The 261,794-nt window shown below is 44.1% G+C and overlaps 8 protein-coding genes and 1 non-coding gene across 25 annotated transcripts; 3 read left to right on the top strand and 6 right to left on the bottom strand.

The window, feature by feature from the left end:
* Positions 1-11,955: 11,955 nt before the first annotated feature.
* Positions 11,956-31,579, bottom strand: DERL1 (derlin 1). The gene is made up of 8 exons (XM_076329162.1): positions 31,260-31,579; positions 29,421-29,532; positions 26,295-26,359; positions 24,584-24,610; positions 22,494-22,589; positions 21,750-21,802; positions 17,629-17,739; positions 11,956-15,888 (listed from the first exon to the last, which is right to left on the bottom strand). The coding sequence occupies exons 1-8, from the start codon at positions 31,410-31,412 to the stop codon at positions 15,750-15,752; spliced, it is 756 nt and encodes a 251-aa protein (XP_076185277.1). The 5' UTR covers positions 31,413-31,579; the 3' UTR covers positions 11,956-15,749.
* Positions 31,580-32,190: 611 nt separating this feature from the next.
* On the top strand, positions 32,191-56,894 carry TBC1D31 (TBC1 domain family member 31). Of its 4 annotated transcripts, none has more exons than XM_076329160.1 (22): positions 32,191-32,282; positions 34,136-34,282; positions 34,844-34,959; positions 36,827-37,005; positions 40,703-40,854; positions 41,282-41,441; positions 41,678-41,878; positions 43,080-43,256; positions 44,091-44,170; positions 44,273-44,419; positions 44,690-44,823; positions 45,833-45,966; positions 46,562-46,741; positions 47,755-47,987; positions 48,606-48,758; positions 49,922-50,057; positions 50,997-51,089; positions 52,838-52,978; positions 54,010-54,204; positions 54,627-54,777; positions 55,678-55,794; positions 56,523-56,894. In XM_076329160.1, exons 1-22 carry the CDS (start codon positions 32,206-32,208, stop codon positions 56,663-56,665), a joined length of 3,246 nt encoding a protein of 1,081 aa, XP_076185275.1. In that variant the 5' UTR covers positions 32,191-32,205; the 3' UTR covers positions 56,666-56,894. The 4 variants fall into 4 exon arrangements, with proteins under 4 accessions (XP_076185275.1, XP_076185273.1, XP_076185274.1 ...); XM_076329158.1 differs by having other exon boundaries at positions 32,206-32,282; positions 54,627-54,789; XM_076329159.1 differs by lacking the exons at positions 55,678-55,794; positions 56,523-56,894 and having other exon boundaries at positions 32,206-32,282; positions 54,010-54,206; positions 54,627-54,771.
* A 1,121-nt stretch (positions 56,895-58,015) lies between these two features.
* Positions 58,016-58,088, bottom strand: TRNAM-CAU (transfer RNA methionine (anticodon CAU)). The gene has a single exon. It is a non-coding gene; the product is annotated as a tRNA-Met (tRNA).
* Positions 58,089-59,828: 1,740 nt separating this feature from the next.
* Positions 59,829-71,351, top strand: FAM83A (family with sequence similarity 83 member A). Of its 2 annotated transcripts, none has more exons than XM_076332149.1 (5): positions 59,829-60,068; positions 60,296-60,905; positions 63,815-63,982; positions 65,503-65,627; positions 70,700-71,351. In XM_076332149.1, the coding sequence occupies exons 2-5, from the start codon at positions 60,330-60,332 to the stop codon at positions 71,244-71,246; spliced, it is 1,416 nt and encodes a 471-aa protein (XP_076188264.1). In that variant the 5' UTR covers positions 59,829-60,068; positions 60,296-60,329; the 3' UTR covers positions 71,247-71,351. The 2 variants fall into 2 exon arrangements, with proteins under 2 accessions (XP_076188264.1, XP_076188263.1); XM_076332148.1 differs by having other exon boundaries at positions 59,829-60,107.
* Positions 71,352-82,321: 10,970 nt separating this feature from the next.
* C2H8orf76 (chromosome 2 C8orf76 homolog) lies at positions 82,322-90,362 on the bottom strand. The gene is made up of 6 exons (XM_076329157.1): positions 90,249-90,362; positions 90,044-90,139; positions 87,539-87,682; positions 86,246-86,763; positions 83,819-83,951; positions 82,322-82,666 (listed from the first exon to the last, which is right to left on the bottom strand). Exons 1-6 carry the CDS (start codon positions 90,360-90,362, stop codon positions 82,460-82,462), a joined length of 1,212 nt encoding a protein of 403 aa, XP_076185272.1. The 3' UTR covers positions 82,322-82,459.
* A 6,286-nt stretch (positions 90,363-96,648) lies between these two features.
* On the bottom strand, positions 96,649-127,661 carry ZHX1 (zinc fingers and homeoboxes 1). 6 transcript variants are annotated; one of them, XM_076329155.1, is made up of 4 exons: positions 126,802-127,188; positions 126,598-126,708; positions 105,528-108,898; positions 96,649-96,782 (listed from the first exon to the last, which is right to left on the bottom strand). In XM_076329155.1, the coding sequence occupies exon 3, from the start codon at positions 108,681-108,683 to the stop codon at positions 106,059-106,061; it is 2,625 nt and encodes an 874-aa protein (XP_076185270.1). In that variant the 5' UTR covers positions 108,684-108,898; positions 126,598-126,708; positions 126,802-127,188; the 3' UTR covers positions 96,649-96,782; positions 105,528-106,058. The 6 variants fall into 6 exon arrangements, with proteins under 6 accessions (XP_076185270.1, XP_076185267.1, XP_076185266.1 ...); XM_076329152.1 differs by lacking the exons at positions 96,649-96,782; positions 126,802-127,188 and adding exons at positions 98,784-98,999; positions 127,616-127,661; XM_076329151.1 differs by lacking the exon at positions 96,649-96,782 and adding an exon at positions 98,784-98,999.
* A 1,505-nt stretch (positions 127,662-129,166) lies between these two features.
* On the bottom strand, positions 129,167-176,603 carry ATAD2 (ATPase family AAA domain containing 2). Of its 3 annotated transcripts, none has more exons than XM_076329148.1 (28): positions 176,382-176,603; positions 170,700-170,842; positions 170,128-170,177; positions 168,690-168,843; positions 167,173-167,269; positions 166,107-166,191; positions 161,607-161,720; positions 161,030-161,138; positions 159,936-160,058; positions 158,925-159,033; positions 158,586-158,701; positions 157,117-157,291; positions 156,357-156,445; positions 155,853-156,012; positions 154,151-154,241; positions 153,438-153,752; positions 151,464-151,590; positions 149,910-150,093; positions 148,166-148,351; positions 146,772-146,907; positions 146,429-146,625; positions 145,005-145,164; positions 144,526-144,648; positions 144,280-144,429; positions 135,242-135,646; positions 134,418-134,542; positions 131,929-132,057; positions 129,167-130,426 (listed from the first exon to the last, which is right to left on the bottom strand). In XM_076329148.1, the coding sequence occupies exons 1-28, from the start codon at positions 176,601-176,603 to the stop codon at positions 130,385-130,387; spliced, it is 4,116 nt and encodes a 1,371-aa protein (XP_076185263.1). In that variant the 3' UTR covers positions 129,167-130,384. The 3 variants fall into 3 exon arrangements, with proteins under 3 accessions (XP_076185263.1, XP_076185264.1, XP_076185265.1); XM_076329149.1 differs by having other exon boundaries at positions 159,942-160,058; XM_076329150.1 differs by lacking the exon at positions 144,280-144,429.
* Positions 176,604-177,260: 657 nt separating this feature from the next.
* On the top strand, positions 177,261-218,757 carry NTAQ1 (N-terminal glutamine amidase 1). 6 transcript variants are annotated; one of them, XM_076329143.1, is made up of 6 exons: positions 177,261-177,334; positions 177,633-177,732; positions 178,297-178,347; positions 180,461-180,609; positions 180,944-181,068; positions 218,599-218,757. In XM_076329143.1, exons 1-6 carry the CDS (start codon positions 177,261-177,263, stop codon positions 218,679-218,681), a joined length of 582 nt encoding a protein of 193 aa, XP_076185258.1. In that variant the 3' UTR covers positions 218,682-218,757. The 6 variants fall into 6 exon arrangements, with proteins under 6 accessions (XP_076185258.1, XP_076185257.1, XP_076185256.1 ...); XM_076329142.1 differs by lacking the exon at positions 218,599-218,757 and adding an exon at positions 190,860-191,161; XM_076329141.1 differs by lacking the exon at positions 218,599-218,757 and adding an exon at positions 185,220-187,235.
* Positions 207,817-233,363, bottom strand: FBXO32 (F-box protein 32). The gene is made up of 9 exons (XM_076329147.1): positions 233,134-233,363; positions 229,703-229,815; positions 227,926-227,975; positions 227,165-227,257; positions 220,231-220,324; positions 219,161-219,345; positions 215,062-215,244; positions 213,744-213,887; positions 207,817-213,042 (listed from the first exon to the last, which is right to left on the bottom strand). Exons 1-9 carry the CDS (start codon positions 233,247-233,249, stop codon positions 212,953-212,955), a joined length of 1,068 nt encoding a protein of 355 aa, XP_076185262.1. The 5' UTR covers positions 233,250-233,363; the 3' UTR covers positions 207,817-212,952.
* Between the last annotated feature and the right edge of the window lie 28,431 nt (positions 233,364-261,794).

Here is a 261,794-nt window from a genome sequence, read left to right as displayed (position 1 = left end):
GAAAAAGCAGCATAAAAACCAAGGCAGGACTTCTTGGGTGTTACACAGTTGAACCATATCCCAATCAGATTATTGCAAGCTCTAGCGAGGATGGAGGTAAGAGCTGAGTGACCGGGTAATTGTCAGATCTAATCACACAGCACACATCTTGAGCGCAGTAAGCAAAAGCAGGGTTTTTTCCATTGTTTTGTTATTTCCATCAGACCTGATGCTCCAAAATGAGAATTGTAATATAATTAGAACTACCATAATTTAAGTGTACTGCGAAAACCACACAGCCAGCAAATTGGCTTGGGCACAGTAAAAGTGGGACATCTATGAAGCTTCTTCAATACACAAACTCATCCTCTCCTTGCTCTTTTTTTTCTTTCTGAAAAGTCTGTATCATCCCAGTGCAATATACCATGTAAAATTTAGAATGCAGCAATCTAAAAAATCATTGGTTTTGCAACACATCTGTGAGATAGTTAAAGGAATAATACCATTAACCCAAGTTTATGGACAGAGAAACTGAGACACCTATCTAGTTATTCACAAGACTGCAGAATAGATGTGCTAAAGGCAAGAGCTGGAGTTCAGCTTGGCCTTGTCTTGCAGCAAGGAAGCTTCATTCTATATTTGTATCAAATCATTGCCGTTTTGTTGGCATTTCTTATTCTTTCACCCAAAGCCTTTCCCTTTCCAAGAGGCAAAGACACAAGGGCAGAAATGAGTCAGCCAGGACTGGGTGTTCCTCAGGGACCCACGTCCTGCACGATCCTGCCAGGACATCCCTCTTCCCTGGTGCAGCTCTCCGGCGAAGCTTTCACCTTCCTCCCTTAATTCCCTCCACCTTTAAGTCTCTCCCTAAACATCTTCCCTCTGTCTCCTATTTCCAGCAACCCTTGTCATTTTGGGGCCCCCCACGGGAGGTGCCAGGTGCTCCCCCCAGCATGGCTGGCATTTCTGGCCCCCACTGCAGCTGCTCTTTTATTCCCACGGAGGGGGAATTTCTCCTCCCTTTAAAGCAGGAGCTCACAGCGTGCCCCGGGGTGCTTTATAACACATTAGCATACATGTGATTAAATCCGCCTTGGTATTAAGCGCATCACTCTCTTCTCAGCTTGAGAGCAATGGAGCCGTTCAGCCTCTTTGGCCTCTCCAAACTGCTCACGCGAAATCACTAATACCAAAAGAGATTTTGCCACACAGTGGTATTTAACATATATCTGTACCTAAATGTTCAAATCTGACATATTTTGCTTTTTTGTCATCCCATAACCCCGGCAGTCCCTCTCGTCTCAGCGCTGGGGCCGTCAGCTAATGCTGATGAACAATGATGCAGTTCCCTGGTGAGGTGGAATTACTTGACTTTGCCTCCTGCCTCGATACGCTCCCAAGACACTCATTAAACAGCAGCATCATGTCTTATCACCCAACTGTTAAACCTCTTCATAAAGGGATCTTTCCCAGTGCCTACTCATTGTAGCCGGAGTTTCACATAAATTCAGGCTTATTTGGCTGCTCTCTGATGGTCTGTTGCCTACAGCTCTGCTCCAGGTTCTCCCAAGGGACTTTTGAACATTTACCTTCACTTGGGTTGGCCATAGCTTCAATCATTAAGCCCCATCAGCTGCTGCCTCACCTGAAGGACCATGTTCCCCCCATGCTCTCCCCCAAAACTGCCTCCGGGTGAGGGGACGATGCTGAGCAGGGAAGCTGGCCCTGAAAAGCCAGGGAGGCTCCCTGCAACCAGGAATTTAAATCAGCACTAAATTTGATCGACTGATGTTGTTATTACTTGTGACACATTTGGAGACAAAGAGGTAGGGACTGCCCACGCTGAGAGCGAGGGACACACCTGGAGCAGCTGCGACAGAAAGAGGATGCCAGTGGGTTTGGCACCGTTAGCCCCATTATTCAGAGGGAAAGCAGAAGTACGCCAGACTGGGAAGCACAGCTCCAAACCTGTTCTCCAGCCATCACCAGGCTTCAACCACAGCTGGGCAAACAGCAGGCAGAGAGCACCCAGGTCAGGGTGGGGGTCCGTGGGTTTGACCCGCTCTCCATGATGCCGACAGAGCCCAGGTGAAGAGCCCAGAGCCAGGAGCACAAGCCAAGCCCTATCCCCGCGTCTGAAGGGCAGCATGCTCTAAGGCTCCCTATTAGGGATTTAAACAAAAGGAATTATAATCTTTTTTTTTTTCTTTTTAATGCCAGCATTTGAATGTGGGGGGATGGAAATTTTAACACGAAGCCACACGCTGAAGGTCATGGAAAGGCAAGGCAGACATTGTCTTCAGTAATATTAAAAGGAAGACCAACCCTGCTGTGTCAGAGCAAAAAAATGAATACTTCTTTTGATTGGAAAGAAAGTTTCTCCATGCCCGGTTGCAGTGCAGCATTGCACAACAGAGGCTGCTGCGGCTGGGAGCAAGGAGAATTAATTACTTTGCTTTTTGAAGCATGGGCTGCTCTGCTCTGCTGTGCCAGCTTCAAGAACGATAAGCGCTCACCCAAAGAGCACGGTTTTGTCCTCCAGCACAGGAGTTTTGCTCGTCTAAATCACAGGAGGCCGCTGAGTTTTTGTTTTGTTTTCTTCATACTTGGCCTACGCTTGAACCTGGGCAGAACCACTCTCTTCTCGGACTCACAGACACCAATTTTATGCCATCTGAGGGAAGGACACTGGACCGAGCACCAGTGCTGGCCACAAAGCACCACGGTGTAATTGGGTTAAGCACCGTCCCAGAGTGCAGGCTACCGTCACCGCAGCACATTACAGCCCCGCGGCACAGACAGGGGTTTGCCAAACACAAGTTTATCTCCAAACCACCTCCTTGCTGGGGATTTTGCTTTCAAGGGCATTTCAGCATCTAAACAAAGATGAAGTACGCCTCTCCCCGAGCGAGCAGGCAGTGGGGTGGTGGCACTGAAGGATGTTTTCAGCGCTTTGTCCTCAGCTGGGCAGCAGCAAGTCATGCCACAGAACGGGCTTATTGATGATGTGTTTGGCTTTTCAGGGGGTTGAATTGTTTTCTTGAGTCTCTTACCCTCCCCCCCCTTATTCATTTAGAAGGAGATTTATTTTTTTATATATATATACAAGTGACTTGGGAACTGAAGTCATACAGGTTGCTGAAGCTTTCCTCCTCTGCTCACAGATAACTTCCAGGTGGCCCTTGGCAGGAGAGAAATGGTTTCACTCAGTAAAAGCACCACCCACCAATTCAGGATAGCTGCAGATGCTGCTGCACTGACCTTCAACAAGCAAAATCACATGGCATTTAAATTTTCACCATAGTATTGACACCCCTTCTGACAAAGAGCAATTCCCACCTCTCCCAGAGCCACTGTTTGTGGCCATCTGCAGCCTCAGCCTGCCAGAGTCATAACTCCTAACTCTCCTCCTAATCCTGACTTTTTGGCAAAAGCTTCTGATTTACCTAAACAATTGCAAAAGAACTGAAGGACACAGGCATGGGACAGTTCTTATGTGAGCAGCTCCTGCCGGCCTGCTGTTAACAGGCTCTTTCAGCAATACTTAGCGAGCTTCATCCCAGTTCTCTGATGGTAGAGCCAAAAATCAATGTCTCCTCAGCATCCTGCACACTGAAGTTCTTAATTCATCGTCACAGCAACAATTTTTTTTAAATGTAACAAGCATAAGATTAAATATAAGAGCTACTCGGAGCTTATCAGGCTTTTACCCTCCATTTCTTGATGTGAGCTAGAACTGCCCTACTTCCCATGCCTTGCATAACTGATTTTAACTTGCTACTCCTGAACCACAGCCACCAGTACCTAAGCAAGCCAAGGAACAAACTCACAGACAAGAAAGATCAGCACTTCTTTGGAATTATGTTCTTCCTGAATTATCATGTGCAGATAGCAATTTCTTAATTGACACTTATGCTTGTTCAACACTAGATCAATGCTTCAAACATGACGCAGACTACCAGCTTCTTAAAACCATCACCATTCAGGTTGCAAGACAGATGTACAGAGGTGGGGGAAAAAAAATTATGCCCACGTCCTATCTGTTGCTGCTGTTATTCAGAAAGAGGGCTTGCAGATCCAGGGCACCAATATACTTCTTTCTTCCAACCTTCTCCCCTCCTGTCCTTGTGTTCCCCGGTTCTTCAGTGGGGTTGCAGTACCAGTCAGTAGCTGTTTTCTGGCAAACACGTAGCAAAGCTGAAGCCTGACACATAGTGGCATAGTCAGAAATAAATGCAAGTCCACAGAATTGCCCTCATTTGGGCAACATACAGTCTACCATTGCCCCATGCCCAGCAGGGAACATCTAAGCGTAAGTAAGCTTACCTTTTAGCATCTACTTTAGCATAGCTTGCTATTTTATGATACTCCTCTGAAAGGGAAAAGATTAAAGCTTTATAGACCAGACAGCAAGTGAATTGGGAATGCTGGCCCTACTGATTTGGCCCACAGATGAATTCAGCTTGGGTCAAAAAAATAGCAGCGATACAGCAAGGTACATATCCAGCGTGAGTGATCTTGGCGGTGGCAGTAGTGCCAAGTTAAGATCACCAAGTATAAAGGAGATGCCATGTGCTGTCCTGCCCCTCGCTCTGGCTGGAGGGAGACGCGCAGCCCTGCCCCGCTGCTCCAGCCCCTGCTGACAGGCTCTTCCAGGGCAGGGTGCTCCTCCCGAGCTCCTCTGCTGCCTGGCCCCTCGCGTTCCACCCAAGCCCCCACAGAGAGTGGGCAGGAACAAGCCCATCTCCACACATTAGAAACAAAGCAACCCACATGAGTGGGATTTAATTCCCTCTGGCCTTTCAGCTGCGGAGGCATCAAGGCTAAACTATTCTTAGATAGCCTTCCCCAGGGTCAGGGTGCTGCCTTCATGGTCACAGAGGTACAACCGCTTTCCTGCTATTCTTTTCCCTAGATTCCGCCTGTTCTCCCTCCCCTCCAGTAACATGCCCACGCATCCTATTGAGGTGGGTTTTTCTTTGAACAGTGCAGCCGGGGGTCATGATTAATCAGAGTTTTCCGTACTCCATTTCCCTGCTCATTGTCCCGTGCCACTTGTTGAGAACCTTATCTTTATTAGCTGGTCTTATCACGACTCTATTACACATTAACAGAAACTCTCCTTACTCAGCAGGATTTCCTCAGGATTGCATTGCTTTCGGCTTCAGAGAGCAGCTCTGTGGAGCGAGCCACTCCACTAGAGCCAGCCTAGGAAGTTACTGATCTCATTTAAGATGCACGAGGGGACACAGAAAGCCGTAGGATGACTTTGAGGAACTGGCAGGAGCAGATTTAGAGGACAAAGCATTTCTATAGGGGAGCAAACGCATTATCTTATGTTGTTTGTATTGGCATTAAATTATACAGTAATTATTTGGTGCCGGTGAGCTGTGCTCTAATAGCAGCTACAGAGCTATCTGAGATCCTTCAGCACAGGGATTGCATCCAGCTAAAATGTCCCCCTATCCACTTAGCTACTCAACCAAATAATACAGCTGTAGGGCCTATTGTTATCTGTCTGCTTTCAAGAAATTACACTGATACACTTCTTAGAGATTTACTAGACCTTCAAGTGCAATATCACCACACCATGTACACCTCTGATAGAGGACTTTTCTCCTTCAATGCTACCATCACCTTGCCCAGGAAGGTTAAATGGCATCAATTTGTATCAATTGCTTTTGCTTTTTCTTCTTTTCTTAAAAAATACGTTACACAGAAGAATTAATTATTTGAAAAGGACAGTGATGGGTGCAAGAGAGGGGAAAACACATTGTTAGAGAGGAGAAAAGCTGTTTCTTAACAGGTGGCTCTGTGAACCCCAAAAATCCATCTCTTGCGAAGGCAACTGACCACCCAAGGACTCCTCAGCCTGGTGAGACCTCCCAGTGCCAGACAGTCCAGGTGAGAAGCAGAGCTCACCAGTTGGTTAATGATAGCTTCCCCTCCGCTTGGGAAGAGTGGTATGTCTGCAATGACATGCCATTGCCATGGCCCTTCACACTCCTCTCTGCTCCCAAAACAGCCTACGCACGTCTTCATGGGGTGGCTCTGAGGAACGGAAACAAGAAGAAGGTTTGGAGAATTCATTACACACTCGGTTAACACAGCTAGAAAAAAAAATGGGTAAGACTGAAAGCACAAAAGCTCTTCTGAAATAGCAGCAGCAGGCTCCAAAAGCACGTATGGCATTTGAGGACAATTACTCTGAGTTTAACTAGTTACATTCATCAGACCATCTGAGAGAACAAGTAGCTGATATCTGGAAAACAGAGATGGATGTAAGCAAGGGAAGAGGTATTAAACTGGTTATCACCTATGGGGGAGGGGGAGGGAAAAAAAAAAAAAAAGAGATTGGTAATTTACTGCCTGCATGACAGCCAACAGAAAAGGAAAGAAAAGATTATAAATTGCTATAAAACCAATATTGCTACTGGGCACATGATTTTAAGTATCAAGACTCAACTTCTGAAAATGGTTTGAAGCTCTTCTTTATATACGATGGCTGTCACGGCAGGCAATGGATGAAGAGTCCCTGTTACAGCCTGCTCAGGCTTTCTAAAGTGATGAGGATTTACATTTTGCAGGTGCATCTGATGAGTCCTTTAAGTCTTCCCTGCCTCTCCAGAACACAGGCAGCAGGTGCAGGTACGATGCAGTAGAGCTGAGAATATCCCTCTTCTTCCTCCTGTGCTATTGTGAAACAGTAAATTATGACCTAATTCTTTGAGTGCAGTTTCAGATCAAAAAGAGGGAAGGGAGATTTAAATGAAACAACACTGGTCTAACTAAAATATACAGGAAAACTAAAAATTGAATTGTACCTACCCCAATGAAGGCAACAGACATGCTAGGAAGCTTTCACCAGGAATGCAGAAACTCTCCGCCCAGAAGCTATAGGTTCTTAAACCTCCCCAGGTATTCCCTGCTCACAGAGCAAAGGAGACAGAAACCTGTTGACAATGATCCAAGTTAGGCCTTTTTCCAACATGCAAGTCCTGTCTCAGGCAAGAATCACAAATACCAGGTTTTTTACTTATTGCAGTGAAAAGCCACCACCACAACACTTCTGGAAACGAAGGCTGCAGAAGCGTTTTGCCCCAATCAAAAGAGTAGGTTCTGATTTCAGCTTTTAAGGGTTGATTTGAGCTCTAAAAGCAAACAGAAAACCCATCATATCTTCTAACCTAACTGAAAAGTCATTTTAGAAATAAAAACCTGAAGCATTTCATCCTCATCAGAATCATCAAAATGAAATATTCTCACATTGCAAAAACAGCCCCCACCACACACAGAATTTCTTTCCGATACTATTCCCGTGAAACCAGCACATGCAAGCCTGCTCTCCAGCCAGGAACCTTCCCTCTGCACACACCGAGGTTTTGCCCCTTTATTTTCAGATTAGGAGCTACCTTCATCTCTACAGCCTTCAGGAACAGCAGTTTACATCCCAAGAGACTTCCCTGAAACTCCCTGGGAAAGGCTGTACCCAAGAGGTGCCAAACCAGGGCCTCCTCAAAACGATTCGGCCGCATCTTCATCCTTGTCTGTCCTACTCCCTTCTGGGTTGTGCAACCCCCCCAGCTCAACGCAGCCAACTAAGGAAAGTCAAATAGAGAAAGTTGACTGTCAGGTCATGCCTTCCTCTTAACTCAGTTCTCACAGATTTTTTTTCTTTTTATTTAGGTGTGCTGGTCTCCTTGGGGAGCCCCTGCCCCTGGCTACATGCACCTTGGACTACTAAAGCCAAACCAGATGTTGATACAGCTAGAGGAGTACATCCATCCCTGTGAACAAGTGCAGACTGCGCTTAGGTTTGAATATTTCTAAGACAGAGCTGTAGAATAGAAAAAATGTAAATATTGCTGTACTGCATGATCCGGAGCCCTTCTAATTTCAGCAAAAAGTTTGAACTCTTGCAAAATTCTTGCTCTCCTGCTCACAGATCCTGTCCAGGATCTTCTAAGAATATCAATTCCTGCAAGACTTAATCTGTTTTCTGAATTGATACAACACAAGGGCTGAAAGAACAATAAAAGCCCTTTATGCCATCAGTTGCATAACACTTTGGGATGTTTGAGCTTCTTGATGCTGCCCCAGAATCTTCGCTGTACTTTTCAACATTAATTGGATTTTTATCTGAAATTACATACCTTGGGGAAGAAGGGCGAGACAGAACAGAGAACAGGACAAGACTAACTTTCCTACTCTATTATACATTAAAAAACTCAAACCCTCTAGCATCTGGGCTTTGAATCAGCTTTTAAGAAAACTAATCTGTACATAAAAGCTCCTAAGTGAAAATACTGAAACATTAACATCAGTTACAGTTAACTCCCTAGCCTGAGCCCCTAAAACAAACAAGGCCAATGCCCACGGCACACACATTGCCATTTTCTTTTTGCAATTGCTTAAATTCGTAACAGCAATAAGCACAGGCAGTTCAGAGTGAACAAACAACTGCTTAAAAAGACAGGTAAAGCAGTGTTACAGGCACGTGCGCAAGGCTTCCTTCTAGCGAAAGGCTTATTCCGCTGAGTCCAGTTGTGGGTACAAACACTAAACAGTGTCTCATCTTGCCCCTCCACCCGCTGTGGGGTTAAGGATTCAGTAGACGAGGACAGAGACAGGCGTCGCTTTTCTTTGCAGCCTGAGCGCCACTTCTGAGCCCATGTTGGGGAAAAAGCACTTTGAAAAACATTCTTTCATCAGGTGAATACAATCCTTCTTCCCATTCTCAAGTCCAGTTAAAAACCAATTTCTCAGCATCTTTAGATCCTTTCCTGACTGATGCAAAATATTTTTTATACCAAAAATCGGTACCTTAGGCTTCTCTACCTCATACATCCACCAACACCATACACATATTGTATTTTCATTTTAAAAAAAAAAAAAAGCAATGACATAACCTGAGTTAGAACATAGAATATCTCAAGTTGGAAGGGACCCATAAGGATCATTGAGTCCAACTCCCTGCTCCTTGCAGGACTACCTAAAACTAAACCATATGACTAAGAGTGTCATAGTAGAGCATGTGAGGGTGTTTTGATTTTAAAACAGGCTGAGGGGTCTGTTAGGGTTAACTACGGCTGACCAATACTCTAACTTGAAAGCAAAGGGAAACATTACTGCAAAGAAACTTTCTACATTTAACTAGCTATTGCAAGGTGACCTAAACTCTGTGGTGTGAAGAGACTTACCAGGCAGCTTGGCAAGCCCAAGGGTTGGTGCAGGCAAGAGTCCTCATACCTCCAGTTACAATGACAAGTCAATGAAGCCATTAATACAGGGATCTACCTGCTGTCCTTTAATCCATGGCCAGTCCAGGGACTAAATACACACATTTCTTTTAAGAAATAAATGTAAACATTCAGATGCAAGAAGAATGCTTGTGGCGGTTTTGTTTTTAAACACTGCCTCCAGTTGCCATGACCTTCATTATGGGAGACCTATGGCTGATGGTTAGCAGTCCAGAGACACTTGGCCTTAAGAGCCGATTTGAGCTCTAACAGCATTTTACAAAGGCTTTGTCCTCTGGAGGGAAAAACCAAAACAAAAAACCAAACCACCTCCAAGCACCAGAATTAAGGTTTCATCATCACTTTTTCCCCCCAACATCAACAAGATTCTGCAGAGGCCTTGCCAACATCCCACAGTTACAGCTCCTTTTAAGCAACTTTTGCTCACAAGAGTCGTAATCACTCCCAGATCATGTTCCAGATGATAAAAGGGTGAGCCACTGCTGCGAACAGAACTCCTTTAATCACCAAAAAAGTGTGCTTGAAAATATATAAGCAGCTGATGTCTTTTCATCTTTGCAATCCTAGAAAACAGCACATCATCACCTTTTTGATGCAAGTACTTCGGCTTAATATGCACATATTACATATTTAACTTCATTAAGTTAAACCAAACACATTAAGTTAAACAAACTCAAAGACAAAAAGGAAGCCTACAGAGGGTGGAAGCAAGGACAGGTAGCCTGGGAGGAATACAGAGAAATTGTCCAAGCAGCCAGGGATCAGGTTGGGAAAGCTAAAGCCCTGAGAGAATGAAATCTGGCCAGGGACATCAAGGGCAGCAAGAAAAGATTCTATAGGTATGTTGGGGATAAGAGGAAGATGAGGGAAAACGTAGGCCCTCTCCGGAACGAAACGGGAGACCAGGTTACCCAGGACACGAAGAAGGCGGAGGTACTCAATGACTTTTTTGCCTCGGTCTTCACCAGCAAGTCCTCGAGCCTCACCGCCCAAGCAGCAGAAGGCAAAGGTGGGGACTGGGAGAGTGAAGAGCTGCCCACTGTGGGAGAACATCAGGTTTGATCTAAGGCACCTGAAGGTGCACAAGTCCATGGGACCCGATGAGATCCATCCGCGGGTCCTGAAGGAACTGGCGGATGAAGTTGCTAAGCCACTATCCATCGTATTTGAGAAGTCGTGGCAGTCCGGAGAAGTTCCCACTGACTGGAAAAGGGGAAACATAACCCCCATTTTCAAAAAGAGAAAAAAGGAAGACTCGGGGAACTACAGGCCAGTCAGTCTCACCTCTGTGCCTGGGAAGATCATGGAACAGATCCTCCTGGAAGCTATGCTAAGGCCCATGGAGGACAGGGAGGTGATTCGACACAGCCAGCATGGCTTCACCAAGGGCAAGTCCTGCCTGACTAACCTAGTGGCCTTCTATGATGGAGTGACTACATCAGTGGACACGGGAAGGGCTACAGATGTCATCTGTCTGGACCTCTGTAAGGCCTTTGACACAGTTCCCCACAACCTCCTTCTCTCTAAACTGCAGAGGTAGGGATTTGATGGGTGGACTGTCCAGTGGGTGAGGAATTGGTTAGATGGTCGCATCCAGAGGGTACTGGTCAACGGCTCAATGTCCAGATGGAGATCGGTGACGAGTGGCATCCCGCAGGGGTCCGCATTGGGACCGGTACTGTTTAATATCTTCATCAATGACATAGACAGTGGGATCGAGTGCACCCTCAGCAAGTTTGCAGATGACACCAAGCTGAGTGGTGCGGTTGACACGCCAGAGGGATGGGATGCCATCCAGAGGGACCTGGACAAGCTTGAGAAGTGGGCCCATGGGAACCTCATGAGGTTTAACAAGGCCAAGTGCAAGGTCCTGCACCTAGGTTGGGGCAACCCCCAGTATCACTACAGGCTGGGGGATGAAGGGCTTGAGAGCAGCCCTGCCGAGAAGGACTTGGGGGTACTGGTGGATGAAAAGCTGGACATGAGCCAGCAATGTGTGCTCGCAGCCCAGAAGGCCAAGCGTATCCTGGGCTGCATCCAAAGAAGCATGGCCAGCAGGTCGAGGGAGGGCATTCTGCCCCTCTACTCTGCTCTGGGGAGACCCCACCTGGAGTACTGCATCTACCTCTGGATCCCTCAGCATAAGACACGGACCTGTTGGAGCGGGTCCAGAAGAGGGCCACGAGAATGATCAAAGGGGATGGAACACCTCTCCTATGAAGAAAGGCTGAGAGAGTTGGGGTGGTTCAGCCTGGAGAAGAGAAGGCTTTGGGGAGACCTTATTGCAGCCTATCAGTACTTCAAGGGGGCTTCTAAAAAAGATGGCGGCAGACTTTTTAGTGGGGCCTGTTGCGACAGGACAAGGGGGAATGGCTTTAAACTAAAGGGGGGTAGATTTAGACTAGATATAAGGAAGACATATTTTACGCTGAGGGTGGTGAAACACTGGCACAGGTTGCCCAGGGAGGTGGTGGATGCCCCGTCCCTGGAAGCATTCAAGGTCAGGTTGGAGGGGGCTCTGAGCAACCTGATCTAGTTGAAGAAGTCCCTGCCCACGGCAGGGGGGTTGGACTAGATGCCCTTTAGAGGTCCCTTCCAACCCAAACTATTCTATGATTCTATGATTAATAAAACCATGACAATAGACTCAATTCTGAGTTTCAAGTCACATTGTTACTATCACTCATGGCAAAATAAGAATCTAGCGACACACAAAACAAGAAAAGCCATTTACTACTGCAGGCGATGGCAATATTAAGAACATCTTCATCAAAATTAGTGCTCCACCATACTATGGCAAGTACAAATTGATCCATCATCCTAAGCCTAGCACAGAACAAGGGAGAATACAAATCATCTTCATTTTACGGATGCAGAACAGGATTACAAAGCCATTAGTTGATTTGAAGCATCAGAAGCTTCAGACTGTAAATTAGTATGTATCTCTCCAGTTCACTACCTTAACCATCAAGGCAAAGCAGTCTTCCCCCCGATAAGGTACACAGTGATATATAAATACAATATTGTTGTATTGCAAACAATATGCTATTCTGAAAATTAAAGCCTCTCATTTTTCCTAATGCGACAATTAGATGACAGAATGAAGCAACAGGTCCAGTTTCTCATTAAGTCACTAGCAACACCACATTACCAAGTTGTGTTGAGAGAGAAGCTGTGGCCAAGACAAAGTGATAGGAATGAAAGATGAAGCATTTTAGAAGCATTTGATTTCATATTCCTGGCTCTTCCGCTGACTTTTTACACAACTGGAGCAAAACTGAAAGGCACACACTTGCCATGCTGTTCTATCTGGTGCATTCAGTATGGACCAAGACTTTCCAGTGCAAGAAGCACAACAAATTCACACAGTGCCTTATGTACCAAGTCCATGATCTTCTTTGGTGCCTCTATGGTAACAAACAGGAAAAGTGCAGCTAGATGAACCATGAGGACCAGAAGAGTCATTCACAGGATGCCCAATGTGTCTCCAAATCAGTTGAGATAAGAGCCTCAAAAGGAATTCTGGCAGCTGTGCACATCTGGCTGGACAGAGAGACGGTATTGCAGCATACCAAGCTTACCCCTGGAAAAGTAAGTGATCTCTATCAATCCCACAAAGTTTGAGGGTGAGTAGAAGGATACTTCCTCCCAGAGGACAATAAAGAATGAATCATCAAGTATACAAAAAAAAAAGCTGTAAAATGATAATAGCCCAGGAAGGACACAGACTGTCAAAACTCACGGTAATAAACTGAGACAAAGAAAATGCCTTTACGATTTTGCAACCGATCAGAGAAGACGAGACTCCCACCCAAAAGCAGGTCATTTTCTTGAGTACTTTTATCAAAAGCAGGAGGTGGTGTCACAGTGCAGCTGTCAGACATTCCCCAGAGATGTGCAGATCACAAGGCTTGTCTTAAGCTGAAATATGATTTAGCAAAACAGAGACAGTAACAGAGATTAAAACTTTAATTTAAAACTTTGCCAACAAAAATTGGTTACAAAAAGGGAAGTTACCTGTACAAAATAAGAAAGGAGGTACTCATTTAACAAGAAACTGCCATTTTCAGTGTACGCTGGAGGACAGTGCTTCAGGTCAAGTGACAAGTGAGAGAAAAAACAGACTACGCTCGTAATACGAAGTTCTGAAGTGAATCTTCTGTAAGCCAAAGTAAATTGACCTGAAGCAGCTCAAAAGCTAATCAAGATTTATCAGAAGTCTATTTGCCTCGCAAACCTTTTCCTCTTCATTTATAGAAGGAGGATGCACTAGAAAGCAAGACCCAACACAGTGCACTGGGCCAGGACAATGACTTTTGCCATCCCTCCTCCCACCCAAGCCTTCCTTCTGGCCTTCTGTACAAAGATGTTCTGCAATTTGAGTGTGCCAGGGTTTTAGCTGAGTCACAAACTCTTGCATCTTTACTTAACAGTTAGGTCCTGACTCAAAATGAAGACAAATGCTTTGGAGACAGTGATATGACTAAAAAGACCAGCTGCATCGTGACTCCTATAAAAATGGTGGTGCTCAGTCTTTTCAAGGTAGCATCAAATAACAGCTGTCAGTCAATGATAGATTAGTATTTACAACATTGCAGTCCTCTTTTCTACCTACCATTTTATACAAAGAAAGACAAAAGAGCATCTTTAAAACTTATCACTGAATAGACAAAAATGGCAGGTGATTTCTGAACTCCAAGTTCCTGTAAAATCTAAGCCCACAATAAGATCATTACCAGTTTTCTACATTTTTCAACAAGCCAGATCAACAAAATTGAGTTGCAGTGAAGAAATGAGCATGCTTTTTTTTCAAGCAAGCCAGCTGAAAACTTCCAGTCCGACTGCTTATTTTCCACTCAGTTTCACATCACGCAGTATTTACAAGTTTTTAAAACTTCAGAACCCAGGTTTAGTGAAGAAACAAAGTAGTAATAAAAATGTTTTGGCCCAGATTCACTTCACCTACTTATAGATACCTGAGATACCTAAGTTGGGGCACAACAGCCTTCTGTACCCTACCTACCCAGTAAAAAGACAGACAAATGCTAAAGGGAAATTCAGTCTTGAATCTCATCCTAGTGACAGTGCTGCTCTTCCTCCAACTATAAAACGAAAAGGGAGCAACTATATTCCAATTTAGAAGTCTCGATTAAGCTTAGAGTAATCGCGTTCCTAGCTTAAGTGTTGTCATTTATGTGAACCTAAGCCTTACCTTGCTCACTAGCAGCTCCCACCTAGGGGAGCGGGGGACAGCTACCTTTTAAGAATGCTACGAAACATGCATGAGTCCTCCTTACACCTGGGAAAACTGAGATAAGTAAGTTCGCTCAAGTCCATGTGGTGAGTCAGTAACAAGCTGGCATTACATCTTCCTGGATCTTAGCCCTGTGCTCTGCCTACAGGAACCCAGTACAAGGAAAACTACTGTACAGAATCATTCCCTTCTCCATGTCAAAAAGTTTTACCAAAAAAGTACAGATACTAATAAACAGTGTACATAATTTCTTATTTGACAATGAAAGAGTCCTATAGTAAAGCAATCTGTTCTATTGTATCTTGACCCTGGAAAAGTTTATTTCCAGCTTTGATTCTTTGATGTCTTAAAGCTTTTAATAGAAAGCTGAAGATTCAGTTAACAAACATAATGTTGCAGTCAGTACCCTTTACATGAACTAGAAAATGTAACACATCGTTGTGGTTAAAGTAGTATTTGTGCTACCCAATTTTGCAATCAAAATAGGAACCTTGAAGTCAAGAATTCACAGATCTCGGGGGGGGGGGGGGGGGGAAGCCAGACAACTTCAGTTTCAACAGCACAAGCCTTGTAACATGCCATGAAGAGTTCAGAGATTTCAATTCTGTGAATATCTGTTATTGCCATTTCAAATGAAAGCGCTCTTATCTTTAGTCTTGCCCATCCCATGCTGTAGCAGGTAGGACAAATGCTGCACAGCAAGAACCCCCCCACCTTAAAATACAGCTTAATAATAGAAATGAAACATTTGCACTTTGCTTTATGAATGCAGTAGAGATCACTTAAATAATGTTTCCAAAGACCCTGGGACTTAAGCACAGCTATGGAAAAAGTCAGCCTCCTAAACTTTGGGGTTAGTTTGACCCATCTGCCTCACACTGGATTCTTACCTTACCACGGTCAACAAAGCTTTTAACATACCAGGCGAGACAGAACACCATTAGCTTGTTCCATCACATCGTGGAACAAGACAGCACAATGGATGTCTGTTGTGACAGGCAGACAATACTGTATAAAGAAGGCTTTTTTTAATGGCAGAATCAAATTGGACACTACTGGCTAACCTGGAGCAAGATCTACATTTTTCCCTTCTGGAGTTTTTAAATTTCCTCTTGAACCAGAAACATTCTTTCTAATCAGTTAAATCCAACAGTACTACAGAGAGCTCAGTTCTTAAGCATGCTCTGCACCAGGAAGGGTCGGTCCTACGTCCAATTAAAACCAAAGAGTTGCTGTTTTCCAAGGGCAGGAGTTCTTCACTGGTCACCTAGCCGGAAACCTTGGCCCCAGTTGTGTCTTCCACCACCCTGCTGATCTTCTGCAGCTCTTCTCATGCTAGCAGGTGGGACACCAAACCCCGACACTCCTCCTCTCCTATTTGGCAGCCAGCGGTACCTAGGACAAGCCAGGAGAGAAGGAGAGAGTTTGAGAAACAGCTGTACCTTGGGGGTAAATGCCAGACTACTTTGCACTTCCTTTTAGCTGCTAGACTTTGCAATAAAGCTGGCTTTTCACAGTACTTCACAGAATTCTTTCCAAATCTAAGCCCTCAGCACACAGAAATGGGAATTCTGGGGAACTTCCATCTCTGGGATATGATTAGATACAATAATCCAAACAGAGGGAAAAAACCCACATGATAAGGGAGTCTCATTGTTGAGAATAAATGCTGTGATACAAACTTAATTCCCATAACTTCTCTTCCTTTTTTTAGGGGAAATAATAAAAAACTCCAAATCACTTCTGAGCATCTCTCTTTAGCTTACAAAGCTCCTGTTATCACAGCATCCAACCATCTCACTGCTCCCTAAGTAAACATTCCTGAGGAACTGAGGACCAAAGAGACTAAGGGAAACAGGCTCAAGCAACTAGCTTGTCTGAAATCAAAGCTCAAGCAAATCAGAGCTATAAGACCTTATCATCCAACTTAGGCTACCATCTAAATAGACAGTGTGATCTAAAATACAGCTTCTGCATTTTGCAAGGGATGCCATCAATGCAGAGTCATTTCAGCTCTACAGTAGTTACACCGAGCTCCTGCAAATCCCTTGCTGAATTTGACCATGAAAATCTGAGGCCCAGACATAAAACCCAGATTCCTTTCTACAAGAAAAATGATCCTGTATAGAAAAAGTTCTTCATTATTATATTAAAGATATCTGTAATTCATCACAGCACCTTTTTTTAAAAACACATTACGGTGCAAAGGCAGAATTTATTCCTCTTTAGAGATGTTTGCAGTACTTCTGTTCCTGCTTCTCGAATATAGAGAAAAATTGAATACTCATATGAAGAATCAAGAGAATTACACATAACCAACAAGACTGATGGCAACTTCAGAGCTGTTTTTACCTTGAAAGACATTTTAAAACAACGTTTTGTCTTCTAATCTTTATGGAAAATTAGGTTTACCAGAAAGGCTTGCAAACACAAAAGTAGAATATAAAGCTTCCCTGCTCGTAATTCAACTTGTATCTTATAATTAACAGTTTATGCTATAAGAAGGGTTAACTGAGTTGCTAACTAAAGTTTGGTAGAGAAAGAATATTTACAACCCAAAAGGATGAGGACAAGGGTAACTGAAGCTACAAACTTTGGCTTCTGATCATAGTATTTGAATGGCAAAACAATGAACAGATCGCAAGAAAAATCACTTTAGAAACCAAGTCTCAGTCAAGGTGACTGGTACCAACTGCAAAGCAGAGTACATATTATAGTCCTGAACAAGTCTGCAACTGACTCCTATTATTGTTACAGGTTGCTGAACTGGTAGCTACTGTAACGATACATGGAAATGCAGATAAAAAGTCATTTACAGGAGAAAATTTTGATACCATCTTATAATTGTTAGGTAGTTTTCTTTACTACAGCTCAATTCACTAGCAGAACTATGACTTTTACTCTCATTCTTTAGAGTGGGTAAAGGACACAAGCCATCCATAGGGGTAACAAAGAACTCTCACATTTACAAGAAACAATGTTTTTGATGACTCAGCAGCACAGTCAATATGATAGTCTGAAGCAGGTTGATTTAGCAAAGTATTTTACACTTTACAATCCCAGCAAATATGTCTGATGAACAATACAGAAAATTGGACCAAACAAACAGTGAGATAAAGAATAAAGCCAGCTTACAGGAACTGAGGTGTGGACAGAAAATTCCTTCCTCCCAAATCCACTGGATATTTAAACATTAAGAAGAAATACAGGTGTCCAACCAGATTCCCTATCAGCTCATTGATGACTCTGCAAGGCAAAAGAAAAAGAATTGTTTCACATGCTGTCTTCACTGAAAATAAACAAGTGACCATCTTCTGCCAGTTACTACTGTTCACCTGCCATGGGCATTGCCGGGGCCATGAGCCACAGAAAATTTCCCTTCCCTCAGTATTTTGCAGCCACTTTAGAAGGGCCAACCTTCAGTGCCAACACATCAAGAGGCTGTTCCACCCTCCCTTCCAAGACTTCTCTACAGTCTGTACTGAAAACGCAATTAAATACGTGTTTACATCAAGGAATTAGACCGTACAGCTATTAGTGTCTAAAATAATAGTCTGCGGAGCTTGAGAAGTTACCACTGTTTTCACTGAACAACCTGTCTCCTGCTGTACTGAACTGTTTTGTTCCCAATTTTGCAAAAACACTGCTGAATGGAGGCCCTTGAGTATCTTCTGTCATGCATAGAAACAGCAGGTATCTAACAGCAAGCAGTTTTCTCAAGTGACAGATGAGTCAGTAGGAGGCACAGCCAAAAAAGGGAATTTGGTTTTGCTGTACTATCTCCTCCTTTTATAAATCAACCACATAATTTGTTATTGTCACCAATTGTGTTACAGCGGCACCAAGAGGCCCCAACCAATGCAGGGCACCAATGGGAAAGATCGTGCACAGAGGGGATTTCGGCATCATGGAATTTAGTCAAAGAAACCCAAGACAGACCAACATATTCAGCAGGTGCTAATATGGCACTCTGTGGGCTTGTTATTGCCATTTACCCATGTCTCACAAGCTGAAAAAACCATCACGCTGGGTAAGACTGTGAGGGAAAGAAGTAACAGCACTATCAGAGCCAAGCTAAATTTGTTTCTAAAACCAGTAACGATGGTTTGTCATATGGGATGACATATCATATGGGATGCAAACGCACGTAGCATGGGGAATAAACAAGAGGAGTTAAGAGACGTGCACACGCCTGCAGGGCTACGACCTTATTGGCATCACGGAGACGTGGTGGGATGGCTCCTATGATTGGAGTGCTGGGATGGAGGGATACAGGCTCTTTAGGAAGGACAGGCAGGGGAGACGAGGAGGAGGTGTCGCCCTCTATGCCAATGGCCACCTGGAGTGCATGGAGCTCTGCCTGGGGAATGGGTGAGGAGCCGACCGAGAGTTTATGGGTCAGGATTAAAGGGAAGGCAGGGACAGGTGACATTACAGTGGGGGTCTGCTACAGGCCACCTGACCAGGAAGACCGAGTGGATGAGGCCCTCTATAGACAGATAGGAGCAGCCTCACGCTCACAAGCCCTGGTCCTCATGGGGGACTTCAACCACCCCGACATCTGTTGGAGGGACAGCATAGCAGGGCATAAGCAATCCGGGAGGTTCCTGGAATGCGTCAATGATAACTTCCTTCTCCAAGTGGTAGAGGAGCCAACGAGGAGAGGTGCTATGCTGGACCTTGTTCTCACCAACACGGAAGGGCTGGTGGGGAACGTGAAGCTCAAGGGCAGCCTGGGCTGCCGTGACCACAAAATGGTGGAGTTCAAGATCCTTAGGGCACCGAGGAGGGCGCACAGCAAGCTCACTACCCTGGGCTTCAGGAGAGCAGACTTTGGCCTCTTCAGGGATCTGCTTGGTAGAGTGCCATGGGCCAAAGCCCTGGAGGGAAGAGTGGCCCAAGAAAGCTGGGTGATATTCAAGGATCACCTCCTTCAAGCTCAGGAGCGATGCATCCCAACAAAGAGGAAGTCGGGCAAAAACGCCAGGAGGCCTGCATGGATGAACAAGGAGCTCCTGGACAAACTCAAAGACAAAAAGGAAGCCTACAGAGGGTGGAAGGAAGGACAGGTAGCCTGGGAGGAATACAGAGAAATTGTCCAAGCAGCCAGGGATCAGGTTGGGAAAGCTAAAGCCCTGAGAGAATGAAATCTGGCCAGGGACATCAGGCAGCAAGAAAAGATTCTATAGGTACGTCGGGGATAAAAGGAAGATGAGGGAAAATGTGGGCCCTCTCCGGAACGAAACGGGAGACCTGGTTACCCAGGACACGGAGAAGGCGGAGGTACTCAATGACTTTTTTGCCTCGGTCTTCACCGCCCAAGCAGCAGAAGGCAAAGGCAGGGACTGGGAGAATGAAGAGCCACCCACTGTGGGAAAACATCAGGTTCAAGACCACCTAAGGCACCTGAAGGTGCACAAGTCCATGGGACCCGATGAGATCCATTTGCAGGTCCTGAAGGAACTGGCGGATGAAGTTGCTAAGCCACTCTCCATCGTATTTGAGAAGTCATGGAAGCCCGGAGAAGTTCCCACTGACTGGAAAAGGGGAAACATAACCCCCATTTTCAAAAAGGGAAAAAAGGAAGACCCGGGGAACTACAGGCCAGTCAGTCTCACCTCTGTGCCTGGGAAGATCATGGAGCAGATCCTTCTGGAAGCTATGCTAAGGCCCATGGAGGACAGGGAGGTGATTCGACACAGCCAGCATGGCTTCACCAAGGGCAAGTCCTGCCTGACTAACCTAGTGGCCTTCTATGATGGAGTGACTACATCAGTGGACACGGGAAGGGCTACAGATGTCGTCTGTCTGGACCTCTGTAAGGCCTTTGACACAGTTCCCCACAACCTCCTTCTCTCTAAACTGCAGAGGTAGGGATTTGATGGGTGGACTGTCCGGTGGGTGAGGAACTGGTTAGATGGTCGCATCCAGAGGGTACTGGTCAACGGCTCAATGTCCAGATGGAGATTGGTGACGAGTGGCATCCCGCAGGGGTCCGCATTGGGACCGGTACTGTTTAATGTCTTCATCAATGACATAGACAGTGGGATCGAGTGCACCCTCAGCAAGTTTGCAGATGACACCAAGCTGAGTGGTGCGGTCGACACGCCAGAGGGATGGGATGCCATCCAGAGGGACCTGGACAAGCTTGAGAAGTGGGCCCGTGGGAACCTCATGAGGTTTAACAAGGCCAAGTGCAAGGTCCTGCACATGGGTTGGGGCAACCCCCGGTATCACTACAGGCTGGGGGATGAAGGGCTTGAGAGCAGCCCTGCCGAGAAGGACTTGGGGGTACTGGTGGATGAAAAGCTGGACATGAGCCAGCAATGTGCGCTCGCAGCCCAGAAGGCCAAGCGTATCCTGGGCTGCATCAAAAGAAGCGTGGCCAGCAGGTCGAGGGAGGGCATTCTGCCCCTCTACTCTGCTCTGCTCTGCTCTGGTGAGACCCCACCTGGAGTACTGTGTCCAGCTCTGGAGCCCTCAGCATAAGAAAGACACAGACCTGTTGGAGCAGGTCCAGAAGAGGGCCACAAAAATGATCAGGGGGATGGAACACCTCTCCTATGAAGAAAGGCTGAGAGAGTTGGAGTTGTTCAGCCTGGAGAAGAGAAGGCTTTGGGGAGACCTTATTGCAGCCTATCAGTACTTCAAGGGGGCTTCTAAAAAAGATGGCAGCAAACCTTTTAGCAGGGCCTGTTGCGACAGGACAAAGGGGAATGGCTTTAACTTAAAGGGGGGTAGATTTAGACTAGATATAAGGAAGACATATTTTACGCTGGGGGTGGTGAAACACTGGCACAGGTTGCCCAGAGAGGTGGCGGATGCCCCATCCCTGGAAACATTCAAGGTCAGGTTGGAGGGGGCTCTGAGCAACCTGATCTAGTTGAAGATGTCCCTGCCCACAGCAGGGGGGTTGGACTAGATGCCCTTTAGAGGTCCCTTCCAGCCCAAACTATTCTATGATCTTTCTTTACTGTGCATTACTCTTTTAGTAAGGAAAAGGCCTAATGCATAGATTTACTAGAAAATAAACCAAATTCTTATTACTTTCCCCCCTCACCTACATTCTCTAGTTCTCACATGCACATCGCCTCTTTGCTTTTATCTTAAATGACCACCATGTGACACTGAGCATTATCAGTCACATTATACAGGTTTAAGCCTCTTATTTTAATATTGCTTCTAAATTCAGCAATAAGTTCAATAGCTCTAAAAGCTTTTATAACTTCAAATTAGCCATATACATAAATACGTACGATCCACCAATGATGTAGTTGAATCCCAGAATAACCCATGGAAGGTAACAGGCCTGAAAAAGAACGCAATGGAGAGAGAAGTAAGTACAAGTTAAGGACATTAACCTGCTCAACTTCCCACTGCACTAATAAGCATGATTATAATCTCAATATTTTAGGCATTACACAAATCCTGATATATTAACTTAAGCAGATTCTACCTAACAAGGTAGGATACTTCAAACTGAGCGACCACTAACATTTTTAGACAAATCATACTCATTTAGACATTATAAGTAGATGCATCTTTCACACTCTATGTTCCACAGCAAGCTTACATCTGAAACAAAGTCCTAATATTTCCGATTTTGAAAAGGTCTGGAAACAATGATCAAAAGAGTTTTCACTGCAAGACCTGGCAGAAACAGACAAGATTGCACAGGAAAGGACAACTTAAAATACCAACATTTTGTCACTACAGTGTCGCTACATTCAGCTTTTATCCAGGTTAATATCTATCAGGAATTTTTTCCTCTTTTCAGACCGATGAATTTCAGTTATCGGGACATCTTTTCAGTAAAGCCACACTGAGTGACACCGTATGGAAGACCATGAAGAAATCTGTCTTTGCTGCATCTCAAGGAGTATATAGCTATGTGAAAGCATGGGACGCCTTTAATAAGAGAAAATATTTACATTTTGCCCCTCACCACCTTCATGTGCGTCTTCGGGGCAGAAACCTTTCCAATATTCTGTCTGACATACCTTAAATCTTGTTCCAAACCAAAATGATACAATCATGTCTCTGTTCAGCTGGGCCCACACATAAAGTACTGACATGATGAGTGGAATCATCAGCAACTGCAATGTTTTAAAAAAAAAAGTTACCAACACATTCACAGAAGCCCGAGAAACTTAAACAGGCAGCAGGAGCTTTAAAGATTGCCCCAGAATCTTTGCCATCATGTGTCATGGATCTGTTCAAAAGCTATTGAGAAAGCTAAGCAGAACCTACTTGGTCATTCTCTTTTGCAAGACCATGCCAAAGCAAAGGGCTCCAACTTGCACCAAGTGAAAGAGCAGCTGTGGTGAACTCCTCTGCTCTCAGCTGCTTGGCAGCACACCTACAGCAGAGTCAGCGACATACTTGTGCCACAATCATTTCCATTCACAACCCAGGGCACTAACCCAAACACACTCATCTGAGGCTAAGCTAATACGCCGGATGAAGTGTTACTCCATGAATTGCCAGCTACGCCCCCCTCAGAGCCCCACAGAGGGAAGGTGCACCAGTAAATCACCGTTTCAGAGTACCGCAGCCTGCCTTGGCAAAGCCACCTTGGTAGAGCTCGGAGTTAACCTGTGCTCCATGCCAGAGATGAGACTGTTTCAAATACCTCCTTACTGTGCCTGTATATTAGCCGATTGGACTATTTGTAGTGAAACAAATATAAAGCACTGTTTTAGCTATCTGCTGATTTCTAAATTGAAGACAGATTGTGTCAGCAACATTTCCACGAACTGGTTTAATGCTACAAACCAGCTCTTGTGTTTGGAAGAGAGGTTAAAACTCATCCCTTCAGGGGTGCTGCTATTTAACAGGTTCCACGTTAAAGCTGGCACACCGGCATCAGTCCAGCCTTCCCCCAGCCCTACGGTGCACCAGCAGTCTGACTTGTCACACAAGAACCTTAGGATCTTTATTAAAACCATTTCTATTTTACTAGAAAAACAAAGTAATATTCCCATGTCAAATACTTTCAGAAATTAGATAGAGGCCCAGCTATCCTACTCTATCTTCTCACTTTCAAGCAAGTCACTCAACACAAGCAAAAAAAACCTTATTTCTAAGAAAAACACATTTGTACATCAAACAACTGATTCTCTTTTAAACAGTACTTTGTATGCAGATATAAACCCATTTTAAGTACCTTTTTAAAAAGACACAAATCAACACAATCAGTCTGAAATTCATAAAACGGATGGGTGACTTCAGCACGCTTTTGAAAAGAGTTTTGTGGTGTCTTCCCCACAGCAAAAAAAAGTTTAAGCGCAAAGTTATGGACAGACCTTAACAGAACTCAGTCTTGACTGCAGATGCATGATGGCTATTTTTGTCTACCGGGTGAGACTGATAAGTGATCTAATAAATGCTAAGATAATACTGTACAGAATATTAGAGATATTGGTGCAGGCTTTGGGTGACGGGGACAGAACAAGATGAGGAGAGAACAGCAGAGGCAGGCTGAAGACATGCAGTTATCTGATACTCTGTTGTGTCCAAGAAACACTCCCTCATTTCCCCTCTTAATATGTGGTGGGATAAGAACTACCTCATTGAAACCGGTTCTTTAGACCACTATTTTAAATCATTCTTGTGAGGATTTTGAACTTCATAGTTCTGATCTAAAGCTGCATTTTCCACAAAAAGATCTTCTGTGGGCAAGTAAAAGGCACACTGAATTTGAGAAGACTAACAAACCCAAGAACCATTTTTAGGTAAAAAAGTAAGAATGCAGAGCTCCATTCATTAGAGGAAACAGTGCATAGGTGACATCTTGTGTCCATTTTAGTAAAAGGCTGAACAATTCCTGACTGCACAAAGAGCCAATTCTCACTCCTTGACTCCTTAACTAGGTTGGGAGTGGCAGAGTCAGATACAGGCTTGTGACGTTAGCTGAGGCTAACCCAAACTAAAAAACTAACAATACACACACAGCAGTCCATTTTGATATAAACTAAACCAGCCTAGCTTAACTACATTCTGCAGTTATGCCGATAATGCTCTCTATAAAGTCATTAAGTAGTCAGAAAGTTCCATAAGTTTATTATTTAAGAAACTGCACTACACTTACCTGCATGTCCATTGCCAAGCCAGTTATCTGTCATCACACCATTAAGGAAAACGCAGCAAAACCTGATAGACTAGAACAACAAAAAGAAGCTGCACCCACACACTGAACACACATGCAAAGGCCTTTAATGTTTAAAATTAATATTACACAGGAACACTGTTTTAAGTTAACCACTGGAAAAAAATGAAAAACCTCCAATGATCTAGAGACTTACACACTTAGTTTCAATAACTGCTTTTCAGTAGCCTTCCAAGCTACCACCTCAAGTCATTACCCTGAGGGCTGACGGATGCACTGGCCTTCCCTCCATGATGAAACTTGCTAACTACAAACACAATCAGTCCTTACATAAAAGCATGTTACAGGTTTAACAGCTGGATTCTTTCATTAGTTTTTTAAAGACTAAAATGTTGGGTTTCTAACTAAAGAAATACCAGATCATAAAAAAAAAATCAATATATTGCCACCGAGACATAGAAAATAAATAATTTCTTGAAAGTGCATCAATGCAGGCTTTTAATACTACTCTCCTACCTTGGAAGCCAAACGATCTACTTGCGGTAGTAACTGCTGAGTGGACACAATTGCTGAAGAATTTTGCTGTGATCAGAATGCTTTTAACAGTTCATGAATGTGTATAAAATGGCACCAAGCATCTTCCCAGATCATGCATCCAGGTTGCTTCTTACATCATATAGGGAACAAGCAACTGGAAGCTTTTGAATGACCAGTTTGAAAGTCAAGCCACAATCAGATTCATCAAATAGCTTACAGCCAACAACCTGCAACCACAATGAGGCTGATGGTTTTCTTAACAACATAACTAAACCCTCGTTGTTCTCCTAGTTACTGCTGTGGCTCAACAGGACTAGCAGGACATAGCAAATCCCTCCATACAGTGGAATGTGACTAGAGATAGTTAATCTATTGATAAAGGCGACAGCATTTCTACATACTAGCTTTCCTGCCTGTATGTGGTTCACACTGATGTCACCACTCCCTTTTTTCCACATGCTGTGCCACTGCAAATTGCTACAAGGAGGTAGCAACAGTACAGACAGAATGGGAGCATCTCCAAGGATGGAGGTTCCACAACCTCTCTTGGCAACCCGTGCCAGTGTTTGTCCTTAGAATAAAAAGGGTCTTTCTTACATTTAAATGGAATTTTCTGTGGTTCATTTTGTGCCTGTTCTCTCTCGTCCCATTTCCAGCTCTCAGCCTCTCCTCATGTGACAGATGCTCCAACCCTTTAATCATCGCCATGACCCTTCACTGGACTAACTCCAGTATGTCCGTGTCCCTCTCGTACTTGGGAACCTGGAGCTGGATGCAGCCCCCCGTATGTCTCACATGGGCGGAGCAGAAAGGAGTAATCACCTCCTTCAACCTGCTGGCAGTGCTCTGCCTAATGCAGCCCAGGCGGCTGGTGGCCACCTTTGCCACAAAGGCACACTGCTGGATCATGGTCAACTTGGTGTTGACCAAGGCAGGGGGTCATCTTTTCTGCCAAGATGCTTTGCAGACTGTCAGCCCCAGCCTGTGCTGGTGCCTGAGGCTGTTCCTCCCCAGGGGCAGGACTCTGCACTTGCCTTTGCTGAGCTTCATGAGATTCCTGACCAGTTCATTGCTAAAACTTAGTCTTTGAACATATTTTAGGCAGAAATAGAAGAACCAAAATATTCTAAAAGTTTGATGATGAGCAGAAGGATACAACAATGCAGATCCAATTAAACAGAAGCATGAACATGTAATCTGCTGGCCTTCCATCAAAAGCTCCTGTAAATAAAAAGAATTGTTAGGAAAGGTACTGAAATCTTGATAAGAAATTAGGACTTTTTTTTACTTTTAGGAGTCTAAGAAAAGCTCACTTAATAACAGTTGCCCTACATGCAGTCTGTGGTTTATGATTTTTTTTTTTTTTTTAATTTTAAAAGGCCTTATAAAAGAACAACCTACAGGACCAAAAAAGAAGACATTCAGCCTATTGCATTAAGGGCACACACAGCAGTCCTACTCAAAGAACACACTTAAACTCTGGAGATAAATGATTTTTAACTTCACAAGACTTCAAAATGGAGTTGGACCCCATCCTTCACAAGAAGCTGCCAGTCAGAAGCACACAATAAGGAAATACACTTGCACAGCAAAAGCAGAGACACCAAGTTTAATGATCGAGTCATGTGAAAACCAGTCCTTACATAGGCAAATTGCATCCTCTTTGCATCACCTAGTCAGACTCAAGAGATACGATAGTTTTTACACTCCAGAAAAAACAACATATGTGACAAGGAGGGTACACAGTTTGCAAACTGTGGTAAAAGGCTGGCGCGGACCTCGGCATTTGAGCAAGACTCCTATCAACTTTCATATAGCTCCATGCAGGCAAGGAAAGCCGAGAATACTGCTGAAACAGACCCAAACCACACAGTGACAAACACAGCACACCACAAACAGGCTGAATTACATGCTAATAATTAAACAACAAAATGCCTAGAAAGGAGGCCACTGCTTAATTTTAGCACTATTTGGCTTCCTACAACTATTTTACATGTCCCCAAAAATTTAAAGAAAGAAAACCTATTTTTAGAATAACTACAGAAACTCAAGCCTATGTAAAACAAAATTGATATTTTAGTCATTTTAAGTTTAAGTTCAGCCATGCAAGTTACATGACAGGAAAAAATAAACAAAAAAAAAGCCTTTGAAAAAATCTTTTGGAAAGTTTTAAAGTTGGAGAACTACATAAACTGGAGTTTTCTCCTTACTGTTGCCATACAACAAATAGAAACAAATAAAGAGAGGAAGCTGACTAACCCTGTAGAAACTCCAGCACAGGAATTCCTCCAGAATAGGAAGAAATCAAAGCAAATATTATTCCCTTAAAGTTTTTTACTTCTCGTTATCTAGGAGATTACTAACAAGAATATTAGACAAACTATTTAAGTTGGCTTTCCAATGAATATCTAAGAAAACTGAGCTACAGGCTGCCAAAAAGCTCAGCACAGGGGCAAGGTGAGCTCTAGCCCACTGGGTCCTTCAGTAGGGCCCCAGGTATAATCCAGTCATTGGGGAAGAGCTGCAGACTCATAATCTCATCATTCGTACTGCTGGGGAGTGAACTCTGCATATTCTGCTTTCTCTGTTGATATTTGTTATGTTCTTCTCCAACAGAAACAAAACAAAAACACATCAATCTCCTTTTCCTCAGGAAGCTAGAGGTCAGCTTGTTAGGAAAGCACAAGCACAGTACAAAACCATATGGATATTTTTGACAGCTAAATTTGAAGCTAGCATGCAACACCAGCGTATGCTCAAAAACCGTGTACAACCCTGAAAATAGACGTTTCACTTCCTCAGTTTCACAGACAAAAGGAGGCATAGACCTACACTGATTTCCACCTGTAAACATATTATCAGCAACTTATACACACCTCCCACTTTCAGAAGGATTCAAGCCTTTTTCCATAGAGAGGAAGGACTGACCTAACCAAGAACTTAATTTATATCCAGAAAAATGACTGTAATATAAAATGCATTGATTCAAACAACACCACAGCTGACTTCCCAGTTTCAAAATCCAGATGTGTTGTACAGCAGGAATGTAAATTTACTGCTGAAAGAATCGACTTCCTTCCATGAGACTTCTGCCACAGCATAGACAACTAGAGCATCTTGTAAGTATATGTACAAGCAGTGATGTCTTATAATTTGTATATATTAATCAGGAACTCTTACTACACATAGCTTTGCACAGCAGAATGTTGTAACTGCCAGTACTCGAGTTCATAATCTACTGCAGGAAGGCCCAAAGAGAAGGCGGAACCGTTTCTAGCTATTAAACTGCTACTTACTTTCACTAAGAAGACAACCAAATACTATCTGGCACAAATCCTCCCTTTCCCTGCTACTCTTCTTATGACTTAAATGGGATTCCACAATACCCTCTGGATGACAGGTTTACCAGGGATCTCTATCACGGGACTTCCCAAACATCTCCTTGCAATGCATTTCCACTTACACCATCAGTTCTAAGACTCCATTAGAACTACACAGAAATTCTTGTTCATTAAGGCTTTCAGGAGGAGCTCAGCTTTGCAAATAGTTTAATTATTTACTTCAACTGAAACAATTTTTGTTTAGTTTTAATGAACTGTGCAATGCAAAATGAAACCAGTTTTGAAGATACCTAACAACAATCTCTGAGAGAAGTGATCCATTATTTGATCTCCTTTCTTCCACTCTTAATTTTTCCCCCAACTGAAAATCCAACTAGTTCCTTAACTTTTTCACATTTCTATTTGACAGAGGGGTACACTTCATTTGTCCAAGGTATCTCTCAATTCAACATAACCAATAGAATAACACAGATAAGCATCATTGCCTTTTAAAAAAAGGAAAAACTGACGTTGTTATTTTCTCAACATGGATATACACATTATTACACATGTTCTATCATCCTTCCATGTAAAAGGACATCAGACACAAGAAAACAGAGGTAACATCATCTTTTAGCCTCTCTCCCTCACTTCCTGAAATCCAACAACTAAAAGCACCAGGCCTTCCTACTGAAAGAAGTATCAAGTTCAGATCCTAAAGGAACAGGCTCCCTGCCGAAGGGAAGGAGCCAGTCACAGAAAATCAGTTTTCAGAGCAGTTTCCCATTGACCAACATAAGTGGGCACAGAGATGAGCCATCTTTCTCACAATTCTGTCTGAATCAGTCACAACCCCATCGCCACAACCACTCCCAAAAGAAGCTCTATCTGACAATGCTTAGTCTCTATCATAAACTCCGGGCAGAGTTCACCATGTGCATACACTTTACTGGATAACATACCTGTTTCTAATCGTGATGAATATTGATACAAGAAATACAAATTCACCAAGTAGAGAAATCCTGTTCCAGGTCCCACTGGGAAGAAGAAAGTCGCAGTTATTGGCCGCCAGATCTGTCCAGATCAAAAGATAAAGATGTATTTATATACTGTAGAATGAACTCATATGCATTGGTTTTTTGTTTTTATTTGTTACCAATTACTTGGAAGATCAAGGAGGAGATTAAAAATAGCCCAAGTATCAATTACTGCTGCTTCAGCAGCTTTTCCAGTTGTTTGTTGTTTGGTTTTTTTTTAAATGATAAGCAAAGCTACAAAGATTGCAACAGAAATCACACAAACAACTTCCCAGATCACTTTCATCACATCTTGGCAGTACTGAGTCTTTATTGCAGTGCAGAAGGGATATGCTTGCAAGGATGCCGCCCTGTTTTAAAAGCGCCTATACAGGATCCATTCTTACCTGTTGAACAGAGGCCAAGGAATTCAGACAATGGCCTTTAGCGTACTGCTCCAGACAGCACGCGCTGCTCTGGGCATTTTGCGCCTGCTTCAGAGAGTCTCCCAGCTATCAATATCGGGCACAGCCAACTGCATGGCAGCATGTAGCAAGGACAGAAAATGTCTGGCCATTTATGAATGAGCTCTTTAACTGGCAACACTTCCGCACAGAGTATTGGGATCCTGAACATCACAGTGCCAGAAGGAATAACAGAACCCGAGGAAAAAACAGTCATTTAAGCTACTAAATTTTGGGGACAATACATGAAACAGACTACAGATAGAGCTATCTTTTTGTCATTTTTTGCACTCAGTCTTTTTCACTGAAGATATAATGAGCACATATAATAGAAATTTAAAGGCTGGGATCTTCCCTCTTCCTTCACTTTCATCTTCAGTTCATCCAATGGGTGCTCTCCCCCTACACACCTGCAACCGTGTTTGGTTCAGTGTTTCCTTGCATTGGTTTCCTCCCAATGCAAGGAAAAAGACTATGTCCAGTTTGTGACCACTTTTGATATTGCTAACGCATCCAGAAACACTGTATATCTGAAACCTCAAGACTTCAGTTGTTAGTTTATGTCAACCATACCTAGGCACAGAAGTTGACAATCCCAAACACAAGCTTTTTCAAATTCCAAGCAAGAAACGTTAAGAAGGTGCAAAGGACGCACTTCTCTTTCTCTGCCTTACTATCTCCAGAGCCACCTGCGGTTTAGGACAGTTGTGCACCTGCCTATAACTCCTGTTCCCAAGGTCACACCCACACAATCGCACAACAGAGGCTGGGCAAGTCACCTGAAGTCACAGCCACCGTTTTTTTGAGTATAGAGTGCCTTGGCACAACAACCGGTGCCAGCCAGAACAACCCCCCTTGGGAAAAAAAGGCACCAGAATGAGATGCAAGACGAACTACAGGGCCTGTCAAGGGCCACAGCCCTTCCCGGCTCACCCAGGGGCCCTGGCAGGGCCAGGCACCGCAGCCTGTGTCACCTTGGTGGGGAGCCCGGGGCCTGCGGGGGCAGAGCACTAGCTAAACCCGGGGCCCAGCTCGCAGGCCTTACATAGGACGGCAGGCCCGGCTTCCCGCTAGAGGTGATCTGGGCCGCTCCTAAGGGCTGCCTCGCTGCGCGATTTCCTCCCAGCGCGGCCGCGGAGGCCGGGGGAGGGGCCCAGCCCCCGCCCGCAGCCCCCAGCCCCCAGCCCCCGCCCGCAGCCCCCAGTCCGGAGCCCGGCCAGCCGCTCACTACAACTCCCAGAATGCCCAGCGCGCCCCGGACTGGGCTCTCTCATGGCGCGGGCGCCGCACGGCACGCCGGGACCGGTAGTGCGGCCGGTACCTGGAAGCGGTTGATGAAGGCGTCGGGCCAGAGGAAGAGGTAGACGGGGCTGACGAGGCCCAGCTTGCCGATGAGCGGCACCGCGATGGAGCCGGCGAACCAGTAGCGGGTGATCAGCGGGATGCTCCGGAACCAGTCCCCCAGGTCCGACATGTCGCCGCCGCCGCGCCCGGCCACCGCCGAGGCCTCGCTACGAACCGGCTGCTGAGGGAGAGGAGAGGCGAGGGTCCGGCCGCGCTCCGCCCGCTGCTCCCGCCGCCGCCGTCGCCGCCTCAGGCAGGGAGGGGAGCCCCGAGCCAGACGTGGCGCCGCCGAATTCGGCCGAGCCGCCGCGACTTCCGGCCACGCCCCTTTGGCTGCCGGGGCAACGGCAGTGCCGGAAGTCCCGCCTCGGGGGGAGGGGGGGAGCGACCCGCCGTTGCCGGGTGACGGTGCCGCCGTCCCCGCGGGCTGGGCCCGCAGTCGGCCCCTTTCCCCGAAGCTGTATTTAGTAGCGCGAGGGCGCCTGTAACAAGAGTGAACGGGCAGTAAGCCTGAAAAAACGTATTAAATGACCCATTGCCTTATGTTGTAAAGATATTTGCCTGATAGGACGCGACATGATATTATAAACATATATTCTTTTATCAGACGTGGCTCCACTTTAGGTATTATCCGGCGCTGGCCGCGCTCCGCTCCCCTGTTCTCGCCCTGCCCCCCGCGTGGCGCCCGCCAGGGAAACTACAACTCCCGGCAGGCCCCGGGGCCGCCGGGCGGAGCCGTCCCATTCCCCAGCAGGCCGACATCGGGGGGGGGGGGGGGCGAGCGCCCGCCTCCTTCCTACTGCCCGCCGTTGGTGAAGCGGGAGCGGGCCGTACCATGCGTGCGGCGTCCCCCCGCCGCGGCGGCCGTTGGAGGAGCCCTGAGGGGAGGCGGCGAGCGCGGGAGCGGCGGCGCCGGGCCGAGGATGGAGACCTGCGACCTGGGCGGCCGCCAGCAGGGCCCCATCTGGCACCGCAAGCCCGTCCCGGCGGCGCGGCGCGGGTAACGGCCGCCGCGGGGCGGGGGGCGGCGGCGGGGCAGGGTCGGCCCCGCGCAGCGCTGCCGCCTCAGCTCGCAGCCGGGGCTCGGTGCCGGGCCGGCGGCAGCCGTGGCCGCCCCCAGCGCTGCGCCGCGGGGGAGAGGCCGAGAGAGTGGGCGGGCCGAGGGGAGGGGGCGGAGGAGGCAGGCCAGCCGGAGCCCACCTGAGCTTCTGCAGGCTGGAGGGCCAGCCCGCGGATGCCCGGTTAGATAACGGAGAAAAACGTTCCCGCTGAAGGTGGAGCAGGTCCCCAAGGGGTCTGTGAAACCTCCGTGCTCAGAGATGCTCACAATTTGGCTGGGCAAGGGCCTGGACAGCTCTCCCAATTTAGCTTTTTTGTCTTAATTGTATATTGAACAAAATACCATAAGCGAATTTGCACGAGAGTTTAATTAAAGTGTGAAATACTAGGAAAATACTGTCTGGCCCAAGCTGAAGAGCAGCAGTATGAATGCTGCTTTGGAGTACTTGTATACTCTTTGACACGGGGAACCTGGATGCAGCTCTGTGAACTCCTAACTTTATTCTCCTGGGTTAGTTTAGTGGCAAAGGAACTTTTGAAAGGCAGAGAGTGGTGTTGGGGAAGTCCTGGGAGATGCTGTAACTACACTGATAAGTACTCGCATTTCAGGGTGTTTTTAGAATCAAAAGTCATACTTTGCTTGTGGGGTTTTTTATGACACTAAAGGCCCTAACATCACTACATTTTAATTATAATTTAAATTAGCTTAACATCTTTCTAATTTCATTTTTATGGCCCTTCCCTTTTATCACAGAAAAGAATGGGCTTAACAGAATGAGGTACAATTAGTTTTGTCTCTAGTCTGTACCATGGCTGCATGGCCCTTCTTCTTCTGATATTCACTCACACTTTATCACATACGCCAACAGTTGCATGCAGGTGCTGGATTGGCATATTATGCTCTCAGAAATTGGTGTCTCAGATAGCTATCAGCATCTTACATAGCCATGGTCACAGTCTTCTGCAAGTGCCCTGCAGTCTTTAAGCAGCCTCCCAATATCCTGTACAGTTTTAGATATTTAGTTTGACTCTGAGTTTACATCCAAGTGATGATAGAAAATAATTGGTTTGCCCAGTGTTAGCCAAAAAAATCCAGGAGTAGCAGATCTCCCAAATCTTAATGTCCTACTTCCTGGAAAAACCTTCCTCTTACGGCTTCTTCTGCACATGGGCTTTGGTTCTGCATCATTTTATGCCAACAGCATGGTACAAGGGTAGAATGTGAAAAAACAGCAAATTTTGTTCCACAATATCTCAGATGAATAATGATAAAAATGGCTTGCTTCATGCTTTTGAAGACTCTGGAAAGAAGTGGTATTAAAATTTCCCCCCACCCCAATCTAATCCAAGTGGTTTCTTACAGTAATTCATAGCTTCTCAGTTTTCTACCATGTTTCTTTACAGTGATAATGAAAAGCCAGGTTCCTTGCTGAGTGCTGAACTGGGCTTTCAGATGCATTGGTAGATGATACATCAGCATATATGTTAGTCATTAATAATATAACTGAAAATCAGGTAACTAGGAGCCACATAAAAGGATCAGAATGGTAGATTTCCCCCATCTGCTTTACTTGTCTCCTAACTACCTTCCAACATAGTGAATGACTTCCTTTGTTTAGTGTATTTTTCATATTAGAAATACATATTTTTCATGGAAGAAGATTTTTCATAGAACACTATGAATGATTAGAATTGTAAAACCGTAAGCTAGGAACATTTTAATCCTAGGTCTTGGAGAAATATATGATAATAAAACAGTTCTAAGCATGGTTGTTTTGCTTGCTTTCTTCACAGAGTTATAGTAAACATAATTCATAGTGTCAAAGGATGCCATTCAAAGACAATACGTTTTCTGAATGTGGCTTTTGACAGTTCCGGAGATTCTCTACTTGCTGGAGACCACCAAGGGAATATATATGTTTTTGACTTGAATGGAAACAGGTAAGAGTATTTCTATCGAGACATTTTAATTGTCTTCACATCTGTAACATTCAGAGGTATGGAACTTGCCTGGACAGCATGCCACAGGTCTGGTTTTAACCCTCAGTTTTCCACAAATGTGGAAACAGACAGTGGTTTTCTCGGAGCTGAAACTGCAAGCCCCTGTAGGCTCCCTAAATATTATTTTATTAGTTTAGCTGCTCCAAAAGATCAGTAGTTTGTAACTCTAAACTGAGCAAACAGCAATTTCATAGAACTTAAGCGATTAAATACTACCACAAGAAGTTATGCTTTGAACGATACCAATCAATTAATAATATGAGCCATGAATTACAATAAATTAGACCTAGTATTGTCATTTGCAGAAATAGATTAATCAGTCTTTTCAATTTTACACTACTGAGTTTTAATATTTTTATATTTATCATAATTAGATATTTCTTTGCTCTCTTTTGAGTTATGTTTTTCAGTGAAATATATTGAAACTGATTAAGTTATTACTTCAGTTGACATTATGAACCCAAGTTTGCTAACACAATGAGAACATATATTTTTAAATAGGTTCAACCTTGTTCAGCGGACAATGCAGGCTTGCACTGCTTTGGCCTTTAATCTTCGCAGAAAGACAGAATTCCTGGTGGCTTTGGCAGATTATTCCGTTAAGTGCTTTGATACAGGTAAGGAGAAATTTAAAGGCTTACTATCTGGATTGTTCTAAAAAACTACATCATTTTAGTTTCAATCTCAATTTTTTTTAAGTTTTTTTGATGGAAATCTTATTATGTGTTTTATGCCATCTGTTCTTCCAAGAAAAACCCCCACAGTTTGGGCCCGTGGGGGTTATAGTCCTGTGGATAAACGAACCCTTTGCTTTGTCAAAGTTTCTTGTTCCCATTGAGTCACGCAGGCGTCTGTTTAACTGAAGTCTAGCACAGGATCCCAGTTATATTTTTAAAGCAATTCTGTATGTTTGCTTAGAATGAGGTGCTGTATGTAAAATCAAACTAAAATCAGTCGGCAGTATGTTAGTTTGCAACTGAACCAGTTGTTAACTATATTTACAGTAAAATATTTTAACAAAGTGACAATATACACTAAAAGAACTGTCAGTACTTTTGAGTATGCAAGTAGATCTGTATCCTTATTCAAAAGCGATATCTAAAATTAACTTCACGGGCCAGCTGTGTCTTTCTCTTGATTAGAAGTTAAACGGTGAAAGTCACTGACAATTCATTCTTCATCAGTTAATCTTAACCTGTCAAAAAGTGCAGTTGTCGTGTCTCTCACCATCTGGATTTAAATCTTTTTCAAAAGCCGTAGGAATCACTCATCTGCAATTTGAGGGTCTGATATTATTAGTGAAGATTTTAATGTAACACACTGTTTCCCAAAATAGAGGAAGAGTCATAGTTAAGGTCTGAAATCCTCTGCTTTTTCTCCTCCTTTCAACCATAGTAAGACCAAACTTAGATTTTGGATGCACTTAGAGAAATCTTCTTAATTATTCCACAGAGTCCTGCATGTTTATATGGTGCTGTTTCCAGATACCAAGTCATACTAAAGAATGTTTTAAAATACAAATGTTATTCACTTAAGTCAGTATTGGGTAAACTATCCTTAGAGGTGTATTAGATAATACTTACTTGGTGGGTTCCACCCCCTGCTTTAGAAGCCGTACTCTGTAATCCCATGTCATCTTCCCATGTGACAATAGCTTTAAGCACTCAATTGTCCATAAGCAGAGCAGAAAGTTTGACTGTTAGGCTTCATGAGCTGCTTTATAGCCATTTCCCATCTTTGATGCCACAGCATTAGGTCAGCTGGAACCACCCCATGGACTGTCAAGCAAACTACCCAACGTAAATAGTGTGATTGCCACAAATACAGTTTGGTTGCTGAGGGAAGATTAGTGGTCATGCAGTCACAAGTGGGAGACAATGTATTCAGAGGAACCATTTCCTTAGTATGCAATACACAGCATAAAAGTGTTTTGGACTCTAAAAGAATTAATGAGGTGTTGCTTTCTGACTGTGCCTTTCTATAGTCATAGCCTGTTGTCATTAAACCTTTCTTCCTTGCACCTGTAAATAGCTGCGTAATCATCCATGCATATTGTCCACAAGTAAAAACAAGTGGAGAATTCTAACTAGAACATTCAGTCTCAACTTCTAGAGATTACTGTGGGTGTTCACATCGGATAATCTGCCTATGAGGCAGATCTCAGTGTTCATGACTTTTTAAGATTGATTCTTAGGCTAAATTAAACAAGTCTCTGCAATTTGGCTTTCTGTGTAGAACTGAGAATAACATGAAATCTGTTACTTGGAGATGAAGAGATGGTTATGTTTCTCTAAGGTATAATAACTATATGAAGACTGATACCTTTGTTTCTTGTTTGTTGGGCTGTGATGGTAAATGGTCATATACTAGGTATGCTTAAAAGTCTCTTTCACAGCATAGTGCTGGCAATAAAGGCTAAAGTAGTAGTTGTTTCACTTTGAATGACTTTCATATTCTTTTCATCTTTTTCATCAACTCCTGCAGAAACCAAGGAGCTAGTTAGTTGGATGAGGGGACATGATTCTTCGGTGTCTTCCATCTCTGTCCATGGCTCGGGCAGGTATGCCATCACTACATCCACTGATACAGCACAACTGTGGGACTTGGACACCTTTCAAAGAAGAAGAAAGCTGAATGTTCGTCAGTCTGTGGGCATACAAAAGGTGAGTAAGGAGCAACTGCTAAAGGATGAACAAGCATACCTCAGTAGGAGTAACACCACATGTTAAAATCACAGTACTTGAAACTATTTTTTAAAATACAGCTCAATCTTTTCTATATTTTTGGGCACATCTCCTTAACTGTTATCCTATCATGTCACCCAGACCACTGGAATCATGACTCAATAGTTGCAGAGATCTGCTGGGAACTTTTAAGGACCCTCCATCTTTAGAGATACTCAAAACTTGGTTGGATATGACCTTGACTAACCCAATTTAACCTGGAAGTTGGAGCCATCTTCTAGATGGATCCTGCTTTGACCTGGGGGTGGCTCAGAGGACCTCCAGAGATTGACTCCAACCTGAATGATACTGGGATTTAAGGGTGTTGTTAAAAAAACAGTTTTGGTGTCATAATGGTAACTTCAAACAGTCACCACCGCCTACCCCATTCAGCTGCTTATTCCAAAGCTGCTCTTCTTTCTATGCACACTAAGCACTGAATGTGGGAACAAACAAAGCTGAAAAGTAACTCAGCAAAAAGAAATTGCTGCCTTTCAGTCTAGTGGTTTCTTTGGTTCGGTTTGCTGCATAGACACTTATACTGGAACAACAGGGGATGAGAAGGATGATGTGTTTGTGTCAGGGAGTCGTTTAAATGGGTCTTCCTTAGCATTAAGCTGCTTTAAACAGGTCTGCCTGCACCACCAAATGTCAAATTTTGGCATAAGTACTACAGAAAGTACTGACGCAGTGCCCGAGCATTGCTTACACACGTGCTGCCCTGCAGTGAACAGTCTTACAAACACCACTTCAAACCAAAGTTCTCATCAGGCTGGTCACTAAAAAGCCATGCTGATTTTGCAGAGAACAAGGCTATTCATTTGAATGTCTCCACCGAGTTCTAGGTCAGGCAGAAATTTTGTCAGCCTGAAATAGTCACCTAGCAATTACTGTGGAAGATCATGCACAAATTTTTGTTTGTTTGTTTGTTTTATTAAAACTGTTGCGTAGTGAACATTGCTCAAATAATTATCATGTCTTCCCTCCAGGGATGGCTGCATTTCTTTAGTGGACAAGATTTTTCTACTGCTGAGTATCTTTCTTTGTGTAGGCTATGGGTAGGGGCTTCTTATTGATAAACAGCTCTTGGAATTTGGTAGGATCAGGATGTTACAGTATGAAAACAACCTTTAAATCCAAACAATAGTGACTATGGTTGAATGAATAAATACTGTTTGGGAATCAAGAACCTGCACTTTTGGTTTGGCTCTACCATTTCTGATAGGACATTATGCAAATAACCCAATTTATCTGGATTTCATTTTCCTGTCTTTAGAATAGAGATAATGATACTTACTCCCATGCCACTATTTAAGACATATAGATAAGTGCTTTATTAAAGATCAGATTTATTATTAGACTGCAGCCCTGACACTCATTGTCCAAAGTTGGATTCTTGCTTGCTGTCTGAGCCATCATAGTAGTGTCACACAAATCTCTGTGGTGTACTTTTTGGTGCCTCTTTACTTAAGCCCAGTTGCACTCCAACATACACCTTCTGTTAAGTTGGTATGGGGCAAAGCTAATTTGAAAAGAGAGACTGAGCTGCACACTGTAAGAATAGTGGGTGAAAAAAAAAAAGAAAGAAGAGCTAAGACATCACATCTATAACGACCATTTTCAAAGCATCACTGCTTATTCAAAAGCTGCTTGTGACCATCTTGTGGTATTTTTCTAGGGCAAAGCAGAAAATGAGGAACTGTTCAGTACTCCAGTTTACCAAAATGTAAACTTCATCCATCTGCATGATAGGCATCTGCTCTCAATTCATTGTCTAGACTTCCACAGGGTCCCTGAAGGAGGACAGGCAGCTCAATCTGTCTGAAGATGAATGACTGTCGTGGTTTAACCCCGGCTGGCAACTAAGCCCCACACAGCCGCTCGCTCACTCCCCCACAGTGGGATGGGGGAGAGAATCAGAAGAGTAAAAGTGAGAAAACTCGTGGGTTGACATAAAGACAGTTTAATAAGTAAAGCAAAAGTCGTGCGCGCAAGCAAAGCAAAACAAGGAATTCATTCACTCCTTCCCATCAACAGGCAGGTGTTCAGCCATCTCCAGGAAAGCAGGGCTCCATCATGCTTAACGGTTACTTGGGAAGACAAACGCCATCACTCCAAACGTCCCCCCCTTCCTTCTTCTTCCCCAGCTTTATATGCTGAGCATGACGTCATATGGTATGGAATATCCCTTTGGTCAGTTGGGGTCAGGTGTCCCGGCTGTGCCCCCTCCCAGCTTCTTGTGCACCCCCAGCCTGCTCGCTGGTGGGGTGGTGTGAGAAGCAGAAAAGGCCTTGACTCTGTGTGAGCACTGCTCAGCAGTAACAAAAACATCCCTGCATTATCAATGCTGTTTTCAGCACAAATCCAAAACATAGCCCCATACTAGCTACTATAAAGAAAATTAACTCTATCCCAGCCCAAACCAGCACAATGACTCTGGTAGGTGAGGTGACTCTTTCCCCACAGGTAACTTTTACTCACTGTCAAGTGATTAATTTGGCCTGAACATCCAGCTTTCAGTCACTAACATTCAGCAAGATGAATCCCATCCCAGGTATCCAGATTTACAGATTTTCAAGGCCCCAAGAGACCATTCAGACCAAAACTCTGAACTTCGTAGCACTGACTGTAAATCTCAGCCTGTAAATCTCAGTGAGTCCTTCAGGTAGTCCCTCAATGTTCAGATACCAGAAGACATTTTCAATTTAACCTTCAAAATTATAGGTACAGGGAATTTGCTGAAGCTGCATGTGCTGCTGCCAAAATAGAACCTCTGATCTGTAAATTTGTCATTAATTTACATCATCACAAATGATGTAAATTTCATTTACATCATGAAATATGTATATGATCACAAATAAACCAGTAATTTGCCATTAAGCAGGAATGTATCTGATGACATCCAAAAATGTAAATAATGCAATTTTTTTCTTCTCAAAAGAGATTACATATAAACAATAAACATGTTCAGAATAACTGAAAAAATATATTTACAAGCTTTTTGGTTTTATCTTCATTCATCCTCACAGTAAAATCTGCATTTCATAGTTGGAGAATACACTGCTAAACTTTCTACACTATTTTTTACTTTTAATAGTTGTACGCAAAACTAAGGAGTTTAAGTCTAAAGGTGAATGCTTCACAGAGTGCATTTGCCAGGCTCTTGGTACTATTGGAATGCTGAAGCCAGTTTGTACAAGATGCAGCAAGCAGTTGCTGAATGAGCAGTTCTGGCTCATGTCTTCCATCCCCTCCTGCTCCTGGGTTCATGTTCCCACCGTTTGTATTACATCCTCTCTGGCACTCATCAGAAACCTCCACAAGACAGTTTAACAGTCATAAAAATAACACAGATAAAGATTTGTGTCATTTCACTGAGATAAACTGGCTTAGCAAAGGGTACAACAAGTTCTGAACCAGTGCAAGGGAGAGCAGGCCTGCCTAGGCTGTAACAGGGGAAGGGGACCCGCTGCCTGTGGGATCTAAGCCTTGCACTGCAGCTGCATTACGCAGTTACAGTAATAGCCATACTGTCATGGCTTCTTGCTGTGTTTTATTCTGCCATGCACTTTGGTCCAATTTAAAGGGTACTTCCTTGACAACATATTCCATTTTTTTCTTTTCCAAATTCTTCCAGGTTTTTTTTCTTCCACTGAGTAACACCATCCTCAGCTGTTTCAAAGATAATTCTGTTTTTGCATGGGAATTTGATACTCTTCACTGTAAATACCAGTTGCCAACTCCTGTAGAAGGTTCTGTATTACTTTATAAGGTCTTTGCAGTTACCAGGTAAATTGCTATTTTAAACATTCTAAAGGTGGACTACAAAAATTGTAGTTTTAAAACAGGTTTTCTTTCCTTACTTGTAATGCTTTATGGAAGTGTTGAGCTGTATACTATGATAAGTTTTTGAACTCTGCTGTGACTGATACTTTCAGCAAGGATCGATAGCAGGTTTTATTACAGTCCCATAGCAGTTGAAATAAAGTAAGTTTATTTTTAATGACCAGTAAAATAAGGTTTAAACTGTCCTTTACAAAAGCAAATTTTATTATTTAGGAGCTATTTTGCTCTTTCAGGAGAGTATGACAGGAATAATGACAGATTCAAAAGTGATTTGAGGGCATAGAAGGAAATGTATGATCTCTCTCTTTTTAGCTAACGCTTACTTAAATTATAGTATTCTGATGGAAACTTTGCCTCATCTGTGATCCAGAGATGGCCGGATTTTTGTAGCTGGTGGAAAATCAAATCATCTTCACTTATGGTGTTTAGAATCAAAGCAGTTGATACGAATAATCCAGATGCCTGCAAAAGTACGAGCTGTCCGTCACCTGGAATTCCTCCCTGACAGTTTTGATGGGGGCTCCAATCAGGTCAGTTTTTTTACAAAGCTTAAGACTGGAGTATTGGGTTAGTTGATTCAACACATATACTTTGAGGGCTTTGGGGGGACACAGGGGATATGGGCCCATACCATACAAAAGGAAAGTTATTGTGCTAAATGTTTGCTCAATTGCTCTTTTAGCTTAATGGAATGTCATTGCTGAATTGGCTATTCCTCTTTGTTTTACATTGACAATATTAATTGATGAATCCTTTTAACTTATAGGTCCTTGGAGTGTTAAGTCAAGATAATATTATGAGATTTATCCATATAGAAACATACAAACTTCTTTTTGACATTGGGAGTCATGAAGAGGGAATTAGTACAGCAGCAACTAGCCCCAATGGACGGTATATTGCATCAGTAATGGAAAATGGTAGCCTTAATTTATACAGTATCCAAGCTTTGACTCAAGAAGGAAATAAGGTAGAGTGTTTTACATTTCTTAAAACAGCAGTAAATCCCATTCAAGTTGATATTGTCTACAAAACTTTTGTATCAGCAGTAGTTTGCAGACATGTGTTGGAGTGCCATATTTAACACTACAAATAAAGAAAAAGTGGTTTGTAGAGTTCCCTTCATAGTTACTCCAGCCTGTCAGGTAATATGATGTTTTTAAAGCATATGTGTCACTGTGTTTCTGGTGGTGGGGGGAGGGAAAGACGGTATTTCTTTCTACAGCAATTTGTATGGACCAATTTCTCTTTGTAATGATGTGTTGGGGAGATGGAACCAGCATAATTGTGCTGCTTCTATTCCGTTTCCTATAGGAAATGTTTTGCAACTGATGCTGTCTTAAACTGCGGGCATGAATGGTGTTTTTGTTACTGTGATTTTGTTCTTCTTACTGTGTTATTGGATACCAGCATCCATCATTATGGCACAATCATACTCCTAATCCTTCCTAAATAACAAACATTCTAAATACCAGTTCTTATTTTATTAAAGTAATTTATTAATGAGAGTCAGGTTTCTAAATCCAGAGTTCCATGTATCTTTAATCACCATGTCTTTGAAGTAAACAGTAACCAGCTTCGGATAATGACGGAGTTGGAGCTGAGGAAGGATGTGTAAAGATGTCACACATGCATTCCATTTGCACTTTTGCCGCCGGCTTGACGTGAACTGGGATATCCACTTTGTTACTTGCTTTCCCAATCTCCAACATTGAATTAATACCTCCCTGACACTGAAGACTAATTAAAGTTTGTAAAGGTCTTTTGTATTCTTTTTAACTGGTGCTATAGAAATGCAAAATGTTTTAGAGACATTGAGAAACACACTAAAATAAATAACCTGAACAGTACATGACACACATTTATACTATCCCAATTATATTTTAGTGTTTGCTAAACAAGGAAATATCATGATGTTTGGGTTGGTTTGGAAGCTACATAAACCTTCTCACAGTCTTTCTAGTTTATTACAGCAGTTTTATTCACTGGCATACTTATTCAGGAGTATACAGTCCATATATATTTATTTATGGTATAAATGTGTCTCTATTCTTCTTGTTATGGCCATCAAGCTCAAAAATATGGCATATAAAATAGAGTAAACATCAAATTATAGTGTTATTTAATCTGTCTTACAAGATGTTAACTGAGGTATTTTCACTTAATATTAGCCTCCACCACCCATGTTCAAAGTAGTAGAAGATTGGTCCAAGTGCACGTCAGAGGCAAATAAACTGACAATGAGAGTGACTTCAGAAAAGTCAGAGTGGCCTAGGAAATCTAAAGGAAGCAAAATTCAAAACAAATTGCTAAAACTGCAAGTGAACACATCACTTGAAAATAAAGAGGTAGGAAGAAGTTGCAAATATTTTCTTCTCCAGTCTGCAGCATTTAGATTTCATTGCAAAAAAATATTTAGCCACTTACTTTAAAGAATAAGTTCAGGCACTGATTCACTTGGACGTTTGAGCAGAGAGGGGATTGAGGGAGTTTTAGTACCATTTACTCTCTCTGTTTAGCCCATACTCCAGTATTATGTGACACAGCCACAGCTGCCTCAAGTCAGCTTGGTGTACCTCTGAGGTTGTTCAAGCAACTTGTGACACATTTGGATATTTGCTACATCTGATCTGCTTCCCTACTGGCCCCTCTAAAATGTCTGCCTAGAAGCCATGTCATTTTTTATTAGTTATTTAGAAGATGCATTACTGTTACATTTATTTCCCTTCTGTCATCACTGTGCCATCTTCTCTCTCTGTCTTCATCTTGCATGTCATATGTATATATACTCTCATATACACACACACACATATATACACACATATCTATATCTATATCCTCCTGTAACATTCATCACAATATGATCTGTTCCTTATGTCAATATTGTTTATGGTTTGGCTATATCCATCATTTAATTATATATAGTTTAGTCAGTGTCTGATTTGCTTCTGACTGAAATCAATGGCAGCTGTTCTTTGAGTTCAGTAGATGAATGATCTTTTGCATTATCTTTTTTGTTGTTGAAATGCCTGGGATTATGTAACAGGTAGCAGTACACGTTATTTTTTTTTTAATATTATGTTAGGAACTTCCGTATTTAGCCACTATCATCAATTAGAGTGCAAGGAAAGAGATTATGAAGGAGAAATCCTTACATTTATTGTTGATCCCCTATTTTGTAGAACAAATTGCCAGGTGGATTAAACAAGAAACGTCTGCGGGTCTTACTGAAAGGATTTGGAGAATATCCAGCAAAGTACAGGTATGTTTGTGTGCATGTTCATGCTTGCACAAAATAAAATTGCTTGTGTTTACTGGCCTACGAAAGAGAAGTTGCTTGACTAAGTCTGCTTTTTAATTGCAGGATGTTTGTTTGGCGTTCCTTATTACAACTTCCTGAAAACCACTTAGCATTCAGTAGCCTAATAGATAAGGGTACACACAGTGCATTTGTGAATATTCAAAATGAGTACCCCATCAAAAGCAGGAAATTGCTGAGAGTTTTACAGAGGTAAAATATATATTTATATTTATTTAAATAATATAGATTTTTATTTTCATACAGCGATCTGAAATGTATCCAATAGCTGGAATCAGCTGTAAGGAAAACTCTAAAATGAAATAGTAGTGCCCTCATGCGATTTTGTTTTTATAACTCTCATAATCTTGCATGTGTCTTGACGTTTACAATCTTTCTATGTTGTGGTTCTGAAATGCATATTATATTCTTGTTTGGTTTTGGATCGATGTTTTCTACACCTTTGTTTGCCTTTGCATATAGGACCTTATCAGCTCTAGCTCACTGGTCTGCTATCTTTGCTGAGACGCCTTATATTCCTTTGCTAGCATTCCCATTTGTAAAATTATTCCAGAACAACCAGCTGATCTGCTTCGAAGTTGTTGCTACAGTAGTAGGTAAGCAGTGATTTTAAAAACTCAAATACGCTGCAACATGTTTAAGCTTTCCCATGCAAAAGAGCTTTTCCTGATGAAATGAATGAGGTATTTCCTAAGAGGTCACCAGGCTCTCTTCTAAAGGTGTTGCCAGGAATTAATATGTAGCAACTGAATGCTTAAAACAAAAACCTGCTTCTACATAAAAACAAGACATGAGACTTCCTTTTGGAGTCTTTCTAGCAAAAAGTTAGCAGTTTAACAGTATTTGTAAAGTCTTATCAGTAAAACCAAATGTATCTAGCATAATTATATCATCATAACTAAAATATCTGAGACATGGGAAAAGTAGTCACACACACACACCCCACCCCTGCACCCACTCCCGGTCAAAAGGGAACTATCTCTTTGAAAGTTTTACTGTTTTCAGTTGTCCTAAGCGTGTGGTAACTCAAAATGAGACATTTGGCTGAAAGCTGGCTATGGCTGTCTTCTGAAGAAACATTCTAAATTAAAATGCTTTACACTTAAATTAGTTGTTGCAGCTGCTGCTAAGTCTACAGAAGATATGTGCTGCCAAGCATAGATACCCACTTTGCAAACACATGCTGTTAGTGAATAAGCATCCAAGTTTACGGAAATTATTCTTAGTATGTTAAAAATTACTTTATCCAGGCTGTGGTTTCATGAGACAGAAATACCAGTTTAAGCATTCCCATCTGCCTCCAACCACTTAGTCCCACAGCACATAGACTTTTTTTCACTTTATTTTTGAGCCAGATTAGTTCCCCAGTCTGGTTCACAGTGTACTGACACAAACACTCATGCCAGTGCAGCTGGAGGAGCAGCATACTGTGGGAATGGTTTAGGAATAAAAGCTAGGAAAGAGGAGAGATGAGAATGTCTTGAATAGGTTTCGCTGCCTAAAACTACCTCATAAATTCAAAGCCTTTATAACCAAACCTTAAGGTTGTCAGGAGTCTATCACTGGATTACAGTGGATTGTGTTGGGCTTTTTTTTCTCTTTCAGTTAATTTTTGTCAGCACTGGTTTGAGTATTTTCCCAATCCTCCAGTTAATGTCCTCAGTATGATGGAAAATGTTTTGGCACATCATGACAAAGAACTACTTCAGCATTTAATAAAATACAATGTGACTTCACAGGTAATATTCTAGCCAGCTTTTGTATATGAAATGTCACTGCATTGAATGATAGTGCAGTAGTCTTTTATTTTGAAATAATTCTTTTTTGAGGGAGCTTTCATTAAATAACCGTGAATGATATGGGAGTGTAAAGAATATATCATTGCTTTCCTGCAGCTTGTCCTTTTCCATGATCATAAATCTCACATACATGGTACTGTAGTTCTTAGAAGTCCTTTGCTTTCAAGTCCACATTGATTGAAAATCTACTTATGAAAACATAAATGTACTTTTTTTTTTTTTTAAGTGGACATAGGTGTGATGAATTCATCTTGTAATCCCTATTTATCATTACGGATGAGTTTAGCTTCACAAATCTAAACAGAAGATTTAGACATCAGGTGAAATAAGAAATTTATTTATAATTACCCCATATTAATGTTGAATGTTTATAGTAGGTGATAAAACTTATCTTCAAATATTCTGGTTTAGTTCCCATTTCTTTCATAAATCAATAAATTCTTGGTATAAGGCAAGAAAAATTCATATTATTTCTTTAAAAGGAATGGTAAAATTGTACTAACGGATTATTTTGTCAATTTTCCCAAATAATTAGGTTTATGCTTGGCCTCTTCTAGAAACACTGTTATCTGAGGTTCTAACAAGAGAAGAATGGCTGAAAGTCTTTGACAATATCTTCTCCAACCATCCTTCGTACTTTCTAATGATTGTTGTAGCCTATATTATATGTTCCAGAGCTCCCTTGCTTCACTGTCATCAAACAGGGGATTTTGAGGTAAACATCTTCATATTTAAGTCAGTCATATGAAAGTGTACCTACAGAGACATATAAAACATTGTTTCTGTTGTTACGGAGGTTAGAAGGAGATGTTTCATTTCTACATTAATATATTATTACATGTTTCTGAACAGCATCGTCTAGTACCTGACAAATATACAATAAATGAGTAAAATATTGAGCAATTTCCTGCAGTTTAATGCACGAGATCTTTAAAGGCTTTCATAAGCTTTCTAATGCCGCTAAAAGCCATTTTGTAAATGTCAATAGTTCATCAACTACAAAATAACTCTGCCTCTTTTTTGGGGATCTAATATGGACTTGTGCTTGTGGAGATAAGACACAGTCATTCTGTCATGTTGTTTCATTATTTTGCTTTCAGATTTGCAAAATTAGGCAGTATTATTTGACGTTCTCTGAAGCTAAATGAAAACATTTCCTTATGTTTATCCTTACATGGGAGGAGGAGGTTTTTTCATATGAAAACATCTCAGTAGGCAAACAAAGGGTTCCACCTTGAAAATGTGCTTGTGAGCAGACAGTTTGACAGACATCAAACAGACAACATTATTGCTACGTTTAATAATAACCAATTTAAAGATTTTCTTGGTGAATAAGATCTTTGACAGGAAGAATAGTCCTTCAAGAAGAGGAACTTCCAAGCTTCATGTTTGAACACCAGAAGTCGAGGGAGGTTTATCCAGTGGTAGGAGTGTCTATGCAGGCAGTTGGACACTCTAAATTCACACCTAGCTTTCCAGATCCCTTACACAACTGTCATCTGAAGAGAAGGAAAAGAACCAGAGCATACTTTTACAACTTGAAGAGGTTTGGGTCAAGTCATTTTAGCCGGTGATATTTTACTAATTGGTAGGGCTAACTTAATAATCCCTTTTTAAATCAACTTTTGGAATATAGGTCTTGCTAATTTACCTAATTATTCCCAAATAAGTATATTAAAAACTTGCTTAATCTTTTGTAGAATGTAAATGGAAGCATGTCTCTTACAGTATTTCTTTCATCATCGTAACAACCTGGACATTAATGCTGTGATTAAGGAAGCTTATCGTCTTATGGAGGCTACACCACTAGATATCCATCCACAGCGTACGCTTGATGACTTCATACCACTTACAAAAGGACAGTACCCTGTATTTAATAAATATCCCAATTTCATTGTGGATTATCAAACTCGGGAATGGGAGAGGATCAGACAGGATGAAATTGAATACTTACGAGAGAGGTATTAATGGGAAAGTTGAAGACAGTATCAGAGTGGGAGGGAGAGGTGAACACAGTTGCTTTTTTCTGTTGTAATCTGTATGCTTGAGAAGAGAGACGATTAAGAAAATTCAAGAAGATGACTTTAAATAGCTGCTAAAGGTTAAGAGTTATTTGGTTTGACAGATTTTTAAGTTAAATTGGTAGTCTTATCTTAAAAAAAAAAAGTTTGATAATTCGCAGAAAATACTGGGCCGCAAGTCTTCAAACTTGAAAGCTTGTAAGTCAGAGCCTAAACCTCCATTGACTTTGTAGTGTCCAACTTTGTGAAGGGCCAGGAGTTCTTAGCTTGCTATTGAAATCAATGGGTACCATGATGCCATGGCACCTTTAGAAACTATTATTTTTTGTTAAGAATGTGAGGAAGACAATATCTGCAGTCATCTGAAATGCCCTGTTGTCTGTAACAGTATTGTAACTCTTCCTCATGTACTTTATCAGTACATAAAGGGGATGCCATACTCTTTCATGACATCTCATTTCAGCAGTTCTTTGCTAGTACAGTCATCAATTTCTAAATAATCAAGTAATTTCTTGATACTTGGCTTGAATTATTAACATGTGATCTCCTTCCATTTAGACAATTAGCACATGAATTAGAAGCTAAAGCACAGGAACGGAAAGCAGAAGATGAAGCCTGGTATCGAAAGCAGGAATTACTTCGAGAAGCTGAAGAACAGAGGCGAAAAATGCTACTGGAAGAAGAAGAGAAGCTGGCAGAACAGAGGCAGAGGTATTACAGTATAAGAAGCATTAGGGGCCTGGCTACAGAATCCTGCTATTACATTTTTAACCATGAGTAAAGGAGAAATAACCACTAATTTGTATAAATTGTAATGTGGGAAAACAGTGTGGTCTGGTGGGTCAGATTTTGGTGTGGGAATGAAGTGATCTGGGTTGTATTACTGCCTTGCCTGAGGGAATACAGCAGATTAGAGGCCAAGTCACTTCGTATTTTTGTCTCAGCTCCCAGCCTTTTGTCTGATCTCTTCGGATTGGGAATGCTCTTAAGCAGTCAATTGCTGTGTGTTTGCACACTGAGACTTCAGACTTGCACTGTGGGCAGACTCACGCTGCAAATATAAAAGTCACTTATAGTATCAGTGACTGTACACATTCTTGTATTTCTAGTGGATTTAGAAAAAAGACTGCTTTATGTATCAGTTGCTGAGCAAAGAGTTGTGATAGTACTGAAGCTGAACTGTTAGTTTGTACATTTTGCAGTTGTGAAGGTTTAAGAGAATTTCAACATCTCCATAGTTCTTTAGATCAGCTACAAGTAATCATAGAATCATTTAGGTTGGAAAAGACCCTTAAGATCATCAAGTCCAACCACTAACCTAACACTACCAAGTCCACCACTAAAGCATGTGCCTAATCGCCATGTCTGCAGGCGCTCCGTTTAAACCTCTGTAACCTAGAGTAAGCTCACTTTTTTTTTAAAAGAGGGCAGTAAGCCTTTCTTTGCAAACTAATTCTTGAGTTTGTGGTTTTATTCCTTGAAAAAGTTTTATATTTTCCAAATAAAATTAGGACTAATTTTGTGCAGAAGGAGGTACCAGGACACTGGCAATTATTCTAAGGAATAGTTTCCAGTTCTGGATCATTGTAATAGTAAACTAGTGCTTATTAAAGTAGGACAGAAACAGGGCACAGGACTTAAAAGCTTAATTGGCGACGTTGCCATTAGAGGATGTCTATGTGTCTGTGAATTTCATTTTGTCTTGTAAATGAAAACTGGACAATTTAAAAGAATGAAAGCAACTGTCCTAAGCTTTGTAAGTTAGAGATTAGCTCATAGTAACTAATGGATAACTGCAGTGCAAGTTTCTGCTCTTTGGTACTGACCTTTCACATATACAAGTTCCCGTGTTTCTGTTTGTTTTGGCTTTGAAGAGTAGCTGCTGTGAAAAGAGAACTGAAAGTAAAGGAACTACAATTTCTAGATGCTTCAAGAAGGCGTTTTCTGAAATACCAGCAAGATCAGCGTCAAATGGAACTGAAACATCTCGATGACGAAATTGCGAGAAAGGCTGAGTATTGCTCAAGCAATTCTTTTGTTGAAGGTTTATTAGTGAAAAAAAACAAGGAAAAAATGCATAACTAAAATTTCAGTTCATATACTGTGATTTGTGAGCCCAGAGGTGTATTTAGCATGAGATGGACTGCTTTAAGTGGTAAATGCATAATTTAACAGTTTTATTTGGCACTTACTATGTTCCACTGCCTTGCTTTAACTGGCAAAATTCCTGAGAAAAGCCATATTCATCTGTATATTGGCAGTGTTGAAAAATGTAATGAGCTCCTTAAAGGACTAGTGAATTCTCAGCTGTCTGTGGGCTGTATGTCCAGATTGCAAATAAACTCTGCCATTGATGGAGAGGCTCTGAGTGGCCTCTGGCGAGGCCTGGCTCTGCTCCCGTGTTACTAGCTCAAGCACCGTGGCATGCAGATGCTGAGAATGGAAGCTTTTGAACCTCGTGGGCACGAATTGAGTCTTTGCAGGGCCATTCCTTGTGTCTCAGCACCACACTTTGCAGAGTGTAGTGCAGTTGTGTGTTTGTTTCCGCAGTCAGGGCACTGTAAAATTTGTTAGCTCCAGCTCAGCACAGGTTCTGCCAGGTGCAAAGTGGCCACTTCCCTATCTGTGTACTGTTCTCCGCAGCATCCTGGGTTCAGAGACTCCTTATTTGATTCGGAGCTGCATCTGGCAGATTATTAGCGCTAGATCAAGCATGACATTTCCCTAATATGCTTGGCTAGATGCAAAACTATTCCTGTGCCTCTTTTCCACCTTGCCCTGTACTTTTGATATGCAATATTTTCCATTATTCATGGTATGACAGAAAGTTAACTAGAATTTAGAAGTAGGGTGTGGCTTGGAGTTTTGGACATTCTTCTTGATACTGGTTTTTTAAGGGAGAAGAATTTCTCCTTTACTGTATCTTAATGTGTTTCTCTTCTCCTCAAGGCATCCATGAGAGAGCAGGAAACAGCTGCTACTGTTCAAGATGTAGAAGTACAACGGATGGAACTTGAATCACAAAGACAGCTTTTTGAGCAGGTAGTTATTAGGGAACTATGCAGACGTTTATATTTAATGGTTCTTCCTTTGCAGTTCTCAGATTCGGTTGTATTCATTCAACCAGACTTTGTGAGGAAAAAGGGGGGCGCTTTTTTTTTTCCCCCTCTCTGATACCTTTTTTAGAATAAACCCTCTGTTGATAAGACCATTAGTAGAACTCACTGTTATCTGTTTTTCTGGGAGAAAATACCCATGTCCTCCCCATTTTATTCTTCTCCTGTGCAGAGGTATCATTAGGTTGCTGCAGGGTTTAGCTGTGTGCTCAGCTGGTTGAGAGAAGTGAGGAACGTGTAAATAAGAAATAAGTCTATAACAATATGTTCCTCATCCCAGAAACTCCCACCTTTTCATCTGTGGTATCCAGATATATCTACATTTTCTGGAGAGAACAGTATAGCAGATTGATGTAGTTGATGAAAAAATGTCGAACTGCAAACATCATTAAGCAAAGAGGAGTGGATGGTTTGTGGGGAATGTGCAGTTCCTTTCTCTGACTTATAATTCAGAAAGATCACTATTCAGTAATAAAGGGTTTTAATCAATAATACTGTTTAAAGTTAAATATGAGTTAATTCTTATAAATAATTAATGACTGAAAAGCAAGGCTGCCGATGGAAGGCTTTAGCAATGTCCATTTTGGTTAGAAATAGTAAGTTAAGTGTTTAGAAATCACAGCTACATGTGCCCATCTTGCATACCTGCAGATCCAATGGAATGCAAGCAGAAGTGAACATCCAGATAGCTAACCCTTATTTTGAAGCATGTGTCTGCTTATATTTGGCTTTTTAAAGCTTTTGGCCATGGGCTTTTTATGCTGAGCATAACTGGGCTAAATTTCTTTTAGCATTTATTTATTGAATACACAGCCAGCTGTATTGTGGCTACATAACGCAAACCAGGCTAAGCTCATTTGTGTTCCAGTACATGTAAAGTCAGCTGTTTAAGGGAACTAATTCTACAGTGATCATCCTCTTTGGGCTAGAAAGGTAGCAATTATTTAACTAACTGAGGATATATGTCTCCCCACAAGAGTCTGTGTAGACAGGCTTTCACTGCCCATGCCCTGAACTGACTGTTTTACTGCCATTAGTGAGGGGTGATATGCAAGCTTAGAAGGCCGTGTATGTTAACTTTGCTTCAGTACCCTGCTGACACAGCTCAATAGATTTCCGCAGGCCTGGGAAGGGGTTATGTCTTCTCCAGAAAACTCTGTAGATGTGCCCTGATGAATGTGAAGAAAAGGTGGTGAGAGTTAAAATTCTATTTCTGGATCTACTGCTGATTTGTACTACTTCGGCAAATCATCTCTGCATTCAAGCTGCAGATGTGTTTATTATAAGTCCCTGTACCATGAAACATGATTTATATTTGTGAAACATTTTGAGGTTTTGGCTAAAATGCGCCATAAAAGTGCAGAATATTTTCATGATGAATCTAATTCATTTAAGTTGGAATTCTGCTTTTATGCTCCACTGTAATCCAGGGAACGGAATTACGTCAATATCAACCTGCGAGACCACTGTGGTGACTCAGGCTTAGTGTAATTCCAAGTGGATAAAACAGCAGGGACTATCACTTTCTTGGACAGTTATGATGTATAGTGGGATGAGATGTGTGGATATATTCAAATACTAGTTTAATGAAATTCTAATAGATGTTAAAGAGACAGAATTACAAATGTGGGTTAGTAGCTTAGCAACAGTAATTTATGTTTGTGTGTTTGGCAGCATCTAATCAAAGATCAAGAGGCGGTTACAAAGGAAATGAAAGAAGAGGTGGATGCCCATCGAAGAAGGGTGGATCTGGAATATCATCTTGTTCAGAGATTGATGGAAATAGATAGAGAAGAAAAACAGAAAGCTCATAGAGTAAGATGATTGGATCTTAACATGTATTTTGGGGAGTTAGTATGCTAACTAGTGCAAGTAGTACTACTTAATAGTATTTTAATTGCAATTAACTAGTTCAAGTTAATATGAAAATATTTTCTAAAGAAATCTGATTTCTAGACACCTATATTAATAGATTATGACGGTATGTTTAAAGTTTTGAGGTTTTCAAAAATCTAATTGAAGTGTCCAAACAGCTATATAATACTGCAATTCTCTGGGCCTGCCATGAATATTAACTTTTCTTTACTTCTCAGAACTTAGAAGGCATATAAGGCTCAAAAGTGCTTTTCAGAATAAGACATCCTCCTGTTAAGGAACATGTTTTATTTGTAACCATAATAAAACAAAAGTAAGCCTCAAAGGAACTTTCAGTTGGTAGTACTTGGCAGGAAATTCAGCTGTAGAAGCTGTCTTCTAGATCACAGTAATGAATGTATGTAGCTTGACATTAGGAATTGTTCAGATTTTCAAGCACAGAACTTGTAACTGCACAGTTGGAAAAATAGTTGCAACTAACCCACTACCCATATGCTTGGCATCTGCATTTATATTTTGTCTAGAAATAAACATATGGGTCTGAATTTTTGTAAACAGCCTTCGATTTTTGGAAGCAGATGGATGTGGGTGGAAGTATTGGCATCCAGGTATCAATCTTACGTTAATTGCACCTGTAAATCATATTAAATCCATGCTAGGAAAGCAAAATCCCCAAAATCATGGAGAGGGTTGATGCCTCTTTCCAAAAGATTAAAAAAAACCCCAAACCTAAACTAAAAAAGACCCTCAGTAAGGGAAAGAATAAGGATGAAGAAGAAGCAGAAGAAAGCCCTGATAGATGAGACGGCCTGCTGTAATGAGTGGAGGAGTGGCACTGCAGGTACAGTCTCCCAGCAGGGACATCACAGTGATACTGCAGAACGCTTCAGTTCATCTTACCTTATCTGTATGTACAGCTGTGTACTTGAAATAGAGTACTCAGATTTCTGGTAAGAAAGGTTTTTTATTAGGTGGCTGAAGAAAATTTAGCCAAAGCAGAGCAGAAACGCATTGACACCGACTGGAGGTTGCAAGCGTTACATAAACTAAGGCGTGATGATCAGGACCGTGAGAAGCATTATGAAGAGATAGCCAAGCTCCTGCATGACAACAGGGTGAAAGAAGCTGAACTGCTGAAGGCCATGAGGGAAGCAGAAGAAAAAAAGGTGTTTGCATTATTTCTTTTTCTAAGTGGGACTGGCACAAATGTAACTGTCTTTTGCCCATAACATGGTAGAGCATAAAACTGAAAGGTATTGAAGAAATATTTTGTTAGGAATCTCCTTTCCTAAGTTTTGACTGGAAGTTTCTGGAAGCACTAGAGCAAATCGGTGAGGATATTTTAGGCTTAGGAAAGCATATTCCTAATGCTCTAAGTTCCTCTCATTTTTTTTTCTCTGACCCAAGACTTTTACTATTCTCCAGGAGTTTGAATGAGAAATTTTTCAGAAAGAAACATTCACTCAGCTTAATAACATGTATTTTGATTTAAGGGTGAAGTTTAGTCTAATAATCTGGATGGTTTTACTTGTTGCTTTTTCCTTGCAACACATCTGTTGAGGACACATTTAATATCTCTGTTGCACAGTGGGAAGAAGTTTTACAGAAAAAAGCTCAACTGGAAGAAGAGCAGAAGGCTGCTGCTGCTGCAGATAAGCACCGGAAGCAGTTTTTAGAAGACAAAATGGATGACACATTAGAATTGGCTGAAAAGCTGCAAAGAGAAGATGGCTATTTTGGTGAGCATATAGGTAATGCAGTTCTCCTGTGCAGGTGTTGGCATGAAGCATTCAGCAACTGAATACAAACTAAGTGTCCAATATTAGGGATAAACTTAAGCTTAACTCCTTTATATAAGTACTTTTTGGCAGTATTCTTTCATGAAACCAATATATCAGGATCTCAGTTTGATATCTATCAGATGCAGCAATATAAATGGCATTTTTGGTAGAAGCACAGGTTTAGATCAGCTTAAGCCAATCATAAAATCGCATCCCTTAGAAATCCTCTGTCAAGTAATGTAAAGAACAGCAAACTCACTGCCAACAAGTGACTTTGCCAAGTGTTTGTTCACAGGAGAAAAACATTTATGCGCTTCCAGAATTGGCCAGTACATCCTTCTCAAATGCTGCATTTGTGTGCTTTTGCAGATATTTCTCCTATTCCTCCATCTCTGCAAGGCTTACACAAGATTAGTGTTTAGTATTAAGATTAGGTGATTAATATTGCTTTGGGTGAACTTTCTCAGACTTTGCCCTTATTTGCCTAATGTTTTTAATATGGAGTAATTTGTAACTGCCAATTATTAAAATGGGTGTCTCCTCCTAAAACTGCAAGTATGAGTAGCCATATTCCACATGATCTTAGTGGCCCATTTGTCAGAAGATTAATTATATAGGAAGAAACAGCAATGTGGAGCTGTAATTTCTTGAAATGAAATGCAGTGATGCATAGCCTTGACCCATAGACTAGAAACATTGACTTTTAATTCTGAGCAAATTGTACTTGCCATTAGCTGGAGTGAGTGATTGTTCCAGTTTTGCTTCCTGGAGAAAAACTGTTTCACCTCAAGCTAGAAAAGTTCCTAGAAATTTAAACACTTTTAATTTACAAAGAATCCTTCTCTCCACTTCCCACAGAGAGACTGCGTGTTTTAAAGGCCAGATGTACAGAGAGAGGGGTAGAACTCCAGCAGGTGCCAAGGTCTGGAAACATCTGTCTCAATGATTTGTCTGCATCAGAGTCATCATCACACAGTAAGTTTCTAAGTTAGGACCTTCCTTTCTTTAACATTTAATTTCAGAAGCATGGATCACCTCATTGTGCGATTGAGTCATTATTAGCTGTGTAGGTGTTTAGTGGATAGTAAATGAGTTTATTGTTGTATTCTATTTCACACCTGAAAAAATGTCTTCACTACCAGGGGCAGCACAGGTAGGAAGTGCCTGAAGTGCATCACATTATGAGAATAGTCATATTCTCAACTCTCAGCCCAGTTTCATCTCATTCTGACCTGATCATTTTACCTATGCTTTTTCTGTCTTCATCGTTATGTATGATTTGGGGATGTTGAGAAGATGTAGAACTGTCTTTCTTCAAAGTCTTACTGAGAGTTACAGTCAGGAATTAGTCTGTAATCATTTCCTCTGGGCTGTCCTAGCCGTTATGGCCAGTGAAAGCACATTTTAAAACCACACGCATCTTATGTACAAAACTGTACGCAATGGGAAACATGTATATCTATGGACCTCCCATAGCGACCCATCAGCATCTGACCTTTTTGTAACAAAACATAGGTACCACTTTCAAAGAACCTAGGAGGAGTTGTTCCTTGTTTTTATGGGTCCTAGGGCTGTCTCGCATACAGTGGTGCTAATAAAACATAGTGTTTCTATGCAGGAGGTATCAGTTTTCCAATGAGCATTTATGGTATTTATGGAAAACTGTTAGTTCCAATATTAAGTCCGAGTTTCTTGCACTTAAGTGTCTTTAGACAGAAGACAAGAACTGGCATGCCGAGAGCGGGAACTGATGGCAGAAGTCAGACGGCTCAGACAAAAGCTTACCTCACAGGCTCGAACTAGACATCCTCCAACTCATTTCCGAGCTACAAAGTGGACACCTTGAGATGGTTTGGTCTGGACCTCATCTGTACTTTCAAATTATTAATCAGTGAAACGCTAAATATGTACAGTGTGATTAAGGACTGATCATAGATTGTTTATTATGAAGGTCTTTGGAAATATTTTTATATAAAAATGCTAGCTAGAAAAATGTGTGTTGTTTGTAACCTTCTCATTATTTTCTTGGTAACTATAATGCTATTTTTACTTCTAAAATAAACTCACTTTTTACCATTAAGTTATTACACTTGAAGTATTTGTGCACTTTCTGGTGAATACCATGACTTGAAGAAACAAACTGCTGTTAAAATGTTGGTTTTGTCAGTGATGTGTAAGTGGATTCTACAAGTTGCAGCACGGAAATTTGCAATTAGAGAAAAAGTCCTTCCCATTGAGAGCCGAACACTGAAAATATGGCCCAGGGAGGCTGTGGAACCTCCATTGCTGGAGATACGCGTAGTTGTTACACATATTAGCAGGTACATTTCATGATAAAGAAAGGAGACAGAGGATCTAAATGAAAACAATTATTTTTGTGCTGCTAGGCTGATTTTCACTGGCTATCACTATTAGCATCCTATTAGCGTCTAGAACCAGAAACAGTCACATTAGCAGCAACAGGGATCCATGGAAATCTCATGGCAGCCCTCAGCAGAGTGCGGGGAAGAGGCATCGTCCCTTTTCAAAGGGAGAAAAACGCAACAGGCAAAGATCATCTCTGGGAGGCAGAAGGAGTAGATGAGGAAAGTGCCTTGTTCTGATGACTGTCTTGGAGTTTACATGTGATAATTTCTATATTTAAAGAGAAAAACGCACAAAGTTTTTGGCTAGCACCTTGGCCCATATATGCCCACACTTACGGTTTGTAAAAACGTTACAGCTGTGAATGTGCATAAACCAGAGCGTTTCCAGCAGGCAGGAGCTGGTGCCCTGTCGTGCCCCAGTAGCAGCTCCTGGTCCCTGCCTGCTGCCGGGGGCCGCGTGACCCCTCGGCCCTGCCTGCGCCCTGGGTTTACCCCGCAGCCCACCGCAGGAGCGGGACCGATTTCCCCATTCCCAAATCCTGAAATGGGCTTGCAGACAGCTTGAATGCAGAAAACCCTCTGCCAAAGTGCTTTTTTTGAACAATATACGTCGTGGAAATCACTCCCGTGAGTGCACAACCAGGAGACACAGGCCCCTGCCCTGGCACTACAGCTTCGTAAATCACGACAGCAACGACAAAGCTAAGGGGTTAGAGAGCAATTCTGTATGGGTTCTGTCGCAGCTAAAAGCGCGGGGGCCGCGGCAGCTCTGCGGGCTCCGGCCGGGGGAGCCTCGTCCCGCCGCAGGAAGAAAAGAAGCTCCTCGCCTTTGCCCCGTGTGAGGATCGAACTCACGACCTTCAGATTATGAGACTGACGCGCTACCTACTGCGCTAACGAGGCGGCTGAAAGTACCCTCCCTGCGCTGGCTCTCGACGCTGCCCCTCGGCCCCGCCCCGGCGGCGCCTCGTCCTGCCAGGGCCGCTGAGGGCCGCGCGGCCGCCTGAGCCCGCGCCGAGGGACAACGAGGGGCGGGAGGGACGGCCCGGCCCGGGACGGCCCGGCCCGGTCCTTCCTCCGACTGCTCTAGCGGGCTCCCTGCCGGAGGGTCCCGCGGTGACCTCGTGGGGCCTCGGGAGTGACCGTGTGGGACCCCACAGTGACTGAGTGGGGCCCTGTGGAGACGGTGCGGGGCTTTGTGGTGGCTATGGAGCCCCAGGGTGACTGTGTGGGTCCTGATGGTGATGGTTTGGGATCCTGTGGTGGCCATGTGGGACACGGGAGTGACCAAGTGGGACCCCAGGGTGACAACGGGGGTTCCCTGGGGTGACACTGTGAGGCTCCATGGTGACAACCGTTGGTGGCCTGCGTGGGGCCCTGCTGTGACCATGTGGGGACCAGGGTGACTGTGTGGGACATTGAGTAACCATGTGGGACCCGAGGTGACAGCACTGGTCCTGGCCGGGGTGGGGGGTGACAGCCCTGCTGGGCACAGGGAGGGCCGATCGGCGTTCACAGGGCGCAATCTTGCATGTCAGGATAATTAGGTGGCATCATTTTCGGCATAATTGTGCAGAACAGGTCAGTAGATAATTAGTGACTTTTGGCCGCGTCTGACAGCTGTGGGCGGATGTTGGGGGTGGGGGGGAGGGACAGGATAGTTTTTAAACACACCAGCAGCTCGGGGACGGGCCCCACCACCACCTCTCCTCGGCCCCCAGGTGGGTGTTTCCTGCCCTCTGTGGCTCCGGGATTAAAATCTGAACCATTTCATACCCTTTTCTCTTTTCATATGTATATGTTTGTGTCATCCTCACGTGTAATTACTTTTTTTCCCCCCATAAGGCATCTGACATAGACCCAGAATCTGGGAAGCTCCCCTGGAGAAACTGGGCCTGTGTCAGTCTGAGTGGCCCTGCAGAAGTCCATGGTCCCAAGTGTGTTGGTCAGAGCAGCAGGACCCTTTCCCCGCTCAGACGTGCCTTCAGCAGCCCGTACCCCCGTGCAAGAGCCCAGACTGGTGTGTCCCCTTGATCCTGTGCTCCCCTCCAGAGCCGTGGCACGCTGGTTTACGGATGCTGAGCTATGCAGGGTGAGGGCAAACTCAACCTGCGTGAGAAAACTGTGTCACACGTGCCTCTGCATAAAAGCATGCACACAGGTATGTATGGCGTACCTCAGGCAAGGTGCCTTCCCACCCTGCCTCTCCTCACCCCCGCGCAGTCATACCAGTCGGCCTGGCTCCCTGGAGGCACTGCACCTCTCACCCCGCTGCGAACCTGCACCTCCATCCTGCTAATGACATAGCAGCCGAGCTGCCACTGGGACAACGTGACTCCAGAAGCTGCAGCCTGGAAAAAAAAAAAAAAGAAACCAACCAAACAGCCCTAAATGTGCACAATCAAGTGATGAGTGTTTGTATTTCTGATGCTTTGAGGCCAGCTCACAACCCTCCCTCCACATAATATTCAGGATGTTTGGGAAGGGGTATTTTTCTTTTAATAGGATGGCGTAGTCACAAAGCTTTAAAGAAGTAAATGAGTGAATCGTCTATGGTAATAGCAACATACTACGAACGGGGCACAGTGACGAAGTTCAAGTCTATTTTTAAGCCTGCGTGGCAGCATGTAGTTGCAGCCAAGAGACCGTGACCCTTTCTGCTGTTCTGAAGCTACAGACATGGCTGATGTCTCTGTCCCAGTTCAATGTCAGAGTTGTTTTTGCTCCATAACAAATGCTATGGGAAGACAGAGAAGCCTCAAGCTGTTTTGAAGATTGTGCAACGATGCTTGGGAGCCTACTTGCTTTTGCTTGAGTGCTTTCCTCTCTCACATTTCACAGGATGCGACAGGAAGGGAAATACAACCGAATCGGACAGCCCTGGTAATTGGACTCGAAACCTTCATATGCCCTGGGGGTGAGGTGGGTGCCTCTCAGATAAGTAATCTAATCGACTTTGCACTTTTGTCCCATCTGGAAACAGATTGTTGCCGAAGTACACCACCACCTGAGAAACAAGCTTCGGGTTTTTTTTGAAGATAATTGTACCAACGAAATCAGGGAGTGTGAATTTGCCTGAGGTAATAAGATCTCTTTATTTTTATTCATAGTTAATTCGTTCAGCCGAGGCGATTTCACGCCAGAATGCAGTCTCCAAACAAGAAGGACAATTGCGCTGCCTGCGCCGTGCATATGCATGGTGCCTGCCTGGCAGATCGACTGCTGCGACAAAGAGCCATGAGCCACTCCAGACACATGGGCAAGATAAGGAAAAGGCTGGAGGATATCAAGAACCAGTCCACGAAGTTGACAAAAGCGGATTTCAGCCACAACGAAAGCATAAGGTTGGCCACTGACGCCTTCCTGGACGGTGGGACAGACTCCTACCTCGAAACTTTAAGCAAAGAGGGCGAGGTGGATTTCCTCTCCTCGGTGGAAGCTCAGTACATCAAGGATAATGCCAGGGAATCCTATTATGCACAGGAGTCCCTGGCCACCGATGGGACGGCTGCGCCAAAGCAGAACGATGCCGGGTCGCTCCCTTCAGGGACCTACTTCCCCACCATTTCTGACAGCAGTGAGCCAGCTCTGCTGCACACATGGATTACAGCGGAGAAGCCCTATTTAAAGGAAAAATCCACCGCCACTGTGTATTTCCAAACAGAGAAGAACAGCAACATTAGAGACATCATACGCCGGTACATCAACAAGACCACTCAGGTAGGGGGAGAGACTTGCTGTCCCCTTTGCACTCAGTTGTCTTCCTGCTCTTAAAAAAGTCAGGTAAATGCGGTGTTTGATCCGAGCCAGCCTTGTGCGTTGCAGAGTAGCTTTGCTCTAGAAAGTAGCTGTAAAGAGCCCGTTGTTGAACACAGGCAGTGCTTTTTTTTGTACTCACACCAACACCTTTTTATGTTGGTGACTTAAAAAAAAAAAGCATTCCCTCTTCTTTTAAACTCCCATTAACCTGGCAGAGCAAATGTGCCGTAGAAAGGGCAGCTGGGCTCTATCCCTTCTCATGCATCACCAGCAGGATGGTTTGCTCCATTCAGACCATTGCACCGGTAATGAGAATTAAGCTAATGCGAGCTCTGAGCCATTAGCGATTGTTTTAGGGGATTGATGGGAGATGTGGGTGAAGGGGAGCCTGGAGAAGGGCATGTGTGTCTGATGTGCCAGCAGCCATCCCCAGAGGAAAGAAATTATTCAGAAAAAAGACCTTTCATCCCTAATATGTTGTCAGTATCACTAAAAATGCCACATGGGCTGCATACAGAGACTCTGCAGCATAACTTGGCATGTGGGAAAGCTACAGATGATGCCCCTGACAACAGACAAGTGACAGGGGGACCACAGAGAGGTGCCAGCCACAAGCCAGGCTGCCCATGCACTGGGAAACCAGAAGCTGAGCAGCTGGAGGGTGACAAAAAGTCTCTGTCGTGTGTTCTGGCAGCTCTCCTGTTTTCCTGGAAAAAAAAAAAATTGACATTTCAGGGCTGTGTTTACCATCATCCAGGAGTTTTCCCTGTGTATAAATTTGAGACGCCACTAGCGTTTTCACAGGGGAACGGTCAGGAACAAAACCAGGCTGTAGTGCCTGCTGTCTGGCACAGGCTGCGGAGCCCACTGGAGTTACAGACTTTCGCTTTATTATTCTCCTGTAAGGGCAAGTGCTGGGTCCAATAACGCTGAATGTAATCGCAGGGGCGAAGAATGCCCGTTGGCAACTGCCCTGTCAAAGGCAACAAGTGGTCAGCACATCAGGGGAATTACAGATCAGTCATTTTAAGTTGGCGGCATCAGAATGATACAGTAACAGAAGAAATGTCTCTGGGATAATAAACATCAGGTAAAGTATGAACCCAGGCCAATTTTCTGTCCCAAGAGGAGAAAACTTGTAGGGGAAAAATTGGGAAATGTAGTATAAATCCATGGTTCACATGACCTTCTTAACCATCTAATTTACATTACAAGAAGTTGCTGGAGCAACACTTACTCACAGTATAAATTTGGCAACTGCTTTTTGAGTACAGTTTTTCAATGGCAGCATTTATTAATTAGTATCTGATAAAGGTCTGTCCTGGGTAGCCTAGTATTTGATATATCCATTAACGACTTAAACAACAGAATAAAGACTGAGTTTGTGGAGGACATCAAACTGCAAAGGATTGGCAAGTAGTACTATAATCTTAGCACATTTGTGGAATAGGTGCAAATCGTAAAATGAAATTTGGGCCAAAGAAGCGAGAAGTACTGCAAGTAAGAGCAGAAAGTCAGGTGCAGAAACACAAATTGGCAACAGCTGGTGAAAAAGCAGTACTAGAGAGAGTGGTCTGGAGCTACGGTGAGGCTGGATGTGGTATTGTGCCGTTTAAAAAGACAAGGTGAGTTAACAGTAAGTGTGGATGTGAGATACTGGACATAATTGTGCCACTTACCAAGCACTGGCAAGGCCCCTTCTGAAGCACCGGGCTCTGGCAGCAGAAGGAAGGTGTGGGATCCTCACTGATCCGCGAATCATTTGGCTTGCCTGAACAGGATGCTGGCTGCACAGGATGTGCTTGGTCTTGTAGGATTTCCTCGTGGGGGTGAAGGGAATAAGCTTGCTGGCAGGTGTCGGCACAGGCTTTGGAGTAAGATTCAGTGCAAGTTGGAAGCAATTAGTAAGACAGATCTGCAGAGATACTGTAAAGTTTGTTTTGATTGAAGACGATATCCTGTGAGTACAATTATCAAGGGTTCCCTTTCTAGTCAATGGACAAATAGGCACCTTCTGAGGATAAGTCAGGTATTAGCTGGGCTGAATTGCCCTAGGGAGATGACCCTTCCCATGGACAACAGCAGACATCAACAAAGACCTTCATGAGGCCGTGCCCAATGCTGAGCGTAGAGGCTGGAGTATGGAAGTGGGTTTATATCGCATTTACTGTTCCTTCGATCCACGCTGGCTGGAGGCTGTGCATTTAAGTAGCTGTTGGGGCTTTTATGCCCAGTCATGAGACTTTTACACACTGTCCTGCCAGTTGTGAATTGGGAAGCATGGATGTATGGTTAAAATGAGACAATTAGTTTATAAATCATTGTAAAAAACAAAAAAAGATGGAGCTGTTGCAGTCTGTCGCACCACCACCACCGACAGAGTGAGGATTTAAAGTCAGGACCATTCCAGGTGTAAGTCATAACAGAGAAAGCATCATCCAGTGATTCTTGCTAAATGCATGCGACTTACGAAAGCTAGTCAGCTGTTTGGCAAGGGCTGCAGTCTTTTATTTTAGCTACATCCTTATTATTCTCCGATTATCACTTCAATATATTTCCTCCTGCTGAAATCTCACCTACAAATTCATGGGTCATCTTGTGTTTTATGATTAAAAGAGCTTAACTGAAGTGCGTAAGTTGCGTGTTATATTGGCTTTATATGAGCAATAAAACAATGATGCAACATGTCTTGTCGTTTTACTGATTCAGGCACTTAGGGAGAAAACCAGAAGAAATATCCACATATGTCTTTGAAGATTTGCGTTTGTTGGAATATTCTTTTTTAAAAAGTAAACTACATTTCAGTGGCCTCACAGGCAACCTTAAGTTATGTAAATTGACTCTGCTAATGCCTGTTTTTTCCCCCCTAGGTGCTAGCTATCGTGATGGATGTGTTCACAGACACTGAGATTCTTTGTGACCTCCTGGAGGCAGCTAACAAGCGCATGGTGTTTGTCTACCTGTTGCTCGATCATGGCAGTATAAATCTCTTCTCAGAGATGTGCGACAAGTTGCAAATTGCTGAGGATCTCTTCAAGGTACTGTGGCTCTGTGAAGCTCTTAGGCTCAGATTCGTCTGCCTAACTTTAGGCACGCTGAGCTAGAAGCATGGTTATGCTAAGGTCAGTCCACCTTGTAATTAAAAGGGAGCAAGAGATTTCCAGAGGTAGCATTAGCGCACCTAATTCCCCTCTGAAGATGCCTACATTTTTCCATGGATGTTACAGGAAGTTAAGGCGTTTCCATTAGGTCCTTAGGTGAAACTAATCTCGGCCCTGAAGTCTTGAAACAGAGCTTAAGTCCCCTAGTAGAGTTGTCTAACATAAACCTTACGACTGCTTCTGTTTAATAACTCCGCAGCAGCTGTGGTCTGGCAGCCACGGGTAGCAGGCGCACAAAACTCTTTTGCATGGCAATACCTTGGCTGCACTAGGTGGTTTCTGATAAAACATGTTGTTAAAGCTCTGTTTTAAAGATAAAGCCTCAAATTTAGTTAGCTGTTAGCTTAGTCCACCTTCATCTCTGCCAGAGGGAACTGACCTTAAACATAACCTCCTAGGGACCATTTCTGTTGTGGCTTGAGATGCTGTAGGGCACCTGTGGCATCTTCGTGGGGATGGCTGATACCGCAGAGGCAACGGCCTTCTGGAACGGCAGCTGGAGGGTGGGCAGGAGACCTGAGGGCATCTTACGTGCACCAGAAACTAGTGTTTCAACAGCTGAATTCCACCCCAAATGTATAAAGAAACTGAAATTAATAAAACATGCTCATAACCATGTTTACATGTCTGTAAACCTTCACTCCTTAGGAAGAACAATCCTGTGCTATTTATTGTAAGTATGCTGCTACAATACACAGGCTCTGACAATGTGTGAGCCAAATCCTTGGTGCCACTCATTTACTAAGGCCTTGATTCTGCAAAGTGTGCGTACGGACAGCAGAGTCAGGTCTGGGTGCCTGACCTGCCTTAAATGCATTTGCTCAGGCACAAGGACAGCACAGAGCATCGCATGGGCCAAACTGACCTGCTTCTCCACCCACACATGTACTTGCATCTGATCCTGCAGGACGCCATTCATCTGGGCTGCACCAGAAAAGCAGCACGTACGTCCTTGCAGGCCCAGGTGGACTGGAAGAGCAGAGGTTTTGTCCTGCTGTATTGTGCCATAGCCAATGTAAAACAAGAGAGCTTACAGCTAGAGCAAATTGTTGCTGGGGTGTCAGCAGAGGTAACAGACTGCTCTCAGCTGTGGACACATCTTGTACTCATTTTGGTAGGGGTAGCATCAGTTATCGTTACACAACACAGCTCCATCTGTGCGAATTTCCATGCAGTTTATATCCCCATTGAAACAAGTAACCCTGTGGCAGGTGAGAGAGCTTGGCTAGGTTTCCTCTGGCCCCAAACCTTCAAATATAACATTGAAGAGTCCATGAAGAAATCATAACAGACATCGGGGAAGTGAAGAGCTAAAAGCAGTGGGGGGAAAGGGCCTTTCTCATTTTTAATTTAAAAAAAAAGAATTCACTCCGTTCATTATTTATTTTTCTTTACAGAATATTTCAGTCCGCAGTGTTACTGGAGAGGTTTATTGTGCCAAATCAGGCAGGAAATTTTCAGGACAAATACAAGAAAAATTTCTTATCTCTGACTGGAGATACGTGCTCTCTGGATCTTACAGGTGAGATAAGCCATTGCAGTTCATGTCTAGGTGCTCTTTCATGTTTTTAATACTACTTCACAAAAAAGTGCCATGGAAATTTTTGTACAGGTGAGAAGTTTTTTTGAACAAAAAACCCTCATGTTTTCAAATATGTGCCATTTTTCAATAATCCATTTAGCTTGCTTTAAAGCTGATGTTAGTTCTTTATGGAGCGTGGTATTTAATGTAACTGTTCAGAAACTAACGTAAACAACTTTGCTGGTGCAGCCCTGGAGCAGAACTAGAAATATGTATAGCTTAACATTATGCTTTCCTCATTGTTTGGGTCCTCAGATGCTGTGATCATGAGATGTGATACATTTCCATCTCCCTCGGGATCCCTTAATGTAGCATATGTCACTCAGCTTATCTGAGGATTTGTTCTCCATATGACAAATTTAGTGATTAAAGGGAAAACAGAAATCCTTCAGAGACTTACTGTTTTTTTCTGGTGTTTCATTAACAGGTAGGCAGTATGTGTCTATGCGACTGTTGTACCTTCCCTTTTTTTTCCCTTTTTTTTTTTTTTCTGAGCTGAATCTGTAACTCTTCACTTTTGTGCTGCTATAATTATTTCAGGTAGAGGATGTAGCATCTCAACAACTGGGTTTTTAATTAAGATCCAGTATCCTCGGGTCAGGGAATTTCAGGAGACTCTGAGCTTGCATCAAATAAAGTTTCTATGCCTCATGGCTACATAGATAAGCTTCACAAATGACTGAAGTGTATCCTAGAAATCCAGATACAAAAAGACGAGAGAAAAAAATTACAGAGGTGATTATTTAATTAAAAGGATGAGACTGGTTTTCTTAATCCCGGTTTATGATTTGGAGGCTTAAATGCCTCTAGTCTGATAAAACTGTGCCACCAGGAAGATTACATAACTATAGTAACGAAGGTAAAGGTGAATATGTGGGATTAGCGTAGGCTGCAGGAGCTCAGCTGTCCACAGAGGCAGGCATCCAGTTTTCATTCAGTTTCCAAATGAACCGTCAGACAAAAATGAGTGAACACTCAGAGTCGTTTTTTTTTTTATTGGCCGCTCTGTGGTTTTCTTGTTCTTTCAGTTTTTTTTTAACCCCTCACCAAAGATGTGTAGAAATGCGAGAGCAGATTTATATATAGAAGGGAAGGATGTGTGGGAGAAGAGGGACAGAACAAGATCTATTTTCTTTAGCCAAGAAGCTTTCTTTTGTCTTCTCTTTTCAATCCTAAAAAAAAAGAAAAACCCTTGAAGTCCTGTGCAGAGTGACTTCTGCCATTCTCTACTGCTGTTGCAATGTCTTCTAACCTCAAGATCCTTGTCAAACTACATAATCCCCTATCCAGCAAGCAAGCAGAGAGGGTGGTGAGGAACAAATCTATACACAATTTAACTTCAGCATGCTCAGCACCAGTTTGCAGATTCACATGGGTAATAGCTGGCTATCAGTACATGACATTTCTGTAGGCTTGCTAGCTCTCGATTTATTAATCTGAAAGTTTTCTATTATCTCTAAACCTTATCCACCAACCTCTGCAGGTATAAACAAGAATGATGTTGAGTAAAACAGACTCAAACTCTTCTGCAATGCAGTTGTTGGAAATCAAATTGGAATAGATCTTAAAACTAATACAAAAGAATTTAATACAACAGCAAATTTCATCTAAGTGCTGTGCTCTGCATGACTTTGTAATAGCAGTTGGGGGAACAGGCTGAGGAAATAAAATAGCCCTTTAGGACTTACTGCTCTAAAAGGGACCCTGGCTCACTGCTTGTAGCCAAAGTGTTTGGGGACAAAATATATTTGCCTAATGGGCAACAAGAGGACTGAAGCTGGCAACTAGTTAGAGGCAAAGGAACCACCATCGAGTCTGTGGCATCTCGTGCTCTGGAGTGGTTTGTAAAACCACATTAAAAAGCCATTGCTTGGGTCAGTGTGGATAAGCATGGTTCTGCCATGCAGGGCAGGCTGGAGCTGAGAAGCTTCTGAAGGCTGTTTCAGCCATGTGTCTGCACAAGTGCAGGCATGTGTAAGTGTTTTAAGTTAACAGTTTTCCTCTCAATTTTTATTGCCAATGTCTATGGCGTGGGGTTCGGATGCAGTATTTTGTTTTGCTGTGTCTCTGTTACGCTACTCCATCCTATGATAACTGTGTTATGCCTTTTTTTTTTAATTAATTTGAAGTTAGATAGTGCATGAACTCAGCACCCTAAAGAAGGCAAAATGAAAACAGCAGAAAGCACAGACCTTGATCCTCAGGGGCAGCTGAGTACCTCCCCGTCTGCCACTCTGAAAGCCACCGGCCTCTTCAGAGCCAGTATCCAACATCTAACACTGGGGTGCTTTGCTGAGAGCATTGGTTCAGGTGGGGCAGGTTTCTCATACAAAGGTTATCCCACCAGTAGGCAACACGAATGCGTAGGTTAATTCAAACCTGAGCTCAGCTGAAAAACCCAGTCCTTCCATTTCAGATTAAATGCCTGTAATGCTGCATGTTACTGTAGCACTGTAAACACAAGGGATGAGAGCATCCCTAATGAACTGCAGCTGCAGTAATGCAGAGGGTACACTCAGAAAAAAGTAAGTCTAGTGCAAATGAAGATTGGACAGGAGAGATGCGTTTTGATTCAGACAATCATAAATGAAAGGATCCGGAACAGGACATAGACTTTGGGACAAAGCCCTGGAAAGACGGCTGAGAAGTACCTATTAATGACCGAATTTGTGATACAGCTTTGGCCCCAAGCTAGGCAGTACTTTTTTGTGCTCTTCTTTCTGATGTGCTTCACTCAAAGAGGCCTGGTAGAAAAACGATCCTTCTGGGCAGATAGTGACAATAACAGACTTCTCTGAGCCTTTCCCAAAAGAGCACTCGGAATTGTAAACTAAGGAGGAAAACAGGGCCTAAAACCTAAACAATGAATTTCCTCTTAGAATGAAGCCAACGAAAACCTCTTAAGTCTTTATGTCAAGTTCTGCTTTGTTCTTCAGCAAAGTGCACAGAATGTAAATTGCTGTGAATCACTACATGAAATCCACAAGTGTTTGTCTAAAATCGCGCAGGTCTCGCCTTGTTACTTTACAGCTGACCCATTTGCCATCAGTACATGGAGAATCTTTGGGCTATTACTTGGATCCAACTCTCTCTGCTTGCAAGGGTTACAGATAAGATTGATGAACTACAAATAAGCATCTGTCCGTCAAGTACTCCAGGAAGTTACATATGGGAGTAAATTATCAAAATCGGGTGCAACGGGTTTTTCCTCTGATTTTGTTGGGTTTTTAAAAGCCATTTATAAGTGTAATCGATTTTTATTTCTCTCTGAGTTTTCTTTTATAAACCAGATGTATCTCTAGCACATAAAGTATAAACCTGCCACTCCACACCTCAGCCCTTTCATGAGTTTGTAACCTTCAGCATAGATATCCCAGACTAATTGCGTGTGTTTTTGAATTTGTTCCTGGCTTATTATCTCCTTAACAGTTAGACGAAGGATGTGCAAAGGTTTAGAGAGTGCTTCTTAGTGAATAAAGGCAATGTTGAGCTAGCACAGCAGATGTTACCCACGCAGCGGGAAGGTAGCTTGCTGTGCTGTTTACCTCGGCTCCCAAGGTTTTGTCCGTATTCAGAACGATTTGAACAAAGTGGATGAGAAGTACCTGTATTCTAGCAACTTAGTGTATATTTTCATGTCCAATCATAAAATGTACAGTATATATTGTAGGGTTGCCCGGTGGCATTGAACTAGTGATTTCTTCACTCCTTCCCTTGCTCCTGAAGCAACAGTATAAAACCACTGTATGCCCCAAACCCAACCCTCTTTAAGAATGCTCCGAACGGGCAGATGTAAATCGTCTGTCTTTATTCCCTTAGCGTCAGCTCAGGCTGTCAGTCCCACTGAGTCTCACAGGAGTTTTGTCAAAACATGACAAGAACAAGATTTAAAGTGCACACCCCTACAGCCAAATCTGGCTCTCAGCAATCCTCGTGCAAATCCAGTGTAGCTAATAAAGTCACGCAGGAATAACCGGGGCAGAGTTTTGCCAACACAGAATAACCTCGGGTTCAAATCCGACGCTGCTCTGTATCCTCTGCTGCACAGCTTGAGCTTTGGTCGGCTCAGGGAGTAATTACATTTCATTCTCTCAGCTATGCTCATTTTATTGCTGCCGCTGCTGCTCAGACAAGGCAGCCTGCACAGCACAACCAAGCTGGCTTGTGGTTTTGTAAAAGAGCACAAATTTATGTTTGCCAAGTGGATTAGGGAAGCACATAAAAGAAAAACCATTTAAAAGCTGTGGGGTATCCTAAGGTGTGTCTCTGGACTACCAGAATGAAAACTATTGTGGTGTTTCTCCCTTACTTTATAGCAAAGTAGTATTTTTATTTTTTGAAAGGCTGTAGGAAATATTTATAATTTCATTTTCTCTGTAGTGAAGAAAATAAGCATTTGTCAGGTGTGGCGGTCTGTTTTGTGGGAGTGGGATGTGACAGGGAGGTTGAATTTTTGTGTGTTTCTCTTGACCAATGCAGAAAAAGTATGGCAAAATGAAAACAAAGGATGGTGATTTTTCACTAGTCTTTCTAATGTCAGTTTTGAGTGGGTGAGAGTTACCAACTGGCCCAGCATTCTGCAGGGAGGGAAGAATTTATGTGTGTGCAGACAAGACATGGTAAGACCTCAATTTAAGCATTGTGCATCGTGCATGGAAGAGAGGTACGCAAAAGGGGGGTCTGAACTCCTTTCCATGGAACCCAAACCTTAGGTATTGTATCTGACATTTAGTCCTGCAGTGGATCTGGATCACCACGCCCTTTAGGAAGCTGTATAACTTTACAAAGTTTCTTGAAGGTTTTAGAGGCAGCTGCAATAACAAAGCTTGATCCAAGTCAAAGAGCACTGATGTGAACTGACCTGAAATTCAACTGTGACACCATCTTCATCCTGTGTTTAGGCAAGAAGCTTCAGCAGTAAAACGCATTTGCCTCTCGCACCACCCCTGCGGGGATCTCCAGTTCCTAATGGCTGACGTTAATGCTAAGCCTTACCTTGTCTCTCCTTCCAGCTTCACGTGGTTATGCGGCCAGGTTCACCGCAACCTCCTCTCCAAGTTCACGGGTCAAGTTGTGGAGCTGTTTGATGAAGAGTTCCGACACCTTTACGCGCTGTCCAAGCCAGTGAGGGGACCGAAGTCTCCACCGCACACCGCGCCCTTCCTGTTCAGCAAGAGCTGGGCCCCCCAGTGCAACCTCCCCGACAGCGACGAGGGAAGCGCTAACACTCTTTCCGATCCCTTCAGCAGCCTCTCAGCTGGCAGCACCCACCAGACCAAGCAATCCCCAAGAACTCTCATATTCAGCAGCAACTTCACCCCCCCGTCACCTCTCCATAGGGTTAATTCCTTCCACAGCTATGTCTCATTAACTCCCCCGCCACCACAGAAAGCCATCCAGGCTAACTACTATCAGCCACACTATGTGGCCGATAACTCCACAGTTCTGTATAACAACATGAACGTTTACAGACCTGTAAGACTTAGACAAGAGGAACCAAACAGGACAGGGTTAAGCTCACCCTGGAGATGCCTCCACAAAGCTAACCTGTTTGCATAATAACCACCTTGTTTTGAATTGCAAGTAAATGTAGTGAGGACCTGTTTAGCAATCGCTTGTGTACTGATGAATATAGAAATTCTGTATAATACAAAATGAGGATGATTTCAAGCCTCTTGTTTTGTTTTGCTGCTTATGGATGCTTCGTTTCCCTAATTAAAAAGCCAAGCCTGCTAACATGTAAACCTTGGGTGCATCACGATCTCAGGAAGAACACATCTAAATAATGCTGCTCACGGTGCAACGCTGCTGCTGCCTATCACCTCTCCTTGGTAGCATGTTTGTGTAGCAGTAGATTTAGGTGGTTAACTGGTTTTCGTATGGCCAGGCACCTAAAAGTGGGGGAGGTCACAGTTTATTACTGTACATTTTAGGCACTTGCATAAGGAGACCGAAGGCTGCTATTTACGTGCCAAACCGAGGCGATGCTGGCAGCAGCAGTCTACCTTCATGCTGTCATCACACCTTAATCTTGATTTAGGAGGGCTCCTTTCGGGCTGATGGGGAAGCACAGTTTCCACCATCGCACCATCTCTGAGCCGACTGTTGACGTGCACAGCAAGGACATTTGTTCGCAGGGTTTCTAGGAAGGGGCCATGACATGGACCGAGACCGACAGTTCGGGTTACGGAGGACACCTTGCAGCCACCTTATGCTCACTTCCACTCGTTAGCAACACGGGTGCGTTCCGGCACACTTTGTTACAAACCTCCACTCCCACCAGCTCAGAGCCATTTTCCTCATTGCAGAGCAGCTGTGTAGATTCAGAGTGGAAAATGAAGCTGAGTAAAGAAGCAAAGTCCTGCCAGTAACACATCAGGACTGGGTTCCAATTCATTTAATAGCACGCAGATCTTAGAAATCCTCTCAGTGGTCATTTGATTGACCGTTAAGTTAGAGATAATGATGCTTTATTTCAGAGTTCTTCAAGGTTTCTAATTTTTAAAGAGAAACTGGGTGTCTGTAGTGCCCATTGAATACAAAGGGAGTTACAGAGGTTCAGCGGCTTGAACCAAAAGCAGAAAAACTTTCTGCCAAATAATCCATGAAAACGATGGAAGCTTCTGTAGGTGAAAGGCAAAAAATAGTAAGAAAATTCATGAAACAAAGGCTTTCCATCCAAATCCCAAAGTTACTAGATGCCTATCATCTATTGATTTCTCAGTAGATTATTTTTTTACACCTGCTTTATATCATCTTTCATCTGACTCCAACAGAAAACAGAAACCTAAACTCATTTGCACATCTGGCCCATTTTGCCTGACTTCTCACCTGCTCAAAAAGGAATACAATTTAATTATTTAGGCTGGGGATGATGAAAATTGTATGCAGCAGCAAGATCTCAGGTGAGGGAAGTTTCTCATCCTTGGAAGAGCAATCATTTTGAAAGTATACCAGTAAAGTTTATAGAACATTCTGAAAGTACAGGATGGACACATCCTGCTCTAGCTTCGGTGTGGACATTTTTATCTGTGATATCAAATTTTGGAGTCCAGAATAACAATAAACTATTGCATATAATTGTAAATTCTGTACATAGCAACATTTTTCAGATTCCTTGGGAAGAAGGGAAAGTTGATTTTCATTCCTATGACAATTCTACTTAATTATCTAAATATGGGAACCATTCAAATAAAAGAGAAGACTTTCTTTAAATCCCTTTGAGAATCATTTTGTTTCTTCATATTCTCTTGACTTGTGCACCTTACTCTCTTCTATTCCAAAAGCTAAATGAGTTCCATACAGTCAGAGTCCAGGTGAAGAGGAAACACATTTTGTTTCTTCTGAAATCAACAGGAACAGAATTAGACATACACGTCCCCCCAGCCTAATTAAGATTTTTCTCCTAAATTTGGTTCAGTTCCCTGATCCTCTTGTGGCCCAACTGGGGGTGGCACAGAGGGGGATGTGGGGAGAAGTTTGTAGACCGCTACCTCTGAAGCCTTCATTTCCTCAGGCCATGACCCATGAAATCCATGAAGGATCTCTTCTCATCTCTGCGGGGCAAGGTAGTTTGCCTACAGAAGTTTTGGAGAACACAGCTAATGAAAAGTAGATAAGGGACAAGCCAATAACCCAGAAGGAGCACTGTGAGTTAAGAAGAGCTGATTTCAGCCCTGGATCAGGGATACAGCTTGTACTAGTTCATGTGACAGCTGAACTTGAACATCAAATGAATGGAATTTCAGTTTTGATGGAAAACAATCAGAGTTTACAATTTCAGCAATGAGTTACGCCAAAAATCTTAACAGGCCCCCACAAGCTTGATCATTCAGCGGTGAGGGGAAGGTGTGGTTACAGGCAGCTGTAGAAAGTACCTGTCAGGAAGGTCACGGCAGGATGCTGACATACCTTGTCCATCTGCTGCAAGGGAAGGGCTCGAATAAACACTGCTACCGTACAATGCACCCTCTGCAAGTTTGTGGATGACTCCAAGCTGAGTGGTGCAGTTGATTCACTAGAGGGACGGGATGCCATCCAGAGGGACCTGGACAGGCTGGAGGAGGGGGCCCATGCGAACCCTGTGAAGTTCAACAAGGCCAAGTGCAAGGTCCTGCACATGGGTTGGGGCAACCCCCGGTATCACTACAGGCTGGGGGATGAAGGGATCGAGAGCAGCCCTGCCGAGAAGGACTTGGGGGTGCTGGTGGATGAAAAGCTGGACATGAGCCAGCAATGTGCGCTCGCAGCCCAGAAGGCCAAGCGTATCCTGGGCTGCATCCAAAGCAGCATGGCCAGCAGGTCGAGGGAGGGCATTCTGCCCCTCTGCTCTGCTCTGGTGAGACCCCACCTGGAGTACTGCGTCCAGCTCTGGGGACACACCCTGCAGAGACCCTCCAGGGTGCCCCGGGGCCTCATTCGGGCTTTGCTGGGGCCCGTTGGAGGCCCCTGCTGCCTTCCAGAGGTCCCCCCATTCTACAAAATCTAAAAGTCTAAGAAAAGTCACTTTTAAGTACAAATTCACTTCTGTAGGTATTCTGGAGGTTTCTATTGGCTACGTTTATTTAAGCTTTTCAGCCCCCATCACCCACATCTAGATCCTCTTCATCTTCCTCCACAATAGGTGAGAGGCCGAATATATAATAACGAGGATCATCCCAGTCCTCGTTTTCCAGGTCATCATCTGAATCTTCTTCGGGAAAACCAGAGGAGATGAATCCTCTTGTGCTGCCCGCCAGCTCTCCCACAGACCAATCGTCTTCAGCCACCTGTCCAAAGACATAAATATATTGTCCAGCAGTTAGAGGAAGCTCTAGTTCAGGCTGCTCACTGGGACCATCAAAAGAATCGCAGCTGTATCGAGCTATGGATGCTCGAAGCTTTCCCAGTGGTTGTCCCAGAGTCTGCAAGATGACGGACTGTTTGTCTGCTACCAGTTCTTCTGTCTCATTTGTGGGGTCCTCTTCTGAAAGAAGGCAGGACCCAGGACTGTCCTCTGACCAAGCTGACTCTGAGGGGCTCTGGAACTGATTCTCTGGTTCACTCACCTGGGCTCGAAACAGTTGCCTGGCTTCTCCGTGGTCCCTTTTTACTTCTCTCTGAGCACTTTCTGCCCTTTCTTCCACAGCTTTCAGTTTGCGCTCTGCAGCTTCCAGCTGGGTTTGAAGAGAGCTGATGGCTTGGATGACAGAATTTCGCTCCTCTGCCACTCGCCTCAGTTGCCCCTTCAGGTCAGCATTCTCAGCTTGAACCTTTTCTGCCCAGCACATCTGCCCACGGAGGAGAGAATTTTCTTTAGCCAGTCTGGTGTTTTCATCTGTCATCTCCAGAAGCTGCACCTCTAACTCCTCACACCTTTGGCTGAGGCTGCTCATCCAATATGAGCCCTCTTCGTCTGCAGCCAGTTGGGTCTGAAGCTTCTCAGCCACCTTCTGTGAAACTTCATTCTGCTGGTCCTGTGCCAGCAAAACTCCGGCAGACTCTCTCCTTTCTCCATCCCTCTGCTGAGGAAACGATTTCATGCATGGTTCCTCAGAGGAGCTTTGGATGGGCAGTGGCACTGGAATATTCATCAGGTGCCTGATGGTCTTCTGCAGATGCCTGCATCTTTCTTTCAGCTGCTCGGTGAGGGCAGCTAGCTGAGCATTTTTCTGCTGGAGCCTCTCTGCCTCCTTGCACGCTTCTGGAGAACTTCCCTTTCTCAAGAGGCGGTTCTCCATCTCAAGGGCACCACATTGCCCCTCCAGGTCTTCCAGAGCCCGCTGCAGGCGGGCGTTCTGCTCCAGCAGCCGGCTGCAGGCGCTGCCAGGAAGCACCAAGTCTTTCCCCGCCGGCTCTGGCACCTGGAGCAGAGCATCCACCACAGCCTGGCATGTTACCTGCTGCCCAGTGCTGTGCCTTTTGTGGGGTCTCTCCTGTAGTGCCAACCAGAAAGACTGAGGCTTGATCTGGGGGCTGGCCAGCTCCTGCCGGCACTCCTCCTTCTTCACAGGGCGGACAGGGGCCTGTGCTGGGCCCCGGCAGGGCGAGGGGCAGCTGCGCACCACAGGCACCCAGCCCGCACCGTCCCACCTCATGGCTGAAGGCTTGGGGAGCAGGCCGTCGGCCACTGAACGCTGCTGCCAACAGTCACCGCCGGTCGCGTTCCCCAGGTCTGCAAGGGGCGGCAAAGCCCCGACCTCGTGTCAGCCGCTGCCTGCCTTCACCATCCAGGAGCAGAGACAGCGTCTGCCATGGGCCAGGGGTGGGTGATTGCGGCCTTATATGTGTGTCCTGGCTCCCTGCACACAATGGAGGAGTGGGACAGTATGGCCTTATATGGGATGTCCTCCCCCCCCAACCACAATGGAGGGGTGGGGCATAATGGCTTTTGTGTTGGGTTGGCCTTGGCTGGCCCCATGGTGCCCACCCAGCCGCTCTATCACTCCCCTCCTCAGCGGGACGGGGGCAAGAAAATAAGATGAAAAAGGACTTGTGGGTCGAGAGAAAGGCAGTTTAATGAAGAAAAGCAAAGGCCGCACACGGAAGCAAAGGAAAGATTTCTTCTCTACTTCCCATCTGCAGGTGATGTCCAGCCACTGCCTGGGAAGTAGGGCCTCAGTACGCATAGCGGTTGCTCCGGAAGACAAATGCCTTAATGACAAACGCCCCCTCCCCTCCTCCTTTCTCTTAGCTTTTATTGCTGAGCACAATGTCATATGGTATGGAATATCCCTTTGGTCACTTTGGGTCAGCGGTCCTGGCTATGTCCCCTCCCAACCTCTTGCCCACAGCCAGCCTACTAGTCTTCTGGGGGTGGGGAGGGATGTTGGAGAGACAGCCTTGATGCTGTGGGAGCACTTCCCAGCAGTAGCCCAAATACTGGTGTGTTCTCAACACCTTCCTAGCTACAAAGCACAGCACTATGAGGGCGGCTATGAGGAAAGTTAACTCCATCCCAGCCAGACCCAATACAACCTCTACCCTGTATTCCATACCATTTGCATCATGCTCAGGTCCCACGTAATTTAATACTTATACATCTTCTAACCATCCCTTTGTATCTAATTCTCATTACTGAAATCCCTTCTTACCAACACAAGTTATACTATATACTTAAACACCTTTATACCCAACATAACAGGTTTATACATTCTCGTTAACTACTGTCTATCCCCTGTCCCTTAACAGATAGATAATCTCCTGTTCCATGGGCTTCCTTCACTCCTCCAAATGTTCATAACAACAGGCTATGACTTGGGGCCCATCTGTCAAGATGGGCGCTCAGGACAGGAGAAGCAGCGTGTTCGAGTATTGGGTGCCAACACCGGCTTGGTTTGGGTCATTGTTGCACTTGTCTGGTTCCTTGCGAAGCTCGCTCTTCATCGGTTCGGGTCATTCCTGCTACATTACTTCCTACAGCATACAACTCACATCACAGATTATTTTTTCCCCCAAGGTTAAGTCTCCTTGAGGCACACACCGGGTCTCCCCATCCTTCCAGTACACCCAGGTCCTTGAGCGAAGACAATCCCACAAATGGGTTTGCCTTTTCCCAAGGGAGGAGCAATCCACACCACCTTCCCCAGCTACTTCCCTACGTGCACCATGGGGACCTTATCTCCTCTCACAGTACGTAGGCATTTTATTTGGGCGGGACCAGGCCACATGGCTTGTTAACACCAGAAGATCTGCTAAGTGGCTTCTGCTAAATTTATATCCCAGTGCTTCCATGCCCCATTGCCCAGTGCTCTCAACGTAGTCTTTAGCAGCCCATTATACCTCTCAGTCTTTTCAGAGGCTTGTGGGTGATAGGGGATGTGATACACCCACTCAATACCGTGTTTCTTGGCCCAGGAGTTTATGAAGTTATTTCGGAAATGAGTCCCATTGTCTGATTCAATTCTTTCTGGGGTACCATGTTGCCACAAAATTTGCCTTTCAAGGCCCAAGATGGTGTTTCGGGCAGTGACATGGTTTACAAGGTAGTTGCTTCCACCACGGTGAGTATGTAGCACTTGTCCTGGCATGTTCGTGGTCCAATATAGTCAATTTGCCAGGCCTCGCCATATCGAAAACCCAGCCACCGCCCTCTATTCCAGGGAGACTTTACTCGTGTGGCTTGCTTGATTGCAGCACGTTTCACATTCATAAGTGACCTGTGTGATGGCCTCCATGGTCAGGTCCACCCCTTGATCACGAGCCCATCTGCATGTTGCATCTCTCCCTAGATGTCCTGATGTTTCATGGGCCCATCAAGATACAAATAGCTCACCCTTACGCTCGCAGTCCAGGTCCACCTGAGCTACTTCGACAGCCTTCTCTACCTGTTCATTGTTTTGATGTTCTTCAGTGGTGCAGCTTTTGGGCATGTGACCATCTACATGACATACCTTTAGAGTGATGTTTTCTACCTGGGCAGCAGTGTCTTGCCACAATGCAGCAGCCCAGATGGGTTTACCCCTGCGCTGTCAATTGGTCTTCTGCCACTGCTGTAGCCACCCCCATGGAGTATTAGCCACCATCCATCAGTCAGTATAGAGATGGAGTATGGGCCACTTTTCTCCTTCAGCAACCTCTAGGGCTAGTTGGATGGCTTTCACTTCTGCAAACTGGCTTGACTCACCACCTCCTTCAGAAGCTTTGACGACTTGTCATGTGGGACTCCACACAGCAGCTTTCCACTTCCAATGGTTTCCTACAACATGACAGGATCCATCAGTAAACAGCATAACGCCTTTCACCTTCTGATAACTCATTATATGGTGGTGCCTCTTGGGCACGAGCCACCTCCTCAGGCAATGCTCCAAAATCTCTGCCTTCTGGCCAGTCCACGATCTCTTCCAGGATTCCTGGGCGGTTGGGTTTCCCCAGCCAAGCCCATCGTGTGATCAGCGCTACCCAGTTACTCCACGTAGGGCTGGTTGTGTGATGTGTAGAGGGCATGTTTCCTTTGAACATCCAGTGTAGCACAGGCAATCACAGTGCCAAGAGGAACCATGCTTCTGTACCAACTTCTGAAGCGGTTCAAACCCCCTCATATGCTGCTAGTATCTGTCAGTTGGGGTGTAGTGGGCAGGGTAGGTAGCTGTTTGATCTTCTGTGTTCACAGTGGCTACACCAAAAGCCCACCGGTACCCCTTTGGGTCCTTGAAGTACCCTCTCCTGCGGTAGTCTATACCAAGGATACAAGGGGCCTCTGGGCCGGTCACAGTGGTGTGCTTTTGCCACTTGTCCCTTGTTAAGCTCAGCTCAGCCTCCAATACAGACAATTGTTGGCCTCCCGCTGTCACTTGAGAGATCCAGATGGGTTCTGTGCCCCAGTGCCCTGATGGCACCAGCGTACACTGTGCACCGGTGTCTACCAAAGCCGCCTACTTCCATAGGTCTGATGTGCCAGGCTGTGCTGGTTTTGGCTGGGATAGAGTTAATTTTCTTCACGGTAGCTGGTATGGGGATATGTTTTGGATTTGTGCTGAAAACAGTGTTGATGACACAGGGATGTTTTCGTTACTGCTCAGCAGTGCTCACACAGAGTCAAGGCCTTTTCTGCTTCTCACACCACCCCACCAGCGAGCAGGCTGGGGGTGCACAAGAAGCTGGGAGGGGACACAGCCGGGACAGCTGACCCCAACTGACAAAAGGGATATTCCACGCCATATGACGTCATGCTCAGCATATAAAGCTGGGGGAAGGAGGAGGAAGGGGGGGACGTTCAGGGTGATGGCATTTGTCTTCCCAAGTAACCGTTAGGCGTGATGGAGCCCTGCTTTCCTGGAGATGGCTGAACACCTGCCTGCCGATGGGAAGGAGTGAATGAATTCCTTGTTTTGCTTTGCTTGCATGCGCGGCTTTTGCTTTACCTATTAAACTGTCTTTATCTCAACCCACGAGTTTTCTCACTTCCACTCTTCCGATTCTCTCCTCCATCCCACTGTGGGGGGAGTGGCTGTGTGGGGCTTAGTTGCCGCCTGGGGTTAAACCACGACAGTCCTTTCTGGCGCCCAACAAAAACATTCAAGAAAACATTCAAGGTCAGGTTGGATGGGGCTTTGAGCAACCTGATCTAGTGCAAGATGTCCCTGCAAGACACACAATTAGATTGTGTTTGTACACAGCAATCATTTCAGAAGCATCAGAACCAGGGTCAGAGGATCCTTCCCAAGGCACCTGTAACATGAGCAAGCGTTAAAATAACAAAATCAAACCTTAGTAACTGTTAATGGATTCTCACTTGCAGTTTGCAATACTAAAATTTGCTGTTCAACTCAGCATGAAGTACTGGTGCATGTACTAATACCAATAATAATATCATAAGAGCCAAAACATGAAGAAATCCATTACAGGCAGATGTAGAATTACACAGAACGTAGAAGCAACGCTGAGGCATTCAAATGCAAGACGGAAACACAAAGCCCCTCGGGAGATATGAGCAGAAACAGAACACTGGAGTTAGAAGTGGCATGCCAAAAAAACGAGGAGCAGGCCAAAAAAGGAGGAATTGAAGTAGCTGAGAGAGAGCCAGGCACAAGTGGGACAAAGGAGTATTTCATAGCCCCAGTGCAATAAACACTGGTTATTTGGAACAGTAACTATGCAACACATTCAGAACAACATTCGTATCGTTTTCTTTGCAGTAGTTAAAAACTACATTTTTGCTTTATTGTTATGTTTGAGAAAATACTGCCTGTTCTTAAGAACTGCCACTTGCCTTCCACTCCCGGAGCCAGTGGGGAGTTAATTGTTGTGTTGCCAGTCTACGAGACAACCTCAAGTCAAATGATCTGCACACACACCAAGAAGTTTCCAAATCACCTTGGCCAGCCGCTGTGTATTTTGGACATCTCAGTCACAAAATGACAACATTTGGCAAGTATTTAATTTGCTGCTAAAACAGCTCCAAAGCTATTTCCACTTTCTGAACTGTGGAGCCAAATCATTTGGCGAGTTCCCATTAAATATCTATACAGACCTGGTTCCACAAAAGCTGTATTCCGGTGTCCTAACCACTGAACCTACTCGAGAGCTGTGGCAAAACAAATTATAGACTTTTTATGCAGCTACTCATGACCTTAAGTTTAAGAGGAAACCGGGAGAAGTCCCTGTTCCAGTTTTTTGCTGACATATTTGGCATTAAGCTTTCCACGTTTGCTATGTTTTTGCTCTAAGACATCCTCTGTTGATGCCAACATCGTAATTAATTTACAGCACATTCTGGACAGTCTCTAATGAAAACTTATGACACCAGTTAGTCTTAAAAGCATCCCCAGCCCTTGAGGCAGGCTTCACTGCCATCTGAATATAGTGCTCTACACACATACACAAAAAACTTCCACCTAGCAAAGCACACACATGACTAAACCAAATATTCTGTAATACATTATGAGTGCATTAACGCTTACCCAAGTATACTTGCCAAGTCATCATCTTTCATAACAAGCTGACCAGGATGTGGTTTAAGCGCGTTAAGTCACCAAACTATCAAAGATAATTTGACATGGCTGAAAGCGATATTCCATTTTTCCAGAGAGGTTTCACAGTCGACTTAGCAGAGGGCTATACCATACCAAGGGTTACTGACAGGTTCCCTAAAAGTATCTTAAAGCTTTAAAATTCACCTAAAAGTAGCAGAGACAAAGTGTGTTCACATATGGTGAATTACCATTCAATTGTGAGTTATTTAAAGTTTCAGCACTCTTTAGTACTTCAGAAAGAAAACACAGGAAAACATGAGGAAAAGTCACAGCAAATTATGCCTAAGAGACTTCTGGTTTTAAACTATATCCATTAAAGAACACTTTTACAAAAAGCTACAAAGAATTTAAGTCTCACAGTCTAAGAGAAGATGGGGGAAGAGCACACCTTGTTTGCCTCAAATGTAAATTATTTCAGGCCAAAGAAACTACAGGATAATCTCTGCCTTTTTCTGTGGAAGCCCAAAGCATGTAGCACCAATGCTTCAGAAAGTAAAGTAAAGTGGTGTCATTATCAACTGAAAGCATAACATAAGGAGCTGTATGATGCAGAAACAACATTGCCAGTTTTCACAGCAAAGACCTTCTTCCTTGCAGGGTTTTAAAAAGGATATGATCTGACTAAACACTCTTCAGTACGTACAAACAACGTTGACAGTTTTTCTCCTCCCTCGTCTAAGCACACTGAAGACAAGACTATAGCTACTTCTACGCCTGCAAAAAACACTTAGCTTTGAAGAAAGAAAATCTCCTTCCAGTTCTAAGTTAAAATATTTACCATTTAGATTTTTTTTTCTAAAACATATAGAATTATTGACAATTTCTCAGCATAAAATATATTTAAGATTTCTAGCTATCCAGCTCTGAACAGGAAACCACTATAATGTCAATTAACCAAGAAATATTGAAAAAATGAATTAAGAAAATGGCTAATTCCATGGCTCTAAATGCAGTAACATAGAATTTGATACCAAGAAACTTCCAAACTGGACATCATAAAGGAAGCCTTCCATCCCACCGGCATTGCAGGCCCCAAAAAAATCACAGGCACTTTGAGCACAATACGGTGAGGTTTAGGATGGAAAGCTACCTCTGAAAGCTGAACTGAAAGCTCTATTTTATACTGGATTCCTTATTATTTTAAATACAAACAAATCAGTGAACAAAGAAAATGACGAGAAGTTAAGAGTTTAAATGCAGAGATTTATATATATTCTTAAAAGATATACAGTAAGAATTCTTAAAAAATGTAATATGAACTTTATTGCATATATCATTCCATAATCTTTTGGAGATAAGAGAATAAATACAACAAAACCTTTAAGTTACCAAAGGTGGGAGATATATATCTGAATAGAATTGTCTGTCAAAGTGACATAAATCATCTTGGAGATTACCAAACCATTTGATTTCAAATTCTGTGGCTGATGCAGTTACCAATGATGACAGGGCTGAAGGGCCTATGCATTTTACTTCACCCTGAAATTCCTCTTTTAGTTTTTCTGGTATAAGATCCTGCCCCATAACCTGCAAACAGAATAAGAAAGATGGGAAACAAGAAAATAACTTGCAGAGAAAACAGCAAATATGACATTAATAACAGATCTTTACAAGAAAAGCCTTTGACACATGAACCACATGCTGTCCAGGAGAACTTTCCAAGTCGCGATCAAGTTGTCTGTCTGTTGCATTCTGCAATAAGCACAGAGAACTGAGAGCCCGAGCTTCACAGCTGAACAACCCCGCCAGCTTCTGGCTACACTTGTACGGGGGGATTTTTACTCTCTGAGTAGCAGCGGAAATCTCAATGCCAACTCTGCGTTCAATGCTCACCTTGCAACAGCACCAACACTCTGATCTCTTCCTGGGGGGTGTCGGACCACGGGAAGCAAGGAGAGAAGTTTCTTTTCCCAGCCTTTTCAAAACCTGAGATAATCTGCATGCTACTGCCCTCTTACGGGTGAAATCCCACAAGACTGCCTGTCAACCCGGCAATGGCTTGGCTTTTACTAACTTAAAGCTGTAATACTGACAGCAAAGTTAGAATCTCGCTGGCTTCCTTTTGTTCCTCAAGATAAAAGTCAGAAACTCTATAAATAGCACTAAAAATGTTTAATCTCTATGAATAAAGTCATGCAATGTTACTCTCCTCCTTTGTACTTCTTTAAAACTAGAACCCAGTGCATCAAACAGAATGAAGAAATCATGTAAAAGGATCTCTGGCTTTTTCTGAAAATGGTTAGCATCTTTTCTGGAAGTGTTTAATACTGCTGTAGCCATCAAAGTAATCTCCACTTCCATTTCATACTTGTGAATCACTTTGTGGCATCTAAAATTCCTGAGACAAAATCTGCATCCCAGGAAATGCACAGTGATGATGCTTCTGCAAATACAAGTCCAATGAGAAACTTAACAACCCTGAGCATTCCCGAAAGGAGAATCTCAGCAGAACAGAGATACACGTGCATGACGCAAGCCAGCACTATATAGGTATCACTGTCAGTTCCAGATAACACACTACCAGGGCAACCCGCCCCAGCTAATTTACCTTGCTTCCTGGCACAGCTAATTAGCTCAGGGGAGTGTCACACTTACAGGACTTTGTGCCTGAACTGGCTCGGGTACCTCAACCAGCCTACGTGTAGCTGAGAACTTGCACACAATGAAACATCCCCTTACCTTGGTCATCAACAGCAAGGAGTTTCCATTGAAACCAAGTCGTGCCACTTTGTCATCAATTTCTTTTTGACCTTTTACGTTACTCTCTAGCACAAAGGATGACTGTTGCAACTGGGTAAGCTGAAGTAAAAGCCTGAAATGAAAGAGGCAGTTAAAAAAAGGCACAGCTGGCAAAAGGGTAAGTCAGCAAACCTAAAACCAAACAAAATACAATACTTTAAAACCATCTCTTCTTCCTGACTTTTGCCAACTGCAAAAACTGCAAAGAAATGAATACATCCGTATCAACCTACTATGGGTACAGTATATCTGTGCTATGAGAGAAGTACTGAGAAGTATTTTTTAAAAACAACACGCCAAATATCTCTGGTTGCTCTGCACGTTTTTCTCCCCATGTATTCATCACACAATTCAAAAGCGAAGCTCAGATCTGCTAGCGTTAACTGCAGTACGTCAGGTGTCCCACATCCTTATTAAGGCCTAACAAGCCAGCAGCACATTTTTGCCTATGGCAGTGATTATCTTTGTAACCTGAAAAGCTAGAAATATCAAACATCCTCCCCACACAGGCCAACCCTGGAATATTTTCTAAAAGCTTTCATCACAGTTTTAGGTTCAAGGCAGTGCCCCAGAAGTCACCACCATAATTCGGTGAAGGTTAGACGTTGTGCTCACAATGTGGCTTCATGTCACAGAGGGACCCCATCACCAACTGCTCGACCAGAGAGAGCAGTGGCAATTTCCAGAGTCTTCCTCACATAAGGACTGTAAAACATGTCAGCAGAGGAAATATCTAAGTACATTCAACCAAGGGACCACTGGGACTTAGTAGTATCACTACTGAAACTATGTTTAATTCAAGCTTTATGCATAACGAACAAACCCGATTTTTTTCATCACATTTACCAAAGTTAAATGAAGCACGTGTTGTAATAAAGATGTATATTTTTATGAAGAGAAGACTTAAGATCTTAGATGAAAGTTTTCATTTGAGCATTATAAACATCGGCATTTACAAGTCTGAGCCAACAAACCATTTCTAAATTCAGTAACGTTTTAACCGGGAAATTCAAAGTAAAAATGGAAAGTATTTTTAATTGGTAAAGTGTTTTTGTTCAAAATTTGCATCAACATAACGTAAGAAAGAATGAAAATGAAACAAAACCATGTCTCCAATGGTTTTTTTGTTGACAAAACCAGAAGAGTCAATTATTCATGATGCTTTAACACAGAACCTTATTTCCTACAAAAAGCAATACTAACATCCCTTTTCCAGGTGCAATTTGCCCTGCATGTATGTTTATGCAACATCCACATCTCACTTAAAATCCAACAGACCTGAAAATATTAGACAACCTATTTGATGCATAAGCCCTGGGCAGGGGAAAAGCTTACCCTGGACAAGTGTATCTGCAAATATAAACCACAATAACACTTTGTGAAACTGTGCAGCCAAGCAAGGAAATCCCACAATTTATAATTGTCTCTATGCTGAACAATACACACCGAAACAAGCAACATAAATTATTTTAATACAAAGGTAGCTTTAATATTCAATATCAGTACTAAATCTATTAAATTCTCCCAAGTAGCAATTACAGTCACTGTCTCTTAGTCTGAGTACAGTTAAAAGCTACTATATCTTTTTTTACATTTCTTAAATCTTGCCCTAAGAGGGCAGTTATAAAGTGTTCTCTGTAAACATTTTTGGAAGTTCATAAAATGGCTTTAAATATGTTCGGTGACTCATACATTATTGAGAGGCAAGAGGGGGAAAAAAAATCCAAGACTATTTTAACAAAAACAGTTCCCAACTATCTCTTTGAAAGATTATGTTTTGGGGATTTTTGTTGTGTGCAAGAGTTTTAGGAAGAGAGGGAAGAAAAGGAAAGAGCATTTTAATGCAGCCCTGTCAATCAGCTGTCACAGAGTTCATTTTTCAACCTCATCCATTATGCAGATTGGGGTATTATTATAAAATACATTTTCGCTCAAGCATGAGGCTTCAAGCAAATAAGACAGGTGGCACTTGCAGAAGGAAGACTGGCTGGCCTTCCCTTTGGGGCATTTCTGCTGCTGCATCTTTAATACCAAACCAGGAAACAGTCATGCTTTAACAGGCTGTTGTATATAATTACTTGAAAAGATTCATATAATAAGGTCATTAAAAACCGCTTTTCTTCTCAACAGTGCATGACACTGGTTTACTCTTTCCACTCAGATTTAGGTTGTTCACAGCTACCATGCTAGTGGATTTTGTTTTTTAGATCTGAAGCAATAGCAGGGTGCTCGTAAGTTAGCGTTGCCAATGCTGAAACAAACATTTAAATTGAAAATGTAAACTGAAAATATTAAGGCTGGGAAAAATATGCTTTAAATCTCTCAACTGGGAGAAGTTAACATTATTCTAAGAATACGTTTAGTTACCTTGCTCTAATAAACGAGGCACATGCCTTTATCCCAACTTTCTTCGACGTGTTCTGCTCCCAGGACTCGGAGGCTGCGTGTTTCCCTTCATCCATCCTTTCCAGTTCTTCAGAAGTGCAGAGGAATTCTTTTACAGCTTGGCTGCTCCTACAAGTCACTGCATTCTCCCTCTTTGTTTCTGTAGCAAGGCTGGACCAAGGGCCTTCTTCCTGGCCGTCTGATCTGTGAGGCTGCAAATTAATCTCTCTTCCAGTTGATGTTTTGAAACTACTATCACTTACACTAACCTCTTCAGACTGATTTAGATTTGTTGCTGGAATGACTAATGGAGACAAATTTTGTAAAAGGCTCATATAAGCTTCAGCAAGTAACTTCCAGTACCAAGGGTTGAAAGGATGTAAGCAGATCAGTTGCTGCAGACACGTGATCTTTTTTTCTACATTTTCTAGACCCTGGTAAATGGCAAACTGCAGGTTGAGAACCGTTGTCAAGTGATCTGTGTTAGTAGCGCCGTTTCTCTAGAAACAAAAGATAACAGATTAAAAACAGGAGTAGAACAGAATCATCCTTCAGAGCCTAAGAAAATGTCTCCCTGAATAATAGCATACAAATATCACTAAAGGTAATTTTAAAATTGTACTAAACTGTGCTCTTAATTTTAAATGATACAACGTGACACATCATGCACAATCAAGCTGACAGCATTCCCTCTAACTGCCTTGTCCCAGTTTGAAAGGGAAGAAGGCCCCAAATGTTGTCATTTGTTTATTTGCCTTCAGAGTTTTATACAGCTGCCCTTCTTTGTAGTATAAACACCTTTTATATAAAATAAACAGCAGCAGTAAAATTCTAGCAGACTTCAGAGCCTCTGGACTTTTTCCTTTATGGGAAAAACTCAATTTCTGGTGGCAGTTTGGCAGCAAGTATACGGAAATAAAAGGGAGTTTTGAACCATCACTTTTACAGTGGAAAGATTTAAGCACTCATTTATCCCCTTTCTTATAATTCCTATTACATTACATTAATTCTGCCTGGCAGAGCATGATATTTAGTCCCTTCCAGGACTACCAGCCTCCCTGCACAGGGAGCTCATTGTGGTACAGGGTGTTCTGATTTCTAAAGAGTGATTATATCTGCAGTGACAGTTACCCTCTGTTTACCAAATACTCTGAGGATTGAACATCCTGAAGGATTATACACTTGAAGATTATTTTTCCAAAAAATGGTCCATATAAAAGAACTACTGGCAATATTTTCATGTTCAAAGCCTAAAAGAAAGATTGCATTATTTACCATTTTTTCTGCAATATCCAGAGCCTCCTTGTGCCTTCCTAGGCGAGATAAACACCGAGCCTGGCCCTCTTGGACATCTCGTCTCATTGCAATGTTACTGGGAGGTAAGAGCAGTAAGCAGTTTGAGTATTCACACAGGGCTTTCTAGTAGTGTCGACAAAAAGAAAAGCCAAACAAAACAGTGAGAGGTTTTCATTTAAAGGTAAGCCTGACAGTATGTTTTGTTTATGACTACAGTCACAAAGGGAGTTCAGGAGCTGAAGTCCGCATTTTCGTTTCTCTGGACTCAGCTACCACCTATGCTAGCAACACATGAGGGCCCCGGTACTACACAGCCAAGTCTAGACGGTGATGAGCAACCTCAATCCTAACTCGTGTTTAAGCCTTGGCAGGATTCACCACACATCTGTCCACCTCTCCCCCACCAGGCCTGATCCAGAAGGGATCATCTACCGACCTGGGCAATATGTGACACAAGGCGTCTTTTCCCCAGCTACCAACTTAGTGATCAGAGCACTCATCCTAAATTTGGGGGACTTTGTTTCAAATCCATGACATTCTCCATGGGAAGGTTTGAACCTGCAAGTACCTCACCTCACATGAATAACCAGCAAGTTGGAGAATACCGCAGGGAAGATGAATCTCCAGCGTTCCTGTAGGGTGGTTCTAATTTGCATGAAATTATTAAATGTTAATTGGGCTAAAGAAAAAGACAAGAATGAGCAATACTTCTGTAGCTTAATGCTCAGGGCACTCAGCAGGACTCCAATTAACATTTAAATACATTAAATTAAGTATTCAGTGAAGCTAAGACTGGAATCTTGGTTCCTCCCCCTCCATGTGAGTGCTCAGAGCAGAAGACTAAAGAGCAGTGCTCATTCTCCCATCTCTCAAAATGAATATTTAATTATTCCTTGCAAACTTGAATGGTTCTAACAGAAAGAGCATCCAGGCAACATACCCTAAATAACTCCTAGCAAAATGGCTGAAATATTTTTCTTCCCTGGTGTTATGTTCACATTCCTTCTCAAGCAAAAGAGGGAGCTCCCCTCTGCCCAGTGAGTGCAGCAACCACTGGTGAAAATGTAATTTTGTTTGCAGTCTAGTTCTGGTAATTTTATGTGCAGTCTGATTCTGGTTGTGTTGCAGTGATCCAGGTTAGCAATAAGACTGAAGACTAGACATTTTTAACACGGATCACTGCAACAGAAAAGGATTAGAAAGCAACGGTCTGTTCCACTGGAAGATCTGAGGGGGTGTCATTCTCTCCTGAGAGGGCACCACAGCGCACAGCAAGGAGCAATCTGCTCTTCCTGAGGGTCAGCAGCCATGTCTGACCGCAGCCTGAGGCATCTCTCTTCTCAGCACACTTATGAATCCCTTCAGGGTGTCTCAGCTGAGATTGGAAAGCATCTGTCAGGTATAGACAAGGCAACAGTAGCGCTGGAATAATGTTAAAAAGCAGAAGTCAGTGCCAACCGAGGTACAAAAAGATCCACAAATCCAATGGGCAAGGCAAAAAGAGTGAAGTCAGAAGTTGGCCTGAGGGCTTTGAAATCAGGGAGCCTGTAATGCAAAGCATAGCCTGGAACAAGATGCTATGACAGCTGAAACAAGGGCAGAAGCAGCTGATTTCAACCAGGAAACAAGGAAACAAAAGACTGGATCCTGCAACTAGGACTATAGAGGCAGGAGAGTATCAATAATCAGGAATGCGGCTCAGGACATAGGCAGGGAGGACAGGGTCTAGGACTACAGCAGGCAGGAACAGAAACAGGGAACATAAATGCACCCCAAAGGCACAACCAGCCATCCAGAGCAAGGGGAGACAGCAGAGAGGTGGGACAATTAACGATGAGGCTCATGAGCCAAATGTCAGGAGCCTGACAACTACAGTCAGCTGACAGCGGGGGGAGCTCCGAGAAAGGTGAGCAGCAGCCAGGTGGTTGCCAGTGATTTAACAGCCTTTGTGGGACATGGTATTATCCCCAGGAGCAGAGAAATCCACATGCTTAACTCTGGCTGACCATGACTTCCATGGCCACAAACACCAGCTCCGCTCACTACTGAACCACTCGGATGTGCAAGCCTGATCTGGATCAGCTCTGGGTGCAGAGCAGCGTTTCTGGCCAATTTACATTGACTTCACGCCGACTCCTGGAAAGGTGACATCTGGCTGGGGGAGCTTGCCAGAACACAGTTACCCGTCGTGGCCTGACCACAGCTCAGCCAGCAGGACGGCTCTTCACCAGGTCACCGCGACTGCCCGTGGGGCTGTCGTGTTTTCAGCACAAACGAGGAGCCATCAAGCTGGACGTAACCGCACCACAGACTCTAGCAGCTCTAGGCCATGGCTCAGCCGGGTGGCTTTTATATAAATATACGTACACATTCACTCAGCACACCGGGGACTATAGGATCACCCCAGTTTATATCCCCACAGCTTCCACCGACCAGGCCCAGGCTCGGTCCAGGGCCCAGGCCGTGCAAGAGCCCTGGAAATACCTCAAATTCCTGCCGCCGGTAGGCCCAGTCCGCCCGGAACTTGCTGGCCGTTAGCCCGCCGGCGCCTTCCCCGCCGTCCGCCTCGCTGCGAAACCACTGCGGGCACAGCACAAACCCGTCAGGGGGGCTGAGGCCGCCCCCGCCGTACCCAGGCCGCCCCTTCGGCCGCTCCCGCCGGGCCCGCCCGCCGCCCCCGGCTCCTCACGCGGGGCTCGCAGTGCTTCGCGCCGCAGGGCGGCCCGGCCCCGCCGCCCGGGCCCCGCTCCCGGCTCGGGACGAAGAGGGAGTCCTCAAACTGCCAGCCCAGCAGCGGCTCCATCCCGCCGCTCCGCCCGGAGCGGCCCCCGCCGCGCGGCGGCAGCGCGCCCCCTGCCGGGCCGCCGCTCCGGGAGGTCCACCGAGGGCGGCGGCGCGGCGGAGGCGAGCCTCCGGGGAGCACCGAGTGAGGGGCGGCGCGGGCTAGAGGGGACGCGGCGGGCAGCGGCCATCTTAGGCAGGGCGGTGTGAGGGGGGCTGCAGCGCGCGGCCCGCCGGGAGTTGTAGTCCCGACCGCGGCGCCTCGGGCCTGGCTCCCTCCGGCCCTGCCCGCCGGGTGCCTGAGGCGGGCGCCCCCAGGCGGCCTCGCCGCCCCCCTACACCGGCTGGGAGATGAGAGCGGGCTGCGGCAGGGCGGTCCTTGCGCCAAAGCGGCCCCCGCCAGCCAGGAAGCGCTGCTAGGCCGGGGCGCTGACTGGAAATAGGGGGGGTGGCAGCCGGGGCGCCGCTGGCCTTGCCAAGGGCAACCCTGCCAAGCAAAGCGAGAGCAGAGGAAGGCTCTGCCTCAGGGCTGCTTGTGACTCCTCGTTTTGGCCTTTGCCCGTTGGTTTTAGGAGGTGGGGGGGTAAACGGGTGCGGTTTGCGCTCCCCAATGGGCAGCAGGGACATCGCACCTCCCCAGCTCTGGCGAGGAGTTTGGTCACGAATCACCATAATGGAAATGTTGTAAGATCCTGTAACAAATACTTGAACCAAAGTGCCCCGCGCTTTGATAAATTAATTGCATAATTATAGAGTTGTTCTGTTAGTATCTTGGCCTGGTGCCTGTGCGGGGGTTGGGTGGGAGTGTATTTCGGTAACTTTTCCATTTGATTTCGGTTCTGCCCCAAAGCAGAAGAGGAAACTTGTGAAATCTCAGGCTTCCCAAGACAGGATTTCCCAAAGCCCCCCTACGCTGCTATGGGAAAAGAGGACATGACAACATAAAGACTGATCCTAGAGCTTTGTCAAGACGTAAAGACTCTCAGGCACACCATCGATTATTAACGGCACCTAGATGAAGATGTAGCTACCCCAGCTGTACACCCTGCCTCATAACACTACTGTACACAGAATGAGTTGTAAGTGTACCGCGATGCTGTTTCCTCTCTCTGCCTTGCCAGTCCGTTCATCCAGGAAGGTCCATTTTGTCCCATCTAATCACCGTGCTGGTTTGGAGAAGGTGAGCTGTATCCCTGTATTTCCCTAACCTGAAAAATGGACTAATGAACCTGTCTATACCAGAACAGCTTTTGAGGCCAAAGCACTGCTTGTATAGATAATTTTAAAGATTTCCTTCTAGTAGACATGTAAAATACAGGTTCTGGGTTTGGGTTTTTTTGTTCTTTCTAAGTGGATATATGCTCAAAATATCCTTCCATACCAGCATAGCTATGACTGGATGTAGCATCAGCTGGCATAAATCCCTGGGTAGAAACTCAACTTTGGCAGGTAAATTTGATGAGAAAATAAAAGGGGATTCAGGTTTCTTTTGCTTTTAAACTTGCTGTTTGGCAAACAAGCCCTCCTGAACATAGGAAACTGCTTAGCAACTAAGTCTGGAGGGAATCAGGAGTTTGCTTGACATGCTTCAGTCTTCTTGTTGCAAGCGTCAAGGTAGGCGAGCAGAGTCAGAGTTGCTTGTATGTGCACACCAAAACCATCTAGCTTCCTCCTGCCCGCAGACTCGTGTGATGAGCTCCTGCAGAACAGAGGCAGAGCGCACAGGAGTCAGGCTCCAGAGGTTAGCATTAGCGTCCAAACAGTTACAGCGTCTGCACTTCTCCTCACATACACTGGACGTAGCGTTCCTTTCCCACTCCTCCAGGACTGCCAGTCACGCTGCAACACACCAGTCTAATGAGCAAAGCACAAAAATCCAGCAAGACGATTAAGAGCAAATCAAAAAGAAGAAAAACCAAAAAAGCAACATGAGTAATCAAAGTGAAATGTGGCCCCAGCTCAAAGTAAAACACACAAAGAGCAAGGCTCTCCCAGGGGCAAATCCCAGAGCAGCCGGTTGGCTGCCAGCTTGGATTGCGGAGTCCTCCAGGGCTGGGGGTTTCAGCCATCGTTGCCTCTGAGGATACCAACGTGGTCTGCAAAGGCTCTGTGTTGCAATGCAGAGAATGCCTTTGTCTGGTAAATCAGTGATAGGAGAGCAGCGATTCCTGAGCACCACGCAGGGGGCCTAGCAGCTGACTGCATGGTTTCAGTCGTAAGTCATAATATTGCCTCTCTTCTTTCCTCCCTTGCCTGACTCTCCCCTTCCCCTGCCTCCCCTCAGACATTTAAAAGGCTCCTTGTGTATTAGCTACAGGAATTAAAAAATGCAACTTTAGGAAATTCCTGTGCCTTGTCAGCACCAGAGATTTGCTCAATTTCTCCCCTAAGACCCGAGTCATCAGTGTAGCTGCCAGAATACAAATTCCCACTGTACTGAAGTAAAGCTGTTTGCCTGAGTTTGCATGGCATGATTTGCCATGGTGCTGTTAGCCTTGGCTTCACGCAGGAGAAAACGTCGTCTCTGGAAGAGGCAGCTTTTAGGGGGCTCAGAGATACATGAGCCCTACAAGAGCCTGTGCTGCTGCAGCTGCTCTGCGTAGGCAGCTTCAGGGATAAAAAGAAGCCATAGATGAATCTCTTCCTAAAGGCAGCCGAGGTCTTACTCCACTGCCAGCCTAAACCACCGGCTCGGCATAGGAATATTGGACCAATAAAACAAATGGGCTTCAATAAGTTGTGGTCACCAAGCAAGTTCCTGCGTATCAGCAAAGCTATTGTAGCTGTTCACACAAGCATGCCTCGTTACGCCGGCAGTGAGGTGCTGTGACCCAGCTTCAACCTCGGTGAACGGGGGGCAGGCCAGCGTGCTTCATCTTGCAGTCAGGGTGAGCCCAGAGAAAGCCTGGGTGGCGAAGACAACTCAAGCGATAGGCAGGAATTTGTCACGCTGCCCTGCTGCCTGAGCCTTTTGGCCAGGAAAAGAAAATACAGTGTAGCAGATGGAGCTTCTCTAGATCCCGACAGCCCTTCTTCTCCCTGCTTCCCAGTCTACTCTGAGGCAAAATTAATTCAGAAGAATTCTTCCCCAGTGTTTCTTTAATTACTGAAGTTATTATTTGTATTGTGATAGCCTCCATGGATCCTCGCCACAGCCCAGCCACTCTTGTGCCAGGAGAATGCACACCACAAAGGTTTCAGAGACCATCAAGCACACACAGTAGAAACAAGAAACCTCAGTTGGCAACTAGGGCCGTATCTTGGTGGGCACTACCCACACACGTCGGCTAAGGAATAATGCAGCTCTCACATCGTTTATAGCTTTATTAAAATATGCTGGAAAGGAGCTGCCCTTGGAAGAAAGCAAAAGAAAGACTAGTTCCCTCCTCAAAGCAAGAGAGTTGCCTGCAATGAAGAGGGCAGTAAGGCCCACAGGCAGCATTCCTCAAAGGATGGGTGGCTCCTGAATCATTAAGTAGATTCTTCCAGACATTGTGAAATATTCATACCTTGAGGGAAGATTAGTTTTCTTTTTTGACAGTCATAAATAGGCTCTTCTCTGAACACATTCATGAAAAGAAGAGGAGCAGCTCTTTATTTGCTGACATTGTCTCTGTCTCTTGCCTTTTATTTAGATTACAAGTTCTGTACAGCAGAGACCATCTTTTGTCCTTTTTGCATGGTGTCACACATAAGGGGATATTGTCCATGACTAACACGGGAGGTTAATACAAATAACAACATTTCATGGCTAGGGGCATACAGAGGTTATCACTACCACAAACTGCAAACAAAACTGCAGTTAAAGCTCTGATGAGCTCAGATGAGCTCTAGCAAATCTTACTACAATGGTTTGAGATGCAACTGCAGAGCTCAAGAGCAATCCTCCTTGAATAGTAAGTCGTCACACTGAGTGCGGCAAAAGACCGACCCCCCTGAGCCAAACCTCCCAGAAGCCACTGACCCAAATTTCATGAAAAGAATACTTGTCTCAAACTCAGTACGTCTTTAAAGAAGTGCTGGTAGAATTGAGATGAACCTCCATCCATCTCAAGCTAGCCGAGAAACCAGTTCAGCCAACTGTGACCACGAGGAAGCTGCATTTGCTAAATCCAGATCTGTCCTTGAGGCAGGTAAAACCAGGACTGAGCAAAGGCAAATGCAGGAACTAAAATGGCTCCTTACTCCTAAAGTGGAAAAGTGCTCCGGCACCCTCGTGCACTATGGAAGGAGGAGAGTAAATTGAAACCAGGGCAGTATTAACATGAGAGGGCAGAGGACAGCAGCTGAGCAGAACAGCAGCATCGGGCAAGAAACCAGGCAGGCAGAGGTGACTGGGGAGGTGGAGACAGCCAGAGCAGCAGCACTGCTCCACCCAGACACCGAGTCCAGCAGGCAGGGAATCTCCTGCTTTCTCATCTCTCAGAAGAGTAAAACCATGGAGTCCACCTTCTTTGTAAATTATCAAGCCACCCAACAGTTCTAGTAAGATCCAACAAAAATGAGTGGGGAGGCGAAGGGTCACGCATCATAGAAATCAAAGAGTAAGAATTGTTTGTTGTCAACAGAAGCAAAAAGCTTTTTAGGGGTCCTTAGGAAAGACAGGAGAGGACACATCCCCCAAAAGATGGTTCATTTGCCTGTTCTACCTTAAGACAGCGCAACCTTTCAAACCCCTGGCAAGCCATATTAACTAGGCCATAATCCTTCCTCCTCAGGCCTCACAAAAGCCAATAAAGTCGTTATTGCCAAAAGGGTGCACTACGCACAGATGTGTTCAGCTATTAATGGGTTTTGCAACTATTTTCTGTCTAGTAAGATAAACGATGAACAGAATCAGCACGCTCTTGGGTTTGACCAGAATGCTGTTGAAAAGAGAAGAGGAAAAAAGCTTTCTGGAAAGAAAGAAGGCGATCAGGTGCCAGGGAGAATCCTAAAGCAGTGATCTTCCCATGCAAGCCTGCACATTTCCAGTACTGATGCAAATCACGTGTCTGAACTGCTTCACTCAGCCGTGTAGTACAAGCACCGAGGCTGTAGCCTGATGGTCTGTCGATACAAGCTTGATGCAGAAGCCATCGTAAAGGGCGGCACCTCAGATCTACTGCTCTAACTGGAAAAAACCCAACAGACTCACTGTCGGGCGCGGTGAAGTTTGCATGCCTCCTTCTATGCCCTTTTTTCAGTTTTATCAGTTTGTCTCTGAAAACTCATTAACTTCCCCTGGCCACAGTTACACTTGTTGCTTAATTGCTGACTCGTGATGAAACCAGGCTGTGGAGACCACAGCAGATCCATTACCTCTCTAGGTTAAAACTTCACTACTGCAAAGTTTTCAGGACTAGGCAGGACTAAGTAACACTGGTGACAACTCCTCTAGGACACCACTTAAGCAGCCTTGGCTGCTGTAGATCTCTATTGTAATAACATCCATTAAACTGAGCCGACTTCCTACAATATTGCTGTCTTGCAGGAACAAAAATACCAATCTAAAGAATTAGGAAAAAATATGCTACGTTGAAGAAATATACCCATGGCTTCAGGACTGCCCTTGAGTGACCCTCGTAACTTACGGGCTTTTCCAGTCCTGCTCTCCTTTTCCACATGGAGGCTGTCAGGGGAGGCTGCCTCCACAAGGGAAACAACCAAACTGTTTGTTGATTCTCCAGCGCCTTGTTTCCCATGCAGCTTTTGTACTGCTGGAAAGGACCAGTGGAAACTGCTATTAAATTTAGCTTCTATGGCTTCGTATTTGCCTTGTAGAAGTATCAGTGCTCGGAGAAAACATGAGGCGAAGCAGAAGGAAAGTACTGCTCAATAACAAGTGCAAACAAAATGCAGAAATCAAGAATGGACTTTGCCCACAATTGCTCCCTTCCCCAAATCACTGCAAGTGAAATGAATTTAGAGCAAAGAACACCATAAAACATACATCAGCGATGCGGTTTTTAACTTTGTGGTGTCACTAAGAAAAAATTATGAGCCGCTTCCATCACAGGGCTTCTGCGGGCCTCTGTTTCTGCACTTTGTGGGTGCCAGGTACGATGTTTGCACAGAAATCCTTGCAGCTGGACTTTACCTGGAGGCTCTGGCCAGCTGCTGGAAAGAAACTGCAGGATTGAGAGCAGTTACAATTGCAATATTATTTGTACCATCTTCTTTGGTTCAGCACACGTCATTATTAGAGGCTATTCTGTGGGCCTTCTTCCCATGTTAGTCCCTTAAGACAGGCTTCACTGCAATTACGTTTTTTCCTATTTGGCTTTCATTTAGGAAAACTGAAAATCACTAAGAGGAGAATTACTGCCAACACTAACCTTTATTTTCACCCAAAGACACAAATCAACTAGGTGCAACACACACTTTCATTCCCTTTTTCTGTCTTTTCTTTCTTCTACCAAATAAATATTTTAAGGTAATGAACATCAGCTCAGCACTGAGCCTGTAAAGAAACACACATGGGAGAGGAATTAGTCACAATGCTAACAGTTCAACATTATAGCAGTAGAAATATAAATATATTCAAATGTTTCATTTTACAGTATTTGAAGTGCAGCAAGTCATTTAACAACCGAAAATGTTAGACATCACCATCCAACAGACTGAAGACCACCACCAGCAGTATTTCAAAGCAATGCCAAACCCACAGGGAGCAATTTAACATCGTTCTAGAGGGGACTTTCTGGCATAAAAGGGAAAATAAGGCAGTGCACAAAGTGGCTCGGTATGTTAAATTCTTAAAAATAGTAGTTGACAGTATTGTTATGAAAACAAATGGAAGATGGAAGGGGCTAGAAAGATGAGGCTGGGAAGAGGGGAAACAACCCACAAGGCCAGCTGGTCTCTTGTGAAAATATCGACTGAATTGCAGCATTTTGGAATTGCTGCTAACACTATAAACAAAAAAGGTAACTGTTTAAAAAAAGGTGACTGCATGCATAATCCAGGGCTTTTCATAACTCCCTCATTAGCTGACGGATTCTTGAATAAGCATTCTTTTTTTTTTTCACCGAACCGAGTAAAACTATTTGGCCAAACACCAAGCCGTACTAGTGCTCATCTCCAGGCCTGTGCGTAGGTCACTACTTCAGCTAGGGATGTAATTTTTCAGAACTGACCTAAGCTACAGCACAGGAATGATTCTATTGCCTTAAACATCTTTTTCTCGGGTGGGAATAGGTCTGTATGCACGATGCAGAGTCCTGCAGGGAAGACCGGGTCTCGACCCCCTCCGGTTGCAGCACAACAGCTGAAGCAGACGGGTGTGATGAGTCACACCGATGCAAGACAGCGGCACTGCCTCTAGCCGGGAGCTTCTGTGAGTGACGGCAAGTCAGGCTCGCCAGAAAGACACAGAGCTCAACAGAAAGTGCTCACCTCAGACCCTTCTCTGAGGAAAAGGCACATGTTTAAAGCAGCCAACAAAGCGTGATGTCCAACTGACAGGGACTTCAGCAGGGAGGTGGTTCCTACTCCCCCCTAGTCCTCCCACCCCAAATATTTTAAATGCGGTAATAAAGAGCATCTGCCTTAATGAGAAAAATCACGTGAACGTCCCTGGCCTGCTGACACAGCGGAACAGTTCAGCAACAAGCAGCTGCACTGACTCGCACGTGAAGCTGACCTCACGCTGCTGTTCAGCCAAGCCAGTTCTCCAAATTCAATGCATCTGAGGAATTGGTGAAATTCAGTTTTGTGTAACAGGAAAAAAGACATTTGAGAAGATCTGTTTCATACAGACACGGCTCCTGGTTTCCACACCACCTCTTAAAACCACACACACTCAGTAAGGAGACATTTATTCCATTATTTCTGTTTTCAAATTTTTGGTACAAAGTTTATTTTCAGAAGTTCCCACATGATCCTTTCTTCTACCAGCGTCTTTTAGGATTTTTCTCTCTCTGATTTATTTTCTTTATCTGTTGAAGCAAAAGCAGTAATTGCTACAGAAAGCAATAATGGCAATATTACAAATATTTTACAGCAGCATCCATTCGTCTCTTTGCCTCAAAAAAATAACAAAAATAAATCCAAAGACAAGATCCATACTGCCACAAAGGCTTAGGTTTGTAATATCCAGAAGTATGCTGCGTTCCCATATATGAGTTGTACAAGTCCAGCACAACTTTCCAAGTTTGTGCAGAGCCTGATAAATAAGACACAGAAATATCAGTTACGTTATACCGTTTCTAAGAACTTTTACTCTGTAAAATGTTTGGTCACTCAAAGCTATAAGCTTAATCACATATCAAAGAACACAGGCAATAAAGCCCATCTTACTAGAACATAGAGTATTAGGCCAAACAAAATATAAGAGGACAAAATCTAGTGGTCACTTAAGCCTCTTTAAAAAAGGTCTAAAACAGAATGTTTCCATCGTGTATCAGAATAAAAACGTACTGTATTAAATTTTTTTTTTTTTTTTTTTTTTTTTTTTTTACAAGCTGTCTTTTAATCAGTCTTCTATTTACAGTGCAGAACTTCTGCCAACTGCAGTAGTTTAACTTTGGCACAACACTAAGTTCCAATCCTTTTGAGTATTCAAGTCCTGTGTGTGTCCAAAAATTTTCTTGGTTTCACGAAAGATTAGGCCCATTCACAGTTAACCAGTTATCTTGAACTTTTTCAAGAATTGCTTCCCCTTCACCACATTGGGCAGCTACAAAGGAAAGACACTGTAAGCTATTGCATCATTCAATAGAAACTCTTCATTCTAAACAGTGACTGTATTGTTGCTTCCTTTAACATCACATACACCAGACAGATCACACAGACGGCTACATACCAGACACCTTCTAAAAACCTTGCTGGTCGTTAGTGAATCGTCTTCCTCATACTTCAAATACGTAACAATGCATTAACTTAATTTCATTTCACATGTCAAACAGGACATTTAAATATATTGCAATATATTATAGAAAATTGCAAAGCGCCATCATTTCTGTAAACGAGATCGACACCTGTTAACTCTCCTGTGCACATGAAGAGCAGTACCTAGTGCCACATTTTCTATACAATATAAAGCCTTCCCAGGTAGGGCAACTCATTTTAGTGCATTTCTGTACAGACTGTAAGCATACATGCAGATAGCCAACTATGCAAAATTGGAAACACTTTTGTAAGCTGGAACTGGAGGCGGGGGGAACATTTCGAAATCATAATGGAGCTCTTGTGGTTGATTGTTTCCTATCACAGATGAAGACTTGAATCTTCTGTCATTCTAGCGGATTCTTTAGGGAAAGTTTCATGATAGGTATCTAGTATTGAATAAGCATAAGGAAATACTTTCATCAACTGGGACACAAATATTATGTGTCTTAACACATTCTAAGTTATGCACAGTCCAATATTCATATAGTAACCTTATCTCTAAAATACTTGAGAAACCCCAAATTATTTTTATGCCACAGTATTATAACCAAGGATAAGTTATTTTATCCACCACTGTAGTGCTACCTGCTCTAGAATAAAAGCAAAAAAGCAAAAAAAAAAAAAAAAAAAAAAAGGCCTCACACTTCCCAACAAGTGTCAAGTCAGAAGCAGAGGTCAGTACCATTGCTAACCACAACACAAAGATCAGTGCTGCAGTCCAGCCAGCACGCTCCCAGGCGAAGATCCTTCTCACCTAATTTCAAATGTCTGTAGCGTCAGTGTCTGCCTGCAAGCCACGTGTAACAGTCAGTGGAGTTTAGGGTGCAGTTCATCTGACCAGCTCCAGGCATACAGGATGAACAGGCTTGCATTCATTAGGTGTACTGACTAGCTATGGTGTCCTGCTCAAATGCAGACATCAACACACAATCAGACGAATCCCACCTTAATTCATGAGAAGTGCTATGGGATGGATCCTCAGTTACCACTCTACATTTCACAATGTTGTGTAAGTCAGTTCTGCAATGACTATCCACTGAAAAAGTGCAGATGCTCTTCACCACAGAAGGAGAAAAACCCCCAAAAGCTCAGACCATTAAACTTGAAAATATTGGCTGTAACCCACCTGTGCTTCAAAATCTCCCTTTTTAAAAGGGTGAAAACTATACAGAAATCTGAGCTTATTGAGTGTGTATAAGTAGCTATTGAGGGGATTTTTCACTTTCTGTTACAACTTTCATTTTAAAATCTTTTCCTACAGAATTTTAATACATCACCAAACCCCCAGTAACTTGACCCGATGAGTTTGTGTCATGCTACTTGGTAAATCTACTTATCCTAGGATATCACAAGCTTGATGGAGAATGCAGGTGTAACCCAGCACTGTTCAGTGCAGGGAACCGAGCCCTCTACTAGCCCTTCCCGTCTCTAATTTACACAATCATCCCAGGCATTATGAACAACTCTCAAAAGTTTTACTGCTCTCTGATCATTGATACTATCTTTTCATTACTACTGAATGTAGGCAAAATTATTTTCCAAGAAAAAATAAATTAAATCAAAGAAAGTAGCTATATTTCATTGCACTCTATTTTTGTGCATTCAGGTTAGGGCAGGGATATTTAATATTACAGAAGCTTACAGATTATCTTCTCTCCTTGGGAGATATGAATATAGACAGATACAGGACTCGGGTGGAGGATGCAAATCGATACTGTCACATTTACAGAAGCAAATACTGACATCCAGCCTGAATACACAGTACTCCGCTAAGTGCAAAAGGGAAAATGCTCCCCACCTTAAACTACAGCTTGGTTACTCAGCAGCCAGAGACTAGTTGTCAGAGTTACTGCTGCGCTCCCATTTCAGAGGAAAACGGAGGAGGAAGAGAGTGTCTGCATCTTTGGGCTTTCTGGCCTACAGGGACTGCATAAGGCCATGAATCACTTTGTATGGGCTCCAGAAATGCTTTCTCTGCTCTGTAGAGGAGAAGGGAGTGCATCTGCCTGCCTCAAGAGTTCCTTGGTGAGCAGGAAGAAAATAGGCTTTTGCCCAAAGTGAGCAAATCATGCATTAGAAAAATTATTTCGTGTCATATGTGGACATTGTAAGAGTTTCCTTCCCAATAATTAAAGTTACAGCCAGACACCACATTGCATATGATGTCACGAAAAAGCAGTTTTTAAAATGGTACTGGACAAGGTTAAAAAAGGGAATGGCCTCATTTACTATAGTGTATTAGAGATAATCCACTAAATTCTGATCATGAGGTACTAGATATCTTTCCTCTCCTTTGCTTTCAAAACAAAGCAGAGATTTCTATGTGCTAAAAATGAGTGATTGCAATACTTCACTTGTTCTACCAGAACAGCAAGAGTAAAACTTGTTTTGCTTATCAACTTCTAGGTAAGTGAGTTCTGCAGGGCAAGCAAAAGTCAAGAGCCTTCAAGCTTCTGTATTTTCCCTTCTTTCTACTTCTTACAAGCCAGCACTCTGTTAGTTCATTCAAACCTCCAGGGAGGAACAGGTCTGACTTTCTTTCCACAACAAACACTAACCTTGGGGTCATTAAGAGGTTGATACTGGGAAGATGGCACTGTTTAAGATGGAACCGTGCTCTTTCATTGTACTCAGAAGCAAGAGCAAAACATGCCATGAAGCAGCACGATACAGTGATGCTGGATGCCTCACCCGGTTGTGACACTGCTTGCTTTCTTTTAGCCCTTCTCCCTCTCCATTCTGGCACAGGATTATCTTTATTCTCTCTTTAGCTGAATTCCAGAGACAGTTTCATCAGATCAGGTACTCCTGGCAGAAACAGCAGATGAAGAAGAAAGCTCTACCTTAGCTCTAAAGGAACTGATGCTCACAGCTGAATTCTGAAACAATGCTCCCAACAAAGACTGAGAACAAACCAGCTACCTAAAGGTAAGATCTGAGCAAGATCGAAGAGTTTCTTCATCTCCCTGTCAATGACAATCACTGAAGCCTGGCTCATAACTGGCTCAAACCTAAGAGGTGATGCTCCACGGAAATACAGAAAACGTACCACAAGCTCATCTACACACAGTTATTCACCAAGCAGGGAAAACAACAAAACCCCACATGGACACTCACCCCAGGGTAGACATACTTTCTTGCCCTTTCCCTCCCCACTGTCAACGTAGCTCAGTCCAAGTGGCTTCCAAAGCACCTTGAAGGTGTGTGTAAGCTACAAGAGGGAGCCAGGCTGCAGGGGCACACTGCTGATGAGCACAGCGATGCTCAGATTAATCATAAATTAAGACACTTGCTGCGGTTCAGGAAGTTTCCTGTATGTAACTGGTAAAATGAGAAGGCGCCGTATCCTCTCCACCTGCCAGGCAATTTCTGTTTCTCTCAGGTGACTATATAGTGTGCCTTGGGCACCTAGGTAAGGAGCACAGCAGCCTAAGGTTAGAGGAGATGAATCTAGGCTAAACCGCTGTTACCAGTAGCTTTGAGTTCCCACCAGCCATGACCACAATTCACAGATAAAACAGACCAGCATGCTGACAGCTCTTTCCAATGCTTCTCCTGTCAGTCCTGATGCGGGAGGCCTCTGGAAGGAGTCTCCCTCTCTCCCAGTATGCAGTGCAAATATACACATGCTGTAAACATGAAATAAACTGGTAATTAATGGACTCTGTTTGTTCAAACAGAAATAACGGACAGACTATGAGCAATAGCGAATGCATACAATTGCTGTCCTCAGGCTGAACCCACCCAGACTTTTCTCACCCTTGGCACAACTGAAAGGCTTGCAATGTGCATGTAGCCCAAAGGAAATGTGGGTACTCTGCATCTCCCATTAGCTGACCCACAGCACATAGTTTAATTTAAATTTTATATTCTGCAAAGAGATGATGTTCCTCAATGGGCTGTAAATACTATTATAACCACTGGAATACATAGAACTGTAATACAGCAACTGAGAATCTGGCCCAGTATACATCAGCCACCATCTCTGACCAGTTTACTGAAAGACGACGTCCAATCCAAATATATTTAGTCTGATAAACAATGTATTTCCTCTTCCTGTGTTCTTCACACCAGAGGTGCTTAAGGCCTACTATTGTAGCTGAGTCTTATTTAACAGAACACTGCCAAAATGGAAAATTTCCCAGTTTAATCATATAATTAAGTTGGATCTGTATTTTTTCCCATCTTTTAAAGAAGGTCAGATTTAATGCTAACCTAAATGCAGTCTCTGCTGACAAAAAAATGGAGTTGTTTATTTGGACAGGTTGCTTGGGTGGGTTTTTTTTTTTTTTTTGAAAGAAAATTAATTCTGGGTCAACCTTAAGGATTAAGGCAACTCCAGATTTTGCTTGCTAGAGGCATATTCCCAAGGATTTTAAGGATTTGCTTCAATATTTTTGGAAACTTAAAAATAGCATCTCTCTCCCTACTAGCTTTGTCCTTTCCCACTCAGCAAGCCCTGATTTTTGACCCTGTGTTCCCAGTGGAGCTTGAAGCTAACGCGAGTCTTTCTTGTATCTGCTGGCATCTACAACAGCCTCATCCATACCATTACCAGCCAAACAAGAATACCTCCCAACCATGCAGCAGTCAATGCTGAGAAGGCCAGATCCTGATCTCTCTTACACCACCTCACATCCAGAGTCATAAGCGCTCCAACGAAATATGCTGACAACACGGTTTTGCTTCTCCCCCACCCCAAAGTTCAACTGAGGGATTCTTGGCTAGTCCTCTCTAGCACCGCTGGCCACTTTGTGCCCCACCAATTTGAGTCTTAGAAGCCAGGAAATAGTTTCATCATCAAATTTGTGTCACACACCAAAAGCCATTGCCTTTTTCTTTCCAGCAATCTCAAATAATCAGAAGAGCTCACCCTGGTGAATGGCTTTCACAGAGAACATCCTCCTGCAACTCAGGCAGCCTGTTCAATCTGGGAGCAGAAGAGCAGCTACAAGTGTCCAGAGAGGAAGGTGAGTTAACAATATTTCTTTTGTCAGACGTTATTCCCTTTCTTGCTTTGACCTGGGTTTCACCCACAATCAGGTATGAAAAACAGATCTAACAGGGACTCCTCTGCTTCAGAAAATCATGACTAAAAGGACTTTCTTGGTCTTTTGACAGTTATCACAGTGAGGAAGAAAGAGTAATTCCAGATTAGGTTCTTGGAAATGTGGAAACATTAGGACACATTTTCTCTACACTAATCCATCTCTCATTGGTCATCAGATGCAGAAGCCTAAAGAGAAGATGCTGACAGATGTGCAAAAGGAGATTGCTAGTATCCTTTCTGTTAGTGCCAATGTAAAAGCAGACAACGCTGGCGACAGCAGCACCAATTCATCATAATCTTCTGACCTCTAAATATAAAGTAACTTATCCCTAAAAAATGCAGACTGACAGTAACAAGAACACAAACTACTCTTCCTCGGAGTACCAGTTCCCTAGGATGCCAGACATCTGCCTAAACTAACTTCTGTGAATTTGGCCCGTTGTTTTGAAGTTGGTAATTCTAACTCTACTATGATTTCAATGTCTTAAATGCGCCCCCCCCCCCCCCCCGTTTTAGAGACACTTATTCAAGATGTAGATGTTTCATGTCAGATTAAACTATTTCTGGAGTTCAGTTCACATAGATCAAACCACCTCCAAAAATAAGTGCGTTCACCCAGCAGCCCTAAGAACAATTAGCATAGTGGCGAGCTCAATCCATTAGGATGAATTTAAGTTAAACTTGCACACAAATGATTCAACTGGGCTATCGCTGAAGAACAATTAAACACTAGCATGTTTATCATTCCTAAGCATCAAAAAGCCATATAACTTCATTTTTTGTCTGAGAATTAAACATCATGTCATTGCCACAACTTACTTGGAAACCTTTCTTACTAGCACCTGAAGACGCTTTTCGTCTCTGTATCTGTGTATTCTCACAAACCCCTAAGCAACTCTGAATGACTTCTAGGCAGTTTCTGCATCACGTTTACCTTAAAATTCAGTGTAAGATTTCAAGAAATTATTCTTTTAGCTAGAAATACACATCCTTTGTCTTACTATTTCCAACAAAGGAAAGAATGCACAAGCTAAAAACGAATGTTACTATCAACTGCATCAAGTCCGTCAGGCATTTAAATTAAATTTATGTAGGATACACTGATTAAATGTAACGAAAAGCATCTTCTAGCATTAGACTCGTTCAGTTAGCTCATAATTATCAACAAGGAACATTTCAGCACAAGTTCTGTAAACCCAAAACACTCTGAAGATACACAAAAGGTGCCAATTATCACCTCATTTTCTTAAACCAAGCAATCCTCACCCCTAGGTTCATTGATTCCTTTGTAACACTTTTCCCCTTCTCTTTTGAACTCTTTCCGTAAGAAATAAACCCAGGCCTTGAAACCTTTCAGGTGAAGCGATGTTTGCAAAAAGACATCTTAGGTTTTTGTATTTTCCTCCTTCATGAGCAGGCTATGTTCTCCTACATCAACGAAAAAATGCATCTGTGTTTTTTTGGAATTAAACAACGTAAGGCAATTAAAGATTGAGAAGCAGTCACGTGAATGATGAACATGAACCTTCCCATCGGTAATGTGGAAGAGGAGGAGCTGAATTGGATCTGATTTATAACCCCATGTCCTAGGCTAGGCCTGAGGATGTCCATCTCTTGTAGCAAGGAAGCAAATGGTTGTTGCCTGCACAGATAGCATCTTGCCCAGGTTCTTTTAGGTGGAAGGAAGATGCTAAGCAGGTGCTTGCTAAACTGAAGGCCATGAAAAATCATTTGGCTCTTCACCATAACATCAAACCTAATTCATAGGTTTTTGGCCCCCAAATCCCAAACTGCATGTCAATCTGATTTTGAAAGTTTACGCTTAACATGTCGGGGGGGTTCCCAAGTATCACTATCATCAGTTTCTTCCTCATCTTCCTGATCTTCCAGCATTTCATCTTCCTCCTCATTCTCATCAAACAGCTCTATTCCAAGTTCTAATCTTCTTTGCCTTTCTGCAAACCACTCTCTGACCTGCTCATATCCCATGTGAGATTTGGCTACCAGTTCATCGAGGTCTTGCTCATTTAGGAATTTGTGTTTCATATAGTAGTCCTTCAGGATTGCTGTTCCAGTTTTGAATTTTATGACAGACACACCTCTGTCCCAGCAATTTAACCTCTTGCTTCCCCGGGGCCTCCCCCGAGGCCTCCCTCTCCCCCTCCCTTTTGGTCTTCCTCTCCCTCTCTTCCTTGCAAAGCCTTGGCCGTTCAGACTGTTTGCATTGGCGCTCTGGTAATAATAATACCATTTCAATCCACCATTTTTCCAGGCATAGCGAGTATCTCCAAACCAGCTCACAATTTCTGATCTTGGGAGCCCAGTTTCTTCTGCCAGCTTGTTGTATTCTTGTGGAGACGGCCACTGAGTACGTACGAAGGAACTTTTAAGCATGTGCAACTGCTCTGGTGATTTTTTGCCTATTTTGCTTGAAGTGGAACACCCTGATTTTGCTCCTGCTGCTCCATCTCCCACAGATGTTTCTCCAGCCTCTTCTTTTGAGCTGCCAGCATTGCTCTCATTCAAGTCAGCTCCCTCTTCCTTTAAGACATTTGATTTCCTTCTTTCTGTAAACCAGGCATCAATCTCTCTCCTGGTCAGTTTGGTTTGGGCTCTTAACCTATTCATCTCTTCATCAGTAAGGACAGGGTTATTAAGAAAACTCGCTTGGAGGACTTGCAGCTGTTCAGCAGTCTTCTCTTTGAATTTCTGTGGGGTGAAATCAGGAAAAGCGCTCCACGATGACTTGCTCTGCGGAGTAACTCCCGTTGGGGACTCATTCATTTCATCGCTTGAATCAATAACAATGGTGGCACACGAATCACTGTTGAGATGAATCCCATGATTATTCTTTGAGTTTCTCTGATTGTAGCGTGTATCGCTGAACCACTTTTTGATCTCTCCTTTAGTCAGGCCCGTTATTTTCATAAGTCTAACAATTTCTGAATCTTGAGGAAACTGATTTTTAAGGTAGCTGACTTTCAATTCTGCCAGTTGTTCCTTAGTTTTTTTTGCTCGGATGCCGAAGGAGTCAGGATTCATCAGTGCAGATTCATTTTTGATAGGCTGAGGGGCTGGAACGGCAGCTACTTGTTTGGTTTCTGCAATAGGCTGAGCAGTGTGAATCTGATTCTTCTGTAACTGTGTTTGGTTTGGGACTCCCGCTACAGTCAAAGCTATTGGGGCTGTTACCGGTAACGTATTTGCACCTGCAACTTGAGTGAGAACAAGTCCCGGCTGACCAACTATTTGGCATGTCTGTAAAATTGAAGGTAAACCATTGCTAGCAGCAGAAATGTGTGCTGGAATAACGGTAATTGTCTGTGGCACAGTATGCACTGTGCCATTAAATTGTTTCCTCCTTGCTTCCTCCACTTCCTCCGGCGTCCAGCTCACACCATGTTTCAAACGCTGGGCAGAAAACCATATTTTAATCTGTTCCTCTGTGTACTTGGCTTGAGTGGAAAGAACAGTGATTTCCGACATGGTTGGATATGGGAATTTGTTGTAGGTGTTAAGCAAAAGAGGATTATTATCCAAAGCAGTATTATAGGCTGGAATGCTATTTACAGGTATTAGGACTTTTGGAATCAGGTTTGAGTTCTGTGGAGCTGTAACAGCTGTTATAACCTGTGCCACCCCAGGCTGAAGCACTGGTGCTGGAGTCACTACCGCACTAGCCACATCTGCTGCACTGCAAACAACTGAATGGCTTGCTTTTGACTCAGAAACTGCCGGTGGTGGGTTTTCTACTACTTCTTCAGAGTTTGGCTCATTTTCAGTTCCCTTTTCTTCACCAGGAACGTCATCAACTACATTGTGGAAAACAGCGATACGTTTAGTCTCAGTTTTGTTTTTCATCATTTTCATAATAGGAGTTTTGCTAATTGAGATCCCTGATGAGGGGACCTCAGAAGAGTCGGCCGGTTCAGCGTTTTCTTCTCTAACAAAACTCCCATCAAAAGTGAGATCGTTTACTGTTTGTTCAAAGATTGTCTGATTATTACGTTTCACCATGGTCAATTTAAAATTCTCCTCTCCAGGGTGGTACTTCAAATTATGTTCTGAGAGAGCATCATATCTTTTGGTAAGGAAATTGCATTCTACACAAACGTAGGATGAATTTAATACTACGTTGGGATGTTCTGAATCCACATGAAAAGTAAACATATTGAGATCTGGAGTTTGAAAAGTACAGTATTTACACTCGTAACCACCTTCTACTTTATTTGTATTTTTCTGATTGTCTGAATCCACATACTCATGAACATCCTCATCACTTGTTACACTCTCTGCTGTAGGGTTATCTGCTGGCGCAAGTACAGGTGGCCCTTCCTCCAAGTCTGATACCATTTCTAGATCCGGATCCTGCTCGTTGGCTAAGACCATGCATGGTGTTGTTGATTTTCGTTTACTTGCCATGCCTGTTATGTGAGAATGATACTGACGGGTCAGATACAGACTTAGCTTCAAGCTCTTCTTGATTAATAATAATGGCTTTCGGTACTTCAAGTCAGTTCTTGTAAAGTCTCAACATTTATCCCATTAGCAGCTTTTCTTTTGTAGTGCAATCAAATTAAAAATAGATAGTTGAGGATGAAATGTTGAGACACACTTTTAAAGTCCACATCCACCACCTGTAGCAAAGAAGAGACAGCGGAATTAGTTCAATTTAAAGAGTAACTTCTATTCTGCTACATATTTTGGCTTAAGGTAATTCAGTCCTTTGGGGTTCAATCTGCCACTGTTCATCCCCTGAAACCAGCAGACCCATTCCAAAAAGAGATACTCAAAGCTAAGTTAAGAAAGGCAAAATCCAATCCACTTACTACAGGCTGAAATTTGTTTTAGTTCATATCAATGCAGTGAAAGGCATAAAACACAGGATGGTGTAAAACAGGTAACTTTCTGACTGTTTCCCTTTCTTCAGAAGCCTTTTTCTTGGCACAATGCTGAGTTCAGTTGTCCTACGTAATTTTTGCATTCTTGCCTTTGGACTGCTTTGCCTATGCTATGACAACGTCTCTCAACTGCCCTGTGAGCTCAAGTCCTTCCTATCACAAACTCGACCCCAGTATGACACCTCCGCTACTGACTCTGACATGTCTTTCATGTCAGAGATTGTGAAGGGTCCCAGAAAAGGCTGGTTTAGAGTGTTTCTCTATTGCATTATATATGAGAGCATGAGCATGTGCAAGGCCTTTCTCCCAAGTTTGAAAACAGGCAAAACAATGCCTTTTTAAGGCACTTTGACAGACAAAAGATTATTATCCTTTCTTCCTAGCTCCCCAAATGTCGTTCTCCAATTGAAGACCAATCCCAAACCAATAAAAGTTGATTGCTAGCACATGGCAATTAACTAAAATCTGTTTTCATGCCTCTAAGCATTAACAGGGACATGATTGATTGTGTGAACTGTACCAGAGAGAAAAAGCATTAGACTGATTTAGCAAGCAGAAGCCAAACAAAATTATGTATTTTCTGTTCATAATTCCTTGTCCATTTCTAAGAAAAACTAAAGTACCACCAATAAATTTGAGGCCTACAGAAATTCAGAGAATAAATATAATCTTAAATAATTAATAGACTGGAGTGAGTTTTATCCCACAGGGACCACAACTAGTCTGCTGGAAATGACGCACAAACTTCTACAGAGGGTTATAAACTCTGTAATAGTTTTCTTCTTGAAAAAATCAGACACTGATTCCTTATGCCAGAAATTCTATAGGCACATGAATTTTTAGACAGTGGAACATCATCTACTTCCCAAAGTGGGGGCATGCTCAAGTTCAAGGGGAATATTCAGTAGCTGTTTCAGAAGGTTTTGAAAGGGAACAGCATCTAACAGGTCAAAAACAGAAGGCCAGCTTTGTTCACAACAAACTCTTAAAGGAAAAAGAACAATGTAAAAGAAAGAAAGGCAGTTACAAGAAATGAAGGGGAAAAGAAATACTATTTTTTCACCGTATGATAACATGATTCTTTCTTTTTGATTATGGGAGGGCAGAGGCTGTGGATAGGAAGGAAGGTAAGTAATTCTTAGCTTCACATTTTTTCTTTAGGCAAAAGACAAAAGTGTTCATCCGTAGCTGCCACCCAGTGCTGCTCCACAAGGTCTGTTTTTGAAACTGTGTGCCTCACCTCACTTTTTCATAAAAATCCTCCCAAATGTTTTTAACAGTCACCCTCTGCACTACTTCTGTGCCTACATCCAAAGTGCACAGCCTGACATGATAGGCTTTTTATGCCAAGGATACGGTTACACGGCATTAAGGACACTGACAATGCTCAATAAATCTTGGGTAATCATCATTCCAGGATGACAATTATTTAATAGTACTGGAGTTGAAAGATATCCTTCTTCCACAAGTTAATGCTGGCAGTCTGTAAAACTGCACATAAGTGTAAAAGATATTTATTTTAATGTATATACAAAGTATGTATTGCAGGCCATCTCATTTATCTTTGCAGTGAGAGAACCATGAAGCAAAGCTAAATGGATCCATTTGTCTCGGTGTCCTGAGGGACAAGAGGTAGAGCATTATTAACCGTACTGCTTCTCTATGGGGCTAGAGGACTCTTGACAAAAGAAAGACAACTGCCAAGACTCAATGTTGAGAAATGCTCTTGGGGAAGAGCTGGGTGGTATTACCTAATCTTTCTGCAATCTTGAGTAAAATTTCAGAAATGCCAGAAATGCCCGTTTTCAAAAGCTATTCAACAGCTAGTTTTGCTGACTGAAGTTGCAGTTTGAAAAGTGACTGTGGTACTCTGCAGTGCCTCATCCCTAGTGCAGCATGTAGGATCTATATGCAGGGCAGCCTGAGCAAGCTTAAGGGCTTCTTGAGGGTCCCATTCTGGGATGGCACAGAACGCAAATGAAAGCAACGTTTGACCTGACATGCAGTGTTGAAGCATGCTTGAGATAAGGCTGGAGATAACGAATAAAATGGGAAACCTGTCCAACAAATCAGTGTTTTCCTCCAGCCCCCTCATTTACCCAATAGCGTTCATGGTGCCTGTAAGCCTACAAGTCCATGTGCAATTGCATCACCTGCAGCCTTTTAGCTAAATCTCTGTATCACCTCTCTGTTTGCTGTGGTTCAGTTTCACTCACGGTGCACGGGCAGATTATCCTATCCCTCCACTGTTTACCAACTGAGCAACACGCTTCTTTGATGCAAGCAGGTCTCAGGAAAAGAAAGCTGCATCTACAGTCTTCTGACTACACTATGCAAGATTTTTTGTTTTTTTTTTAAGGATATTGTGATTTCAAAACCCTGTTTAATTCAGGGCTATGAAGAGCTATGACAGCGTTCACTAAAATCTCAACAAAGCGAAATCCTTGCAGCCCTTCCCAGCCTTCTTTCCTCTACAGACTTTACAGAAACCTCCATTCCCTTCTCCTTGGTGCTAACGGGATTATTCCATCTGTAGCAGCCTGCTTGACATCTTCTCTCAGTTTACCAGGGGATTATGAAAACTCACACTCGAGTAGTTTATCAAACCAATTATGCATCACCCTTGTACTTCAGTGCCTCTAAAACACCTCTCCTGTACTGCTTACAGGAATGCCATGTGGGACCTTGCTCTGTATCTTGACTTCAGTAAGGTTTGCAACATCCCATTCCAGTAGGCCAATTAATCCAGCAAAAAAAGAAATCAGATTGGCTTGACATAGTCTGGTTTTGACAAATCCACCTTTTTAAGAACCTTGATACAATTCTCTAGGTTCTTGCAGACTGATTTTTAGTAAATTCTTCCTGTATAATCCTGTATCATCACTTTTTTGCCTCGGTCTTCACCAGCAAGTCCTCGAGCCTCACCGCCCAAGCCGCAGAAGGAAAAGGCAGGGACTGGGAGAATGAAGAGCTGCCCACTGTGGGAGAAGATCAGGCTCAAGACCACCTAAGGCACCTGAAGGTGCACAAGTCCATGGGACCCAATGAGATCCATCCACGGGTCCTGAAGGAACTGGTGGATGAAGTTGCTAAGCCACTCTCCATCGTATTTGAGAAGTTGTGGCAGCCCGGAGAAGTTCCCACTGACTGGAAAAGGGGAAACATAACCCCCATTTTCAAAAAGGGAAAAAAGGAAGACTCGGGGAACTACAGGCCAGTCAGTCTCACCTCTGTGCCTGGGAAGATCATGGAGCAGATCCTCCTGGAAGCTATGCTAAGGCCCATGGAGGACAGGGAGGTGATTCGACACAGCCAGCATGGCTTCACCAAGGGCAAGTCCTGCCTGACTAACCTGGTGGCCTTCTACGAGGGAGTGACTACATCAGTGGACACGGGAAGGGCTACAGATGTCGTCTGTCTGGACCTCTGTAAGGCCTTTGACACAGTTCCCCACAACCTCCTTCTCTCTAAACTGCAGAGGTAGGGATTTGATGGGTGGACTGTCCGGTGGGTGAGGAATTGGTTAGATGGTCGCATCCAGAGGGTACTGGTCAACGGCTCAATGTCCAGATGGAGATTGGTGACGAGTGGCATCCCGCAGGGGTCCGCATTGGGACCGGTACTGTTTAATATCTTCATCAATGACCTAGACAGCGGGATCGAGTGCACCCTCAGCAAGTTTGCAGATGACACCAAGCTGAGTGGTGCGGTCGACACGCTAGAGGGATGGGATGCCATCCAGAGGGACCTGGACAAGCTCGAGAAGTGGGCCCGTGGGAACCTCCTGAGGTTTAACAAGGCCAAGTGCAAGGTCCTGCACCTAGGTCGGGGCAACCCCCGGTATCACTACAGGCTGGGGGATGAAAGGATTGAGAGCAGCCCTGCCGAGAAGGACTTGGGGGTGCTGGTGGATGAAAAGCTGGACATGAGCCAGCAATGTGCGCTCGCAGCCCAGAAGGCCAAGCGTATCCTGGGCTGCATCAAAAGAAGCGTGGCCAGCAGGTCGAGGGAGGGCATTCTGCCCCTCTACTCTGCTCTGCTCTGGTGAGACCCCACCTGCAGTACTGCGTCCAGCTCTGGAGCCCTCAGCATAAGAAAGACACGGACCTGTTGGAGCGGGTCCAGAGGAGGGCCACAAAAATGATCAGGGGGATGGAACACCTCTCCTATGAAGAAAGGCTGAGAGAGTTGGGGTTGTTCAGCCTGGAGAAGAGAAGGCTTTGGGGAGACCTTATTGCAGCCTATCAGTACTTCAAGGGGGCTTCTAAGAAAGATGGCGGCAGACTTTTTAGCAGGGCCTGTTGCAACAGGACAAGGGGGAATGGCTTTAAACTAAAGGGGGGTAGATTTAGACTAGATATAAGGAAGAAATTTTTTACGCTGAGGGTGGTGAAACACTGGCACAGGTTGCCCAGAGAGGTGGTGGATGCCCCATGCCTGGAAACATTCAAGGTCAGGTTGGAGGGGGCTCTGAGCAACCTGATCTAGTTGAAGATGTCCCTGCCCATGGCAGGGGGGCTGGACTAGATGACCTTTAGAGGTCCCTTCCAACCCAAACTATTCTATTCTATCCTATCCTGGGAATGAAGATCCTGTTAACCGATCTGTGATTCCCTATGTGTTCTCCTCCTCTGCTCATGCCTCTCCCTCATTTAAGACTACGTACCGTGTTTGCCTGTCTCAAGTCTGCTGAGACCTCCCCCCATTCTCCATGAATTCCTGAAGATCATCACTAACGGTTCAAAGATTGCTTTGGTTTGTCCCTTACAAACTTTAGGGTCAAATATATGACTTAATATTGTTTAAGATCTTCTATTTTTGTCTGGACTGTATTTTTATCCCTCGCTGTTAATATTAAAATTATATTACACATTTTGGCTTGTAATGAAATATTCCAGGTGTTTGCTTTATGTCAAAAGCAGCATTTTTCAATGAAAGAATCTGGAGAAAAACTTTCAATTAGTTGCACTCTTAGTCTCTGAAGACATTCATCACTGCAATCCCCTTCTGTAATTTTACCTCAGATTTTCATACAATTGACATTCCTAGCAGAACCAGCCCATGAAACAGGCATTTTTCCAGGAACATAAAAAAGTAAGTGCAGGCATACTTTTTTGAAGGTCCGGGATCTTATATTTTATCTTTGAGCAGGCAATTGCTCAGGACACTGCTCTTCAGAAACAGACCATGAACAGTTAATAATCCCAAGTCATTAATAATTATAGTAAAACAGATTTATTCCAGAGTGGAATTCAACATTTAAAGTTGTCTCTATAGCAGATTTGGATAAAGATTTATATAAACATTTTCTAAATGCAGGCAGAAACCTTCTGCCCCTTTGATTATAGTTTGAGAAGGTAAAGACAAAGGGTTGACAGCAGAAGACACACATAAAAGAACCTGTTTCTAGCACAAATTTTTTACCCACCTCTTCCTTCCCTCCCTTAAACAGGAGCAGGTGATGCAGCAAGAAAATAAATGAGATTACAGAAAGTGTTCACTGTGTGTTCAGGTTGTATGCTTTATGAAAAGGCATTTCTCCCTGCTTGCTGTACCCAGCGTGCAGGAAAAGCGTGCCAACAAAAAATCCAAACCCAAATAATGTGATTTTAAGAATATGCACAAACAGGGTGGCTCAGGAGAAGATGAAGCAATAGAAATTGCTTCTAACTTTTAAAATTACCTAGATCACAAATTGCCTGCGACTTCTCTCAACACAGAAAACTTTGTTTTGTCTTCTTATAGCTTCTGATTAATCCATGACAATATGCAATTGTTGAACCTTTGTTTAGCCTCCTTCTAACGATTACCATTTATTCAGAGTAGATGTATCTATGTCAAAAACTATTCTGCACAGAGCTCTGTACAGGCTAATCTGCTCTGATCTGTGCTGCCTCTCAGCGAGAAGCGTGGAGGACTTTGTTTAATAGTGCCATTTTCTTCAGTTGTTCATTATCGGCAAAGTTCAGGGGGCATTACTGCTTATGACTCCAAAATAAAGCCAAATCTCTATCTGAACCCTGCAATATTCACATTTGACTCCCATTTTAAAATGAGGTCTGGTTCTAAATCAACACAGGAGCGAAACTTGTCAAACTGATTTCAGTAGGACTTCACATGTGCTACAAAGATAAGGGCACGCTTAGGGTCCTTGCCGCGTTACGATTTGTAATGAGGGAGGCACGTACCAAAAACTACTGTACTGCCTGCCCATACGCAGCTTCAGGGTATACCAAAGCCAGACCCGTGCTGGAGCACTGGGAAGCCGACACAAAGCCCAGCAGAGGCTGAAAGGAGCCTGCCACAGGACACGTGACTAGACCTTCTCGGTTACCTCCTATCCCCACTAGTTTTAACGGGTTACGAGCAGGTTCCATCAAAGTAAACTTCAGAATTTCAGGCCAGAAGTGACCACTAAATGACCTAGATTATCTTTTTCTACTACAAAATATCCCCCAGGTACCTCTATAGTGAGCACAGTAACTTGTGCCACTGCTTTTGACACTTGAAGCTGTAACCAGTTTTTATGTCTGATCACATAGAAGCTACTGATCAAACATGACAAGTACTTAACAATCATGGGTGCACTGACGAAGAAGTACCTTTAACATATATGGTGCGTGTCTCTGCTCCTCAGTCACATAAGCATGTATTTTCTATGTGATCCAGTCACCTTGGCAGCTAAACCTCACATAGGCAGGTCTTTCTTTTTTGACCTCTGAAGTGTTCAATTCGAATTGTTAGCACTCAGTACTTTTAACATCAGACATCTCTGCATGATTATTCTTAAAAGTAAGTATCAGACTTATGTAAATGCTTATCGTATCCAATAAAATGGCAGCAGAGTTAGGGATGCTTTTTTTGCATAGTTACAGCTCTGTTTTGTTTTGCTTGCTGTGCTGTTACACAGAAAAAGGAAATGAGGAAGAAATAAATTATTGACCTGAAAAGATTTTTAAATGTGTTTTGGGCTGAATAAACATTTAATTCAACCCACAAACTGTTTCATATTGGGTTTTAAAAAAATAGAACAGTAAAAAATTATTAATTTTAAAAATTGTTTATCAAAAAAGTTTCCCCTTAAAACATCAAAACAAAAGGTTTTATTCTCCTGGGATTTCCTTCTTTAAAATGAAACAATCTGGCACAGACATGATTTCACAAAATGTTCCTTTTGACTTGAATCTGCATTTTTTTTTCCCAGATGAAAAATTTCTAGAGACCTTCATTTTCCCAGGCCCTAGTCTAGTGCTGGAAGTACAAGACCTTCCTTTCACTTCCCGGAGTTCATGTCCCCAGACACCTTTCAGCTTCTTCAGAGACCAAAGCAGCAGTTCTACAGATGATCTCCTTTGCTAGATAGCCCGACTCATTCCCTAATCATCCCTCGTGCTATACAGGAACCCCCGCGCTTTTAAAGGTGACACAGCTCAGCACAGATTGTCTCCCTCTCCTCTCCCCCTCCTCCACCGACTGCAACTAACCATACGTGCCCTCATCACATTGGAAACCAGATTTCAAATCAGCTGCTATCTGCTTTCATTAATATTTGCTTGTCACTGTAGCAAAATGAGATCTTCTCAACAGCAATTAGCAGCCTTGGGAGCTCTCTACCCTTAAACAAGTGGGACTAGGTCTCAGGTCTTACCAGCTCCCAATGCTTTTATACCTCCTGCTAGGCCAGTGGCATTTGCAGGAGCACAAGAAGCAGCAGCAGCTTAAGGACTACGTTGATGCATGCGAATACAATAATCTAGACAGATGGAGGAGGAGAATCCATGTAATACAGGTGGTTTAAAGCAGCCTGTAAGTGTGCATGACAGGCATAAAAGCATGATCAAGAGCAGGTAACAAAACATCCCGCAAATTCTACCTTGGATACAAAAAGGTGGTGATACATTATGACTCATAATTCTGCCCCCCCCCCCCTTTTTTTTTTTTTTTTTTTTTTTTTAAACAGCAGAATGCATTTCTCAGACCTCAGGGCTAGATCCTTGCCAAATTTCAAGTTCCTATGTCAAATCCCTGAGGCACAGAGCTGTTCAGAAAAAGAAAGATAATACGGCTTTTACATTGAGATTGCCTCTCTTCCCCTCCTTGCTTCCATCTTCCGTTCATTTTGCTCTTGAACCAGCTGAATGTTTCCCCAAAACTCAATGAACAGAGAACAAAAAACAGCCTCCGAATAGAAACAATGTGTGAGAAATTCTCATTTCAATGATCATGAGAAACTGAAAACAAGAATTTACAATGGACTCACCAGGTGACACTAATATGCACCGCTACATGCTCCACATGTACACACAGACTTGCGTACACCAGGATACAGACCCATAATTTAAGTAACTTGTAAAGGATTCCAAAATACTTGAAATAAATGTATAAACCCAGTGTTTGTATGAGCCAGTGTTTTATGAATGAGGAAAAAGTAAGGACTTGGAGTGTCACTTGAGAAGCAAAAAAAAATTACATTCTATTGCACAGACGTAGGTTAGCTCATGTCAAGGTGAAGACTTTAAGGCACATTATCAAGGCTGCCACTACTCTTCAGAGCCTCGTCCACCACTTAGGCCACCGTGGCCTTTTGCTCACACATGCTTCCTCAGAACTTCTTCTGCATGCCCTGGACCCACCTGCTTCCCACCCCATGCCCTCCTTAAAGCCTCCTCCAGCCTCTTAGGTCTGCTACCACTTTGTGAGAAGGTCAAGGAGCGCCGAGTGCACAAAAAAGTCCTTTATTTTCTTTGCCACATGATTTACTTCTCCATGTAGGAAGTAAAAAATGTGAATTTGGAGCTGATATTTTAGAAGTTTTTTTTAATGTGGCTCCAGAATGCTTCCAGTGTCATATAACAGCTTTACAATTGTAAGCTGAATCATATAAATTAAGGACAGACAAAACCAAGAATTCACCTCATCCCTACTGACAGACTGCTCCATACCGGAGAGATGCAGAAAAATTTTGTGCTCATACTTGCAAGCACAGCTGATCTTACAGAATTTCTTCAGGCTGTTATCCTCTGACCTGATCCAACCAACGCTTGTCACGCAGAAGCACTTTCACAACACAAATACAACACTTAAGTTTCCCTCTCCATATTCAGGGTACTTGGTCACTGCCATTAAGTCCAAGTATTCCCAGTGCAGCACTAAATTACTGCCAGGACCAGCGCGAGACTGGCAAGCTAGCTCAGGTTTACCTGCCTCTCACTGCAACACCAACATACTCTTGGTCTCCTACAGATGAACATCACTTTAGGGGCATGGTGATGGTAGAGTAACAGCATCTGAGCACTGGCAAGGAACTGTAAACAGTTGTCTGGGGAGGTTGTGGAGATCTGCTGGGAACTTTTAAGGAATTTCCATCCTTGGAAGTTTTTAAAACTTGGTAAGACCCCAAACAACCCTATCTATCTTCACAGTTAATTTTGCTTTGAGCAGGAGGCTGGACTAGATGATCTCCAGAAGTCCCTTCTACTCTAATTTTTCTCCCCAGGATTTTGGGATGTTTCAGCTTAAAACTAAACCGACTACCCAGTTTCACTTTTTGTCTCTCATGTACTAGTATAATGGTAGAAAATTAGCACAGCAGGATTTAAGTGGAAAGTATGTAGTTAACTAAAACGCTGTGCTTAAAATGAATAGCTGTGGGGCTGCTTTCTTTTTTGCATTAAACACCATAAAAAAATCGGATTAGTTTTGTTTTAAAATATATAGATAGTTTAAAGCTGCATAAATATCCTAGGGTCAAAATCATACTCTTACTGATTTAAATGAGAGTGGGCAGTAGAATTTTATTAAAAAATACTATACGTGTTGATAAAAACACATTTCAGAAGCAACAGAAAAGTCTAAAAAAATTTACACAGCACAAAACAGGGTAGCATCAGAGTTGGGGGGAAGGAAGAGAAGAATCAGTATTATGTTTAAACCTCCTATTATTTAGAGTAGGAAAATCAAAATCAGTTTTAGTCAGAAACACTTTGGTAATTTACATTAATGTTTCAAGAACACACTGAACACATTCCCTTATATGAGTAACACCTATCTAATTTACCAACATTAAACCAGTCATCCTCATTAACAGCATCGATGACTGCCTCAAGTACTGTTCTAACTGTAAACAGGTAAGTTTTTATTAATGGGATAAAAGCACTGAGAAAAAAAAAAATCAGTATTAAACCAGACAGTTTTTGTTCATATAATTTTTTTTTTTTTAGAAGGAAGTTGTCTTAGTTAACCAAGTTGGAAATTCTTAGTGAAAACACTGAATTAGTGGCAGTCAATGGCTAACCTTATAGACAGACATTCACTTTGTAGACATCTGCACTGAGTGAAGATACGAATTATTTTCTAGATGACAGAAGTGTCCTGCCTCAAAGTTGAAAAAGCAGGACAGGTTGTTTTCCATGTAAGATCTCCAATTCAGGCTTGAGCATGAGCTCTGCCAGGGCTAAAATCTTAACAGACATGGATACATCATCACAGAAACAATAAATTTCATCTAATATGTATAAAAAAGTATCATATTTTGTCTCATAAATCTGTAGGTTTAAAAAAAAATAGTCATGCTTGAATAAATGTATTCTTAGATCTTCTACACATTTACAGTAGTTTAATTTATAATACAGACATCTTATGCTGCTTAGGGGAATTTTTAATTAAATTTTAATTTCCAACCAAATGCAGTTTGACATAAATTGGGAATAACAGGAACTAATCATTATCTGAAAAACAAGATATGCATAATTCACTGTTTTCTAAGAAAATGACAAAAAGTAAAAATTAGTACTCTGAGTGAGCGTATGTTGAGATAAAGGACTGATAAAATAAATAAAATAAACACTCACCAACAGAATTTATCCCTTTACAAAACAAAACTGCAAACTACCACGATATCAAACAATGAGAATCATTTGCCATTTATGAAAGTTATCAAAAGCACAAATGCAAATCAAGATTAGAAGAAATCATTTAAATCAAGGTTCCCCACATGCAGATTTAAACGGTGATTAAATCACCTATTTTAAACCATTTTGATTTCTATCAATTATTCCAGTTCCCATATATTAGTATTGTTTTTGAATTAATGCATTAGTTAAATGGTATCTGGGGAGAGATAGGGGAATACAAAGATTGGTAAGGAAAGGCAAGACGAACATGTCTAGTGTCATTATTAAATCAACCAAATTAAGAGAACCCAGGATATGACTGGGGTGTGGTACTCAAAGAGAATGTTTATGAGAGTGTCCAAGTTTAGCATAAGAGAATAGGCAGGCCTGGAAACCCCACCGGAATAAGATGCATCTGTTGTTGTAGGCAGCCCCAGTAAAATGTTACTGGTTCACTAGCCTGGGGCAAGCTTCCCCCCCCCCCCTTTTTTGACAGCCAAGTACAATATTAGCTTGCCTTTTTTTTTTTTTTTGCCATCATCAAGCTGAGGCCGGGTAAGAATATTTTGTGTCTAGACTAATAAATGTTTGTAAGGATTTTGCAAGACTGGTTTATGGGAACAGAATCCACTTTTTGTTTTTCTGCTGGAAAAAGCAGCATTAAAAGCAAATGAGCACCATCATGCATTTGTTTTAAATTGCATATTACAGCACTGCTATTTTGTGTGCAATCAATACATAATTTGGAAGAAAAATGCTTTTAAAATTCAAAGCTATCCCTGAGCAGCTAAGGTTCTCTTGGAAACTGAAGGAGGAGTCTGAAATTATTGTTCTTTTGTTTGCATCCCCCAGTGGGAAAGGCAGCACACAACTAGAAACCACTGTGCTTTGAGGCAGCATGAATCATTAAGAATAAAGATCAACCCCCCCCTTCATTTAAACATTAGATACTAAAACTGAATCTAGGACAAAGGTGAATTAAACAGACGCTTTCCTTCCTAAGCAGTTAGTGGGTTAAATAAAATATCAAAAGGGACTATATAAATCTTGTAACTTCCTCTACTGAAATTAAAAAAATACTTATATTTTGCAAAACACGGCCTGTCTAGACGCCAATTACAAGCATCAGCCTAATCAGTGGAAATTACTGGGATGTGCATGGGCCAAAACCTACATTTTCTTTTTAATATTTGTTTTGGAGGGCGGGGTATCTCAAGATGAAATGGCTGACTGAGCTTTTTATTTCATTGCTTTGGGTTGAAATGACTGAATCTTTCCACACAAAGTAGTGCAAAGAAGCTGCTCTGGTGCAAAGCAATCTTCAGTCCCAACCCTCCAGCAAGCTCTCACCCTCAGCCTGTCTCTCACAAGAGTCAGCTCTCTGCAGCATGCAGACTTAAACGCTGCCTGGTAAGGAACAGGGCTCCTGTTCAGTAATTCACAGATAGCAACTTCATGAGGATTACATCCAGAAATAGGATATTCACTCACATAAAGGAGCATATATCCGCAAATTCTGCCCTTAGAACCAGCTCGTGCCCATATGCATCTGGCCTAAACTGCAGTAAAAGTATTGCTTGCTTTTCACCAGTAAGCATGTGTGACCACAGGGTACAGTGTTCGCACTGTCATCAACCATGCAAATATTAATACACTGGAAAGCTTTCAAAGCAAAGAATTCTGCAGTAGAATTTCAGTGTATTCAGCAACATAAAACTTCTCCCTCTCTGAACATTATATACAATGATTAATATATATATTTCTAAGGATGTGCGCATGTGACTATTTCTTTACTGTGTGTGGAAAGAGAAAACTTACTTTACTTCAATATTACTCTTATTTCTCACCTCTTCCCTCCTTTCCCCAAAAGAAACAAACAGCTGATATTAACAAGGCCTTATTTTTTTCCCCTGAAGGAACCAAAGAACTAGAGGATTTAAAAAAAAAAAAAAAAAAAAAAAGCTATTTGTCAAGAATCAGATTTAAAATGAATGTTTGTGGACTGTAAGATAAAACACCCAAAGTTGTAATCATTTCACACAAAAACAAGTCTCCTTCCATCTTAAATTATTTCTTTTAATGAAATAAAAATTAGTTCTCTACTCACCCACAAACTTCTCCAACAAATTTAAGTAAAATGTATTAAGAAGTCAAATTTGAAAAAAACTCATAAGATACAAGGAGTAAAGCTGTGTGGTTTTGCATCATATTTAAACAGATACCTACAATGCCAGCAGGGATCTTGTACAGGCTCCATTTCCTCCAACTGATCCATGCACAAAAAAATTAAACTCACGTGACACTTCAGGTATGGTGAACCTTTTGTCAGTCCAGGTCCCCACTGAGAAGTTTGGAGGACAGAGCAGTTAAGTATTCAACATTGCAAACAAGGCTGGACACTGTGCAGTGTTGAATGCTCCAAAAATTCCAAAGCTACAAATGTGTTCCATCTTGCTGGGAATCCTACTGAGAAACAGAAACCCCTGAGTTTTCACGCTTGCTCCATCTAGCTGACTTGGCAACTGCTGCCAAGTGCCTAATTACTCCTGATACAGCTCTGATTTGCAGAGTGCCCTCAGCTCCAACTGATGCTGCTGAAGGCAGCTGACCTATGTATAAAAAGGCAGTATTTTTCTACTTAGAAAATATACTCCAGATTCCTAGTTAATCTTTACTTTCTGAAGAAGCATACAGCTGTAACTAAGGTTTAACTACCAGTCTTTTACAGGCCAGGTAGTAGTAATTGTTCTTTCCTGACTCCTTCCCCATTCTGCCCCCTTTACTCTTTTTAGGACATACAACATTCCTAGATCTCATTTTGACCTAATTACCAAAACAGAGCCTTACACCCATGCACAGAGCCAGTAGAAGAGTTTTAAAATCAACAGCATTTTGACATACGAAGCATGTCTTTCCATTATAACACAGGGAGGAAGGCAATCACATTAGTACCATGTTTTGTTTAGGTTAATATACCGCAATTTTTAGGAAAGCCAAGCTCAGAGTCCTCTACCAAGACTGCCTCAGACTATACAAATGTGCATTTCCACCTATGAAGTTCTTAGCACCTTTGTAAGGTAAAACAACGTTACAATAATCACACTCAACCTATAAACAAGGATTCAAGCCTTAAAACCTATATAAAATGATTGCCTAATTCACAGTATTCGTTGTAAGCTAACAGCTATTTCCTATCCAATATATGTGGTTCATAACATGCTTTGAAGGTTCAGAGTGCGGAACATGTGGAACTTTTACCATAACCATTGGAAAGTTCAAAAGCTCATTTCTGTCCTTCTGTCTGGTGGGGTGAATTTGGCGCTCACAGCACTCGCAGAATGATGCTGGCTTTCCAAAGAGCGAGGGCTGGCGTTATGCATGCCTCATTACACAGTTCTGTCTGCCCACTGTTTAAACAAAACTGCCAGCCTTCAAGGCTTGCTTCAGCCACGACTTCAAATTGTGGGTCCCTTGACAGCATGTTAAATTCCTTCAACTCCTAGTGAGACCAATGGATAAGGAAGGTGAGCAGCAGACTGCAAAATACCACTGGGGAAGGCCAAGCTGCACAGAATGAACCTAAAATACCAAACTCACTTTCTTAAATGACTCCAAACACAATGTGAAGCCTGTTCTTTGGAAGTAAAATACATTGAGCTCCTTTAGACCTGTTAGGCACAAGCAGAGGTCACGCTGCTAAAGGATGTTTGCAACATTAAGTTCTTTGCTATCTTTGACATCATTTAAGGACTGCAAAAAGTAGCATATTCAAAGTTCTTTACCATTTTTCCTAAAGGTTCTCTCATCTAGCCACATCCGTTCCTCTTTTAGTCGTCAGCAATTTTCCTAGTTTCTGTGCTTTACATACTGCCCTTTTTATATTTTTAACGATATAACAAATGTACTCTACATTCCAGTTCTTGCCCCTTTAGATCATACTCTTTGTCAATGAATTCTATTGAACTTCAAGATTTACTATGATCTCAAAGCTCTTAAGGATAAAAGAGTGGTACACATCTTCCCACAAGTGACAATAGCAGACTTTTGCTCAATTTGGGCTGATTTCTGAAGCTGGTTAGAAAGGATCCACTGGTAGTAAAGACACTGTTCTATGAAATGTGCTACAGTTCACTGAACTTTGAAGGATATGAAAAAGACTTGAGTGGACCTTCTGAAGTTCCTTCCAGTTCCTTGACAGAAAGACAACAGAACTGGAAATGAACCATCAGTTAAAGTGATGCGAAGCACAGAATTATGAAATGCCATCTGGCTGGTACAGGATAAGGAAATGTATCATTTTTGGTGGCTGCCACCTCCACAGAAAAAGAAACAACTGTTTATGCAGCAAAGTGGTTTGAATATTGGGAAGGTCCTGACCTAGCCACAAAAAAATTAAAAAAGAGAGGAAAAAGGAGAGAATATGAATTGGCATAAAGACAATAACTTGGAAATAATAATAATAGTAATAATAATAATAATAATGCTGAAAACATAAGAAATCACATGCCTCTGACAGCCTGAAGAAAGAAGCTGCTTTAATGCCTAATTTTACAATATTAGAAACTGAAATAATAAGAACAGAAAATCATATTCTTATTGGTATATATTCAACAAAGGTGATGCTACATGAGTAGAACACTAAGATCAATATTGCTGCCTATTTAGGAAATAGAAAGTAAACAAAAGAGAAAGGGGAAATGGTACTATATTGAAAATTGCACCACTTGTTTACAAGTCACTGACAACCTGGAGGCAAACCATCTTGGACATTTATGGATCAATGACCCTGCATCTAAAGCACAAGGAAAGGGAATATTGACCATTAATACACAGAACAGAACAGCACGTCCATGCACTCAGCTAAAAATGTTCAGAACCTTCCCCCACCCCATGACCCCAAAACTGTTATCACACAGGACCTTAATTTAATAAATAGACACTGAAAAGATCACTCTGTAAATTTTGCAACAGGCTCAGGATTTCTAAAAATTAGAAAACATAAAAATACTGAATTTGACACCATGGAATTCTTGACTAGACCTCAGCTTGACAAGTAAAGAGAAACTGATCACCAAAATAAAGATTGGCTGTAGCTTAGCTGCAAGTGATTGTGCCTTGGTTATATTTATTATGTGCAACCAGAATTAAACCCTGTCTATATGTACTTGGTGCTTTAGAAGTTCCAGTTTCATAAAGCTGGAAAAAATCCTGAACTCAAACTTGAGGAAAGAATCTGACTTCGAAGATATATGACTATTTTTTAAATAAGACTCTTCTAAAGTCACATCTGAACAAAAGGGTCACCAATGTCAATCATAACTAGGTGAAAACATTAACCAAAATTTAATCCTTTCCCTCAGACTACATACAAACAAATGGGGGAAAAAAAGAGGGGGAAAGCTCAAGGATAGCAATAAGCTTAAGTGAAATGCTATAGACTGCTCAGTGAAGCAAAAGACACAAGAAACAGGTTTTTCGGTACAATAGGAACAAAACAAATCCTAACAATAGTACGAAGTCCATTATTTGATAGAAATTCTTCAGTACTGAGAAATCTACAAAAGGCAGAACTGTTCAATACACCGCTCTAACAGTCTCCAATGATATACTGGTACTCAGTGATAAATATTGTCTATTCCAATAACAACCAACAGTGATAAATGACAGCAATTAAGGCTAGACACCAGGACACTGGATCCAGCTAAAGCACGCACAGGTCATCAAGGGTGTTGCAAGAGAGGAAATTATCCAGAAGAGAGTCATAAGAAACATTAAGAGTAGAAAAGTATGCCTCACAAAGAAAAGCTCTACCTCAAACTGCTATGTTTTACAAAGACAAGTTTGGGGACAATTATAGTATACATGCACATTACCCAAACATGATAGCAGAGGGCTTTTCAGTCTAGCAAAGATACAAGAACCACTAGCCTGAAGTTAAAAGCAAAGCATTTCAGTTATAAAATAACCGTATCTACTTCTAATCGGCTCAGGAAAATTCATTTAACAACACAAGTGAAATAGACTGCCTTGCTAGCAATGTTTAAAGACAGTAACAAAAGGGTTTTCTAAATGATGCGTGCTTGCTCAAAGAGGTTGTAATTCAGGGCAGTCCTATAGTTTACATCATGCAGGTTGTTTTAAACAGGGTTTCTGTAAGTACTCACAAGCTTTCTTTTTTTGCATTAAATCCTTCTAAGCAAAACCAAACAAAACCCAAACTGCTGGTCAAAACCAACAGCACAGCTTTTAACATTCCTCTCTCATTCCTACGTTTAATGGAATATTTGTTTTCATGTAACAAATTTCATAATAAAATCCACTTTTTATTTATACAATGTTTATATGCACTTTGATATCCCCAATATGCTCTCTGTACATCTCTATTTTAAAAGTGACACCTATTCCAGCTTGCAGAGCAAGAGACATTTCAGCCTTCACTGTTTTACATGACACTTTGCGCAAAGTAAACTTCTCCATCCTTCCGTTAACTATTTAACCTACCAGAAAGTCCAAGCAGCTGAGAAATAAAGCACAAGTACCTACCAGATAGCGTTCGCTATTGCAGACACTCTGAGCCCTTTTAGAGATCCAGAACTGCCTCCATTACGTGATTTATTGAAGTCGGTGTTGATCTCCAGTGCTGCACATCCTGATCTAGGGGAGAGCCGAGCATCAGAATGCACCACAAAACCCAGACACCCCCAGAAGAGTAAACCAGACATCTTCCCCAACTTTGCCTGCACATACACCGTACTGTTCCTCCACGCTCGCCCCCGCTCTGCAACGCCACGGGATGCAAGACAACTCTGGAGCCAGAACTTCATGGCTCGTTGGCTGCCGTCAGTCTGTCAGTCAGTCCGTCAGCCCGAGCGCCAGTGCGGGCAGCCCGGTGACACCGGGCGGGAACTCGCCAGCTCCTCCGGGCACACCGAGATTGAACTTCTTGACTCTCCTTTCCGACTGACGAGTCAGACGGATCTTCCTCCGCCCTGTGGCGAGCAAAGCCACGCACAGCCTCCCGGCTTCACAGCTGGCACAGGGCGGAGGAGGGAAGAACGGGGAGAGATCGTCCTCGGACTCGAAGGGGTTTAACCCCCCTGCGGGCCGGGGGGGGAATGCAGCAGTCCGCTTTGAAGTTACGCCACGGCTCTCCCCCCGCCACGGCTCCTCCAGGCTGCTCGGAGCCCGCCGCCCCCGGCAGGCGATGCCCCCGGCCGCGGGGACAGCGCCGGCCGCTCGCCCGCCGCCAGACAATAGGGAGGCGGGCGGGGCGCGGCTGGCCCACCGCGCCCACCCCGCGGGCGGCAGCGGGGCGGCCGCCCCCGCCGGGCCCGGCTCGGCCCACCCGCCCCCGCCGGCCAGGAGCCGCCCTTGCCCCGGGGAGGCGCGGGGCGGCGGGCGCGCTGGCGCTGCCCCGACCCCGCCGGGAGAGCACCTGGCCCGCTCCCCGGGGGGAAGCGGGGGCGTGCGGGGGGCACGCCTCCCCGGGGGGGTCGCCCTCCCGGCGCCGAGAGCCCCTTCTCCGCCCGCGCCAGAGGCGGCGGGAGACGCGAGCCCCTACCTGACAGCGCCGCTCCGCCTCGCCCCCTCAGCCCGCGCCCGCGCCGCCCGCCTGCCTGCCTGCCTGCCCGCCGCCTTCGCTCACGGCCGCGCCGCCATCTTGCGTTTCACAAACTACTGCACTTCTTTTGGGGCGGGGGGGCGGCGGGTGAGCCGGGAACTCCCAACGCCGCCGGCCGCCCGGGCCCTCGCCTCGCCGCCGCCCGCAGCGCCCACTCGCATCCTCCCGGCGCCTCGCTGCCCCGGGGCGGGTGCGCGGGGAGGCCGGGCAGCGGCGGCCGGTGCCTCAGCCTCCCTGGCAGGGAGCGGGGGCGGAGCCGCTCCGCCGCCGCCCCGCCCGTCAGGCGGCGGACAGCAGCCGGAGGACGGCCCGGTCCAGCCGAGGCAGCGGCCGGCCGCAGGGGGCTGCTCGGCGCCGCGGCCCGGGGGCCGCCGGCGTCTTCTCGCCCTTCGGCCAGGCAAGGTGCCGGCGCGCAACGGCTGCGTCAGGGAGAAACGGGGGCGACAGGCCAGGAGGTCCCGGGTCGCAGCGGCGCCCTCACAGCGCGCTCCTCCGCCGACAAACTTCAGCCCCACGGTAGACCCTCCCGCCACGCACCCAGACGAGTATTAAGGACAGCGTCGTCTCTAGCCCTGTGAAGGCTTTTTCTCCGACGCCAGCCCCGAGTTTCCCTCAGGCGCCCTGAGCTGTGGCTGAGGGACGACATTGCCGCAGGGTCCAGAGCCCCAAACCACGGGCAAGTGAGCGCAGAAGTAACGGCCCTGAGGAAAAAAACCCACTACCCCCCCCTTTTTTTTGTTTAGTTACAGAAGTTGGAGAAAGGGAACCTCTTCCTTTAGTACATACCTAGATATTTTAGTCAGTATTTAGTTTTAACTCCCGCTGCATCCTTCTCAAAAATGTTGCTTTTCTACATACTATTTCTTTCATCGCTGTTTGCCATTTTGGTTCAGACACTAAAATAGGATTGTTTCCCTGAGAAAGAAAAAGATGTGGCTTGTGGGAACCATTAAGAGTTAACTGTTAACAGTTGGTCATGGAAGATCAGGATTTACACAATTATAATTAAAAAAACCCAACTGTATAGGTACAGTATCCTGTCGAGACTAGTGACAGGAAGGAGTTTGATGAAAACTTTGAAGAGCAAAAGTTTTGGTCCCAGGAATGTTTCTGGTTCCTCATTTCCGCACTGTCACTCTGGTTCAGTTTTTGAAACGGTCACCTTTGGGAATGCAGTCAGCAAACTGCCCCCACAGTCCCATCGAAAATTGGTGACAGCAGCCGAGGTGGAGATCAAGTTAAGGAAAAATGACGTTAATTCCTTTATTACATTTCAAATGTAATATACATTAAAATGTAAATTTTCAATACAATTTTTCTTCCTCCTGTGCTTGCCTTTGCCACATAACCAATACACCAAGAGTGGGGTAAGCTGCTCACATACAGTTCTTCCTTTAAAGTCTTAAGACTCATGCTAGGTTTTAAGTGTAAGGTTGTTAATGATCAAAATTATTCTGTGATTAAAATAGAGCAGACAAAAGCCCCCAAAAGGATGATTCATTTTTTATTAATACCCATCCAAACAATATAGATAAAAGAAAAAATTATGCATAGTACACAAATGTTTGGACAAACACACTAGAAAGAAACAAAAAAAGAAAACTAAAACATACACAAGAAACCAAACACACACAGAGGGATTGCACAGTTAGGCATTCAGTATCACCAGATGTGTATGTGAGGTGACATAACACAACAGCAATGTATCGTGCCACATATTTTATTGCAACTGATATAAAATTTTATTCTCATAAAACTAAACTTTGCCTATCCTCAGTTTTTTTAAAAATAACTGTCAAATTAACCGAGAGACATTTTCTCTGCTGGTTTGAAGAGGCATACATCTTCAAAACGGGGTATTGCTTTGCTTTTACTTAAATATATTTATCACCAACAATATATTCACTTTTATGTAATAAACACGTATCATTCTCTCCAGGTAACTAAAAAACTATTTACAATTTAATTCAACTACAAGACACCTGACCTGCAACTAACAATTTATGTTAAAACGCAATTCTCCAGTATCAAGAAGATTGTCATTATTACAAGCAACACTAAACTTTACCTTAGAAAGTTACAGTAGTAAATCTTGCTTTGTTTCAAGTTAGGTTTTTTTACAGGCAAAAATACGCCACAGCAAAAGTTCTTACGTTTGTGGAAAGGGTGTTTCTCCCACATAATTTCTTTAGGTTGTTAATTCTATGAAAGCCACTTGAGGTGCTATGAGGTAATAAAAAAAAATTCCTCTGAACTGCATTAAGAGGTTTCTAAAGGATTTACTTTTCATATACCAAAATGAGATTTGGTTTAAAACCTTTACGTAATATGCAATGGACTATACAGCACCACAGACTACTTCAGAAAAATGTATTCCCAACAAGCTGGAAAACAATGATAGAAGTTTTATCAAGTTTTCGATCGTTTTCCTTTAAAGAGAGGTACTGAAATTATCTGGGAGATGTTCAGATCTGCAGTGTTCCAAAGGCAATCACAGCAGTATGTCACATAAAAATAGAGAGAGGACGAAAATATCAAAGCAGTTAAAGGACTTTATTTGAGCTTTCTTAATAAATTTTAAGATATATTTGTTTAATATATGTATAAATATATATGTAGAAGTAATCTTTATTGAATTATGCACAGGTAACAGCATGCAGTGAAAAGAAAACATTACGGAGTAGAAGTCAAGTACGCTGAAATCAAGTATCACTGAGCATAACTGAAGGCTGCAATTTCTTTCTTCATTTCCTAATAAGAAAAAAAGACAAACTAGCAGTCAGCATGAATAAAAGCTGAAGAACCCTATTTATTTCTTCATGAAAAGAATAAAGAATTTGCAGATACATACAATTGTTAGTAATATTTAGCAAATACATGTGCTACCACCATCACAATGTCTTTCTATACCCATTAGCTTCAAACACGTCCTTATGCATCCAAAATAGAGAGTAGGCTAGAGAGACCGTATGGATCTGTATCAACAGTGGTTTCAACAGTTAGAAAGAGGAGACAGTTCCTGAAAAGCCACAACTAAAAGCTGGAAATGTTATTTTCTGCACTCTGAATAATTACTTGTTAAAGTCTATCTCTTCATGCAGTAGAGCTTGCTCCTGACCGACTTGCACAGTCACTCTGAATAGGAGATATTTTTTGGTTAAAGCTAAAGGTAGAAGTAGAAAACAAAGAAATCAAGTCCCTTTTAATTTAAGCGTTAAAAGTTAAGTCACAAAAGCCCATAAGCCCTGAGATAACATAAATAAATCCCTTCTCATGCTAAAACTATATATAAAACATTATACTAGATGAGAGAAGGGTGCATTTTTCAGGAATGGCCTCCCTGAACCCAAATAATCCTCACTGTTGCACAATCGGAACAGAGCGTCCGTTCTAACTCTTTATCAGATGTGGAAGAAGAGATTAAGATGACCAGGGCTGAAGAGAAGAGGCTTCCTCTTTTTTAAGGCAGACTGAGAGGCATAAAGAATTTTATCTATTCTCGGGCACAAGCATCTCAAAGACAAATGGATTCAAGGATCTTGAATCTGAAGACTGAATATCCAACCTATCTAAATCGATTCAATACTGGGAATGCCTGACTGGGACCATGGGTGCCTCTGGAAGATTTCTGCTGAGTTTGACAACTCAGAAATCCTCTCTTACAGGAAGAGATCAGAGAATTTGACTCATTAGCATTAAACCGGCATAGACAGAAATCTCCCCGTATGTCAAATTAAAGATGCTCGAGCCATGCTAGTTAAAAAGAGATTATGTGAGACTAGAGAAAAGTCTCAACTTCTTGTGATGTTTCATACTTAATTTCTTTTCAAGAATGGAATGACTACTATATGAAGTGTTACCATGTCTGACTGCCTGTAAGGGGAGAAAGAGGAAGTGACAGACTGAGAAAAGCACCCTCCTTTCATAGCTCCCCACCCCTAAAAAAGGTTCTGGAGAAGGACTATTGACAGACTGAGGTTAACTGCTTTGAGAGGGCTGTGTGGGTGGACCCATTGTCTTCAAGTTCAAGCCTTTTCCTGCTGAAACTGCCAACAATTATGCCAAATACAACAATGGTTTTGCAATATGGATAAATGTCTTCCAGACTGAAATGAAAAAAATCTTGTAACACAGGCAACTAAACAGTAGAGAGTAATGCTAAATAAGCGTGATGTCCAGGCTGCACACATACATATGCATAACACACACATGCATAACAGTGATAGAAAGTGCTATAAGACAAAAAAATTTACCTTCACTAATTCGGTTTTGTCGTAATCTTCCCGATGTTGGTAAATGCACTGACTAAGAACAGCATATAGTTTTTCCAAGTGAAATATATTGAAGTTCTTAGTTATCACAGTGACAAAATGCAACAGTTGCTGAAAAAAAAATTGGAAACTACAAGTTTAGAATAGCGCAAGATCCTTTGAATAGGCTCTTTATGTTTTCAGAAGCTAAATAATAATACAAGTGACATCCTACTTTCTTATATTGTTAAATAAAATATGAGTGACGCTTCAGAGAACAGATTAAATATCTCACAAGATTTAACTGGAGAAAATGAGTTAATTTTTCATACTTCAGAGAAAAAGAAGGCTTAAATTTCAGACAATATTTTATTACTAATCAATCTATCACATCAACAATCATAATTGCGAATCAACTGCTTCCAGAACAGCAGGGAATGACACAATCCACTTTGTGGTGGAGTAGCTGCCACAGCAAAGCCACTGTTGCATTTCATTAGAGGAACTGTTGCTGCAATGCAGGGCACCGTAAAATGGATCTTTGGAAGCCAGGCTACAGATCTTCCAGATACAGCTGTGCCAGCTGGAAATGGAAGCATCCTTAGGTGCTCACCTTTACCCATTAGCTGAATGTGTACTGTACCTACAATTCTGCTGGCAGAACACACTGCTCAAGTGTCTGAGCAGATCAGGAAGCAAAGTTAGATGAGTTAGCTCCTACCTTTAAACTGAAGAGTGGATAAACTAGCAGAGTGGCTCTGCCTGTAGCAGATTACCAATCTTTCACACAGTCATTTCTGTTACCAAAGATGTGAATGTGATAATGTCTGGGAAAGCAACAGTAACCAGCTAGTGGCAGCACTTTCTTCCACTGCTGCGGCTGTTCAGTATCTGTGTGTTGTGTGAGGCTGTGAAGATGTAGCTTAAGAGAGCAGCCACACCAAATGAAAATATTACTGCCTCACAACTGCCTGTCATCAAACTCTGCCTCCCTCAGATCAGCTAGCACAAAATTTGAGTATTCCCCTCAACTTCATTCTATACAACATGCAGATGAGACGCACCAAAACCAGGCAGCGTGCTTTCAGCTGCTGCAAACAGAAAAGGTAGGATGTGACAGAGGTGTATGGTCAACATCCCGTGTGAAACTATTTCTAATTGCTGCCACATGGATGACTGCATGCTCTTCTATATGTTCATAAAGTTCTAGGCCTATTGCCAAGCAAATAAACGAACAAAAAAAAACCCCAAACAAAACCAAGCAGCTATATTTTGGAGGTTCACCTAGCTTATTCATTGCAGGTGAGTTCCAAAGAGGCTCTCTGGTATGAGCAGCTAGTTCCAATGGCACCCATGTTAATGAAACAAGTTTTCTAGAAGACGCATTTCATGACGGTAGCTCTCCTCATAGCTGAAACATATAGAAGCTGAAACATATATAAGGGCTCTACCGTACCATTTATCCAGTGGGCAACAACTTTGGAGCACATGCTATTAGCACCCTTACTCTATGAAAAACCTGCGTGGCTTCTCTACATACACAGGCAGCCATGAACAACAAACCCCCCTGAAATCTGTTCCTTAGGAAGCCAGCGTTAAAAAGTTAGTTTTACCTCTACAAATTAGGTCACAGCTTAAAAATGTGACAGAAGTTGTGTTGACAAGCCCCTTCACCAAAGGGGATTCCTATCTGGTCACATTGTCCCCACACAGGGAAAACATCCATGTAATACTCCCTTTCTCATCATGGCAGGTAAACAGCAGCCCTCCTCTGCAGTGGCCAACCTCCAGGACTCCAACCTAGCAATTTTCCTAATTTTCCTCACTGCAATATCCCCTGGAGATCAGGTCCTTCTTCTACCCTCTCCAATTCATGCAAAGGAACCTCTTTTACCCCCTGCAGCTAGGCCCATTTTTAACCCTTTCCCCAACTGTAGCCTAGGATAGCCACTTCTCTCCTACGAGGGACTGGAAAACCATTATAACCCTGTAACTGTATGAATGCAAAATTCTAACACTGGATTTTGAAAAAATTTCAGAAAGTACGTATTAGTATTTTATCCATGGTGAGCTTTATGTCAACCTGCTAACTTCAGATTTAAGGCATCACTGCTAGGAATAAAGGTCCTTTTCAGATTCCTAATAAATGAAAACATGCAAAAAGCAAAACAAAACCCCCAAATTCATCATAAAAACTGCTAAGACATTAATAACCAACAGTACTAGCAGGTTGTCAGTGGGCTATTTTAGCTATATTAGGAAGAGAGCCCAGTCTCCTAAAATTTAGTTCACCAAAAGCAAGAACAGCAGTCTACACCAGGTGTGGAAACACAACAGTCAAGTCCGTTACAGGATGAATTATTTCACAAGCTATGCATCCTTCCCATAAATTGATTTAATTGGCATTGGTTAAGAACTGACTTAGTTTACAACTGTACATGTACCAAGAAAATGTCCTACTTCAGTATTAACAAAATTGAAATTAGACTTACTTTGAGCTCATAGTAATCCACAATCACTGGCTGTGTGATAATTTCCATTGCTTTCTTGACACCTGTCACCTGGTGCTCTTCTACCCGAGAACATCTCGCACGAGTCATACGGTGTACCCACGAATCTGGAATGACACAAATTCCTGAAGTCAGGATTTCTGTTTATCTGGAATACAGTATCAGTGAAGTATCCTGTACCTGGAATACAGTCTCTCTCTCCAATGACAGACAGACCTGTTTCCATTTTTTCACTGAGAAATGGTTGAATTTTACTTTCTTTCTGGCAAAAGTCACTGCTCCATAAAAATTAGAAACTCAGACACAAAAAAAAGCACTAGAGAAAAAGGCAGTGTAAAACCAGGAAAAAAAAAACCATAGTCACATGGCCATTACAGCACTGCATGGTAAAACTCCAAAGTAATTTAGGTTAGGAAACACATCTTACATTGCAAACATGATGACATAAGTCTTCTATTCCACATGTGACCCTGGGTCCACGCTGCATAAGTACAGCTTTTTAACTTACGCTGCTCATTACTGGGAAGATACTCATACAATAAAAGAAAGTCAACGATTGTTTTTCAATTAGGTACCATTTGAAAAACAAACTTCAGAATCAAAAAACCAGCAGCTGCAGAAAAACATGAGTTTGGCTAGCATAACTAGACGGGCAGCATCATTATGCAAGAAACACTGTGTGCTGATTTTAGAGAGATACAACAGAAATAACCAAATGGAATTAAAGGCGGCTAAAACCTAACAAATAGTGTAATCCTCCTCAGGAAGAAAAAGGAGCTAAATGACCTGTTTGACCTTTCACTTACCATTTGAATCTCCGTCTTCAGAACTTTCTGCTATTTGGCAATCCGGCCTTTCACTCTCCTTTCTTAGGTCTGAATGTTCAGGAAGCATGACACTCTTCTTTTCAGAAGCAGATTTAGCCACAAGGAGAACTCTCTCTCTTTCATTTTCTGTCCCTGGTTTATTTTCATTCCCATTTTTCTGTCGTTCTTGAAGTATGTTTTCATTTTCTTCCATAGAAGAATCCTGTGCGGACTCAACTTCAGTGTGATCCGTGTTAGAAACGTGTTTTTCTGGAGACTCTTCATCACTTTCTACTTCATTTTGGTCTTCGGGAACTTTATTCTCTTTATTGAACTGAAAATTCCTCCTCTTTGTTGCGATACCTGAAGACGCTTTGTTCTTTCTGCGTTTTCTTTTTGACATATCTACAAAGAGAGATCAGAAAAAGTAATCCAAAACATTACCAAAACAGTTCTTCCTTCAAAATCCAGCATCCTCATCTTACTTGACTTACAAGGAAAATGATCAAAGCAGCTCAAGTACCATTGTCGGTCTCCCTGCATATGTCTAGAGAAAGAGTTGCAAGTTAATGAGGTCAATTTGCTATTAGATTTTAAAAAGCCAGCTACAGAATTTCATTCACAAAACCATCAGCTTCAAGATTTTATGAACAGAAAATTCTTACTTTAGATAGGAAGTACTACTGCAAAGCAAGGTTATTAGGTGAAGTTGCTTACTGTCTTATTACATGAACTAATATAGATGAACAGCAGAAAAGCATTTGGAGACGAGCCCTTCTTCAAATCTGTTATAAAGCCGTAAACTTCAAAAGCTAAACACACGCTGGGCAGAATTAGAGACAATTTTAAGGAAACATTTGCTGGAGAAAAAATTGTCCGAAAGACTAACACCTCATATGCTTTCTGATTCAGTTAACCTTGTTTTAAACAAACCTTGCATTTTTGCCTTCCAGAAAAACCCACCATTCTTAGTATTCACGGAGTACTGCACAAAGCATATGGGTGTGTCCTGGTTTCGGCAGGGATAGAGTTAATTTCCTTCCTAGTAGCTGGTACAGTGCTGTGTTTTGGATTTAGGATGAGAACAAAGTTGGTAACGCACCGATGTTTCAGTTGTTGCTAGGTAATGCTTACACTAGCCAAGGACTTTTTAGTTTCCCATGCTCTACCGACTGAGAAGGCTGGAGGTGCACAAGAAGCTGGGAGGGGGCACAGCCAAACTGGCCAAAGGGACATTCCATACCATGTGACGTCATGCTCAGTACATCAACTGGGGAAAGCTGGCTGGGGGGGGCCGCTGCTCGGGGACTGGCTGGGCATCGGTCGGCGGGTGGTGAGCAATTGTACTGTGCATCACTTGCTTTGTGTATTATTATTATTATCATATTACTATTATTATCATATTATTATTATCATCATTTTATTTCAATTATTAAACTGTTTTTATCTCAACCCACGAGTTTTTCTCACTTGTGCTCTTCCAGTTCTCTCCCCCATCCCACTGGGTGGGGGGGAGTGAGCGAGCGGCTGCGTGGTGCTCAGTTGCCGACTGAGGTTAAACCATGACAGTCCTTTTTGGCGCCCAACGTGGGGCTCGAAGGGTTTGAGATAATAACAGGTTAACCGGAGTGTATTAAGGAACTTATATCTGTTAATAGTTGTGGGTCACAATGTTGGTTTCTCTGTTCTCAATATTGATTTGTATAATCTGCATCGCGCTCTTTTTCCTGCTGTACATGTTAAAGATTGGTGTTGGGTTTTGCAGTTTGCTGTGGTCTGCAGTGAATAGTGATGTCTCGCTTGTGAGGTTTGTTTTTAAAACATTGACCTTGACGTTAGTGTGGTATGTAGGTTTCGCAATGAAGCCGTTACTGTACCACGGAGATCATTTCGTGGAGACAACTAGCAATTACAGTGACTTTTCTGAGAGTTTTTTTATGGAGGAAATACAGAATGGCAGTGTCACTACCTTCTTCTATGATGTTTCCTCCTTCATTACAGTAACTTTTCAGTATTTTGAACAGCCTTGGGTAGTTAAGATAGTTCTATTGGTACTTCTTGGGAATATTGTTTCGGTTTTGTCTAAAGTTGGTAAGCAATTTAAGAATATCATCCAGAGATCTGCCCCAAAGCCAAATAGTTATGAGTGGCAGGGTGTGTGGGACAAGATGGGCAAGTACCTAGGCCAATGGGCACCCCCAGTGTTTTGGAACTTCACCCCTGAGCAAGTGCAGAATCCTGAAGAGCTAGTAGAATATTTGGAAAAAGTATGCTGTCACCCTGGCAACTCCAGAGAGATGCAACTCATTGCAACATGCTGGGGCCTGGCCCATGCCTACCGAGCCCTGTTCAACACCATTCAGTGCCCTCAAAGGGAAGAGAAGGTCTCTGGCTCTGACAGTAAAACGACAGGCCCTGTGGTCACTCAGACCCGGGCAACACGCCCTGCGGCCACTCAGATTCCGGTGACATGCACTGCGGCCACTCAGACCCCAGCGACAGGCCCTGTGGCTGAACCAAAGAACCAGCCTGTGCCAGTATCAGTCGCCCCTGTACACAAGAAGAAATCTTGGAAGCGAAAGTCAGCTTGTTTAGTAAGGGAGGAAGAAGCTTCTTCTAGAAGGGAAGCGGAGGAAGAACTGTACGAATACCCTGGAGAAGGGCCATCACGAGAACGGGAAGAGGAGAGACGGCCGCTGACCAGGGAGGAAGACGAGGAAGAACTCATAAACGAGGCAGTGACCACCCGATCTCTATCCCTGAGTGAGCTGCGAGACATACGAAAAGATTTCAGCCGCCGTCCAGGTGAGCATATTGTCACCTGGCTGCTCCGATGCTGGGATAATGGAGCCAGTAGCCTGGAATTAGAGGGTAGGGAAGCCAAGCAGCTGGGATCCCTTTCTAGGGAAGGGGGCATTGACAAAGTAATTGGACACGAGTCCTCAGCCTTTGGAGGCGACTCTTGTCAAGCGTGAAGGAAAGGTATCCCTTTAAGGAAGATGTCGTATGTCGCCCAAGCAAGTGGGCCACCATGGAGAAGGGTATCCAGTTTCTGAGAGAATTAGCTGTGCTGGAGGTGATTTATGATGACCTGAACAATGAACAACTATCCAAAGATCCAGACGAAGTCAAGTGCACACGACCCATGTGGTGGAAGTTTGTAAGGAGCTCACCATCGTCATACACCAATTCATTGGCAGTGATGACCTGGAAAGATGGAGAGGAACAAACAGTGGATGAATTGCCTGGTCAACTCCGGCAATATGAGGAAAGTCTTTCTTCCTCCCTCGTCTCGGCTGTGGAGAAACTGTCCCGGGAGTTCCAGCAATTCAAAGAGGATAGGTCCTACTCCCCACCTGTATGGACCAGTATCTCGGCTATCAGGAGTCAGCGTTCTTTTGCTCAAGAGAGAGAATATAAGGGGTACACACCATGGGGCACCCTATGGTTTTACCTGTGTGACCACGGAGAGGACATGAGGAAATGGGATGGAAAACCTACTGCAGCCCTAGGGGCACAGGTACGTGAATTGCAAGGGAAAACAATCACAGAAAGAGGTTCTTCCAGGAAAATTGCTGCTCCAGTTTCCAGCGGGCAGTTCCCCAGACAGAGTAGAAGGGCTGATCTTACTGAAGAAACTTCTGACTCATATGTACAAGAAGTGAGAAATGAGTACTGTGATGAGGATTAGAGGGGCCCTGCCTCCAGCCAGGGGGAGGAAAGGGACAACCAGGTTTACTGGACTGTGTGGATTTGGTGGCCTGGCACATCGGACCCCCAGGAGTATAAGGCTCTAGTAGACACCGGTGCACAGTGTACCCTAATGCCACCAAGCTATATAGGGGCAGAACCCATCTGTATTTCTGGAGTGACAGGGGGATCCCAACAGCTAACTGTATCGTAAGCCAAAGTGAGTCTAACTGGGAACGAGTGGCAGAAGCACCCCATTGTGACTGGCCGAGAGGCTCCGTGCATCCTTGGCATAGACTACCTCAGGAGACGGTATTTCAAGGACCCAAAAGGGTACCGGTGGGCTTTTGGTATAGCTGCCTTGGAGACGGAGGAAATTAAACAGCTGTCCACCTTGCCTGGTCTCTCGGAGGACCCCTCTGTTGTGGGGCTGCTGAAGGTCGAAGACCAACAGGTGCCAATTGCTACCACCACAACGGTGCACCGGCGGCAATACCGCACCAACCGAGACTCCCTGATTCCCATTCATGAGCTGATTCGTCAACTGGAGAGCCAAGGAGTGATCAGCAAGACCCGCTCACCCTTTAACAGTCCCATATGGCCAGTGCGGAAGGCTAATGGAGAGTGGAGACCAACAGTAGACTATCGTGGCCTAAATGAAGTCACGCCACCGCTGAGTGCTGCTGTGCCAGACATGCTAGAACTTCAACACGAATTGGAGTCAAAGGCAGCCAAGTGGTATGCCACAGTTGATATTGCTAATGCGTTTTTCTCAATCCCTTTGGCAGCGGAGTGCAGGCCACAATTTGCTTTCACTTGGAGGGGCGTCCAGTACACCTGGAACTGACTGCCCCAGGGGTGGAAACACAGCCCCACCATTTGCCATGGACTGATCCAGACTGCACTGGAACAGGGTGGAGCTCCAGAACACCTGCAATACATTGATGACATCATCGTATGGGGCAACACAGCAGGAGAAGTTTTTGAGAAAGGGAAGAAAATAGTCCAAATCCTGCTGAAGGCCGGTTTTGCCATAAAACAAAGTAAGGTCAAGGGACCTGCACAGGAGATCCAATTTTTAGGAATAAAATGGCAAGATGGACGTCGTCAGATCCCAATGGATGTGATCAACAAAATAACAGCCATGTCTCCACCAACTAGCAAAAAGGAAACACAAGCTTTCTTAGGCGTCGTGGGTTTTTGGAGAATGCACATTCCAAATTACAGTCTGATTGTAAACCCTCTCTATCAAGTGACCCGAAAGAAGAACAATTTCAAATGGGGCCCTGAGCAACAACAAACCTTTGAACAAATTAAACAGGAGATAATTCATGCAGTAGCCCTTGGGCCAGTCCAGGCAGGACAAGATGTAAAAAATGTGCTCTACACCGCAGCCGGGGAGAATGGCCCTACCTGGAGCCTCTGGCAGAAAGCGCCAGGGGAGACTCGAGGTCGACCCCTAGGGTTTTGGAGTTGGGGATACAGAGGATCTGAGGCCCGCTATACTCCAACTAAAAAAGAGATATTGGCAGCATATGAAGGGGTTCAAGCTGCTTCGGAAGTGATCGGCACTGAAGCACAGCTCCTCCCGGCACCCCGACTGCCGGTGCTGGGCTGGATGTTCAGAGGGAGGGTCCCCTGTACACATCATGCAACTGATGCTACGTGGAGTAAGTGGGTCGCACTAATCACACAATGGGCTCGAATAGGAAACCCCAGTCGCCCAGGAATCCTGGAAGTGATCATGGACTGGCCAGAGGGCAAAATTTTGGAATATTGCCAGAGGAGGAGGTAACGCGTGCTGAGGAGGCCCCAATGTATAATGAACTACCAGAAAATGAGAAGCAATATGCCCTGTTCACTGATGGGTCCTGTCGTCTTGTGGGAAAACATCGGAGGTGGAAAGCTGCTGTATGGAGTCCTATGCGACAAGTTGTAGAAACTGCTGAAGGAGAAGGTGAATCGAGCCAATTTGCAGAAGTAAAGGCCGTCCAGCTGGCTTTAGACATTGCTGACCGAGAAAAGTGGCCAGTGCTCTATCTCTATACTGACTCATGGATGGTGGCAAATGCCCTGTGGGGGTGGTTACAGCGATGGAAGCGGAGCAACTGGCAGCGCAGAGGCAAACCCATCTGGGCTGCCGCATTGTGGCAAGATATTGCTGCCCGGGTGGAGAACCTGGTTGTAAAAGTCCGTCACGTAGATGCTCACGTACCCAAGAGTAGGGCCACTGAAGAACATCAAAACAACCAGCAGGTGGATCAGGCTGCTAAGATTGAAGTGGCTCAGGTGGATCTGGACTGGCAACATAAGGGTGAATTATTTATAGTTCCGTGGGCCCATCACACCTCAGGCCACCAAGGAAGAGATGCAACATATAGATGGGCTCGTGATCGAGGGGTGGACTTGAGCATGGACACTATTGCGCAGGTTATCCATGAATGTGAAACATGCGCTGCGATCAAGCAAGCCAAGCGGTTAAAGCCTCTCTGGTATGGAGGACGATGGCTGAAATATAAATATGGGGAGGCCTGGCAGACTGATTATATCACACTCCCACAAACCCGCCAAGGCAAGCGCCACGTGCTTACAATGGTGGAGGCAACCACTGGATGGCTGGAAACATATCCCGTGCCCCATGCCACCGCCCGGAACACTATCCTGGGCCTTGAAAAGCAAGTCCTATGGCGACATGGCACCCCAGAAAGAATTGAGTCAGACAACGGGACTCATTTCCGAAACAACCTCATAGACACCTGGGCCAAAGAGCACGGCATTGAGTGGGTGTATCACATCCCCTATCATGCACCAGCCTCTGGGAAAATTGAACGATACAATGGACTGTTAAAGACTACGCTGAGAGCAATGGGTGGCGGGACGTTCAAACATTGGGATACGCATTTAGCAAAGGCCACCTGGTTAGTCAACATGAGGGGATCTGCCAATCGAGCTGGCCCTGCCCAGCCAAAACTTTTACGTACTGTAGATGGGAATAAAGTCCCTGTAGTGCACATAAAAAATATGTTGGGGAAAACAGTTTGGGTTACTCCTGCCTCGGGCAAAGGCAAACCCATCCGTGGGATTGCTTTTGCTCAAGGACCTGGGTGCACTTGGTGGATAATGCGGAAGGATGGGGAAGTCCGATGTGTACCTCAAGGGGATTTGATTTTGGGTGAGAATAGCCAATGATCTGAATTATGTGATGTTAAGTGCTACATAATATTATATGCCATACTAATGTTATTACAATAAGAATCACCCAGACTAATGAAGAATAACTTCAGTGAAACCAAGCAAAGCACAGTGATGATGGTACCAGAACTGACTTCAACATGAAACAATCCAACACCACACACCGTCTCCATTTTTCCTGCCCTGGAAGATTATTATGACAGATGGAGCCCGAAGTCATGGACTAAATGAACTCACCGAACGTTTTAGAGGGATGGCCCATAGACTAAGGGAATGATATCTGTGTGTGTGTGTGTGTATATATAGAGAGAGAGAGAAAAAAAGGGGGTGGTGATTAATGAAAATGTACTGGAAAATATGAGACTTGAGCATGACGCAGATGGTATAGAATAAGGGGTGGATATTGTCCTGGTTTCGGCAGGGATAGAGTTAATTTCCTTCCTAGTAGCTGGCACAGTGCTGTGTTTTGGATTTAGGATGAGAATAATGTTGATAACACACTGATGTTTTAGTTGTTGCTGAGCAGTGCTTACGCTAGTCAAGGACTTTTCAGCTTCCCATGCTCTACTGACTGAGAAGGCTGGAGGTGCACAAGAAGCTGGGAGGGGGCACAACCAAACTGGCCAAAGGGACATTCCATACCATGTGATATCATGCTCAGTACATCAACTGGGGAAAGCTGGCCGGGGGGGGCCGCTGCTCGGGGACTGGCTGGGCATCGGTCGGCGGGTGGTGAGCAATTGCACTGTGCATCACTTGCTTTGTGTATTATTATTATTATTATCATATTATTATTATTATTATCATATTATTTCAATTATTAAACTGTTTTTATCTCAACCCACGAGTTTTTCTCACTTGTCTTCTTCCAATTCTCTCCCCCATCCCACCAGGTGGGGGGAGTGAGCAAGCGGCTGTGTGGTGCTCAGTTGCCAACTGAGGTTAAACCACGACAGGTGAAGTCAATGGCAAAATTCCCAGCCATGCCAGTGAGACCAGGAAACTTCACACCATGTCATGCATGTGTGCTGGTTTTGGCTGGGATAGAGTTAACTTTCTTCATGGTAGCTGGTATGGGGCTATGTTTTGGATTTGTGCTGGAAACAGTGTTGGTAATACAGGGATGTTTTCGTTACTGCTCAGCAGTGCTTACACAGAGTCAAGGCCTTTTCTGCTTCTCACACCACCCCACCAGCGAGCAGGCTGGGGGTGCACAAGAAGCTGGGAGGGGACACAGCTGGGACAGCTGGCCCCAACTGACCAAAGGGATATTCCACACCATATGACATCATGCTCAGCATATAAAGCTGGGGGAAGAAGGAGGAAGGGGGGGACGTTTGGAGTGATGGCATTTGTCTTCCCAAGTAACTGTTATGCATGATGGAGCCCTGCTTTCCTGGAGATGGCTGAACACCTGCCTACCAATGGGAAGGAGTGAATGAATTCCTTGTTTTGCTTTGCTTGCACACACGGCTTTTGCTTTACTTATTAAACCGTCTTTATGTCAACCCACGAGTTTTCTCACTTCTACTCTTCCAATTCTCTCCCCCATCCCACTGTGGGGGGAGTGAGCGAGCGGCTGTGTGGGGCTTAGTTGCTGGCAGAGGTTAAACCATGACAGTGTCTTAACTGAAAGAGACCCAAGTCCCTTTGCTCTTTCATGTCCTTTTCACAGGAAAAGTAAGCAAATAATGATCTTTCATTTACATACCTATTATTATTGCTCCCCTATTTTCTTCCCCTTTCCCCCTTCAATTGGAAATCACAGTAAGAGGTGGCATAGATTTTAGCATTTGAGGGCAGGGAAGGGAAAAATACTGTTTCATATAACTAAAAACTAGTTGAGTATTCAGAAACTGCCATGTACAACATTTTTGACTTCAAGAGGTAGCAATTTAGGAGCCATTAAATATCAGTTGGGCCATCAAGGCCAGTCAGTGTCTTACAATGTAAACCAACCACTGTACTTGAACTTTATAACCATATTGAATGAATGACCTCTGGATTTATCTCACATTTTGAAACAAATTAAAAAAATGTAATGCCTCTGGCATGAAGAACCAGGCATCACAGAAACCTGTTATGTCACAAGAACAGAGAAGGTATCGGTGACTTTAGCACCTTCTCCAAGAAAGTCTGAATAAAATGCAACTTGCCGTTAGAGCGGGGTGTACTGGAATCTACAGGTGCTGCTGGCATCTTTGTTTTTTCATTACACTTTGGGTCTGTTTTCTTACACCCAGGAACAGAGTTCTGCTTTGGCATTACACGGTAGTAAGATGGAGCATACTTTGAAGAGCTACAACCTTGCAATAAAGAACAGATAGCAAAGAATTATGTCTTGCATTGTTGGTTACAAATACCGAGACAAGTCTCAAAATCCTTAGCATCAAAAAACATACCTCTTTTCTTACGAGATTCTTGAATTTCTTCACAGCGTTGTTCAAAATCTTCATCCATTTCTTCCCTCACTATGGCGTATGCAGTATCTCTCAAGGTACAAGCTCTGTGCCTAATGAGACGATCTGAAATTTTACAGTCAGAACTGAGTATTTTCTACCAGCCAATGAAATCCTTCATTTTGATCACTCAGAAAGATTTTGTTCTTTTCATAGGTGGGTTCTGAAAGGTTATCTCAGTGAATATTTTCAGCGTAACAACATAAAAGTTAATTATTAAAGCAAAAGCACTAGTTACTGATCAACACTTCTGTCACAATTTCATGCCCAAGTAGTTTAATGCTACAACATTTACAACCTGGCAAGAAATGCTCTCTGTGGATGTTTAAAATGATCTAATCCCAAGTCTACTGTCCACAGACAACATTTATCATTTATACATTTGAATTTTTTCCAAATTAAGGATAAAAACACATCCTCACCTCCAGGATCTTTATCTGGGTTGTACTCTAAAGCATTGTTACAGATTAGATCGATGTCTTTTAGAAAATCTCCTGCAGTTAGGTACTGGTGCAAGTCAATTTTAGAGAGAACTGCCGAAAGGTCCATGGGCTGTTTAATAACTGCGTCATAGTCGGGTACCTACAAATGAAATATATGTGCTCAGAGATTTAACACAGTATCTACCAAAATTAATTATTTTAATAAAGTCAAATAAAGTACTTCTTAAAAACCCCAAATATTTATGACACATCAAAGATGCAGAAATTAACCAGTTAGTTTCTTGAAAATAGAAGGGCTATTTCAACTGTCTTTGAAGAGACAGACTAGAAGAGGGAAAAAAAGAAGCAGGGAGGTCAGAAGCATATGTGGGGCAGAGAAGGGAACAGACACCCAGAGTGGGATTCATTTCACTTCGCTTCAGAAAATCACAGCAAAGAAACCTTTCTCGGTAAAGTCACCCAAGATCTCTTTGTTGTTGGCAGCAAGAAAAAGGCTGCAGGAATTGCACCTTTGAAGTATCTACCCTAGGCATCTACTTTAGAATGAGATAACTGGACCCAGAGGTGCCGATTTCTTTACTCAGACCATAAAAGGAGCCTAATGACTAGTTTAGATGAGGACATCTATGTTTAGATTATTCACATCTCAGAAACGAGAAGTAAAGGGAAAGACAAGTCAGTGGATGCTTAGGGGAACAGGACTTTGCTGAAACACAAAGCTATATTAAAACTACAGCTGACTTTGGAGTATATGCCCCTGGCTTAGACTTATTCAATAAATGAAATGAGAAAAAGAGACGTAAGAAGTGTATGGGAGGAAGAAGAAACCACAGAGCCCTTATGGTTGATCTTATACTGAGGAGCTCCAGAGGAAACAGAGAATAGAATCTTAAAATTTATTTTAAAAACTGCTGCTTCTACTCCTGTTCTCACAGAAACTATTGACAGTCAATTAAAGAGCTTTAGGCTTTATTAAAACAGTCCTATAGATACTGTTTATAATTATAAAGAAAGCGATCTCTCTGCTTTTCAGTGCTGTAACATGCCTACATATCAAAGCCTTTTCATGAGCGAACTGTGTTGGCATTTGGTCTAACTGGCAGCTGGACTAGATGATTGTTGTAGGTCACTTCCAACTGACATACTCTAAAGTTCTAAAGATGTTTTAGAAGGAAGCCGGGGCTTTCAGTGAATATTCAAATAACAGACATTTGAGAGGCTGAAGGAGTCAGCAAAAGTAAAAGCAAAATTCACTTCCTGCTTCTTGAAAAATCAGAATAATACAGTCCTAAAAACAAAGATAAACCTTCCTATAAAGAGCACACAAACACTGAGAAATACAAACACAGAGAAATTATGGATACACACAGATAAAATGGTATTACAGATCAACACTAATTTACCTCCTCTGGGTCAACAGGCTTTGTAAATGCTCTGAAACGTCTGTCAACGGCAAGTCTATGTGTCACATCCCTTAAGAAAATCCTAAGTTCACGCAACGTATCCTCCTCCTGCTCCTCCAGTTGTCTCATTTCCTCCTCTGTCAGCTGTCGAGGCTTAGGCGGCGGTGCTACAGGCAGTACTTCCAGTGTCCGCCAAGCTTAAATTAATCAGCAACTTTTAGTCAATTTATGGTACTCAAATACAAGCATATGAAAAATTACTGATAGAAAATTACCACCAAAGCAAATGCTGTATAGCTATTAACTTACAGTTAGCAAAGTTTTATATGTAGAATATCCTCACCTGCGTTGTTTTTTGATGCAGGAGGTTTAGCAGCTTGATTTACAACTAAGTCCTCAAAAAACGTTCTTCTTTCTTCCTTATTAGGCAACTGGATTTTGAAAACTTCTTTATAATCATTAATAAACAATTCTTTTATCTAAAGCATGAGGAGAAAAGATATTTCAGATATAAGGCCACACAAATTCATATTCTATTCCAAAAAGATGAGTACCTTTCTAAATTAAACTGAATAATCATCTGGATAAGACAAACTGTGAAAAGCTATCTTCTTGGTCTTAAAAGGCTAGATTTGCTAACATGGCAAATTAAAATATCTTCTCTAAGGAACACCTCTAGAGTTAAAGCTCAATGAAGGGACCATATGATACACTGATAAAGTGGTGACATTCACCACCTCTAACTGCTTATTGTGTATTTACCTGCCTTGCTATCCTTTAGTTTGAATCTTTATGGCAGCTATAGAGGGAACAGGCAGGGTTCAGGACACAAGTGTGGACTTTTTGGTAAGGTGTTTTTTTTTTTTTAAATTAATTTAAATGAGGTGTCTGAAGTTGCATACTTCCAAGTTTTACTCCATTTTTCAATCTCTACTACCAGAAGGTACGGAAGGAATTTCAAGACTTATTTTAGAAGGAATTTATTAACAGTATAAAAACTTCTGTAGAAAGTTAAGCCCTTTCAAAGCATTTGATGATAAACACATCTAAGTAACCCCCTCCTCCCCCCCCAGTAACCGAGACAAAATAATCAGAGTAGCATATTCACATTCTGAACACCTTCCTTTAATGCAACTCTCAGATCTCTAGAAAGCTAAGTATGTACTCTTACTGAATTTTGTTAAGGAATACAACTAAAAATTGATTTCTGAGTTAATTAAACAGAAGTTTGAACTTAGCTTTCTAATTTGTAAAGCTTTCACCTATATGAAGAAAGAAATTGAAACTTTTATTAAAGAATTTAAGTTTGAAATTACATTCCATCATTCACAGTGTGACCACCGTACTTTATCAGTAAAAATATCTTTCACGTTCCTGTAAAAATACCTTTTTCCCATTTACATTTCAAGCACCATATATTCTTGACTAAGTACATACCTAACCATCTTGAAGTCACTGGAATTATTATCTGAAGTAAATTTATACATCTGTCTAATAAGCATGAGTGTGTGAGAAGGGGGAAAAAGTTTGGTCCAAGTCAATCTCTTTACTCAGAAAACATTTTAGACAAATGCTTTCAGCATTGTTTTGTCTAAGCAAATTTTAAGAGACCTGGTTAAGGTGCCTGAGTAATAACAGTGTGAATTTGCTTAAGAGTGCACAGTACTCCAATGCTTAAAGGATTTATAAATTAACAAGAAATTGAAAAAAAAGTAAGAAAAGTATCAACAGAAATACCTCTTTTGGGAGATCTGCGTGACACACATCAGATGTTGCAAGCAGCAAAACTGGAGCAAATGTTGGAATGTTCTGCAGTAGTGTTGTAAAAGTAGCTTTCAATGTAGCTCCAACAGCCTCCCACCACAAATGGATATGTGGGATATAAATTATACTTGGTGCTGTTCTTTGAGCTTCTTGCATCAACTGGTAAAATGAAAGCTTGGATAAGAAAACTAAGCCATGTAGAATAGGCTAATAAACAACTACGTATCAGTCAAACTGTCTTACGAAATAGGAGTACATGAAGCCAAAACATCAAAACAAACCAACAAAAGAACAACTCCTTAACAATAAGGTAAAATTTTCACTTTGACTCAAATATAGACATTGCTACGCAGACAGAAACAGACCTGAATCTCTGCCTGATTTCAAAACTACTTAGGCGTAACATAACTCCTAAAGAGCCTCACAACTCAGCTGGTGTGGTAGCGTGCCTGAAAGAACAAGACTAACCCTTCAGCAAGATGGATTAGTCTGGGTAAATCGCTACACGACTGCGACTACACCATTTTCAGTTCAGAGCGGGCACATATCCAAGTCAGTCTGGAGCACAGTCTGAACGAAGAAAGACCTATGTGAAAAGATGAGGGCTGACACAGTAAAAAAAAGCCTGGTTACAATTCATAATTTCAAGTACATTTTATAAGAGGTGACCAGTCTTTAGCCTGCCTGATTAGCTAAATCACTCACTGCCTCTCATTACCAAAGGATCCATCAGACCAGATTACGTGCTTTGGAAGACCACAAGGCATCGCCTACAGATGGTACCTCAATCACAGAAGAGGACATGCATCTACCGCATGAGGGAAGTGGCAACAGTCCTTTCACATGACAAATTTCTCCGTGCACCCTTTCAGATTATGAATATTCAGGGAGTTCCTGTCACAAGATGGGAAGCGCATGTGGTATATCCAGGCAGCGACTAGACATGGCAGTTATATGATTGCAAATGCAACCATCACATAACAAAAAAGGAACTGTTCCTCTTATGTGACAAATGAGTATCCAGTCATGTAACATGTCCGTCCTTACTTGTACAGCTCTCAAATGCTGCTACTAAAGGTCAAAATATTTTAATACAGTGATGCCAAACAACAAAATGGATTTCCTGCCTAAAAGTGAAAAGGAAAACAGCACTGAATCTGCTTATATTTCATTTTCCTAGTTAAGAAAGACACACCAGCGTACAAATGTAAGCGTTCCATGAATTTTAATGCTTTTACTGCATATATGGCAGCAGTAGAAGCTGTATATGTAAAAAAAGAAACTTCTTTTCCCCAAAACCTTGATTGCCTTACAAATATAATAAAAAACAAGGCTACAAAAAGAGCATGACACGCAGTCAGGCTGATGCAGAGCCATCTACTGGGAGCACAGAATCTTAAGAAGCAATGAAAACAACTTTCTGGATCCCACCGAGATGGGCAGGATTTCTTGCCATAAACAAGGGTTTATTAGCAGCACCTCCCAGCTTCCCGAGCTGCTAGCAACATCTTCACTGTTTAATATGGAATGGAAAATATGGCCATGTACAACATCCTTATGCGGTATCATTCGATCTAGAAGAAAAGTGGATTTTCAGACAGAAGTAAACATAGCAGCACATTCAAACCAGGCCACCTCCATTAACAATGAATTTTGCTTACTTTACTAGTTTATGTACAGTCCGTGAATCCTATGAGATTAAAGAAAAAAAAGATACCTGTGCACATGTTTCTTCCGGTGATGTGATGCTAACAAACAAAACGGATAGGTCTAGTGTATAAACCGGAAACTTTTCCAGGGCGTGTATTACTGCAGGTGCCAAATGAGAAGCTTGCCCATATCCTGGCTCTCCAACTAGTAAGAACCGTGGCCTGCAAGATGTTGGCTGGTAATAAGCATTTCTAGAACAGTAAGAAGAAAATAAGTTTAAAAATGAAGTGATGAATAGGCACACAGATGTTAAAGGTTTTTTCCTATACTTTTTTTTTTTTTCGGTAAATACTCTCCATATTCCAGCAAATAACAAGCTGGTCTGTGATCAGGAAGACTATCAAAGCCCATTTTCTTACAAACTTGTACCATACCTCCCCTAAGAAATCCTGCCAATCCCCAGCACGTCTGCTATTTGTTTGGCTGGGTTAAGTAACAGCTCTTAAATGACACAGGGGGACTGTCCAGCTAAATACACACACAACTGGTCAGTAACCTGGTATGAGGGAGAATAACAACTCTCTCTCAGCACACATCAATCTGGATCTCTTCACTGCCTGTACACACCGATTTTTAGTAGGTCTTGAGTTTAAGTAACTGTGAGATCTCTACATCTGTCAAGTTTAGCTGAAATTTGGCCGTAGTTACTGGAGATAGTGGGAAGGAAGGAGCAGAACAACATTTCTAGAAAAAAACTAACATGGGCACTGAAATACATTAGCTGTATCTGAAGAAGTACACAATTGGATTGGTTAAATTACAGCAGTACACTAAGTACATATAAGATTTGTATTTATTTTGTTCAGTCATTCTAATTGTTTCATCTTTGAATTGTGTATTAATTTCCTAGTAAGCTTGCCTTACTAGCATGAAACACATTTGTGAAGAGCAATACAATACTGTTGTACCTTTGCTGGCTGAAGTCAAAGATCCTAGAGACCTAACCAAGCTCAGCAGGTCAGAAGATTTTCTGGACGGCACAGCAACAGAAGTTGAGAAAAATAACTGACCCAACAGTGACAAGAACGATCTATTTTTTCAACTGTTGGCTTATACGACTTCCACATTAAAATGTCAAAAGATTAACATAAACTTAGTAGGTTAAAGGTACAAAATGCAGACACTGTTTAAGTTTTTCTCACAGTGCTTTAACAAACCATTTCTCAATTTTGTTTCTGCTACATAACTCGCTACTGGTTAAACAATCTTGGAAGGTAGAAGGGCAAAAGATGGCTACACAAATCCATACAGGTTTTTTCGTTAAAAGGACAGACAGCACATTTCTTTGGTCTTTCAAGGAATACCATGGATTAAATCAACACGTTCTAACAGTCTGTGGACCACTTTGACTTAGGAAAAGAGGGCTGGGCCGTTCAGTTTGATGGGTTATGGCAGCGTACTCCATTAGAACATTAGTACCCAGCTGGATCTTCATGCTTACTTCTTGCAAATACTGATCACACCCCCCCATTTTACTCCTTCATCTGCCACCTCTCACACCAAAACTGTTTACAGACCCAGCCATCTTAAAAATGTAAACGTAAAGGGGACAAACATTTACCTGCTAAAATTGAGGAATTTTTCCTTTTGTCTACCGTGCATTTTATGCGTTGGCTTATCTTCAAAGATTGATGGCGATTCCTCATCACTGTCAATTACATAATTTCTTAAAATATGATTTAAACTGTCTGAAAGACAAGAGAGGTTTGTTAACTTTCCTGAATAGTCCCTATCTCGCTCTTGCATTAATACAGCTTCTAAATCAGTGCTGGAAACCCCTTATCTTGTATTTCTTCATTTGAGGGCACACACTGAATGCTATTGTCTGAAGAGTTCATCCTACCACAGATCTGAGGAGATTGCGCAAGTCTCTACAAAGCTGTCCTACGTCCCATGATTTGCATAAGGTATATCTCTCTGTTGGTGAAAACTTGGAGTTTTTTTCCTTAGAATAAAGATGATTAGGACTAACTTCTGTAGTTCCCAGACACCTGAAAAACCCTACAAGGCCACTTCTTTCTGGAGCAGGTTCCCCCACTGGAAGTGAGGGAATTAAGTGAACATGATGGCCACAGACTTCCAGTTGTCTAGTACTAATGAGTCAGAATATACAGACCAACAGATCTTCTAAATAAGGCTCCTGAAAGATCACTGAAGAAGGAGATAATGGAAGGTGGACAACAGAGAGGGGATGCAATTACCAATCCCCTAGTCTCTCTGCTTGTATTTTGTTGATGGATTTCTGCCTCTATTTTACCAATGCAAACTTATCTCCCAGATCTACTGAGAGTAATACTGGTAGGATAGTGGAGTGAGTTTATCAGTTTATTTGCTCTCACCAACTGACATACTGTCCTGGTTCCGGCTGGGATAGAGTTAATTTTCTTCCTAGTAGCTGGTATAGTGCTGTGTTTTGGATTTGGCATGAGAATAATGCGATAATACACTGATATTTTAGTTGTTACTAAGCAGTGTTTATACTAAGTCAAGGACTTTTCAGATTCCCATGCTCTGCCAGGTGCACAAGAAGCTGGGAGGGGGCACAGCCAGGACAGCTGATCCAAACTGCCCGAAGGGATATTCCATACCATATGATGTCATGCTCAGTACATAAACTGGGGGGGAGTTGGCCAGGGAGCAGTGATCACTGCTCGGGGACTGGCTGGGCATCAGTCGGCAGGTGGTAAGTGGCTGCATCACTTGTTTTTCCTGGGTTTTGTTCCTCTCTCTCTTCTGTTGTTTTCCTTTTCATTACTTTTTTTTTTTTTTTTTTAATTTCAATTATGAAACTGTTCTTATCTCAACCCACAAGTTTTCTTACTTTTGCTCTTCCAATTCTCTCCCCCCTCCCAATGTGGGGCGGGGGAAAGGGTGAGCGAGCAGCTGTGTGGTGCTTGGTTGCCGACTGGGGTTAAACCACAACACAAACTAAACCTGATCAGGGCTGATGCAGTCAGGAACGTGAGCTCACATATGCTATGCAAGCCAAGCCCCAAAGTATACACTACTAAAACATTCTGATCTCACGTGCAAGTGTACAGTGTCATCCACAAACATTTATATTAAGAGACTATGGTTAAAAATCATGATAGCTAAAACCAGTATTTAGCTTAAACCACTTATACTTCTATTGTGGTCCTGACATTCTTCAGACAGGAATTGGAAGCATTCATGTAAAAATGCCCTTCTCCCCCCATTTAAATATTTATTTTGAAAGAGGCACCTCATACATTAAACCTTAAATCCATCTGTACAAATGATAAATATGATGTTAACTACTGTCAGAAACAGGGTGCTCTAGTAGAGAATGCATAGTTCTCTACTGTGTATTGTAAGTCATTCACAGCTCCCATCCAGCACTTCAGTTTAGAATCCAGAATAAAAACTATAGACGATATTCCTGAAATAAAGGCATGCACATGCATATTATAAAATTCTACTGTTATTACAGCTGAGAGGTTTATGTATGTTGATTGCACAAATCAGAAGTTTTTGCTTTGGCAGAATTTTAAAGAAGTGGGTCTTATTGTTATACCTTGCTGTTGGTCCTTCTTTAGTGCAAGCGCTGCATGGGGAAATACTCTCTGCAAGGCTTGTAAAATTCTTGCTAGTGTGTTTTCAAGCAGTGGTTTTGAAACAGGTGATAGCGCTCTCCCAGGTGAAGCCACAGCCCTCTGTGAAGCTGGAACAGTCTTCTGCATAGCCATGACAAAATCCTTTGCTGTTATTTTAATAGAAGCGATATCTAACTGCAGTTTCTCACTGCTTTTGTATATCTGAGGATAGTGGCGGCGCAAAGCACAGAGGGCAGCTTCAGCACATAAGGATTTAATATCAGCACCACAGTATCCTAATAAACGAAACAAGAATCAAATGTTACGTCAGTCTCAGGCAACACAGAAGTCAAGGCCAAGGTTTCCAAAGTGAAACACTGAAAGACTTTGTATGCAGCCAAAAATTAACAGGTTGAGAAAGAATTAAGAGTTACTGCACTGCAGAGAAGTTTTGTTATGTGGCTCGCAGCCTGATACCCTGCACTTATGAAGCAGCCTCCTAATCAAAGCTTTGCTCCTGAGGAAGATGCCCCAAGCCCATTCAATGTTCTGAGAGACAAAAAGAAAATTAAAAGAAAAGAAGCATCTAACTTTGTTTGCTCCCAAGGCATGCCAGGTCGGGTACTGCCTGGTACAAGCTCAGATTCCTTAGGACTCAGTCACCTGCAGTAACTCACTTTCTTTTCAAACTTACCAACACATTTTTCAGCTAGCTCTTCAAGAAACACGTCCAATGGCTTAGGGGTCCAGTCTCGTGTGTGAATCTTGAAAATCTCTTTTCTAGCCTGGAAACAAAATGGTTGCACTTTAGTTTGTCCTAAGTTTTCTCCTAAAAAAAAACCAAAACAAAACAACACAAACCCCCAAACCCCCTCACATTAATACAAATACTTTTCTTATCTGCTAAACTTTAAGTATTTTAAAGTTCAGTTAATATGCTCTCTGCTTTTTCAAGCAGGAAATTTAATAATTCTCAATTTGTTACATTAAACTCTTTCTGGGGGCCTGCAGTGAAATAAGAGGCATTTATAGCTTCCGTAAAAAGTAAGTTTCCACAAGTATGAGACCTAATGATCCTGAGGGAAAAAAAAAAAACAAACACACACCCCACACTTATCTGCAAACAGAGATTTTTCACCAAAGAAAATTCTTGCAAATCTAGCAAAATTTCATGGTGACAGTCTCATTAGTTCATCAAATTTCCTTTTCTGCCAGTTCATTCAAGGAAAACAGTCCTAGCACTACATTTCAAATTGCTAAAATTACTACAAAGAAGAACCGTAATTATGACTCAAACTACTGTTACTGATACAGAAAATGTCAAAACGTTGCCTATCTTCATCTCTGATCTTAGCAAGACTTTCATTTAAGTATTTCCTGGTACACAGATTAATAATGGCAGATTTCTAGAATTCTTCCACAGTAGGGAATCATGTATTATATCTGTTTCATGGCACCTCCTCTCCTGGTTCCTGAAAGCAGATAAAAACTGGAGACAAACGTCTGTGTTAAATACACTTTTCAGTGCACTTTTACTAGCCTTCAAATCAATAAGCATTTTATCCTTTTTCCAAAAAGTGCTAATAAAAGAAAAAGAAGTATCAGTGATAGCCAGAGAAAAACCACAAAAACAGGGTTCCAGGTTTGCACACTATCTCCCCCCCCCAATATTTTTTGGTTGCTATATACCTATTTTTTCATTGCTTAGCTATTGCCATTGAACTGAAAGCTTCCCAAGCCCTGCACCTGTGCAGCATACTTCACATCTTTGTCCAACTCCCTGTTAATAAGTACCAGTAAGAATGTCAGATCCCAAAATACTTATAGGTATCTCCCAGGATACCCAGCCTGGGAACAATCCAACACAGGTACGTCCACTATCCATTCATAAACCAAGAACTGAGAGCAAGAGCACTTCAGGGTGAAAGTGCCTAAGTGGATTAAATAAGAAAGCAAACGTGAACCACTTTGGGAATGAAAAACTTTAGTTTGCTGCAGCACCAGCCTTGATAAAAGCTTTTGTTAGCAAAAAGGAATTCTTGCGTGCACACCATTTCTTTCATTTTCAAGATGAGATAGCAGGAATTTATAGCTAATTCAGACATTCATTCTTACTTAAACATTTCAGTGACTAGCAGCACCCCATTTTCTTGGCTGGTCACAGTGAAACCAAAACTAATTATAGAACTAACTACTTGTTGAAATCATCTTAATCATATATATTCAGTACCAGATCTGCCCTCCACAGTACAATGCAGTCTCTCCAGATCCCTCTTTTGTCCGAGTTGTACAATACTGATTTCGACTTCAGCTGCTCCATGATACTGCACTGTTATGTGGTTTTGTTATAAAGATGGACTTTGCCACATTAGCATTAAGGCTGTTTAAGTTCTGACCTCTTTATTTGGCAAGCTGAAGAGGAATTCTCGATCAAAGCGTCCAGGTCTTCGTAAAGCAGGATCTATAGAATCCAGTCTGTTGGTGGCTCCGATTACCACAATCTCTCCTCTGCTGTCTAAGCCATCCATAAGTGCCAGAAGTGTTGATACAATAGAGCTAACAGAAAAATATAATCTTCATTCACTGGTTTAGTAAATTTCATTACATTCTACATGACCTTCTCCAATGATCACTCAAAAAGGACAAGCTTTTACTGATGAGATGCCGCTTAGTGAAAGACTCATTTTAAGACATAAAAAAATAGATAAGGTAACACAGGCCTTGTGCTGATATCAAGCTTAGTGAATTGTTTTCAATTATTGTTTAAAAATAATCTGAAATTTAGTAGCATTTAATTACTAGTTTTCAGGACAAATGAATGCGTCACAAAGTTAAATAGGTTGTGGTCTTCTTTTCACAAAGATCAGATAGCTTCTATGTAGATACAAAAAATGTACTACCTATGAATTTGGTCTTGTTTACTGGACCGCACAGGAGCAAGACCATCTATCTCATCAAAGAAAATAATTGACGGTTGCATCTGGTAGGCCTAGAATGAAAACACAGGAATATTGACATAAGTAAAACAGCACTATTTTAAAGAGAAAGAGCATGAAAAACATTACGGTTGGAAAGTCACTGGAACTAGATCTTTCAGACTAGCATCAGGGATCTCTGCTAATTGAACTCATGGAGTAAGTGGCACGAGTAACAGAAGACAGCACCCTATGTCAACCCACTGAGACTGGGTGACAGGAAACAAATCATACCAGTACTTTTTACAGCTGTTTGGCAACCACCGAGAACAGAGCCAGGACTTAATTCAATTACAAGTTCTGGAAGCAAGCTTCCATTATGAATTGAAATGACCATGCTTTCAGCCTGCATCTGTTTCCCTCTGATCTAAAGCCACCATCTCTTGCCCCTTGAAACCTTTTTTGTGGCCGGTGTTTGGGTTTTTTTGTTGGTTTTCTTTGGGTTTTTTTTTGGGGGGGGTGGGGGGTTGCTTTGTGAGGTTTTCTTGTTTGTTTTATTAATCTTTCCCAATACATCTCAAGTTTCCAAGCCCCTTAAAAAACGCACTGAAAAAGGAAACACTGACGAATCCGTTTCAGTGGAAGGAACTGACAAAACACGAGAAGGAGTGAGTTCTTAAAAATATTGGCCACAGAAAATTACAGTTAAAACTCGGACAGAACACATGGCACATTTCAACCTTACCTGATCAAATAATAAACGAAGCTGTCGTTCGGATTCCCCCACCCATTTACTCAGGCAGTCGGCACCTTTTCGCATAAAAAAGGCTATTCTCCTATCACCTTGGCTACATTCATTAGCAAGTGCACGAGCAACCAGTGTCTTTCCAGTCCCTGGTGGACCATAGAATAGACAGCCTCTGCAATAAAAAAAAAAAAAAAAAAAAAAAAAAAAAATTCACATAAGAAAAAACCATCATGGAAAAGTACCTTTTACAACCCCCATCCCTTAAACATGCAACTGTTCTCTCCTAACCAAAACACTTCATATATAAGATAGCGATAACAGCTGAAGTGTGAGAAAAGTCAAAACAGGTGGAAGTTTTGTGTTCCTACACAATTCAACAAGGCAGTAAACGAAATTAATGAAGAGGATAATGCAGATGTACAAAGCCTTGAGAAAAGATTGTAGTGTCCCAGAAGGACACTTCCAAAACTGCTGACAAACTAACAGGGGTGGTTATAGCACAGTGGAGCCAAACAAGAACAAACTTCAGCACAGAATCTGAGGCTGGGCTAACTTATGAATCACCAGTTCATTCTTCAATGATACACTGCATATTCATTCTTGTTTTCACAAAAAGCAATATTTGATAGTGAAGCATTTCATTCTCCCTTAAAAAGCTTTAAGTTACTGGATTTGGTCTCCCAGACCACCCATTGCTGATGATAAATAAGGAGGAAGTCTAAAGCTGGGAGGGTATTCTGCATTTCAAGATAAATATAGCCATCAACTAGAAAAGCCAATGCACTGCTGTTTCAAAAAGAATTTCAATGAATAAAGAAGGAAAACACTGAAAGATTTTCGTTTCATTATTTGTAATACTTTTAAAGTTACTGAAAGTAAAGAATTTAAAGTCGTATTTCAATATACCATGATTGAGTTTTGCTGACAAAGAATATATAAAGCTAACAATTAAATCTCTAATAATTTCATTTCATAACACAGAACTAATTTAGCTGTGTAAGAAGTGGACAGATTCTTATTTTAGCCCAAGCACAACAAACACTGCAAGGTTCTAGTTGCAAGTCCTATCAATTGTAAAATTGATACCTGAGCACTTGAAAAAAGTGTCGGTGGGAGAGACAACTGGACTTCCAAGCAACAAATTACACGGGACTACCAGCAGATGATTCCTTCCTGCTTATAAACTAATCAAATTGACTTGTACATAGAACTCTAAACAAAAACACCCCAACCCCACCTTTTAAAGGCAAGACACTTTTAAAGTGTATTCTCACCACACAGCAAATCTTTGAACCTACATATATTCTGGATTCTATCCGGTTTTAAGAATTACTTTTTACTACTGCTAAAAAACCCCATCAACACTGCTGAAAATTTTGAAGCATGGAAACATATTGATACTGCAGTTGAATATTCTCCTGAAGACAGGTAAATTAGAATTTATAGTTTTAAACAATGTCTGTTACCTTGGAGGCTGAATTTTGAATCTCTCAAAGACTTCTGGGTAAAGCAATGGAAAAATGACCATCTCTTTTAAAGCTGAAATGTGGTCAGAAAGACCACCCACACCATCAAATCGTACCTAAAGATAAATTCAACAGAACACATTTCATATGTTAAAGAAAGTGGCGACCTTGATAAGGTTCCATCAGAAATTATGTGTCAGCACAAAGGAAATGTTCTAGGCAATTTTCAAATCGCTTGAGAGAAAACTGTAAATCAAGGTAGTTGTAGACAGCACGTTATTGAAAGCTTTCATAAGCAATGGAAACATCTCACTGACACAATGAACTAAAAATACTTACTGAACAATCTATTTGCATTGGATCAACATCAGCCAGACTTGCTCCAATTTTCATTCGATCCTTGTGAATTCCCTTTAACTCATCTTTCCGAAAGTTTAGTGGAAGACACCTGATTTGAATTAAGGAGACAAAGGTGCTTTCTAACTTAAGATGCAGCTGGAAGATTTTTGCTTTTATAATGATGCCAAGTGAATGCAGAAGACCTTATAAATGAGCATAAACTTCCTAAATAGTTAAATATTCATTCAAATTGTTTTACATTTAATGTCCATGAGTAAATAAAGGAAAATGGTCACTCCAGACTTTGAACTGAGTTAATTATTTTAACAACTGTTAGCACTTACGAATATCCATGCCAGTCAACACAGCAAGCTTAGAACAAGTTCTTCCGTACGTGGAGACTGTGAACTGACCTTGATTTGTGTGATGGAAGAACCCCCCAAAACACACTGACATATTTCAAAGATTTTTTGCTTCTACATTCAAAAAGTTACAGCCCAAGGGGATATTTATTTCAGTGTGGATTAACATTATAAAGGCTGCCCACCACTGCTGGTCCTTCCCAAGGACTGTGGGATGTGTGTGCCAGAAGACACACGTCTGAAAGACATCTGGCTGAAAACTTATGTTAGATTGCTATTAGAATAGTTTTTCTAGAGCATTTGTTAAGTAACAAAACCTCCATCATTTCCTCTATTTATAACATTTTTTGTTATGGTGGTTTTCGTTCTGAATAAACTACTGTAAAGCACAGGAGCAGTAGAATTTTACACTAAAATATTACATAAAAATGTTCCTCCCCCATTCCCGCCTAGAAATCAAATTGCTTATCAAAAATCAATTCTAAAAATCCAATTTCAGAGAGTCCAGTTACAGTTGTCAGTACCAACAGATATAATTAAATATTGCCGCAATTTAGAAACTGTGCAAGATGAAGAGGATAACACTTCACGGTTAGGCAGATGCAAACTCCTCTCAAGTAGATTCCTCCCTCCCCTGTTCTCCAATTACATTAACCTCCTTAAATCTCTGTTATGGCTGTGCTTCCTACGCCTCTCAAAATGCTCTTCTTCATCAGATGAGGACGATGAGGAAGAGGATGTGGAATCGCTGTTGTGGACTGCATGTCTCCGTCTGCAAACATTTAAACAAACAAAAAAATTAAAGTACACACTAAGTAATATCAAAATTTAAGTGAATCTCAGAATTTACTTTGAGATCTATTAAGTTTCCAGATCATTGTACTCCTTATGAATCTGATTTCAAAGTACATTACATGACAGCAAAATTTAATTTTTCTTAGGAAGGTAAAATGTTTAACTAATCTGCAAAGAAATTTCATAAACAAGTTACTCATTTTGTCCAATCTCTCTCTCTCACACACACAAATGGAGTTTCACTTAGCATTACGTGTCCACTCTGTGAAACATAAACCTTTTTAACTTATTAAAAATTTGGCTTCAAAAGCCCTTCCTTCCATAACTCTCTGCTTTCAAGGATGAAAGTGCTCATATCTAGGAAGAGATGGCATTCTCCGTGCTCTAACGGCTTAGAGGATCCAAAACCCCTTTGTCTTCACTATTGCAATCCATAATTTATAATTTCATTTAGCATTTTTCTTGTTTAAGGATAGTTTCATACAGAAACATTAACTGATTCCAAAGAGAAACCAGTATTAGTATTTGAGTGATTAAAAAAAACCATAAAAAACCACTAAAACTTACAGGCTTTCCCTCTAACTAAATTATCTTCAGTTTTAAGAAAATAATTTGTATCCTTCAAGATTAAATAGTCTGAGATTTTCAGAGGGAGATTCTGGCTTCAATTCCAGAACAAAAGAATTTCAGTTACACAATCTCAGCCACGACCTCCGTAATCACCTTATCAGTGACCACAAATACTGCATTTTGAAAAACCTAATGGCTAATAAAAAGTATAGTCTCCCCTCGCAACATTTGTTTTCTTTACACCCTCAGACTACCACAGCAGTAATCATACTGTTAATCTGTAATTACCACCAATCCGAAAACCCTTGAAAGCATTATTCAGTAATGTGACTGACAGCACTATTGATAAATAAGAACTATCACTAACCATACACCAACCTGTTAGTTCTTTTGCAGCAAGCGCCTTGTGACTGAGCACTTCTAAATGAGTATCTCTGTCTGACAGGTGAAGACCGGCCCGAAAAAAATATCTTACGTTGTCTCGGTTCTGTTGAAAGCAAAGAATTTAGAATAATGTTACAAACAAGTTTAAGAGAAAGCAGGATAGTGAAAGAGGCAGAAAATGTGATGTGTTTCACCCATCTCTAATTTCAGGGGAAATTTCAAGTGATTTGGGGAGGGATTTTTTTTTTTTTAAATCGGTACGTAGAAGTGAAAAAACACACACCTGCTTTTTAAAGAGAAGTGAAAACCACAAGAGTAAGATTATCAAGTCTGTTTAATTACTATTCTTTCAAGGATACATAGGTCATTTTTTTACTGAAAAACAATAAGTATGCCAAATGGCAAAGAAATACAATGTGCACAGGACACATGCATTTAATAAAAATTACTTTCAGAATGAAGGTATGAAATTTAAGTAGAAGTTGAGTGTGTGTATATATTTTCATTAAAAAAAACCCCTCACTTACATGCAAGAAATTAGCTCTTAAGAGAAACTGTGCATATAACCTACTTTCCAATGGAGCTTGATAGCGCTCAACAGTTTTCCTCTGTCGAAAGTCATAACGCTTTCGAGTGTCTTCACCATCATCATCATCTTTCTCTTCACTTTCTTCTGATGAAACTACTGTACATTGACATAACATTAAACTGTTTAAGTACTGTTGCAAAGTATATTAAATTCAAAATGCACTACACAGATGCCTATAGGTTTTACTATTACCTTCATTTTAATGACACAATAGATCTGAAAACCTGCAAAACCTTAAGACCAATTTATGCAAGACGCATTCCAGAAATTAAAAAACAGGGGACCATACATAGAGATATTGTTCTTTCCTTCTGAAATTGCTGGGTGACTTCTCATCAGTCTTAGTAACAACAATTCTGTCATCTTGCTTAGCTAAGATGCAGCTCCTGTGAAAACCACTATTTCAGAAAGTAGTTTCTTGTTATTTTGAGAAAGTGTTTCAAGGAAATATTTTAATACTCTGTAGTGGTAAGACTAAACATGGTAATCTAAGCTCCAAGTCCTAGCTCTACCACAGGTTACATGAGCAATAATGGGCAAGTCACAGGTTTGAACTTCCCCAATCAGAAAATAATGTCAAATGCACACGGTTTATGCCACAAGCTTCTGTAAAATAACTTTAAGTTTCTTCATGAAATTTGGTAAGAATGCAAAAAACAGAGTATAATTATCTAGCAGGTTCTTAATAATACCCTCTCACATTAATAGCTGGACACCAGGTGAGGAATGTACATGCTCTGTTCACCTACCTGCTCACTAAAATTAAATAAATTTTATTCCTTGAAAAGCACTACCCTTTTTTTTCTTCCCCCCAAAAGGTCGCACTGCTTTCTGAATGCAAGATAAGTTACACAAGATATATAGACAGCACATAGAAAACTGAAAAATGATTTTGGCATCACTACCATCCCCAGTCCTTGGTACTCCAACACTCCTGTCACAAAGGCATGAATTTCTCTGCTTTTCTGCTCCTCTAGTCCTTCCCCTTGCTCCACTCATCTTCTTTACACCAACCCTGACACACTTTCCCCACTCCTTCCTGGCATGCTTTTCATTATAAAAGTATATTTTAGGTTTTTCCTTATTTAAAATTCCAGAGTTTTCACTTTGATCACAAATTAATTGCCCCATACTCTTATTTCCCATTCAACATACTATTTAGAATTACTTTCTACAAGTCTCTCCTGACCAATACCCTGAGATCCACACACTTGAAACATGCCATATAGTTCCTCCCTCTAGACTGCCAATGCCTTGTATTAAAGCTGCTCTTATTAAAGCCCTGAGTTGATATACTCCTAACTACAACTCCAAATGATGAGTTAGCTGTCCTTCTCCCTTACCAGTCAAATGCCCTTGGCACACTTATAGAATCATAGAATAGTTTGGGTTGGAAGGGACCTCTAAAGGGCATCTAGTCCAACCCCCCTGCCATGGGCAGGGACATCTTCAACTAGATCAGGTTGCTCAGAGCCCCCTCCAACCTGACCTTGAATGTTTCCAGGCATGGGGCATCCACCACCTCGCTGGGCAACCTGTGCCAGTGTTTCACCACCCTCAGCGTAAAAAATTTCTTCCTTATATCTAGTCTAAATCTACCCCCCTTTAGGTTAAAGCCATTCCCCCTTGTCCTGTCACAACAGGCCCTGCTAAAAAGTCTGCCGCCATCTTTCTTAGAAGCCCCCTTGAAGTACTGATAGGCTGCAATAAGGTCTCCCCAAAGCCTTCTCTTCTCCAGGCTGAACAACCCCAACTCTCTCAGCCTTTCTTCATAGGAGAGGTGTTCCATCCCCCTGATCATTTTTGTGGCCCTCTTCTGGACCTGCTCCAACAGGTCTGTGTCTTTCTTATGCTGAGGGCTCCAGAGCTGGACACAGTACTCCAGGTGGGGTCTCACCAGAGCAGAGCAGAGTAGAGGGGCAGAATGCCCTCCCTCGACCTGCTGGCCACGCTTCTTTTGATGCAGCCCAGGATACGCTTGGCCTTCTGGGCTGCGAGCGCACATTGCTGGCTCATGTCCAGCTTTTCATCCACCAGCACCCCCAAGTCCTTCTTGGCAGGGCTGCTCTCGATCCCTTCATCCCCCAGCCTGTATTGGTACTGGGGGTTGCCCCGACCTAGGTGCAGGACCTTGCACTTGGCCTTGTTAAACCTCAGGAGGTTCACACGGGCCCACTTCTCAAGCTTGTCCAGGTCCCTCTGGATGGCATCCTGTCCCTCTAGCGTGTCGACCGCACCACTCAGCTTGGTGTCATCTGCAAACTTGCTGAGGGTGCACTCGATCCCGCTGTCTATGTCATTGATGAAGACATTAAACAGTACCGGTCCCAATACGGACCCCTCCGGGACGCCACTCATCACCAGTCTCCATCTGGACATTGAACTGTTGACGACTACCCTCTGGATGCGACCATCTAACCAATTCCTCACCCACCGACCCATCAAATCCCTACCTCTGCAGTTTAGAGAGAAGGATGTTGATAGGACGAGAGGAAATGGCCTTAAGTTGCGCCAGGGGAGGTTTAAATTGGACATGAGGAAAAATTTCTTTACTGAAAGAGTGGTTAAAGATTGGACCAGGCTGCCCAGGGAAGCGGTTGATTCACCATCCTTGGAAGTATTTAAAAGACGTGTAGATGAGGCGCTTAGGGACATGGTTTAGTGGTCATGGTGGTGTTGGGTTGACGGTTGGACTCGATGATCTTAGAGGTCTTTTCCAACCTTAATGATTCTATGATTCTGTGTTGTGGGGGACCATGTCAAAGGCCTTGCAGAGGTCCAGACAGACAACATCTGTAGCCCTTCCCATGTCCACTGATATAGTCACTCCCTCATAGAAGGCCACCAGGTTAGTCAGGCAGGACTTGCCCTTGCTGAAGCCATGCTGGCTGTCTCAAATCACCTCCCTGTCCTCCATGGGCCTTAGCATAGCTTCCAGGAGGATCTGCTCCATGATCTTCCCAGGCACAGAGGTGAGACTGACTGGCCTGTAGTTCCCCGGGTCTTCCTTTTTTCCCTTTTGAAAAATGGGGGTTATGTTTCCCCTTTTCCAGTCAGTGGGAACTTCTCCGGACTGCGACGACTTCTCAAATACGATGGAGAGTGGCTTAGCAACTTCATCCGCCAGTTCCTTCAGGACCTGCAAATGGATCTCATCGGGTCCCATGGACTTGTGCACCTTCAGGTGCCTTAGGTGGTCTTGAACCTGATGTTTTCCCACAGTGGGTGGCTCTTCATTCTCCCAGTCCCTGCCTTTGCCTTCTGCGGCTTGGGCGGTGAGGCTCGAGGACTTGCCGGTGAAGACCGAGGCAAAAAAGTCATTGAGTACCTCCGCCTTCTCTGTGTCCCGGGTAACCAGGTCTCCCGTTTCGTTCCGGAGAGGGCCCACATTTTCCCTCATCTTCCTTTTATCCCCGACGTACCTACAGAATCTTTTCTTGTTGCCCTTGACATCCCTGGCCAGATTTAATTCTATCAGGGCCTTAGCTTTCCTAACCTGATCCCTGGCTGCTTGGACAATTTCTGTTTGTCCTTGATTTGAGTCCTTCATTTGGGTCCCTGCCCACCATTGTGCACCCCTGTGCTCCTCTGGGCTTGTGCAGATAGGACTTTGATGGGCTGACGGCCCTGGGATGGGCCTGAGAGTAGCCCGGCGGGGTATTTTGGGTTCCCCCTCCTGCCACTGTCTCTCTGAGCTTTGTTGTGGGTGTGCAGAGGAGGTCTATCACAAAACCTAACACTAATCGGCTCAACTACCGCCACGTCCTTTTCTGCCCTTAAGTACAGTCTCGCCCCATTCTGTTCCATCCAGAAATCTCCTACAAGGATCATTGGACTGACTGCCTTAATCACAACTGTGATTCTCCTTAAAACCTTGAAGTTTCTCCCCCTCACTTCAAATATAAAGTTAATATGGCCTTTTACGATTTAACCTTATTCCTCATGTTATTTCCCACTGAGTATCCAGGATGACAGCTCCTAATTACAGGCCCAGACAGCAGCTTCCACTGACTACCTGCTAAACACAAAAATGAGCACCACTATCTTCTCCCCTGCTGATCTTCACGCTCGGGAGGAGCTTTCCATACACATCTGGCAGCCTCCCTTACTTCCTGAAAACTCTTGCTGTGCTGCTCAAAACCATGAAAACTGTCATGTTCCTGCTGTAGCAAGATCAATCTTTCTCATTCTGAGTAATACTGTCCATTTCTTTGTATTCCCATCTATCCACAGCCATCTGTTGCCTTTTATCTTGTTAGTGTTTTGGAAAAGCACAGATGTTTTTTTCTTCTTCTTCTCTGAATACTTGTTCTGAGCTCACTACAGTACAGCCCTGGAGTCCATGACTATGGCTTGCAATGTCAATAGCAATACAGATTTTTTTTAACAGATGAAAAATACCCAGTAGTTCAGCTCATCTCAATTGTTTAAGACAAAGCTTTTGGCTAGAGCACAGTAAAGAAAATTTAAAACAGAACTAACCTGCAATGCCACCTTGATTATCAGCTATTTCTTTGTCTGCTCTTTGGATTTCTTTCTTTCCTTGGGAGTACATATCGAGGTTTTCCTAATTAAAAGAAACAAGGAAGATCAGTCACAAATATGCAGAAAACCTGACATGGGCATATTTGGTACCTATATAGTAACATTATCAAAGCACTCAATATACACAAAAGATTAAATTAAGGTACAGGAGGAGAGAATACGAATGCCATTCTGGCCCCCAGGATCAGTAACAAGAATTTCTGCTCTAAAATAGGGTTTAGTACATGTGATAGTTCAATACCTATCCAGATACAAAACTGAGTGTATCAATTAATCACAGGTTAATAATCCAAGAGTGTGCCAGAAGCCAGGAAAAAGCAATTCCTAGCAGACAAAAAAAATTCATATGGGCATTTGAGAGATGATATACAAAGTAATATGGACAATTCCGGTTTCATTAAAAAAAAGGAATTCAGATCTAAACAAAAAACTATGAAAGCAGGCTATGAAGATGTTTAAAAAACAAAGTGCCTGTCATTCAAAAGGATAGTAGAAGAACTTCATTTAATAGAGCAAAACTAAGACAGAGGAAATATGATTGCTGTATGTAATTTTAACATAATTTCCTCTAGGGACAGAGGACTACTTAAGCTCACAGGCAAGGCTGGCACAAGAACAAACACAGATGAAGCAGACATCAATGAGTTCAGTTTTTAGTAAAATTTGAAGTGAAAACTCAAGCCCTGAAACAGCTGTTTGTAAACAGCGTCATTCAAAAATTGTAAGGCAATTCAGAAAGTGTAGTATGAGACATGTATTTCAGCATATCACTGCTATTTCATGTCTTCTGAAGAAGGTATTTCCTCCACCCTTAGAGCGTATCTGTAGCGTGACCAGAACAGTAAGATGTTAAATTATAATTAGAAAGCAAAAACAAATGTTATTTTAGACTACACTATTCTTTGGAAGAAGTTATTTCAGCTAAATTAAAATTACAACTAAATAATTTCCCTATGTGAAATACACTACTTATACAAAAACAGTAAAATAAATTAGTATCTACTTCTTCTGCATCGTGGAACACCCCAAGGTCTTCCATCATTCGCCGTCTACGCTTCTTCTCCATGTCATCCATTTTTTGCAAGACTGCTTCTGCAGTACTAAGACAAAAAGTTGACATGCAAGAGCAAAGATAGGCAAGTACAAAAAAACCCCATTTAAAACAGTACACATAATCAGTATGACATTTTAATATAGTATGCACAGAGCAAGAGTCATTGACACTTAGCCAAGTTTTTAAACACTAAAAAATTAGGTCAAATGTTTACTTTTTTATAGAGAGATTTAAGAACAAGCATTTGAGGATTTGCAAACATACACTGTTTTCAGGTTTATTTTCCCCTCTTGCTGAACACAGTAGAAAAAAATCTGGTTTAGTAGGAAAAAAACAATTCTGAAGATCATAGTAAGATAACAGAAAGAAATTATGGCAGTTTTTAATAGCACTTAAGTTGCTCTGCATGATAGCATCAAGTCATTTTTAGTTCACAGCCTTCCTCAGACAACAGATTGCTTATTCTTCTCTTAACCGTAATTTAAGTTTTGTGTTGGTTTTCTATGACTATATATGCCGGAAAAAACATCCCACTGCTGTTACACTTCACAAACCTTTCAGAAAACAACGTCAATTTGGGCTTCACAAAGAGAATTAAGCCATAGACAGACAGGCAGAAACACTAGGACTACTTCACTTTGGCTGTATCCAACTTTCCTCAGTATCTTAAATCAACTGAGCATTATAAAAATATTCGTAAGCATGGAAGAAAAGTTAATTAAAAATGAAGGCGCTTCTTATGCTAAGGAAATTTATTTAGAGGGCAAGTTAAATCTACTGAAAGTCACAACGTAAAGTGATCATTTTGGTTCACAAGACAACACATAAACCCACCCAGCCCATACATAGAAGATGCTCTAGTATGAAGATCTCTCCGCAACTGGCAATCCCAAAACGAAGACACCAGTGGCAAATTTAAACATTGGCTGTGCCCAAATTCTTCACACATGAAGCACCTTCCAACTACATCCTCCTGCACACACTCTCAGACCTGGAAGTCTTAAACAGCCACAAGCACCTACTTCCAAAAAACTCAGGTTAAACAGCTTGGCTGCAAAGTACAAAGGCTCACACCTTACATAAATCAATATATTAACAATAATTACAGGATATACCGGTGCAGGCAGAGGAGGAGACCCTACCTGATCAATGGCAAACGAGTGTTAGCAGAGGTTGCTGACAACATCCTTAAAGTTCCAAGCCATGTGATCCTGGTGGGGCTCTACTATGGAGGGCACCTGCAGCCCAGCAGTTATCACAAGGACGTATCGTATATGTAGGGGCACGTAGGGAAGTCTCAGCCTAACCACTGAATACATTTAGCTCTTGCTGCCAGGAATAACAATACCTTTTTCTGTTGTCAAAAGAAGGAGAAAGTCCCTAGCCAATATTATGCCATAGCGCAAAGGCTTGCTAATAAGGCTCATTTTAGTAGCTTTGCAAGATGATGAAAAAACACCACTTACTTTGTTATAAGTTTGTCAAACAAAACAGATTGATTTGTAGTGGTATAACGACTTTGTCGAAGTCTGCAGCTTTGGCGGACCTCCAAATCTCCATTTTCTTCATGGACTTGTTCTGCAGCTTTTGCATCAGCTCTGGTCTTCAGAGTTCTGGTGACTAAAATGCATTAATATATAAAATATTTTGAGACAGAAAATATGTTATTCCCTTTATTTCACTGTTGCTCTAGTAGAATGTAAAAAAATCAGCAGTGGCTTGATTTTTTCTTTAAATACGGAATTAGAAGTTATTGTCATGACCACAGCATTCAACTTAAATTACTTATGTTTAAACTACCTACTTAAAAGCATGACTTGTATAGGAACTTTTTTATAGACTGGAAAGCCAATCTGATGAAAACAAACACGCAACTTTTGTTCCATGCAGGAGGCAAGTTTATTCCAGTTATTTCTTTCTGGAAAAGTGAAAACAACAAATACCTCACTCTAAGGTGTTTTTACTCGAGTCATGTAAAATTGTATCTAATATTTTTTTAAAAAAATTGTTTACATGGGAAGTCTCTTCTTAAGATGCATGGTTTTAGTATGCTGTTTAAGCATGCATCACTTACTTTTTCTGCATCATGACACAAAAGCTCTAGAAGAAATATCTCAAGATAAACTCCCAAATACCAAAGAACTCAAATGCTTGCCTGCTTTAAAAAAAGATCTGCCCAGTATTTACCACACAGCATCCTTTGCCATGGGTTTGTTACTTGCACTATCATTAAAACAGTTAAGAGAGGTCAGTGAGAAAGTAGTGCACAATTAGAACTTGAATTACTACACACAAAGTGCATTTCAGGCCCCTTCCTGCGTTCAGGCCCTGGCTGGCAGGACACTGCCTGGAAATAACAGATTTTCCCAGCTGCCAGCAAGTGGCCTCACGGCACCAAGCCTGCTTGTGTACTCAGCACGGCAATTCGGTTCCAAGATAAATCGCTGAACTTCAGTGACACCTTCCCCACATCAGTGGGTTTGTGTGTCTCATGACTGAATTACTTTTTAACTTACAAATATTATAATACTGCAATATTCCCTCCTATTTGCAAGAATGATTTTCAATTAATTGTGTCCTGCAGACTCCAGAAAAATCGATGTCACAAAGAAACCCAAGCTAAGGAACAGATTCTCTAGTGCTTAAGAGCAGGCTGGAATTCACACTGTGTTCTCCCCAAACCTGAAAGGAATTAATAGCATATCCTCCTATTTGCATCTACCTCTTTTCATAAAACTCATAGGAAATTCACTATCTTTGAGATATCTATTCTCACAACTTCAGTTGATTTTGGTTGATGAGTTCAGAAGTTTTTGGGGCCAAGTTAAATAGATGGGGTGACCAAATGCAATCCTTCTCACAAGCCAGGCTAAAAAGGAACCCTAGGGATTTACCACTACTTACCTTCTTTATATTCTTTTTTTTTTTTGTCTGATTTCGGCTTTGCCAACTGCCTACATTAAGAAAGAGGACAGAGGAGAGAAGGGAGAAAAGAATTACTATATTAGAATTATTGTACAGAAGTATTGTATTATATTGTTCCCCATCAAGACTAAGGAACCTGACCAAGTTTATAATCCAGTGCTCCACATCATGCAAAGAGAAGCCTGTGGACCACATGGAGGATTCAGATCCCAAGTCTGCTGCATACCATATGCAGACAGTTCTATAAGGACATAAATTTCCTAACTTGCTAATCTTGAAATCTCAGTAGTACAAATAACATCTCAGTAACCAAAGCAGAGGAGAGATCTCAAAGGAGTTGGGAAAAGATGCATATTTTTTATACAAGCAGAAGACTTTTACTAAGAAGAGTGATTCTAGTTCTAAGATACTGGCACTGACGTCAACATCGTTGTATTCCCCCGCAGATTTTTAGCTGTAGATTTATCATGACGTGACTCATTGTGCATGCTTTCACTTTTCCTTTTAATTCTATGAATTGAAGAGAGACTGGACATCTAGAAATACAATACCTCGTAAAGTGTCTTTGATTGACATTTTCACTTAATATTTCCATGCTTTTGTCAAAGCTAGAGTCTGAACAGGGCAGCATGTTTTTTCTCATTGATCTTAAACAGTGTCCATTGAAGCATTCAATTTTGCCAGAGGAAAACTCCTAGGGAAAGAAGGAAACAGGAACATATTTATCTGAACCATGTATGTTGAGCTAAGAAGGAAATTCTGCCTCATTTAGGCAAGTTTATTCTGTAACTCTCCTGACTTGATAGTGGTGCAACTAACAGCAGGTAAGCCTTGAACCACTTCTGCACCAAGAAGTAGCTCTCGGGAAAAAAAAAAAAACAAACAGCTTTCAAAGCTAAAGCTCCCCACTGCCACACTTTTCTTGTGGACAACTTGAGCTTAATACCCTTTGAAAAAATTATTGAGGCAAAGCCTTTCATATAAACTTAGTGTTTCATGAAAAACCCCAACAACCATTTATTTCAAAATTGGTTCAGAGGAGCAGTCAAGCTTGACCTTGCATGTCCTGGAATTAAAATCTAGTTAGCAGAGCTTTTCTCCTATCTCTGTTCCATTTATGACTGCATTTGGAGGGACATTAAAAGATTTCCTTCAGGAGGATGGCATTTATCCATAGGAAAGCAAAGGGAACTAAAGATACACTTTTTTTTATGGCTGTTGATCTTGTTCACGCTGGTATTTCTGCAAGAAGCATGAGTACTATCACTTTTAGGATAGCTGTGATGACCGTGAGAGGTGGCTTGTTCAGTTTACAACCCAAAGTTTTATTAAGAATATGCCAAACTAAATCTCACAATGAAAAGGGCAGAAAACAGACCAGATTCTTCTACTTCTTGACACTAACTTTACCAAGAGGTTCTTTCATTAGTAGTTGATGGATGATGACAGAAGCATGAAGAAGGTCACTACAGGAGGACAATGATGCATGTGCAAGGCCTTTGCAGGGCCACACAATGAGAGCTGCGGCCAGCTGCTGCTGAGGGGTCAGCCCTGAGCCACAGAGCTGGGCAATCCTGTAACTGTCTGTCTGTCTTCTCTTCAACCTTGAACAAACCATCCCCAACGTTCACCTGACAACTTCTCATGTTAAGACAGACCTTTTGCACGATGAGGATGTCAATCACCTTTCCTTTGTCGCTCGTTTTAAAGAGCACCTCCCTTCCTGCATGCCTCCAGACTGGTGGGGCGAGGCCTCATGAGATGCCTCCCATAGCTGGCTTTTGAATTTAGGCATCTGAGATGAAACCCCTAAAGATATTTTCTGCTTCTCGGATCCAGCATAGATGGATGTAACAAGACCTAAAGCTTAATGAGAGGCAGTCTGATCTGTCAGTCACCTTTAACATTTTTCCTCTCAAGGGTTTAAGAAAGAAATCGTTAACAGGAAGCCTTTCAACTAATTTTTAATTTTGCAGAGCCCTAGATTTATTTGAAGAAGGCAGGTTTTTGTGCATGCTCACACATAGGAGTATATAAAGACTTAATCCAATACTTTCAGCATTCATCACTGAGAGAATTAGAAAAAAAGCCTAGACCAAGAAATAATTATGTTCTCTCACCTGCAAATGTACTCAATAGTATTCCCACAGCTGGTACGACTATGGCTTATATATCATCCTATAAAACCTATAGACATGCCTGGGAACTACCTATAACGTTATGTTACGTGATTAAAGGATAATCTGCATAAACAAAAAGCAGCGGAGAAGCACCGGCAGGCAGAGGCACCCTGGTAACGCAGTGCTGGGGGAGAAGCCCAGCCCCGCTCCTCGCGAGGCCATTGGTCAGCCCAAGGCCTGGCTCCAGGGTGAGGGACCCCCCAGGGACACAGGCGGGAGAGACCTTGGGGGTCACCTAACAGACCGAGTGAGGGCCTCTGCCTAGAAGACGACTCATTGTGGGATGCCGATCACCACAGTCTGTCCTGGCTTCTTAATTTATTTAATGGCATTTCTATCTGTGTCCTGGGGTACAGAGGTCCGAGTGCCAGCGCCGGGACAAGGGGCTACACCTCCTCACAGCCTGTGCCATCACTAACAGACACCAAGCCAGCATAGCTAGGGTTAGAGTTTTGGGAACCAGGTACTGGAAAGGCCACGAGTCTGGGCCAAATACTGGAGAGACCAGGGAGGGGACAGGTCTGAGCCAAGTGCTGCACAGGGGGGCAGCTACTGGAGAGGCCATAGGTCTGGGCCAGGGACCCGCCCGTGTCTGTGCATGAGGTGACTGGGAGACCAGGCCACCTGGGGCCAGTTACCGGTTTGACCGAGTGTCTAAGGACAGTTACAGAAGGATATACATAGTACATGCATGTGTGAGCGCACACATGGGGTCTAAATACCAGCAACTGGAACAGGGCTGTGCACCTCTGGGGCTTACACACCCAGCTGCCAGCCCCTGGGGAGACCCTGGCGTCTGGGGGCAGCTACAGACAGACTGGGTGCCCAAGACCAAATAATACACGGATCCATATTACATATATGCATCTCTGCGTGTATTTTCCCACTAAAAGATTTTCATCCTGATCAGCCAGAGAGGGAAGAAGGGTCAGGCCATTTGTACTGTCATAGGGCTACCAGATTCAGCTACTCCGAACATACAGCACTTTCAAATACGTACAACTAAGCAAGAAGCTTTATTTCTAAATACATGATCACTTGTGAAATTAGACTTCAAAGTTGGGAGCAACTCTGGAAGATTTAGCTTGCTCCAAGATACATGAGTTATAACTGCCGCTTTGGATATTTCTACTTCATTGATCTAGAAGTAAATATTCCTTGGGAGAAATCTTAAAGGTTTGCCGTATCAGTTAGAAGATGACTGCAATAATACGCTTCACAAATCTCTGGGCCAAATCCCAGACTGAAAGAAGAACAAACACTTAGAGAATGTCAGCACAAATGTTAGGAAAAAAAACAGTATAGTGACCCAGGAAATCTACTTATGCACTTGTTCGCTTTTTTAAATGTATTTTTAATGCAATGTTCACAATACAATAATTGTGATATTCATTATCCTCTGTACTGTCTTTTTACCTTAATCTTGGCTCAAATTAGGACACAGGCAAAGCAGTAACAATGTGTATTGCTAACTCTGACCATCCTTCATTCATAGGAAGGCATCCCAGTTCGGTGAGATGGCAGACACCAAGAACCATTACGTTAACTCCAGCAAGCTGCCAGCAGAGCAAGAGTAACTAACTCTTATCAACCCTATCAGGCTGAAAAAAAACCACACTCAAGAAGTGAAATTCAGTAGAAGCAAGTGACTAAACTGGAAAGATAAGGCAACTGGGTGAAAGAATTTTGTAAAGTATTTCAAATTTTGAAAGCATTTCATATTTTGTTACTTTTCTCATACTATAGGAAGTGATCAGCAATTGTTTCTAAAAAGTCTTTTTACAAAAATTGTGTTTAGCTATCTGGTATCTCTGAGGAAGTAACTCTATGTTGAAGTACTATCAGAACAGATAAATGTGCTTAGGCCACAAGGCTGTGAGCTCTGATGCTGAGGTCCCTATGCAGGTAAGTCTGAAGGCTTAGCCTGGAAAAGTGCCAGTTTCCACTTTGCTCAGACAAAAAGGGAACTCTGGAGCACACTGCCCTCAAATACAGGTCACAAGACAACAGTCTTGTTCAGCCTGGGGAATTGCACCAGGGTTATAGACCTGTAGATACACAGCTTCCAAAGGGACAGTAACCACTTTGGATCTGCTGCGGGACTCCTTGGGACTGGAAACCTGGAAGAGGATAAACCCATCAGATGCCAGTTTACCTTAGACCTTCTGCCGTATGGTCCTTACTCTCTACAGATGAAATAAGCTAAATAACTAGACATAAATTGCGTGCTGCTATCAGAAAAACTGCAAAAGCTGCCACCAACAAGTCCTTGCACATCAACAAGATAGGAAAGAGGCATTAGGACTTGAACATGCATCATCATCATCATCTCTTTCATCTCAGGCACTTCTGTGCTGTCTCTGCAGTTAGAAAGCTCCAGCAAAGCCCGGCCACCCTACAAATGAAGTAAGAATGACTCCATGCCTCAAAGCATGGGAAAGGTCTGGAAAAAGGGAAAAAAAAAAAAAAAAGAAAAGAAATAAAGAAACCAAAACAAGGAAGAGCCTTACAGCCAGTTTCATAATGATGATTCTGCTTTGGTTTCAGTAAAAAGTTTACGTTTAGCTTCCTCATTCCTGTTCTCCACACTGAAAACACGTCAGCTGCTTTATCTGTCTAACTTTGCACAGCCTTCCCCTGTGTGCAACAAGCAGCCGAATTCCCTGTAGCCTCTGACAACCATTTCTAGTGTAGACTGCAAAAGCAAAGCAGTGATCTTTAAGCAGATTCCATGACTGTTTGCAAAGAAAAAAAAAAAACAAAAAACCAAACCATCCCAAGGATTTCTTCCTTCTTAGGTCAGTAGTCTTGAAAATAATGAAAAAAAAAAATTAATCCATACAACTGAAAATCCTGAAAGAGTTCTGCTGAAAGGAAAGAGACTGCACTACAAGCATCGCTCCAAGGCAGGGCTCCCCTGAAGAGCAGACCACTTCTGACTTGGATCTGGTCTGCCTTTATTTGTCATGGAAATGCAGGACACCCTGCGGAGAAGAGCCTGGCTTGGAAAGAGCAGAGAAGAGTTTTAGCTTTTGAAGGCTACATTAAAAACAATGACCTTTTCAAAGTGAAATAGTTCCGTTATTAAAGTAGCAACACTAAGGTGCAGAGAGCATGGACTACTTAACATCCTTTATAATCATGTAAGTTGTCTCTTTTCTACTAGGGTAGATTAAAATTATGAAAAGCTTCAGTAAAATTTTCACCATTTTAGGTTACTCACATAAGTGCTTTAATTAAGTACAAATCAGTCCTGATTTCTAAACAGAGCTTTGTTTTTAAAGCATCCAAAGTAGCACTTATATACACTTGACCAAGCAGTATTTCACAGGCACTTCAGGCCAGCTAGAATGCAGTTATAGATCACGTATGTTTTGTGTTGAGCGCTGTTTTTGATGCATTTTTGTCATCAAAACAGCGAGCGCTCTCTTTGAGCGTTACCACAATTAAAGTAAAGCGGTCTCTAAGATCTTTTTAAAATAACTTTTTAGGTAACAAATATAATCAAAATAAACGGGGAAGGGGAAATACTGATAACACACCAAACCATAAGGCGATGCAAAAAGTTTATAGTCACAGGGCTACAGGCGACCCAGTGACTGTCTCAGCACGCTGTCGCTGGTCCCCCGGACCAGAGATTATGCCGAGCCCCCCTTTAGCTGCAAGGTGACCACAAACAGGTGGCGCGGCTGGGGGGGGGGGGGCCCGGCCGGCTGCGGAGGGCGACCCCGGCTGCTTCTTCACACGCGGCAACGCAACCGACCGCAGCTGTAGGCTCTTGCCCTATATACTCATTTTTTCCCTTTTTTTTCCTCCACGTGACACCGATCTCCGGTGCCTTTGCGCGGGGACCCGGCTCTCCCAGCTCCCCAAGGCTCCCGGCCGGCCAGCACCCCCCGGCGACGGCTCCCCCGCCACGCAGCCACCGGGAGGGCGCCTCCCCGGGCCCACAGCCCAGCTCCTGCCCCCCCCCCGGGCTGAGGCCCGTCTCCCCGCGAAGCCAGGGCAGAGCTTGGAGGAGCCGGCGCTGCCCCCCCCCCCCCCGGTACTCACGGCCTCGTCGGCTCTCCTGGTCCCCCTGGATCCCGTGGCCCTGACGGCGGCGGCCGAGGCGGCCCCGGAGCGCGTCCAGATGCGGCGGCTGCTGAGCGAGGGGGACTCCAAGGAGATGAACTCGGAGCTGGAGTCCATGAGGTCGAAGGGGGGGCGAAGGCGGCGGCAGCCGCGGGCCGACGGGCCGGGCGGGCGGGCGGCGCTGCTCCGCAGGACCACCATGGCGGAGCGATGGGGGGGGCGCGCCGCACTCGCGCCCGATCCCTCCGCCACAGCCCGCGCGCCACTTGGTCGCCGCCCTCCCCCCGGATCCCTCCGCCTCGCCGCCCTCCTTCCACCTACCCCGAGGGCCGCGGCGGCTCCGCCACCGTCCCGCTGCCCGCCCTCGCGGAGGCCGGCAGCGCGCGCTCCGCCCCGCTCTCCCCGCGGCCGCGTTTCCCTCCGGCGGCTAGTCCCGGCCCGGGCGGCGGAGGGACACGCGCCACACTGCGGCCTTTCGATATTTTTGGCGCGTAAAAGTTGGAGCAGGTTGTTTTGCCGGCGCGGGATTGGCTGGGCGGCGCGCGCTGCGCTCGCCTCTCCGCCGCTTCCCGCCGGCAGGGGGAGGGGCCGCCGCTTAAAGGGGCCGCTCCCCCGCGCGGCGGCGGCGCGCCTCCTCGTCTCTCCGCAGCCCCGCCTGAGGGCTCCCCGGGTGAGAGGGGCCGCGCTTCCCGCACCCCTGGCCGCTGCTCCGGCGGTGTCCGCGAAGCGTCTGAGGCGAGCCGGGATGGCGGCCCCGCCGCGCGGCCGCGTTTCCTCGGGGAAGGCGTAGCCGGTGGCTCCCGCCGCGCCCAGCACTTCCTGCGCCGCCCTCGCTCCCCCCCCCCGCCGAGGCCGGCCATGGCGCGGCCGGCGGCTGCCTACGAGGCGGCGGTGCCGCCCCGCCCCGCCTGCGCTTACACCAGCTGCTACTGGTAAAGGCCGCCGGGGGACGGGGACGGGGGCGGCGCGCGGGGCAGGCGGGAGCCGCGAGCCGGGTGCCCCCCCGTGAGGCGCCGAGGCAGCGGGAGTCGTGAGCGATAATCGCGCGTTGTGTCAGCCTGTACGTCGGCTGGGAGGCTTATCTTAAACAGGTCTGTGGCCTGGAGAGCCTCTGGCCGCAAACGGAGCCCGCGTTGGGTGACTTTCCAGCGGGCGTCGCCTCTTGGCTCGCTTCTGTTCGCTAGAGACGAAGTTGGGGGGAAAAAAATAACCGATCCTTGTGTTTCACAGTGAAGAAAACGTTTGGAAACTTTGTGACTACATCAGGAGTCAGGATCAATACCCTTTAGAAGAATTTTATGCTGTTTTCATATCCAATGATAGGAGGATGGTGAGTTGATGAGATGTGATCTGAATGCAGCTATGGAGAGATTCAGGCCTTTAGGCTGCAGCTCAGTGTAGGTGAGACGTGGTCCCAGACCTTTAGACCGCAGCCTGACATAGGTGAGACATGGGCCCAGGCATTTTAACCACAGCCCAACATAGGTGAGACATGGGCCCAGGCCGTTAGACCGTGGCCCAACCTGTAAGTGAGACATGGGCCAAAACCTTCTTGTAGCTCATTTTGCCTCAGAGGCGTGCAAACCATACCATGTAAGATCTTTTAGTTATCTGATGTGTTCAGGACCGTGGGAAGAGGCACGATGTCCGTGTGAGCTGTGGGGGAATTCTTCTCTGTAATCTGTCAATTTAGGAGAATGATTATATTACGTGGTCCAGAATAGTATCTCCAACTTCATGCTCCTGAAAGATAGACGCTAGAGAAAATTTTCTGACTGCAGCACAGATATAAGCTGATGAAGGTTAGCAAAGAACTAACAAATTAACCCAAAATTAATCTGTATTAATCTGAAAGGCTTTATTAACTTAAGATTTATTCACTTATAACTTTCAGATTCCACTCTGGAAGCAGAGATCGGGACATGCAGATGAGCCTGTTGTCTGGGTAAGGCATTCTGTTCTCTCTCTCTCAGTAATTTCGAGTGCGTGCTTCTGTAGTTGATATCTGCAGGATCAGACATGGGCAGTGTCAGCCGTCTTTACTGTAACAAACTGTTTCCGTCTGAACATCAGGAAACACTTTTTGACTGTGAGGGTGATGGAGCACTGGAGCAGGTTGCCCAGAGAGATTGTGGAATCGCCATCCTTGGAGATACTTGGAAGCCATCTGGACATGGTCCCGGTCAGCTGGCGCTAGATGGTCCTGCTTGAGCAGGGGAGTTGGACCAAATGACCTCCAGAGGTCCCTTGCAACCTTAACTGTTCTATAGTTCTGTATTAATATATATTACTCTTTTACAACACATTTATAAAGAGCCTAAATCTGGTGCTCCTTTTTACCATTCATAGCAAATTAACAGCGAGACAGCCAGTAAAATCTACAGGTGACAAACCTTAACATTGGTAAGAGTACATAACAGATTTGTGATACTGTGGATATTGTTGAGGCTACCAGCTTTGTAGAATTTTAAGTAGATGTCTGTACTTGTAAGAAGTAGATGTGTGAAAATATCCATGTAGGCCTGACAGGATAGAAAAATGAGCATTATATGTATTCAGGTGTCAGCAATTAAACTGACCCATAAATGGTGGCTTTGGAATGTCATTCGATCAATGAATGTAATTCACTAATTGCCACTACAGAATTCCTTTCAAATATGTATCATTACAGAGTTCTTTCAGTTATCTGGCATGGAAAAAACTCTATTTCTTGTGGCAATTTCTCTTTCTGAAATTCTGCAAAATAATCTGCAAACTTCTGAAGTTCTGTGATTTCTGAATCACTCATTCTCTCCTAAAATATTGGTATATTTATAGTACAAAAAAGGTTTAGTTTAAAAAGAGATCCAAGTGTTATAAAGATGATCTAAGAAGGAATAGGAGAGTCGGGAAAGGCCACCGCAGGATGTGGACTTCTGATAAAAACTCATGCATCAAAAGGTGGTTTAACTTTGATGTTTCAGTGGATCTATGATATCTAGATATCTTTTATCTATAAAAAATATATATATAGATATACATATCTATGGATATGTAAAGCTTGTAGTTAATTTTTCTTGTACTCTGTAACGGATTCTTCTCAATATTGTTGCATAGAGTTTTATGTGTATATTGGTCTGGCAAAATAGCTTGCCTAAGATCTTTTTCATTCCAATCCCTTTGTGGTTAGGATTGTTTAATATTGAAAGTGTCAAAAGACAGTGCTTCAAACTCTTTTTGTGAGTGGATTTAATGTAAGCTTTAGTAAGCTGTTAACAGGTACCTTCAATTTAATTTTGGAAAACAGCAGTGTACGTACCTGACACCTAACAAAGTAACTCCAATTTCCCCAAACTTCCACCACAACTATGTTTCTTACAAGTTAAGGGGTAAAACTGCACCTCAGAACCCAAGTGTCAAGACAAAATAGTTACCTTGAAAAAGTGTGATATAGTACCCGTAGGCGTTTTTTCCCAGCTTCAAGAGCTACTACAGGAATTCGTCTTACCCCTGCGTTCCTCTTGATCTGAGCCGTTTGCTGCTTTTTCAGTTGCATGCTGTTTTTTCAGCTGCTTCTGGCAGCTAAACACTCGGCACTCAAATTCACAGACCGTGTTACTGCAACAGGTACAACATCTCTTATTAGAAGAGATCGCTAGATAATTTTAATGTTAAGCTGTCATCATATATTGTTGTGAGCTTTTATTTAGGACTGGGTCTAAGACAAAAATGTTTATCCCACTCAACTTTTGCGTTTTGGTGTGGGACATGAAAGAGATTTGCGGTTTTCTTAGGAGCAGTGTACACTTTAGTTTAGCTGTCCAGGCTTAAATCAAAGGAGGCTGCAAAGAAATGGGGAGAATACTAAGGTTTCTTGAAAGGCACGATGGGTGAGACAGGTGTTAGGAAATCTCTCTCCTGGTGCCAGAAATATTACAGGCTTAATACTTCAAGTGCAGAAAGCAGGATTTAAAGAAAGGATCTGTAGCTTCTGCTTTTAGGAAGCGTCTTTTTTTCATTCCCTTTGCCAGTTTCTCATTAACAGCTGTTTAACTAACGGCAATTACCTTTCTTCCCAGGACTACCATGTTATTCTACTTCATGTTCCCAGCGGGGAGCAGAACTTCATTTATGATCTTGACACAGTGTTGCCGTTTCCCTGTCCTTTTGAGGTATACAGTGTGGAGGCGTTTAGGTTGGATGACAGCCTTCGTCCAGAATTTCACAGGTGATGACGTAAAATATAAAGACTTTGAATGTTATTTCATGAAATGAAAGTTGAAGTTCTCTTTGTGGATGCATAGCGACAGAGGTTTTTTGCTATACTCCAGTAAAATAAATGCACTGTGTTATTTTTCTAAAGCTGTTTACCTCAGTCATCAAAAGCCCTTTTCTTTCCTACTGTAGTTTTTTTAACTAGTTAACTGCTTGGCACAATATTGCTGATTTATGTATTTAATGAAATTAATGCTCCTTGATGGGAGGAAAGGGCTCTTGTTCTGAGTGACTAATGCAGTATTGTAAGCATGCATCTTTTGATACAATTTTGCATTATTATTTAGGAAAATCAGAATGATTCGAGCAGATTTGTACTTGAAGACATTTGCGTCAGACAGATCTCATATGAAAGATGCAAATGGAAAATGGCAGAAACCTCCTCCGTCATACCCTTGCATTGAAACTGCAGGTAAGCTGCCAGAGCTCCTTTTTCCTGCTTACAGTGTTGAATGACATAGTCCAAGATGCACACAAGAAATAAATATGCTTCCATAACGTGTGTCCGGAAGCACATCCAGCTAGCCTATTATTTCACATGGAAAAGAAATAGGGCTATGAAGCATTTGGCACTTCCTTTTCTGAACATGTAGAGTCTAGCATGCCTCCTGGCATTTACCATTATCAAACATTAATTACTGATCTTCATAAACTGAGCAGAGAATGAGAGGTAAGCAATACTGTTCTCTTGTTACAGCAGGGAACTGAAGCAAAGAGGCCAAATAACTTGCTTAGGGGTCACAAAGCAAAATTTTAACACACTGATTATACCACACTTTAGCTGGCAGGTCCCATCCTGCCAGAGCTGGTTATTTTGACAGGAGGAAGTTTTCAGGCTCTGCTCAGCATGCTAGGTTTGCCTGCACAAGATGTTTGAGGTTTCTCTACCGGGTGAATGGACCTGAGGACACTTTAATGCAAACTGGCAAGTCAGCAAATTTTTCCCCAAGCCTTAAGCCTCTTTTAAGTGATAGTCCAGATAATAGCCTCTGGGCCAAGCAGAGAGAGAAGTAAAGACTTGCCATCTCTTCTATTCTATAGAGCTGCTTAAACCATTCTTATAACACAGCATTTCAGCTCTTCTAATCATGTGTTTGGCAAGCTGGCTAACATTCGCCATGTGTTTGTTTCTTCTCTCATTTTCTTCCCAGATGGAGAAAAGTGTGATGAAGTTTTGCTTTAAAAGAGTTTTCACGTTATTGCGCTGCATGTTTGGTTTTGTTGCTTTTTTAATAATGCAGTACTGCTGTGTATTTATGTTAGAGAAGGCAGGGTCAAAGAAACATGTTTTGTGTTTAAGTCCAAGTTTATCATGGTTTTAAGTTGCTGGGAAGTTAGTTCTCAATCTTTGCTTTGGCTTCTAAGGAAGCTTGGTGTTTCACACTGCAGTAGAAATGAATTATAAATGTGGGCAGGCGCACAGATGTAGTCTTCATTGTGAAGCTTTAGGTGTTTTCTAGACAATCCAGGTTGTGAAGCACCTTAAATTCTATGTCTTGGTCCTTATCTCCAGTAAAGTTTTATACAGAGGTAGGGTAGCGAGTGGAGAATGCCTGGACCACAGTGGATGGTTCACTGTTAGCTGATGCCTTCTAGGTGCTGAGGACTTCTTGCCTGTGGAAACCTTATTCGTGTGATAGTTGAGAGCTAATGAAAGTGTGAGGAATATAGATCAGGCCAGACCAGGAAGGTGAAAACTTCTACTCAGGTCAAAATAGTAGAAAACATTACTTGCAGATAGTGAATTGCAGAATGACTCAAACAGTTGCAGATGTGTACATGTACCTCCAGCTGTAGTGAATGACTCCATAGCTGTAAACCCTGTAACTCTCCCCTTATCTGTCTTGCTTGACTGAGCTTTACCTCATTGATGTGCAGCAACCACATGGTCTCAACCAACCTCCAGATTGTCTCTGTGATTTTAATAGATAGTGAAAGATACATAGATCTTCAATTTCTCCCATGCTTTATTTCCTTGCTCTGTACCTTGCCACACTGATAGGAACGTCCATAGGTCATCCAGTCCAACCCCTGCTCAAAACAGGGGTTCTTTAGGGCTATGTCCAGTCTCGCCTTGAACACCTCCAGGGATGGAGATTCCACCATCTCTCTGGGCAATCTGTTCCAATATTTGACCACTGTCATAGTAAAAAAAAAAATTCCTCGTATCTAATCAGAATTTCCCATGTTCCAACTTCCGTTCTTTGCTTCTTGTCCTGTTGCCACGTTCCTCCAAGAACGCTCTGGCTCCATCTTCTCTGTGTCCTCTGATCAGGTAGATGTAGACAGCAGAAAGGTCTCCCCTTCATCTTCTCTGTTTAAGACTGAACAGGCCCAGTTCTCTCAGCCTCTCCTTGAATATCATGTTCTCCCGCCCCAAACAACTTGATGTTCCTCTTCTGGGCTTGCTCCAGTATGTCAATGTTTTGGGTTTTGTCGTGGTTTAACCTCAGCCGGTAACTGAGCACCACACAGCTGCTCGCTCACTCCCCCCCGCCCGCCCCCCGGTGGGATGGGGGAGAGAATCGGAAGAGTAAAAGTGAGAAAACTCGTGGGTTGAGATAAAAACAGTTTAATAATGGAAATAAAATAAAATAATAATAATAATAGTAGTAATAATAAGAATATACAAAGCAAGTGATGCACGATGCAATTGCTCACCACCTGCCGACTGATGCCCAGCCAGTCCCCGAGCAGCGGCCCCCCCGGCCAGCTTTCCCCAGTTGATGTACTGAGCATGACATCACATGGTATGGAATATCCCTTTGGCCGGTTTGGGTCAGCTGTCCTGGCTGTGCCCCCTCCCAGCTTCTTGTGCACCTCCAGCCTTCTCAGTCAGTAGAGCATGGGAAGCTGAAAAGAATTGACTTAGTGTAAACACTGCTCAGCAACAACTAAAACATGGGTGTGTTATCAACATTGTTCTGGTCCTAAATCCAAAACACAGCACTGTACCAGCTACTAGGAAGAAAATTAACTCTATCCCAGCTGAAACCAGGACAGGGGTTTTTTTGCACTGAGGACCCCCAAACTGGGCACCATATTCCAGCTCTGTGCTGACGTGCTCTGGTCTCCTGGTCAGTTGGCTGAATGTTGCAGATGAAAGAAACTGGTTACCCCGCACCCACTGAAGGTGGAAGGTCATTCACTAGGTAGCTTCAAGATCTGGGTGAGAACAGGAATAGATTGTATCAGATCTAGGATGTTTAGTTCAAGTTGTCTTTCATTCAGTACCAGTTTCTCCAGCTTTGTTTTTTGTCTTCCCTGTGTTCACTTGAGATACCTTATAATGATGCGTGATTCAATGTGCACAATGCTGTAAGTCAGTGAGGGGTCTGGGTTTAACTGTTGTGGAACAAGCATGTGCTTTAACTTTTAGTTGAATCTAAGTCCTGTGCTTTAGTGATGCGGTTCTGTAGATGAGCACGTGTCCTGCAGGCCAACATACAGGTTTAGAAAACACTGCTGTCGACAAGTGGAACTGGTAATTCCCTTCCTTTAGAGACTGGTAAAATAATGTCTCAGCACAGTTTTATCAGGCATAAAAGCGCCTTACTTTAACCTTGATGGAAAACTGGGTGGCAGACCTTTTGTTATCATAAAAGGGCCTGGGGTATTAGTGTTCACGTCCATGCCAAATTCCATTGCAGATGGCTGTTTTCTCCCTGTTGTTTCACTTAGATAGAGTCCTCTGCTTTCCATGTCAATCTGTGTTTGCACAAGATTAAATTGCTTACATATTTCATGTTAGAGGTGACTGCAATTTAATGGCTGACAGAATTGACCACATGTTGTCTTTAGTATCAATTTATTTGTGAGGCGCATTTAGATCATAGCATTATATTCATTATTATTATTATTTATTACTTTGCTGTCATTTAGAGTAACCAAATTCCTAAGCTCTTGAGAAGATAATTACAAAAGCTGTGATGGGTTGACCCTGGCTGAATGCCAGGTGCCCACCAAAGCTGCTCTAACACTCCCCTCCCCAGCTGGATAGGGGAGAGAAAATATAACAAAAGGCTCATGGGTCGAGATAAGGACAGGGAGAGATTGTTCACCAATTACTGTCACAGGCAAAACAGACTCGACTTGGGGAAAATTAATTTAATTTATTATCAATCCAAATCAGGGTAGGGTAATGAGAAATGAAAACTAAATCTTAAAACACCTTCTCCTCACACCTCCCTTCTTCCCGGGCTCAACTTCACTCCCGATTTTCTCTACCTCTTCCCCCCAAGCAGTGCAGGGGGACGGGGAATGGGCATTGTGGTCAGTTCGTCACATGTTGTCTCTGCTGCTCCTTCCTCCCCAGGGGTAGGACTCCTCACACTCTTCCCCTGCTCCAGCGTGAGGTCCCTCCCACGGGAGACAGTCCTCTGAACTTCTCCAACATGAGTCCTTCCCGTGGGCTGCAGTTCTCAGGAGCTGCTCCAGCGTGGGTCCTTTCCACAGGGTGCAGTCCTTCAGGAACAGACTGCTCCAGCGTGGGTCCCCCACAGGGTCACAAGTCCTGCCAGCAAACCTGCTCCAGCGTGGGCTCCTCTCTCCATGGGTCCACAGGTCCTGCCAGGAGCCTGCTGCAGCACGGGGTCACAGCCTCCTTTGGGCATCCACCTGCTCCGGCGTGGGGTCCTCCACGGGCTGCAGGTGGATATCTGCTCCACCATGGACCTCCATGGGCTGCAGGGGGACAGCCTGCCTCACCATGGTCTTCACCACGGCCCGCAGGGGAATCTCTGCTCCGGCGCCTGGAGCACCTCCTCCCCCTCCTTCTTCACTGACCTTGGTGTCTGCAGAGTTGTTTCTTTCACATAGTCTCACTCCTCTCTCCACTGCTGTTATTCCGAGCATTTTTTTGCCCTTCTTAAATATGTTACCCCAGAGGTGCTACCGCTGTCACTGATGGGCTCAGTCTTGGCCAGCGGCGGGTCCCTCTTGGAGCCGGCTGGCATTGGCTCTGTCGGACATAGGGAAAGCTTCTAGCAGCTTCTCACAGAAGCCACCCCTGTAGCCCCCCTGCTACCAAAACCTTGCCACGCAAACCCAATAGAAAAGCACACAAGGTTCTTATATTACTTCTGTGTGCTATATGTCTTCTTTGATGTTAAACAAATGTTTGAAGACTGCAAAAGTAAAATAATAATGTATCGGTCTTTTTTAATGTATGAGCATTGTGCTGTTAAATGTGCCCGTGAACTCTTGGTATTTAAAGGTAATCAGTGTTCTGGTACTATTGTGTTACTACAATTTGCTATGTGTTAAAGAGTATTTGTTACATTTATATACACTGCTCTTCTTATCCCATGGGGTTTTAAAGCTTTTAATAAACTTAAAAAGACAAGAATGTTTACTCTTGATACTAAAATACTGTCTCTTCCAGAGCAGGGTAGCGGTTAAGCCTGAATGTAGCACTTTGGAAAAGGAAATTCCATAGTATCCAAGTCAAACATAAGTTAAATAGGACCATAAGTAGGACAATGTAATTATCCAGTGTGGAGCTGGGACAGGATACTGGGACCAGTGATACTTTTTAATGAAATATACCAGGAAATGTTTAATGACCATGAAATTCCTTTTGGAATGGGATCAAGGAATCTCTATTAGTAACCAGTTCAGCATTTTTTTTTTTCTTAATATTAACTCAAAAGGAATGATTCTTAAACTGTATTTGTGCTGCTCACGGGGTTGCAAAATAAACCTTCTAAAATAAGCTTGAGTCATAAATTCCAGTCCATCCTTAAAAAAAATTGGAAGTTGGAACTAGATGTTTTGGGGGTTTTTTTGTTTGTTTTTTTTTTAAAAGAACCTTAGCATTATTAAAAAAAAAAAACAACCAAACCAAACAAAACCCCCCAAACAACCCCAAACCAATCAACTGAACAAAAAAACCTGAAACTCCTCAATATGTCATCAGAACTCACATGCTAAGCATTAGCCTTTTGCAACTGGCTCTGGTCTAGTCGTTTCCCAGAGCTAGGCCTCTATGTTTCTTATTGACATTGCTCTGGCCTCTGTTCTGCTCTGCTGCCGTGCTAACCTAACGGGGTGCACGGTGCTTTCTCACCCAGCCCTATCCTCAAAGCACCTCTGCTGGAATAAGCATACCTGAGCTGCAGCAGATTCCCCTGGTCCCACCTGGTTGCCAGTTGAAAGAAATCAGGGGCGAGTCTGGTATTTTGTTCAAATAATAAAAATTAAGAAGATGCGATTTGATGCACAGATTCATCATCCTAGGGCTGGCGAGCCCAGCCTGGGGTTTTCTTTTAAGTCTTCTCTCTGCAAATTAATGAGGTCTGATTCTGCTTAGTCTATGAGTCCTGATGAGATCAGCCCTCCTTACTGCAAGCCTGTGTAAAATACAGCTTGTGCAGTGCATTTCAAAATTGCTCAGAACAGATGGTCTTACTGTTTATATACAACTGTTAGTATCAACTCTAACACTGAAAAGCATTGGTTTGAATTTCAGTTCTCCCTAGCTGTTTGGTAGCACAATGGCAGGATTGATTTGTAAAGGCTTTTTGTTCTTTTTATTATTATTAAAATCCCTGGTAGTCATAAATGATGGGGTTTTACTTGGTTTTTTTTGTTTTGAAGAGTGTGAGTAGGACAGCTGAGAAATTCTGGAGGCGCTGTGTATGACACATCTATGTAACAGGCAAGCTGCTAGACAGAGGCCAGGCAGATGTCTGCAGTTTCTTCCTGTATCTCCTCTTTGAGGTGGTGGTAGGATTCTAGTGAAAGCAAAAAAGCAGCACTGATACAGATACAAGTAGCTCATATGCACTTCATGGGAACCTTCTGCTCTTCTCATTTGAGAATAAAACTCCAGTCTCTCCAGTTAGGTCCTTACTTAATGAGCTTTTGTGGAAGTAAAGAATCAAGTCGGGATAGAGGCAATAAAGATACAACTAACGACAGAAGTATTTAAATTCTGTGAGTGGCTTATTGAAGTTACACCGCTTTCTGTGAAAGAGAACTTAAGGTGACCAGCTTTGTTTTGCACTGAGATGGACCAAGGTGGTTTGCACAGTCGGTTATGTCTCAGCTGTGGGGACAGCACCTTCCAGCTGAGTGTCATAACAGCTTTTCCGACTCTGCCTGCAAAAACACTTCTCTCCCTGCTCAGGCAAGAGAGGGCGATCTGAAGAGAATGGTAGACACCTACACAAGTCTGTGAAGAGCCCAACTTTGTAAGTATTTTAGGTGCCCCCAAGGTTAGGCAGCAGCAGAGCTGATCCTGGAGGCTTTGTTTCAGAGTTGCTCACCTCCAGGAGCCCTTCGGCAGCTGTCATTATGCAGCATTAGTCCAAGGTCTGTGAGCCAAGCAGAGGCTTGGCTGAAACATTACTTTCTAACTACTGTTGGCAAAAGCCACAAGTATCATGGCTAACAATGCCAGCTGATAGTGCATGGCCTTTTATTTTGTCCGTGCTCGGGGCTAAAGTGTCAGACTTGATTAAAAAAATAAAATTATGCAAGAATCCCAGAATGCGCCAGCTAGGTCTCATTGACAGTGGGTGTGCCTAACAAAGTGGGTTTGGTCAAAGAGGAAGATTAGCTCTGAGCATGCACAAATGCAAGCTAGTATAATAGCCACAGCACCTGAGGAGGACTGCAAATATAATGTAAATCTTAAAATAAAAAATTAATTCTGCTGCTCTTGACCTTGTATAAATGTTATATAAAGCATGCTCCTCCTTGCTTTTGTGGAGAAATCCTCTTGGTTTGTCAACTGTAGCATCCAGATGTCTCTTTTGTAAATTCTGGTGTTTGTCACCTTTCATCTGCTTCAGAAAGAGGACTTTGTGGTGTTCTCATGCATTTTTGCTGAGCTGTTTCCTAAAGGTGTAAGGTCTAACATAATGGCATGCCATGCGTGGCGTTCAGATACAGCACGTGAGTAAGAGGAGCGGCATAGAGAGACTGTTACACCTGAATAAAGCGGGAGAGGTCTCACTATGTTTTTTCCTACGGATAGCTCTCATACTGCTTCAGTGCCATCTACTGACCGGTTCTTAGACCATTTGCTCTTCACAGGAATGTTCTTGTTTGCTTTGTTAAAATAATTTTTCCTTTCATTAAACTTCTCTGATGGATTGTGTTATGCTCTGTCACAATCATTCTGATTTTAAGAGAATATTTCACTTCCTACAGACATTGTGACAGCAACTTCCAAGTTGCTAACAACAGCAGCTGTGTTTGTAACTACTGGAACAATCCCTTTTGGGCTTTTTTACCGTTCACAGAACAGTTTTATGAAATTATTATTCTACTATGTTCAGTGCACGTAAAGCAGGGAAGTATTTATCTTTCAAATCTTAAACTATATGAAGAATCACATTAATTTAAAAACAAAAGCATCTGGGAGGAAAAGGCAAGTCGGGAATTGGAAAACAGGCTTACTAGCCTACCAGCAAGCAGGAGCTGTTATCCGCTACAAATTGTTCTTGAGCTACAACAGCAAACTGCTGGGCTTGTGCTATTTTAAATTCCCACATAGTCAGGCAGAAATTGGCCCTGTTCTGCCAGACTCACTTCGGCAGTAGGACTGTGCTTGGCTGGATATAAGGATTTTCCATGTGCAGAGCCCAAATAAGTTAACAAGAAAAGATTTAGGGGCCAGACCTCAGAAGTGGTGAGAGCTGGGATTAGGCAAATCAGAAAGCTGTGCCATAGTGTAGATGTGGTGCAAACAGAGGACTCTGGGAGCTGGATTATGGCTGGGACTCCTGGGTCTGGGATTCCTGAACATCATCTTCCCTTCCTCAGTTACGCTGTCCATAATGGTAAGCCTAGTTACGCAAACTTTTTGCAGCTGAAGCAAATTCCATCCTATGGATTTTATAATCTATTCATTAGAGCCTACTCTTGTTTGGTTCTTAATCCTTAAATGTGCACATAAATCATCCATGTTAAAATAAATACTTAAATACAGCGGGAAAGCTATAACAATGAATCCAATGGCTCTCCCACTCTGTTCTTTAAACTCATTCTCTTCCAGTTTCCTTTTAATGGGCATTTAAAAAGATTATTTGTGCAGATCGTCAGTGAGAACATAAAACAACAAGCCCACGGATGTTTGTAGTCAGAGCTGAATAGGCTGAGGAACTGGAAACCTCTGATCAGCATGGTTCTGAGTCAGCAAAGCTTGTACCAGGCCAGCTCCAGAAAAAGGATGTGTAAGGCACCTAAACCCAAAACTGCACACCAGCACTTTCCACTGAGCTCTCTGGGATCCACGAATGGGACAGAAAGAATGGTTTCTACCTCTCCTGCAGGGGTCAGAGCAAATCAAACTCCTGGCAAAGAGCAGTCATGGTTACTTTTCTCTTGAACCTATGGCAGTTAACCTTTTCCCCCTCTGACTTCATTCGGTGGGTCAGGATTGAAAAAAAAAAGTGTTTGCCCCCAGCCTAGGTTTGTGCCCTTCTTTGCCTGAGCATCCCTCTAGGCTACCGGCTGGGTTACGTCAGACATTTCCTCCGGTCTGCGTATTCTGGCCTTGCAGTGGGCCGGGGTACAGCATGGACAAAGTTCAGGGCTGGAAGGAAAGCAAATACAGAGCAAATACTGTAGTCTGGGGAGTAACAAGCTGTAGGTTTGCCAAGGGGCTAATCACTTCTGAGAGACACTAAGCAACTTCCAGTTCTGACTGCTGCTCTGATCCAGTTCCTCTGTAGTCAGTGCAAAAGCTGACTCAGTTGACTTTAGTTCAGAACTTAATGGGGGAGTAGTACCTCCCCTGCTTTTGAGTAATCAGATTTGTGCGAATGCAGGAAGACACAAGCATGTGTTGCATTGCAGTTCCCTGTGCTGGTTGTATTTGCACTCCAGTTCTCTGACACGACTCGACCCTTCTAGGCTGCCGTTGCAGGGAAAAATCTTACTCTTTCCTATGCATACTAGTTTCTAATGACTAAGGATGCTTACTGATCCGGTAATGTGATTATTGCCATGGACAGAGAGAGGGATCAGGGGCAAAAGCAACATTTCAGAGACTGGAAATAGATATTTTCGTAGCACCATACAATTTGCAGAATCTTGCCGGACTGCTGCTCAGCAAGTGTGCTATGAACTCTTTGCTATTTTGAACTGAACTATCAAAGAGGGTTTTTTGGGCTTTTTCTTGATAGATGTATACCTGTGCTACAGAAGCTGCATCAGGAACTTAAATATTTCCTTTTTCTGGTCCTTTTTTAGACTCCAAGATGAACTTGGATGATTTCATCAGTATGAATCCCAAAGTGGGATGGGGCTCAGTGTTCCCCCTTCCGGACTTTGTGCAGCGATTTGGCAGACAGACTGATTACAGCTATTCCTTGGAAGGACAGTGAAGTGAACAAAGAAGTTCTCCCTGCTTCTGTTTTGAGTGGACGTGTTTTGTTTTGCTGCTCTTACATTGTATTTATGGTTTACATTTCTTTACATGGAGTAAGTATTTGGGCAAATAGAATACTCAATCAGAAATATCATGAACTGAATAAAAACTTTTATTTTGATTATGTAAGAAGGAACCTGGTTTTTAATATGTCAAATCAAAGGCAGACATCCCATCATAAGCATGTTACTTTTCCATCTACTGTGCCCAAATTGAAAAGAGCATTTACGTGCTGTAAGAAAAACTTTTGGAAAAATACATGCATAAAATACTGAACAATATAGCTCAAATTGTTAAATGTTACCACATTTTAGAAGTGAGATACAGTATGTTTTCTTTATGTTATGATTTCTATCACTTACATAAATAGACGGTGCATCTCAGTTTAGTCACTAACTTTATCGATTAGGCTTATTTAGCAATAGCCTAAAGGCCAGACCGACAAAGGGAACATAGATTTAGTAGTACAATCTTGAACTCCCAAGCACTATGGAAAACCAGGTAAGTATCTAGGTTTCTGTGCTGTACGAGGGGAGAATTAAATGCCTGCCATTTCAGTTAAACTGTTCTAGTGCTGACGGTTGCTGGAAGATGCAGTTGCTTTTCCTTCTTACGCTGGCTGCGCATTCTCACCTGTCCCCATGTGCTTGCACTTGGCATTTGTCTGGCCCCATGGTAATCCAGGGTAGGAAGCTAAATGGAGAGACAGAAGTAAAGTTTTTTTCTTCCTGCCTCTTAGCTCCTTGAACTGGCTTGCCATGAGGTCAGACAGCTGCTCTTGCTGGTATAAGGAAATCAGCAGGAACATATGGTTGGGGGGAAGGGAATGAGAAAACCTCCCCCATACAGGGTCGCTTGCTGCTGAATTTCCTTAGAGGCGATATCAAGCTGCATCCTTGCAGGGGAACCCAGGAAAGCCATCACATTGATTGGGGGTTTGGAGCAAAGTCTCCCACGTCTTAGAAGAGTGCCCTAAACATGGGATTACAGAAATTGGCTAAGATGGGGTATTTAATTCTCTGGTTTTGGACATGCTAGCATATCATAGAATCACAAACTGGTAGAATAATTCAGGTTAGAAGGGTCAGGCGGTCTCTAGTCCAATCTCCTGTTCAAATCAGGTCAGACCAGGCTGCTCAGGGCTTTATCCAGTCAGACCTTGGAAACCTACAGGGACTGAGGCTACAATAAACATTTGTGATGGACTTCAGTCTTGGTGAGGAAAAGCACAATAACAGTTTTAAGTATTAAGGGATCATTTTATTTGTAAGTACAGAAAAATATAAAAACTTCAAAGATACTTACATGTATATTACTGTTATATAGGTGTATTGTTATATACATATTCTGTCACTGTATCTCCCATCAGTTCCAGAAAATTTACTCAGCATGTTAGCAGCCGAGACAGACCATTGAACAACTGTGGGATTGATTCACTTCATCCAGACATCTCTTTTTCTGTGTCATAAGGGCTGGCTGAATGCAGAAACTTACACTTTTCTGTTGCCAGATGCAGCACAGCTGGTTGGCTGTGCAGATAGGCTGCTACTACACGGATTCCTTGGGTGCCAGCACGGGCTACGGATAGGAGGCCAGTTGTCGGGGCACTCGTCTGCACAGTGGGAGAGTTGATCTGTAGTTTCTGTCTCTGTGAACCAGCTTCACCAGAAGAGATTTGAGATGATGGAACTCAGGATTCCTGATAAACTGGTGCTCAGAGCTCTCCTGAGATGGGGCAGCTCTGGATTTAACCAGATACACCTGTGTAAAAGGTCTGATTTATTGGTGTTTGGATGAAATGGCAGCTCTTTCTGCATGATGCTGATGTCGCAGGCATGCTTTGAATGAGTGAAGACATTGTTACTTAGTATTTTTGAGTGATGTAAGACTGGTTGTGAATGTGCACAGCAGCAGAAATTTGCCTGCTCAGCCCTGTATAGATGCTAACCCAGTGCCCAGGGCATTGCACGCACTGCCCAGGTGTCCTGGTTTCGGCTGGGATAGAGTTAATTTTCTTCCTAGTAGCTGGTACAGTGCTGTGTTTTGGATTTAGCATGAGAATAATGTTGATAATACACTGATGTTTCAGTTGTTAGACCAGGTTAGACAATAGTAGAACTGCAAATTTAAAGATCCACGTTTTAGATGAATGGGTTATGTTAAGCACTTTTTATCCTTCAAGTAAGTGATTGAATCTCATATACACAGAGTTCCTGTGCATTGCTCAACGGACCCTTTAAGTTGTCGCAGAGCATTAGGTTCTCATCCCTCCCTACTTGAGTATGTCATTTGATTTAAATACTGAGCTGCCATCCTCAGCTGGTTTCTGGTGCCTGAAATCCGTGACACACTCCCTTTAGGGAGGCTCAGACACAAGAATTTGCCTGGTTTAATCTAGTTTCAGGATCGAGGCTGTTAAGGAGAAGAGTCACAACCATTATTCAGAATATACAAGTTTAAAAAAAAATCAATGTGGAGAGACAGTTCTTTTTGTCTCTAATCATTCTGAACAGATGCTTAATTTTACATGTAGCAGGCTGGGAGTGTGTGGTGATAGCTTTTCTATAATTAACAGTCTTTTTGTAGCTCTTGTAAAAAGTTGTCATTCCAGAGGGATAGGTAAAAGCCAGGGAATGATTTCATACAGTGCTGAGGATGTTAATACTGTGGTGCTGCCTTTGTAGCCCCTCAAGCCTGATGGCATTTCATCACCATTTCAGATGTGCTATCAGAAAGACAGAATTCAGGAATACACCAAGTGCTCATTTAGGGCCCCAAATCCAAGGAGGAGCTACTTGCTTCACCATAATTAGCAGAGATCAGACCTTTTTCTAATGCTGATTAGCCCTGATGTCCTATCAGAGGGACTAAGTGAATTCCCTCCCCTCTTTGCTCCTTTCTCTCTCCAATTAACCCTTGTCCTGACTGTTTTGGGGAACTTGCTGTGTTTAACCTTTCTGCTGCCACCTCAGACTGACATGTGAGGTGGCCCCACCAGCATGGTTTACTCACTGAGCACCACAGTAAGTTGCAGACAGAAAAGCAAAGTTTGTTGAGAGCCATTTTGCCCAGTGCCTGCAGAAGCAGCACTGTCAGAAGTACAAAGAACTGTCACTGTAAAGCTGGTGGCGACGAGGCAACTTCGCTGCCAGACATCACTAATAATCAGCTCTGTGATCACAGGTGTATTTAAACACCTAAGATTCAAGCAACTTTATACCACGAGCATACATACATATGGGGTACACCATACGGCAGAGCACAGCTTGGTGGTCTTCAGGTGCAGCTCCAAGCTGGCCGGTACAGCCACCCAACCCAAGTGGTGCCCTAGGGAGAGCCTCGCTCCTTGATGCAGGGGAGCTGGGCTCATGCTACTATGAGATATGAAATAATATGAAAGTTTTGACATTACTGCAGGGCTGATCTGCTGGGCTGCACTGGCACAGCAGGATCAGCATGTGCTCACCTACACTCCATGCTGTCGATAGCCCTTGAGACTTTTAATCTTCCCTGTGTCCAGATGATTTCCCGATGTATCCAGCACAAAGATATGTTGCTTATTCACTTTCAGTACAATGGTTATTTAGTGCAGCTTAGCTTTCCATTCCCTTTCATCCTTCTTTACCTTGTCCTTTCCCAGAGTGAGGTCTTTCTGTTGTCCAGTTATTACAGTATTTATGTGCTGAGAGTCCCTAAGTGGTGGCTTTTTGGACTCACCAGTGAGTCAGGCATTGAACAAAGCGAGGAGAAACCCCCCTGCCCTCAGGTCAGTTACTCGCAATCCCACGGTCTCCCAGCTTCTGTATTCTGTCACTGGAAATTCATAGAATCATAGAATCATAGAATCATTAAGGTTGGAAAAGACCTCTAAGGTCATCGAGTCCAACCGTCAACCCAACACCACCATGCCCACTAAACCATGTCCCTAAGCGCCGCATCTACACGTCTTTTAAATACTTCCAGGGATGGTGACTCAACCATCCAACACAAATTCTCCAACACTTTTACTTCTAGACCTCATAGGGCAAGACCCTGATAGCCTTATACTCATAATGGGGGGACATCCTACCCCACGGGTAGTTCCTCTTGCCTCCATCAGGCTATTGATGCAGTAAGCTACAGCATGAGATCGGACACCCATGTCTCTCCTGCCTTTTTCTCTTCTTCGCTGCTGCTTTTTCATTAATAATATAGTTTATTTGATAACTAACCTCTTCTATTCGCCTGTTTGAGACTTTAGAAGAAAAATGCTGTTTTTTCTGGCACACATTTGCTTGGTCAGCACATTTTTGCAAACTAATACATGACCAGGTCTGTCTTGAGAAAATACCATTTCTCAGTTGGCCAGCAGAGAGAGCAGTCAGCATTCGGTGGACGTGTGGGTTGGGACGCTTAGCCAGAGGTGCTCTCCTGCACACTCGGCCCTGCCAGTAGCTGTTACAGTTAAAAAAAAATAATTCTGACAGCAGTGCAGAGGTGATCTGTATCTTGCAAGGTTGTGGCTAACGGGTTACGTATTGCCCTAATGTCAGTGCCAGTCCTTCCTGTGCATCAAGGGCTATACGCCAGCATCATCAAACCACCTACCAATTTTTGGGTATCTGTTCAGCATTCACAATCCCTACTGAAATGGGTGTGTGACAAGTTAGAATATCAGACTAATTGCTTTGCTATCAATTTATGGACTTCAGAGGCTAAATTTAGGTACCAGGGATGCTGCAATCTGATCTGCGCTATTAAGGAAGCAGGGAGGCACCGGGGTGCATTTGTGTGAATCAGATTCCAGGATGAGAGCCCCAGTCGGGACATTTTGACCTGCGTGGCCTCCTCTCCTCACCCCTCGTTGTCCAGCAAGAGCCTTGTGCGTGCTCTGCAGCACTGTTGTTCTCCAAACATCTGCTGTAAAATGGCCATCTCTGGGGTCCACTTTTCTTTTGTTAGAATGACTTTGGTCCAAATTTTCTCATTTTTCGTAGGTTTTTTCCCCCGCCTTTTCAGCTAATGCAGGTTGTAGACTGAATGACCTGAGAAAGCTGTACCAGGGAATAGGAAGGAGGTATGAAAATCCCACCGCGTCCCTGCAGTAGTCACAGTTACCTCCCACCGGGTGCTGTTACCGAGACACTGTCCATGACCCAGGTGGTGGCTGTCCCCCACGACTGGCACGAGCCACGCTGCCGGAGGGGAGGACCTGCAGAGCATCACTTCACGCATCACCCGGCTGAGCAGATGGCTCCAGGTTTGCTGGGGTTGCCCTCCTATGACACTTTGGATTTGCAGGCTCGGAGAATCTCATCTCCTCTCGAGGTGAAACCTGTCTGGACGTCTGTGTCTCTTCAGGTAATTACCTACTCAGAAATTTGAGGGAGGGAATGCTGGTGATTTTCTTCTCCCTTCTGGCTTCCTCCTTATGCAGGAGTTGGCCTGGTTGAGGCCAAGGTTAATGAAGCATACCCAGAGTGAGGTCTGGAGACATCTGCTCAGGTTTGCTCAGCAGCTGCGTGCACCCTTCCCTGTGGAGCTCGGCTGTCAGTGAAGGTTTTTGTTTGTGATCATGGAGTCAGAAGCGAAGCACTCCATACAAATGCAGCCTTTCAACATGTTAAGTGCAGCTGCATTAGTGGTTCTGGAAAATCTCTCCAGTTTGGCCTAAGATAAACAAATATGGTTGCTTAAGTATCCTCAATGTTTCCTTATACTTACAGTAGGAAATACCTTGGATACTGAGGGCAGCTAAAACAAATCTTGCTTAGTTATCTAAGGCCTCTGGCAAGTCCCTGAGTTTCTGAGTGAGCTAAGCCACTTCCTAGGCATGAGGCGTACCGAGCTTCGTTTTATAGCGATAAAAATAAGCATTCAAAGGACCTGAGCTGTGAACTGTCACTCACAAAGTCCGAGTGAAGCGGCATTATTCACCTGAAGCTCATTTTGAGTGTCTGGCGCTGGTGCAGAAGGAGATGAACAGGGTGTTTCCGACGAGCTGGATTCCTGACATTGTATTACTTAAAAGCAGGAAATGCACATTTGGCCTGGTTCAGTGTCATACTGGCCTTCCCATGCGAGGCTATATCTGGAACCCAAACACTGCAATAAGGCAGGAATCATTATGTGTTGTTTTTTTTTAAACGGCCTACACAGTAAGAAGATGGTAGTTATCTCAGCCTTCCCTTCTTTTTAGTATGCAATTGTGGCGGCATGCTTCCCACCGTCTCAGCTTGGCTGCTGAAATGGCAGCGCACCAGCTCCACGCTTGGAGCCATCCCGAGAAAATGTTCTGCTGTGGCTTTTAACCATTTAGCTGTAAAGCTCCCTCCGCTTCCACTGTTTCTAACTGCTGGGGTGAAGCAAGGGTTTCCAGTCCCTGTTTATAGCCAGTGTAATCAGTTCAGCTATTTATACTGTACTCACCACAGAGCACTTCGCTGTATGAAATGGTCACAGTTATATTTATACCAGTGCAAAACCAAAGTCATCACAAATCGAGGAGGCAACGTTCAGAGGTTTTTTTCCTTGCTTTGTGATGCTATTTCTTCGGCAATTCAAACTTTTATCAGGGAAAGTCACACTCCTAGGAAGAAAATACAGCCCACTGCAAGTCAGGAATCCCACTGGTGTTTATCTGCGCTTGTGCTTTTGTCTTGCATGAAGTAAATGCCACTATTTAGTCAAGTAGCTTCCACCAGCTGCTACCTCAGTATGAATATGCGGCACTGCCAGCAAAGTCCATAGAGTTGTCTTAGTCCAGAGTTTGATCCGCTCTGCCAGAGTTACTAAAAATACCTTTTAATATGCTAAGGTATGTGTCTGGCTAGAAGTAGTTTCCAAATGCATCGTTCCATGGAGTTGCTACAAAGCAAACAGAGCCCGACCAGCTCGGTCCCGAGATGCAAAATACCAGTGCTGGGAATGGCTGCGGGGGTCCAGCCTCTCTCCTGGCTGGGGGGCACTGGCATGGTGCTCCCCCTGCCTTGTTCCCAGCAGTAGGTTGCGAAGAAGGGACTTGGAAGGGATTTGCAGTGCCCTACCTGCCGTATTTGTCAGATGTGTTTTACTGGGAAGATTGTTTCCTTGATCCTCATTCTCATTTAGCTTATTTGATAATTATTAAATTAAAAAACCCAGGTTGGGTATTTTTGATATCTGAAAGGCCAAGTGAGGGACCTGGTTCCCAGCAGAGAAGAGCCACACACAGTCCCAGCAGCCGCTGCTCACCAGCCTCTCCAAGCTCACACCATGCATGGAGGTCGGATCTGTGCATGGAGGCAAAGCCCCAGCCTCCTCCAAGCCGCTGCCAAAGGCTGCATGAGCAGGGGGGAAGCAGTCACCTTCCCTGATGTCTGCAGAGCCCGAGTGAAACCTTTCTGCCGATGGTCTCTGTGGCCTCGCTGCTTTGAACCGCTGTGGAAACCCGTGGCTGTGGAACGGCTCAGCCCAGCCCTGGCCTCACGGGTGCAGGTCCCCAGCCCTTGCCAGGGGCCACCATGTCCCTGTCACTAGTTCCATGCAGGGGCAACATAGGCGGTGGAACTGGCAGGCCGTTACCACCCCACTTGGGATGCTTGCTGGGTTTACAGAAATCCTCAGAAATGGGGATTATTTGTGCTCATTCAATAAACAAATGCCCTGGCTTAGCAAGTGGAATCCACAGCAAAAAGCCACACGTGGAGCTTGTCCAGCCTTGAGGACAACTGAGGCCCTATACGTGACAAAAGCACACGTGTGGAGTCCAAAAGAGGCGTTACCATCTTCATCGTCACTTGGTCTTGTCTGAGATGGCATCGTTGTATCCCGCAGTGAGGTCTTCTGCCCTGCCTGCATAGTGCAGTAGAGCCTGCTCCCAAATAACATTATAACTACTTCTCGCTGCTGCTTAATGCCGTTTGGAGAATGATCTATGGACCTCCAGCAGTACGGCCATTAGCACAGCTGGATTAGCAAGTGGAAGCTTTGTTTTGAGCTTTCTGTAATAAAATACCGCTGTGCTGTGGCACGCAGGCTAGCTAGGGTTTCACTGCCAACTTAAGAAAATGAGGGCAAAGGTTGATTAAATATTAAGCGGGGTGCAAGATCCCAGCTGATGCAGTTCATATGATAACCTGAGGATGGGCTGGAGGTAAAAGTGGCTTCCTGAGATACCTTAGAGGGTATTACAGCAAAACACCCTGCCCATCAACAGGAGCTTTGGGGTTCCTCCATCAGTTTCCAACACCAAGAGGCTTCAGAGGTAACGTGTGCTCATGGAGAGGGACCAAAATGAGGACCCTTGGAATATCTGTATCCTTTTCTATTCGGATTTCCACCTCCTTCGTAAATCAAACACCATTTCTGGCTGCGTTAAGACTGTCAAGCAGGCTATACTTACATCAGGCAGAATATATTCATGAAAAAAAAAAAAAGAGGTTCGTGATTAATGCAGACACATTCCTTCCCCACCACAGGATGAACCATGTCCTAAAGCCTCTCCTTCAAGCAAAGCTGCTGCAGACAAGAAAATTATTGACCTTCCTTACACTACAGAGCCAGGCTTCTGAAAGACAGCTTTTATTAATTGCGTGTCTGTATGTCTGCACGCGTGTGTCTGTGTGCCTCTCCATGCATATGTGTATAGACGACTTCTTTCACAGCAGCATGTTTTGCAGTGGGTATCAGCTCCCCTGCTTGCTAAGCTCACCTCAGCATTAGCAATGAGCTGTGTTAAATGATATCCTCACCGCTCCAGCTAGCAGTTGGCTCTTCCTGAGGAGGACCCACACCTTGGCTACTGCTACCTGGACGGGTGTAAGGGCTCCGAGGGCTGCTGCTCCACTCCCTCCCTTGCTGGCACAGGCACGGGCAAGTAAATGTGGATAAATTTAGGCCCTTTCCTTTCCGAGGCTCTGAGGCCAACATTTTACAGCGCTCCTAGTGATTTTAACTCTCATCACCACCCCCCGCCACATCCCACCCCCCCTTGCAAACATTTGAAGATGTTATTTTTTTCTGATCTAAGCCATGTCAAAGCTTGGTTCCTTTAGGAAGACAAACTGGCAGTGGAAACTGACAACTATACAGGCAAATATTGTATTGCTTAAAAAACTTTATTTAGACTGCTCCATTGCGGGGAGAGTCAGTTTGTTGGCTGTTTTTTTTCTTTTTGGATGGTGCTAAAGATGCCATAAAATTAGCTACAATATTATTCTAGTGATTTGTACATTTCATATTCATGCACCTTCAAAATTAAAAGCAATCATGATAAAATGAAGCAAATAAACAGTCCTGAGGAGGACCTAGTCCCTTTCCTCCGCACTCCCAGCAGCCACTGAAGCCAGTGGGGGTCCCAGGAGGGCAGGAGCGTCAGAGCCCGGGCTGAGCAGCACAGAGGGTCCTTGGGAAGGCTTTGTTGCTCTGCCATGGGGATATTAATGTTTCTGGCCAGCTGACAGCATGTGCAGCAAGCATAAACATTTGGCTCCAGCAAAGAGTTGCAGACAAGGGAGGCAAGTTGTGCACAAGATAAAGAGGGTCCTTGCGATAGCATCCAGCTCGGCGAGGGCTGTCTCCGGTGGAGGGCCGCAGATGCGAGCGGGATTGGATGCAAGGGCCCGCAGTACCCTTGGGGGAAAAGCGGACACGGGCAGAGGGAGATGCAGCCGTCGGTGGGAGGATGGTGGTTTTACAGCGGGGCAGGACACTCGCCTGGAGCCTCTGTTGGGGCTCCCAGCTGCTGGCTCATCCTGGAGCCCTGGTGGGTTGAGAAAGGCTTGAAAATACACCATTGGGGTATGTTAGGGGTCTTAGGAAAGAGCTCAGAAGCAGTATTGAACACGCTTGAAGTACCGCTTTTGATCGTGGCGTGTTTTGCATCCAAACAGCTGCCATTTTCATAGAATCATAGAATCATAGAATAGTTTGGGTTGGAAGGGACCTCTAAAGGTCTCTTCCCCAACCCCCCTGCCATGGGCAGGGACATCTTCAACTAGATCAGGCTGCTCAGAGCCCCCTCCAACCTGACCTTGAATGTTTCCAGGCATGGGGCATCCACCACCTCTCTGGGCAACCTGTGCCAGTGTTTCACCACCCTCAGTGTAAAAAATTTCTTCCTTATATCTAGTCTAAATCTACCCCCCTTTAGTTGAAAGCCATTCCCCCTTGTCCTGTCGCAACAGGCCCTGCTAAAAAGTCTGCCGCCATCTTTTTTAGAAGCCCCCTTGAAGTACTGATAGGCTGCAATAAGGTCTCCCCAAAGCCTTCTCTTCTCCAGGCTGAACAACCCCAACTCTCTCAGCCTTTCTTCATAGGAGAGGTGTTCCATCTCCTGATCATTTTCGTGGCCCTCTTCTGGACCTGCTCCAACAGGTCCTTGTCTTTTTCTTATGCTGAGGGCTCCAGAGCTGGACGCAGTACTCCAGGTGGGGTCTCACCAGAGCAGAGCAGAGTAGAGGGGCAGAATCACCTCCCTCGACCTGCTGGCCACGCTTCTTTTGATGCAGCCCAGGATACGCTTGGCCTTCTGGGCTGCGAGCGCACATTGCTGGCTCATGTCCAGCTTTTCATCCACCAGTACCCCCAAGTCCTTCTCGGCAGGGCTGCTCTCAAGCCCTTCATCCCCCAGCCTGTAGTGATACTGGGGGTTGCCCCAACCCAGGTACAGGACCTTGCACTTGGCCTTGTTAAACCTCATGAGGTTCCCACGGGCCCACTTCTCGAGCTTGTCCAGGTCCCTCTGGATGGCATCCCGTCCCTCTGGCGTGTCGACCGCACCACTCAGCTTGGTGTCATCTGCAAACTTGCTGAGGGTGCACTCGATCCCGCTGTCTATGTCATTGATGAAGATATTAAACAGTACCGGTCCCAATACAGACCCCTGCGGGACGCCACTCGTCACCAACCTCCATCTGGACATTGAGCCGTTGACGAGTACCCTCTGGATGCAACCATCTAACCAATTCCTCACCCACTGGACAGTCCACCCATCAAATCCCTACCTCTGCAGTTTAGAGAGAAGGAGGTTGTGGGGAACTGTGTCAAAGGCCTTACAGAGGTCCAGACAGATGACATCTGTAGCCCTTCCCGTGTCTACTGATGTAGTCACTCCCTCGTAGAAGGCCACTAGGTTAGTCAGGCAGGACTTGCCCTTGCTGAAGCCATGCTGGCTGTCTCAAATCACCTCCCTGTCCTCCATGGGCCTTAGCATAGCTTCCAGGAGGATCTGCTCCATGATCTTCCCAGGCACAGAGGTGAGACTGACTGGCCTGTAGTTCCCCGGGTCTTCCTTTTTTCCCTTTTTGAAAATGGGGGTTATGTTTCCCCTTTTCCAGTCAGTGGGAACTTCACCGGACTGCCACGACTTCTCAAATACGATGGGTAGTGGCTTAGCAACTTCATCCGCCAGTTCCTTCAGGATCTGCAGATGGATCTCATCGGGTCCCATGGACTTGTGCACCTTCAGGTGCCTTAGGTGGTCTTGAACCTGATGTTCTCCCACAGGGGGCGGCTCTTCACTCTCCCAGTCCCTGCCTTTGCCTTCTGCGGCTTGGGCGGTGAGGCTCGAGGACTTGCCGGTGAAGACCGAGGCAAAAAAGTCATTGAGTACCTCCGCCTTCTCCGTGTCCTGGGTAACCAGGTCTCCCATTTCATTCCGGAGAGGGCCCACATTTTCCCGTCTTCCTTTTATCCCCAACGTACCTATATTTTGCAGGGGGCTGGGGGGGGATAAGTGGGTAAAGAGCACCCAGGCCTCCGCTTTCCAGCTCTTTCTGAGGAGACCAGCCATTCACACTAGTTCAGGCTTAGTTCACGCTCTGCGTTCATTGCAACAGGCTTTTGGAACTCAGGTCTTACCCTGTATGTCGGCAGACAGAGCGGTATTGCTGTGCTGCCACCTGCGGTAAGCGAGCCTTCAGGCTCTCACTTTCTTGAAGGGCCAAGCAAGGCAATTTTGCATTTTTGCAGTCTCTAATTCAAAAAAAAAATAAATACCTTTGTGAATATTAAAAAAAGACCTTGAGGCCTTAGGCAGCCTGAGGAGAAGGGGTGTAAGGTGCTGTTACACCCCTGGGTGCAACACCTGCTCTGCCTGGCTCCATGTGCCGGAGGATGGGTGGTGCATAGTGGCTTCCCTCTTGCAGCTATCGCACGTGCATGTGCATGTGTGTGAAGCCGGTTAACTTGGCTTTTTTTTTTCTTCTGAATGTTCAGAAGCAGGGAATAATAAAATGCAAGTTTTCCACAGAGACCAGAGGAAACGAATTACTGGCTGGGTGTAGCTGAGGGCAGAGTCTGGCTCATTAGTTTCCGTGAAATAATTCCCACGAGACCTTGTGGAAACTGCAGCCATGGGTGAGGCCACGTTGGAGCAGGTTTACTTCTGAAGGGACTGTGGCTGTGGGTAAGGCCACACTGGAGCAGGTATATCTCTGAAGGCATTGTGGCCCATGGAGAAGGCCACGCTGGAACAGGTGCACCTCAAAGCAACTGTGGCTGTGGGTAAGTCTATGCTGCAGCAGGTATACCCCTGGAGAGACTGTGGCTCATAGATAAGGCTCCACTTGGAGCAGGCACACCCCTAAGGGACTGCAGTCTGTGGATAAGTCCAAGCCAGGCAGGGGTAAGGGGAGGAGTTCATTGCAATGCTAAACCCTATAACCTGACCCAAAGGGACCAGGGGTGGAGATTGTAATGGAAATACCTTTAAACTGTTGTAACCTGGGATTTGAGTTGCATGTTATGGGAATTACTATAGCAGGAACCATCTGAAGCAATGGAGGACAAGCCTTACAAGAAGCAGTGCAAGTGCAGCAGTGACCTGACCTAAGCTGGCTTTGGTGCCCAGTAACTCCACGCAACACACCACCTCTCCTGTCCTGAGTGGCCACCGTAACAGATGGAGCCCAAAGTCATGGACTAAATGAACTCAGTGGACATTTTACAGACATTTCACAGAGGTGGTCCATAGACTAAGGGAATCTGTGTATTATATCAAAGGATGGGAAGGGGGGTGGTGGTTAATGAGGAAGTATTGGATAGTGTGGGACCTGAGCATGACGTAAATGGTATGGAATAAGGGGTGGAAAATGTGCTGGTTTTTGGCTGGGATAGAGTTAATTTTCTCCATAGTAGCTAGTATGGGGCTATGTCTTGGGTTTGTGCTGAAAACAGTGTTGATGACACAGGGATGTTTTCGTTACTGCTGAGCAGTGCTTACACAGAGTCAAGGCCTTTTCTGCTTCTCACACCACCCCACCAGCGAGTAGGCTGGGGGTGCACAAGAAGCTGGGAGGGGACACAGCCGGGACAGCTGACCCCAACTGATCACAGGGATATCCCATACAGTATGACATCATGCTCAGCATATAAAGCTGGGGGAAGAAGAAGTAAGGGGTGGGGATGTTCGGAGTGATGGAGTTTGTCTTCCCAAGTAACCGTTATGCATGATGGAGCCCTGCTTTCCTGGAGATGGCTGAACACCTGCCTGTTGATGGGAAGGAGTGAATGAATTCCTTGTTTTGCTTTGCTTGCGTGTATGGCTTTTGCTTCACCTATCAAACTGTCTTTATCTCAACCCACGAGTTTTCTCACTTTTACCCTTCTGATTGTCTCCCCCATCCCACCAGGGGGGAGTGAGTGGGTGGCTGCGTGGTGCTTGGTTGCCAGCTGGGGTTAAACCACGACAAGAGAAAAGGTTAAATTCTCCTTTCGTACTATAATGTAATTCATTTCCTGTTTTTCACAACTGTCTAGACACAGATCTAACGAGCATTAACCCTGAATCCCATCATTGGGTTAAAAATAGAGGCTTTAAATATAAAAGTGTGTGGTAACAGAAAGATTGTAGGTTTCTACCTACTGCCAGGAGCCAGCTCTTTTAAAGGAGAACCAGTTAATTATCTATAAGCAAGAAAAAAACAAATAAAATTACTTCAGTTTCAGAGGTTTAAAAAGGAGCCTGGTTGCTTTATATACACCAGCAGCAACACAGGCACTGCTGAGCCGTGGTACGGGCAGGTTGATCCCCCTTCAGGAGTTATATTTGTCTGGATTTACACCTCCAGCTATATCCAAAAAAGAAAGAATAAATTCCACTTCAGCGGGAGAGCTATAAAAAGACCGTGAAAAAGTAATTTAACAGATAACCCATGTTGAAAACTGTGGTCAGGCTCTGGTGGGAGACGCATGGACAAAATGTTCCCCAGGCCCAGCTGAGGAGGGTGCCCCAAACCCGAAGGAGAAAAGTGATTGCTGTGGTACGAAAAGGCACCTCGCATTGGGAAGGCAAGGACACAGTGCTTTGGGTCCCAACCTACCAAAGCATTTAAATGCTTGTTCAGTCATGACCAGACTCAATGGGACTCTCATCAGCTTAAGCTGGATCATGGTTGGGCTGGACTTTGGCCCTAGGTTAAGCCTGGCAATTGTCCCGCAGGTGCGTAGCCTCCTCTGACACTCTTCCCGCAGGCTGGGCTGCCGCACCAGAGCGGGGGGAAGGAGAGAAAGAGATTTCTGGCCCATAACATGAGCTAAACCCCTCACAAAAGTGTGAGTTTTGGCTGTGAAGGAAAAGCAAGGAGAAAACAAAACTGCAGTCCACCCTAGCCCGGCGCTGTGTGCAAGCAGGGAGCAAGGAAGCTTCTAGGCCATCGCTGACAGTTTGTCACACATACTGTTCCCATCAAAGATTACCCATAGAGACATAATTTTTTATGTACTTCACAAATACGCTTATTCTTGTAGGCATATATTTTTAACTCAGTGCTCAAAAGCTCTGTTAAAATAAGTCAAAATTCATGGTGTGCCGTGAAGAGGAGGAACTCGTGTTTCCTGCACTGACTGCGTTTCTCCGTCTATAAACACAAACCCTGCAGGGTTGTTTGTTTGTTTATCCTGTGAAGCTGGGAGTGGGCGTCTTTTCTGCCCCACCACCCGATTTCAGCAGTCGCATGAAAGCAGCAGCACCCCCGGGGTGGCCAGGCTGGACCTGCCACCTTGGCCACAAAACCTGTGGGTGCTGCCTCCCATGCTCGAGGCCCGTTCTGAGCTGGACCAAAACCATCCAAGGAAAACATATTAAAAAGACATTAGTTTGTTTGTTTTCTACTAAAAAGCACAGTATACTACGCATCAAGTATGGCAAGGGGTAAACTGGTGTCTGCAGCTTAGGGAAAGCCTTTGAACCCACACAAGTTATTTATAGAGCCTTTTAGAAAACAGCACGCTCCCATTTCTGCAATTTTGATGACAGGAGCAGCACAGGTTTTGTCACAAATAAAGCAACCCCCTGCGTGATTGATTGGGGTTCACCCCACATCCCTTGTAAAGCAGAGAAGCAGAACTGAGGATTAGGGAAAGTTGGGGCAAAGCTGAGTCATAATCTTAATATTTGTTGTGCAAGTAGTTTTCAAAATAGTTTTTGCCTAAACTCTACTTCATTAGGCTGTAAGACAGACAGTGAGGGCACTTCAAGAAATTATAGAGGGTGACTTATCATTGATCAAGGCAGGACCTCATCCATGCTTCAGGCTGCCTCACCATCCATCCCTGAGCACTCTTAAAAGGGTGGAGGCGTCAGTGGCAATACCGTAAAAACGGGAAAGATTATAGACAGACCTCACTGACCCACCCAACACATTCTTAAAGAGATGAATTATTCCCCTTAAAGGATTTAGTCAATTAAAATAAGTCGAATTGAGTACTTTCTTCAAAGTTTGAGTAAGAAATGTATCTTGACAACAGCGTATCCCCTTCTTGAAAAGGCTCTGGTGATATTGTAGACTGACCCATGTTTCCTGAGACTTGCATCTGAGGGTGCAACCCTCTAACTATACTCCTGAGGCACAGCATAACTACATAAAGACTTATGAAATAACTTAAACATACTGTACTTGTAGAATCATAGAACCATTAAGGTTGGAAAAGACCTCTAAGATCATCGAGTCCAACCGTCAACCCAACACCACCATGACCACTAAACCATGTCCCTAAGCGCCTCATCTACACGTCTTTTAAATACTTCCAGGGATGGGGACTCAACCACTTCCCTGGGCAGCCTGTTCCAATGTTTAACCACTCTTTCAGTAAAGAAATTTTTCCTCATGTCCAATCTAAACCTCTCCTGGTGCAACTTGAGGCCATTTCCTCTCGTCCTCCTTGACAGTGCAAATGAAATTAAAAACAAAGCATCTGCATTTTGTGCTTATTTTCATAGCTGGCATAGCTTTCATGAGGCAAGTCATCCTGTTTTACCACGATAACTTCTCCTGTTCCAGCCTGAGAGACATTTCATTTACCTTTTCAACTGCTTTTCCCCAATTTACTGGGAATCCCTTCAGTGGGCTCCTACTTGCATTCCCTCTGAGTGGGAGCCCAGGTCAGACTGTTGCAATCCTGACTCTAACCAGATGCAATTGTAACTGAACAAAGATAAAGATCAAAGTGACTTGGATAACATGTCCAGAAAAAAACATTTCCGTAAGCCAAAAGTTGGAGTTGAAGCTACCAGACCACTGTGAGCACTAGTGATATCTTTTGGGGCAAAAATCACCCCTGTGCTTTGGGAAGAATACAGATTCATAAGCACGAGCGCCACATGAGCACTGTTTTTGCTGGAAGTGAGGGCTCTATTCACCTCATTTTCCTTTGAGGTACAATGAAGCAACAGCTCTATCCTGGATATTCTCCATGTACCTACTGCCACGACAACTCAAGTTCTGGATGTTCGTGCAGAAGAGTCTGCTTACAGTCACCAGAAGCTCAAGGCTGATAAAGGTCACCAACTTGGAAGCAATGAGACAACCAACTCTGTGGTTCACATTGTTTGAACATTTATTGCAATTCAGTGTCAAAAATGTTTTACAAAAATACATTACTGTCTGCACAGAACAGCTGTAAAATCAGAGTTGAACATGCAAGGGAAGAAGAAAAAAGTGTGCAAATTTATAATGGAAGGATTTTAACCACACAATATTAAACAGAAGTCTTATTATACAAGGGATGCCTTTCACTTCATATCATCTCTAGTTACAACTTTAAGGAAAAACAAAACAGAACACACGCTCTCTTCCATGTATAAGTAGGTATTTATGATTACTGTAGATTAGTTCCTAAAGATGAGTATATTTGCTATTTCAAATTAAAATGTTCTCTTGGTAGCAGACCTGTTAGCATTCTGTGCAGCACATGATGGCTAAAGAAATGCAAGTGCCACCCTCAGTTGCCCTCCCAGGAGAAGCAGCAATGCTTGGTCAACGGAGGGGGAATCTCTCTGGTGTTCAAGGTATTAGTATACTAGAGACTGCATGTGTCAAGGACAAGATGGATTTGTTCTCCCTAGGGCCAGATCCTGCAAAGCCGATTTGCTACCAACAAAATCACTGGAGGAAGACATGGGATAGAAATCGGGCACTGGTAAAGACACTCAGACAGCCTGGCAGCCACACGCTGACAGCCGCGTGGATGGCTGGCCATGTCTTCGGAGCCTTTCACAAGCATCGTTATAAGCAATGAGCTGAGAAAAGCAGCACAAGCAGAACACCAGAGTCCCAAACCTTTTAACAGGGAGTCTTTATCAACCTGATCAGCCATCAGCTCCACAGGGCCTATGTTTTTGCAAACAGGCCAGCTAGGAAGAGTGGCATTTTAATTTAAAGCTATGTCTTTTTGGCAAGGTGCTCATCTATGGGGAGGCTGTGCAACGGGTTTGTAAGAACAACCCCAGAGGACAACGCTGGTTTGCTGTACCGAGCAGGAGATAAGCGTGAAACAGCACATCTGATTTATTAGCTACATAAAAGAATTTGAAATGTTCCTGCTCTAAATCAAATTTTAGCTACTAAGGGCCAAGGAATTTTCTGGGCAGGAAAAGCTGGTTTAGTACCTGCATACATTCTAGAAGGTGATAGCTTCGCAAGAGTAACTGAAGTCAAACAGAAATGGGAACACAAACAGTTCAAAACCTGGGGGCAAAGAAAAGTAATAAAAAAGATATTCCCATATACAGAAAGTGGCAGGGTGCAATTAAATGTTTACATACAAAGCAATGTCTTCAGAGCAATACAAGTTTTCCTAGTCACTTTACAAAATAAAAGGATCTAGAAACTCCCACAATTAAAAAAAGAAACCCAAACAATATAAGAGGAGGTGCACACATTTTTATGATCAAACTTTACCATACCATAGTTAGTATAAATGGGTTAAGGTATGTACAACTGAAATTGTGCCTCTTGAAGTGGCTATCACATTAAAACAAACTCCAAATACCTGCCTCTTCTAGAAAGCTGAAACAAACGTTTCTGGCATCTCTCCCTTCCTAAGCCTCCTCCCCTGCACAGATCTATTTTTCTTCTTCACAGCACCACGTTCTACACTGTTGCACTGGTTAACACATCCTCTGAAGATAATGAGATTTCTCTGGATATGCTGGCAGGAGAAAACCCCAAAGAGAGCAAAACCCCCTCCTTTCCCTAGTATAAGAACTGATGCATGTCTAATGGGAATGCATCAACTAACTGGAAGGTGAAATGCCATTTGAAAAGAACGTTCTATTTCCAAAATACAAGTAAAAGCCTGTTTTCCCTTCACAACAGCTTTGCCACAAATCGTCCTAAAATAAAGAGGTCCTTTTTTACACCATCCTGCCTGGAAGCCCCTGTTATCACTACCAGTTTTGTTACTCTGCCATCCTCAGCCAAGCAGATGCCTTTGCACTGTTAAAATACTGATCGCTTTGTTTATAAGTGGTTAGACTAAGGTATTTGGATGCAACAGCATTTCATTTTAGATACAATACAAGAGTACTGAATTCACCATAATATCTCCCTGTACCAGCCACTTAAGAAAGAATGAGTCTCCCAAAGAGATCAAGGTCTTATTTGACAGTTGCTGTAGCAGGAGGGTAATGACTGAGGCAATAACTAAATGAGGCTTATTCTGTTTCTTTTTGTTTAGTCCGTTTTGTTCTCCAGTACAGTAGTTGCTTGGTTTTCTGCTGCTTTGGACACTGACAGCAACATTCCAGGACCCTGCCCCAGCAACACACAAGTGTCTGTATGTATTAACAAATCATCTTCAGCACTTTGACCCTTTAAGACCCACACAGTGCTAAGAAATAAAAAAAAACACAAATTGAAGTAAGTTTTACAAATAGGAGCCTCAGCTGCACATTAAGTATGTTGTCAGCATGACCCACGCTCTCTGGGCAGAGGACACAGAATACACTCTTTGCTCAAGACCAGTGAAGGGCTGATAGAGGCAATGACTAGAGCCGAGATTCCCAAATTGCAGCTGAACGCTGGGATTTTCTGTCTTGCTGTGCAGGGAATGCACTAGGCCAGATTCAAGCCTGAGATTAAAATTCACCCAGTGTCACAATCTCACAGTGGGCAAGTGTCATCTGCTAAAGTACGGACTCGGACTAGGCAGAACCCCCCAGCATTTCATACCAAAATACCGTTGCCTCCCCATCACAACAGGTTGGCTCACTGTGGGTGGCAGAGGCAAGACTATGAAACAAACCGACCCCAAGTCAGAGCTGGAAACAGAAGACGCCAAGGGGCATGGGTCCTCTCATTGCTAGAGAAAGTAACTACAAGAAATCTCCAAATACAGTGGCAATGCTTCACTCACTTCACTTGCAGGTTTCTGTCCTTAATGTCCTCATTCACCAAGCCAGATTTCAGCCTCGTCTACCCGCTGCCATCAATGCGGGAATGAAAACAGAAACTGGCCTCCCTCGCTCACAAAAATGCCCCCAAACAAGCACAAGTTCATTTTTTGAAGGTAACAGCTTTGAAATCACTTTCAGTTGACGTGAATACAACCAGCAGGGTTTTCACCAGCAAACTGATGGATAAGGCATCAACACCAAGATAAAGCTCCCTATCCTGCACGTGTTTTCTCCTCATCTCTGGAGAGTGCCAAGCTCCGGGCCACGGCTAAAGGTGGCACAGGCTCACAGAGCTCTCTGGAAGAGCAAAAGCTTGGGTTTGCTGTTGGAAGACAGAAGAAGGGCAGTTCTTGTCAGCATTTTCCTGGTTTTCTCCTTCCCAAGCTTCCTCCCCCCTTCCTCACTGCTCCATCTAGAGGCAGCTTTTTTTCCCTTTTTTGCATCTCTTACAAGAGTATGCAAAGTAATTTAGTTTGCAAAAATGCAAATACTGTCAATTTTTTTAAAATATAAACAGCTGCAGAAAAGCGTTGAAAGACAGTTATAAAAATGTAAAAAAAGGAACAGAATATTTAACAATAATTAACTCAAGTAGTTCTTCCTGAATTGTCCTGAGTACTCCTCTTCCTCACAATTCTTTGTACATAGTCACACACAACCCACTAAATATTTACCCTTCTGAGGCATCCTGCTTTTATCATACACAGAGAAAGTGCTATACAGGAAATCTACCGGCAAACGGCAAAAACTTTCCACTGCAGGTTTTCAAATTGTTATATATGAGCTGGATTCTTCTAGCTCCACCGTAGGGAAAAGTGAAGCATTGTATGCAACAGAGGAGACGGTGAGCCAGATCATGGGCACAGTGAAGTTAGGAGTTTGGCCACTTACTCCATAGGACTGAAAATTTAGCTCTAGGCTAGTGTTAGAAGATCCCATAAAGAAGGTCAGCACTGGAAGCAGAAGGGACTAGGCTGGGTCTTTGCCATTTCCTTGGCACAGAGAAATAACCAGAGATGTCAAGTGCCACGTTGGAAATCCCTTGTTTACCCCAGTCCTGACTGCTGTTTTTAGGAAAATGCTGACTGACTTCATGCTGTCTCGCTCATCACCCTAAACTCCAGTAGTCTGAAATTAAACACGATGCTGCCAGTCTTCCAGTGAATAAAAACCGCATCATTCACTATGTTCAACAGCCCAGTTCTGCCTACATTTTACCAGGTCCAAGATGATTGAATTCACTTGACAGCAGTGGGAATACAGAGCAGTGTATATGTTGGAAAACTAGGAAAACATGGGCTTGAAGAACCAGATTCTAACATCACTTGGTATTCCAACAAGTGCAATTAACCTAGTGGAGTTGATACGAATTTACATTGTGACATTAAATCCAGTCCTTTGTTTCTCTATAATAGAACTTCCTCCCTTTTAGATAATCTTCATCCTTGTGGCTTCTCTTTTCCCTTTTGCTTAGTCTTTCATAAAACCAACACATTAAAAGAGGATGGAGTAAAGTCTTAGGTATTTATATGGTGCCTATGATCTAGGCATTCAAGCACTGAGTAGAGCAAGAAAACTAATGTAAAGAGGTAAGCATTAATACAAGAAAAGATGCTTACTATCACAAACATTTCCCTTTAAATCATTGTACAAAATACAAAAGTTCACATTGTACACTGGATTTTTTGTTTGAAAGGTACTCAATCTATTAGAGGTAGAAAGTGGTATGGTGCGATTCTCTTTTGCAAGTAGGCTAGAGTTCTATCCTAAGTATTTCAGAATGTGTCCTTTTTAAAAACATAAAAGTATCATTAAACTTGTCACAGGGATATTTTTCATAAATATTTTTAAAACACCATATTTATAAATATGTATGCTAAGTAAAACTAGATGGAGAAACAGTTCAACAGTCCTAGCCTCATATTGCTTTCTCTCTATTAGAAACAAACCAAAAGAGTTCTCAAATGGTTGTGGGGCAAATTCGTTTTTAACTTCTAAAAACAAAAAATGAAGTTTTTTTGCCCTGTATCTTGTACTCTGATCATAAAAAAGGGACTCTGTACAACATGCTGCATTTATACACCAGTCCTACGGAAGTCTGTATTCCTTAAGTGCTGCACATCAGTGAGCAATTTCACCTTTCATCTCTGAGATCCTCTTGTTCCTTGACTCAGGAGCTTCGAACAAACATGAATATTTACACTATTTACAAATGGAGTGTCCAAGCTCAGTGGCATAAAGTGTCCTGTAAGAATCGCGTAAGCTGCGGTGACCCAAGTTCAGAACCTGAACAAGTTGATAAAGTCTTGCGGCGAAAGAGAGGTGGAGCAAGTCTCCGGGTTGTTGGCTGTGCAAGGGTGATCAGTACCCTGGGAAAGGAGAAAACAACTCCATTTAGAGAGACTGCGAAAAGGGTGCCAGAGCATCAGCCAACTTAGCACTGCCCCTCTGCCAGACGTCCTGCTTGCAAGTAGATAGAGCAGAGCCCAGAATAATTCTGCTCTCGCCAAAGCAGACAGCTCAGAACTGAGCTTCAGATTTTAGGGGCTACTGGCAAGTCAGGGGAAATAAAACCAGCAAAGATCCAATTCATTCTTTTCCCCTCTTCTGAGGGAAGACAGGCTGGAGCCTACCATCAGCTACGGCAGTTTAACTCCAGAGACATGCCTTGCATACCACAGCGGCCAGCAGATTTTTGTCCTGGGCTGTTTTGCAGCCACCAGCTCTCGTTCCAGCTAATACTGCTGCCAAGACCTCCACCTCCATATAATGGGGTGGCAGGAGTTGCTGGCAGTGCTAAGATGATCTGCTGCAGGCAGCCCTACAGTGTGCCCATCTTCCTCCCCTCTGGCCTTGATGGCCACTACTCTTGTTCAAGGTAGAGAAGATAGGACCTTTGAAGCACAGAGGAGAAAGGGTCTTAATCCTTGAGGGAGGATTAAGATATAGGAAAACACTAAGTTATGCAGGCAAAGGAACTGCAGCACCCTAAACCAGCTGCAATCAGAGGAAGCACTGAGTGCCTTGTGGCTCGTGCCCCAGTTCAGTTTGTCCCACCAACACCTCATACCTTCCAAGAGAGGATGTGGCAGTGCCTGCACAGCTGCAGCGTGTCACCATACTGCTCCTTCCGTGGGTAACACCTTATGAGCTTGAAGTACATCTTTTTCCAATCCAGCTGTCCCTTGTCAGATAAGATTAGCCATTTGCGAATCTGAAAGAAAAAATTATCAGAACTGTAGCAGGTCAAATAATGTTGGTTTTTTTTTTTTCCTCTACAATTCATGTTGTTCTCCTCTCCCTTGCATAAGTGTTATCCTTGCCAGTCCCATAACAGTTCCCTTGTAACACCAAGAAAGCTCCTGCTCTGAATATCCAGCTATAACCAGCTTCCTGATGGCAACAGCCTCATCCGATACTGTTATTAGGGTCTATCCCCATTTAATGAATATTACCGTATGAAAGCCTGAAATCCTGGGAGCTATTTTATACTACTTTAGCCACTGTATCTGGCTGGCAGGACAGTGAGTATAGTTGCATTTAAGTTTCAGAAGTTAAAGTATTTTGCTTTTTCATTGACTCTAAGAGTCAGTGATTTGGGAGACACCCATCTTTCTTTTACGGTTCATTAGTTGCAGAAACTGGATTTGAATTTACTTGTTAATAGAAATAACTTCCCCAGAGTCACTTGCAAAGTCAGTTCCAGAGTGAGCAAATAAAGCAAAGTCAGCAGAGAAATCTGGCACGTGGTCCCTGAAGTGCAGAGGTCTGTTATAAACACCCCAGACATTCACCCATAAACAGAGAGAAGAATTTTTGTTTGTTTGTTTAAGTTTAGAAGACCCCAGATAATTACCAGCTTACAAAAGGCTGAAGATTTTTACACAGGTACAATGTGGGTAGCAAGCAGGGCTGTTATCCACATATTGTCCCGTCACTCGCGAAGCAGCTCAGAGGGGATTTCTTGCTCTAAAGGGCAAGAGAGTACAACTCATCCCTCATGGACCACATCCATAGAGATTCTCTGCGAGGGTGTCAGTCCCTGGGACATCGGGGTGATTGTTGGAGCTTGCTTGCACGTTTTCCCTGCACACATGGGGCGAGGAGCAACTGCATGACTTGCAGTTGTTACCACCTGGATTAAGGTTGAAGAAGTTCACCGTATGACTAATTCCTCAGGTTCCTATTTCAGGAATCATTGCTGTGGCATGCAAAACCCCCTACACAAATCATCTTCACAGCCATTCTCATGTCAGCCTGTATTATCAGCTTGCGGCACAGCCCTTAGATCCAAGAGATGGTCAAGTAACAGTGTCCTACCCGTGTGTGTTCACTTGCTAGTGGGTTACAACAAGCAAGTGATAGCAGTTTGCATCCCTCCTTGTTACCTGTCTGTCCGTAAAGTGATACTGGCAGAGTTTCTTCCACAGCAGCCGGTCTTCACTGAGCACTTGCAGGTCAGGAGCCACCTGACCGAGGCTAACCAGGTCTCTCCCATCACTCAGTCGCTGCATGATGTTCAATTGTAAACACAACGGCAGGTCTGTGAAAGTGGTTCCTTTAAAGGGAGGCTGGAAGAGACAGACAAAAATCGAGCTCACAGGAAGCTGAAAACCCAAGCAATTCAAGCTTGCAGTAGAATTGTCCTGTTGCAACAGGACAAGGGGGAATGGCTTTAAACTAAAGGGGGGTAGATTTTGACTAGATATAAGGAAGACATATTTTACGCTGGGGGTGGTGAAACACTGGAACAGGTTGCTCAGAGAGGTGGTGGATGCTCCATTCCTGGAAACATTCAAGGTCAGGTTGGAGGGGGCTCTGAGCAACCTGATTTGGTTGAAGATGTCCCTGCCCACGGCAGGGAGGGTTGGACTAGATGACCTTTAAAGGTCCATTCCAACCCAAACTGTTCTATGATTCTATAATTACTGCTTTTTAAGCATTGCTCTTCACATAGAGAATAAGCAGCAGCTCCCTCTTCTGAATAAGGAGACATTTTACATAGAGACATTTGACCTTCTGCCCCAGCACAGTTTGAGATATCCTCAAGGAAGAGGACGTATTTGTATTACAGTAGTTAGAAGCAGAGTTGCAGTCCAAGCCTCCTTCTCCCCTTCTTGTCCATACTCATGAGATTATTCTCCCAGAAGGACCACCACCAGCTTTTACTACAGCAGGACGTTGGCTACGTCGTGGTATCAGCTATTAACCATCCAGTTCTCTCCACCGCAGGGGACACTGGCATTACTGCTCAAGTTCAGCCTCCTGTTACACACGTTGCTGGGAATCTCATGCTCTTCTGACGTGTTTTAGCTTCTGTCATCACAGGATCCTGCTGTAACCACAGCAGTGGCTGATGAGTACCCACAACAGGATTCTCCCTGCATGGCTTCCCAGGTCACTGATGGCAGGGCTAGTGTTTCCTCTGTGAACACTTGAAGGACCTGCCCCTTTTCCCCATCAGCTGCAGCCATGGTTTTCCAGACTGTTCAGCCACACCAAAGCACATCCTAGCCTAAAGAGCCAAAAGCCACCTTCACCCCCCTTACACCTTCGCCTGGTCTACATGGGGTCCAGGACTGTTTTGCAAGTCCACATGGCAGCACAGCTCCAGGACGCGTTGACCACAACGGATCAGCAGGTCCTGCACTTGGTGACAATCCAAAGCACACATGGGAGCAAAGCATCAGCAAGGACCACAACCCGGGCTCCAGCTGCTCCAAAACCAGCCCCAGCCTTATTAAGGCAAACAGCAGCTTTTAGGATTGGGCCCCAATGAAGAAACAATGTTAGACAGATGTGCCAAGTTTATCATTTACCCTGCACAGCAATGCTGCTATTTTAAGTCGTAGCAGAGTCACAGCACCCGTCTCGCAATTGGCAGAGCTATTAACCGTTTCAAACAAGAAGCACACGGACCGCCATCAGCAGAGGAACACTGCACAAGGCTGCTTTTAGTCATGCAGTCCCATCTCCAGCCATCTCATTGCATGTGAAACTCCACAGGCACAAGTATACGTGTACACAAACAGCACCCACCTTCCCTTCAGTGCCCCAGTGACCAGCCTGCCCAGACCATGCAGCACTGCTTGGTACCTGCTAGGACCACAGCTTTTCAACCAAGGCATCATTTTTGGCCACCTCCACCAGCAAGACAGGCCTGAAACAACCCCTCCAGGAGTGAACTGTCTCTGCCACCTCCAGAGCATCTTTCTTCCCATAACAGCTTTAACACTGCGTGCTGAGAGTTAAGCTGCAAGCACACTGCCTGGTTACGTGTAGATGCTTCCTTGATACAATCCACAAGTCCAGACTCAGCATCCCTGCCCATCAGTGCAAACTGAGGTCATATTTTGGGGTAGGAAAAATGCATTGGAGCCTTGGATCACCTCCCGTTGATCTCCCTTGCCAGCCTGTCTTTTGCACTGTCTCTACATACAAGCTTCACTAGGGCACAACAGGCAGGTCTAAGCTCAGAGGCTCTTGGGTCAAAAAACCCCAAAGCTTATGCTTATGTCTTATTTCTGAAGAAACCAGTGTGACTCAAGCAAATCCTTACAGGTTTTCTGAGTCAGGGACAAAGACTTATCTGCTACTTCTTTTCCCTCAGCACCCCTTCCCAGGACTTTTCAAACATTACTTTTTTTGGAGAAACACCACAGATTAGATCAGAGCAGATCAATATGCTGTCACATTCTGGACAGAGTTGTTTTCTTTTTTTTAAGCAGCTCTAGCACACACTCAATATTTTGCAAGTTTTTATTTTTTTTAAAAAGGTTTAGGTCTGGGCTGTTGCAAGACATTCCCCCCCCTCCAGAAACACTTAACTGGCTGCACAGAGCTGCACTTGTTCTTCCTTCCTCTGAACTCAGTTGAGTTTTGTTCTAGCTTGACCTGAAGTCATCTTCAGTGGTGTGAATTATTTTTGCAAGCTGAACATGTATTTTATTTATTTTAGAAAAGTGTCTGTAAAACTATGCATAAGTAAGTATACATAAGAGGCAGTTCCATTCACAAGCAATATTTTGAGGCACTTTTGTCTGGATAGGCAGAGTTCTTTGAAATGCTTATCTGGGTTTTACGAGTGCCTAATGTATAGGGAAAAAACCACATTGTACTACTGAGTTGAGCAGCAGGAGGTAGGTCCTGACCTGTGGTGCACTCAGGGCAGCAGATGCACAGGTGGAGGTGGAGCTGGCCCTGGCAGTGCCCAGGCACAGGGCAGCTCCCCAGCTCACAGACTTGCTGTGCCCCAGCAGCCACCCAGTAAGGCCAGTGCTTCCCCTGCAGGGCAAAGGGAGCTGCAGCCCATCCCAAGAGCTGGACACCAGGAGAGACAGAGACCATCATCAGATAAGGCACTACTGCTTTCGCAGCTCTTCAAACTCCCTGGGACCTCCCAGAGTTCATCTCCTATGTCGTGCTGCCTGCGCTACTCTAACTGAAGGACTGGAGATTGTTTACTGGTGTTCCCAGAGAACACAGCCATGTAAAGTGATGAAAGCAGGCACTTTGCTTAATTCCTTTGCAAATGCCTCTATGGCTGACCCACCAGGGAAAAAGGTGCTTTTTATATTCGCTTAGGCCATGCCACAGTCTGCCCAAGTGGGAATTCCACAGTCCAGTTCATTGCAGAAAAGTCCTACGCGGGGCACACCAACACAGAGGTCAGTGCTGGGGGAAAACTTTAGCATTTCTGTGGAGCAAGTATCCATTTGAGGTGGGGAAAAAGCCTGGACATTGTTCTAGGCAACTGGGTGTAGGTGTTCCTGCTTGAGCAGGGGGGTTGGACCAGATGACCTCCAGAGGTCCCTTCCAACCTCAACCCTTCTGTGATTCCGTGAAGTGGAGCAAGTTCAGATTTTATTCCCATGCAAAGCCAGGTTAGGAATTTATCAACTAATACATCTTTCCCATTCCCACAGACGCTGTTGAAAACACAGATGTTGTAAAAGCAGGACTCGTCTGGCTGGAACAGGCAGCTCCAGACTACTGGAAGAATCATTGATATTTTCAGCCAGGAAGCATGAAGTTATGCAGCTATTTGGAAATTTGCATTTAATTTAGATTAAACAAATCTAAAAACCTCAACTATCCGATAAACAAGTTTTGAAGGCAGTTTCTCAGTTTGAGAAAGACTGAGTTGACTTTTCATACTGAGGCCTAATCTCTGAAGACTCTCAAGAGGGGGAGATGGTTTCCTGCCCAGCTCTGTTCACACAGTGCTTCATGGCCATTAAGGAGTCAAGCCATGGTCTGTGACCAGTAACAGCAAGCATGATCCTGGGTTGTGTACACCGAGTTTGAGTTAAGGGACTCAAGTAATGCTAGGAATGCATCCAGTTATTTTGGCAACTCCAGGTCCTTCCCCAGTACTGCGCTTGCACTGGGAGTACAGTGGGATGCAGTCACCCAAATGAGAGCTGCTACATGAGAAGGTTTCACAAAGGAGCCACATTATTTTTAGCTTTCAGGATTTATGCTTACCCTGGTGATCTGAATGTTGTTCAGTTGCTGCTGCCAGTGGAGAATACTCTCCATCCTGTGCACCCACATGTTGATGTTTCCAACCAGGACAGACTTGCCGACCCGTTGAACTAACGTGCAGAGGGACGTGTAGAGGGTCTGCAGCAATTCCCGTATTAGCCTGATATTCTGCTGATCTTCAAGGACTTTGGAGGAACAGGAAAGGTTAAAAATGGGAACTGCCCAAATCCTCTTCTGAATCTACATGTTTCTCAGGCAAGTCATCTGCTATAACCTCACAGGCCAAGAGAGCCAGCCTGCACTTTTCTTTTTAAAGGAAAGCACTTAAACATTAGCCAGACACAGCAGGTTAGACAGCAGATGGAAAGAGATCCTCCCAGGATAAGCAGATGAGGTATCTGCCCTTTCTGCAGCACTTCCCATTTCCAGCCACTGGCAACCGGCCAGCTTTCCCCTCTGATACATGCAAGAGGTTATCTTTGTGCACCTCTTCCCCATCTACCCCAGCTGATGTGCAGGAAGACAGCTCAGGATCTCCTTTCTCATTATGTATACACACACTAACAGGGCACTCTCAATTCCCAGGCTTCAGCCAGAGCTAAAGCATCAGGGAAGCTGCACATCTCAACCACAGTTCAGCCCCCCCAGCAGGTGAAGACAGCCCTCGAGCTTTCCTTCCCTCCAGAGCAGTGGGAACATTTGATGATACAGCAAACTGGTGACAAGGCAGCAGCAGAGACTGCAGATGTGCTGGGCTGGGGGCAGGAGCAGCCATCTCTTCAGTCAAAAAATAGGACTCAGTAGGACACAGAAGGGGTGGTAGCGAGGAAAGTTGGAGAAGGAGGAATTGCCTCTCAGATACCTACCAGAATACAGACATTTCTTCCCCCACCCCCACATAGTCCTTCACCAAGGGAAAAGAAAGTGGAACTGCACTACAGAAATAAGCAGTGGTGCCCCTCTGCACCCGTCTCGCATTGCCTGACTATTCGAGGATGTGGTTCACACGGAGTACACCAGATTAAATCAGACTCCTCCTCCTCCTCCCCCTCACTGTTTCCATTTCTTACCTTTCTGCACCACTTTTTCCAAAATGTTCATGTAGTTTTTCTGGGCAATGCCACTCAGTGACGTCAGCTGAGACTTTGCTATCAGCTCCAACAGCTGTGGATAAAAATAGAAGTTGCAAGCCTTAGAGCACAGAGATACCTTTCTAATCTTGACTCCTGGTCACATGACACAGCAAAACAGTCCAGAGACTTGTTTGCTGCTTGGAAATGAAAGGGAGACAGAATGACAAAGCAAACTAATGCAAAGGGGAAGGAGAGCAGAAGCCAAATAATTAAACCTTCATCAAAATGGGTGGGGAGAAAAAAAAAAAAAAAGAGGCATTCTAATGATCTTCAGGGGAAAAAAAACCCAACAACTTGATTTCATGGTTCAGAGATGCAGGGAAACCACAGAGCAGTGCTCAGACTGACAGCCTCATTCACACCAAGGGAACAACGAACAGCCGACGTCACCATCCTTCACTGGGGCATAAACAAGCAGTGTCATTAGGGAACACGAGCAAATGCCTGTTTGGATGGGGATATTATTGATGGGGCATTAATGAGAATCAGACTCCACAATTTACGTCAAACTCCTGGATTGCAGGGTTTTGTCAAGAGTGTTGTCGCCACAACAGAAAGGTTAGGCACCATATTAAAAACAAACCCTCCCCCCCAAAAACCCCTATTCCCCCAAGGTTTCCTCCTCTCTGTTCAGCTCTTACAGCTGCAACACCAAACCACCTTTCCCTGTTTGTCCTGTTTACTTGTGCATGTCCCCAATTAGGATTTACTTCCCATCACTGATGTCCCGACTCACACACAAGCCAAACGCTGAATTTGGGCTGCAGTGGCTAAAGGGAGCATTTCCCATGGGGAAGATGCCCTCTCCTCCCCGGCTCTCTTCCACCACAAGAACAGCTGTGGAAGTTTCCTATGGATCATGCTCTGCAGAACATGTGGCCCGTGATCTTCCAAGCCTTCCTCCCTTCCCCCAGCATTATATAAGTACACAGACTGTCCACGTGTCAGTCCATTTGTTTTGGATGTACATAGCCTTCTGTTTTAATTTAGAAAGGAAAGGAAAAACCTTTTATGCTACAAATCAATCAACATGTTACCGCATGACTGGCTTATTAATCCTTTATCATCTGCAGCTACGGTATCCCATTGCTGACACCGCAGAGAGCTCAGAGAAGGTGCAACTACTTGTGTCAAGTAACTAAGATGGCTTTTGACAAGACTTGATAAGTCATGAGCTGAACTGTTTGCCCCGCTATAAGAACGACAGGAATGTATCCAAAAAGTCACCGGCAGCTTGCCATGAAGTGGGGAGCTCAGGGAGACTTGTTACTGCAGTCACTTGCCTGCTCTGCTCATCTCAGGCGCTGGCATGTGACTGCCAGTTCGGAGCAGTGAAGTCACCTAGAGTGACCAATCTCTTCTTCCGTTTAATTTCCAGGCCAACACCATCATCAGATGGCTTTGAGTTTACATTCTATTAATATCTTGCACCTCGCATGACCGAAAGAAAACAAGATTAAAAAAGACCTGTGCTAACTCCTGTGAAGGGCAGGCTGCCTGTTTTCTTGGCTCATTTGGGGGAAACAAAAGATGCAGGAGAGTTGGGTAGTACACAGGCATCAGTGGATCTTCTTGCTATATCAGCTAAGCCAAGACCACAAGGACTAGATACTCTTAAAAACAAGGCAGTTTGCAAGATGTTTGGAAAGTTTTAAAAAACGTCTTTTCTTAATTTCATGAAATACTGGAGGAAGAAGAAAAAAAATCAGTGTCCTAAAGTAGTATGTAATACTCCGCTTACACTAAACTATTTAGCCTTCAGACCTTTGATTATAGCGATCAACTTGCCAGACTCCATCTGTACATTAGCCACACATGCACCCAGATCAGCTCTTCTGTGCATAAACAACTGCTGTCTCCAGATCGCAGCATTCTGGAACTGGCATAGAGACAGCTTCCTCCAGGCTGGGTGTTAGCAATGTTGTGCCCGTTACTGAAAACACTAAAATGCACCCAGTGATAAGCATCACGTAATGCAATACCATAAAGAACGGCCCTGGCGTCTAGCTCTTAAGAGGAACAAGGATAAAAATCTCAGTTCCTTGAAGAACGCTAAATTGGTACAAAATTAATTTAGCCAAAGGAACAGATTCAAATTTGCCTTGTCTGTGTTTATCAAGGTTAAATTTATGTTCAGTGAACTGGCTCAGATATCACGTGTCACCTCTCTTCCCCTGCAGCAATAAACAGAGGATGAAATTCCATATGAAAACTATGTTGTGAGTAGTTCTAGGACTACTCTGCTCCCCAGGGACTGCTGGCTGAAGCGACTGGCTAGCCCTCCAAATCAAAACATTTTTGATTCTTCTGTGCTCATATAATACACAAAAAACAGGTAAGCTATACAGTTCATCCATGCTCCACATGGTCTAGTGCACTGAAGGTCTTTTAGTGTTGGCACAGACCCAGAGTAGGGTCTCAGTTAATGGACTGCCAAATTGGGGTCTACAGCATTATAAAAAAATAAACCAATGTTGCCACTCGCATAATACAGACTAAAAGCAGACTGATGAATTCAGATTAATGCTGAGTAGGGTAAAAAGGCTGGAGAGCTGCAAACATGTGTTATGATGTGGTTGCATTAAGTCCAGCCCACGCTCAACTGAAAGGGGCAGATGGTAGGAGAGAGCACACAGGGAAAGGTTAAGAGCAATTTTAAAAGGCCTGCTTTTCAAAAACACTAAGTGATTGCATTCCAGCCAATTTTAACTGGAGCTGGGAAGCCTGCATCACCTCTGGAAAACAGGGCATTAGTTCCCAATTCACTCTTTCAGCTCCTCAGAAGTTGAAAGAGGTGACCTGGTAGCTTCCCCAGAAAATCCTTCCTACTGCCTTGCCCCTATTTTGTTTGCTCTCAGGGGTCTGCAAAAGCCACGGAGAAAAGGCAAGAAATGCAGTGGGCTATTCCAGAGCCTCTGCAAAGCTGGCAGGAGGCAGCATCTTCCACAGCAGGGCAATAACGTGCTCACTTCCCCACGAGTGTGATGGGGCTCCTGCTCAAACCTCACTAGCAGTCGGTCTAAAGCAGTTGGTGCAATGAGCCACTTAGCTCCGGGAGCAGAGCAGGTCCTCCTCCCATAAGCACAAGGAAAAAAAAACAGCAAACAAAACAGTGCCACATGGCAGGGAACAAGAGCCCCTGTTTCAGGGCCACAAAAGCATGCTGCCTTGCACCCGTGACTGCTGTGTGCAGCATTGCTTAGACCTGCTACAGCCAGATGGCACTTCTGCCACTGCCCCAGTTCAACACCAGGGTGTGTGGGCAATCCATACCCCAAATAACTCACAGCTAGGGGCTTATAGCACACAGAGCCAAAAAGTCCTCGGCAGGCCTGCTGCACTGAGCAGGAGGGTGTAACCTTGCCTCAAAAATGGAAATGCTTTGTAATGATTAAAATCACAAGTCTCAAACTACTGAAGTGTAAATCCCCCTTTGAGTACCCCAAATCAGCTGGACTGCACCCTGCGGGGATCCATAAACTCCTCCTGGTTGGGGATTTGGCTCCTGACATCTGGACTGCTTAGAGAAACATACTGCAGTGAAAAATTCCTCCTCCAGCCCCCCCTTGCTCTCACAGCCCTTCACTTTGTGGCTGAAATGTCACGCTGGCTTTCGACTGGGAGGTAGAGCAAGAGCAAGGCGAGTTATAATGATTTACAGCACAGGTGCTGACAGATCTCCATGAGACAGCATTGGGCTGATATTCTTTCAGCACAGCATAAATCCAGGACTCCCGGAGCTAACTGCTATAAAAACTTAAGAAACAAATTTAAGAGACTACTTTAGCAGGCTACACACTATCTAGATCATATTATTCCAGAAGAGCTGTGCCCATGCAGCTTAACCTGACCTAAGCTTTTACGATCAGAAACAGCACCTTCCCTTGAGACATTACTACACAACCATCATATGACAAATCTTTCTGAAGGAAGCAGCCTGCAAAACTTCACTGTCTTCTGAACAGAGTGTTCCCGAAGGAGAACCAACTTCTGCGCTGCAGGCACTTTGTCTCTGCTCATATTACTTATGCTTACAGAATGCTTCCAGTCTTTTCATTAAATCTGTAAGACCAGAGAAACCAGGACTGCTTCAAGACCAAGAAAGTTTGGGTCCTCTGGGTCAATCACACACTTCCTTACTAAGCTCTAAAGAGGGAACATTGTCCTGTAACATGTAGGCAAAAAGATCAGCAAGGACCGAGTCTGGCACCAATACCTATACTTAGCACTTCCAGCGCTATATCAGCAGACTGTCAAGACAAGATTGATGTTGGAGAAAAATTTCTTCCGCTTCAGTTGCATGAACTCACTGGCTACAGCTGATGGTATTTGCCCATGAAAAATACCTGCCAAGCTTCTTGCAGCTCACACTCCACCTCACTTGAAGGAGGTGCCCATTTTATCAGTGCACCATTAGGAACTCCAAGAACTTAGTTTGGGTATATCTTAAGCAGCAGACACTTCTGTACAACAAAAAATCAGCACCGAAAACACTGTAGCACTTAAGTTGAGAAGTTCAGAAAGGAATGCTTTGAGAAAGGCAAGTTGATGTTCAGCCTGAAAGCCCATTTTGCTGTCAGCAGTGATGTAGCTTATTTCTCTATAGGGCAAGTTTGGGTGTAGCCAGCAGAACCCCAAGCCTGCAGCTGTTTCTCTCCTTTCTTCCCCTATGAACATCCTCATTCTCCCCCAGCCTTCAACTCTAAGCTTCCCTCCTTGGAAAGTATTTGTTTGATGAACTAAGCAGTGTGACATTAATCAGATACCCTGAGCAATGGGTGGAACTAGAGAGAACAAGGAGAGGGAGGGAAGGGAGAATTGTTTTGCCTGCCAATGTTCAAGGCATTTTCCATGTGACAGATTGCTCATCTGTGTGCTCTAGGAGGCCTGCTATTTGCAAAGGACCATGAACAAGATGCACATCTAGGCAGAGCTTTTCATGAGTAAATCTGGCACATAAGACATTTTATGAGCTACTATCCACCAGAGACTTGGCCGATACAAGCCTTTCATTTTAAGAAGTCAGTTTTATATTTGATCCATGGTACCAGGTTTAATATCTTCTTTAATCTGCCAAGCCACAAGTCAGCCTCAATTAGAAAGCTTCATACTTCTCAGTAGTGCTGTATCCTTAAAACTACTGGGGGGAAAACTACTCTTAAAAGCTCAGAAGTAATTTGTAGAAACAAGGACACATGCTGACTTCCATATAGAACACTGCTATTTTGGATACACAGCAGATTTGAGATGCTTTTATGAAGTCCTCATGGGAAAAAGGGGGAAGAATGTCAGCCTGAGCCTCCCCACTAGACCACACTGACTTCACTGAAATTTGAGTTTGCTCTTCAAAAAATTGAATGGGACTCAGCTCAATCATTGCAGGCCCATGTGAGATACCCATCACATGTGCTGAGAAGCAGAAGCCCATCCTGTGGCACAGCACGACCTGAGGCCGTGCTTAGCAGAGGTCTTTGGAGTTCTTCATTGTCATAAGACAGAAAGTCTGCCAAAGGGATCTCTGGAGTATCAAATACAAGTTTTGTTTTATTTTCTTCCTTTATATTTGACTGAAGGGTTACAGCCTTGGCATGAACTGTTCCTTCCACAATAATCCCAAGGATGACATGGCTGTGTGTATGTATCTGGTATCAGAAAACACTGAATACCTCAGTGCTGGTGATTACCTTCTCTGTACAAGCAGGAAAACAAGGACCAGGAGAGCTAGGACAGCCTGAGTTTCCATGGACTTGTATCCTGCTTTGCCTCCCCCAGCATCCCCACTCCCTGCCACCACCCCTGCAGTGGGACATCCAAGTGATTGCCAGTGCCCCTCCTGCACAGCAGGTGGGTAACCACCCCCAACACCAGGGTGACAGGCTTTCACAGGCTCCTTGTCACCTAGAAAACAGGTGAACAAACCAAGGTGAACTTGCTCAGATCATTTCTTCCTTAGACACTTTTCATGACATTTGACTCGGCAAAGGGAAAGCAATACCAATGCTGCTTGCTCCAGAACCTAAAACCTGAACAGCTGGTACCTCACCAGTGATCAACTGCTGATGGGATGTGAAAAGGAGCTGTTTATAAACAGCCTCAAGTTAATAACAGATTTTTTTAAGCTTATTGAATTCCAAACCTTGATAAGCATTCTGAAATTCGAGTTCAATTTGCAGATCACATGCACATAAACATACAGACCTCAGGACAGTAGCTCCCGCAACCACTACCACCCCCCTTGGCCACCCAGAGCCAAAAGAGAAGCCCTGATCTGTTATGCAAAGCCAGAGCATGGGGAACCTGGGGCTGATGACTCCTTCCTACCAACTAATGGTGTCAGGACTAACCAAATGCTTCACCCACTGAAACTGCTGCCAGTCACACAGGATTAAGAGCAACCATGATCCTTAACAGAGAAGTAAGATCAGTGCCTCCAAGAGGTTCAGCCCATCCTCTCATTCCTAAAACACTCAGCTCCCCAGTCTCTCCTGTATCACTTCAAAGGTCCCCGCTGCTCTATGGCCTCTGCAGAGAGCCCATGCTCCTTTTAGAAGCTGAACTGAGAACTCAGCAATTAGAAGCTAAGTTTTCTGGGTTTCAGAAGTGAATTTCACAACTGAAATGTAGCAGGAATGCTAGGCTAAGGACAGCCTATCTTCTACATTACCACCACCTCCCTCTCCGTTTTAACAGATCAAAGAGGAGGTTTTGGGCATCTATCCACACAACCTCCATCAATTACTTCATGCAAAGCCCAACACCCTCACTTGAATGCTTGGACCTCTCTTTGCCAGTGCTTCCCATCACCCAACCGGTGCTCAGTTCAGAGCCTCCACCACCATCACAGCAAAATAAACCCCGGCCTTTCACTCACCCTCACAACATAGTTGAATCGCCTGGAGTCCAGGATAGCACTGGAGAAGTCAAGTCGGTTGAAGGCTTCTCCCAAAGTGCAGTAACCATGGCGCTGAGAAGAAAAAACAGCCTGGGTCATGTTTTGGCAGACATGAGCCCAGACAGCACCAGGAAGACATGACCCGGGGCAACTCAGTTTAGCAAGCTAACGGGTACAAACCATGGGACCAGCTCACAGCTCGAGGAGGCAGGCCTGTCTCCCGCAGAGCCACACTTACTGACATCAAGAGTGGCCATAGCCCAATGTAGATTATGGTAGTTTCCCAAGAGTGACCCGAGCTCTGCTCATGACCCATGAATTTATGGGTGAGAATGAGCCACACATTCCTGGGGTTCAATATATAGTGCAAGTTCAGAGCAGTCTCGTATGGCTGCTTCTCTCCACGAGCACAAGCGAGCCGTTGAATTCCAATGATTTTCCATGTTAGGACTGTACTGGGTGAAAGCCAAGAACAGTATTATGGCTTGGTCTGCAAATGGCTGTTTTTTTTTTTTAACTGAGGGAAGCAAACAAGTCATATTTTAAACACATGTACAGAGCCTCATACAGCAAGCCCTGGTTCCCTGATTGGGGCTTAAAATCATTACTGAAATTCCAACCACAAGCCAGATCTTCCACTTATCTCTTAAGAGCTTCTGCTGATTTATATCAGCACAGGATCTTCCACCTTTTGGAAAAAAAACAGTAGAAAAGGGAACAAAACCTATGGAGGCACTCACCTCTTTTGTGCTCCCCTTGTGAACGTAGATCCACTTCTCCTGGTGGAAATCTGTTTGGACATAGACACATTTTCCTCAATTAATCTTCCAGCTCGCAGGGGGCTGGATCTCTGTTCTGCTCACAACACTTACTGCCCTTTTAGTGCAAATGAAGTTATTTTGTGTTTACAGCACTGCACTTGAAACCAAAACTAGCAACTTGCCAAGCCACTTTGTTTCCATATTGCTTCATTTGAGACTGCAGCCCTGAGCCTTAGAAGGGGCTTCTGTTTCAGTGACAGAGCTCAAGACTGTAAATGTTTAATCTGCCAGTCACAGATATACAATAGCACCTCCTCTTCTTTGGTCCCAGACAGTAAGTGTGGCTGACAGCCAGGTTTTGTTGTTATTGATTTTATTAACTATTCATTACCTTGGTTACAGGCTTGGGATTGAATGTCAAATTTGAAGTTGAGCAAAAATGTCATGAGACACCAGGCATGTGGGAGAGCTTTTAGCAGTGAGGTCAGGCTCAGAGGAGCATGCTTGTGCTTGCAGCTAATTTGCTAAAAAAGAAAAACCTATTTGGGACCAAAATTTTCCTATTTCTAATTGCCCCTCCCTTCCCTCAGAAATGGGAGTTGTCCCATCCACTCCCCAAAATAGCTTCCCTGTACCCACCATATGCTGCTAACTCAATTTGCAGAAGAGTCCTTACTGTAACAGCAGTTATGCTGCTTGAACCTTCTCCCACCCCATTCTCACATGGCTTTTGACCCTTCTACCACACACAGGCAGTGTGTGTAAGTTTCTTACAGCTAGTGTAAGAAAAATTCTTCTCCCCATCCTGCTAGACTCCTTTCCTTAAAGGAAATATTGTGCTCCTGGAGTCTTTTTCCACCTAAGGATGCAGCAATGTACTCCTGCCTGGTACTGTGAGCCCAAGGACAAACCCAGTCTTAGTTACAAGCGTGCAGACCCTGCATCAGGCCTTTTTAAATAGTAGGTCACAGCAGAATCCAGCCAAAAACTGTCATGGTAACATTTGTTTGTTCAGAGAACCAAATGCACAGAGGGGCCAGATTCTGGCATCAGTTTCTGAAATCCTGGGGGATGCACAATGAGCTAATAGTAGTGTGGGAATCGTAACTCATTTCCTCTGTGTATGTTTACATTTGTAGCCTTCACATCTAACTCCAGTACCTATCTTGCAATCAGACCAATGCAGACCTTGCTGTCCCTGCAAGCTCCCCTGAGTCCTCCCACAGTGCACCATCTGAGACACTGGCTGCTCACTGTGCATAAAGATTTCAAACCTTCCATTGTTTTGAGTAGGCTGAAATCTTATTTCATTTTTCATGCACTCCGCACACAGAGATAGGATCAAAGCTCACATTCAGGCTTATAGCCTCCAGTAATGTAGATTAGTACTCAACATGCATATGGAGGGAAGAATAAATTTAGCCTGTTGTGCAGAAGGAAGTCTACAGGGGGAAAAAAACTGGAACTGGTTCATTTGAATGTACCATAGGAAAAAATTACCCTCCTTCTGACAAACACAAATGACAAAAATTTGAACACAACAAGCACAACTCCTCAGAGCAGGGATTACTAACAGGGGCATAAATCTTCACATTAAACTGTATCCAAGTTCTCTACTTAGGTCAAACATGGGCGCAAAGCCCTTCGAGGCACTCTGGAAGACTCCTCATGCACTGTGCAAAAACCATAGATATGAAGCATTTTCTGTTCTCCTGCAGCAACTTTTATTTTAAAAAAGCCCAAATAGACATCTTACATTGAATCTTGGCTTTGTTATTCAGCAGGTCTTTTTTTCTCTTCTTGGCAGCAACATCATAGTTCAGACTGTTGAAGAGATTCTCTTTGTTGTGATCATCCTTTTTACAAAAGCTGTGAATGACACAAAGCAAGGATTCTGTTTATTTCTGCAGTCTGCTGAACACTATGTTTCCTGCAAGGAGAGAAAATACACAGGTTTTCCTTGTGAGCTCCAAAGCTGCCTCCTTGCAGACTGCTCTCAAGAAGTCTGCATGCAGTTTCTGCACCCAGTAGTGGTATTTTTAAGCAAGCCTCTGGTTCCTCATTTCTGTGCTAGCTAAGATAAGACAGGAGCAGGTAATACAGATTGCACAGCTAGTGCTGGGACACTGCTGGGCAGTGTTCTTTTCCTCCCTTTAACCTGTTTCTATCTTTAAGTAATACCATATCCTCCTACTGTAGGTGGTAGATTCCTCTGAGCCAATGAGACTTCTGCGGAAGGACATATTTAGACATCTCTGAGGACATATATATATGCACTCAAAATATTTATTAACAAAAAGAGTTCCTACAAAGCATTCTTTCAAGCTTACAGGAAAAGCTCAGCTGAGGTTCAGACTTAGCTGGTGGTTTTCCAAACCCCACATAGTAGTGACTGCACAAATTAACAGCTAGGATCTCTTGTCCAAGACTGCCCATCTTCTGCATTTGCTGGAGCTCTGCTGTAACTATATTATTAGTGAAGGGAGCTATAACCCCTTATTTTCTTTGAGGGCAATGAAAGACTATCTATAAAGAAGCTATGCATCAACATCTCCACATTCTGCAGATCTGCAAATCAGCAGATCCAAGCAGCAATGTGAGACTGAAGCCCCTGGGCAGCCACAACACTGCAGCGCAGATCGCTGGGAGTGGCAGGGGAAGGGAGCACCCACCAGCAGCTCTCAGCAGAGCACCCCCCCTGCACACAGCACACTGCCCAGAGCCACGGGGATGCCTTGCAGGTGCTGGGGAGAAGACAGGCAATGCATCCAGGAGAAGGAAGGAGAGCCACCCCCGCTGCTCTAGCAGCTCACAAGGGATGGGAGATGGCTATCTGCAGGTCTGAATTCAAAGAGTCCCAGGTGCCTCGCTGCACCTCTCAGCTGCTGTGGCAGCACTGGTCTGGGACACCCCTGGAGCTCTGGCAGGCACTGAAACATGCTGCTTGCAGCACTGGGCAAGCTTCCTCTGTGACAGCCACAAGGACCCTTTTGCAGCCAGGTTGCTTCCTCTACAGACCTCATGTTTACACTGTTTAGCCTCAAAAAAAATAACACAAGCATCATACCCACTCACACCAACAGCTATTCAGCACAGGTTTCTGCAAAGGAATGAAACCTGCAGGATGAGGCTCCTTGTTTTCCCCCTACTGATAAACAGGATCACCAGCCCAGGCCCACAGCCAGGAGAAGGAGGTTTGCTGTCTGTCAGTACAGCCACACCACCAGTATGCACAGAAGTCAAGTGACCAAGTCAGAGTTTCAGCCCCATGAAGGACCCGGGACCTCCTCCAGCAAGGTCCAGATGGGTGCTCTGGTTTGGCACCTGTGCATGGCCCCAGAGGTGGGGGAAACCTCCCCCAGCTTCAGGACACCACAAACTTCAGCTCCCCCTTCCTGCTCCAAGTCCTCCCTCACAGGGCACCACAGCTGCAGGGATGGCACCACTCCTGCAGGCTCCACCACAACACTGCAGAGGGGGGACAGCAGCAGCAATGCAGGTGGACAATATTCACAACAGCAGCAGCTCAGGGAACCAGGCACATCTACCAGCTGGAGCTGGCTCAGAAGAACCTAAACCCAAGAGCAGAACATCTCAGCTGCACATTTCCCCCATCCATGCAGATCTCTGCTGGGGGGGGGGGACCAAAACCCAAGAAGAGAGTACAGCAGTAAGGAAGAAGCAGTTCCGAGATGTTCAAGCTCATATTTTATCAGGGTTGCACAAAATCAATAACAGGCCAGGTTAACATGCCCCATGCAGTGGCAGAATCCAAGCCCAAAAACACAAGACAGATCTGCTTTAAATCTTACATGTCAACAGCACACCCTTGACTCTTGACTTCCTACTGAATGACTCTGTAATCTGAAACCTTCATAACAACAGCAGCAGACGAATTCCAGTATGGGAGGCAGATTATTCCCCTGTTTATGTACTGCCAGGTTTCCACACACTTCTCCAAGGCATCTTGACAGGTTGAACAGTTGGGCACCAGGACCTGGCACTGCAAGGACCTCAGTCTGGGGCTAGTATATCACCTCCTCGCTTTTTAATGGGAAAAGGGATGTATAAACCCATGCCAAACTCAGTATTCCCAACACAATCATACTACCACCAGCCAGACATTCTTCTACCTATTTACAAATCAGATACTTTGGATTCTACACTTGATTTTTATTTACAGCTTGCATAAAAGAGAGCAAGAGATACAGACCTGCTACACAAACCTCCTTGCACAATAACATCTCAGCAGTGGTTCACAGCGAATCCCCGTTTGCTCCAAGTCCCTTTGTTGCAGACATTCCTGACCCATCCCTCAGCCCAGTCACAGCAAACCCAAACCTGACTGAGCACAGCTGAAAACAAGATGCAGCTCTGCAAGAAAAGTTTGGTTTTGACAGGAACAATCTGGCCAGAGACTATTACACCCACACTGCTGCAAGGGCTTCCTGCCCACAGCAACACAGCTCCACAGTGCTTCACCATCTTAGGGGTTTTGTTGATGTTTTGCAGCCAGATTAGTCAAGCAGCACATAAGGTACATTACTCATGGTCTGGGGAAGATTTATGGCTTCAGCCACATCAGCCTTCTCCAGCCCGAGAGCCGGGAAGCCCGAGGAAGGGTTGTTTTGGGAGGAGGAGGGGGACGACACCTCCGGGGCCCCCAGGAGACACTCAGCGATGCTCCCCGAGGGCACATCGCCCAGGCCGGAGGGCAGCGGCTGTTTTCACCTTTCCCTCGCTTTTCCACCCCATCGCACAGCCGTAGGGACGGCCCGGCCGCCTAGGGAGGGACAGCCACCTCCGTGCCTTCGCGCCCCGGGACCCCGCCGGGGCTGAGGAAGACCCGTTTTGGCTTTACAGCAGGCCCGGGGAAAAGCCCTCCGCCGGCAGGCCCGGCCGCCTCAGCGACGCCAAGGCCCGGGGTTACCGGCAGGCTCGCATAGCGACCCCCCCCCCCCGCCGCCGGCACCGGCCCACGGAGCTCGGCAGCCCCTCCGCCTGCGGCTCAGGCCGCCCCCGGCCGAGGGACGGGGCGAGGCGCCGCCGTCCATCTTACCGCCGCTGACACCCCCCCCCGCCCGGCCCCGGCCCCGGCCCCCCGGCAGCGCGCGACCGCACCGCGGCGCCCCCTGGCGGCGCCGCCGGGGGAGGGGGCCGGGAGCGGGACCCAGCCGCCGGCGGTACCTGCTGATGTCGCCGACATAGCCGCCGCTCTTCTCGTCGAGGAAGCGCGTCCAGCCGTCGGCCGTCTTCACCCAGCTCTGCCCGGGGGAGCGCCAGTCCTGCCCCAGGAACGGCATGGCGGCGGGACGGAGCGCGACCAAAATCGGGAGCGGGACCGGCGGCGGGACCCAGGCCGGGAGCGGGACACAGCGACGCGGTGGGTGCCGCGGCGGCGGAGCTGCGGGCGCCGCGCCGCTCCGCGCTATTTATGCGGCGGCGGGGCGGCGTGTTGCCGGAAGCGCGGGGCTGGCCCCGCCCCCGCCCCGCCGCACGTGGCGGTGTTTATCGGCGCCGCCCCCGCCCTCCGCGAACGGCCCGGGGCGGGGCGGGGCGGGGCGGGGGCGGGGCCGAGCGGGAGGGGGCGGGGCCAGCGAGCTGTTTGCGTGAGCGGCAGTAAAAGCGGTGCCCGTCCGTGCGTGCGCGCGCGTGCGCAGGCGGGCGGCGCGCGGCTGTGCGTGTCGTGCGCCGATGTGCTGCGCGTGGAAACGTGTTTATACGTCTGCGTTGTAGGTATACAGCACTAAATACAGAAAACACACATGTAAAATTAATGTTTTGTGCATATTTCAATTCCATATATAACGCCTATATGCGATTTATTGATACAAATAATGTAAATATTTACACAGCCATGTTTGTTTATGCTTATAAATGTGTTTTAGATATTCATGTGTCACAAAATTATATCCTGTTTACAGAAACATGCGGAATCTAAACATACAGATAAATTTAGAACATTGTGAAAACATACAGAATATAGATATAATGTTATATATGGTTCTATATAAAGAATAGAGAGAATATCATATATAGAGAGAATATTATACATAGAATGTTTTCTAAATGTATGTTTCATGTGTATCTATTTTATATCTGTGTAATGTTTTATGTAAGTATATCATGTTTTATGTGTTTTATATATGCATGTGCTTTTATATGCATTATGTTCTTATATATAATGCCATTTTAAAATATTTTATAGATAAATATGCATGACAAAGATCTATAAATATATATATAAAGCAATATTATATATGAAAATACATATAATATATGAATGTAGCTTATTAGGTGCATACACTGGCAGGTGTTAGAGAAGGTCTTACGTACTGAACACTAAAAAATGGGGATTTTTGCATTCAAGCCCAGGCTGAGGTGTTACATTCACAGCCAGGAATGCACCACAGCTCATTTTGTAAATATAGGACATTTTGTATTAGGATTACGACATATTTGCCCTCTGCTATGGTGTGTGTATCTCAATACACCGATTTTCATATTGCCAACTTGACGTTACCTGGGGGCACTGCATGTGGGGCGTCCCTGGCTGGCCGGGAGCAGCTCCAGCCCCGCGGGAAGGGGTGGGTGGCTGTCAGGCTGTCGGAATGGGGATGGTGCTCAGGGCCGAGGGCCGAAGAGAAGAGACGTGGCGAGCGGCTGGCTGCGGGGCTGGGGGGATAAACTGCCCTAATCCGGGTCACGATGCCAGCTGTTCCCTGGCTGCGCTACCGGACGCCGTGGGGCATTCGGCAACATCTGGCGCTTGCTAGCGACGGTGTTACGTAGTCACCCTCAAAAACCCCAAAAAACCCTCATAAAAACAGGCGCTCGAGGCGCAGCGAAGGTGGTGCGTGCAGACGCGGCGACGTGATGCAGTGCTGCCGGGGCCGAAGGCAGCGGGAGCTCTGCAGGCAGGAGAGCTGCAGGGCGGGTGCCTGATGATGCTGGAAGCCCCGCACCGGGAGTGTTGGCCACCCCAGCCACCCCATCTCCATCTCCTGCCACAGCTCGCCTGGGTGGGTGTTACACGGGGGGCGGTGGGAGGAAGAGTGAAAACCCACCGGCTAAAAGCTGCCATGTCTGAAGGGTGCTTGCAGCCCCTGGGGACAGAAAGTGCTTGAGAGTGGCGGTGAGCTGCAGCACATACAAAAATTAAAATCCAAATAGGAGGACACGGGGGCCAAGGTCTCCTCCCTCTGTCCGTCCAATCCACTCCTTTGGGGCAGTGGTCCCACCTTCCCTTACAGGCAGTGCCAGCTATTTTTTGAGTGGCAGGGGATATTGTTTAAGCTGCAAGAGTGCTTTGAGCTGCAAAACTTCTTTGGTGGGTTTCTTCTGCAGTTTAAGTGCCCTGTGCCTTTGACAACCGAGCATCTTCCAACAGCATTGCCGCGGGTGATATCGCCCTCCACGCACCAGGAGACCCCGGAGGGGACCAGGTCTGCAGTGACGGAGCTGCTTGGGGTGAGGCCACCTCCTAACAGTTTCATTGAGCTCGGTGTGTCCCCAAAAGGCTGCGGCTGCCTGTCACCCACGTCCTGCCCTGCTGAGTGGGTTAAGCCAGGCAGATCTATGCCACTGAAAATATCTTCATCCTTTTAATGAGGATCGCTTGGCGGCTCTGAAGCGCAGGTTGGGTTCGGTCTGCAGAAGGGGATGGAGAGAGAAATGAGTGCTAGGGAAGGCACATGCAGGGATTGATTTGTCCTGTCTCTTTTAAAAGCTGTTGTGATCTGGGGCGATAACCCACAAGCACCATCAAATGCTCGTGAGCAGCCAGGGAGCCGCCGGTGGTCTGCAGCAGGCTGGTTGAAAGCACCGTGTCAGACCATGAGCCGGTGAGAGCCGTGGATACGACCGAGCAGGGGGCACGTTAAAACCTTTGGAGATTTTAACATGTGGCAGGAGAGCTGCCACCATCGGTACTGTAGGATAGCTCGAACCCAGGGTAAACATTTTTGTGATTGAAAAAACACAACAAAAACATGAGAGTGAAGCTCGCTGCACGGACACGCGGGTGCAGAGCCAGCGTTAGCCGGGCTGGACCCGCCACAGGCACTGACATTTTAGAAACAGCGGCACAGACAGAAATTGGAGCTGCTGCTCCAGAGCACAGACCCTTTCCCTGGAGACCAAAATAGATTCGCTCGTGGCCGAGCTGCTCCGCTCCCACCGGCCGGCTGCAGTGGCAATGGTCTGCACGGAGTGGGTCACGGAGGGACGGCTTTCTCAAGAGCTGTTCCTCCAAGCACATTTCCGTGCTGGGGTGTTGCAGGGCAGCAGCCTCCATGCACAGCCTTTCTTTACTTAAGCCTTTACTTAACAGGTACCACAGGTGCTCAAACTCTGCCTTCAGTCCTCCACAGGCCATTAACGAAGGGGTTAACGAAGCAGGGACAAACCCGTGCACATGCCTGGGAAGGTGCAGAGATTTGCAAATAAGCCCAGAAGAGGCATCGGTTTCATCCAAAGCTGGTACATCTGTAACCAATTGTGGCTCCATGTTTATGGATCTGGGAATTGGCAGCAGAGGGATTAAAAGTGGCATGTTTAGCTGTGAAAGGAGAACTTCTTCCTCCCTACACCAGTGGTGCGGTGGCTCTTGTAGGGGCCTCGCTGCAGCACATCCATTATGGCCGGCGTTACTGGCTCTGTAGAAACCAATTGCACACAGCTGGCCCGGTGTGCATGTGTGTGTGCACGTTGCACAGACATCAAAGCAGCCTCTTATGTCTCCTCCTGGAGCTCCTGCACACAACCCCACCTCCCCAGCCACGAACCCCTCCAAGGCTGGGCTCCCCACGCTGAGGAGTGAGTTTTGTCTCGGGGCATGCAGGAACCGGGCAGGGCGGCTCTGCCATTGCCCACAGCTGGTTGAAGCCAGGGGGAATCCCCTGCAGCGCAGTTTTGAAGGGAAAAACTGAATTTTGGGATGAGTTGGGTATAGGGCGACCTTGCCAAGTGGCCACGGGATGCAGCTGGGGGTGGGCACAGTCCTGGGGCAGCAGTGCAGCTGCTCTGCATGGGGGGGGTGTGAGGACTTTATTCCAGTGGTGTCTCGACTTCGACCTGTGTAGGCTCAGTCAGCACATATAGACACCGTAGGGCAAAGCTACCAGTGGAAATCAGCTCTGGCAGTGGAAATGGGCACCGAAGCAGCAGGTGAAGCATGCTGCACCGGGCAGTATGTAACAAAATCCGACAGCGTTGGTTTTCAGACAGGCAATGGGCACTTGACTTTTGGTCATGACTCACTCAGGTTCCCACAGGGAAGTGGACTTCGGGAGAATTATCGATGTGGTCATTGTGTCATCAATGTCTGCATTAAAGGATGCATTTCCCACATGGGGATAAAGCCAGGAACCCTCTTTCAGAGCAAACTCTGGGCAACAAACCCTCGTTTGGCATGTCTTGCAGGATGCTGCCCATGCCACAGGCTCAGGCCATCCCAGATGTGCTCCTACCATCCGATGGGGAGAGGCAAGGAGCCCGTGTTTGGCTGCAGCAGCCTGTGCTCTCAAACCTCAGAAGCAAATGTGCCCTTCTTTCCTGAAAAATGATCCAGCTGATGGATATTTCCTTAGAGGGACAGGCCTGGTAGCCTCCATGCCCCCGTCACCCCCAGCTGAGCATGCTGGCTGCTGAGTCGGTGTGCTGTGGCTCACGCTGCTGCGGGAGCGTTTGCCATCTGGCAAAGCTGCACAGTGATGATGAAGGATACCTAACTTCTGGAATGGTGAGTCATGGTGTGGCCCAAGCTTTATTCTCCTACATCTCTGTTCCCTGAAAGCAGTGACTCACTGAGCGAGAGCAAACACCGGGAATGAGCTTGGCTCGCTGGCGTGTATGTTACGGGGATGCTTTAGGGGAGCTGCTTTTCCACTGGAACTCCCTATTTCTCCTGTCTGGATGCTCACAGGTGTCCTGTGGAGCCTTATCCTTCCAAAATTCAATAACTCTACCCTGGATCAGGTCTCCCTTTGGCCCCAGGCATGGGAGGGTACCCTCCTGCCCCTGCCTGGGTGCCTCCCAGTGACTACTTGGTGGATGTTGGTCCCTTGATGCACCCGACAGCGAATCCCTTTGGGATCCTCCTGGGAGAGGGATGTCATACAAATGCCGATGACATAAATGCCTCTCACCACGGACTCCTGCCTGTGCATTGCCAGAGCCTGGTCACAGGTGGGCAGAGCACAGGTCTAACAGCAACAGTGGTGACTAGCAATGTATGCTGTTCTCATCTTCAAAGCACTAGCTGGTAGGAATTAATCCTCATACCAGGCAGGCAAGGCTCGTGATCCTTGCTCCACAGAGAGACAGAGTAAATGATGTGATGACAAGTGAATCAGGTCACGGCTGTGATGAAATCACAGCAGTTCCTGCCTGCCCGTCCCGTGACCATTAGACCTTATGTACTCATCAAGGAGGCAGCTGGCATCCAAGAAGGTGTGGGAGCCAGCCTCTCCTCTGGTGACAAGTCACACAGCCTGTGGGGAGGTGCTGGGCCATGACTCACCTTTGGAAGCAGGTTCCAGCACTGGATGCAGCCGGGGAGTCGCGGGGTGCATCCTCTGACGACTTGCTCCCGGGGTCTGGCAGTACAAGACCACCCAGTTAAGGATGCTGAAAGGCTGAGGGAAGCAGCTCCTGGCAGGATCAGGGCACCAAACTTTTTCTTTGTTGCCTTTGAAAGTCTGAGCCTAAGATTTTAATCCTCTGGATGGGGTCTTCGCTGCTGATGTTGGGGTGAGAGGGCCATTTGTGTAAATCACTAGTGGGGACTCAAGCCAGGAGGCTGGCCCCAAGGGTGGATTTGGTCTCGCCAGCTGCTGCTTGACCTTGGGCAAGTTACTTGATCTCCCCGGGGAGAAGCCAGCTCCGCACTGAAATAGGAGCAGTGCAGAGCAGCAGCTCCTTGGGAACCAGAGGGAGAGGAGCAACATAGTTTCCTGGGCAAGTATCTGCAAGCGGGTTTGATGTTGTCCTGGTTTCGGTTGGGATAGAGTTAATTTCCTTCCCAGTAGCTGGTACAGTGCTGTGTTTTAGATTTAGTATGAGAATAATGTTGATAACACACCCATGTTTTAGTTGTGGCTGAGCAGTGCTTACACTAGTCAAGGACTTTCCAGCTTCCCATGCTCTACTGACTGAGAAGGCTGGAGGTGCACAAGGAGCTGGGAGGGGGCACAGCCAGGACAGCTGACCCCAACTGGCCAAAGGGACATTCCATACCATGTGACGTCATGCTCAGTACATCAACTGGGGAAAGCTGGCCGGGGGGGCCGCTGCTCGGGGACTGGCTGGGCATCGATCAGCAGGTGGTGAGCAATTGCATTGTGTATCACTTGCTTTGTATAATCTTTTATTATTATTGTTATTATTATTACTATTTTATTTTATTTCAATTATTAAACTGTTTTTATCTCAACCCACGAGTTTTCTCACTTTTACTCTTCCGATTCCCTCCCCCATCCCACCGGGGGGGGAGAGTGAGCGAGCGGCTGTGTGGTGCTCAGTTGCCGGCTGAGGTTAAACCATGACAGGTGTAAAAATAGAAAATATTTAGGAAAAGTAAAATGATGCCCTGGCTTTACCTTGGTTAACAGAAACGCACCCCAAAACAGGGGGTGATGTGGTTGGGACAGATAATAGGAGAAAGCCGCAATAGTACTGGCAGTTCCCTGTGTACAAAAGACAAACAGCGGGGTGTTGTCTGCGAGCCAACTTCCACGTACGTTGCACATGATGGGCCAGCCCGTCCTCCCTCCCCATAGGTAGCTCTAAAGGAGGAAAGAGGCTGGCAGCAAATTAATGTCAGCAAACTGATTGAAAAGAGGAGCAGTGTCTTGTCAAATTGGAAGTATATCCGGGAAATATTGCTTGCTTATAGTAAATTGTGCACGATGTAGCTGACAGCAGGCTTAGGGATTTGATTTCATAGAAAATATATATTTTGCGTATCAAAGGGTGTCTCCACCTCCCGCCCGCTGGGTTAAGCGCAGGATTTTGCAGCCAGGAGTTGTTAGTACTTGACATTCAGTTCCCCAGTGGAGAAGAGCAGGAATTCAGAGCTATGGTGGGCAAGCGGCCAGTGGCGCCTGAACCGGCTGTGGCGACAGTCCTGCAGGACGCAGGTTTCTCTGTGGGACAGCAATGCACCAAGCCAAGAGCTGTATCAGCTTCAGGGCCTCCCCGAGGTCCACGGTGGTGTGTGTGCTGCACCGCCAGTGCTGGGGAAAGCAAAAGGCACCGAAAGGCACTAAGCTCTGAGGGTATTGCACCTGTGAACATCAAGTCAGCAGTGGGGTTGGCTTCGCCTGGCTTTTTAGTGCAGGTTATGGCTGACCTCCTAGAATAATCAGTGAGCTTCTGTAATTACCCCAGGGACATCATGTAGTGGCCATGCCTTTCATCTCTTCCGTCCACCTTGTGGCACAATGCAGCTGCAGCTCTTATAATGGGTCTGAAGTTTGTTATTGGCGCTGCGGTGTTTTCTGTGGCTTTTGTGGCCCCCTGTGCAACAAGCATCGCTGCCTGGTTGCCCGCAGTCTCAGGGGACCCAGTCTGGTGACCCAGATTCTCCCTTTTTTGCCCACTGCTCTTGTTCTCTGAATGCCTGTTACAGGGAGGTGGTTAATGCCCCTTTTGCAGCCTCCTTGCATCTTAATTTTCCTGCCTCCTAAAGGGATTTGGAGCCTTCAGAGGTGGAAGGATGGTGCAGTCCAAGGGCAGTGGACAGATGTCCCTGGAAGGGAAGGTAGGAACACAAACGGAGGGAACGGAGTGTGAAATTTCTGCCCTTCTGTCCCCTCAGCAGCTTGCAGAAAGCAGCTGTTTCCATCGTGTGAAAAGCCGTCCCCGGGCAGGGCAGTTTCCGAAGGTGAGAGGAGGCCCCAGGCGAGGTCTGGGAAGGTGCCAGGGGGTCACAGCCCTGCCCATTGGGCATGCTGCCCGCTCCAGGCCTCTGTTCAACATGATGGGGGAGAAAATCTGAAGGTAACCCCTTGCTGTTGGACCACACAGCACATCTACCCTCTCTCAAGGGCTCTGAAAGAAGTTGTTTTTCTCACCGGCCGTTAAGTAAATGCAGATTTCATGGTCATGCTATAGAAACCACCACAGGGGAAGCAGCCGGGGAAGTTGTTCCTGGCTGGATTTGAAGGTGCCCCTTAGCTGACCCTCTTGCCCCTTACATGTTTCTAACCCAGAACTACCTGTTTTACAGAACAGCTCATTTTTCCACATGTGAGAAAGCCCTCTCCTGCACCAGCAGCTGCTTTCCACGAAAGCCAAAGCTTCGACCGCTCGGTCTCAATGAAGAGCCCACGGGAGTTTCTTGGGATGCTCGCCTCCCTGTCTGCGGCAAGCTCCAGCCTGGGTCGCTCTACATTTTGCTTACCTCAACACCACCCTGGCAGCGTCAGCAGGATGCAGCGAGCATCCCTGCCTGATGGGGTGGGCCATATGAAGCTGCTCCGGGGTGGCTGGGTCTCGTGGGTGGCCAGCGCCCGGCTCAGCCACCCACGGGAGCTCAGCCACCATGGGAGCAGGCTGCAAAGGGCGGTGGGGCGATTTGCCACGTAAACCCCCCTGTGGAGGGAGGAGCATGGTTATTGGAAAGTTCCGATCCTCCTCCCTGTTGGTAGGATACACAACTTTTCCTAAACACAGCCCGTCCAGCTGCATTCCTGAAGCACTCATTCCTTGCCGGCATAGCTCACCCGGAGTGTGGCCAGGAATAGCTCTGCGGCTTTGTGTGGGACATCTCCCAAATATATCTTTAATTGAACAGGGCCACTTGGCCTGTGTGCTTGAACTCGGACCAGGAGAGAAGTATTGTAATTACTGGTCTTTTTGCCATTTTCTACACAACGCCATCTATTCTTTATCCCTCACATCTATGACTTATAAGCACCACCACTCTTTCAGCTTCATTTTTTGTTTCTTGAGCATGCTGTGCGTGTATCACTGCCCTCTATTGGGCTGTGCATCTGGCCAGTGCAGGTGGCGGTGAGCAGGGACACCGGTGGAGCCGCCTTCTTGAGTTAATATAGTTAAGACTTGTTGTCGTGCAGCTGGAGGTACTAATTTCTGTCTCTAAAACCACATAGCTGAGATTCAGCTGGCTACTCGTAGCCACAAAGAATGCTTTGCTGGAAGGCCAGTTGCCGGCTTTCTGATTTTTATTGTAAGTCTTGTGATAGCTGGCTTTCTTTTGACAGCCCCGATATCTGGAGCATAGTTTTGGGGTGAGAAGCTCAGCTTTCAGTTTAAACCCAGAATGCACATTTGCAACCCTGACGGTTGCAGAGAGAAGCTGCAAAGTGACTTCCGAGCATGCTCCCGTGGCTCAAAAAATGCAAAATACCCCATGCTTTGGTTAAGAAGACAATCAAAAAGGAATATTATGGTTTTTAAGGCTAAGCTGTGGTCCCTGAGCACTTGGCACTGGCAATCTCAGGGAAAGATGCCAGTGTACCAGGCCTTTTTATTATGGAGAAGCTACCCATAATTTTGAGATCCAGGACTGCAGGGATTTAGGTGTCCTGGAATAGGTGACAAATTCTTCCCTTCACTCCTAGGAAGTGCTGAGAAGGGCACAGCTGCAGTGGTGAGCTCAGCGGGCCACCTCTCAGGCCCAGGACCTTTTAGAGGAGCAGGTAGGAGGCATGAAACCAGGTTGGCTCATTTGCCTTGCCCTGCCTATCACTGCCCACAGGCAACCTTAATGCCAACACTCTTAATATAAATACATACAAGTGAGATATTTTTATAACCCTTTTCTTTTTTTATGAACAGTTACATGAAAGAGGAACATTTTCTGATCAGCCCTCCTGCTGAAGACCACTGCACATCTGAGCTTTTCCCTTCCAGTAGGTAATACGAAGACGTATCTTAGGAGCTTTGGCTTCATCTCCCTCAGGCTTGGTATTGCTCCAGTAGAGGCAAAGACTTTGTGGCTCAGCAACCACAGTGTTTAATCTGCTTTTTTGTGCTTTTCTGTGCTGCGTGGAGACATAATCACAGTGGTCAGTCCTTGCTTTCAACTTCCTCCTTGCTGCCTCGTCATGTTTACATGGTGTGTAGTGTTTTGCAAGCTTCAGATAAACAGAAATAAAAATCAGTGTAGGTTTGCTTTATAAGAGTAACCCCTGGTGTCAACAGCCATTCACTGGTTGTAACCTTTAGCTCTCACACCAAGAAGTGACTTTACAGAAGAAATAAATAGACTTAGGGTTCCCATGTGTCACACTGTTTTCACATGAAAGCATTAACAAACTAAATGCAGCACAGGAATGAAGCAATAAAGCATCTGGACTTTCTTGGCCAGGCATGGAGCAAAGCGTGCCTGATTTTTCCAGGAAGCAAGTGGATTTGCAGAGAAAGTGCCAAGGAGTCACAGCAGCATCATCCCCTCATTACAAGGAGGGGATTTTCAGCACACACTGGGCTGAAATGATGATGGGCAGCTGCTACATCTTTAGGATCTTTTAGTCTTTCTGCAGGCAATGGGAGCCCAACTCCTAGAAGATGCTGGAAAAGGGGAGTCAGCCCAGAGATAGCCCAGGAGCGATACTCTCCAAGGTGTTTTCCATCAGTCCAGAGCTAGTAGCTGTAAGGAAAGGGCACAACACTGGTACCTGCAACAGGAGGAATGAAATCAGAGTTTAAGTCCATTTTTCTTTGGCTGTAGTTACCTCTTTTCCAAGTTTTAGCTGGGAAAGAGGCAGTCTTCTCCTTGTAAAACAGAAAGAAGATCTAAGTAATACCAGATCTATCTTTATGAATATATATCGAGTGGCTTGATTTTTAAATTTTAAAATATATTTAACTATTTATTTAACTATTTATTTAAATATTATTCAATTTATTTTAAAAGGGGCTAACACTGCAATTACACAGCCTTGTGCTGAGTTGCTCATCTCAACACTTGGCTGATGGGCAGAAGAATTTTCTGAAGAGTATCACAGGTTCCTTTCCCAAAGGTTGAGGTATGAGCTGTGACAATCCCTCAAAGTCACAAAAAGGCCCCTTTATCCATTGGCAGGGGTTCAGGTGTTTGGGGTTGATGGAAAAAACAATGCACCCCTGCCATAGTAAAATTGGGATATGGGGCTGCAGGACTCTGAGTAACTCAGCAAGCTCAGCGGGCTCATAATTCAGAAGAAGCCCAAGCAGGCCACCTTCATGGCTGGAACATCAATTTTGGGTTTTTTATTGGCAAGAGCTGGTGCACATTAAGAGCCTCGGAGCTCTGCAGAAGCAGTTAGGTGCTCTACCCAGCCACTGCAAATCAATCCTAAAGGGAAAAAAAAGTTATCTGTCATCCTTCCTTGGCTCATGGTAAGATATGTGAGCTGCCACATTACAATTATAGGCCAGTTCAGGAGAAAATTTTGTCCCTCTGATCCAAAATGCATCACCTGGACCAGGACAGGACCTTTCTTCTGTTTTTTGGCAGCTGAGATGCACGATCGCCTGGGTTTAACAAGTCCCCGTGCACGAGGAGAGCTGCAGGGACGCCGTGGCTCTGTGCTCTTTGCCTGCACCAGCTGCGGGGTGATGCAATCTGCCTCCCCACTTGTTAAACGAGGTCAGATTACCTTGCTTTTTGCTGGACTTAGAAGTGTGCTCGGGGACAGTTACCGCGGCTCAGCTCACAGGCAGGAAATTGTTAAATTTCAGACTGTCAGCTGAGTCTGTCCCAGCCTGTTCTTTACGTTGCAGGTCCCCGGGAGCAGGAGTTGCTTTTTTTTCAAAGCTATATTCTCTAATGTGATTTCCTACCCATATTGCATCAAAAAAAAGTGAGTCCTCCTAAGTTTGCATTTAATTTTAAGGTTCTTTTATTCTAACTCACCAGGGGTTTGCCCAGGCTAGGTGCGACACAGTAGCTGTATCAATCTGAGAGTGCAAAATAGTTTCCTCTGCTGCTGCCAGAACAGCTAATTTGGCCTCTGCAGCTGCTGTTGGCAACTTTCCCACTGATATTAGTGGAGCAGGTTTTGTTCTTAAATTTGCAGTCTGTGTCCCTAAGGAATACTTTAGCTTGAAACTCTGTGGTGGTTCAAATGAGGCTTTTTGCTGACGGCTGCAGCGGACCAGTAGTGCTCTTCCTCCAGCCCTGTTGTCTGGAGGCAGAGCTGGTGGCCAAGAAAAAACATTTCCTAGCAGATACCGTGCTCTTTATTGGAGGGTGTTGAGCAGAGTATGCTGACTAATTTTAAAGTGGGACCACTGTAAGTACACTAGCTGGAGCACAAGGAAAGAAAACGCTTCTAGATCCAAGTTCAGGGATCAGCTATTCCATCAAGCACGAAACTTGTTCATCTTTCTGTTGAACATCCAACAAGTACTGCAGCAAAACTAATTCCAGATAATACAATTGAGGTTAACTTAATGGAGAAAAAGCTTGGAAAGCTTTTTTGGAAGGGGATGTGTTGTATATATCTATATATCTATGTCCATTATGGGAAGGATGTTAGCTCTGGTGTGGGAGGGTAATGACATATGGGGCCTAACAGAGGTCTCATCATGTGTCTGTGGAAAATACGTATCATCTAAGGCAGTGTGCATAGCGTAGGAGAATTAGGAAACCTTGAACAGGTGACAGCTGATTAAACAGCTGAATTTGTAGGTCTCTGCGCTATTTGAAATACAGAGATACATCATAAGACAGCTACGTACCTTAAACTGCCTGAACCCAGTCTTTTCCTCCTGTTCCCAGGCACTGCAACTTACCTTGTACAAAGCTGTTATTGTTTAGCCTGTGCAGAAACAGCCTTTGTCATCATATCGGAGTCTAACTTCTCCAGCTAAATTAGATCATTGTAGCAGTGTGGACAATATACAACCCTGCCAGCCAGAATGTAAATTTATTACTTTTCCCATAAAACTAATTTCACAATGTTTTTGGAACAAGCCTTCCTGCTGTCTTTTGAATAGAGTGTTTAAGTTGAAGGAAGAAAGAGAAGGCAAATTCAACTTAAAATCTTCAAACCCAAGATCAGCCCCAAAGCGTTCATGTCATCACAATCAGAAGCCACCTTATCTTCTGGTGTGGTTTCACTGTAGCTGAGAGCTTACAAGAATGTCTGATACCATGAGAACAGTTGATCCCTTTTTCATCCTTCCCCGGTGCTGGGATTTGTGCGAGATTACATTCAAATGTATTTCTCAAGAAAAGTCGACTGGGGATACCACTCAACTCCCTTATCTTGATGGATCTTCAAAGCCATCCCCCATCCCAGATACCCAGCCTTATCTGGATATAAACAGAGATTCTCAGTGCATCTCTGGGCCATTTTCCCCACGTGGTCAGACTGTACAATCATCAGCTGTTTCAGCAGCAGAAGTTGGTGTAAAAACAAAATGGCTGAAAGATTTGTAGGCTGTAAAGAAGGGACAAAATGCAAAGCACAGATGGATGCTATTCCCAGAGAGGAGGGGAGTGTGGGGGGAGCAGTCATGCTCCCTGTTGATCCTCCTTCACTGGGATGCATGGGGTCTGGATGGATCTTCCGAGAGGGCCTTGGGTAAAGACTTTAGGATTTAGATGATGTTAGCTATGCCATGAATTCATGCTCCACCGCACACTGTCAGAAAAACCACAGTTCCCTCTAGAAAGAGGAACCCATTTTCTCTCCCCCCGGGGGCTGAAGTACGGAGAGCAGAGCATTACTGCACTGATCTGACTAAGCTGACATAATAGGCTTCAAATAAATAAGTCCGAGGCAGACAGTAATTGCAGTAACATGGGCTTAGTGGTGAAAATGCAGATCGCCACAGGTATGCCCCAGCTGTGAAGGGAGGGCATTGTCTCTTCCTTTGCTCCTCGCTACGGGGGACTCCATTTTATAATTTACAATTATAGCTTGACTGGCACCGCAGACCAGAACCAACAGATGAAACGAAACCTGATAGCCCCTCCCTGCTATTAAAATAATATTCCAAAAATATCCCCCTGTTCCCCAGGCATGGATAGCACAAAGGGCAGGAGAGGACATCGCCTCCCAAATTCTGATTCCATCTTTTTTTTCCCCAGCTGTAGCCTGGTCATGTCCTGACTGTCCATACAATGTGCAAATATTTCTGTCATTAACAAAAGAAAAGAAAAAGGAAAAGCGGCATCCTCTATCAGCAGACAAAAGGTCTGGCTGCAATAATTCCAGCAGGAAAAGGTTAAATTCAACTTTATGACATTTTTCATGAAGTGTCTGCTTTCCAGGGAAACTGTGGGTTTAGAAACATTAAGAATCAGCTGTCATATTGATATTACCTCAGTGTGCCCCAGGAGGCAAGATTTTTTTTTCTCTGCTTTTTTATCCTTTTCTATGGACTGTCCTTCTCAGCCACAGAAGGTCTTCTGTGGTGCACCAGCATCAATGACTCTCATAACATACCATTTTCCTTCTCCGGGAGGACAGACTTCAGAGCTTCCTGGGGGTTTTGGTCTTTACCAGTGAAATGGCCCATACGGCTGACAGCATAAAGTGCATTAACTACAGGTTCCGCAATGTTTAACAGGGATACAAAAAAGTCAGCACTGGAGTTATGCCTCTTCACATGTAAACCTAATTTTCTGACCAACCACATGCATGGTTTTAATTTACTTTATCCTGTACAGGCTATCAGCAGCAGTCAGTCTGGTAGCAAGCTGTTGTGTTTTTCCCCTAGAAAAAGCAACACAGAGGTGATGTACAGGGTCAGGGCTGGGACGAACTAACCTGATGTAAAGGACATTCAAAAGAACATAAAAATGAGCCTGCACATAAAAGCTTTAAGTGGTGCACCACGATTTCTGCAATTAATCTGACACTGTATCAGTCAGACCATTGATCTGGTTTGCTGGACTAACGGAGGATAAAACTTCAAGTTGGCAGATACCAGAGTTTCGGCCCAGAATTTAGTTCTTGGACTAAATTCCAAGAATTTACAGCTCTGAATGTAGGAGCTCATCCAGTAACTGGTTGATTCCCTCTGCTGGGAAGCGATAAAAGACATCACTTTTACCAGTAAACCAGATGGACTTCTCCCCTCAGAAAACACTCTTGTGAATTTCAGAGGCATCGTGTTATGTGCAGTGTTCATCTCCCTGGCATGTTGGATGAAAATACTTTATCCATAATAATAAGGTAATTGGCTGTAATTTAGCATATTAAGCAATCTGGCCTCAAAAGTCACCAGACAGTGCATGGGAGGATTTAGCCCCTAGTACAGGCAATCACAGTGTGTGTTTTAGTGGTGCAGGTAGTACTAGAACTGCCCCCTCTTGAACAAAATACAACATTATCCCGAGCACACAAGCGGCATGGATCCACCGAGACCAGTATTTGGAGCACAGAAGAATTCTGCTGGTCCTCCATCACCTGTTCCAGCCAACTTTCTTCTTCCCCACCCAGATAAAATGCCCTGCAGATCTAATGGTAGAATTTGGCTCTCAAAGCTAGAAAGCTCCAACTGTAGCCAAAGTAATATCTTAAAATAGAAAGAAAAATGAGAAACCAGAAATGTTGTTTTCCTCTTTCAAAAGTTTCAGTAGGAAGCTAGCAGTGAGAAACCACTGAAATGGCTCTCTCCCAATTACCTCTCCTGATCTGGTCATCGCCTGAAACGCTCAAAAGATCCCTCATCCTAAGGTCCAAAGGGACCTTGATTTCATGCCTGTGGCTCTGGTATCACTGGAAACCACCTTAAGGTAACTGAGCTCAGGATTTGGTCTTTCTGTATGAATCAGTTTTAGGGAAGCTGACAGCTACAAATCCCCATGTTTTTGTTCTGATGAAAACAGCCTGAAGATCTAAATTTAACAGTTGATTTCACAATGCTCATTTTTGACTGTAAGTGAAATAACCCTTGAAAAATAGCTTATAATAGGAAGAGATATATTCTCCGGATGCTGGAAAAGCAAACCAAAAAAGCAAACAGGACAAATTTATCCTCATTCACAATTTAGATCGTTTCTGATGGAAGATTTCTACTTTCTGCTTGGGATCTTTAGATGAATACTGTGAATAAAAATAATGTTAGTTACAGAAGAGATTCATAATTCCTGACCCCATTTCAGAGGAAGACAGAGCACATATCTGTGGTGTTCAGGTCAAGGGAAATGATGCCTGCAGATCGAATCTGTGATGTGAATGTTTTTTCACATGCAGAAACCAGGCAGAATATTTTTCCAAGATGAAAAAGACTCTTCTTCAGGCACACAGTTATTCTAATGAATTTCTCTTTGTAGACAAGTTATCACTTACACTTACCCCACAGTCACATTACTACACTTTAACAATGTAAAGAGACCATAGAGTGGATGTAAATTTAATTTATAGTTGAAGAATGGCATAAATCACCTGCACATTATGAGGCGATTTATTGTAAATGAGAATGGGGCCTTTACAGTGAAAATCTGCTCCCAAGAGTGACAAATGGCACCTTCTACTCAGCACTTTGTATTTGAAACAAGGTCTGCTTTCAAATAAGCCAGGATGGATACCAGAGAATGACCTGCGTCTTGCTCCTCCTCGTGCCTTGTCAGCAGTTTACCGGGCTCCAGCCATGCAAATTCATGGAAGAGAGGAAGATGTGCATGTGCCCTTGGAAACAGGATTTTTATTTGGGAACATCCTGAACCTCGGATGCCAGTGGCATTCATCAGTCCAGCACTTAGGAAAATAGTCATTGCACTTATAAACTGAACGCAGCAGAGACCAGCTACTGTGAGAAATTACACAGAGGCTTTTATAATACAGTGTGCCATGTCACAGCCCCTCCAAAACAGGAGATGTGCACCCACTGTGGCGCAGGGCCTGCCTTTGGCCACGTCCTACTGTCATCCAGGGGTGACAGAGGTGTCCTCTCTGCCTGTGCGGGTGAACATCTGCATGGACCCCTCTGAGGAACCGTTTGGGAAATGGGTGCCATTGCTGCCGTCCTGGGCCAAGTCCTGGGCCTCCCCTGTCCTGGGCTCCTCAGATTGTCTCCCAGGCTGGTAGGAAGCTCAAGTGTGCAGGGTGACCTGAGGCACCCTCCTCTTGCACTTCCTTGGAGGTGATTGTCCGCAAAGCCCACTCTGGTGGGGGGTGACACCTGCGGTCCACCACCTCTGTGAGCATCTGGAAAAGCTCCTCCTGCATCCCCCAGGAGAGCTGCTGGCGGGAGGGTTGGCCTGCAACACTCGCTGTTGATGTGGCAGGCAGCTGGGTGCGGCCGGATGAGCCACACTCATGGCAGAAGAATGTGACGTGCCTCCCTGGGCTGTGAGGCAGCCTGCGGGCAGGTTCAGCACTGCATCGGCTGCATGGCCGGTGCATTGCTCCATCTGCCACGTGACGGATGAGCAGGCGCTGTGGCATGCCGCTGCTCTTCAGCTATCGGTGGGGCCCATCCGGAGTAGTGGAGGGCTGGTGTCAAGCACGATGTGTGCTCAGATGTCTAGCTGGATGGACCATGAGGCTCTACCTGGGCTATCAGCTCTGCTCTGTGACTGCAGTTAGCTCCTTGGGAAGAGGCAGAGTTTGATAAGCTTCACCAAGAGGAGCTGAAGCGGGGCTGATGTTTGCCCCATTGCCCCATGATGAGGTCTACATAGCAGTCCCACTCCCTGTAGCTGTGCTCCATCCTGCTCCTTTACATCCCACTTCTGCTTCAGGTAGGAGTCTGCTCCTCAAGACATAAACAGCAATACAAACAACTCTTTTTATATTGCTCCTTGACCTCAACCATGCCAGTCCCCTGGACCTTTGATTCAGAGCAGACTGCAGCTTCTTTAGTCTGCCTCATGGCTGCCTCAACTTCACTGCCGATGTCCTAATCCTGCTTGGGCTCAAACCTGGCCCTACTCTTTGGGCTTGATTCTGCCTTGCCCTATTCATGCTTACCTGAGAGGAGAAGGTCTTTCTCTGTTGGGTCCTCGCTCTTTCCCTGGGGGACAAATTCTTCCCACTCTGATGGACTTGGTGTCTGCCTTGGAGAACCCACAAGCTCAGGTCTGAGCTCCAGCCACCGGCAGCCCCAGGCTGCCATGGGCTGCCTCTTTAGGGCCTGGGAGTCTGGAGTGACTTGACAGTGAAACAGTTGTTCTGGGTATTTCTCAGCTTGTGTTGCCTACTCCTTGTGCTAAACCTACAGTTTAATTCCTTTGAACAGTCTGAGGTGAGGCTGTTAATGAAAATTTAAAAACATAATACCCCATGAGAAACCCCTCATGGTACAAGGACTGCTTTTGTTGACAAAGGCCAGCTCATTGGCTGGAGTTAATCAGTTCAGCATCAGTTTAGTATCAGTGAGGCTTTGTTGATTTGCACAAGCAGAAGATTTGGCCTCAGCATCCAGTCCATATTATTTTACAGCAGATAATGAATGCAGCATGTCATGCTTGCTTTTCCTACCCTTCACTGAAGCTGCAGTGTTGCTGACCTGAAAACATTTTCCCACTATTAAACTTTCAATCAGGACATAAGTCCTTTTTAAGATGCTGAATGCCACACAATGCTTTCTCCTTGTGTAGGAACAGCTCTGCTGTACCAAGAGGAGGTGTGATCTTGACTTTATGGGATAGAGATTCCTTGTGGCACTGACTCATACACTGTATGTTTGCGCTCATTTTCACATCTTCCTCCTGATCCTGTTTTAGGCTGCGTTTCCATTACTCCTCCACCCTGGGGGAGGAATCCTCAGCCAACACAGCTCTAACCCGGAAACCACAGAGGATGAAAAGACCTTTCATAGCAGTAATGATGCCACGTTCCTCTCCTCTGCAGCTGCATTTTGAAAACAAAAGACCAGGAGGCAAAGTCGCCACCCACAAGCAGAACTTGCAGCTCTGCAGCCGTCGGGGACTGGTGCAAATGGGCCTCATGCAGATGCCAGAGAACATACTTCCTATTGACACCAGGGAACAACAAGAACCGAAACTATAACCTAATCTAGGGTGAGAACAATGTCTATTTTTGCATATTTAGCGAGCATAGACTTGGGCCATGAGCTGAGAATTAGCTTTGCCTACACGCTAAAATCTTCACGTTTGTAATCAGCTATTTGGGTCAATCTATTGTAAAGACTAGGGTATGTCTGCAAAATAAGCTGGTGGATGCACTTCCACTTTGTTGCACCTCAGTAGATAGCCAGGTCTATGCACATATTGGACATGAGGAAAAATTTCTTTACTGAAAGAGTGGTTAAACATTGGAATAGGCTGCCCAGAGAAGTGGTTGAGTCCCCATCCCTGGAAGTATTTAAAAGACGTGTAGATGTGGCACTTAGGGACATGGTTTAGTGGGCATGGTGGTGTTGGGTCGACGGTTGGACTCGATGATCTTAGAGGTCTTTTCCAACCTTAATGATTCTATGATTCCATGATTCTATGATATTCCAGCTGCAGTGGCTGTGAAAGATTCCTCATCAAAAGGATAGGAAGACATGTGGAAGCACATCCAGTAGTTAAGGGAGTCTGTTGTTTAACACAAAGTGTAGAAGAACAGGTTGAAGGCCATGCACTGATGACCTCATTTTACTATGGCGTATTGCTAGGCCAGGTTTAGCTGTGTGCTTCTAGGCTAAAGTGCTCCTTGGGTCTTGATTTTCCAGCATGGATAGCACTTTTGAACTGGCAAAGGGTAGGTGATTGACATCAGACAGAAGGCTTGATTTCATCAAGGCTTTGGCATGCCACTTGCTGGAAAATCTATTCCGATAAGTGCTATCCAGTGTTACTGAATGTGGCACTGAAAGATAAACTAAGTCCCTGCCAAGGAACCGCCACTCTGGACTTGTTTGCTCTCTGCTCGTACAGGCAGACCCGATGTTAGTCATCGATGGGAAGAGGTCAGTGGGACTAGGAAGGGTCTGGCTGCATCTGGCTTTAACTTCTGAAAGCCCCAGCCACATAGCCACAGTGTAATCCTGTAAACTTAGTATGTAAAAATCCAGCTCTTCCTTCTCTTGGACAGGCTCAAGAGCATGAATTGGAGGTAAGCTATGACTTAAAGCTCTATGGTATTTCACATGCACTTTATGTGCCAGTGCCCACATGATGGGTAGGATGGTGGAGAACCAAGCCCAGTGTCCACGTGAGACACTGAAATGTCTATGGGAAGCTTTTCTGAGCTTCCCCAGAGACTGTGTTTCAAATCTTGTACTAATTGTTTTCTTCTTGACCTGCTATGAGTTCACTCCCATAGCTGCCCAGGGCTTGATAATCTCCTCCGGATCGCAGTGCTCTGCTTGGCTTTCTGTCACCGCCTCTGTGTGACCTGTCCTCTGCCAGGCAGAAACCTGCAGGGTCACGCGAGGTACCCGTGCTGAGCTGGAAACACGGGAATGGGTTATTTCTTCTGAGTTGAGTGGACTCCCTAAAATAAGGACCTCATTTCAAACAGCATTTGGCGTGGCTGAATACGTTTGTCTTCTCCAACATGTGAAGTGGGGAAGAGCTATTTTCTCCCCTGCATGGAAAGGAAACAGAAGAACTGAGACACCAATGCCCACATCTATGAAGGTATTTAAGCACTCGCTGGGATCTGCACATCATGGCCAAGTGGTTTGTTGATAGTCACACGCAGTCTGGGACAGCAGGTGCCTAAACCCCGTGTTTCCAAAGTCCTAAGGTACAGCCCTTATCGCAGGGTTGGGTTTCTCCAAAGCTCCTTGCAGGACCATTCCTAGGAAAGGGCTGATGCTGCGGGTGCCAGTTCCTCTGTTTGTCTGACAGTGCCCCATCCCTGCAGACACTTTTCCACCCCGTGCCGTGCAGGCGCCTCAGCAGAGGTTGCTCTCAGCACCCAGCTTCGCTCGTCCCTCGCGGGTGCCACGGAGGAACCACCTGTTGCTCTAAATCTGGCGGCATTTCCTTGTCTCCTCTGCATCCCCATTTCAACTTCTGTAACTACATCTGTGTGACCTGTTCTCTCCTGCTATGTAGAAACTTGGGCAGTCACGTGGGGACATGTGGGGGTCACTTGTACTCCCCTGACCCCGTAAATGTAGAAGGGTCAGTTTATTTCCAGAAAGTATGGTTTACATATGGTTTTCCTTTCATTATTTTAGATGTCAGCTAGAAGGGCCCTGCTTGCTCCCTTCAGCAACAGCAAGTAAATACCCAACCTGTTTAGAAAACTGTAACACTAGAAACCTGGAGAAATCTTTGGATGCAAGATGCATGCTGAACTGTGTCTGACCTTCTGAAGAGAAACATTAGCTTAAAATATTAGTAAATGTTTTTTAGTGAAGATAAAAGAATATTAGAGAAAATATACAAGGCTTGAGGTCAAGGGTCCCTGTGCAGTCTATTTCCCATTGAAATCAAATGGCCAAAATGAGGAGGTCAGCAGAAGTTTGCTTGAATTTGGATTGAGGAAAATAAGGAAAGCTCTTTGCTCACTCCAGGCAGTGCTGTTATCAAGATGATCTCGTCATAACAGACTGAGGCCAGGATTTTCAAAAGCAGTTAATTGGTTTGCTTGCCTCGCTTGAAGCATGCTGAGCAGAGCCGATTTTGGGAAGGTGTGAGAAACGGTGGAGCACCAAGGAGCCCCACGCTAGTCCTGGGAGACTTAACCAATGCCCCGAGGCTGCTTTGAAGCATTTGACCCATCTACTGTCAGATCAAAGTCCAGGGGATAAATTAGGGAATTTTGACTTTGACAAGCGCAGATGACACGTATGTTGTTGAGTCTCCTGGGTTGCCAGCTTGGGCATCTCCACGTTGTGTCCCATTTTGTGCCGAGACAGGCACGCAGAGGCCAAAGAATGGAGATGCCTCATGTCAGCTTTAAGATTGCAGGATGAGTTGAGCTTACCAAGACAGGTGGTGAGTGCAGGGACCTAAGGAGTTGTGCTTGGAAGACAAGGTTGAAGGACTCCTGCAGTTCACAAATGCTACTTGGGAACCAGATAGTCAAGTACTGCCAGTTCCTAGGATCAGCTTAAAGTTAATAGAGTGATGGCGGGTGCCCAAACATCCTTGCAATCCTACATTTGCAGGCAGTTTTCATCACAGAACAGACAAAATAAAATGGTTTTTAAAAACAACACACCCTGCAGGTCTCTGTCCTTGCCACTGGGTATATGAAATTTAAACTACAAAAAAAAAACCCTGACAAAAAAAAGGGAATGGACTCATATAAATAATGTAATTGGAGAACCTTGAAAGTAGCAAGAATGTGTGAGACTGATGCATTTTTATCCTTTTAAAATAAAACAGATGCTGAGGGGAGGTTATAAGAAGGCGTCTCAGAAAGGCTGGTGCAAAAACATTGAAGGAACTGAAAAACTTGCTTTTTCCAAGAGAACAAGCAAGGACCTGGTCCTACAGACCTTGGATGTAGAAACACATGTTATGGAAATGCCATGTTTTGGCATGATCTGAAATTGCAGACTTGGAAATGAAATGAGTGCATGGAGTGCTCCATACATCATTACTCTGAATTTGAAAAAAAAGTTTCAGATGACCTCAAAGGGATGATTTTCATATCTTTGAACTTACTTGGGAGATTGCCCCCAAGCAGAAGAGCCCTTGCTTAAGTAAAAGCAAGCGTTTGTGTCCTTTTCATAAGGCCTGTTCTCCCAGTGGGTCTATAACTCTATATTCAATCCATCCTTGATTTCTATGGAAAGCACTGTACAAAAACACATTGTAGGAAAAGGAGGTGGGGCCTAACTTCAGCCCTACTATTTATAAAAGGCTTTTCTTAACACTGGTAGTCTTTAAAGGAGCATTTAAGTTTGGGGTTTTTTTTTGGGGGGGTAGCCTCAGTCAAAATCAGACCCAAATTAATTTTATAAGTCTTTGTACTTATCCAGCTGATTACCAGTTCATTTAAGATCATCATTATATTAATTTAAAAGCACTGTTTCTATAGGTGTGGTTACTTCCTAAAGAGCAAGTAGCTGCAGTGAGATTGTACAACAGCAGTCTTTGGCAATTCACAAAAGACAGCATTTTTCAGGCTTTAGTGGATTCATTTGCAATGCCCTTGTGGGGTTGGTATCATCCTTATTTTAATGATGTGGCAATGGAGACATAAAAGAAATAACGTTTTACCCACAGTCACTCAGCAAGTCCCATCCTTTCTCACTTGACTGATGATGCCACGTAACTCCACTGCTGATACACACTGGCAAACTAACTCTCATGTCCACCTTTAGTGATAACCAAGAGTAAAGTATGAAGTAAGGCAAGAAACGATGAACAGAAAGTCCCCTGTAAAGAAGGGACTTGTTTCCCCATGGGTGCACATCCGATTTGTCCCTCCCAGTTTCCCCCATCAAATGCGCTTGTGTGGGTGCCCAGGGAGTCCCACCCATGTGCCAGGCAGGGAGATCAAGGTCTGGCTCCACAGGGATGCTTTGTATTGTCCTAAACGCATAACTTAATCCTGCGAGTGGATAAAAAGCAAAGCAGTGAGGATAATGCACTCTGAGTTTCTGGCTCCTTCCTCTTGGAAGCTGGACAAACTTCCTCTCGTCTCCAAGGAGTTAAATGAGTACAGATCTCAGTATTCTCCTCCCTAGAGTTTATTATGAATTTATTAAAAAAAAATCCAATCCCTTCAGCTATGAAAATTACCCTCATTTGTCTATAAATAGGCTTAACCTCTTAAACTGTGTCAGATGCTGCTGATTCACCAATCTGATCTAGATCTTCAGATGTTCTCTGCTCCTACAGCTCCAGGGCAAATGACTCATGCTGTTTGCAAGTGCCATATCCCACTGAGCCTGGCAGTACCACGATTCTGCTAGCAGTGTGTCTGCAGATTTCTGCTAAAACCTGGGCAGGGATTTTCTCCTGATCAAGCTGAGCTCACCAACATCCTGCAGCCACAAAGCGGTATGTTGTATTTACATGAAAATCCATGTATTTACATTAGTCCAGCCACAAATCAGCAGAGGAGAATGTATTCTAGAATCAAACAAATATGATAAAGGCAAAACCCTACTGATCCATGTAATCCTTTCCCCAGCTGCATTTCCCTTCCCTGGTGACAGTCCTAGGAAGGTCGGTCTGCACTACCTATCACCTTATCTTTGAAATTGCTTTGGAAATATGAAAGGGAAGTGCCAAAGTATTTTCAGTCAATCTGAATGGCTTTTATAGTTTGTTCCTGGAAATCAGAGAGCCCTGAGCTGCCTGAATGTTCTCTCCTCACTCTATAAAGCATTTGTTTTTAAAAGCAGAAGGGATCCACTTTCCCACTTGTGTGCCCGTTCCTAGAGTTGTCCCAAACCTTCTGCTACCTTTCCTGGGCAAGGGGAAAATCTAGATGTTGAAAACCAGGGAAAAAACTCTTCTCCTAAGTATGTTTTAGGGTAACGATGCCCTTCTGGCTATAGGGCACCTGGGTACAGAAGAGGTTGGTGTTAGACAGCTAATGCGCATCCGCCACATGTTGCCTGAGTTTCCAGGAAGCCCTGGGCCTTGGCACTTGTTTGATCACATTTGTGTGCTGATCTGTGGGATGGGCTGTGGACCAGGGAGCCACAGGGAAGAGCTGATTTTTTTTTTTGAGGTGTACTTCAGTTATCCAGGTTATGGCATAAGGTGTTGCTCTTGCCTTACAAGTGAGCTGGATGCTTTGAAACTCCAGCTGATGATGCTCTGAGGGTCATCTGTGTCCTCTGCTCTGAATCTCTCGTAAGCTCTTTGGAGTAAGGACCCGTGTATTTTGCACTGCCATCACAAATAACGGACTCTCGGCTTGAAATCCGTGATTGACTGTGCATGTCACATTTCATGCCATTAAAAACATAAGCTCAAACTTGGAAGGGCGAACATGCTTTTGGCTTGTCTGTCATTTGTATTTCAGTCTGCAGGCACCACTTCTTTCACTGCGAGTTGCTGTTTTTCTCTTGAGAAAATTTCCAGAGCCCCCTATGCCTGGAAAAGAAACAGACTCTATTTACTGACATTTGTTCCAAGTTATAATGAGCAGAAAGACAACTCTTGTAGGCTCTAAACAGGATCTCTCAGCTAGAAGCCTTCAGGGCTTCAGCACCTCCCAAGCCCAAAGACTGCCTTCTTTTAAAAAGGTTTGAATTATCCATTAAATATCACAGTGCCTTGAAGAATGTCCATAGGACCTCTCTGCTTTCCTCCTTGGTCAAGGCTTGAGCTGGTGCCCAGTTGTGCTGCTGGGAGTCTCCTCCTTAGGATGCCACGGCTATGCGTGCATTGCTTGCACAAGCATGGGTTAGTTCACACCGTGGGTGGGGGGAATTTGGGATCCCATTAATGGCTAATTCAGGTGCAAGCTCCACTGTAAGGGAGTCCCAGGGCTGAAATGTGGCCTGAAGCATGTGGAGGCACCATGGACACAGCCTGGGTGACAAGGAGCCTTTTTTCTATGCTTTTGCACAGGATGAACCCTGGGTCAACACCCTGGGGAGGAATCGTCCTCTGCCACCAGCTTTCTATCTACGAACCTCAGTGCATGGCAGAGGAGTGTCCTCCGGCAGCATCGGGGGATGCAGGTGGCAGCATGCCCTGACCCCTTGGGCTGGCTTCCCATGTCACGCTTGCTAACGGTCCTCATGCCAGAGGCAGTTTTCTTGACAGGGGCCATATTCTGCAGCGGTCAGGCTGTCTCTAAGAGTAAGAGCCCTACCCAGGGAACAGATAAACAGAACAATGTTTGAGCCTCTGGTACTCTTTAATGTAATTTTCAGGGAAATATATGTGTCATAACAACATAAAGCAGGCATAGTTCCCTTGCTTTCAATCTGCCTGGTGCCAGGGTCCACGTCATTTCAGCATCAAAACAGATCCAGCAAGTCCATGGTAACTTTGCTCTCCCAAGAGCTGCCTCTTTTGCCCCCTTGGTTTGTACTTGTCTCTTTTCTTCCAGCAGCCTTCCTCACCCCTGTCAGGGGATGTCACGTACTGTTATGGTTAACATCTAATTTTCACTGGAAGCCCTTGGGAATTGGGCCCTTATCTCCACATACCATGCACATCAAAATGGTTAATCAATCCTATTAATTCCAGGGCTTGCTGCTGATCTGGATAAAACACTGCACTTTCCCAGCACTGTAGCTTTGTAGTCAAGTTTCACGTTGCAGCACCCTCCTTGCAGTTTGCTCTTTGCTCCTTGGGGCTGGACACGTTCCCCTGCAGTCCCCTGGCTGTCACAGAGAGGTGTCAAGGCTCTGCTCTAAGGCTCAGAATGGTTTTGGCTGATTTGCCAGACCAGGAGCATCCCATCAGCTTGAAAATTTGTACTTGAGAGTCTTTGATGTCACTTCCCAGTGCTCTGGGCAGTCGTTGCCACCTCCAAACGTGGGTGCAGGGCACCTGCAGAGCACATCTGCCCAGTTGTTTGGCCTGAGAAGGTGTCTGAAAGCAGGGAGAAAACTCAGTGACATGTCAAGACCAGGGCAAAACTCAGGGGATGTCATTACAGCTGTGGCACTGGGGGACCTGAGGAAGGGGACATGCCTTTGCCCTTGTCCCAGCATGCCTGCTTTAGGGAGGGGTGGTGAGACATGACTTATGCATCAGAAGACACATCCTGATAAGAAACAAACTTCAGAGGACTAGACATGGGAGGTTTAGATGCAGGAGGATGGTTTATAGACATCTTCCTGACCAGATGAAGTGGACCAGATTCTGCCACCTTTTCCCACCTCCACCAGTATTTTACCCCATGGCTGACCCCCAGCCTAAAGCCAAATGTCTCCAACAGCTGTGAGGATGTCTTGTGTTTAAAGCAGCCACGAGGCATCCACCTAATAGCCCGGGGCTGCTCGAGATGTGCTGCTCCTTGCTTTTCTCGGAAAGGGTTCTTGCAACATAAAAGAAGTGCAGGCAAACAAAGAGCCCCAGGGAGAGAAGTGACAACTGGCAGCTGGAGCTGGCGGGTGACTTGCCGAGTGACAGAGCAGTTGGGATCCTCGCTACTCTGCTACTATTTTGGAAACTTCAATAAACAGAAGAGGCCAGATCAATCCCTCGGTGCTCCAGCACAAACGCTAAGGAGCCCTGTTGACTTCGATGGCAACGGCAGCCTGAGACACCAGTTTCTCCATATGCACTGTGCTTCGTTTGGACCCCGGGCAAACTCATCAGAAATAGCCACTGAAAACATTATTAGCAGTCCACTAATTAGCAGGTCTCAGCTCCTTTGTTGGTGCAAGCTTGCACCAAGGAATTCGTGCTCATTTGTGCAATGGAGAATATGACTGTTTAACTTCTGTGTGGGAGCTTTCAAGCAGCTGGAAAAAAGTATGGATGTTTATATTTTTAAAAAGGGATTGTTTTTGCCGCTGTCAATTATTAATGGCTCTCAGGTCAGGCTAAGGAACAATGCCAGGGATAAATTACCCTGTATGCTATTCATATATGCTCTCCCCAATTGTTTCCTTCTGAACTAGAGGATTCACCTCGCAGTGAACTCCTTGGCATTTGGAAGAAAAGGACTGATGAAGCAATGAACTCGGAGTGCCCGTTTATTTATGCATCGACATCTTTCCTACTTTGTCAGGTGTGTTTAATCAAAAAGAAGCAGGAAATGCATTATAATTATAAACATATTACTGCGCAAGAAAAAGGCTGCCCTTGGAAAGGATTGTATTGTTTGATAAACGGTTACAGTGAAAAAACACAGGCTTAACCTAGGAAGCTCTTTGCTAAGATCAAAGCAAAGCTGCCTGCCACCACAGGCTGCCTGTGCAGCAGGATTCAGCTCTGAGTTTGCAGCAAGGGAAGTGGAAGAAAGTTAAAAAGAAAATGCAATCTCCTCCCTTCCTTTTTTTTTTTTTTTCCTGAAACTTTTCCCCTAGTATAAAAAATGACTCAAACATTAAACATTTGCTGTTAAAATTAACAGAATTAGTGATGAACCCAGCTGAGAACACAATAATTAGGGCCCGGTCCAAAGCCCCTTGCTGAAGCCCATGGAGAGACTTACTGTTTTCAATGGGATCTGGCTTGGGATCCTGGTGAGCCAAAGCAAGGATGGAGTTACGGCATAACCCTGGGAGATCCTGGATATCTTGCAGTCTTTCCATGTGACCTTGCCCAAACTTGCAAGCATTCCTTAATCCCGAGCACAGCCGAACCCAAGTCAGTAATCTGCTGCTGCTGCGAAAAGCAAAAGTCCTTCTGGGCTGCGAGACCAGGAGTGCTGTAGGTAAGACGCAGAAGGGGTTTATTGCCCTTCTCAGCACTGTGAGGCTGAGCCATGGCTCTGCACTTAAATAAAAAATAAACTACAGACAAACTGGAAATTGTCCAGAGGAGAGCAACAAAAATGATCAGAGGTCTAGAAAACATGACTTATGATGAAAGATTGAAAGGGCTGGGTTTGTTTAGTCTACAGAATTTGAAACATACTAATAAACTTTAAAGATGTAAAAAAATATATGGTATCAAAAAGGGTAATCGATTGCCCTTTATCTCTGTGGGAATGGCAGAAGGTACAGCAAAGAAGACTTAGGATAGATACTATTAAAAACTCAAGTATGTTACTTAGGGAGGGAGCAGAGTGTCTTTCATGGGAGATTTTCAATGTGTTGGACAAGTACCTGCCATGAAGCACTGGGTAACTCACTGTCCCATGGAGCAGGCTGCTTTCAGCCATGCGGTCCTATGGTTTCCATGATATGGTGACTGTTTTGGGACACCTGGGAATGAGACCTTGGAGGTGATGAGCCTTCACAGCATTCCCTGACTTGAAAAAAAGCGGCAGGTGCTCAGCCCTTCTAAAAGTTGACCCCCAAGTCAACGACACTTTCTTAAAACCCTCTTTTCCTTGGCTTCCATGGTTATTAAATAAAGAACAACAAATTCCCATCTCTTCATGGGGCCATCATTGTATTTGTGAAATACCCTGCTGCTCTTCCATGGGGGA

The sequence above is a fragment of the Aptenodytes patagonicus genome, chromosome 2, assembly GCF_965638725.1.
Source record: "Aptenodytes patagonicus chromosome 2, bAptPat1.pri.cur, whole genome shotgun sequence".
NCBI lineage: Eukaryota > Metazoa > Chordata > Aves > Sphenisciformes > Spheniscidae > Aptenodytes > Aptenodytes patagonicus.
Note: the sequence above shows the minus strand (reverse complement) of the source record. Positions and strands in the feature narration are given on the sequence as shown.

Coding starts and splice junctions, on each gene's coding strand:
- FAM83A (XM_076332149.1), top strand. CDS start 60,330: ATGCAGTCTCCAAACAAGAAGGACAATTGCGCTGCCTGCGCCGTGCAT. Junction 60,906..63,814: donor ACATCAACAAGACCACTCAG/GTAGGGGGAGAG, acceptor TTTCCCCCCTAG/GTGCTAGCTATCGTGATGGA. Junction 63,983..65,502: donor TTGCTGAGGATCTCTTCAAG/GTACTGTGGCTC, acceptor TTTTCTTTACAG/AATATTTCAGTCCGCAGTGT.
- C2H8orf76 (XM_076329157.1), bottom strand. CDS start 90,362: ATGGAGCCGCTGCTGGGCTGGCAGTTTGAGGACTCCCTCTTCGTCCCG. Junction 86,764..87,538: donor TGGATATTGCAGAAAAAATG/GTAAATAATGCA, acceptor TTTTGTTTCTAG/AGAAACGGCGCTACTAACAC. Junction 83,952..86,245: donor GCCTCGTTTATTAGAGCAAG/GTAACTAAACGT, acceptor CTTTCATTTCAG/GCTTTTACTTCAGCTTACCC.
- FBXO32 (XM_076329147.1), bottom strand. CDS start 233,249: ATGCCGTTCCTGGGGCAGGACTGGCGCTCCCCCGGGCAGAGCTGGGTG. Junction 220,325..227,164: donor GATTCAACTATGTTGTGAGG/GTGAGTGAAAGG, acceptor TTTTATCCACAG/CTGTTGGAGCTGATAGCAAA. Junction 215,245..219,160: donor ACAACATTCAGATCACCAGG/GTAAGCATAAAT, acceptor TGTCTCTTCCAG/CCTCCCTTTAAAGGAACCAC.
- NTAQ1 (XM_076329141.1), top strand. CDS start 177,261: ATGGCGCGGCCGGCGGCTGCCTACGAGGCGGCGGTGCCGCCCCGCCCC. Junction 177,335..177,632: donor GCTTACACCAGCTGCTACTG/GTAAAGGCCGCC, acceptor TGTGTTTCACAG/TGAAGAAAACGTTTGGAAAC. Junction 178,348..180,460: donor CAGATGAGCCTGTTGTCTGG/GTAAGGCATTCT, acceptor CTTTCTTCCCAG/GACTACCATGTTATTCTACT.
- ZHX1 (XM_076329152.1), bottom strand. CDS start 108,683: ATGGCAAGTAAACGAAAATCAACAACACCATGCATGGTCTTAGCCAAC.
- DERL1 (XM_076329162.1), bottom strand. CDS start 31,412: ATGTCGGACCTGGGGGACTGGTTCCGGAGCATCCCGCTGATCACCCGC. Junction 24,611..26,294: donor TTAATTGGATCTGCATTGTT/GTATCCTTCTGC, acceptor GTGTGATGACAG/ATAACTGGCTTGGCAATGGA. Junction 15,889..17,628: donor CTGTCCACACCTCAGTTCCT/GTAAGCTGGCTT, acceptor GGCTTGTCCTAG/GTACCGCTGGCTGCCAAATA.
- ATAD2 (XM_076329148.1), bottom strand. CDS start 176,603: ATGGTGGTCCTGCGGAGCAGCGCCGCCCGCCCGCCCGGCCCGTCGGCC. Junction 150,094..151,463: donor AAATTCCTCAATTTTAGCAG/GTAAATGTTTGT, acceptor TTACTGTTCTAG/AAATGCTTATTACCAGCCAA. Junction 145,165..146,428: donor AGCCTGTTGACCCAGAGGAG/GTAAATTAGTGT, acceptor TTTCATTTGTAG/GTACCCGACTATGACGCAGT.
- TBC1D31 (XM_076329158.1), top strand. CDS start 32,206: ATGGAGACCTGCGACCTGGGCGGCCGCCAGCAGGGCCCCATCTGGCAC. Junction 32,283..34,135: donor GTCCCGGCGGCGCGGCGCGG/GTAACGGCCGCC, acceptor CTTTCTTCACAG/AGTTATAGTAAACATAATTC. Junction 40,855..41,281: donor AAGGTCTTTGCAGTTACCAG/GTAAATTGCTAT, acceptor TCTGTGATCCAG/AGATGGCCGGATTTTTGTAG.